General features: G+C 38.8%; 3 protein-coding genes across 9 annotated transcripts; 1 reads left to right on the top strand and 2 right to left on the bottom strand.

Annotated features, from left to right (window-relative positions):
* Positions 1–24313: 24313 nt before the first annotated feature.
* On the bottom strand, positions 24314–41964 carry RNF4 (ring finger protein 4). Of its 2 annotated transcripts, none has more exons than XM_079307516.1 (10): positions 41863–41964; positions 38237–38278; positions 36080–36126; positions 33821–33984; positions 33248–33368; positions 32473–32552; positions 31288–31297; positions 29994–30159; positions 27374–27422; positions 24314–27028 (listed from the first exon to the last, which is right to left on the bottom strand). In XM_079307516.1, exons 2-10 carry the CDS (start codon positions 38242–38244, stop codon positions 26879–26881), a joined length of 795 nt encoding a protein of 264 aa, XP_079163642.1. In that variant the 5' UTR covers positions 38245–38278; positions 41863–41964; the 3' UTR covers positions 24314–26878. The 2 variants fall into 2 exon arrangements, with proteins under 2 accessions (XP_079163642.1, XP_079163641.1); XM_079307515.1 differs by lacking the exon at positions 41863–41964 and adding an exon at positions 41152–41426.
* Positions 41965–46952: 4988 nt separating this feature from the next.
* CFAP99 (cilia and flagella associated protein 99) lies at positions 46953–99606 on the bottom strand. Of its 2 annotated transcripts, XM_079307417.1 has the most exons (16): positions 99488–99606; positions 96768–96895; positions 86081–86225; positions 84030–84124; positions 77247–77359; positions 74952–75132; positions 70347–70427; positions 67547–67612; positions 66538–66597; positions 62592–62680; positions 60123–60327; positions 58230–58371; positions 57301–57452; positions 53022–53227; positions 48012–48171; positions 46953–47387 (listed from the first exon to the last, which is right to left on the bottom strand). In XM_079307417.1, exons 2-16 carry the CDS (start codon positions 96876–96878, stop codon positions 47220–47222), a joined length of 1974 nt encoding a protein of 657 aa, XP_079163543.1. In that variant the 5' UTR covers positions 96879–96895; positions 99488–99606; the 3' UTR covers positions 46953–47219. The 2 variants fall into 2 exon arrangements, with proteins under 2 accessions (XP_079163543.1, XP_079163544.1); XM_079307418.1 differs by lacking the exons at positions 86081–86225; positions 99488–99606 and having other exon boundaries at positions 46954–47387; positions 96768–96848.
* Positions 99607–100060: 454 nt separating this feature from the next.
* ZFYVE28 (zinc finger FYVE-type containing 28) lies at positions 100061–240904 on the top strand. 5 transcript variants are annotated; one of them, XM_079307009.1, is made up of 14 exons: positions 100061–100376; positions 163066–163206; positions 180808–180945; positions 183377–183579; positions 185401–185490; positions 187878–187967; positions 190542–190643; positions 197565–198926; positions 209550–209654; positions 224129–224280; positions 224838–224954; positions 226511–226615; positions 237599–237702; positions 238605–240904. In XM_079307009.1, exons 1-14 carry the CDS (start codon positions 100338–100340, stop codon positions 238734–238736), a joined length of 2880 nt encoding a protein of 959 aa, XP_079163135.1. In that variant the 5' UTR covers positions 100061–100337; the 3' UTR covers positions 238737–240904. The 5 variants fall into 5 exon arrangements, with proteins under 5 accessions (XP_079163135.1, XP_079163134.1, XP_079163137.1 ...); XM_079307008.1 differs by having other exon boundaries at positions 224126–224280; XM_079307012.1 differs by lacking the exon at positions 100061–100376 and adding an exon at positions 121933–122005 and having other exon boundaries at positions 224126–224280.
* The last annotated feature ends 6848 nt before the right edge of the window (positions 240905–247752 follow it).

Below are 247752 nucleotides of genomic sequence, written 5' to 3'. Positions count from 1 at the left end.
CTTAGTCTGACATCACAGTATTTAATTCTGATAATCTTATTGCAGAAACAAATGTTTTCCTTTTACACTTCAGAAAATAAGGGACGTCCTGATTTTTTTTTTAATCCAGTTTTCAATATTAAAATTCACAGTGCAGGAGAGTAGGTTTTTATAAACTATGCAGGCCAAGGTCTTTTTTTAAACCTGCAGGTAAATACAGTGGGAAATTAAGTACACCTATGGGTTTGCACTGAACTTAGCTACCATACCTTGTTTTAACTCACAATTAGCCAGTAGGTTGTTTTAGAAATGAACTTGCTACTTTGATGGTGGATTTGAATGTTTGTATGAACCGGAACAAAAGGCAGAGGAAATTAATTTGACTGCTGTGGAGACCTACGACTATGTTTCTTGTCTTTACTTGAGTTAAATTACTTGTAACATTCCACCTCATCCCCAAGAAAATAAACTCAGTCATTTGAACAAACTAACTTTAATTTACCTCATTGTTAATTTAAAGCATGGCATGGCATTTCAAAACCCTTTTAGGGGAAAAATTATTTGTACTCTGAAGATTTTTCACATTTTCCAGGAACAACATACATAAAAACTCACTGCATAAACAGTGCAGATCACTGCAGGGCTTTCCCATGCTCTTCCTTTGAACCAACACAGTTTCAGCAGCATTGTAATTTTCCCTGTGAGCCATTAAGTCAATGAAAGGCTGAATAGAGAGCTCAGGTCACAGTTACCTTTGAGTTCTGCCTTCAGGATGTCAGAGTGGCTGGAAAAACTCAATATGGTTTTACCAGCTCACTGGAATATTTGTCCTGGTCTCCTGTTGCACACAGAATGGTGTAAGGAGTCCATACCCTCAGCTGCTGTTATAACTTCCAGTAAAAATTAAGAGACCAGTTAGTCATTACTGTTTCTGAAATAATAGTCTCTTTGCCAGGGAGATTAAATTTTATGGTTTCTTTAGTATCAAGGGGTTCTTAATTTTGCATTTAGTTCCCAATTTTGCAGGTGCTACTGGTAATAGACTGAGCTCAAAGGAGCAGTCTCACACATGGCAGCACCATGGGCAGTTTAAAGCATATCCTGGCCTGAGTTGTACCTGCTGAATCTTCCAGTTAAATTCTGGCAAGTTGAAGTCCCCAATAAGGACAAGGACAGTTGATTTGCAGGTGCCCCTTAGTTCCTCAAAGACTTATTTTGGCATCATCATCCTGGCTCTAGATCTATAGCCAACTCCCACAATGACATCCACATTATTTGTTTGCCAGTTAATTGTAATCCAGAGGCTCCCATCTGTGCTACCACCAACGGTGAGCTCCACACCTTCTAACCCTTCTAATCCACACAGTGCCACCCCTCTGCCTCTTCTGCCCTGCCTATCCCTCCTGAAGAGTCTGGAAGCATCCCAAATGGCACTCCATCAACAGGACTCATCCCACCAGGTCTTATTTATGCCAATGATGTCAAATCTCTGGGACTGGACCAAAGCTTCAAGCTCCTTGGGTTTGTTCCTTATGCCTTGTGCAGTAGTGTAGAACCATTTCAGGTGTGGTACAATGTAGCCAATACCTTGTAAAGCAGATAAAGTGATGCCATTAGTACTCACTTCCTCAAGTTTTTTGTGAAATTACTCCTTACTGGTGAGCCTGGTTTTATCCCTTTTCCCCTTCCAAGCTAGTTTGAAGCTCTGCCGAGAAGCCCCATTAGCTCCTGTGCTACAGCTCTTTTCCCCCTCTGAGACAGGTGCATCACATCAGTGGTCAGTAGACCAGGTGTTGAGTAAATCATCTCATGGTCAACAAACTCAATTTTTTTCCAGTTACACCAGCCTCAGAGCCACATACTGACCTGATGGGTCTGCCTAACAGTATTATTCCTTGTGACTGGAAGGATTAGAGACATCAGTACCTGTGCTCCCAATCCCTCTGCCTATTGGCCCTGAAGTCTCTTTGATTCCCCTCAGATTCTTTTTGTTATTTGATTTCTGCCAGCTTGAACAACCAATATCATATAGTAATCAGAAAACCCTACTAGGCTGCAGAATTTTCCAGTAATGTCCCTTGCCCGAGACCCTGGGAGACAGTAGAATCCTGTGTGAGTTGGGTCCAGTCTGGACAACTTCAGCAACCCACACTAATTTGTCTTTGCTGTCCAAAAAGCTGCCATTTTAATAGAAGTTCATTTTCCTCTGCAGGAGAGTGAACATGCAGGTGTGTGGGTATAGGATAGGATGTATTTGCACATAAGTGTGCAGCATCACAGCATATATGTGCACTGATTGCCTTTTAATCACCTTACCTCCAGTTCTCACACCCAATTCCAGAGTCTCTGAGCTCCTTCCACATGCAATGGGTATTGGCAGCAAGCTCCTGGATGGCCATGGAGTCTAGGCACTTCCTCCTTTTCAAAGAAAATAAATATTCTCAGGATGAGGTTATCAATTTATTGGCTTCGGTTGAGAGAGTTTCTGGTTGCTTGGTGGGATTAAACTGAAGAATAAGGAAAGTAGCATCATTCTTCTAGCAAGGCTTTCTGTAAAGCAAAAGACTGCAGGTTTTCCTTTAGATGGCCAAAATTAGTTTCACCCAATCTCCTCTGGAGTTTGTTTCACAGCCAGATGCCTCAGCTGAGAAGACTTTATCTAATGCTGAAGAGGTTTAGAGCAAAATAAAAGGAATCTCACATGCTGGATAATAAAACTTCATTTCAGGAGCTTAATGACCCCTTTGACTTTATGGTTCTTGGGTTTTTTCCTAAACAACCTTCACTAGTCCTTCAACCATGGTTTTTTTTTTTTTTTTTTTTAAAGCCATAAGCACAGAAGTCTTGCAGAAAGTCAGACTTACTCCAGGGCATCCACCACGAGAACAGTATGACTTGGTGACTGATGACTTGGTGCTTGCTGTAGGTAGGAAGATGTGTGATTCCTGGCTTCTTCTCAGTGCCTGTGCTCAAAGTCTGCTGTGTTGTGCTGAACTTATAGACAATAAATGCAGAAGCAAAAAAGTAAGAAAATATTTTTTCATTCCAAATAACAAAAAGGTCAGTTTCTTGCAGTAGGAATGCTAGGACACACGTCTCTGGTGAACTGGTCTTAATTCAGCAACTTTTTTCCAAACATTCCTTCCATTCTCAAATTTTCCCCATTTAGACTAGACTCTTTCAGCCTCTTTTGAAGAATGTCTTTTGCAACATAGCCTGTGTTGTATAAAGAATTACCTAATTCTGGCCTCTGAAATATGGGTTATGTCATGTAATGTTGCTTCTCTGCCAGCTGGCATTCTACATAATGAAATACGTTGGGGTTTTTTGCATTAAAAAGCAACATTGCTGTCCCCTCATTGCCCTGTGAAACAAAGAAATGTTTTGCACATCAGTGCTAGGGCAGCAGGTAAGTCTGTACTGGTTCCAGTCTTTCCTAACTAGAGCAGGAGGTTTTCCCTGTGTGAGAGAAGGTTGTGTCTGCAGGTTATTGGCACACAGCTGGAGAATGTCCTCCCACCAGCAATTCCAGTAGCAGGTCAAAATGAAGCAGAGCAGCTCAGAAAAGTCAAACCCTTTTGTAAACCAGGTTGTATAGGGAATGATGTTTAGTCTCTCAACTAACATTTGGGAAGAAAATCCAATTTCCACATCTCAGAATAGGTGTTGACCTACACATTCAGAGCTTTGATGGTGTGCTGGGGGAGTGAAGAGGATATTTTCATAGTGTGATCTCTGTTCACAGAATCCCTGTACAGGAAGAAAATACAGCAGCAGTTTCCTTGCTCACAGTTTCCAGTCCTGCCTGCCCAGCCAGCTCCCTGTCTTCAGGAGCCCAGGCTCTCCACTCCCTCTGGAAGCCACAATCACCAGAGATGTTCAATTTCCCTGCCCTTTCCTCTCATTAACCCTTAAAATGAAGCACTGGCAGCCATTCACTGAGAGGTCACCCAGCATTTTTGGTTGGTTCTGTGCATCACGTTCAAGTTATTCTAGGAGTCTTCCACCTGTTTCCAGCTACTGCTTTATAACAAGGTTTGGGGCTCTTCTGACACTTACATTTCACCTTTTAAAAGATGCCAAATCCATCCATCAGTTTTAATCCAGACTATGATATCTGAAAAATCAGAGTTTGCCTCCTGGCAGCTGTTAGCACCTCCAAGCACATGTTCAATTTCTTTGTGAGTTGTACCAACAGAAACATGTTCTGCTTTTTCACTCCTTTCATCTGGAGCTTTTTAACATTATCAAAATTAACAATGCAAGTTAGGAATCTCTCTTACTGTTTATCTTTCTGCTTTGGCTTTTAAATTCATTATTATTGGGGGAGGGTGGGGGAGGATGGGGGAGGGTGGAAAAGTATCCCCTTGCTCTTCTGTCAGCTATTTCTTCAATACTTTATTTTTCCCAGTTACTGAATCATCGTTTTAGTTGCAGATCTCTTCATAACATGAAGAGACAGAGCTCATGGATTACCCAGATTTCCACCCTATGTCTAAGAAACCCGATAGAGAAAAAGGATAAAAATTTCCTGTTTGCCTCTGTTCATTTCTGAGCAATCAAGTTCATGAATTTTAATTGATATTTGTAAAGTAGCTGAACACACAGAGTAACAGTGAGGGGGTTTATGGGTTTACATAATCTTTCTTGGATGTCAGGAGAGAGAAAGTCCTAGATAGGAACATCTCCACATCAGCAAGATCCTGGGGAATTAACAGCAGTCTCAGTCAGCATCTTTTTACCATCCTGACATAACAAGGTGGAGAACTGGGCCTTAGGATCCTGTAGGTGTAGCTTTTAAGCCTGGGCAAACCAAGTTTACCACAGCACCTTCAACATAATCCTTAAAACTTCCCTTATTACTGGGATCCCCCCCAATCAGTTTCTAGATGAAAATGTTTTCCAGGAGATGTCTGGAAAGTACCAAGCAATAACTTATACAAATATTATACCTTATACCTTAAAAATACCAAGAAATAGAGGAAATGTGGTCACATGACACTGTTTATTATGGCACTGGTTTTTATGGTGCCCTGCTCAGAGTTGCAGGAACTCAGATGAAGCTTGTTATAAATGAATCCTGTGTTTCCTATTCTTGACTTCTGCCTCTCTTCCCCAGGTCTTCTGCACTGTGGCAGTTTCCATTTCTGAGCAGAGTCTGAGACAGAAGAGATCCACCTAAAGCCTCTATCTCCTTTACAGGAATGGAGTCAAACCCCCACGTGCCTGTCATCTTTGCACCCTAAGCTGTGATGCAGACACTGACCACCAAACCATGGTGCTTCAGCTACATGACACAGTGGAGGACACAGCACCAAAACTTAAGCCTTGCTGCTTTTGCCTCTGACACAAGGTTAACCTGGTTCACACAATACCATGCAGTGGACAGATCCCATGGTTGGAGTGGGATATTTGGCAGCAAAATAACATACAAGTTAAAGCATTAAACAAAAATAAGCTTGGAAAGTAATTTCTACAAGCTGTTTATAGCTGCAGTGTGCAAAGGAAATGAAACAAATGCTACCACCTTGTCTCAGTGACCCAACTAAGAATTTTTTAATGCACCAGTCACTTTCAGTCCCATTTGACAGAGGCAGCAGTCACACAGGTATGCCATTCTGTGAGTTTTAGGCAGATATTAGCTTTCACATCCCAGGGTAGTCCCACCAAAGGAGGACTTCCAGTCCTTTATCAGGGAGGAGAGAACTCACTGGTGAGTCAGTCATGTCAGCACAGCATAAAAGGTGCTGTCTCTTGCCTGGGCAGGCAGAGAGGAAATGAGAGAGCTGGGAAGGGTAGGGAAGGACTGTGAAGACTCAGAATCCAACCCCATGGGAAACTTCATTTCCACCCTTCATAGAGCAGCCTATTTCCATGGAGACTGAGATTTAGAGATGGCCTTGTGGAGATGTCTCCAGGCCTGGGGTGCTGGGGGCTAATTTAGGTTCAAGGTCAAAGATACCAAAACCAGCTGTGAAATTCCAGTCCAGACCAAATTTCTTACCAGAATAAACGTCTGTACTTCCACTTAAATATTTGATGAGATCATTGCAACTGACTGGGCTTTCCCCTACATTATTGAATCATTTTCATCTTGTCTCCTAAAGTCCAAACCTGGTCTTTTAATCCTCAGAAAATGAACAGTTAATATAATGATGTGTTCCAAAAAGATGCCAAGCCCCAGAAATCTCATAGCAGCAAGTATAAATACATCTGGGTTTCAGCTGCAAATCCTTTAAGAGTTACCTGTTATTCTAACCAATTCACATCATTTGCACAGTGGGGCTTTTTTGCTGGATTGATAAGCAGTTCTCTGTAAACAACCATTTCATGGTCTTTATATGAATACAGGGTGCTGTAATTCTCAGCTTCTCTCATCCCTACAAGGGAAATTATTCAAGGAAATTCCCCAAAGGGCAAGTCACATTTGGATAAAGCTGGCATCACTCCAAGAGTGTGAGATTGCAAGAGAAAGGGTATTTACTTGAGGAAGAATGAGAATATAGCATTATTTACCAGCTAAGAGCTGTTCCTGCAGGGAGTGGAACATCATCTGCCTTGGTATCAGAGGAGACTGGGGCCGTTCCACATCTCAGCCCCAGATTTAATAAACACTGACATGTTTGCACAGTATGTGCTTGCAAGAGGCATTTCTGTAAGTGCAAGGAAGCAGTTTGTGCATTAGCAAGGCTGGCAGAGGCATTTTCTGTGCCACTTCAGTATCAGAGTTGTCAAGTGCACTATCAAAAGCTTCAGCATAAATGGGCTTGTTAATGTACACTGTTTCAGGGCACAAACCATTAGCAGAAGGCTACATTTGCTGGGTTTCAGGGCTTTTCTAGATTATCTATGGATCTATTTATTTATTTATTTATCTTGAAGCAGTAGAAATTTCATGTGAACTGACTTGCACATGAAAGAAAAAGGAACGTTTAGCACATATATTTGAGTATACCATTATTTTGATTCTCAGGGAGAAATCAGGATTTTCAAAGCATCCACTTTCAGAGAGTGCCTTGTACCATCAACCATGTGCCATTTGTTTGTGAAAAGGGTGAAACAAGGAAAGATTGGGCATTGCAAACATTGCACCTCACCCAGCCCTTCCTTCCTTCCTTCCTTCCTTCCTTCCTTCCTTCCTTCCTTCCTTCCTTCCTTCCTTCCTTCCTTCCTTCCTTCCTTCCTTCCTTCCTTCCTTCCTTCCTTCCTTCCTTCCTTCCTTCCTTCCTTCCTTCCTTCCTTCCTTCCTTCCTTCCTTCCTTCCTTCCTTCCTTCCTTCCTTCCTTCCTTCCTTCCTGTCCTTCCTTCCTTCCTTCCTTCCTTCCTTCCTTCCTTCCTTCCTTCCTTCCTTCCTTCCTTCCTTCCTTCCTTCCTTCCTTCCTTCTTCCTTCTTCCTTCCTTCCTTCCTTCCTTCCTTCCTTCCTTCCTTCCTCCCTCCCTCCCTCCTCCCTCCCTCCCTCCCTCCCTCCCTCCCTCCCTCCCTCCCTCCCTCCCTCCCTTTCTCTTCTGCACAAGTCTTTTTCCCACTAGTTCCAAATCCCTCCAGGATGTTGCCCAAATTATTCAGAACAACAGTGAGAAGCCCTGCGACTTTAAATAGTCAGAAATTGTTTTTCAAGCATAAATTCTTCTCATCCTGGCTAATTGAGTCAAGGCTGACTGAGAAATGATGAATTTTCCCTTCCCCCTTCTAAAATGCCTACATTATTGTTGACAATCATGCCAACTGAAGTCAAGGGATTCAGGCTACAGTTGAATTTGGTTATGATAACTTTATTTATTTCTATCACATTTCAGCTTCCACAGGCCATACAACAGCTCCCTGTCTTTGGCTAATGAAGCACTTCTAGTCATCTCATTCCAAATTAAAAGTATGGCATTGCTGCCAGATAAGACATGGGAGTATTTTCCTAATTCTTTTATTTCTTGGTGACTAAATTGGAAACAGACTTAACAAATAAGAGATATTTCATTGCATGTCTGCAAATAAATGATATATAAAACCACTACATCATATGTTTCAGTAAAATAACTTGCTGCTGTGAGAAATGCTCCCTGCTAAAGATTTACTTGAAGATCTGCACTTCTCAAAGAAGGGTTACCTCTCTACATTTCAAGCAATTTTATTTTCTTCAAAGTGAAAAAAAAAAAAAAAAAAAAAAAAAAAAGTGGAAAAATGTTTTAATTTAAGAGTATGTGGTAGCCAAATGCATTGTAGATGAAAATAATGGATAACAACTTGAATCCAGAAGGGGAAGCAGATTCAGCCTGAATTAATTTTAAAGCTTTGTCAAAGAGAGCAATTCATTTTTGGCAGCTTGAAAGCTTAGAAAGCTGGTAGGGAAAGGGCTGCCAGAAATTGTTTCTTGGAAGGAGACTTTCTATTGAGGATCCCCTTCAGAAACTGATCTAACCTGGGTTACCCACAGATGCTGCTCATGCTCTGGTTTAGAAAGTACAAGGATGGGTGAAGTTTCCTTTCTTCCCAATCCCTTCCATGATTCTGACCCTCTAACCTCCTTGGGTTCAGTTTCCAAAGTATTAAATGGAAATAGAACTCATGGTCAAAATCTTTTTTTCTGAGCCTATCTGGCATGATACCTTACTGCAAGGACTATATAAATCTGATCTATAAAGCAGATTCATCTGTAAAAAATCTGCCATAGTTGAATTAAACTCTCATTTTCTCCTAAAAACCCACAACTCTAGCATCATATAGGAAGTTAGTAGAATTACAATGGCACAGAAAAAAATCACTGACCATTTTTTAGGTTCTGCATGAAGTTTGAAAATGCTTCCCCTGATAATGTTGGACTGCCAGAAGTCTCACCTGCTTGGCCTAGTTAGCATGGGTGAGTTTTTAGTGTTTTCCTCCTGTTATCCTTGGAGGTCTGGTGCAATGAAGAGTTTGTCTAACCCCAGCAGTAATTATTGGTAAGAACAGACGGGGAGGAGAGGAGAGGGGAGGGGAGAAGAGGGGAGGGGAGAAGAGGGGAGGGGAGAGGGAGAGGGAGAGGGAGAGGGAGAGGGAGAGGGAGAGGGAGAGGAGAATCCCTTAGGGCAGAGCCCCCTGTAACATGTAGGATGTGGTGTCAAATAGCTGCTGGTTGTGGATCAGGTTTGGATTTGCTTTATGTCTCATATGAAAAACCTGATCTAAGAGAAGGAGAGGGAAAAGGTGGTGAGATCAAAGCTGTCCCATGTCAGAAGGAATAAGGAAAAGAAGCTGCTTCTGCCTGGCAGCACTGAGGCAAGCAGGTGCCAGGTCCCCAGCTGGCACTGGGCCAGGGGCTTGGAGGTGATGAGGAGTAAATGAAGGAAACATAGCAGCTGTGGAAGACACAACCCAAAAAAAGGCCAGGAAACTTGACCTCACAGAGCTGTAAGTCAGGAAGAGCCAGGACTTGGGCAGGGAGAGCAGGTGAGTGTCCTACAGGTATTAGTGCAGTGAGGTGGCTGCAGACAGGACAGGAGGACATGCATTTTTGGGGATGTTTCTGGGACTTCAGCTGTGGTGAGGGTCTCCTGAAAAGCCTCCAGCAAGCTTCTTTGGCAGTCCAGGGGGGAAAGAGTGAGGGTGTGCTAGAAACCAGGAGAAGATGGAACAGAAAATGCAGTTCAAACACAATAACAAAAGAAACTAGGAAAAATGTCGAGGTTTTGAGTCACTCTTTCTTTCACTGTATCACACCCTTGTGCAAAATCAGCACATGAGCAAAGCACCTTTGCAGGTGCACCACAGTGAAGTGTAGTGGCAATCTGAAAATGCCCCACTGCAAGATGTGTGCTCATCCACATTCCCTCAGCACAAGGGATGAAACCTCCCCTTAAAAAATAATCTTAAAAATTATTGCCTAGGGTACATGAAAATTGTTGTAACTTCCTACTCTTTTTCAGCAAGTTCAGGCAATACTAAACACCCATTTTCTCTTTTTCTCCCCCATTTATAATCTCTGTAAGGGAAGGAAGTCCTGGCTTTTCTTTCCCTAGCCCTGGGGAGGCTTTACATGGCTGCACAGATCTTCAAACTCAGGCCTTCAGATGAAAAACAGAAACATTTGTAAATAAAAACATTGTTTTCCCCTTGTTCATGTAATAGAGTTCTGTTTTCCCCAATTACAATACTAATTAATGGCTTTCACTTCCTTCCCACTGTGACAAACAATCACTTCCCAAAGCCTGAGGCCCTGTTGGTGTCTCCATCATCTTGAGATGCAGGTGAGTTTCTTTTCCCAGACTCTCAGCAGTACCAAAGGCAGATGTTTGTGTTTTTTTCATTTGCCTCACTCTCTGGGAAGATTTGATTTTCTCAGCCCGAGGCAGTCTTCAGGAGTTAAGGTAGTAAATTAATCAGTCTTCTTTATGGTTTGTAGCCATCCTGGCTGGCTGCCAAATTGCTCTGCATGGCCACATCTTGCCCCTGGGGCTGATGGAGAGCCAGAGGAACCACCCCACACACAGCCCTGGTACATCAACTGGTGACAGATTCTCCTGGTTTCATCTCCATGAAATTGAATCCTGTAAGGAAAATTGTGCATTGGGTTTGTGTGGCCACTGGCTCCAGGAGTCATTGTCTCCCTCTGTGGACAGCTGGCAGTGCTGAATGTTGAAGGTTGCATGATGTGAGCTCCCAAAGTGGTCAGTGAAAGGAGTGAGCAGGGAAAAGCTTGATTTCCACTCCAGCTGCAGCCACTCCACCTTTGACCCAGGTGACTTTTCTGCCTCATCAAGACCAAGCATGAAGGTAAATGTCTTTTCAGTGTCAGGTGTGCTCTCAGTATGTCTTACCTTTAGTAAAAGCATCCTTCTGCCTGCAAGCTGAAGAGCTCATTATTCTTACAGCATCCCCCTATCACCTTGAGAAATAAAGGTGTGTACAAATATCACAGGTGGGTGACAAGCTGAAGACAATTAGTGCTTGCTCCTTCTGACTCTCAGTCACACTCTCTGCTGAACTTCTGCCTTTTTTTCCAGATTCAGTCTTATCAGAATCCCCAATACTGCATTTTGCAGTGTAAAACCTACAAAGAGCAGCTCAGATCATGATAAACACAGGGCAGTCAGGAGCACAAGTGGCTTCCATGTCACTGCAGGCTGCAAGACTCTCAGCACAGGGCATCTCCCTCAGCGCTCCGTGCTTCTGCACAGGGCAGCTCCTGCCAAATTCCCTTGTAATGAGGTAAAACAAGCAGGATCCCCTTTGTTTGTAGCAGGACAAATGCTGACCTATGCCACAGGTGCTTTCCCACGCCTTGACTTTGTTTTATTTATGGCAATGTGTTGGAAGGGGTCTCTGGGGTGGGCAAATGTCACAAGAGACTTTGCAGCTGACGCTGTAGCAGCCAGCAGAACTATTCCACATGCACAGGGTGAGGGTGTGTGACAACACTGGGCTGTTGGGATAAAATGTTATTGAAGGAAGATGGAAACAACAGCCTGACTGCATTCTACAGCTCTGTGTCTGTCTCACTTTTTTTTTCCTACAGGGAATGCTACTGGTTTTCTGCTTTGTCTTTCATGAATACACCCTTTCCATGTATGCATGCATTTTGTCTATTAACAGCCACAGATTTGCAGGCAGCGTGGCCATTCCTTTCCACAGTGACATCAGCCAGTGGAGGATGTGATTTATTTCAGCACCATACCTGGTAATCAGAGCAATGTTGCTGCAGTGGCCAGAGGCTCCCTCCACAATGCAGAACATTTTGTCGCAGTGCAAAGACTCCTCCTTGCCATAACAAAAGAGACATGGGGAGCTGTGATCTCCTCTCCATTGCCTCCACCACTGATATTAGCACAGCTCTTGGGCACAGCACCCCAGTCCTGGAGTGCCCAAACTGCACTGACCCCACTGTCCCTGAGCTGTGGAGTCAAGGCTGGCAGTGGCAGCATCAGTCTGCCTGCACCTGGGCACTGCTCCTGCCACAAACAGCAGATCAAGAGCTCTTTGGAGAAGGGCAATGCCTTTTTCATTTCTCTGCAAAGCATCCCACTCTCCTCTGGACACTGCACAAAGCCTCTCTGCTGTTTCCAAGGTGATGCCTGGAGGTGAAGCCTGTTATGTATTCTCTTGCAGGTAACAGCAGCTGCAGCTGAGAGATGCCCTTGGATGGGCCATTGTTTGAAAGGAGATAGGAAAAAGACAGAAAGAAAAGATCTATTAGTAACCAATTCTTAAAGACTTGTAAGAAAAAAAATGAAAAAAAAAGACATTTATTTTATGGGATGTGTGTTTTCTAATGCAGTTCAAGTTCTTGCACTTAGAAATGAGCACTGTATCTATGTTGTAAACAACAAAATCAATCATTTTTCCTGGTTTCGTTTTGTCCTGTAAGATAATGGTTACAAATGTTGTTTATGCCTAGTATTAAGTCTTGAGTTGCCTGAGGAAGACTGAATTTATAAATCAAAATGTAGATGTATGTTGCTTCCTGAGGTGTGCTTAGAAGAAGGGTTGGATGTGGGTACAGCACTTCATCCCTCACTGCCCTGGGACCTCCTGAAATCTGGGGGAACATTTTTTAAACTTTAAAATATCTTTCTGGAATTTCTTCTCAAAAGTTTTGCCACAATCCAAAAATTACATTATTTTAAGCCTGATTTACATTCCCTGGAGTCTTTCTACTGATCTCCTTCAGCCCAAAATTTCACAATACCCTGTGGTTTTGCAAGCACTAGTTTAAGAGATACATTTCAGTTCGTATGCTAAGAAAACAAAAAGCTGACTCCAGAAGATGCTTGTTTCTTCTCTGGTTTTCCTTCTAGTAGCTCCTTGTGAAAACCATAAGTGTATACCATACACACTTGGGTATAACGGGCATTTCTTCAAAACATTAAAGTCTGTTCTTGCAGGATAGTGTTGCTGTCCAGCAAGGCCAGACCAAGATCTCATCCAGGCTGCTGTCTGCCACTAAGAAATCAAGGCCAGACATTTGAAAGGATAATTGATAAAGCCAGTGCAGCAGCTTGGGAAAAACCAGAGACCACTGCTTCTTCCAGTAGGATCCATCTTTATTACACACAACCCAGTATTTTTGTTTCTACTATGGGAAAATTTAAAGAAAGTCTTTGGAATGTACAGAAAGAAAGACAAAAGAGCCACATCACCAAGCACTCACGGGGGCAGATGTTGGTGCCTCTGTTGGCCATTCACTCAAACCTGCTGCCTCCATTCACTGTGGTGTTCATGGCTGCAGACACTCCTCTGCTGTGCACCTTTCCAAGGGAGCAAAGAGCCTTTACCAAAGCTAAGTGTAACAGGTGGCTCTTCTACACAGGGCTCTCATTGAGGCCAGGATTGCTGCTGCAGGACACTCCTGCAGCCAGTCCCACACCTGCAACACAGGCTCTGCTCTCAGGCCATGGGGTGGTTTTTGGGGCTGTCTTGTGCAGGGCCAGGCATTGGACTTGGTGATCCTTTTGTGGGTCCCTTCCAATTCAGGGTATTCCATGATTCTATGAAATGAAGTCAGGGAGCTGGTGAGCAGTAAAAAAATACATCATGGACACTTGAATTGCTGCTGTCAGCACATTGAAATGCAGTGGTGGCCAAAACAAAGCAAGGTCTGCCCCAGCCTGACCAAGAAACCCCTCAGGTCCAGAAAACTGGGAAGGAGTAGGACGGGTGGAGATGAAGAAAGCCTGGTTATCTCCCCTCCTCCCTCACCAGGAGCATGATACAATTGTGCTCATGCAAACAAGCATCCACTGAGCTGGAAATCATTTCAACCATGGCCTCTGCAATGGAGACCTGTGGAGGCTGGACTGGTGTCTGTGGCTTTCAGAAGCAAGAGGAATCTGTAAATCATTCATCACAGAGCACTTTCTTTGGATGTTAGAATGTGATAGACTACAAATGTGCTGGTGTCTTCCTCTCCTTCTCAGGCACAATCCCACAGGGGCACCACCATCCCCACAGCAGGATTTGCTTTGCAGAGAGAAGAGCAGGGGGACTCACCTGCTTTGCAGGCAAGATGCAGGTGAATGATCTCTATTGCAAGAGAGACACCCCAGGGCCAGTTCAGTAGCCCAGGATTAACTCTGTCAGCACTGCTTAGCATGGCACAGAGCACAGACAGTGTGGTGGGACTTGACTGCCCCTCTGGAGCTCACCTGTCCCCACCCTGGCTCTCCCAACAGCAGGATGGCAACCATGCAAGAGCTGCTGGCACTGTGGGATGGTGCCTGAGCATCAGCATGGGATGCTGCAAATCCTCTGCCTCCACATCCAGCAGCACAGCACGGCATTAGGTCATGTATTTGTTATTTGTACCCAGAGGAATTGGGCTAGGGTGTGGTAGGGAAATATTGAAAGTTTATTTTCTGTGGAAAATGATGAAACCCACATGGAAAATCAAAAGCACAGACACCTATGCTGTGCAAATCCTTGGCATACAGCAGCTCTGCTTTCTATCTGTATAAAAATATACACATCTATTTGCTTTGCTGAGTTCCAGGCAGCACTGGTACATCCAGAGGGCACAATAGATCTCTCAGTTGGGCTCCAAGCATCAGTTCAGTGCATTCTGTGTATATAGTAACTGGCAGATTATAGACTTACTAGACATTTCTTCTAACTGGCACAGGGAGAACCAAAGAGCTCAAAGGCTGTTTCAAAATAAATCTCTCTTAACACTTACGTCTGCTCATGAAAGTTATGGTCTTTTAATCTGTCTCTGACGTACTGAACTTCTGCATCCTGCTTGTTGTTACTGATTTACAGTTCCTGCAAGTGCATTGGGGGCTCACAAAGGGTCCAACAGGGCAGAGGAGGGCAAAGGGAAGGAGGCAGCTGCAAGCAGGGGCAGGAAGCAGTCACTGTCCTCAGCTTGGGGTACATCACATAATGCCCTGGGCTGTGCTCCTGCAGCAGCTCTGGGGATGGGATGATGCCCTGCCCTGTTCCTGGGGCTGCTGCCAGTCTCCCTTGGGCACCTGGCTGCCCCTCAGCAGTGGGGTGCACCTGCACCCTGGGAAGCATGAGACCCCAAACCCTGTGCTCAGTTTTGGGCTCATCACTACAAAAAAAGCCCTGAGGTGCTGAGAATGCCCAGAGAAGGGCAAGGACATTGGAGAAGGGTCTGGAGCACAGGTCCTGTCAGGAGCAGCTGCTGGCACTGGGGCTGTTCAGCCCATTGCTTGAGTGGCCAGGTCAGGGCAGTGGAGGAGCCTGACACCTCAGTGTGGCCATCAGCAGGTTCCAGGTGTGCCCAGGCACAGACTGGCACTGCTGGCAGGGAGTGTGGGAGCAGCACTGACATATTTTCTGTGAGAACACAAACACTTAACTTCTCATCTTTAAAATGTCAGGATAAGCTCAGAGGGGGCTTGGGAGAGAGGTGGAAGTATTTCCCTGTGTGGTGGAGTGGCTTGGAGTAGGTGCAAGCCAGCAGCACCTTGCTGTGGATGTGACTTGGGCTCACAAAATGCAATTACTGGATCTGGCATTCCTCCAGGACCCCAGGATTAATGATCTGATTCACATGAAACCTATTACCTCCCCATAAATACCCAACAACATTTTAAAGAGTTAATTTATTTTCCTCTCCTCCTCTCTTCTTCTGCAATTTGCATTATCTGTTGCTAAATATATTATGGCATGCTTTACCCCAATTCACCACTTCAAAGACCTCCTGGTAGCAATTTCATAAGTAAATCACTTCTTGATCTTATAACTCAAGCACATAGTGTCAACCACAGGAATTTTATTTCAGTCCAAATCACCATGCTTTTGAAAGTTAATATCCATTATTTTCCTCTAGTAGTTTCATCTGCTTTACAGCAGTAGAAAAAAAATATTTCTGTCTAGCAGAAACCATTAGGTGGAGATCTGTTTAATGGAGGCATCCCAATGCTGCCTGTTAATCTCTCCTCTGGAGCTGAGGTAATTTGAAAAATATAAGTATTTACTTTGTTCACCTCTCTATTTCTTTTTCCTCACAGACTCTGCAGCACACAGAGATGATCATTGTTTTAACACATGGGGCACCTTTTCCATAGGGGAAAAAAATTATGTGAATTTATAACTCAGGGGTTCTCAACTTCTCGCTGGCCCACAGGTGACAGATGTGGTGGCATGTACCACAGCACCAGTGGCCACCTTCTGTGTCAGACAAGTCAATATCTTCCCACCTTTTGACCCTTTTACAACACCAGTTGGCCTTGAACCAACCAAATATGCTGGCAGTTGTCAAAGTTCCTGGGAAAAGTAGCTTTGGAGCTGGTCCTCTGTGCTGAATAGAGTCTGCTCTTTGCCTCTCCCAGTAGCAGTGCCAATATTTTATGCTGTTGGCAGACTCTTGTCCTGTCTCCAGCCAGAGAAGGAGAATGGCTCTTCTGGCCTTTGCCCCTGGACTCTCCCACACTGAAGTGCACCTGGCAAAGTCACACTTAGCTCACAAGTGGCCAAATTCTGGCACAGCATGGCAAGGGAGCAGCCCCAGAGCAGACACTGCTGCACCTGCCACCACCTAGAAGGGTGCTCAGCTGCTTGACAGAGAAATTCCTGTGACAACAAAATGAATGTGAACTAAAATCAGCATGAATTGAAACGAATTTGAGCTGGGAGGGGAGGGATTCCTCTCTTGGCTCAGCACAGGAGCTCACAAAGGCCCATGTACTTTGGTGTGGGGAAGTCAGCAAGAGCTGTGTGCTGTGTATCAGTGTCCTGCACTGATTTATGATCACAGTCATAAATAAAAATATTCTTCAAGAAAATACTTAGCTGTTGAAAAAAAAAAGTTCTAGTTTTGATGATTCTGTATAATTCATAGTTTCTAAGCTGCCCATAAAACCCTGAAAAGGGCCTTATTTACTTTCCATGGAAATATTTCCAGAATTTTTTCTTCAGCAAGAGGCAGGAAGGTCTTTCCATCATTGATGTCCAACCAAGAGCACATCAAGAGCACAAGTGACCACCAGAATGCTATGAGGTTGCCTATTTCAAATATCCCTTCAGGGCTTGCACAATTTTGTTCCAATCTGCTTAAGATGAGGAGAGGCAAGGTTTGCCTCAATCCACAGCTGCAGAAGGGAATTGAGTTCTAAACATGCCTGAAAGGGAGATTAAAACACACACAGGGTTAAATGTTGCTATTCTAAGTGATAATTCAATTTTTTCACAAAAGAGGAGGTAAAGAGAGAAAACAGTCAGGTGGGAAGATGCCAAGGGTAATTCTGAGAAGCACAGGGAGTGTTGTCACCCATGGTCCCAGCTCATAGGGGTCAGTAGGGAAGATGTGTGCCAGGTGAGCTGCAGGCAGCCAGGGCAGCAGGAGGCACAGCCTGGCACCAGCACATACAGCAAGGACTCCAACACTTTGCAGGTTTGGCAGCCCCTCTGTGGCAGGCTGGGCACTTGCTTGTGGAGGGTTTGAGAGGGGCAGCCTCACGTCCCCCTGGTAGCAGCAGCACATCAGTGGAGAAGTTCTTTGCTCCCTCAAAGTTGATTGACTGCTCATTGGTATCCAGGCAAAGTTCACCTGTATCAAAGTGTTTCTTGCTTGTTTGTTTGCCTGAAGTATCAACTACAAGGTCTTTTTATGACCTTCACTCAGCGTGCCTCATTTCCCAAAATGAAACAGTTCAAAGCTTCAACCTTCAAACCTCAGTCTTCAAAGAGACAATGGAGATACATTGCTGGTTTTTTACTGGCTCACTACAGCACTTCTGCCTTCCAGCATCAGACTTTTCCAAGGTGTGTTGGGTGGATGTGGCCAGCAGTGTGTATTCTGTCCCCATCTGTTGAGGCTGGGTGGGGCAGTGACCCTGATCTCCATGGCACACACCATCTGCTAATGGGCCAGCTTTAAACCAGCTGGGCAATCATCTTTATCTTTTCCACAGCCCATCCTCCCTCCAGGAGATATCTTCTGTTCATGGCCATTGAGTCCCAGGGTATGACTGATAAAATTCCATCATCCTGCTGGGAGATGCCCCAGCCAGGGAGAGGAGCCAAGCCAGATAAAAACTGAGATTTTGGACAAGTTACTTGCTTTCCACTGGATTCCAGAGGAAAACCAGATCTTCCCACATCATCCCTGGACCTTCAGAGGAAACTGCACCTTCTCCAGGAGCACTGCTCCAGCTGAACCACATCTGCCACTGCAGGAGGATGCAGCCACCATTGAATGGTACTGCTGCCACCACCCTGACTGACTGACGGGTGTCAGCTTGGATTCTGACCCTGGCAGGGGTTGGGATTGTTCTTTGTAATACTGCATTTCTATTGTAATTTTCCTAGTAAAGAACTGTTATTCCTAATTCCCATATCTTTGCCTGAGAGCCCCTTGATTTCAAACTTATAATAATAATTTGGAGGGAGGGGGTTTGCATTCTCCAATTCAAAGAGAAACTTCTGCCTTTATTGGCAGACACCTGTCCTTCAAACCAGGACAAAAGGGTTGGGAAGCTCCTGACAGGGTCCCAGCAGACTGCACTGCTGAATCCATTCTGAGCTGTATTTTTTCTGTTCATCCACCCACCCAAGTGCTAGTCAGAGGCTTCTCCTCTTGTCTCACATGTAAAACTAAGGTAAGAAGATATTGGAGAGATGCCTGGCTCATAGCTCAGTGATTAAGGGAAGAACCACAATTACACATTTTAATATTTGCCATCAACCTTTAATATTTGCTTTTCTCTTACTGGGCCTGTCACTGCAGTAAATTTCAATATACTAAATACTTGTGTTAAATCCTCTCTAACAGTTCCATTGTTAGGATGAATAAAAGTCAGATTTCTTCCATATATCCCACCAAGATCCCTAATCATCTCCATTGTTTTTCTCTTGGCTTCTTTAGAATTAACAGTATGCAGTTTTAACAGGAACTGCCAACTTCCTCATCAACTTTAATAACAAGTGTCTAATAATTGCAGGTATAATTATTCACAGCACTGACAAAATTTGCTATTCACCATTCATTTCTTCAAATTACTGAAAGCATAAAGCAAAAACAGATTAGTTAGAAAGACATTAATTTTTAATCATTTTCATTACCGTTGTTTAATGAACAAAATCTGCAACTCAGCATTCCAACAATATTTCAACACAATATAAAAAGAAATCCAGCAGGATCCTGAGTTGCATCAATAAGGGCATCACCAGCAAAGATAAATATGTCATTATCCCACTTGTTAGGCCACACCTGGAATACAATGTTCAGTTTTGCTGCCTGCTATCCAAAAAAAATGTAGCCAGACTGGAGAGGGTCCAGAGAAGGGTCAGAAAGGTGATGAGAGGATTGGGAAGCCAGCCATAACAGAAAAGGCTGGGAGAGCTGGGTTTGTATGGGAAAAGAAGGCTTAGGGGAGACTTTACTGCCATGTCCCAGTATTTAAAGGGTAGCTGCAAAGAAGAAAGAGACTCCCTTTTTACAAAGAGTCACTTGGAAAAGAGGGGAGTTAACAGGTACAAGTTACTCCTGTGAGATTGGACAAAAGAGGAAACATTTTTTACACAGAGAACGTCAGTCATGGGAATAAACTCCCCAGGGATGTGGTGTGCTCCCCAACACTTGACATTTTTAGGATTCAGCTGGCCAGGGTGCTAGGCCATCTTGTCTAGACTATGCTTTTGCTAAGAAAGGCTGGATCAGGGTTCCTTCCAAATTGGCACTATACCATAAGGAGAATAAGGATAATGGTGACCTACATGAACAAGTGCTTTGGACTTGGCTAGAGATGGTGAGTACCAGCCAACATTGCATTTCCTCACCTTGGTTTCATCCTATTTGTAAGTTTTGATTAACAACCAGAAATCAGAGAGACATAGCCCAAAACCCCACACAAAGGACAGGAATAAGCACAAACCTCCTGTGTGCTGTCACTTCCTCCTGTCTCTGAGGTCAGTGCATCCAGGAGGACGTTTCCTACACGTTCCCACCTGGGACAAAACCCTTTTCCAGAAGAAATCTGGCAGCAGGGGGCAGCTCCAGGTATCCACTTCCCAAGTCACTCCACAGCAGTGCTGGATGGTCTCTCCCATGGGATCTTGGCTGCAACAGGAGGTGGGAGCAACATCACTCAGTTTGGGGAGGGGAGCTCCTGCCTGCCCAGGAGCCAGCCAAAGCTGTGCTGTTAAACACTAGCAACAGCCTCAAACTCTGCCTATGTGTTGGACCCAACCTAAACCAGACACAAAGTGTTTTCTGTCCTAGTGAGCTGCCCTGTGTCCTAGTCTGGATTGCCACAATTCTGTCTGGGCATCACTGTGGCAGGGAATGGGGGATGCAGGACACAAGCCCAGGACCACAAGGCATTTCTCAGCCTACAAACACAACACCTTACCCAAGGGATGCTTCAGATATCAAGTTTTGTGAATATTTGCAATTTCAGATGTGGAAGCCCAGAGGGATGACTGAGGAGGATAGAGCTGAGTCTCACTCCTGCCCAGAATATCCAAACACTGCAAGTCCAGCTGTAAAATCACTGTGTAGGATAATAAATACATAAACATTTGTTTTCAAAGTAATGTCTAAGACACTTTTTAAAGGCATCCTAACAGATACAAAACAATACTAAAACCAATAAAATCCTATAAAATACCCAGGTAGAAATGTTGAGGTGTAACAAGTGTATACACAGCTTTCCTGTCCATTTTTTAATAGCAAACCCTTTCAACTTCCCTTGCTTTTCCAAGGAGCTGCTGTGCACACAACACTTTTCATTCATCTCTTCAGATTAATAGGTTCTGGCCTGCTGTGACCCAGTGAAACCCCACTGCTGCCAGAGGGAGTGGGAGGTTCACAGCAGACCCAGCAAACTGGGCATCAGCATTTTCCCCTGAACACATGGCAAACAACAGCCCTGCTTTCTCAGGGAAAGGCTCCAAAATGAAGGCACTGCCTGACTTCTTGCCTGGAACCCTGTGGCATTTATTAAATCCCCATCCTCCAGCACTTCTTGAATTGCTCATCTTTGCTTACCTCCAAAAACAGCTTTGGGGGAAAAATCACAGCTCCTGCAGATGGCTGTAGAATTTTATGGAACAGGCTGATTTCTGCTGATCAAATAAAATTTATAATAAAAAATCGATTTTAGGGTCCAAGCACCTCCAGCTGGAAGTCCCCTTTCTTTCTGAATGATGGTGACAGTGGCTGAGCAGCACTTTGTTCCGTGCTATGCTCTCTGCCTTCAGATACAAGAGGTGGGAGAAGATAAAAATAAAAGGAGCACTGATGGCAAATCTAATAAACTGTCTCTACAGACAGAGAACACTCAGAATGCCCAAAGCACTTCACATATTTTTTAGGCAGAAGTGTTGTCAGAAAATCAGTCTTTGAGAGCATTTCTCCCAATTAGCTCTGTGCAATTCCTCAGGCCTGGTGCTGAGCAGGAGCTCCCTGCCCAGTGGAGTCCTGGCTGCTCCTGCAGCCCCCTGCTCAACTTGCTCAGCTCAGGGGTGTTAATGCTTCAACGTGCACCAGGCATTTCCTTAAATGTTGAAAGACTTAAACAAACTATAGCCATCCTATAATTTGGCAGGTTAGAAAAGAAGCTTTTAACGAGCCTTGTAAAATGAATGACTTTAACCTTCACCCCAGGCTATTTTTAAAACTCATTTGTCTGCACTCCAGCAAGAAGGAAGGCAAAAATATATGCATGATCCATGTCTAAAATTTTGATTTCTGAATTAGTTAGAAATACACTTCAATCTTTGTGGCAACTAATAAATGATTTGGGGAAATGGTGTAATACTGGTCACAGAAATAGCCACAGTTTCATACCCTTCCTCTACTGAGCAAAGCTTGAAATTAGATTTACAGAGGAATTTATGGCAAAGAAAAGAAGCCACAGCACACCACCTCTTTGCAGCAGGGTTTTAATGATGAACTATCATGCTCCTTTCCACTGCAATGTATTTGCTTTTAATCACACTAATTATGAATTGCCCACTTGTGATGATGCTGCAAATCAAGATGTACAAGAAGACCTACACAGTTTACATAAAAAAATAATGCTGCTCTATTGATTCCATTCCATAAGGCACTCAGTGGATGAACTACTGCTACATAAAGCAGAGGCCCTTCTCTTTCCTCAGGAAGCAAGAAAAATCCCTCACTATATTTGAATAAATTTGGTGTACTCCCTGTGAAAAAAGTTGCTGTATAAAGAATTAGAATGTGTTTAAAACTGACATCTGCAAGTGCTCATATAGACACAGCACTATGACCATGAATCCCTTGACCTCTGTATCAAATCAATGCCATAACCTGTTATTTTTCTATGTAACACTTTTAATGCTAATATCTTCTTCATGAAATATGAGAGAGGAAACAGGATTATAAATAAGAAGTTCTCCATTCCCATTTCCATTTCTCATGCATCTGCTTTTAACTACTTACTTAAAACCTCAAGGTAACATCTACTATGGAAAATAAAAATACACAAAGTCTGAATCTACAACCTGGGAGTAGCAGAGTCACTAGGGGGAAGTAAAACCTTCAGGTTTACATTGCTGGTGTAATCAGAGGCTTTACTGAGTAAAATATATGGCAACTATTCAAAATATTTTTGAAGTGATCTTTGAGACCTCCATCTCATTCCTAACAAAACCAGAATATATCACATCATATCATCCTGCACTGACATGGGTGGGACCCTCTCTGAAGGGACATGTCAGACTCTTGGACTGTATTTGGACACAGCACCAACAGCTCTCCTTGACAGACATGGCAACCCTCTCTCTGGGAAGCCCCAGACCAGATATTCCTGTTCCTTTTACCTTCCCAGAACCCTCAAAGAGATACTGTAGGAGGATTTAGGATTACAGATAGAATGTGAAGCAGCTCTAAAGCATCTCATTGTTCACAGGTCCTAAGTCAACTGTAGAAACCACAATGAATTTGGTCTTTAGATGAAACACAAATGACCAAGCTTGATTTTACATCATCAGGCAACATTGACATAAAAAAGACATAAAGTATTTGGAGGCTCAACCATCCTCAGAAACCCAAAGGCTCAACTGCATGCTCTTGACAATAAAACAGATTTTTACAGAACATATGAAATTATCATTCAGTGCCATCAAGTGTAGATCAGACACAATGCAAGGAAACATCTCTACAGTGAACAAAAACTTCATAGATGGCATGGTGTCACCTCTCAGCATTGCCCCAGACCTGTGTCACCATCCTAATCCAGGCAAATTGAGGTTTGAGCTCTGTAAGAAGGCAGCTATGGCCCTGCTAATCTGTTTCACCTGCCATACACCAACACTTACACTTGGCAATTCCCCTTTACCAGCTGTCTGCTCACACACAAAAAAGCTGCAAACACCTCTGTACATTTTCCTCTGTAGTTCCAATTCCTAGCTCATGGTGTTCCTGCTCTGGTCCCCAGTTCAGAGCTGTGGTCTCCACTCCATCTTCCCAATCTCAGCCTTCACTTCAGACACTGCAGCACTGCAAACATTGCCCAGATCACATGCTCAGCTCAGCCACTGGACTATGGTTCATACTTGGCTCCTTAGATCAGGACTGGTCTGCCCTGGGCCTGGTTTTCTATCTGGTTCATGTTTCATATCCATCCCTTCTGCTTTCCAAAACTGTGTATACAGAATCCAACCCCAAGTGAGAACACTTGTCTGCAGTTGCTGCTTGCTTTATCCACCTAAAGTGCTAAATCTGTCTGCAAGTCAGAGAGTGGATCTGATGGATCCAATATTCCACCAGAAACAGATCAAGGGTTTAACTGAAGCAGCAAGGACTCTCTATAACAACAGTCTTCCTGTCCATACAGCCCTCTGTTTAAAACATCTGACAGCTATTGAACAGCAGGTTACATGATTGCATAATGGAGGTTGTCTCTTTAATCCTTACTTATAAAAAAAGATCCATTATTACAGAATGTACTGTAATAAGGCAAAGATAGTACAGCAGAAAGCAAAAAAAAAAAAAGTTATGTTTTAGGATAAAAACAAAAGCATAATGAAATAGCAAATTACTCATCAGTATTTGGAAAGGCAGCTACTCCATATGTGTACAATATAGAGTAAAAAATAACAAAATACAGTAAAAGCAACTAAGAGGGATAAGCCAAGGAACCTTCAGGAAACAGCATTTCTTTGGAGGGAATAATCAAGTGAGCTTTATTGCTACTTTGAAAGTACCCCGTGCCCAGTTGTCTCCTCAGCGTTCCTCCTTGCCCTCCCTCCAGTGGCTGCTTCACATCCCGCAGGGAGATGGCCCAGCACCCTCCCACCCTCCTCACTGCTCCCTCTCAGGCACGGCCCCCCCTCTGCTCTGCCCCCCGCAGGGCTTCACCCTCACCCCGGGCAGCCCCTTATTTCCCCCCAGATCAATGAGTCCAGCACGATGAAAAGAAGCAGCACTTGTGATTGAACAATCCAATTGTTTTATTTTCACGTGTTAAGAGAACCCTATGCCTACCAGCATAGTTCAACATAGATGGGCAGACAGAAGACTTGAATACAATTAAATACGGGAAAAATTGAACTATATACAACAAGACAGACATCTACATAATATAAAGATTTTTTCATTTTCTATGAGTTCTTGCCAATGTGAAATATTGCTGGAACTGAAATACATCAGACTTTTTTTCCCTTGAAGAAAAAAGCACGTAATGAGTTTCCAATTTTTTCCCCATGTACTGAGACATAATATCTGTTTTGAGATGCACAAAATCTGTTGCACTTCACCGGGTACACAAAAAACGTTTTGTTATAGTTTATGATATCTAAGTTTCAATTAGATCTATTTACTGAGACACTAAAGTGTTATTTACATGGAGGAAGTTGTGCAAAATAATTTAGGCTACAGCTAGTAGACTGTGAAAGATGCATGGTTAAGTGACTCACCCTCATCCTCAGTAGTAATCCCTTAAATCCTCTTCTATCAATCCTTCCTCACAGCAGCCACCCCAGGAAAATCAGCCATAATTTACTGTTTCTTTGTTAAGTTACTGGCACAAAGTAGCTTCTGTGACCTCTATGGGTCTCTACTGTTTTAATGTTGGGCTGCTTCTCTTCATACAATTAATACTTTAAGCATCAACTTTCTGCTTTTTGAGACACAAATGCAGCCATCACTGCCACTGCAGCATCCTGAGACAGCTGCAGTCCTTGCTCCCATGGGAGCCCACAGGAACTACCCGTGTGTAACTTTGTAGGAGTCACCCTATTGCCACAATAGAGACACAGCAAATTCCTGCTAACACTGAACCAAAACCAGTCCAAACCAGGCTGGGGAAGGTACTGCATTTCTCCAGGCAGCCTTTATATAACAAAACTCTCTTTTACTATATCCAGAAACATCATAATTTAAAAAAAAAAAAAAGAAAAAAAAAAAAAAGAAGTCAACTTTCCTTTGGGTTGCAAGGCAGCTTGAGACAGCTAATTTAGAAGAACTTCTTTAATTAAAGGCTTCCTACAGATTCCAAGGACACCTGTGACACCTACATTAACTAAACACATCCTTCAGTTGTGCTGCATTAGGGCAGCACAGGTTCTTACAGTGGTTTCTATATGCAACCAACTGCCAAGAGGTGGCCAACTTTAATTCTGGAAGTTTTCATAGATGCACCTACTGCACCTGTGGATCATAAAACACTGAATTTAATCATCTTGTTTACATGAACCTGTTTGAATCAGCTCACCCTGGATTCCAGATCAGCTCAGACATTTTAGTCTGTTCAAAGTTCAAAACAGACACTTAGAGCTCAGTCCTGGGGAAAAAGGTGACTGGGTAAGAGTGCATAAACTGGTGTATTCCTGCTTTTTCAACTAGAGAAATTGTCTTTCCTAGGAGATGCATCTGACTTATTTTTTAAAGCTGCATTTAAAGAAGACTGGACCACTCTCAGGGCAAAGGCAGATGAAAAAGTGTTTGGTAGCAGTGCTCACAGCCTGTTAGAGAAAAGTTTAAAGCCTCCACTCAGTAATGGCAGTAGAATTGTTTAATTTTCAATCCTATTCACCAGGCTACATCCAATCAGGTGTCAGGGTAACAACCAGCAAAAACAGCAAAGTGAACACACTGAACTTAAAGCATTACACTGGGAACAACTGATACAGTAAGAAGATCTGTATTAAATTCAGCATACAGATAGATGAATTTGCTTCTTGTTCATCACTAGGAAGCCTAGAGAAGACTCTATTCTTGACATTTATTAGGAGAGAGTATTACAGCACAAGTAAACCCAAGAGACCATCTCATCATGTTAGAAAATAAATTCAGTATTAGGATTAGAATACAAGAATTCTTGGCAGTTGAAACAATCAGGAATTATTTCCAAGTTGTACATGCTGCTTTGTGTCTCTATGTACTTGGGATCTCATGGAGTTCATAAAATCATCTGCACGTTCAAATCTTCTGCTCAAAATACCTGATTGCTGGTTAACAGCAGGTTCCTTTATTGCATACTCTTTGTTGTCAATTTAAGACTGATTTATGAAAAAGCAACCCATCAGTACAGAACTCACTCTACTTGGGCAAAGAAAGCAAGAGCCATGAGCTTCTTACAGGAGGAAAAACAAAAAGTGTAATGAAATTATAAATTGCTAATCTGTCTTCTGAAAGGAAATTATTCTATACCTGCATGTGAAGGTGGGAATAAGTCAGAGTAAGAAAGAACAAAATATTCACACTCCCTCATTTAAGGATTAAAAAAAGTAGAAGGAATAGATTAACTGCTTCCTTCCTGGTCTAGGTTGCTGGTCTAGTTTAGACATAGTCATCAATGTAGCATGATAACCAGGAACATAACAAGAAGCAACTTGGACCATAAAAAAGCTGTCTAGATACGTTCAAGTTGGTCTCAAAAAAAAAAACAGTTTTATTTGGATTTGCGCACAACCTGCTGCTCTTTAAATCTTCAGAGCGCTGAAAATATAACATTTCCCCCAAAATCCAGTTGAGTCTGTCCTGAGAAACAAAAGTATTCATATATAAATGGGATGATACTGTCTGTGAGTGAGTTTCTTCCTGCAGGTTGGGCAGGAGTTGGCATTCCTAAGGGAATCACGGAGGCACTGACTGCAGAAGACATGGCCACATTTTGTTGACACAATCAGTCGTCCACTTTGTACAATCTGGAAGAAAAGAAACCACGAGAGGCATTGCAAGTAAAGAATTCAACTTTTCTGGTCTACTGCTATCATGCAAACAGAACTTACAGTATCTGGAATTGTCCTTTACTCTTAGAATAGTAAGGAACCTGAAGATCTTTCAGTGCCATCCAGCCAAGGGTTCCTCCCTCTACCCCCATTACCAAGAAGTGACTTAGACTGACAAGTTACTATGAGCTTCCAGGCAAGCTCTGTGCTTCAAGCCAACTCTCTGTAACATCCCATACTGGCCAAGTGAGTTGTACACTCCCCCTCTGCCCCTTTCCCTCTCACACAGAATACAAAGGATGACAGCATGAGGATCCTTACCTCTGAGTAGACATCCATGCAAATTGGACAGCTGACAGTACCAGACGGCCTTGTGGTACAGAGAACAGAACAAGAAAGAACATGCAGCCATTAATTTCACTGCACATCAAGGGTTACCCACACACAAAATGTCATGTCACCATCTGAGTGCACCAACAAGCCATGATGCATTTCTTTTCAACTCCTCAGTTTTGGCATGTAATAACAAGATTGGGTCTCCCGTGGTAAAGAAAAGGTTTTCCCTAGGGGGAAGATGCACCCAGTCACCCTGGTGTAGCATAACTCACAGCAGTCTCTTGGTCTGTTCAGCACTAATCTCCAACAGGCCATCAATGACAGCTCTGCAACAAAAGCCCTGAGTGTGCCTTGGAAACAAGTCATTCTAGAAAGGGAAGAGGCTATCAGAAGTTCAAAAATCCCCTGCTCTAATTCAGCAATAGCCCAGTAAAATACACATTCCAAGAACTCCCCCTTATAAAATGTAGGTCAGGAACACACTAACATGAGGAAACACTCAACCCCAAATTTCTAGTTCCAAGGCAGAAAGACCAATTCAGAGTCTGTTCCTGAGCTGTGGTTACTGATGTGCCTCTGCTGCCTTCAGCCTCCAGGACAGCAGTACTGCACACACACATAGCAACACACAGCTCGGCTGCCTAGGGAACGTCCCAGCCCAAGTGCTGAATATGGCAGCTAGCAGAAATAAGGTGCTTCCTGACATTTTTCTTTACAAACTAATCTCTACTTTAAACTTTCAGAACTCTTTACCCTAAATACTTGGATTTCTTATGTCACCACCCATGTTGAAACAGTTCTTAATTTATTAATCAAACAGGCATAGAAAGCATGAGATGGCCTTTATCCTGTTATCGTCAAGCAGGGAACACTACTAACATCTACCCCTAGTTTCACCTAAAGAATTTAACTCCACTAATTCTGCCATTTTTACTCCATTTTTGAGGCACCAGGTATAACATTTCAGTAACAAATTACAATTGATGATAATCTTAGAAGGATGGAGAGTCCAGCACTACAGATGGCTCTGGCAATCCCCAGCACCAGGAAGGACCCTTTTGTTAATGTTAAATGCTGCAGCACCGAGTTCTTTCAGCCTTACCTACCCAGAGGAGGAAGGTGCAATCTTTAAAAGAGGAGGCTGAAGGAACCAACAATTACTTTCTCATAGTATCCAATTAGTGGTATTTGTTCTCTGAAGTACTTAAAAACCAAAATTTAAATATCTACAACTCCATTGGCAAAGCACATTATGGATTAGAATAGCATAGGACGTTTTGGTGGCATATTTATGACCTGGCACCCAAAAACTACATACTCAAGTTTTCTCCTATACTGCCTTTCACTAATGCAAAAGACTCAAAGCACATTAGCTTCACTTAACCCTGTATTTCCCCTGCCCCTTACAGAAAAACAAAATACAAAAAAACCCCACTGTTAAAGAAGTTTATACTACAATTGTTATGCCCTTCTGATGCCTTGGAGAGGCTACCTAGAAGAGAGGCTAGACAAAAGAATAAAGTAGGTATTTATAAAAAAGCCTTCAATGGATACACCTTGGGTAGTGCAAAGCCTCACAGAGTCCACGATGGAAATAGTCATGAGTTTCTCAGATGGAATAAAGTTTGGTCTATTTGCATATCAGAGGTTAATTGTCCAATTATAGTTACAGGTAATGAAGTCACATTCCTCCAGGTTGTTCCCCCCCCATTAATTTTTGTTTACACTTTTCGGGGCCTGAGGTAAATGGTGTGACCTTGGTTCCCAGGCCCAGAAGGATGGTTTAGTCTGACCAAAATGGGAAGAAAGCTAACTATCATTCTATATAGAGTTCAGAGTTATACTCTAATGCAGTACAGAATCTAAAAAATATAAAAGTTAAAAACTTAAGGCTTCACTTCAACTTGCAAAGTCACATGGACAGCAGATTTAATATCCTTAGTCCAACACACTGCAGCAGGATTTACTCTTTCTCTGCAGAATGGAGTCTTTACTGACTGAAACAGCAAGATTCCCATCCCACAGGCAAACATATCAGGGCTCCATAACATCCATGGGACAGAACAAGAATTGACCATTAGAGCATGACTTCCAGGATTACCCTGCAAGTATACTTTGGGAAGGAGAGTAGCTGCTTGAAGAAAAGCAGCAACTGGCACAGTATGTAAAAGAAAGCAGGGGATGCATAAGTGTTTTTACTGGAATTTGCCAGTGTGCTGCCTGCCAGTCTGGTGATACCAAACCTCATGGACACCAAGAGAAGTATTTTATATCTAACATAACTACTAGAGCTTTGTAGGAAAAGGAAATGCAATACATTGTGAGCTCTGGCCTGTGACTTACTACCACATCCTTGCCACAACCCAAACTCATCTTTAAGGCTGCATACAAAGCTGTAGATCTCTTTTGGGCTGGCTTTTCATCCTACAGTGAAAATGGTATCATTTGACTATCACACAACATGGGATGTCATACTCATTCAAAGAGGGAACTGAGTAAGTGAAGGCTTCAAAGAAAGTCAGGTGATGACAAATACAGCTTAGTCCTGTCTACTCAAAAGAAGCCCAAGTCAGTTGTGCTTTGGTAGGTCATGAGGCATACATACTTTGAACTGGCAGTTTCCTCTTCCAGCGGTGCCAGTTCCCGAGATGCTTTATCAGCCACATACACGTCGTTGTCTCTGCTTTCATCCTCGTCATCGCTGCTCAGCACGCAGCTGTCTGGCTGCCGCTGCCTTCTTAGTCTCAGATTTCTCCTTTGTCGCTGGTTCTCTGCAATTGAATTTTGTTAAATTAGCTATACGATTATCTCCCTCCCTGGAATTATCCCTGAAATGCAAGATTAGACTATATTCAGCTGGGTTAAAAAGCAATCTTAAAACAAACTAGTTTCCAAATATTAAGGTTGAACATGTCCAGACATTGTGAATATTCTGCTACACACTGACACAAAACATTTGCTCTCTTCACCCCACAAACGGCTAAAACTTAATCTTGAAGATCCTCAGTGTCACACATTCCATGTAATCACACTACCTGTGAATTAATCTCCCCTATAAAGGGAAGATAATTCTCCCAATTCTTACTGATAGAAAGTGCTACAATCCTATGTTGAGGAACTGCAACAATTGCTGTGCTCTGGAAGAGAGAGGATTGAACTCAAGTTTATCTCTGCAACTCCAGTATGCATGTGGAAATAATCAAGCTACTAATAAATAAAACAACATAAAAAGTCACAAAATGAAAACCACTTCCTGCCTAAGTGTTCAGCTACAACTTTCAGTGTAGGCATCTTTCACTTATTCTTGCTTCATTCAGAGCACAGAACAGATTACATTCTAGATAAGTAGCTGACAACATAGTAATACATCTCAAATAATGCAATCAGAACCATGTCTGAAAGATGTAAAAGATGAACTTCTTTAGACCTGTAACTATTTTAACATCTAAAGTAGAAAAATGGTTAATACTTCTCACTGCAAAATTTGAGGCATGCTAGACTAGTGAATACTATGAGCACAAATGACTTTCTTTAGTTCCTTCACTGCAATACAGGTTAAACAAAACTTCTGACTTTTTTTTTTTCATTCACAACCAATATTCTAGTGCTGATTAAAATTATGGCAAACTTGGGGCTTAAAGAAATTCTGTCTTTAAAAAACAATAAAAAGTATTTAGAGAAGCTTTTGATATATTTTATTTCAGATACTTTCTACAAGCTCTGATACTGACTAAAACAGAGACTGGATTCATTCTCTAAGGCACTGGCAGATGCTTTAGCAATGTCCTTGGCCTCTTGCAGTTTCAATAAATGCTGCTCAAATTCATTGGAAAAGGCAAACAAAAAATAATTCTTACATTTAGGAGAATTTCATAATTGATTTTAAAACATCAACTCACCTTCAACAATCTTGCATCAATACATATGGGAAGGGAGAGAAAAGAAAATACAATCAGACTTTGTTGTGCACCCCTGGTGTTACATACAAACAGCTAGGCACAGCAGTTCCAACAAAATATGCTAAGAACAGTAGGCTATTACTCTTATTTTGATTAGAAATATTAAAAGTAGTATATTAAATATTTCACTGTAAACAACTATTTGGATGTTGATGGTTCTGCTCCCACTGCTCCAATGGGGTAGAAATAGAGGCAATCTATGAACCACCTGAACCCACTCCTACCTGCTCCCCCATTTCAGTTCCATGATTCAGGGTTTCAGGTGATTCTTTCCCTCTTTCTCCTCAAACAGCCCAGTTCACCACTGATGTCCATAAACATTTCATATTATGGCAGCTGCTGAGGAAAAGAAACCCAATCCCCAACCTGATCTTGGTGGAACTGGAGCACGGTAAGTGCAGATTCTGCTTGGAACAGCAGCAGTGGCATCCCAAAACTGAGGGGATAAACAAAACTGTCAGCTGGATCAAAGACTATTCTAGCTTTCAAAAGAGCAGGAAAGACAAAAGTTTTTTTTAAAGACTTCTTAGAGTATTAACCTGAACTTATTTTACTTACTTTTCTTTTCCTTGGCTTTTTCTTTAAATCACTGGCCTATAGGGGTATTAGAAACAAGTTCTTCACCAAGAGTTATCAAGCACTAGAATGTGCTGCCCAGGGCAGCCCAGTGGCATTGGCATGAAGTCACCATCCCTGTAGGTATTTCCAGGACTTGAAGATGTGGTGCCTGAAGACATGGCTTAGTTGTGGACTTGGTGATGCTGAATGAATGGTTGGACTCTATGATCTTAGAGGTCCTTTCCAACCCAAACAATTCTATGATTCTATCTTTGGTATATCTGGAAAAACTTCAACTATCAATTGCATCTCTTTATGTTACACTACTTATGACTGGTCTATATAAACTTCAGGTTCTGGAGCAAAAATTTATTTCATACTACCCTACCACTAACTGCAAGTGCATCTCCAGAGAAGCTTCTTTGTTATCTGTAACACAGGACCTTCGTGCCCTGACAACCCAACACTGAACTTAAAACTTAACATTAAAGTCAGATTCTATCAGGCAACACATGAGAAAACTAATTTGACTACAATATTTAGGCAAGTGTGCTTTCCACTACTTACCACAACAGAATCATTGTGAGTTAGATCAACAACTACAGGATCAGAAGATTCACATGTGAGATCTACTACTTCTTCACCAGCTGAAAAACAAAGTCAGAATGAAGGTCAGAGATTGCAAAGGAGGAAAATTGCCTGATGCTCTGTAACAGCCTGAGATTCAACCATCTCCTGTTCATCTTTTCTTCAGGAACAAGTTCAACGTTTCACTCAAGCTTTGCCCTCAACAATCCACAGAGAGATTTGCCAGCCCTGCTTTCAGCAAGCTGAAACGCAAAAGAGCAGCTAAGCTTCTCACACACTTCTCTAGAATGACAACAGCAACAGACAATTCATCTGACAGGAGAATGGTTATCACACAGAAATATAACATGAATCATATAGAATATAACAGTACTGTACTGTGCATGTTCCCTTGATGGATTGGGATTTCCTTATTTTCTTCAAACTTGGGAGTTCACAAATTTAGTTTGCCACTCTGCATAGTGGCAGTTGCTGTAACTCCCATCTAATCTGAATAGACATGTAGATGTTTGAACAGCTTCTGAGGACCTTTCTTGTGCAAACTCATCTATCACTAGTGGCAAATGCACTAACAGTAACAAGCCAATCCAGTTTTTAGTAGGCTTGTTGTTCAATGATGCCATACTAGACCCTTCCTAAAATCACATTCCCCTTCTTCTCCAGTAAAGGCCTAGAAACTGGCAAGAGCACATTCAGTTGGACCCAGACCTGCCAGAAGCATTTTATGTTCTTATCACTTCAAAAGAAAGCTTACCACTTTCTTCAAGTTCTATTGGCTCTGCTTCTGAAGCCATTTCAGCAGTAGAAGCCACGAGACTGCTTCTTTTTCGAGCTTGCCTAGAATTAACTGTTCCTCCACGGCGCTTCCGTTGAGTCTAAGAGAGAACAAAGACTTAGCATTTTCTGTGCAAGCAATATTAACATAGCCCTCAATTTCACAACACCAGTGAAAGCACAGAAGGGTAGAGAAAACACCCCTGGAATGGCTATAAGAGTCATCAAAAACTGGTATGGGTTATTCTTACCTGAATCGATTCCAGCAAGGAAAAAGCATCACCCCAGATCCAAATCTCTTACCAGTTGCCTCACCAAGAAAAAGTCTATCATGATGATTTGCAAATGAGAAACCAGTTCACAATTTATCAGGTTTTGCCAATACTGTGAGCACTTCTGTACTAGTGCTAGCACCTAGAGTGATTTAAAATCTTCACTGAACTAACAAGAAGATTCCATATACTTATGTTCCTGTGTATTAAAATAGTTCACAGAAATACAATGGAAAACATGGTTCAAGAATCAGGTTTGCATTGACTAGCAAAATACTTACTGTGCTCATAGTGTTTCTTGATCTAAAACCACTGAAAAAGAGGTACAAACACCAAAAAAGTAATGGCAAGGAAGCTACAGCTATAATTTCCTTAGATTCCTTTAGGTAGCTCACTGATAAAAACTCCAGGTTTCTGAAGGTCAGAGGACAATATTCTTCCAAACCTATCAAAGAGAAGAGAGAAGGTTACCTGTCTGCTATGCTTGTATTCTCCAATATCCCCTGCTCCAAGATTTCCATTCCTGAGCCACCAGCTTCTGCCCAAAGCCAGAGGGGAGGGAAGCCCCCAAGTTCAGCATGCGAGCCTCAGATACCTGCAGCTGGGCCTGAAGCCTCGGTCATTCTCACCCATGAACTAAACACCTGAAAAAGTGAGTTTGACAGCTCTAGAAGAATATTAAGAAATCTCAATGGCATTGAACTGAAAAGCAACTGAATGATACTCAAGGCAATGTCTGTGGACAGTAATCAGTGGGAATTTTGTCATGAACAGCCATGCTCAGAGAACCTCAACTCCAAATGAGCAGCTTTATTCCACAACTCATCTCCAGATTCCAGCAGATGGGAGCGAAACAGCTTGAGAGGAATTCAAAGCAAATGAAGGAGACAAATTTCAGTTTCAAAATACTTGCTGATGCACAGGAGAACATGGGTTCACTGCAGCTGCTCTGTTACCTGCATGTGTGCACGCCCAGTTACCTGCCAAGGGTGAGAGGTGAAAAGCATAAAGGCAGCTCTGAGTAACTGACAGGGTACTGCAGGTCCCTGTTGGAGCCTGGCTGTGGTACAGTTACCCCCGTCCAACACACAGTGTGCAGCTGGGGCTGGGCACGAGTGGACATGGTGGAGGGACCAGGAAAATACCAACCATGTGTCCTGGGGTGACTGTACAGTCTGGTATCCCCTACTGTCTGCTCTGTGCTCAGATGAGTCCTGTAGCTTCAGGTTAGATCAGGGAGGGGGGTGGAAGTAGTGGAATTCTTTTGGCGTCTGTGTTCAAAAACACAGAGATAAGCCTCTCAGTTACTCCCAGCTCTCATTCTCCAGAGAGAGAGAGAAAGAGAGAGAGAGAGAGAGAGACAGAGTTTTCCTTTTTTTTTTAGCTAAATTAAACATGCTTGAGAAAAATGCTTACACTCAATTTGGTACTTATTATGAAGCCCAAAGATATATTTATGTATAGTTTTAAGCAACATAATACACCACTCATCAATTTTCTCACATTTTTTTCATTTTAAAACTGGCACAAAAGCCAAAATGAAAGTCAATATGCCTTCCCCCCACCCCCTCCCAGTTGAACCACATATGCCAGACTTACTGCTTAGTGAGTCCATGGGCACAATACATCTCATTTTCAGAACTATTATGTGTAACACCCTCTCCCACTTTTTTTTTTTTTTAGAAATCTAAACTGACATGTTCAGTTTTTCTGGTAGATAAGAAATAGTCTCATCCTGTCACCTGGGATGTTGAAGACTCAGGCTACCAGAGAAGGCACACTGACTTGCCTCTTGCTTCCTCAATGCAGGACTCACCTATGCAACAATTTCTATAACATTTTGCATCCAGGTAACAAGAATTCTCTTTTAACACTTCATCCCACTCTTCTTAAGGTCTACATTTCATTTCACTTGTTTAGAAAGAAAGCTTCTCTTTAAGCCTTATCAACATTCTTGGGGAGATCCTATTTTAGCAGGCAGCGCATGATGACATTAAAAATGTGGCAAGGAAAGAACCCATGCAAGTGCCAGATGGCAACACAACTGCACTGGACTTTGTGAATATGAAACAAGAGCCAAATGAATCCTACATGCAGTTCATTGAATGCCTTAAACAAGCTCTTGAGGGACAAGTTACCCAAGAAAAGGCAAAAAATGAATTAATGAAAAAACTGGCAGTATATAATGCAAATCCTGAATGAAAAAAGCTACTGTGTGCCCTTCCACCTGAGCCTGACCCAACTTTAATGCAAATGATCGAGGCCTGGAGGTGCCTCAGGATGCCAGAACACTCAGCTGCTCCACAAGCTCAGGCAGTGAGTCAAGGAGTGGCAGAGGCTTTTACAGCAATGCAAATTATCCCTCAAGGACCACAACAAGGTCCTGGCCCATGTTATGAATGTGGCAAATACAGAAATTTTAGAAAAATTCAGAAATTTCAGCATTTTAGAAAACACTGCCTCCAACAAGGAGCAAATCATAAGGTTCCAACATGTTCTAGGTGTAAAAAAGGTTACCAGTAAAAAATGTCAACCCATACCTACAGCCATTGCAAGAACATCTGCAAGAAGACTTCCAAAAAGAATCCTGGCGGGAAGAACAGACAGAGGCATCCAAAGACAGATCTACAAACAACAACCCTTAACTGTCTGCCCATTGTTAACATTTCTCAAGTCTATTACAGATTACCATCCAGGACATGGCTTTCAAAAGACTCCTGCTCCTCATATCTGAGACACTGCTCCTAGCTAAAGTTGGATAGTTCTGCAGCCAAAGCAAGATGTATGGGTAACTTTAGCCAACATAACCCAGCAGGAAACCCTCTGTCTTTCAGTTGCCAGCCCAGATAATCCCTTTTCAACATGTTTAGAAGGGCTGTCAATGGATGCGTGGCCAATACCAGAGGATACCATCCACGTTATGCAGGGCAATAGTCCTGACAGCATATGACAGGATCATAACCCTGTAGATGTCTGGGACTATTGGACCCTTGACCTCCCTCATGAACCATTAGAGCCTCAAGAGCTAGAGCTGCTCGGCTCTGTTAAAATGGATTTCTGCATTAAGTTTCAATATAAGGAGAGAAGTCAAATGGTGATGTGGGATGGTGTTAACCTCCAATATATAGACAAGAATCAGACAGCAGTATGGGATGTTTCCCCCCACCACCTCACATATAGAAATGAAAGCTTATGGTGCAATTACACTTCACCTACCCCCTCCTGGTCTAGTGGCAAACTCCTTCAACAACCATCAGGAATGTTTCTCATTTGTGGGGATCGGTCATGGCCTGCCATTCCATCGCAGGGTGGACCATGTAGCTTGGGGAGGCTAACTCTACTAACACCCAACCTTACAACAATTCATAATAAAAAGGCACAACAATTGGCACGTGAAAAACTATTTCTCCATCAATTTGAATTAGAATGTCAAGAAATTATCTACTGGAGCAAGAAGAAAAGAATAGCAGCTTCCATACAGGCTCCTTGGGTTGCTGCAGCAAAGGCTTTGAGACAATTAGACAGTTTAGGGTATTGGCTGACTAAGCAAACTAACACTACATCAATCATTTGAGTTATTAACCAACATAGCATTAGACATGCCACTCTACAGAAGAGGGATGCTATAGAATTCTTACTACTGGCACAAGGACATGGCTGCAAAGATTTTGAGGGGATGTACTAGTCAATACACTGGAGAATCCAACTATTGAAGGAAGGAGCTAAGAAACTACAAATTGAAGACAATAACGACTGGTTAAATGTATTGTTCAAGAGTTGGGGTTTATCCAGGTGGCTGTTATCTGTTGTCAAGGAGGGATTGCTGGTTCTTGTGGTAGTTGTTATTGTGCTAACATCTTTGATAAGTTGTCTCTTGAAAGTCTTTAAAGAAATCCTTGCAATCAGTTCTTAGTGTTCAACGGAAAGGGGGAGATGTGGGACTTGGACTGGAGGGGACTGACAGTGAGTTGGCCTTGGCCGGCCATGAAGTGAGCATCAACCCAAGACCGTGGGAAATGAGATGCTACAAAGGAAAACACCTGGTCAGACCATGGAGAGAAGGATGGGATTATGGGAATGGGTACGTTAATATATTAGTTCCATGGAAGGTAATGTTCTGAGTTGTTGTTGTTGATTGGTTAGTCATGTTTTACATATAAGTTAATGTTAATGTTCATTGGCTCACTGTTCTGATACAAAGGTTTGTATCAGAAAGGTTTGTCATGTTCACCCCTCTGAGGGGTCTTCTGAGGTTGCCCCACACTGTGTTCAGCTTATGTTCTTTTGTTGTCTCAGTATTATTAAATTATTTTCTGGGCTCAATCATTCCCGTCCCTATTTCATTTGCCACCCTGGCCAGTTCAAGTAACATCACCAGCACCAGAAGAGGGAGGGGAAGGAAGAGATACACCACAAGGGAGGCAAGGGAGAGAACCATTCCTAAGCCTTACATATCTGCTCTTTCAAAATAAGTGCTTCAAGACAAGTAACTATTTTCATTGACCAGCAAGAAATTAAATGAAAAATTATTTAGGTAAACCAGTTTTCTGCACACAGCAAGAGAATGAACAAGACTGAGCAACACATGAGGGATATTAAGAAGTTAGGCTGTTAGATTATTAGTAAGTTTTATTTAATCAAGAAAGCCAAGAGACATTTTCTTCCATTCTCCTCAGATATAGAATTGGAAAAAATACCTGGACATCAAAAAGCTGGGGAATGTCAGTTGGTGCACGCAGCTGATAAATAGAAAGAGATGATCTTTATATAAAGCTTATTTTAAATTATAAGTTGCCAGAACTACTTTTAAATATAATCTGTCAGAACAACAACACTGACCTATCTGCACTGCTGAAAGACAGCAAAGAAATAAGCCTATTGTATTCATCAGGCAGCATGGGTTTAAATGTAAAATACCCAGGTGGTTTCACAAGATGTGGTGCTTTTCAGACTTAACGCTGAATACAACCCAGTGCAATGTTTTTCTAACCAATTATCTCTAGAAAGGGTCAAAAACATTGCAGGGAACACCTGTGATGACTCCAAACAAAAACTTGTACAGATTCTCTTTGGCTAAGAGTGACTTAAATGCCAAAGGAGAGCTGTAAAGGAAGGAAAAATGAACCCAACCAACTTAAATTTTAAATTTATGCTGAAAACTGAAATGACGCACAAAAGAAAACATGTTAAGACCATCCTATCCACTTTAAATACCCACACACTTCTTTATCCATAAACAAAAAACCAGATTATTTACAGGATTACTGTACTGTCTGTGAACACAGGATTACTCTGAAATGTCTCAGAGGATCTCGTGTCAACCTTCAACTGCAGGGGAGGACAGAACCACCTTTTGACCTAAGTGACAGAGCACACTGCTGCTCTTTAGATGGTTCAATTTTCATTAAGAATCATAGAACACTGACAATTGGGTTTCTTCATAATTAATGCAGGGAGTACATATAAGGTTCAAATGTTCCAGCTGTCAATAGCTCCAAACTTCTTCAGAAGCTGCTTCTGAAGAATTAAGTTGAGAATAGATACCCACAGGGAAGCCATCACTGTAAAACTACCTGAAATCATCACAGGTAGGTTCATCAATATCAACATAGCTCATCTCAGGAGAGTCCTGTTTACTAAGAAAATCCAATTGCTGGAATTTATTAAGCCTATAGAAGGAGCCTTATGATCCAGTAACATTTTTGTTTTGTAAGAACAAACGTCTTGCTGTGGGGCTATAGATTTCCACATTATTGGCTTATTTGGGAAACCTCATTGAACATCAACAGCTCAAGCATTCTGAAAACAAAGCAGATTTTACTTTCTTAAATACAACACAGATCAAGTTTAGTAATGTACAGGAAAAGGGCATACACATTGCACATTGAGAGATACCTCGAAGAATTCCTTAAAAATCTTCAAAACTGTAGGATTACTTAATTTAATAACAAAGTTTGTTACACAGGACTGGATAGCCCAAGTTAATGATATGGCCTCTTCCTCCAGCAGTCAATATGAAACCACCCACCACCAAGTCTCCCAGGAATTGATAATACAAGGAATTACTGCAGCAACCTCCTCCCCTCAACTCACAGACATCCAGAGACCTCACTCACAGCTTTAGCTGCAGTTATCTGTGAGACTTACAACAAGATGCAGGCAGACATCAATTTGAAATTCTAAAATTACGACTTTTTAACAAGTAAAACCACTTTTTTTGGTGTAAAAACTTAGAAGATCAACTTAGCAAGCCAATACTTCTAATCTCTACAGACTTTCTACTGCTTCACTGCAGGAAGGTACAGTACCAGAAAAGGCCACTCCCCCTTCCTGTGATATGCAGAGCTCTGCACATGCAGTTATTGTTCCTAAGCAGTGCTGATCACAGAACAAATACTATTTGTATTTCAAACACTACCAGTACCAACTTTTCTCTATACTTGAGAAAAAAAGAAGGTCAAGCTGTTTAAATTAAGAATGTTTACACTTCAGTAAGGGTAACTACTGCTATTCATCATTTAAGTCTCTTGTTTTTTCCTCTACAAAAAAGTCAACATTTTCACATAGTTTAAGCTGAGCTAATTAAACGTTCTATTTAACACTCAAAAACAACTGATTCTCTAGAATACTGAAAACTTTTCTTGTACCACTCTCAACATGAAGTCTCGGTCTCCCACATGAAAGGAGGCAAATTGTCTGAAGCAAGAGACAGACATTTTCCCTGTTTCACTAACACAAACAAGACTTAAGCTCATATTCATCCTCACATTCATCACAACAAATACACTGAAGTACCTACTTGAAGAAACCAATATTGTCAATACAAAAATTGGGAATGTGCAAGGCACAGCTGACAACACCATTACATGATGAATTTGTCAAAATGGGATATCCGAACGATGTCTTAAGTTTTAGTTCTATATTTTTCAGATCCTAATACCAGATTAGTGTATAACTCTGAACTTCACATAGAGTGTTAGCAAGCTCTCATCACAGTTTGGTCAGACAAAAAAAAATCCTTCCAGGACTGAAAACCAAGGTCACACCACCACAGTCTCAGGCCCAAAAAATATAAACAAAAGTAAATTGAGGGGAGCAAACTGGGGGAATATGACTTCATTACCTGAAGCTGTAATTGGACAATTAACCCCTGATATGCAAACAGACCAAACTCATGTTGGCCACTTTAACTCTGTCGAGCCTCTGTTCTATATGGCCAATTCAAGCTATCACGTTTTAAGATGTTCTCATTTTCTCAAATGCACTACACCAACTTTAGTGAAAAAAGAAACTGAGCCTCTGTTACCCAAATTAGGTAAAACGTTCCCACACTAAAAGACCTTGGTGAGAGGCACCATAAAAAGAGTATAGATGACAGATAACCAGCTCACCATAGAGACACACCAGTCTGTCTGCTCTAAGCAGGCAGCTACATCTACAAATATGACATATTCATGAATAACGTAAAAAACCCGAAACAGTTCCAAAAACAACCAAGAAATCCCCTAAACCCACCCCCAGAACAAAACACACTAAACCTTTTCATCGGCCATATGTCCTGCTCCAGACACAGAAAAGGACACAGGCCAGAAAAAAAGCTCATTGCTCTTACTTGCACAAGTTTCTCTGAGAGACGCCACAACTCGCTTTCAGTAGTCCCAAAAAGCAAATACGGAAGAAATAAAGAAAAAAAAACCAACAACAACTATCCGAGTGTTTCCACATCCTGTGGAAGTGCAGGTGCGGGCTGAGGTAGGCGAGGAACATACCCCCCGTTCCTGCTGTCACACAAAATGGGAGGGCAGAGCGACAACTTGATGCAGCTACATCCACCGAGCTCCGGCTGCTCCCCCGGAGAACTGACCCGTCTTCCCGGGAAGAGGGGGAAGGAGCGGCGGTGGCCCCAGCCGTGCCCGCACCTCGGCGCTGCGGCCGCCGGGCGGTCAGGGCAGGGCAGGGCAGGGCAGGGCAGAGGCGGCGGAGCCGGCCCGGAGCAGCCGGCCGGGCCCGGGAGGGCGGACCCGGCACGCGGCTCTCGGCGGGGGCGCCTCTCGGACAGGGCCGCACCCGGGGAAGCCGCTGGGGCACCGTCCTCAGGCCGGAGCGCGGGCGGCACCGGCCCAGCCGGCAGGAACGACCGCATCTCCTCCGCTCCCCCCACTGCGGCCGGGAACAGCTGCTTCCCCTTCCGCTTCCCCTTCCCTTTCTCCTTCCCTTCCCGTTCCTCTCCCTCACCTGCCGCCTCGGACCGTCAGGCAAGCGAGAAGGACGGAGTCGGTAGCCCCGGTCCCCCCCGGCCGAGCCCCTGGCCCGCCGCACTCACCTCAGAACCGGCCGGCAGCGGCGCACGGCAGCGCCCGCCCCCGCGCGCTCACTATTGGCGGAGCCACCGCCCTGCGCTCGCGGAGTGGTAGATGCGCTCGTCAATCAGACAGCGGGGAGAGGGACGGCCCCAGCGCCTCTGCTGCCGCGAGGCATGCTGGGAGTTGTAGTTCCGCGCGGGCCTGGGGCCTGTGCGGGGTTGTCGGAGCCCGCTGAGTTCTCTCGCCACCGCTCGGGAAAGCTCGTCTGCTCCTCGGGTTACTTCGGCTCTGACAGACCCTGAAAGGGGCAGCCGACGCCAGCCCGTGCTTTTTCCTGTGTTCTCCTGGAGCTGCTCTACCAGGAGGTGGAGTGTGTGTGGGCTCTGGGGTGGTGTTTTCCACTCTCCTCCTCCCACCCCGGTTTTCTGGAAGCTTTCACAGAATGTCAGAATCGTAGAATCAATTAGGTCGGGAAAGACCTTTGAGGTCATCAAGTCCAACCGATGACTGAACACCACCACATCAACCAGAGTGTTATAAACTGCTCATGCAGAAGTTAATGGACCTCTGTGGTGGTTACTGCACCTTGTAACAAGGAAAGTCAGCCTAATCAGTTCCTTCAGAAACATTGTGCAGCTTTTATACCAAGAGCAGAAAACACCACCATCTGTGGCAAACCACCACGGATTCCTAAAGACCCTGAAGAGGGTTATTGGGCAAACCCAGGCAAATTAATATCTAACACTTCTGTAATTAACATGTGTGGGCACTGCTGAAAGTCTAGGCAAGTTTTAGCCAGGCCTTTTCTCAGGTTCTGAACTTTTCCAGGCCGTGACACTTTCCCAGGCAGGATTCTTCCCACGATGATAGCTTGCTTACAAATAGAAAGGAATTAATAAACATAAGATTAGCACCTGGTGTTGCCTGTGTCTTGAGGGAAGCTGTCTGAGGAGCAGCTGAGGGCGTTTGTTCTGTTCAGAAGACCCTGAGAAGACAGAGACCTCACTGCAGGTACAGCTATGAGGGGACAAGAGGGGCAGACTCTGATCTCTGCTCTTGGGTGAGTGGCAGGACCCAAGGGAATGGCTCAAAGGTGTGTCAGGGGAGGTTTAGGTTGAATATCAGAGACAGGTTCTTCACCCAGAGGGTGGCTGGGCAGTGGAACAGTTTCTCCAGGGAAGTGGTGACAGGCCCCAGCCCAACAGAGTTGAAGGAGTGTTTGGACAATGCTCTCAGAGCAATTACATGATGTGATTCTTGGGGATGCTGCTGTGCAGGGCCAGGAGGTGGGCTCAGTGATCCTTGTGCATTCCTTCCAATTCAGCATATTCTGTGGTTCTGTGATCCCTGGCTAATAAACACATATATCACCTTCAGCCAGTCGTGCATTAGGCCAAGTTACCCCCTTTGCATTCAGCACTGTAATAGAGTAATGCCTGCTTCTTAACACTGTATTGGTGCTAAGGACAAGACCATGGCCATGTCCAGTCCTTCCTTAAACACCCCCAGGGATGTGACTCCATCACCTCCCTGGGCAGTCCATTTCAGTATCTAATCACCCTTTCTGGTGAATTTCTGAAGAAATTATTTTTCTCAGTGTGTTTCCAAAAGATTGAGCCAACATTGTGGGAGATTGTTACCTCTTACCCATGGAATAATGCTCCAGTTCCAATGTCTAACTCATAAACACTTGCAGAGATGTTTCAAGGCCCTCCCCTCACTATCAAAAATGGTTTCCCTCAACATTTTTACTTTAGTGCAATAGGCAGCCCATCCTTCTCTGGATTTTTACTGCCCTGTGCTGGCAATTGGGCTGTTTGTAGATGAACTGGTAGCTTCCCCTAGTGACTTGTCTTCTCCTCCTCTGGGTGATGAGTGCTGGAGATTAGTACTAAGTATTTTTTTCCTTGCCATCCCAACACAACCATCTCTGTGTCTTTAATTTCATTTAAATAATAAAACACCTGTGTTCTCTAGGGCAGTTTGGATTACCTGGCATGGCAGTCACTGAGCATGAGCTTTCCCTCGTTCCTGAGGCTGATGTGGAAGAGGCAGCTGAATGCCACCAGCAGTGGCTGTGTTACCTGAGTGGGGAGCACTCTGTGTCCAGTGCCTGTCACCTGGCAAAACCCCTTGGTCTTCCTCAGGTAATCTGGGCTTCGTTACACCTCCTTACACTGTAGTGGCATGTGAAAGCTTCTGTGGTCTGGCTGTTTGTGCTGAAATGAGAGATCCCTGGAATGTGGACCTTCCAGCACTATAAATGCTTCCTCATGTGTCCGTCACTGTGATCAGACAAGTGCAACCTCTGATTTTATTACTCTGTTTTGATAATTTCAGAGTCAGCCTTGTTCACTCAGGCTTCTCTTCTTGGCTGCAAATGGTGTAACAAATGTGTGAATGAATGAATCATGAATTATTCATCCACCTGTGTTTCTGTGAAGCAAGTGTAGAGGCATTGCTCCCTCAATTATCTGTGTGTGGCTGCACCAGGTGGTGGATGGTCCCTGCCACAGGCACCAGCTGAGGCAGCAAGTCTCAGGGATCTGTGTGGCTTCACAGCTCACCTGGCTCCAGGGGCATTGCAGCTGCTTTTGTAACACAAGGCTAACAGGTCCCACCAGGCCTTTGATGACTGCATTGCTCACCTCAGGTTTCCATGTACCACACAGGAATAGGAGGGAATGTCTCTAAAAGCCAGGGGCAGAGTGGCTCTGGATAGGATCTGCTATGTCCAGCATCAAGTTATACCCATTTGTCAGGAGCAAGGTGGTATTTTTTATGTTACTCTGTGTATTCTGTTGCAAGACCTGCCATCACTGAAAAAATGATAAGCTATATTGATACAATAATACCAATATAGGAATATATTGGTATTTTCTTCAAAACACATTCTTCTACATTCCTCAAAATGTTGATTCTGAAGATGACATTATGCATCAGATCCCAAAGTAGCAATAGGGCTTACTTCTGACTCTGAAGGCAAAAATTCCACAGCTGGAGTATTGAGATTCCTCTGTACCTTAGTCCTTTCACTTGAGAACAAAGAAAATATAGAGATGGAAATAATTCTGAATCAGCTTGATTGCAATTCAATAAGAATTTTGAAAACTTGGTCCAAAATCACAGGGGAAAAAGCCAGCAGTGTGATGGGGTTTTGAAATTTCCATGACTTCAAGATCTGCTTAATGATGGGGTTTTTTTCCTTTTCTAAATTCTTATGAAAAAGTTTGAGAACTGTTCAGACATGCAATATCCTAGTGTCCTGGTTTGAAAGGACAGGCGTCTGCCAGTAAGGGCAGAAGTTTCCCTTTGGAATAGAGACTTTGGTTCCACTCCCCTCCCCCAAGTATTACGATTGTTTGAATCAAGGACTCTGAGGCAGAAATAAGGGGGGGTGGGAATAACAGCTCTTTTACTAATATATCTAACTATACAAACAGAAAACAATAACAGTTAAAATTGCTAACAGAACGAAATAGATAACTCGGTGTCAGTCCCTTTAGATGCAAGCACGCTGTCTCTGTGCTTAGTCCAGAGCCCGGATTTGCCAGAGGGCAGACGGGAACGAAGGCAGGAGGGAAGGGGGAGGGGCAGCGGCGGCCACGCCGGTCCCGGGCGGGAACGGGCTGGAGCGGCGGCTCCTCGCTCACCGTGTGTGTCCGGGTGATCAGCTGTGTCCGCAGAGGCAGGAGGCTGGAACGGGGCAGATGCAGGGCAGGTGATCGCAGAGGGTCTGGCTCTGCTGTGCTCGGCCGCGTGGCTGAACGATCCCAGGCGTCCTTCTCCCGGCTCGCCGGAAACGCGAGTGCCCTCCCGGAAGCCTCAGAGGCCACTCCGGGGCCGTCCCCACCCACCCCCTTTGTCTGGACCCATCAGAGACCCTGGGTGTAACCCGGCCAGCTCCATTGGCATGATAACGGGAAAAATTCTTACAATTGACACAGTAACAGAAAAACACTCAACCCCCAACACCTAGACTATGAGTATCAGCTGTTAATTGCTGGCTACTGGAAAATCAAGGTGTTAAGAGTCACCAATTAGCTTTGTTGCTCTGGAATACAGTGCAAAATAATGCTGAACAACTACAAAAGACAAACTCCCTCCCACCAAGGGTTTATCTTTTAAAGATATATAATACTGTATAGACATGGTATAATCAGTTTTAGTCCTCTTTTCTATCTAGTTCTACTTTTATGATTCCTTCTTTTCACTCTCCTGTGTTCCTTAACTCTTGCTATGGAGCATGAGCCCTACCTGCATTGCTTTTGTGGACTAATAGAGCATTTACTTGGAGTGAAAAATACATCTCATTTTATTAACTTGCAGGTTGTGGAAGTGATCTTCACAGCTAGATGGCAATAAAAGAATTCTGTTAGACCTCCTTCAATAAAAAGTGAGAAATGCAATGTTGTGAGAGCATTAGAAGCAGCTGCTGACTCTAATGTCAGTGAGAGTCTCCTTCCATTTAAATATTTGCAATGGAATAGCCATAATTAAACACTTAGTAACTGGCATTGAGTTAAAATAGAAATACATTACATAGTCTTACTGCTGGGCAGATTTTAATTCTGATTTATATCCCCCTTGGCTTTGTGCCTGGATAAGTTTTGTGATTTAAAGTCTGTTTTACACAGTATAGAAATTGTCAGAGGGCAAATTATCTTCTAGGTGAGTAACAATTTTTGCTTTTTCTGGAAGCAGCTCCCTAAAGAGATCAATGTTATGTTCTTCTTTTACTGTTTAAAGTCTGAAGAAATTTATGTCTGCAAATAGAGGGACAGTCTGCCTGGGTCACTGAATCTGGGCTCTGGCTTCTGGAGGCTTTTACATCATCTAAACTTTCTAAACAGTTTTTCACTCATCCTCTAAAACAGTGTTGAAACTGGCAATCCTCTTACATAGTTACTGTCATATAAGAAGACATATTAGGATCTTGGGCTGACCATGCCTTCTGAAAAGGTGCATAATGTAAACAAATATTCATTGGGGTTTGCCCTCATTTTTTATTCTTTTGGAAAAATGAGTGTAGCAAGCCATGGCATAGTATACAGAACCAGAAATACAGGTCTCAATATTCTTACACAGGTATTTGCCATTATGCTGTAGGAGCTCTGATGATAAAGTTTCAGTTTCTTAAAGATTTTAATTCTAGCAGAAAAAAGTCATTATATAATTAATCCTTATATCATTATAAAACAACATAAAAAATTAAATTATATTACACCCCTCCACAACATTTTTATTCCGTTGTGCCTATAAGACCCATATTTTTCTAATCATACTATAAAGGTGAAATAAAGAATAAAACTCAACCTTGTAGTAAATAGGTACACTAGGATATTTCCAGCAGGCCTGGATTTGTTCTAAATGTATTTTATTTGAGATCAGAGCGCAGTACACAGGCTTGGGCTCCACTTCTTGCTGCCACAATGAGCTCCCTTTTCTGAACTGCTTCTCTGTCCATGAAGCCATGCTGAAGGATCCTGAACTGTCTTTCCCGACTCTCCTCCAGTTCTTTCCAATGGTTCCATTGAAAAGAATCCTGCAGGAAAGACACAGAGATGATCAGACTGCAGATGATACAGTAGTCCTCTTTAGAGAGCACACTGAACTTCTATTTGATAATCCTGCTGGCTGACAACATGGTCTGTTTGCTAACATGATTGGGAAACTTTTTAGCATCAAACTTGGCGTGTTTGAACAAACAGAAAAGTAAGCAGAGTGGATTGCCCAGTTTAAGATGACTTAAACACTGCTGCAACTCTCCACAAAACCATGGGAATGATAAACTGTAACTTGCCTTGCATGGGAGAGAGGTGAGCATCCCAGTATGGTGTGATGGGATGTGTGTGATAGGAAGCTGGGAAAGACAAGAGTTGGGGATGGGGCAAGATGCTGCCTTGATGGGATGAATGTGTGGTAGTAAGAGTGGGAAGGCAGGTGTTGAATGGATGAGCCCTGCTCTGTGGTAGCAGAACTTGTGAAAAGAAGGTGAGGTCAAGGCCATGGCTGGAGAAATTGTGCCTAGGCAGGAGGCAGAGTGTTGCTATTGCCAGCCATGAATGGCACCATCTGCCTCTGCCCCCTTGCCAGTGCTGGCAGTTGAGCAAAGGTCTGTGAACAGCAGGTCTGTTGTGGAGCTTTTCTCCTTATGTAATAACCAGACCTTGCTTGACACGATTCTGGTTTTCTGGGGGATAATCTTCAAGAGTCCTGCTTGTTTTTTACGCTCTATTGTTTTTTCTTCAATCTTCTTCTGCAGGTTTAAAATGCGTTCATCTTTCATGGGCTTTTCACCAGACTGGGACTTTTTCTTTTCTTCTTGCCTGAAAAGTCAAAAAGAAATGAGAAGGTAAAATAATATCATCAGACAGAATAAGTCCATGGACAGAATAAGTCTATCTGAGCACATATTACCTTGGTAATAATGAATTTGCTCTTGCTTCTGAGAACCAGTTATACTCAAAAGAGTTATACTCAAATTGTGGTACTCACAATTTGCCTCTTGTTGTTTACAGAACAGCATTACTAAACACATAGAATATTTTTTCCCCCAGGATGCCATGATGACAATATATGAAGTATTTCAAGCCTGACATTACATTATTTAGAAAAAAAAACCGTGCAAAACCTGGCATAATACTGTAGCTCTTTGCTTGTGTGAACTATGGAGTTTGCCTTATATGAACATTAGTATTCATCTTGATTGCTGTATTCCTTGGCAAATAAATTTTTTTTTTTTCTATGTAATCCCAATGCCCAGATACAGATTCAATGGGATGGTGATGTATTAATTAAGGTTAGTTTCTCTGTGTGAACATAAATTGATAGCAGCATGTACAGCATAAAAGTAAGGCATACCTTATTGGTAAGATTTATTGGAATTGTCTTCCTTTTCCTCCCCCTTATATTGTAGCCATTTTTCTTTACCCTGGAATTTACATTTTATCTGGTTTTACATACTTTCACCCAATTGGCCCAATTTACTCACAACTTCTCCATGTAGGTTACACAATGTTGTGAAGTGACTCACTTAATATCCAACTTTTTATTATATTCAACATTGACCTCTAATTTAGCTTAGTAAGATCAAATAGTGGAGTTAATATTATGTCATGAGCAGCTGTGATTCTCTGGCTAAATTCAGAGCTAAAGCAAATATCAGATCTTCCAAGAAATGCACAAAATTGTATAGCCATGTTAGCTTTGCTAGGTGCAGTTGGCAAAGGATAGTTTTATAAAATGTGTTTTTATGTTGCAGTTGTGCAATGCTACAATTGCTTTTATTGGAAACCAAATAAAGACTCCAAATGACCTAGAGCAAAGTGCACAGGGGCACTATGCTGCTGAATCTGGAGCTGCCACTCCGTTTGTTTCCCAGACAAGCTGCCTTTTGAAAAATTTTACAACTGAACTCTTCCCTTATATCTTGAATGTTTTCAGAATAAGATACACTTCTCAAGAAGCTGGCAGATGGGGAAGAAGGAAGTTCCTTCTAAACCCACCGATTTGCCTTTAAAAAGTGTCTGTATCGAGAATCCAAGGATCCGAACACTTCTTTCATCTTGGGAGAGATGGCTTTTGCCTGCCTTGTTAGCTTTATCTCTGCTTATAGGAAACTTTCTGTGACAGCAAGTTTTCTTCAGTGCAGCCATTCCAGACTAGGGGTCCCCAAATCCTTAGGAACTGTATGAATGGGAAATATGACCTGTGCTACATTCTGAAATGTGACTGTGAACTCGAGGTAAGGGACACAGTTAAGCTTGGTTTCCCATTTCCAGTTGCTTTCCTGAGACACTCCCTGAACCCCTCTGCTGTGTGTCATGCTGTCTGATTAGGATAACATCTCCTTATCCTCTTCAAGACTGTGCTGTACTCTGCTACACTGAGATTAATTTTTAACACTATATTGTAAATCTAAAAATTGTGTACTATCACTTAATCTAATTGAGGACATGGTTTATTTCTATTTGTACTGTATCAAGGTGTTGCATTCCAAAGGATATAGGAGAATGTAACAGTAAGGTTTTGAGTACATACTTCATGATAAAATCTGATCAATGAGAATAAGCAACAAAACCTTTCCTTATATGCAAATCCAGATTCTTGTAAATACAAGTAAAGGAAATATAGCAAGAGGTTTAACATCAGGAAGCAGCAGCATCTGCTTCTGTATTAACATTGTAAATAGTTGCTTATTTCCAGAGTAATATTCATTTCTCTTCTACATATAGTCTTGTGCCAGTCATCTACACTATTCCAAAAAGCTGCCAATCTCATAGATTTTTAGATTCCACACCATATCATAAAAGACACTCCAAGAGAGGAAGGAATGAAAAAAAGAAATTTAAAATTCTGGTCTTCTGTTGTCAGTTGAGAACTTTGAGGGCTCAGGATAGAAAAACCTCTTATGATCTCTGTCACCTCATATCACATATTTCCTAAGGAAGTAAGGTAACAACCAAGCAGAATGGGCTAGTACACAGAAAAATCCTCTCCAGATCAATAGAAAATTATGTGATAACTACAAATTAAAAATTATGTGAAAACTACATTTTAAAAATGGGGAATTTGAAGATTTGCACGAAGGTTTCCTCCTATAATCTATATTTGGCTCTTCATTTACATTTTCAAACTTCAGTTTTGCATGAAAAGTATAAAGAGATAGATGTATAACAACTATTAACTGACTCAATACTTTTAGGAGGTTGAGTAAAAATGACCACTTGACCATTCTAGGCACCAAAATATCCAGCAGCTAGCACTGTATTTATACAGGACTGTGCTTCCTTTGTGTTTATGTATGTTTGTGAATGATATTGAAAGGAACCTGCTAGGGACCCAATTAAACTCCAGCTGTCACTAAAGCAGGTTTGTTTAGCAGAGTTTAGCTGCCATACTTTAGCTGATTAGCAGTAGCCTTCACTATAATGCAATTTAGGATATAACACATAATTTTATATTGATACATAAGGCCAACCTATGAGGACCACTGGTAAGATTTACTATTCTGTCCCTAAAATGATGAATCAATTCTTTAAACATAAAAATTAGGTTTTTACATCTACTGTGGAACATATCAAGAATAGAACCCAAACAATTAATCACTCACATTTGAGAGGTATTTCAGGATTCAAGATCTGCAAATAAGGTTTCATACACAAAGCCCATAGTTTCTATAGAGAAAAATAAAAACTCCCTGAAGGTATCCTAGCATTTGTCAATGTCATGGCTGGCATGCCATATTTCTGTATTAACAGAAACAGCACCAGAGATTTGGATTCTGTATGAAAATGCATTAAATACACTCCCAAAGAGCAACATTTTTGCTATACTATAATGATGCCTTTTTTATAGGAGTTACTTCCAAGTTACATACATAAATTGCCTAGGAACCATGAAAGGAAAATATCTGCTAACATCTAGAATGGAAATTTTTATTTCTTTATTTAGAAAGCAAACAGGGCTCCATTAAAGTTACTGTATAACTTATCAAGAATCTGACCAGATTGCCTGATTGATTCAGAGGCTTGAAATTTAATGTACAATTTAATTTGGATTCTACTATCTTGGGCATGCTGGTCTGTTCTAAAAAACATTTCTAATGACAGAACAAAATGTGAATCAAAACTTCTCATTCAAGCACAACTTATTTTGGGATCAGAACAATTTTAGTTCTGAATTAAGCCAAAGAGTCTACTTTAAAGGAACTCAGCCCTATACAAAATTAACAGACTCTACATCTAGCAGATCAGATGATTCTTTAAGCAGGTGCTAGTGAAACAGGTTTTATGTTTTTCTTAATGCTTAGTTTGCATCTGTAGTGGAAAGCAGTAGTTTGAGTTGTTCCCACAGGCTTTCTCAATACTGAGTGTTTAGCAACAGGAGTAATTTCCAGCTCCAACTCCATTTCAGGTTCTCAAGTCTGAAAATCTTTTCTTCATACATGCTATAGAAAAGAAGGTCACTGATCTGTGCAGTCAATCCACTGCAGCTGCAGTTATTGATTCATTAAATACATTAAACCATTTTCTCAAGTACTAACATGGTAAAACTTCAGTCTTTGGAGATTAACTATCAGCAACAAACCAAATTAGAGTTGAGACTAGTGAAAACTAAAGGAATACATCAATATTGCCTTTTGTAACTGAGATGTAGAACTGGATGATAAATGAATAACATGAACTGAACTCTGAGAAGCCACCTTTGGCAATAAACATGAATCTAAGACATGTCTAAAAACATGAGTTTGTAGCCTGATAGAATATGCCTTCTGAATGTCAACCTGAACATCAGTTTGTAAAATAAAGATGGCAAGATAAGGACTTGCCTCTCAAAGCCACAAAAGGGAAAAGATGGAAGGTGATTTGAAAGAAAACAGTGGCAAATATTTAAGATGCAGTCAAAATGGTGTAAGATCAAGAGGTGTGCCAAGTTGTATACTTTTACACAGGCTTTCTCCTTCTCAGCTTTTTTTGTAAATACATTTAACTTAGATTTTAAAACCTGTGTGAAAGGGACCTGCCTTCTGCATATCTGAAGCATCTATGATGGTTATGGATCCTTTATGACAATGATTAATACATATTATAATTAACAATAAGTATTAATAATGAATGCAGATCAGAATTTGATCAGAGAGTCTGTAAGCAAAGAATTTATTTTTCATTTAATAATGTATTTAATTTAAAACTCATTATTGCTATCACAAAATCTTCATCCTTTTGATTTTTAACTTCTTTTCACATTACAGATGAAATTCAAGGAAGAAAACTATGGCCCTAATATTGGTTTAGATGAGAATGAGAAACAACTTTAAGTGGCAAGCTAGAGTGATTCTGATAACATCAAATTAGTTCTGATTAGCTGAAAAGGAACAGAATAAAGGCAAAACTTCTTTCTAAATATATATTATTGGCTCTGAATCCTGGGGCAATACTGTCAACATTAGCCTATGGAGTGTCTTCAACCATAAATGATGAAAATGATTTGTTAAATCTGATGAAAATTATTTTCAGGAATTAAAAGGAAATCCTGGCCCCAGTGTAATCCTTGACAAAAGTCATACTGATTTATAAAAGGGCTGTATTTTGCTCTCTACTTGTTCTTCTCAAGGGCTGGCAAAATATTAACAAAGTTGCAATGTCTTAAATGTCACATGCTGTTTTATACTGACTTTAAAGCTGCTGCTCGTCCAAGTTCTGCTCTGAATTGGGAAATCTGGTCCAGTTTGTCTAGAAGAAGTTGTTCCTTAGCTTGTTTTTCATGAATTATCTGGTCTCTCTTCTCTTCCTCTGCTGCCTTCTGTGCTTCCTTGAGTAGGGCGAGGCGTTCACGCAGCTCCACTATTGACATTTCACCAAACAAACCATGGCCACCAGTCTAGAGAACACGAAATATATGTTGAAATAACACTGTAAATACCATGGGAAGTAAAATGAGTAAAAACAGAATATTTTGACTGTGTTCCAATTCACACTGAATACATTCTGATTTCTAGAAATATAGGGATGGTTCTAAACTAACTGGTATTTAAAAGCTGTTTTAAAAATCTAGAGCTTATCTTTCATACAACACTTATAGAAAAAGTGTTGAAAAATATATAGAAGATTAATCATAAGTACATTTGCTCTCAAAAAATTCTATTGACTTTTAGTTTTAATTAGACTTTAGAATTTTTAAGATGTGTAAAACTATTTTTTTTATGTGTGAAACCAGCATAGAGTTTACACTAAAAATACACATTTTTTGTATTTATCTATTTCCAAAGTGTGCATTTGACCTGTAATGGTATCTACTGTTTCTATCTGAAATTACTAGGACTAAACAGTACCCAGAAAATTCAGATCATAATGCCTAAATTTAAAGCATTCAAACCTGAATGTTTAATGAAGGCTTTTTAATATCCATTTTGCAATGTGAATGATAATGAGATTTGAGATCTAAAGAGAGACTTCTGCACTTTAGTTTGCAAACAAAAATGAATCATTTCCAAACAGCTTTGTGAAGGCTTCAAGTTTTAGGCCCTTGCTTTTATATATGCACTTTTCCTTTCTTCCAAATCCACCATTAAACCATGTTCTTAGGTGCCACTTCTCATCCCCAGGGATTGCAACTCAACCACTGGCCTGGACAGTCTGTTCCAATGCATGACAATCTTTTCTGGGAAGAATTTTTTCCTAGTGCCCAATATAAACCTCCCCTGGTGCAATTTGAGGTTGTTTCACCCTGTCCCATCACTTGTTACTTGGGAGTAAAGAGCAATGCTCACTTTGTTACAATCTCAGTTTGCCTGCATGTGTGGAAAACTTACATAAGCACACACAAATAGTGAGATCCTGTGTATCTTTCTTTGCAAAATTTAATCCATTTCACTCCAACTAATAATCTCTTGTCTATTTTAACATAGTTTTAGTACATACCTTTGGTGCATATCTTGTACCATAGCATGTTAAAAAAATCCCCCTTTTATTGAATAGTGAATGAGCTGTTGACAGAATTGTAATGACCTTTCTGCTTGTGAGCTTTTCCCAAAACTGAATGTTAAGGGGAAGGGAAAGAAACTGAAAAAGAGAAAGATGCTCCACCATAGACACATATTCAGACATTCACTTTGGCTTCAAGAATTGACTGCAATTCAGTCTCTCTTCCCTGGTCTGGGATGCCATCCAAGCAGTCTAGTCAGGTGCTTGTCCTCCAGTGATCATTTTCTGGCTCTTCCAAGCACTGGTCCATGAAACAAATGGAAATCCAAGAGAGATGAAGAAGACAGTAAGGGGAGTGGGGGACAAATGGTCAGGGGCAGTAAAACCAAAAATTAGAATATGGAAAACAATCAGACTTGGCTTTCTACTGCTAAAAGATTTTCAGCAGTTTTGGTCTTCATAGCTTCTTTTTCTTAAGCTCCAAAAGTTGACTTGGAAAAAAGAGATTATCACTGCTTTTTCATTAAAAGGCTGGTTGTGCAATATTGTCTCAGTGGTTTCTGCTTCTATGCTCCAAATCTGCCAATCACCTAAACAATGGTCACCAGCAGCACCAGTAGACAATTGGTAAAAGAGTTCAGTGTCATGCAGTCTTTATTTTTACATAAAAATATGTACTTTTGAAAAAGATGTTCTACTATAAGTTAATGAAATAGTATTATGGTTGTTCTGGATTGACAGTTGGACTGGATCTTGAAGGTCTCTTCCAGCCTTGTTGATTCTCTGATCTCCTTCTCAGCTTTCACTTTAGAGTGATGTGCAAATAGCAAGTGCCATAATACTTTGCTTGTAGTTTCAACTAGTCAATGACCATTGAGTTGTATTCACAGGAAGTGAAAGGGAAATGTTTTGCAGCAGGGTATATATATCTATATATCTGTATCTATATATCTATCTATATATATCTAGATCTATATATCTATATATATCAGTGGTAGTGTTTGAGCATGACAAGCAGACATCAAACACATCTAGGAAAGAGAATTTGCTTGAGGCATAGAGTGGTAAAAGCTGAATGTTTTGAGTATCTGTATTTCAAAAATGCTCAGTGAAGCCAGTGAAGTAGTTCCTAAAATAAGAAAAGTTCTATACTCATGCAGTAGGTACTGCTGGTGTTCAAGAAACTAAAGTACCATTAAGGGAAGAACTGGTGCTTTAAAAATTAGGAGAATGAATGGGAATTTTATGGACAAATACTTAATTGCACTAAGCCTGAAAAAGCCTTTTGTAGGAAGAAAAATAGGGCAAGCTGTCACCAAAATTGTGCCAATTCACTAGAGTGCTACTGTAATAGTCAGAATAATGGAACAGTGAATCACAGACCAATTTGATTTGCAAGTGTCTTGGTTTCAAGGATAGGTGTCTGCCAATAAAGGTAGAAGCTTTTTTATGAAATGGAGAATGTAAATTCCCTTCTTCTAAATCATTATTATAATTTTGAAATTAAGGGCAATTTTGAAATCTCAGGCAAAGATATTGAAATTAGGAATAACACTTGTTTACTAGGAAAATTAAAATAGAAATGCAGTATTACAAAGAACAATTTCAACCCTGACAGAGTCAGAATACAACCTGACACTTTGTCAGTCAGGGTTTTGGTAGCAGTCTGATTAAATGGTGGCTACAGTCTTCTTGCAATGGCAGATGAGATTTAGCTGAAACAGTGGTTTTGTAAAAGGGTGTAGTTTTCCTCTGAAGGTCCAGGGATGATGTGGAGAAGGTTTGGTTTTCCTCTGGGATCCAGTGGAAAGATGGTAACTTGCTGTCTAAAATTTCAGTTTTTTATTTAGGTAGGAAAGGCTTGGCTCTTTTTCCTGGCTGGAGCATTTCCTAATGGGATGATGTAATTTTATCACTCATACAGTGGGACTTAATGGGCTATTAGCAGATGATATTTTCTTGGAGGGAGGAATGGGTTGTGGAAAAGATAAAGATGATTGTCTCACTTAGTCTTAAAGATGGCCCATTTGCAGACAGCATGTGCCACGGAGATAAGGAAATCACTACCCCACCCAGCTTCAACAGATGGTGATAGAATACACATTTCTGGCCACATCCTATATTGCAACCTAAGTCAGGAAGGGACCTTAAAGACCAGCTGGTCCAAATGCTCTGCCATGGCCAAGAATATCCTCCTGACCAGGGTGCTTCAAGCCCTATCCAGCCCAGCCTTGAACACTCCAGGGATGGGGCATCCAGAACTTCTCTGGGCAACCTGTGCCAGTGGTTCATCACACTCATTGTAAAATATGTATTCCTTATGTCCAATCTGCTGATTTGCTTCTGATTAAGTTAACAAATAAGATAAGAGATTTCTGGATGCTGCATAAGTCTGGGCATTGCAGAGCCCAATCTTGGGCATATGAGTTGTTGTGCATCAACAGCAAATCCAAGAAGTTTGATAAACTATAGACTTACACACACAAGTCATTTACACAGAAATGTAACTGCTCAGAAGGTTTTGGGTTCTCTTGACAATCTCTTTCATATACCTGAATGTTGACAGTTTGGAAAGCAAAGGAAATTAGTCTTTATATTTACCATGGCCATCACCACAGCAATATGACTAAGTTCAAACTTTGTGTTGATTCAGTTCTTACCCTGACTGACAAATCTTTGAATTTGTGAAGATAAATAGAACATCTTGTAATCACTGTCCAGTCTCTTTTTGGAAGATATTGGGAAACCCAGATCCTATTGGCAAAATTCAAAGAAGGTTCAAGAGGACAAAACTTTCACTTGCCATCAGAGTATTCTTCTTGATAAAGTTTTCATTTTATAGACTTTGTCAATGTTGCGTTTCAGATCTGACTTTTGTCATGCAATATGACAAAATACGACATGTTGGGGTCACTTTGTACTTCATCCATCCAGACTGTGATATATCTGCAGTACACAAACCCTCTGAATGTGTAAAACATATACAGTACACATTTATGCAAAAATGAAGTTTTTTTCTTTTGAGCTTACCTCTGTTAAATCAACAAACTTGTGTCTGATGCCTGATGTAGACTCCATAGCTCGTATTTGTTGAATTAGTTCATATCTTTTCCTATTCTGGTCCTCCTTTTCTTCTAAAGCCTGCCGGAGAAGTTCTTCATTTTCTTCACAAACCTGCTGAACTGAAAGAAAAGAATTAACCTCAGTTAGCTGTTTGCCTATTTTAACAAGTAGTCCATCTGGAAGAAAATTCATATGCATTCATGAATAATGATAATAATGCTGATCTAAAGGTACTTGAGGGAACAGTCTGGTATTGGTGGGAGGAATCATTAAAGAAACAAATGAGAACTTCCCACCTCCTCCATCTATCCTCCTATTCAGCACGTAAACCTACTATATACATACACAGACCCTTTGAATTACTGCTTTGTAATTTCTGCTCTCATTTGTACATACTGTTTCATTACTTAAAAAAAGGATATTATAAAATAGAAAATATTCATAGCCTCCAAGCTATGTATATCCTAGAAATGACTGAATTGCAAAGGCTCTGCTAGTCCATTTTGGAGTGACTAACACTCTTTGCCTGCCTCAATACTTATGAAGACAAGTATGGAGATATACAAGCAGAGAAATCTAAATTTGACAAAAAAGTAGAGTAATTTACATGTGCTACTTTTAGATGGAAGGGAAACTGGTTGCAGAACATTAGTGGTGTATTTCTCCTGTTTAAACTAAGAGTAATTCCCATGACCAGTACCTTAGAATTTCTAATCTACCCATTACCAGCTGATTCCTGAATTCATATTCATACATCATGGGAATGTATAGAGATTGGATCTTCCCCTCAATTTCATTTTCCTTTCCGTAAAAATTGTAATTCACCCACTAAAAGAAAGATGAAGTAATTTGGGGATATTTAGCATCACCTCTCATTTTTCTGGCAGTATATATACCTATCTGTTGTTTGTATTCCTGGATCTTTTCTTTTGCTTGCTTTACATTCTTGTGTCCTTCCATGATCTGTTCCACCAACTCTTTAATTTCTTTCTGTTCCTGTAGACGTTTCTCTGCATACAGGTGCATCAGCTCTGCTTTCTAAATCACAGACAAACAGGTGAATACAACTCCTGCTAAGTGGTGATCTGAGTGCCTCACATCATTGAAACAGGGCAAGGAAAATTGGATTTAAACTATTACATCATCCACGAAAGTAGTAAAGGACAATGGCTGGGGATGAGAAAGAGACACAGATTTAAGCTCCCCTCTCTGTGTTTTATTTACACACAAAAGGCCTGCATGGCATTTTTACTGCTATTTTCCATTATTCCCTCCTACATGTTCCCAAAAGCAGACAGAAAGAGTAATTTCAGAATCTGATTGTGAGATAGCAAGGAGTATACTAATCTAAAATATTGCTAGTTGTGTACCAGCAGGATCTTCTGGGACCCAAGTCATAGCTCTGTAATGTCAAGTCCACTTTTAGATATCATGTTCCTTTCTTTGTCAGGGGAAAGGAACAAGAAGCAGGAAAATTGATTTTCTAAGACTAGATTCCTTGCTCTTCCTGTTTTAGATGCAAGACTAGAGTTTTAAAAGAAGGAAGTGGGTCAGCATGACAGCTGAATATTGGTGAATGGGCAGTTGGTGCCCAGTACATCTGGAGATCTGCATATTGATGACATGCCCTGCTTGTTGATGAGCAAAGGGATCTACATGGAATGGGTTGGGTTAGAGCAAGTCTTATTTGCATATCCCCAAATCTATTAATTGTGGGACATTTCTGCTAACAAATAAAACACATATGCTCTGAAGTTGAAGTGAATATAACAATTGAAATAATTTTGGAATGAGTGTGAGCAATCACACTATGCTCAGTTGTACACGCTAGAGTTCATTTTAAGTTCTTGTTATAGTTGTTCTTAACAAACATGAAGACTCAATGCCAAAAGAGATTGAAAGGTATTATAAGACAGAAAAGGAACTCATTAAATAAATTTTTCCTTTGTAGCATGGTCTTTATGAAAATTTAGTGTGTTTGTGGTCCCCTTTTATGTTGCTGAGAGACTACACTGACATTTGTGAGATGGTCAAGAGACAGGTACTGGCCTACAGGGCATAGCAACAAACTGAACAAATGAAAAAGGATGTCATGGTGGTTGTGAAAAGTTTCACATCTATAGTTTTTTGGTGATTCTTGATCACCTGTTTAGTTTATAAGAAAAGCAAGCACTTAGAAAATGTAATGTGAGTTGTGAAAATAACAAAAAGATCTACAATGATTTTGAGAAACTGTGATTTGCCAGATTGAAAACAGTGTGAAAATATTTCTTGGCATAAAAATTCAGTTTTCCATATAGATGGATCCAAAGAAGTTTGTCTGTCTGAATTTTCACCTAAGAGAGATCTAGGTGTGTCAGATAATATGACGTAAATTGAATTATATCATTTTAAGAAAACAAATACTTTCGTATTTGTGACTCTCATTTTAGCATGATAAAGAAATCAGTTATATATTGTTGATTTCAATGCAAATGGTGCTTAGCATCTCAGTATCTGTTCAAAAAGGATTTGTATAATGACAGAACATACTGAGCATGCTTTGACCTTCTGCTTTTATTCAATTTACTTCATAAGTGTTAGTCAAATAAAAAAAAACTTGCAAAAAGTACTTTCATGTATAAGCATTGCTGTATCTGGAAGTTACAGCCCTCTTTTTCCTTTGTTTACAGACTCCAGTGAGTAAAGACACTGCATAGAATTTTACACCTCTAATAGAAGGTATCAGCTGTGCTATAATTTGCACAAATTGGAAGTCAGCAAAATTTGAGCATCCCTATATGCATTACCTCTTCTCTCAATAGATCAGCTTTCTTCTTATTTTCTTGGGTTACATTCTGATGGGCTAGAACTGCCTCTTCATAACTCAGTTTTCCTTGAAGCCTCCTACACTCTATTTCAGCCAGCTGCTCTTCCAAATCTTTTCCACGCATCTGCTTCTGCCATTCCAAGAATTCAGATGGTTCTCCAGCCCCTTGTTGCAAATTTTCAATTCTGCAAGAGAGAAAAAAAGTATATTGTTCCAGGGATCTGACTGTGTAGCCCTGCCTTGGTTTGTAAAACATTTCCAGTAGCCTTTGATAGAAATTGATTGATCTCTGCAGAGAAAAAAGGCAGTCATCACAAAGTCATTTGACAGATGTATTTTAATTCCAGTCTAAGAGGTGTTCCTACTATGTGTAAAGCCTAAGAAAGCCAGACTGGAAGAAAGTGCATGAGAGCATGGATCTGAAAGTTTTCAGTAAAACAAAGCCCCGAGAGAGGGCAAACTTTAGCTATGTACGGATTCTCGTAAGGAGCACAGAGAATCAGGATAAAGGGATGTACATTTTCTCAGAGGACTGCTTTGCTTAGGAAGAACAAACAACTTTTCTCTTTGGTAATCTTCTTGTCCACTTTAACATAGAGAACAAAAACCTTCTGCTTAACACTATTTCTGTTTTGTACTTTGTCAATTAAATAATTTTGCTGTAATGAGGCAAAGAAGTATTCAGCTGTTAACCAAAGTCACATGCCTATTTTTTGTGCTCAGCTGAGAGAGAAAAACATATTAAAACCCTGGGGCAAGCCCATCAAAGTCCTGCAGCAGAGGAGGGAATGAGCCAAAAAGTAGGGCAGAGACACAAATATGGAGTGACTTGCCTCCTACTGCTGCTCCCCAATGCTTATACATGTGATGCATCTACCTCTATATATATCTATATATATTTATATCTCTCTATATATCTCTGTTTTGTGTTAAATGCAGCTGAAGATTAAAACTCATTAAGAGTTAACTCATTAACATTAAGATAAAATAGTGTCAAGTTACAGGGAACTATTCCTTTGTTGAGTGGAACAAATTCTGCCAGCTAGAGTGAACAGTAGCATATGTAATATGGAAGAACCTCAATATATGTGAATAGCTGATCATGGAACCTGAGTGATGTTTTATATCTACCTGCTGATATCTTGATGCATGAACCAAAACCTGCTAGGTCCAAAGATCAAATCCAAACTTACACAGTCTTTCCAGGACTTAAAATGCTATCAATATTTAGTGCTTAGCCTGCTAAACCAGGTGGATTAAAAGTAATACTAAAGCAGGATGATATGATACAAGTTTTATCTTTGTGAATTTTTTTAGTGAAAATGTGATGTGATTCTAGTGGTAGAATATAACCTTCAGTGGCCATTCTGGAGTCACTCCCTCCCTAGTAAACATCTGCTGAAAACTTGTGTTGATGAATAAGGAGGAATCCTTTTGTCAGGATTTCTTAGAGTGCTAAATGCACAAAAGGATCTGCAACCTCTTATTACTTTCCCTTCCCCACCATCCTGGATTCAGTGCTTGTGTTCAAAGACAGCTCTTCTGCTGTGTGACTGTTTAACACTGGATGGGACTGGAGTGAGGAAGAGCTATGAAAAGTCCTGGTTGTGAGTGTGTAGTTTCTTCCAAGCAGACACATTTAAGCCTGGGTTAGCAGCCTTGGTCCTCGCCTGAGTTACTCATAGATCAGCCTGCACCCAGCTGGGGGCTGAGTTGACCCTGCCCTCTTGACTTGGCTTCCTGGCTGGATCTCAGCCCAGACTCATCCCTTTGGACTCTTGTAGCACCCTTGGCTGACCCTGCTGTCTATCCCTGGATCTGTCCTGCTGCCTGCCAGGGTACCATGGAGCTGCTGTCGGTGAGGACACTGTCCCTACACGTCCTGTCCCTATGTGTCCTGCTGTCACTCTCAGCTCTTGGCTTATCTTTAAGGAACAGCACATCCTTAGTGTGCTATATCTTACTGTGATAGAATTGGACAGGTATTTTTATGTACATACAAACAAGTTCAAATAGCAAACTTGGCATGTAGTTGGCCACAACCATTGAAGAAAATGGAGATATATGAAATTATTTGGCTTAATATAGATGCATCTTGTACAAAGGACACAGATGTGTATTCAGGTCATTATTTAGTCTGGAGAATTGGAATAAGTATAAAAGTGATCCCTGTTGGACTTTGCAAGTGGACACTAGCCAGAGTGCTAAATCAGAACACAGTAACACTGTACAGCATCTACGCAAAAATAATTACTTTACTGTAGACTTCTTCTTCAGTCCACTTCAATCCACTTCTTTCTTCATTTGTCAATTGTTTTTATAGAGTAGAATACCCTACAACATATCCATTAGTTTCATTTACCTGGAATTTACTTAATTATTTTTGATGTAGCTCATTATCCTATATCCAGGGATGTGAAAAACAATCCTAGGTGGAGCATGGTCTTACCTTTTGAGCTCCTCTTCCAATTTCCGCTGGTAGAGGGCACCCTCCCTCAAAATAGCTGCTGTGTTTAATTTAATGGGTATATTGTCAATCTGTCAGGAAAGGGAATGTATATTCCATAGTTAGTAATGTAAACCATAAAACAGAGTATAAAAACATCTCAGTGGGTTAAATAAATTGACCCAAGACATCATAAATTTTGCTTAAAGCATTCATCTAGCATTAATCTGACATTCACAATGAAATTGCATGCTGTTCATAAACCACTCAAGCTGCTTAAGAAATCAGCAAAGTCCCCCAAGTGGATTATAAATTTGTAATCACTCTTGGACCATGTCAAATCCCATAGAATGTCCTCACTTCCTTTCATATCTTCCAGTACTCATATACACTGTGTGAAAGGATTTGATCTGTTTTGGACAAAGACAATAAACTGCCTCTCTGAAAGGCGGTCAGCCAAAACAATGAAGTAAAACAAAAGCAGCACCTTTCATAGGAAGATCTTAGAAGCATTTTAAAAATAATCACTATTACACTGTAGAAGTATATCCAAGACAACTGGAATCACCCATTACCATATCCATTTTCCAGACAGTAGAAGTGAACAACAATTCTCAGTCACTTTCAGGCCTCAAGGTGTAACTTGAACTAGATCCTGTGGCTGCTTTGTTAACTCTTCAAAGTATTGTGTTAAGACCGACTCCCAGACAACTTCTAAATACTGAGGGAGGAAAGGATCAATTTCTGTGCTAGTTAATATTGTTCCCTGCACAGGTAGGGCATTCAGAGAAAATGGGTCATCTTTGCAGACAAATGTAAGAGACCTGATGTGAACCAAGGCAAAGCAGTGCTGCTGAAATAAGAGATTGGATCACTCCTGCAGAAAACAAAGCTTAATCATAACACATTTGACTTAAATCCAGATAAGTTCTGTGTTCAGAATTCAAACATATTTAAATTCCAAATGAAGAACTTAATGAGTAGTTGAGAAACAGATGTACAGAATCACTCAAGCTACATACTGCAAATACTGTATGCAGAAATATGACGTCTCCTAAAATACATAACTGGAAAAAGCATGTGTTATAAATTATATTAATTAGGCAGGTTGAGGATAGCAAACACATTCCATCACCTAGAATTCACTAAGTAAAATTACTGTTTTTGCACAGATGGCATAATTTAATACAAAAAATTAATTACCTGTCAGTTTGTTGACAAAATTATAGTAACTTGAAGAACTTAGGAAAATAATCCAAACCAATGTATTTTATTTCTTTTGTTTGACTTACTATGACTTCTTAATGCCCAGTGATGTTCTACCTTTTGATCTGCATCTCAACACATCTCAAAGCATTCTGCATTATATGAACAGTTTGTATTTTATGCCTGTACTGTGTATAAAATGTTTCCTTAGAATAGACATTTTCTCTGACACATGTAGATGTTTCCATGCTTTTGACAGTTTTCTGTGTATACAGATTTCATGTATTTACCAACTATAATTTCGATAGAGGACTGAACTGAATAAGAATGATTATGAAAATACCTTAAACTTCAGTTTCACAGTTTATTGACTAGAAATCTGACTGACAATGAAACAGAAATACAGCAATATAGTCAAAATAACAAGGACTCCCAAGACATGTGCAGTCAGGTATAAGTGAAATAACTGAATAGATTCTTCTATGTCACACAGTATCAAAGAAGTTCTGAGTGTTATTCATTCTCTTCCTGTCATGAGATATCTTCCCTTTTTTCAAGATGAGAAAATGGATGTAAGTGGGAAAGTTACAAAACACTAATTCTTGTGGAAAAATATCATATTCACTATTGCCACCTAATGAACATGCAACAGCTCACCAAAGCCAATAAATTTGCAAAGAACAAATATGATATGAGCAAGAGGCAGACTGAGAAAGAGTGATGATGCATTTGTACTGTCTCATTCTCTCAGTGAAAAGGATGAATAGCTACTTTGGAACAGCAAGAAAAATAATTCCTGCTAAACATAATATATATATATCTCTAAAATGAAAAAAGTATTTCATATACTATGGGTATTCTAAAAAGAGAGAAGCAATATACTAGTTGGTTAAAAGATTATATAGTTTCATGAATTTGAAGATAGATTAAAATTTTATATATATATCTTGGATAAACCATCCTCTTGGGATTCGTCTACTCAGAGAGTTGCACAGGCAGGAAGGCAACAGGAATAGAAAGTATTTTAAAAGTCAATAACAATATGCCTATCTCTACTTGGAAGTTACAACAGCATCTTGAATATCACCTAACCAACCTTAAGGCAAATGTGTTTAGACAAGATAAAACTGTTTATGCATCTAGAGGAGATAGCAGCAAGTTTTAAAAGTGGCCCTAATCAATGCCAGAGGGTGCCAGATCCATATTTTTCATGATGCAATTTAAGCAGATGGTTTGACTCTTGTTAGTCTGCACTAAAGTTTTATTATTTCATACTATCAGAAAGGGCAATGGAATATACAGGGTTTTGAACTGAGCCCATGTAATTAAAGGTCACATGTGCTTGTTTTAACTATGTAAATGTTTCCTGGTTTGGGTATTTTTTCTCTTTCTTTTTGTGCTTAATGAACTAGGATCTTCTTACCTTACTGCAATTTAAATGCTGCTGGACTGTTAGTAAGCAGACTGAGTAGCTGATACTGTTACTAAAGATAACTTCAGTGTGTGATAAATGCCAGACAGACTTTAGAAATACTTGCCAGATGCCCAGTCCCCCAAGTGGAGAATCAATCTTTTCACAGTGTTGATGAGCTGTACCTAAATATATAGTTTTAAAGAGTAGACAGACCTGCTCACAAGATATTTGAGACCACAATATAAGCACAGTTGAATTTATTCTGAATAAGAACTTGAAATAAATGAAAGGTGCCAGATTGAACAATATAAGACTGAAGATTATTGGTAGTGCAGTTATTGCAGAAACTGTGAGTTTTTATGTGTTCCACTGTTAAGGCTGAACAGCTCTTTTCCCCTGTTTACAATTCTCTGACCCTTGAAAATTCTACAAGAAAAGCAATCAGGATAGTGGATTTCATGACCTCAATATGTGTCTGAAGGAAACAAGGCAAACATCCAGCCTGATTGTATATTGTGTATCAGACAGTCATTAGCTGGAATGATTGCTCAGCATTCTTCAGGATCTCATTTTGAAACACTGATGTTCTGATGCAAGATTCTTCTGTCCTTATGCTGAGTTCTTAAACCAAGGTTTCACAATTCTGTTTTGCTGGGGAGGATTCTAATTTGATACTATTTTACATAAAATCTTCTCCCTTTGTAGCTGGAAACACTGTTAAGGCAATATGGTTACATTGTGCAAGTGCACACAATTTACGTGGGGCACTAAAATGTTTTGATTACCTGACCAGACTCACCCAGGACCTCCACTCACACCATCTGCTCCCTGGCCCAGGAGCCCTAGTTAGACTCAGAAATGGGTTTCAGTTTCCATTATGCTGGGAATTCTTCCACTCCTGGTTGTCTCTCCATTTCTGTCTCCTGCTGTCATGGCCCCCAGGTCGCTGTTGTGGCTTTGTCTCCTGACTGGAGTTTTGGGTGGATCTCAGACCTGACTTGTTCCCTTGTTTTGTCCAAGGGTGCCTTGCTGTAAGCAGAACCCATCACTGCCACCAACCTGCTCACATTAAAATACTGTGTCCTGCTTGGTGAGGGCCCTTTCCATGCTTTCATCATCTTTGGCTCCAGATTTCTCTTCCATCATGGAGTAGCCCTGCTCTTGTCACTCCCTGATCATGTTTTTGTGGATTATTAATAATGCATAGGACAAAATCTATGAACCATAGACCAAATCCATCCCATGCTCCTGGCTAAAGAACTTAGTGTAAAAACAGATTCAAGCCGAGTTTCAACTACATTTGACAACAGTTCATTAAAGGTTACTCACCTTGCTTTGGATCTTTTGAGCCTTGAATGCTGGTTTACTCTCCATACTGTCCTGTATGTTCTGCAGTTCAAACAAAAAATACATTATTTCATTTCAGAAACAAATTTTCAATTACTCAGCAAAAGATATTAGGTATTTATCAATACTAATACTTGAATATTCATCAAATTCTTTTTGGGGAGTAACAAATACACAGGGGATATATTTTGGAATTGTAATATACACAAAAACTTGCTATGTACACTGAACCTAGTAGGAATACAACTATACAAAAGCAGGTCCAAATATTGACTAAAATAATGCTAAGAAGTAACAGTGATTCTTTCTTTGACTATGATATATTACTTACTTATATATAGGAATATATTTAGCTTTTAACTGAAATAGATACTGAGAGGACAAAATAGGATGTCAAAACTCACTTAAAGAGATTATTAATTAGTGGTAGAATTCTACTGATGCTTATTAATTTAATGATGTTAGCTATAGATACTGATGTGAAACTGTCTGGTATCATGAGGATGAACACAGTGCGTAGAATATGCAGCACTGATGCTGAAATGAATATATTACATACATAATTTGGTGACATAACTGTGAACTGGGAATCAACCAAAGCAAGGATTCTGTATGAACTAGACCATTATTCCCTCAGCTTGGCTACTCTGTGGCATCAAAGTTAATGGAAAAATAATATGTGGATTTAGAGAAATATTGCAGGTTTGGAGATTTGTTGGAGCAGTTTCACAGAAATGTTGCTTGTCTCGAAACTGGGAAAACAATAAAGCAGCACCAGAAGTATAAGAAAAGGGGTTTGTGCATTATGCATACAAAGAGGCAAATGCTGGTACAGGGATGTGAAATGACAGCTATAAATCATAATACATAATTCTTAAGCCCATATAAACAAATTTTTTCAAATATCTTTAATAATTTTTCAAGATATCCTTAAATACTCATTTTTCATCTCCCTGTTTGTGAGTTTTTCAGCATGTATTTTGGACCATACCTCTCTCTTTTCAGGCTTGATGGTTGCACACCTGAACTGGTTAGTATTTGCTTTCAGGAGCAGATCCTAAAATTAAAACAATTATCATAAAGAGTGTACATTTAAATTCTCTAAGAATAATTTTATGTCTCAAAAAGTCTTGTAGCTCCAACTGATATATTCACAGAATCATAGAATGGCTTGGGTTGGAAGGAACCTTAAAGATCATCTTGTTCCAAAGCATCTGCCACTAGACCAAGTGCTCAGAGTTCCATCTCACCTGGCCTTAAACACTCTCAGTGATGGGGCATCTGCAGCTTTTATAAGCACCCTGTGTAAGTGCCTCACCACCCTCACAGTTAGGAGTTTCTTCCTAATATCTAATCTAAACCTACCTTCCTTCAGTATGAAGCCACTCCTCCTTGTCCTGTCACTACCTGCTCTTGTAAAAAGTCTCTCTCCATCCTTCTTGTGGGGTCTCTTCTGGGACTCTAAGACCACAATTAGGTCAATCTGAAGCCTTCTCTTTTCCAGGCTGAACAATCCCAATTCTCTTAGCCTTTCCTCACAAGAAAGATGCTCCATCCCTCTGATCATCTTGGTGCTTTCTCTGGACTTGCTCCAACAGCTCCATGTTCTTCCTGTGCTGGTCCCCAGAGCTGAATGCAGCACTGCAGGTGGGATCTCACCAGAGCAGGGCAGAGGGGCAGAATGCCCTCCCTCACCTGCTGCCCACGGGGCTCTGGATGATCCCTCTGGGCTGGGAGTGCCCATGGCTGGCTCATCTCCAGCCTCTCACCCCCAGCACCCCCAAGTCCTTCTCAGGGCTGCTCTGGATCTGTTCTGCCCAGCCTGTGCTAGCACTGGGAGCTGCCCTGACCCCGGTACAGAACCAGCCCTTGGCCTTGTTACAGCTCATGAGATTCCCATGGGCCACTTCTGCAGCTTGTCCAGATCCCTCTGGATGGGGTCCTGTCCCTCAGGTGTGTCAACTGCTTGGTGTCATTACCAAACCTGCTGAGATATCAGCAGATATCTCTAGATATCCAGATATCAGCTTAAAAGCATCATAATTATCCATGGCACATCAGTACCATTGGTAGTAACTGTTTCCAGACATCTGACAAACAATGACAAACATTTGGTTTTGATTTTTAATTAAAATTGAGAACCATGATCAGGAGATCACTGCACTAGGGGTTGGTTCAATAGGCACACCCCTGGCATTAATGACCCAGTGATTATATAGGGAAGTACAGGCAACCACATTTCTAGTTTTTGGATATTTATTTTGGTTGTAAACCAAATCTCTAATCAAAGCTGTGAAACACAGACTAGATTTTCTACTGACTTTCTGGGCAGCAACTGATAACATCACTGTTTCTATAACTGTCTAGAGTGTGGCTTCCAGTATTCTCATTCCTCACAGATGCTCAGATGTGGTTCTCACAGTTACAGCTACAGCTTCTGCAAAAATGCTATTAAATCAATGGCATTTTTCATACATATTTCTTAGGACCCATCATTTCAGCTTGCTTAGCAAACAGTCTAGGGAATTGACCTTTGTGAATGCTTTGGATGCCTTTAATAACATTCCAGAAGTGACAAAAACTGCTGTTATTGCAGCTATAATTTCTGTGGTGGTTGATCTTTGTTTCTTGTATGAATACATTTTCTTTACTGAAGAATGTGGCTGGTTGTTAAGTGATTTTACAGTTGTCATAGATTTTTGATGGTATATGCAGCAATATGGAAATTATAAAAGGAAAGAAAAAAAAGTTGTATTGTTTTATAGTGAAATATCAAGCATAGGTAATGTGATGGGCCAGCAAAAGGAATGCAAAGTTTTTCCCCCTAGAATGTGTCACACATTAAAGCTTTCACTATAGTTCAGGAACAGAATCCAATGCTCCTTTCACATGGTCATGAGGACAACCCAGAATGGACTTGTATTGGCTAGTGAAAATAAGAGTCATGCATTTTCAGAATGAGGGTGGGAGAGTGCTGATAAAAAGGAGTCACATACCTTTTATCAAGTTTACATTGTTATTCTATTGGATGTGGTGACTGCAATGGGGAATGGGGAAATAAAGTGGAAATGGACATTTAATTAATTCCTTTTCAAGGAGAAGACAACAACAAACTGCTTTAACTATGAGCTACCACATTGAACAAGATTCATGTCAAAGTTTGGATCAAATAGCTAGATCCAGGCCCTCCCTTCTCCTGCTGTCTTAGCACACAAGACCATGTACTCTGTTTCTTTACAAACCATATGATTTCACACTCTCTCAGTCTGCTGAAAGGAATGCATGAAGAATATGGAAGAATATGAAGTCTGCACAAAAAAGAAGTCAGAATCTGCTGATATTTTAAAACAGTGAATAACATGTAGTAATTACAGAAAAAAAAAAACCAACAAACCAAAATACTGAACTTATTTTGTAATTTGAAGCCTTAATAAGTAAGTGAATACTTTATATATCCACATGTCCATGGGACTAGAAGAACCATTGTAAAGAAAATAAAGTAATTGTGTTTCTGCTACTTTATATGGCTGTTTGCAAAATTTCTTGTATGGTACTAGTGAGTAAAAGCTGGACCTTGTCCTGGACAATTAGTAATAAAATAAAGGAGGTGGGAAAAAGGTGCTGAAACAGAGTGGAGGATACAAACTTCATGACTCTAGAGAAAAAGCCATGAGCCATTAGTTGCAAAAGCAAATATGTTTCAGATAAAGTTCTAAGATTTATGAAGATGAAACAATACAGAAGAACCAGTTTAGAAGAAAGCAAAGGATAAAAGAACAAAATACACTTACTTTTGCTTTTTGGATATTTTTCATTTTGATTTCCTCTAGTTGCTTTCTTTCCTTTGGAGGCTTATAGATGCTTGGAGGAACCTATATTAAAAGGCAAAAATCTCTAGAATATGGGATATAAAACATTTTAAGTGACACATTCTTTCAGGCAAAAAAAAAAGCTCATTCACTTTTACCATAGAACAGCAGCAGTTATTTTTTAAAAATATTGATTCTTTTCTATTAATGCCACTCTAGAAGACAGGTACAGATTCCAATTTGTTGGAACTACCCAGCTTTTCAGTTCTGTTCAATATAGCATAACCCCTGGTCAGAAGACTAGAAAGACAAATTTGAAACTAGTACAGCAATAATAAATCCTATAGACCCTACCAAAGGGAGAAAAAATGTTTCCAGAATGGGAACAGTTCTGTTTGGCATTTCATAAACTTCACTTTCCCAGCAACAACAGCCAAATAGGGCAGCTGAATAAAGTTAAGCTGTGGTACTGTGGGTGGTAGTAGGAACAAGTTACAAACTCCAAAAAAGTTCAGGGAAGAGAAATCCTTTGAAGCTTAATAAATACCCTGGACCTTCACTGTAGCTGAGGAGGCCTTTGAGCTGAAATGATGGGACCCTGAGAAGGAAGCTGGAGAAAAGCAGCAGATGTCCCATCCCTCTGGTCCTCCCAGCCTTCAGTGTTCAAGCACTGCTGGAAAAACACACTGAGCAAAATGGGCCTTTGCTCTGGTTTACCATGGCTGTCCAATGTCCTTGTAAGGGAAAACCATTGGAGGTGTGCATTGAATGTTTGGGAGGTAAAGAACTCAGAGGGTCCTTCTAGCATTAGTCAAAGCTCTGGGAAAGCAATCACATGTCAGCTGAAATGAACAGGACATGACTGGCTGTCAATTAGATCAGCAGAACAATAGGGACTTCAGGTTGATTTCTGTATTTTCTTGAGCAATGAATTTATCCCAGAGTAAACTCTTTCAAAAGACTTGATGTCTCCTTCCTATGTGGGTGAGATAGTCTGACAGTTTACTGGACATCTGTCTAAATATTTATCTTGTTAAAAATGTGCTAGATTAATTAGAAGTTCCAGAATTAATGCAAGAATTAATGGGGAAAAAAATATATATTCTGTCTTGTATTGGAGGTCAGTTCAGGGAACATGGGAATCCCATCTAGCTTTATTGGACTACATAAAGAACTAAACTTTCAAAAAATCATGAATCTGAAATACTTTACACTGCCTTTGCTATGTGACATCTTTATCTATAGGTGGAACAAATGCACAAACAGAATAAGCTAGCAATTAAATGCACTGGTGAGACTGTTCAAGTATTTTTCTGAGCTTTTAAAGTGAAGTAGCAGTGAAAGTATTTCCCAGAAGTATCTAAGAATTTCTATTATGCTTTTATAGATGGAGAAATGAAAGCCCAGAGGATTTGCAAAGGGTTCCACAGGCAGTGGGTATCAGTTTATTTCACTCTTCTTCCTACTCATGTACTTTACCTGCAAACTGCACTCATCTGCCAGAGGAGGATGAAAATCTCTCCTCAGAAACTGCTATGCTTATTCCAAGTAATTGAAGGAGGAGCCTTTTTGATCAGATGTTTAAGAAACATTCCTTGCCTTGTGATTCAGCCCATGGGGATGAGTACCAAGCAGATAGACAATACAGCAATTACCCCATTGTTGGAAGAGGATAAAAAGTCACTATAAATAAATTTTAAATTACAGCAACAGAGAAATCAAAAAAGGCCAAATTGTACCTACTTAATCCAAATGTGAAAATGGGGGTTGGGAATAAGACAGCAACTTTGTTTTCCCTTCCCAGGCAGTAGCCTGTGTGACATCCCTTAACCAAAAGGTTATTTAGGGAGTAGGTACCACAAGAAGTTTAAGGATGAAAAAAAAAGAATAATCAGTTTGAACTTTGGTACTCATCACTCCTCTATTTTTTAAAGTTACTGTCATAAGATGGACGAGGGAAAGCTAATGCAATGCTATTGTATTATGAGTTTCTATTTTTATAGATAAGATCACTAATATATTGATGGATCTGTATATTTGCAAACAAAATCCTCCCTATTGGTGAAATTATTTCAGCCATTTAATTATTTTAAACAATCAGCAACTTCACTCATGAAGCACAGTTGAAACAATGGAAAAAAAAATCTTAAAAATACATTAAATTTGGCTGAATGGTGTTACAATAACATCCCAGTGTGGCCTTTTTTTTTTGTTTTGTTTTAATATATGACTGGTTTACAGAAAATTTAAAAATAAAATAATTCCATAATCTTATTGTTTTAGTATAGTGTTGATATTAAAAGGATGGATTTTGTTACTCTAGACAAAAATATCCAAGAAAGTTGAATGTGTCTAAATAATTTTGCATGTTATCAAGTTTATGCATCTGTCTCCATTTGTTTCCTTTGCAAACCTCAAGGTAAAGCACTCATTTTTCCTTGTAGAATTGTATTTATGAATGTGTACATGCATATGGGTATGTATGTGTCTGCATCCATCTGCATGTGTGCCAAGGACAGTGAAGACATGAATTTACAATCTTTATATTTGCAATGAATTGTTTTATTATTAAATCTCAAACATTAAAATGTTTTTCTTTTTTACTTAGTGTCCCCTATTTTTGATGAACATTTATAATGGTGAATGATTATCCTGAGCTTCTAGGCTTATCTTACTTTCAAGACCAGTGTGGAATCTCAGCTCATTATAGGTGACTAAGACAACTGCCCTGCCTTCTGCAATAATCCACAGCCCTCCCTGGGAAGGGAGAGTGTGCCCAGCACACAGGATGGCAGAGCCATCCCAGCTCCTCACCCGATCTATGAGACACATTCCATCTTACTTGGAAAGAAATGCCTAGAATAACATAATGCTAGAAGGCAATACCTAAAACAACAATCCTGTTAATCAGAATGAGCTAATTGCACCACGGGGATGCAATAATCTATTGCTCAGATTCCAGATGCCTCCACACAGTTCTGTTCAGCTGTTCCAATGTGGAGCAGGAACTGTGGGCAGTGACTACAACAGCCCCTGCTGATAAACCACGTGGCAAGTTCTTTGAGAGGTACATGAGAACCATGAGTAAAAAAATGAGTATCTCATAAAATGAACACTTTTGTGAGAAAATGGATGAGAACATTTCTGCAGCTGATTATGGGGTGTAATGGTCGAGAGCTTTATTTCTTTGTATTCCTCTGAATTACAGACAACCCTTCACCATACAGGAGCCACCTGTGGCTGCCTCTCACCTTACTGACCCTTTCCTGCCGTGTGAGCTTGTGTTTTTAGTCTCTGTTCATTTCAGGATGCAAATTGGTCACACTGGTAACAATGTGGCAAAGTAAAGTGAATCTTAATTTTCTGAGAGAGGTACAGAAATGAGTAGAAGATTTGTCACTAATGGCTAGATTCACACAAGCTTTAAATTTGCAAACCTGGCCAGAATCTAAACCAAATTTAGTATTATCCAAACAACACAACTGAACTTCACTAAATGCATCTGCATTAAAGCAAATTTATTCTAAGAGGGGCTGCACAGCATAAAGTTCTAAAATGACAGCAACATGACTCATTCCTATACTGATTAAGTAGTTATTAAATGCAGTTTTTCAGAGTCTGGTATTAAGCTGTTTCAGTGTAAAATCCCATTAACTGTATAACACAGTACCATTAAATTGCTCTGCCATCCTAAGATGTAAATGGTTTCTAAGAGCATTCAACACATGTATTATTTAAAACCTGAAGTGCTAATAAAAGGTGGCAGAAAATGCCCAAATCTATGACTTCTATGCTCACTTCCCACTGCATTTAAATACAGATGATTTTGCAGTCTTTATTAAGTTAGTCAAAGTAGTTTGATCCCAAATCCTGTTTGCTTTACCCCAGTGGGATAACATCAGCTGTGGGTCTCTGATTTGTACCAGTGTAACTAAATCACAGTCTGAGATAATAAGTAAAATAACTTAGCATTTCAAAGACAAATCTAGACTCATTTTTACATGAGCAATGAAAAAGCCTTAACTTTAGAGATTCAGCATTAAGACAAATAAAAATAAAATTCCACCTTCAAGGAGGACCTGCAAACTTACAGTCCATCTAATTTCCAGTGAAACTGCTTCTCCATTTATTTTAATGAGAATTCATTTACAAAAAAAAATCTAAATTTGTGAGATATTTTCATTTGCTTGTCCTTTTCTTTCCTCCTTCAGTGCATTATCCAAAGAAAATATCTTACAAAGCCAAGGGCAATCAGAAACACTCATATCAATGCTGTCATCAACTTATACCCATTTTGTAGTTCTAAAAGTCAAAAAATTACTTCCAGGAAGCAAATATTTCCCTTTTCTCTGGTTGGCTTATAAATATTTTACAGAACACTAGCTGAAATGAAAATAATTAGTTTGTTGTTGTTTTTTTAAGAAATCTGACCTTTAATAATATAGATAATTGCCAAAGTCTCTTTCAATCTGTAAAAGGCTGTAGATTTTCAATAATTGCTTTAAAGAGATAATTAACTCCCCTACCAAGATTTTGTGCACAAGCATATATGAAATTTAGTGTCTTTCAGAAAATAAACCCACTTACAGGTTGTCTTTTTGGCAGTTCTGGCAGAGGTGCTGGTGAAGGTGGAGCAATGGCACGTGGCTTGGGTACAGTCAAATTAAATTCCTTTGGCTGAGTGACTCTCAAAGTCTTGACAGTGGTGGTACGATTGCTTAATTTATCTGTGAGCTTTTCAATCAGTTTCTGCACTTTTGGCTGCCACCTTGAAATAAACCCAGATTTTTCAGTTTTATTTTATTTTTCTCTTTCAAAAAAACTTACAAACAGTATATGAGGATGGCATTGGTGCAAATTCTGTAATGCTTTCTGCCATTTAATTTTAATAAAACTGACCTATGAATCTGTTCTCAGGATTTTGCTACACTGTGTTATTTCACCTCTTGATAGATGCTATCCACCAATATTACTAGTCGTGAAATAGTCACAGTTTTTACAGAATAAGAAACTATCTGGCCAGTTGGTTTTGTGGCAGGACCACGTTAAGAGTGAGAAAAGCAGCTGTCATTACACAGTTAATATACTTAGATGAAGAGACTATGAACAGCAGTCTTTGTTGCCATATGTACCAACAGAGGACATGCAGATCAACCTTAAAGCACAGGCAGTTCTAACAGAAACACAGAAAGATCCAAGGAGTTTGGTAAATTATCCAATGAACCCTCAGTGAGCCATGGGGGCAGCCAAGAAGATTTCAATTTCTGTGGCTTTGAGCTTGTACCAAGGTTCAGACTTCTAAGGGTTGACAGGAAGATGCAGATTAAAGGTAAAACACAAACACGGTATCACAGTCCAATTACAGTGACAGCTTCATGCCAGTTATTCTTCCTCTATATATGTTACATCTTTATGTATTACACATGCAGTGGAGTTTTCCTAGAACTTAAAAAGTAGATGACAGTGTAAACTTAGGGTAAGTTTTTTATATGACTGTTACCTTAGGTAGTACTGTCCTTACAGGGTGAGGCTTGCAAGTAACTTATGCAAGTCATGAAGCTCCACTAAAATAAATAAGACTCTTTATATTAACCTCACTGATATTAAACAAAGACACATTTAAAAGAATTTCAACTACTGAACTGACTAAATTAATTACTGCATCCTCAGACCCCTGAAGGATGTTTCAAACCCAGTAACTAAATCTGGTCTTTAACATTCTTGTATAATTTACATTTGCCACTTCCAGGCAAAATGTGGGTTCATTACACTGAGTGTAGCAGACTGTGAAGGACAGCTCCAATAAACTTGGTGCTAATGAAACAAGCAGTGGCCTAAACTTCAGCCTGCATGAATGTGCATGTGCAAGAACTGTGTGGGCATGGATGTATACCTCCATACCTATCTATATTTTTATACCATTCTAAGCATTTGTTATAACTAGAATCACTACAGTGGAATATTTTGAGACAAATTCTGACTTTAGATATATCCCTGTGGTCCCTGTAGAACTCAGTGAAATTCAGAGCAGTGCAAGCCAAATCTATGTTATATATTTGCTGAAGTGCTAATAAACTGCACAGTGTGAAAGGATTAATTCTAGACTTTGATATGACAGAATCAGATGCAAAGTTCCTTTTCAGCTCGTATTGTTTGTAGCATGTTTTTGTCTAACATTATTTACCCTCATCTGGGTTAATCTATACTGCAGAGAAGGATGTGTGACTGCAGCTACATTGGTGTAATTTATCTGTTCTGGGTAAAAATGAGAGTAGAAAGGGACCCAGTAGGCTGCAGAGCTACTATTTCTCCACATAAAAATGTTCCAGTTTGGCAAAGGGCACAGTTGCTGCCATATCACCACCTAACCAATGAGTGGATGCACCTCAGAGCATTTAAGCTATTAAATGGTGTTGCAACTGTGTAAATAAATAATAACATTTAAAAACTTGCTTATATGCTCATCTGATTTGCTCAGAAGGGATTTTATGACCATCAGAATAAACAAGTCTGTGCATAAAGCCAAAATCAGAGAAGTCAAACATTTTTTCAAATACTTAATGCCATGCAGATGTTGAAGTGACTGATGAGGCATGAGTCTGAGATAATCTGAACTTTCTATTTCAGTTTTTTTCAGAGTACTATGTTTTATCTATTCAGGGGCATCAGGGAGCAAATGTACAATAGCTGTGAAAAGACTTTTCTGAGAGAGAACCTTGCCTCTGGGTAAGTAAAAGTGATTGCTAAAGACTTGTGTAGACAAGAAGGGTTCTGAGTGACTTCAATAGGAGAAACACTTCAAGAGAAATGTGAGCTTTGAGGGGAAGCTTTCCCAAGCTTTTAAACTTTGAGGTGGCCAGAGGCCACTTAAATACGACTTACCTTAGCAGTGGATCAATCCAGTTCTCTTTTACATACACTGAATCGTAGAAGTGACTCCATTCATCTTTTATCCATGTGTTCAGATACAAGTCATTGAAGAAGAATCTAAGAAACTAATAATAAGTGGTTTCTTTTAAAAATGAATGTTGGAGACATGGTGCATATAAGGTTACAAAAAGATAGTTGCCTTTACTGCAAACACCACTGAGGAACTTGCTTGCATTTGACCTTGTAATTACAAACATAGATGTGTGGTATTTTTAGGTTCTTATTAGCTGGTGGACATGTCTTTTAACTGTATTTTGTGAAACACCAATAGATACTAATTTTTTTTTTTTTTTTTTTTTTGGTGGCAAAACAAAAAAATAAACTAGAGGCTATAACATAAAGATGAGTTGATTCATCTTTAATGTGCTTCAAACAAAGGCTTTATTCAAAACTAATTGCAACTGGAATACACTGATTTTAGCATAATTTTACATTAGAGTTTCAGAGTCTACTATACTCAAGGTAGACTTCTGATTATCTATAACTGGAAGCCCCATGAAGTCCTGTAATATGTCAAGCCTGGCACTGCACCTGAATGACTTAAATTCTTTTCAGCTTCCTGGGAACTGGGCAGAGGGAATTGCTGAAAACCATAGTAAATGCCATACAACGTGGCTTTTTCTTTTATGGAAATATGGTTACTTGGCATACTCCCATTAAAAGAAAAGACTGACATTTGGCACACTTATAGACTGTAGGGGTCTACATGCTGGAGAAATAACAATTAACATTTGAACTTTTGTTTGCCACTCCAGTTCACCAGAGGGTCAAAAGCCTTTTTTTAAATCTTGAAGTATTCAAATGGCCTTTGAAACACTCTTGAAAAAGGGCACTCAGATACAGCCTGTATCAGTTATAGCAATATAAATTCCAAACTTGAACCTTGGCTCTTCCATTAAAATTCTTGGAAATGAAAGTACAAGCATGACGCTAAAATAGTCACAGTAAAAGCAAAAAGATCCACTAAATAATTTTGATATTATGAGACATACAGGGAAGCTGTGTACTGTCACTTTGAGAACCTTTAAATGGAGACTTGCAGAGCTTATTAGATTAGACTTGGCATCAACCCCATCTTGTTTTTTACAGAGCCATAGAATTCTTTGTATTGAGTTTTTAGTTCTGCAGAACTACTGAGGAGCTTCTTAATTCAGATATGGTGCCAGACCCAAGGTGCCACAGAACTCTGTGAATAATTCAGCAACAAACAATTCAGATTTGACTTAATGTCTTAGGTTGCAATGCAAGATGTAACCAGCAGTACGTGCTCTATTCCCATCTGTTGAAACCAGGTGGAGCAGTGTTCCTCATCTCTTCCACGACCCTCATAACTCTGGGGGATATCCTCTGTTAATGGGTCAGCTGCTAAAATCATGTGGGACAGTGCTCTTTATCTCTTTCAGGACTCATCCTTTGTCCAGAGAAATATCTTTTGTTAATGGGCCATTGAGTCCCACTGCATGACTGATAAAATTACATCATCCCATGGTGAGATGCCCCACCCAGGGGGAGGAGCCAAGCCTTTCCTACCTAGATAAAATCTGAGATTTAGAACATCAGAGCAGCCTTTTTACTGGATTTCCACAGGAAGATCAGGCTCATCTTTATCACCACTGGACCTTCAGAGGAAAACTGCACCCTTCTACAGGAGCACTGCTTCAACAGAACCACATCTGTCACTGCAGCAGGGTGCAGCCACCATTTAATGGGACTGCTACAACACCCTGAGTGACGGGGTGTCAGGTTGTATTCTGACTCTGACAGTGTTTTGTTTTTTTGTATTACTATATATTTATTTTAATTTTCCTAGTAAAAAAACTGTTATTCCTATTCCCATATCTTTGCCTGAGAGCTCCTTAATTTCAAAATTATAATAACCTGGAGGGAGTGGGTTTACATTTTCCATCTCAATAGAGGCTCCTGCCTTCCTTAACACCTGTCCTTCAAACCAAGACACTCAAGGTGTTTGCTGCAGATGTTCAACAGATCTAGAAAACCTGCTACTTGAAATCCACAGTCTTGATGTGGCCATTTCCGAGGAATTAAATTTATCATATTTTCATCTGTTGTGCTTTTGGTAGTCAAAAGACTGATCTGCACTGCAGGACTAAATAAATATTACCCCCTTGGATTTCTATTCTTGTCTAGAAACTACTGCTGCTCCCTAAATTTGCAGCTTACCAACATACTATCCAAAAGAAGTTATTTCATCCCTAAAAGCTTGATTATGAACTAAGTGTTGAATTGTGAGGAAGTTGGGGTTTTTGATGCTTCCAGATTCTGTAGCATTTAATAAACATATGGTGAGGGATGCATTTCATCCCATTGGCCTGGAAAGTCATTCATTGTCCTTAGAGAGGATCTTCCACTGTTGGATTAAATTTGTCACCTAACAGTAATTTTTACTTCTGCAATGTGTAAATACAATGTCAAAAGTCTAGACTGAATTCATACCTTCCACCAGAAAGGATGCATGGTGCAGACACTATTTCTACCAGTAATTGTAACAAAATTGTACATCCAGTTATCCCAGCAGTGTGATTACAGTGAATGTATCCCTTACCACAGGGGAAACCCTGACTGTACATGAAGTTTATAAAAGCCCATGTAGACAAGTGTGTATACAGGGATTATAATACAGTATTGATCATGAGCTGATAACACTTAAAATAAGACAGGCTCTGAGGTTTGAGCTGGTTTCAGAGAGCTCACAGAAAAGGAAATACTGCAGGTGGTGACTTGTAAATATTCCACTTTTTTTTTCACTAGCTTTCATTAAGCTGAACTCCTTCTCTGTGTCCTCTTCTACAGCCTAGTCCATCCTCAGAGGTTTCAGTCAGTTGTCCACTCCAGTGCCATGTGAAACTACACATCTGAATTGTTTTTTTAGCTCTCAATGACTCTCTGTCTCCTGAATATTTGCTGTAACTATCTTTCACAAAGCAACTCAACTAACTCTTCAAGGCAGATGAAACTATACTAAAGGCACACAGTGACTTCTAGCTGTTGTATCTCACAGCTGGCTGTTACAGCTTGAAGCTTCCTACAGTAACACCAGTTCTGTACTGATTATTACCATTTCCCCCTATATTAAAGCAAACAGGTAATTATGTGTTTGATAACTGCTATAATGTACTCCTGAGGTACAGAGAATGGTTAACTGTGTAATCAGTTATCAACACTGTGATGCATATTTTTGTAGAGTTTTAGTCACAGTCCCCAGAGAAATTTCACAATATGCACATACTAGATATGCACAATATGCCACAATATGTGTCATACTAGAGAATTCTTGGAATACAGCCCTGGAATGGTCATCCAGGCACTGCAGGGATTGCAAATGGCAATGTAGGATGGCTGGATATAATTTCTGACAAAAGTGAGCCAAAGTCTACAATCTTAGTTTTGGTACTCCCTATCACAGATGGTGACACAGAAACTTTTATGAACTGAATTGCTAGGAAAAGTCCCTAATATTTTTGTTTTGTCTTTGGCCACATATGACACAGGTGGAAAGCCTAGTATCAGCAGTCATTGCTTTTACAGCAGCAGAATGAGGCTTCTCTCAGATTTGTTTGGATGTTACCAGGCTCTGACTCCTTAGCAAAGTCACTGGTAGTCATTTTGGTAACAGCATTATTCTGCTTACTTCTCTGTCTCGATCATTCTACAACTTTCACTACTCAGACAGCATGATAATGAAGATCCATCTCCCTTCTGGAAGTGATAGAATTACACCAGCAATGAATTGTACCTGTGTGTGTATTTTAATGTATACTCTGGCTGCAGTAACAAGTGTGTATAATTAAAGTCTGTTTTGTAATGCATTCTTACAGGTGGGCTGAATTAATATCTTGCTTTTGAGAATTTTAACTTAATATTCTTAACATACTTTTACACAGTGGGATCATACAGATTTCTAGAAAATAAATTTAAAAATGGGAAATTTTCTCATCTGGTATTATCTTTACATCCACTTGCAGAGTTGAAGTGCTTACATTCACAATATAAGCTTTTGATTCTTTGAGTTAAGGAAGCAACTGCAGGAAACAGCATGTTCTGTTTCTCCATACAGATCAGCCCCTGCCTGAAAACATTATTGACCCAACTTAGACTGGTTTTACCCACCATCCACCATGAGGCTGATCATGTCCTGCTATTCCTACCTCATCTTAAATTCTATTACAATGCCCAGTTTTTATGTAGTGATATTGCTTTGATGATCTCAGAATTCTTTAGAACTGCTTTTAGAAGCAATCAGAACATGAAACAGAAAAACCAGGTTCTTAACTGCTAGAAAGAAAACACTATGTATGTTGTATTTTTACAAGACGATTCAGAAATGACAAAGCTCTTTACTACAACTTTTTATTTCAACAGTGTATTTTCTCTAACATACAAACCCTTACATTTTAAAATACATATAGAAGAATAGCATATAGAATAATAGAACCCAAAACCAGATTTGAGCCAGCAATGCATGGGGAATTCATTAAAAGGATAATCACGCTAAAGTTACAAGAACAGGTTTTATCCTATGATTCTATAATTATATCATCATACTTTTTTTTTTTTTTTTTTTTTTTTTTTTTTTTGCATGCATGCATGCATTCTTAATATTACAGAATGAGAGCTTGTCATTTTATGTTCAAGCAAATAAACATGTGTAAGTGAGGAAGCATTGTTATTCTGCTTGGTCTTAATAAAAATATTTGAACATTCATCAAAGGTAGGGAAACACTGTGACTTTGAGTTGAATGGATTCCATCATACAGGTCTTTAAGAGAAAGGTCTTAAACCTCCCATAGGTTGACATCATTCATCTGAAGGCTATTCATTTGAGTGAGGTTTATCTGCATGATTAAGAAAATTCCACTCAGCCTGTGATGTGCTAAATTTATTTTTTAATTAAAGTAAATCTGTTCTACGTAATATATATGAATATTTTTTCAGTGTCTTAACTGAACTCAGATGCAGTAGTCATCAGGCAAAATCTAGAGGTCAGCATCCTGAAGGAGGATCCCAAATTTCTGATAACTTTTGTTGCTAAGGCTGCAGATCTGCCTTCTGCTCTTTTCTCTCTGTTGCTGAGGGGACAAAATGCTGCTTCTAAATCCTCTGCTGCAGGTGCATTAATTTAATCTAGCATCACTTTGGAGACAAACTGTTCTAAGGCAAGAGAAGAAAAACTAGATACCATGGTGATGAGGATCTGGTAAGATCTCATAGTTAGATGAGTATCTTATCTAACTTTAAGCAAGACTTAAAGTCACACCTGCTACAATGATAGCAGGTGCACAACATTGGAATATGCAGCACTACCCTATCAGAAAAGAATTATTCCAGACAAGGAGGGAGGCATTATCTAAACCAGAACATCAGGGCACTGAGGCTTAAGCTGTATAAAGCTAGATGAATGGAATAAACAAGAGATAATTGGCATGATGTGGGAAAATTGTGTTGCTAGCTGAATGAGTTCAAGATGTATCCAATCCAGTAGCTCCTGTCTAAGATGTTTACCAAAGAAGGGGCTGGGAGAGCATTTTAGACAAAGTGATTTGTCTGTCTACCAGATTATGATAATTCTTCCAGCCACTCCTCTGTTCTTTCTAACTGCTAATGAAATATATAATTTTTGTCTCTGAATGGAATTAATAATAAGCATTCCATAGTAACTCCATCTAAAACCAGACAACTTAACCTACTCTGTCCCTACATATTGTAAAGCAACTCTGCTCATTAAAGAGACACTGGCATCCACATGAACATTCCAAGTAATCACTATAAGGATAAACCTTAGCCTTTTTGAGCATTAATTTTTAAAATTTGCCTATCTTTAAATTCCATCTTTGTTATTCAAACAGTGTGCTTGGACTATGCTTTGAGACATCTGGATAATCAAAGGTTACAGATGCTGTGTCACCAGTGATTTAATTTTTAGCCCATTTTCCTGAGAAAACAGGGCTTATGAGAAAGCACCGCTGCTCAGTTTATCCCTTTGCTCCTTTATACAACAGAGCTTTTAAGATAATTAGCCCTTTTATTTTGAAAAAGAAACAGAAGATAATTATATTTCTATAGTTATAATGAAAAATAGCAAAAAAAGAGTGGAGCAAACCCCAAACTCATGACTCCAGAAAAGGACAGGGATGTAGAATTTTGTTATCCCACTTTTTATTTGGCAACAGTGGTTTGGACAGTTGTATGTTGTACTGGGGTAATTGGTACATGCATAGCTCCAAGCTAACCAGTGTTTTTTGGGAAGGAGAAAAAATGATGGAAGCACAATTGGTTTGATAATGAAAGTGGAAGTGGATTGTTCAGGTGAAAGAAGAACACTTAATATCAGGAACTTCAAGTTTCAATAGATTAAATGCATATGGAAAAAAACATCTGTCTTAAGTGAAAGAAAGAATGTGAGCAGTGGCAACAGTGAGTGTGCAACTTAAAAGGACAATTGTAAATGACATAAACTGTAAATTATGTGATTATTTGACCTTCTCAGATTATATAAAATACATTTTAAATTGATCTTTGACTGAATATAAGAATCACCCAGCAAGTAAAGAAATTGAAGGGTTTTTTATAACAAAAGACTAATTTAATTCTGAATTTTAACAGCAAATAACAGTAATTTCTCCATTTAATTTATTCACAGAGCTGAAAAAAGTAATTTGATTAATCAAACACAATTAACAGATAATTATTTCAAAAAATGTTTTGTACTTTGATTACCTGTTGCATTTTTGCAGTGTCCAAGGATTTCACAATTCTGCTGAAGTGCTGAAGACCAATCTCTTCTAGTTGAAAAGTAGCTAGGTAACAGATAACTATCAAAAGATACATACATTTAAAATGCAGCAGGCAATTCTAACAAACCTATATCCTATATTCAACATACTCTGGGATTTAGACTGTTGCCTTAATTTTAAGCAGTTTTGATAGCTAATTTTTCAACATACTCTGGTTTTAATATTTTCAGAGATGATAGCTCTTATTCTTCGGTTACAAATTCGTAGTTTATTATACATAACAACATTATAAATAACAAAAAAAATTAAACATAAAATTTAATATTTCTAGTATTTATTTTGGTTTTTTTTTCCCAAGTGATCATATTGCCTAAAATGTTATAATGTTTGTTTTTATTCTGAATTGGAGTAAAATAAAGCTTTTAAATTGTGAAATTTCAAACCTGAATCTTGCACCCTCTATGGCAAGTATACAGTTCAATGATTTTAGAGGTCTTTTCCAACCTAAATGATTTATGATTCTATTCTATGAGACAAGAAGAGGCACAGTCAGTACTGTGAAATTTTAGTAGACCTGTAAAGTTCATGGGCTCCAGTATCAGCTTTCATTTGTCCCCACTCACTTTGATCAGGCTTCACTTTAGCTGCCACCAAACTGTAATGGCAAAATCAGGAAATTCTGACCAATGTGCTGCAGCCAACTCAGTGTATCTTTGGGCTTCAATCTCATGTGCTTTAGTACAGCAACGTATTTAATCAGTCTTAGCAGAATATACATTTATCTCCTACAAGCTTTATTAAATTCAAATCTGCTCACACATAGCAACAGCCTTTATAAGAAGCTTTGATCATTTAAGTGTCAATGCAGCTTGGCAAAGGGAATCACAAGCAGCTTAAAAAAATGTAAGCCAATGACCTTAGACTCTCAACTTGTTGATAAAGGAAAATTTTCTGTTCCTATCCTCTGCCTATGATTAATGGAGGCTTTTGAGTGGACTGGTCCTGACAATCCAATTATAGCAACACTCAGCTTAAAGGTATAATTTATGTGCCCCAGACAATGAAAAACATGGCTCTGGAGAAATGGAGACAATGAAGCATTAGAATTTAGAATAAACTCGATACACTAATAATTTCATCCCTGACAGCTTAGGCTCCCTTTTGTTTGTTGTTTGTTTTAGATTTCTGCACTTTTGCAGATTGTGACAGAAGCAACCAGAATTACAATAGAAATTTATTATATTTTAATAATATAATAATTTAATTTAGCTTTTAATACACAGAGCTATAATGTATATTTATATAAGTTTCTTTGTATTTTTCAGCCACTTTGAATTAAATTGACTTTAAAATATACCCACAAAGGTTCAGAACTCATCTGACTTAGAGAACCAGTGACAGGGATATTTGTGATTCCAACTTATTTAGGGACTTAAAAGATCAACCTCAGTATGTGTGTATTACATAAATAGAAAAAAAAAATTTAAAATTAATTTTTCATGTACTTCTCAATATCTGAAATAACTTTGGGAGTAGTAACTACCCTAATTAACTGGCTCACACTATCAGATATAGTTCAGTAATGAAGAAACCCATGCATGGGTAGAGACAATTGTGTCTGCATACTGAGATGTGCTGTGTTCCTCAGCACACAGAGCTTTGTTACACATTTTTGTATCTGAATGGCAGAGGTACTGGGTTGCATAGAAGAGAATAAAGGGAAATCACTGAAGAACATTTTTCAAAGGGATGGTTAAACTTCCAAGATGCTTCTTCCAGCCACTGATGCTATTTTCTATCTGCATCTTACCTTTCTTAGGCAAAATTCCAGTTAACACCTGTAAGATTTCAGACTAAATAACAATTGCAGGTTTTGGACTTCACATTCATTATGACATTGGAAAAGGCCCTGTACTTCACACTGCACTGCACACAATGACAGTGCTTCCAATGTAACACCAAGACCTACAGTAGTAAAATTATATTTTTTGAAATTTTGTGCTAAACACATTTGGCATTGTAAAGACAACTCACCTATATAGAGATTACGGTCAGAAATTGGGCAGTATTTCCCATCCTGAACATAAAAGGCTTTGACAACCACATCCAATATGGATTTATATTCTGTGCATCCTGCTAGTGTATCCACTACAAATTTTTCTTCTGTCACATTAAGAGTCTATAGAGATACAAATTTAATAATGATTAACACATGCTGTAAAGAAAATAGTTGTGTACAAAAAGTACAACCATTTTGAAGTAACTGGAAAACATGAACAATGAACAGCAGTGCCTTTGGTAGGGCTGCTGCCCTTCTAATGCTATCAAATAGGGGCAGTCCTAGCAAACTAATGGCCCTTGTTAAGTAAAATGTAACTTTCTCCAATGTTAAACATTCATTTTACCTGCTGACATAAGCATTCAGTTAAAAGACCTTCATGTGTGAATGTCAGTGGTTGATGCAAAGAAAATCTGAAGTCTCTGAGGTATGAGCAATAATTAACTTAGTCAACAGTATGAGAAATTTTCAGCAAGATTTTGTTTTCCCTCAGGAAACCTCTTTTTTGTTGAAGTCTGTGCTACTTAGGGAGAATAAACTAAAGGGAGAAGCCACACAGAGATTATGGAAAAGACTCTTAACTGCTACTGAAACCCAACTTTGGAGAACATGATTAATTTAAGGTAAACCAGGGAGTGTCAGGATTCTTTTTAATGCAGACTGTTTCTTATCCAGCTAATGCTCCTGGTCACTTGTAATGTCCATGCAGTATCCCAGGGGAACAGGAGAGTAGGATGCTCACTGACTTCTGGATCCAGCCCCATAATCCCTTTAAAAAGTCTGAATGCTCCTTAACTTTACAGAGAGTTTCAATCACAATAAATAATCTGTGCAATATCTGCTACTATATGAGATAAACTACTAGTATGAACCATCTTTAAACACTGCAATAAAATCTGAGACCCAGAACAGTTTGTTATTGAAAATGCCCAGCTGAGCTATGACAAAATGACAAACAATAATGATCCTTCCATTTAAGGAGGTGAGACAAGAAGCCAAGAAAAAAGGCTAAGTGCATCTTCAGAAAACGTGAAGTCCACATTTGATGCATGATCTCTCCCAGAGCTCCCAGGTGTGGGAACAATAGAACTGCAATAATATAGATGAGATACTCACCTTGCCTGGTAGGCTGTCTGCTACCCTCTTAATTGCTTTATTTCCCTAATGTGAATAATTTCTAGTTTATGGGTATTATTAAAGGCTGCTGGATAGAACTCTGTGTGTTTTCTGATGAGTGATGCTATACAGGGCTTCAAGATCAAGTAAATATAAGGCAAAATTTTAAAATTACCATTCTAGTATTTAATGTAAAAAATTATGCAGAAGAATTCAAAGTGCATTTTCTCAGGCTGTCATTCAGAGCAAGCATAAATCTTTCTCATTGCTCCTGCTCAAAAGCCAGATTTAATTCCTTTTAATTTGTGCATCATCACCAGGAAAAAATGGGGAAAGAGACTGAAAAAATCTTAAAATATGCAAAAAAAAATTTAAAAATTTGGAAAGTATGGATTCCATCTTGCTAAGCACTGAGGATTCTTGTGAGGCACACAGTTCATTCCAAATACCCTTTTTATGGATGAAGATTTATATAAGTTCTTTCATGAAACTCACAAATCTAAGCCCCCATTAAATAATGAAATATATATATATAATATTTGATATGAGATCTCTAATAATTTACTACAAAAGGCAAAAGCAAACCTAAATAACTGAATGGCAAAGTCAGAGAGGACATAGTTCCAGTGAAAGCAGGATTGTGACATTTTGAATCTAAAACAATTGCTCCCCTTGAGCAAATGGTGGTATTTATGAAGAAATTGTAGAAAACAATAGCTCTGTTAATAGAGAAAGTCCATCGTAAAACTGGTCAAGCCTGTTGGAAACAAGCTCAACAGAAACTCTCTCAACTATCTCTGCTAGAAAGCTAAAATTTCAGTTGTTTTCAAGCTCTTTATTAGATTAGAATCTTTGCATTCATGTTCTGTGTAATTTGATATAAAGTGGCAAACCTGTGCTTTTCACATCTACTTTGGAGAGGTGGCCAAAAGCAGACAAACAGGTAACAACAGAACACCACTTGTGCCTAAATCACCTCCTGTACAGTGCAGACTACAGCAACTGCTTGTCTACATTTACTCTGCTTTTACTGCTCTGAGCTAACAACTCAGTGTTAGGATGAACACAGAAGTTCTTACTGTTGCTTACACCTGGAGCAAGAATGTACATAACCACTACATGGCCTTGGGCAACAGGGTGACAAGAAGTGCAGTCTGGGGACAGCTGTGCCCCACATCAGTACTGACTGGCAGTTCTGGGGACCACATCTTGTCATGAAACAATCACTTGAATCTGCTTTCAGCCACAGAAGGTAGTAAATGTTCTGTTTCTACCTGTAAAAATCAAGAAGAGTTGAGCAGCCTTACAGCTGTGTCACCTAAGGAAGTGATCTCATCACTGCTCAGTCAATTAAACAAGATTGGGCAGGAGGATTACTTGGGTAGGAAATGCCAAAGGTGAGCCAGTTGTTGGTTAAGCCCTGCAGATAATCTAGTGAATCAAAACTCAAGCCACTGCTTTAAACCAGTTAGGATACTCTCTCAATAGAAAGTTCATTGTGTCCTCTACAAATTTCATCAAGGATATTTATAGTTGATCTGTATATCTGAAATAATAATGGCCTTGGGAAAGTAATGTATTGGGTAGGTGTAATTCCTAGCACTAAATCCTAATTGCATTCTTTCTGTGGGGCTTTGTGCTGTGCTTTCTGTCAGTGGGATGTATTTCAGAGTGGGTCAAGTGATCCTGAAATGGTACAGCATGACAGATTGTATGTTTACATGAGGTTTTCAAAAGACTTTAGTAGCATTAATTATATTTAATGAGATTGCTCTTGGCTAATATAATTCTGTACTTGCAAGAATGATGGCATGGAGCAGGTAAAGAGATTTGCCTCAGGCAACACATGAAGTCATTGGTGCCAATTAGAATTAATAAAAGCAAATTTGTGAGCATTTATTCTGTCCATCAGAGCAACTTTTTACCTTTTTAAGTACACTTAATCACATATTTCTCTGAAACAACTACCAGTTAGCTAAGTTTGCAAGTATGTGTGAACCCTACAGCATAAGGAAGGCCAGATAATTTATGAGTGAAAGTAATGCAAGCAGGGATCATCTTCTGTTCATTGAATATAAAAAATATCAGAAGACAAAACAGATTTTGAATGGATACAAATATCTGGTAGTGTTGTCTCTATGGCATTGAATTATTTTTCTGATTACTAAATGTTTAAGTTGTAAGAAAAACCTGATTCTGCCTGAATTTATCCTGAATGGTCCTGAGGAAAAAAAAATGTGATTCTTGTCTAATTATTGTGCTGATTGGCATTACCTCCCTTTTTTTGGGAAAACCCTAATACCTGTAGCCTGCTTCCATGGCTGTTCTCTGACACACAGCATTAGCTGGGAATTGTTCAAGTTTCTTCAAAGGGATAAGAGACTGGGCAAGAAGAGCTTTGAACATAAACAACTTGGTTAGAACAAGAAATAGCATGAATTAAATGGAGAAGTATTGCAAAAGGGAAGCTTTGCCACCGTGGGTGTATCATAATAAGGCTGGTTACATTGGGACCTGTTTGAAGGGGCCAGAGAGACCAGAAAAGGAGAGAAAGAAAAGCTCTTATCTCTGGAGAGCAAAAGGAAAGAAAGATCAGCCATGCTCTGTTTGAGACTTGTCAGGCTAAGGATATAATTTAGGTGAAACAAACATTTTAGAAAGAAGAAAATATTTGATGAAAAGATAAAATAACTTTCACCTCCTGAGAGAACTGTGCAATAGTATGTAGTGAACTTGTCTTCTTCTAGCAAGAACGTGCACATTTTGCAGATACAATCTGATTAGTTTAGAGTGCTTCAGTTATCAGTGCTAGTCCTCTCCAAGGGTCTAATCAAAATGCTGTGAAAATGAAAGAAAATATTCCTACTGACGTCACAGAACCCTGTCTTCTTTCTCTCTGAAGCCAGTGAGAAAAAACCCCTGGGATCTTCAGATATAAATTGGAAAATATCCTGCTTCTATTATTCACAATCTGTGTTGCAGTCACAAGCTAGTATTTTTCATCTTCAGCAGACAATGTTGACCAGTGCTGTATTAAGTAGCACAGTGAACATTATTTTGCCTTGAATTTAATATTAAATCCCAGAACATCACAGAAAACTCAGATTCCACAATTTCCTTGGGAAGATCCTAATCTGCATTTATGTCAGTGACTAAAAATACAGATTAGACTTCTATAATTTAGTATGGTTTTTTTTCACCAAATCTATCATTCTTGCATTACGTTGTCCTCATATTTTAAACTAAATCTATGACTTTTGGCATTTGGGGATTTTACTCCCAATTGAGTAAAATCAGTTGAGTGGGCATGTGTGAGACACAGCTGAAGCAGCACAAATGAGAACTATGAAGAGTTGTGCCAAATCACACCATGTTCTTGTGAAATGGGAAGCTCATAAACAGGCTTATCTTGCTATCAGCATGACAGGGATAAAGGAGCAGAGCAGTCAGTTTGGAGTGGCAGCTCTGGTTTTACAGAAATAAGATGTTCTCTAGAAAGGCACCAACATTGCATGGTAACTCCTGTGTTAAAATCTGTCTCTTGTTATCATAGCAAAGCTTGATTCTAACAGTCACAAGGAAGAACAATACCTGGGATGCTTCAGTTAGGTACAAAATTTAATCTTTTTCCAAAATTAACAGATGCAGCCCATTTCTATAAAAGGTTTGGTGAAATTATATCCTTATGTACAACATGCACTGGATGAAAGATCACCTTTGAATATGGGTAATTTTTTGTAGGTTTAAGTGAAAAATGCTTAAGAAAAGGGAGCTTAGTACACAAGAATAAAAATATTATCTGGATGGCATCAGTCTGATAAAAGGAGTATTAAAAAACATTTAGGAAGATAAACAAGGAGAAGTAATCTGGCCATTCAAATGAAGAACAACAGGAATAGATGTAAATTTAAATGTAAATATATAATAATTTAAAGATTTTAGATGGACTTAGGAATTATTTTAAGTTAATGTGTTAGGATAATTAAAATTGAATTTTTTTAATAGCAACAAGATCACAATATTGAATTAAAAGCATTTAACTGGACTTATTTGTTTTTAAGAGGTTTGAGAGAATAACATTATTCTTTGTGATTGAAGGTAAAGGTTTGTTGCAATTAGAAATCATCCTTCTTATTGCTAATGAATCTGTGATTTTATTGAGAATATTTGCAGTTAAAAACAAGATATAAATACTGTGTCATAAGCATTGTTAATTACAGTACAATAAACATGAAGACTGTAAATAACTAAATTACAACTCAAAGTTCCAGGAAGAACATAAAAGTCTGATCACTCACTGAGAACAATAAACAGAAATTCCTTTTATGATGTAAAGTTTACATGTAGCAGAAATAAAATATATGGAGTTTAACACCTCTAGACTGATTTTGATCATAACATTCTAATTAGAGGAAACTGTATTATTCATCTCCCATTATTCAATAATTAAAAATCCTTCCATATTTTATGTCTTTTGCTCTAAAACAAGAAGCTAATAATCAGTAAGTTTTCCTAACTCCACTTTTACAGAGAAGCCTGAACTAGGAGTTGGAAGCTGGGAACTGAGATTTGGATGTGTTTTTCTTGCTTCCTGTAGAGATCATGTTCTCTCTTGACACCTTAGTTTTAAACACTGACAAGTACCTGGCACTCAGTAATTTGTTTATACATTTCCATCACACCAAAAGAACATTCTATCTTTATACATACAGTGGTTCTACTGTCCCAGTAATAGTTTACCTTTCTTTAACCTCACTTTCTTTTTAGCACTAATTTTCTGATTTCCTGTTTCTGTATTGAAACACTGAGTGGCTGCAAAGTGCAACAAGTGAAAAATGAAAGGATTATTTAATTATTGATGTGGTATCTGCTTGATCCATCTCAATTACAAAAATGTTGGGAAACATGGGTGCTTTTTCAAAGTAGCACACAGGGATTAGGAGTGCAGCCATTGCTGCTGTAAAGCTAAATCCCACATACAGCTAGGAAAAAACAAACCTCTGGAGAGCAGAATCTAAAGTAGAATTTCCTACAAATAAATTACTTTTCTCATCTACACCAAGGTATGTACAGGGTAATGCTTCTGGCTTTGGGCAGCCCCTCTGGAATATCCTCAGAAGCAGACTGTACAGCCAAATGTTTTCCAAAGGGATTTCTGTCTCAAAGCTTGAATCAAGATTTCCTGCACTGAGAGGATGTTCTCAGGTGGTATACTGGTATTTGAATAATATTATAAAGATGTATTAAGATGTTAAAAGAATAATAATTAAGAGGTTGATTCTGCTTCTGCTGAAATTAATGCATAACCTCCCATGTTATTATACATGTAACTGATTTTTGACAGGAAGTTGTCAATTTTTCATATTTTTACTAACTATTTGGAAATATTAGGTAGTTTCAAACCAAATGCAGGAAAACAGCTGGGGATGTATTTTCAAAGTGGCACACAGGGGTCAGCAGTGCCTTACAAATTTTGGCCTTTTGGTTTTCTTATTAAAATCCAGGCACATTTTGCCAAGTGAAAAAGAGCTATTTGCATGTGTTTTGTGTCAATTTAAACTGCAGCAGTGAACTCTTCTGAAGATTCTGTGTCCCCTTACCATGCCCAGTCCAAGGCAAACAGAGTTTTCATTACAACACAGGGTGAGCCTGGGACAATCCATGCTGGATCAGTCTGGGAGATTAAACTGATAGAAAAGAGCCTGACTCACCTTTCTTCTCTGTGGCATCTGCCTCTGGTGGGCTTCAGTTTAAAGAGAGAGAAATATTTCTCATTTGATTTAGGTACAGAAGAGATTGGAACTGAATGTGCAAGAACTTTGAGGTGAGCAGAACAATACCTAAGAGGTGAGCAGGACTTGATGCACAGAGACAATAGTACTGGAATCAAGCACTTGAAGAGATGGAACTCAGACAGGTTAAATAAAGAGACCTGGGCAAGTAAACTTGAGGGCAAGAAAAAGGACAGGGATAGAAAAATGATGGAGCATAGAACAGAACTCAGTTTATCCTTCTCAGCCATCCACTCAATATTTGGCTAGCAGACTGTTCCAAACCTCTACAGTGCATTGTACTGTGCTTGGCAGTGTATAACCATTGTGCACTGTCAAAATATAAAAATTTCTACACAGTCTTTATGAAAGACCAAAATATAGTATTTCACATAATCATTCATTTTGAATTTTGTTTTAATTGTTTATGAAACTTTATATGTATCTAGAAATTAGAAATTAAATCTTGCTGAAGATTGAACTGTTGTCACCTTTGCACCAGCAGAGTGAAAAAAAATTGATCAGAATATTCAACAATGACTGATTGTATACTTACTAAAAGAGACAATATGAAAATCTATAAATTCCTTCTTACTATCATTTGCAAAATAAGTATATTTTCAACCAGATGGCTTCAATCTGATTTATTTCTTGCCTCTTTCCTTTTTTTAATACATTTGTATTGTAAAGTCCTTTATTTAAAAAAATAATTGTTTGCCCACTTTCACTTTTTTTCCTGTGCCTCAGTTCACCAGCTATTTTTACTGCTTTAATTTGCAAGGATTTCCACAAGAACAGCCTCATGCCTCTGGTAAATGGTTGACAGGGATATCTGGATCAAGACAGATTGTGCCTTCCAGATTCCTCCCCACAGCACTGCATCCAGCTTCCTTTCAGAACATATTCCCATTTATCATGTACACAAATAGGAACCCTAAACTTCAGTCTAGGATGCTGACCTCTCTCTGTGACATTTCCTTCTTGTTGTTGTCAGTTTAATTTCAACAGAGCAAAGACAAAGCTTCAGTGCTCCCATGCTATTGCTTCCCTCAGTTATTGGTTCTATTGCCACCCTGCCTGTCAGTCAAGCCCTAACTCCAGAGGTCATTTTTCATTCAGATTACTTCCCAGGATATCATCACCAGGTTATGTGCACATCTTCTTCACTCTTTTTGAACAGAACATTTCAAATAGTATTTTCCTATCACTTCCTAGTTAAAATTCTAAGGTAGTGTCTCAGAATTTTCTATTTTATTGAAATAAGTGTCTCTTTTGTGGGTTTAACCAACCCCATCTTAGTAAACCAACCATCTGGAATGCTACTGTTAAGTTCATCCTGCTAGTCCATTGATTTGACCCACTTACTCCACCTACCATCTCACAGTTGATTCTATCACATAAAACTAAAGCTGCCTGTCAAGATGCTTCACACCTCAGTTCCATTCTGCATTTCATTTCTTACTCTTGACTGATGTCTCTTAATTTCCTTTATTAGATTTCCAAAGAAGTAATTTTGTTTAATTTCAATCACTTCCAATATATACTTATATTGCTCTTAAAAATCTACTTTATTCTGACAGAGGTTTTGCTCTGCAAGATGTCCTTGTCTCCTGGCAGTTCAGGTGACAATGTGTGGCTGTCAGAGGTACTTATTTTGAGGATCTGGCACTTGACAAGATTGGCACCACAGTGGCTCCTGCAGCCTCTGCCAGTGGAGGGTTGAACTCCCTCAAACATGCTCTGGAATGACCTGTGTGTATTGTGCTTTTATTTTGAGGGAAATAATCTAGCCCAAAATTGTTGGGTTCACCAGGAACATCCCCAGACAGGTCATCAATAGGCTAAGGAGGGTATTTTATGGAGGCCAGCAACAAGTTATCAAAGAATTAAACAAGACACCTCAGATTAGAAGACATAAAGACTCTAAACCATCCAAATACAATATATACATTATTAACAAAACATACAGTGTTGACATCTGAATGCACTGTAAGGGAATGGAAAACTATTAAAAGAGTTTAAAAGAACAGAAGACTTGTAGAGAAGTCAAATGCAATATACTGAACACCTAAGTCAGCAAATAAACAAATATAAAGCTGTGTCTTGTAATTAGATTTGGTCTCTTGGAATCTGACTCTCCTGATTTTTTTTTCTGGTCAGTAGACAACATGAGGTTTGCTATTTGTCATGCTAATGGCATGAGACAAACAGGTATGAATCAGCCAGGGATAAATCAGGATACAAACTGTAGGAAGTTTCTGCATGGGTTAGTTAATATTAGCTAATTGGCAAGTTACCAAGCCTGGAAATCTTGTGTACAAAAATTCTATAATATTTTTAGGATCTTATGAAACAGAAATAAGAAAGGAGTAAGTGAATTTTTCATGATGAATTTAATCACCTATTTGGTACTGAAACAAAGCTGAATTTGATATAAACACAGGTTTTACTTTTTACTTTCTTTGATAAATCCTATGTAGTAGGTGACTTGAAACTAGCCCAGAGAAAGATTTTGGTCTTACCTTTGGTCTCAGCTATCCTCCCTGTCCTTCCCCCTCTGAAAGGGCTTATTATGAAACTTTAGATTTATATTTCTCTAATGGAGTTACTGCTTGTTTTTTCTTTGTATCACCTTTCCTGGTCTGAGAAGAACAATGATCTGAAGACTCATTTTTATAATTATTTATTTTGGCAGCAATGGTAACTGAATTTACCTGCTCTCTGCCCAGTGAAAATTATTTGAAGCAGGATCAGTTGCCTGATGTAATTCAGGGTATGCATACACAGTTATGCCAATTCTACAAGGCAGGAGAGCAGGGTGAGAAATAAGGGGCCTGAGTGGCAACTGTTTGAGAAGGCAAGCACCCAAGGAATGGTGGGAAGCCACTGCTCAGCCCCTGACATTTTTATCACACTTCCACAGTTGTATATTCTTTTGGTCATTTGTATTTATGCAAAATCAATGCAAAAGACTATCTGACTGGAATGGCAGTGGTTTATATCTTATTGTCACAAGGGGAAATGAGCCCTGGAGCCACATGGCAGTGTGGAATCAGGGCTCCAACAATGCCATTTGATAACACATGGCACACACAGACAATAGCAGTCTAAACAATATTACTGTCTTCCCTTAGTGATTTGCTAAAGCTCATTCAATCCACTAGCTGCCTCAGCACAAGTCAGGGTGACACTGAGGACAAAGAGATGGGAAGAGGTGACAGACTATAATCAGGAAAGGATGGGAACTGCTTCAGCCAGAACAGATACAAATTGGAAAATCATGGTCTGGTTACTTGCAGTATTAAATTAGAATCTGCTGGCTGATTTATTGTCACTGTCCTTCTATCCCACTGTTCTGGTGGTCATTTATGTCCTCAAAGCAAGAATACCTGATCCTGTGACAGCTTCTGAACTGCATTTGAACATACAAATAGGTGCTGCTGACAGAAACTTCTACTTGGAAGGAAGAAAAGAATACAAAAGAGCTTAGTCAGGAGTGGAACAGAAATTTTCCCTATCATGCTTTTTTTAATTTATTTTTATTTTCCCTCTTGTTGCTATCCAAGCAGTTTTTCAACCCCTCTGATCTTCACTGTGCTGTTTTTTCTGGTGATAACCATAAAAAAAATTTGGGCTTTACTCATAAATGAAAAAATGTCACTGTAAGGGAAATCAATGAAAGTTACAACAACATGCCAGAAAACAGATACCTTTGCATTTAAAAATCACACAGTAACAAAGTAAACTGTGTAAGATCAACCAAAACTTAATATACCTTCAACATCACAGCTGATTCATCCACTAAATCCTCCAGGCTCTGATTTTCAGGATTAAACTTGTTAAGCAGTTGTACTATTAGTTCAATAAGTTCTCTATGGCTGACCATCTTCACCGTGGAGAATCCTATAAATACAGGAAATCATTACTTTTTCATACCACCTTCAGTTGTGGCATAATGCATAGTGATAGGCTCATACTGAAGTTACACTGCAGAAATGTAGAAGAGAACATTTAGGTCAAGCTTTCAAAATCACAGTTATTCAAAACAGCTGACAGGAGAAATGAAAATAGAGTACAAACATCAAGAAAATAGAAATAATTACTATTGTAAACATCTCAAAATACCTTAAGGAAAAATGGTTATTGCACCAGGTTATTTGACAAAATATAATTGAAGATTATATAGAGAAAAGTATGGATTTTTGCCTGTGTGCATACAGGTCCTATTTAACACACTGCTCTTCCCAGTGAGATGCATCAGAAAGCAAAATTTTGATTTAAATCTCATCACATGTTGCTGTCAACAGCCTGTTTTCCAAAAGCAACAAAAGAAGAGGAACAGAGGGGAATTCTAAGGAGGCAGTGACTGTTGGTCAGCAGGCTGGGCCATGATCACTGCATTTCAGTGGTCTGGGCCACTGCCAAGCTTTCTGAAGGCACAGCAGTTGAGTGTTTATGTTTGATGTTTTGCTTGTGAAATGACTGGATTTTTCTATTTCAAATGAAATCTTACCCATATGTCTGAGAATGTGTAGGACTTCTTATCTTGATTTTAATGCTCAGATGACAAGAACTATAATGCATTTGTCCCTACACACACACGTTGTATGAAAGACCAACGACAGAATTATCAGGCCTGAAAGTCATTAATCTGATTTAGTAATAGGAAAAAAAAATAGCACAAAAGGAACTTTCCATGGTGAAAATAAAAATGTATTTTTGAAAATAGTTCTTGTGTTTTATATATCATCCTCAGAAAAGAATGCCTGATCCAGATGATTCATTCCCACTGTGGTAAACACAATTCATCTCTTGCTTTTAAATATTATGATAACATTTCCAGACACAGTGGTATTGTGCTCTGCCTTTCAGCACCATCTTACTCAATAATTGCCTAAATAGCACTTTTCATTACTAATATCAAAGCACTGAAAAAACAGTTTGTCTGTGATTATGTTCAATACAGTCATTTAGGTACCTGTTATGATCAAGATAAAAATGTCCAAATTAAAAAAAATAAAAAATAAAAAAAGAAGTCTAGCTAAACAGGGTTGGATCATGACAAGGGATGGCAAATACAGAACAAGGCACCACTGTGCACAGGAATCACTGTTACTCCAGTACTCTGAGAATCATTTGTAAGGTAAGAACCTGCCAAGGAATTTCAGATAAGTGAGGGAGAAATATCTCTGTACTCCAGACTGAACCATAATTCAGGCTCCAACAGCTCTACCAGTAACAAATGCTTTTTTCTTCTGGCATACCAGTAAGAAATTTGAGCTCTCATGCTCCAATAACCACCCCTCCCCTCAAATGACAATCATTAACCCCAAAAACTGAAATGTCTGAAACTAAGATGTGTAGCCTTCAGATCTCTGAACATACAGGGTTTCTTAATAGAAAGAACCCCACTTCTAATTAAAGAAGCTATTATTATTGTTGTCAATGTTTTAAAACATACTCATCAGGAATAAAATGTTTTTGGTATGATATGCAACCCTATTTCCACACAGTCAATTAGAAAACTACTCCTGTTACAATGTAAAAAAAATGATATACATTTATCCTGTGTTTAAAATGGCAAAATTTTTCTTCCTTTTTCAGCTGTAGATTTCAGTTAAAGGAGGTGAGAACCTGACTTAACCTCATTTTATGGTGGAGCTTGGAGATCTTTTGAAAGCAATTACATAAGATAAGAGTGGCCACAATTGCAGGAATTGCTTTCAATGACCTGAAAGGTTCTTTCAGGTTTTACATCTGCTCCTAGGATCCCGGGCCAGAAGAAACTGTGATTGCATATCCTCTAATGAAAGGTGTCCAAAAAGAGCTGAACAAAGCCTCCCTGCAAAACTCAGACAGATCAGATGAAAAATGTTCACTTCGAGGACCCTAATTTTAACTTTCATGTATTTCAATGTTGTTCATACCTACTGTAAGTGTTTTCCTTAACACGGCACGGTATTTTTTATCTCTTATCTTGTAGAACTTTACAGTTAAATACTTATTGTACAAAACTTTCTGCAAATAAGTTGTATTATGTTTATGAGGTGAGTTAGCAAATAGACACCAAGGCTGGCTACTTGCCCAAAATTTCAGGGAGCAAAGCCCAGCAGCCCTGTCCACAATGTAACACAGGCCCCCTTGATGTTTTCTATTGTAAACACCTAATAAATATGAACACTGAGAGATAGGTTTAGATTAGATATTGGGGAGAAATTCTTCCCTGGGAGGGTGGTGAGGTTGCCCAGAGAATGTGTGGGTGCCCTGCAGCGCTCAGGGCTGGATGGGGCTCTGAGCAACCCGGGATAGTGCAAGGCGTCCCCGCCCAGGCCTGGAAATACAGGAACTTTAAGGTTCCTCCCAACGCAAACCTGTCTGCGATTCTGTGATTGTACGAAAGTAAAGGAACTAAGGAGTCACGAGCCTGCCCAGGGCACCCGCCACTTTCGCACATGGGGAATTGCAGCCGGTTTTCATTCCGGAGGTGTCACGTACGGTCACATCTGCCTCGCACCGCCGCTCCCGCTCCCGGCGCTCCTGCGGTCCGGCTCCCGGCGCGGCCCCTCCAGCCACAGCGACCCCGCAGCGGCGTTGCCAAGGAGCGCGAGGGCTCCTGGGAGCTGTAGTCCTGCTGCGAGCCCGCCTCAGTCTTGCGAAACGGCGCGACAGGGGACCCGGAACTACACGGGCGGAGAAACAAGATGGAGGCGGTTGTTTGCGGCCGTTGCCAAGGAACTAGCTCCTAATCTGTGTTCCCACTCACGGGCAGCCAGCGGTCGGGGACCCGCCGGTTTCTGGGGCACGAGCAGCGTTGGCGGGCGCAGGTAGAGCCTGCGATCCCCGAGCGGACGCGCGCAACGCGGCTCGCGAAAAACTACAACTCCCGGCATCCACTGCAACAAGGCGTTCGCTGGGGCGTGGCTAGCGCGGCACGCAGTCTCCCTCCCGCTCCGCGTGTTACGCAAATGAGCAGCCGGGTGGGCGGGGCGACAGAGCGGGCCCGCCCTGGACCGCCACCGATTGGGTGGGGAGGGGAGGGCGCGGGGGCGGTGTGGCGCATGCGCGGTGGCGTGGCGCTGCTGCCGGCCGCGCAATGTTTTGGGGGCGGTCGGGGCGGCGCGGAGCGCGCGGAGCCGCCGGACGGTTCCTGCGCTGACGGGAGCGCCCGGCGGCCGCTCCGCGGGAGGAGGCGGCGGCGGAGCAGCAGCGGGAGCACACAACCCGGAGAGGGGCACGGCTTCCAAGCGAGGGGCACGGCTCGCCTCGGTCCTCTGAGCGGCGCGGGTGGGGAGCCGGCAGCCCCCGTGGCAGCGGCTGCGGCGGCGGGGTGTCTGCGGCCGCGGTGATGATGAACAGGTTCAGAAAGTGGCTGTACAAACCCAAGGCAAGTTGCGAGGAGCCGCCGCTGCCCGGGGCCGGCGTCACCCCGCGGGTGGGAGTCGGGACGCGGTTCCCGGCGGATCCCGGCGCGCAGCCGCGGGTCGCTCCGCGGCCGGGAGGCGCCGTGAGGGGAGCGCAGCCCGCGGGCGCTCGCGCGGTGCCCCCGGCCGCGGTCGGAGCGCGGGCGCGGGAGCGGCTCCGGCGGCGCGGAGCGCGGCGCCCGCTGCGGCGGGGGATGACAAAGCAGAGCCGGAGCCGCGGGGCTGCTCCGAGCCGGGGGAGCGCGGCCCGGGGCGGGCTCGGGGCTCTGCCCGGCCCCGCGGAGCCCGCGGAGCGCTGCGGAGCTGGCGGCTGTGCCCGGCCGAGCCCGGGCAGCGCTCCCGGCGCGCTGCGCGGAGCCCGGACCGCCGAGATGTTCGGGCGCTCTTGTTGTGCTGTTAGCGCTGCGTGTGCACGCCTGGAAACTTCGTAAGTTAGGAGATTTATTGGAAGGTGCTCTGTAGGTGTGTATTTTGTGCCCTTCTCGCTCTGAAATTCTTGGAAGGAATCCAAGAATCGCAGTTTGCTTTGCAATGGAATTATCATTTTCTGGCGCGAGTTAAGTAACAACTGTCTGGAGAGTGATCTTGCCTGGCATGTGATGTTCGGATCGTAAATCAAGGACTTTACTGCTTTTGAACACCTATAGCATCTTTTTCTTGTGCCGGCATCACAGCAGTCGGTATAGTTACTCACTTTCTGAAGTATTTGATTTAATTTTGGTTGTTTTTTCCCATGCTTTGCTATCAGCAATGGTGTGGGTTCTCAGTTTGTAAACCTATGTGCTCAGTTCTTTTGGCCGAATTATGGCCAGTGTGTTGCAGTGGGGAAAAAAAAAGGCTGAAGTGATGCTGCAAAATAAAAGTTTATATTATGCTGGCTTTATGGATTTTACATGCAGTCATAACTCTTGAGTACTGCTAAGAAACACATAGCTGTCAGCTATTGCTGCTAATAGCTGCAAGGGAGATAATGTATGGATTTAGTAGTTGAAAATGCAGTAACAAGTTATAGATAACTTTCATTGAATTTTCTTATTTTTGTATGTTTTATACAAGGGAAAAACTAAAGGGAAGAATAGTTATTGAACAAAAAGACATACTGTTAATCTTAAATGCGGAATAAATCATTGTGAATATATCTTTTGTCACTTTTTTTAAACAAAACTCATTAGACTTCACGTTGTTTTTCTCTCTAATGAAGATTTTATCTTTTTGTGATAAAACTTGTTTTTAATATACTATCTCAGCTGTAAAGTCTATGTTTGGCATTCAGGGTCTGTATCAAACAATCTATACTTAAAGTTCTGTGTGACTTTTTTGGGGTGAAGGAGCTTTCAAGCCTGTTGCATGACACGGGGCCTCATAAATCAGGAACAGCTATTATTGCTGTTGGTTTAAAACCAGCACCACTGCTTTCTGTTGTATATTTATATCTTTGCCAACAGTTTTTCTTAGTTTCAGTAGCCTACAACATCATTTTTGTTCTGGCATTCAGAATAGCTTGCTGGGGAATTGTAAGAGCTTCAGAAGAAGGCATTTTTCCTGGTGTGCCTGTTGAGTGGGTGTGGATCGTGTCATTAAATACAGAGAAGTTTGAATAGCACTTCTTTTATAGAAGGTGAGACAGGATCTCACATACAGGGACTGTACCTTTCCTGGTTCTATTGCTTGCTTTTCTACTTAAAGGAGTTTGCAAAGATTCCTTCTTGTAAGGTCATTGGTTTCCAGGATCTGTTTGGAATGTAATGCATTTTGAAGAGGACTTTCCTGAATATTTATTTGGGTGGGGGCTCTCAGGATCTATGTTACTTGTAACCCTCTGTTAGGTGCTGTGGGTGCCAGGTGCATTTTATCAGTTAGGTTTTGCTGTTCCCAGTGATGGAGTATGCTTCTTCTGAAGTATTCCAAGTCCTACTGCCATATAATAGGACAGCTGCATGGAGCAGATTTAAATACCACTGGATATTTGGCCAGAGCTTTAATGGCCATTCAGAGATACTTTTGGAGGTGAGGGGTGGGATGACATCAGAGTGCAGCAAATTCATAGTACAGCCTGCACAGAAACCTGAATATATGGTTTAGCTTAATCCTAAGGGAACTATTTCATAATTCATCCCTGAAAAAACACAGCCCCAGAATATGTAAATTAATTCAGCTTCATCTTTCTAAATGGTGAAGATAAGGTAGTAGAATAGAAGAGAGTGCATAACAAGGGAGAATCACAAAACTCTTAGGGTAATCATCAGTTACTGCAAGATGCAGGACCTGCATCGAGCCAAGTTACTTGGTTACTGCTGCATGTGTTTGAACATACCAAGAATGGGAGAGAAAATGTGGGTGTAGGAAGTGGAGAGTCTTGACTAATGCTGTGAGCATGTCACGAGAACAGCACGACTTCCCTGGATCCTTGTTCAGTCAGTGCTCTTCCTGCCCAGCTCTGTTCCTCAGGTATGCTGATATGCCAGATTTGAATAAACCAGATCAAATGCCAAAGGTAGAGGTAACCAGAGAATGAATTAAATAGCAGTGACGTGATCTGTAGAGCTGCTAGGAGGCAGACTTTTAACTGATGTATTGGAGACACAGCAGAGACAAGATTTTGTTTCCAGCCTCCTGTGCCACATTGATTGTTGTTTAATTTTTAAAATGTTGCCTGTAATATGTTTTGCTTTTGGGGACTGTGGATTCAATGCATTTTTAAGTGTTTGGAGGGAGGATGGTGTTGCTTTTGACCACTTTTTCAGGGGGGTAATTTGAAGCAGTGGTGTTACTGAATTGCAGCATATTGGTGAAACAATAGTTACTCTCTGACCTCTTTAGGACACTGCAGGTTTCCCAGGCATCCACCTTCCAGAGACAAAGGAATGATCCCACCTAAATCAAGATACTTGTCTGTATGCACAGATATAATAGAAATGTTCCCTGCCACTTCAGGGAATTTCTGATCTTGCACCATCTGCTGCTGGAGCATTCCACAGGTGTCCGGTCAGAACCTGCTCCCAGGCAGATCTGAGAGTCCAGCAAAAATACCAAACTGGACTGGCTTTGCAAAGATTTGAAATGCATTTGATATCCAAAGAATTCAGAATAATTTCTGTGAATGCTGCTGCTTAAGTCTGAAGCCTAGCTTGAAAAATGCGTGGGTAACTAGCTCACAGAGGTACCTGCTTTGAATTGAGCTCATGTTTATTGATATTGTGAAAGAGCTGTTTTGTATGATTGGGAAAAAAAGTCTCTAGCCACAACTTGAATGTTTTTAATCTGTTTAGCATAACAGGCTGAAAAATAAACATGCATCTTCAGTATGTGTTTATTTTTCATATTTTTATTTTTAAAATATTGCTTATTTTGTATTTTTATTATTTTTTTTCTATCAGTTTCTTTCACATAGTAAATATGGACTTCTAGCAGTTAAGGTGAAGAATTTCTTATGTTCCTGTAATTCAGTCAAAATTCATAGTAAAGTTATTGCTTTGTGAATGCTTTGCCTCAGTTAAAGGATGCTCACAAAATGTGCATATTCTAGAGGTTTTGTAGGTGAGTTTACCTCCCCTCTCCTCTAAGACTTGCTGAAGTGCAGCTGTGCCCTCAGTGCCTGTTTTAAATAAAAGGCTGTCTAACTCCCATGGGGATGTGAAGCTGGGTTTATGGAAATGGTCCCAATTTGTAGCTGGGAGTGCACACTTAGTGACAAGTGGGTACTCAGCACAGCTCCTTCTCACCCTTCAGAGGCTGTGCATCTTCTCCCCAGGGAGTGCTGGAGATGCTGAGAGTTGTAGTTACTTTCTTCCCCTGTGTTCTCAAATACTGTTCATGGGTTTCTTAAATCTGATAATTACTTTCTGCAGCTGGATTAGCAGATACATCTTGGAGAGGTTCTTGCTGCCTGTTAATGTGTGTGTGCAGTGGTGCTCTGTGATCAAAAATAGCATTTAGGGATAAGAGGAATGGCAGGTACTTGGAAAAGGCTTGTTTCTATGTGCATGATGCCTTTTTCTTACTTTTTAAAGGATCTTTTAAGCTGTATTTGCATGAAAGTAAGCCATACCTAGTAATAATTGTTGCTGCTGATAATTGTTAAAGGGCTTGGAACAGCAAAGGTATGCTAATTAAGAAAAAAATGCTTAATAGATAGTAAAAGGTTATCTTGGAACAAGCAAGGGAGATGAAGAGAGTATACCTTGTGAATCTAGAGCAGTCACCTAAAGTAGAAACGTGAGAGCCAGTGGCAAAACTCAAAAATAGCCAAATAACCTCTAGGAGGTTCTGTATTACTTTGCACAAGGAGAAGTGTTAAAGAAAAAAGAAAAAAAATAGTCCTAGGTGAATGTTGAACATCAAGAACTTCACAAAGACTAATCTTTCTCAGCAGCCTTGTCAGGGTTGCTTAGTGGCAGAGCTGGCTCTAAAAAGTGTAAAAGATGGGAAATACAATAGGAAATAGCTGATTTGGTTTTTTAACAGGAAGAGGAGAAACACGCTTGCAGGATTTTTTTGTCGGAAAAAAATTGTAAGTAGAAAAAAATTTTCAATATGAATAGAAGTTTGTTAGAAGAATGGAGGGTAGTAAAAAAGTACACTGTTAACTGTGCTTAATACAAAAAGCATTTTAAAATTGGGTCAGTAGAATTAGATGCAGGAAGACAGAATTATTTTGAGCAGCATTTGAATTGATGGAAATGGTCAGAAATGAAAAAGGACAAAACTGCTGGAATTGCCAAGCAACTATTGAAACTAGTTTTGGGGGAGTGAAAGAAAAAGGAAGGATGATTTCCCAGTGATAGATGGAAAGCACCTAGCATCTTATTTTAGCTATGATTTCCATATCTTAGAAATGAAAGGTTTGCTTTTCAGAGAAGAAAATTAGAGTGAGTTTATTCTTGGGAAAAGTTCTTACAATGAATAGTGAAAGAACATGTAAATGCTATTTATGACTTACATATATATGTTATATAACTTATTTTCATTTGACTGGTGCCATACAGTATTCAAAACCTTTGGGCACAGCAGTTTGTGAACAAAATTTATTATTTAGAGTAATATTTATATTAGCAACTAATGACTTTAAGACAGAAGATTGAAGAGTTTTTTTACTTGAGAAAGCAGCTGCTCCTGGATTTTTGAAAAGTCACTGTTCTAATGATCAGCTGTTTGATCTCACTGATCTGTGTAATTATTCTTGTTGCCCCTCTCTGATCAGAAGCTGCAGCTATTTAACTACATTAATCAGTGTTATTGATAACAATCCTGAGGAAGGCAACTTATAAATCATCATGCATTATTCAGAGTTTTGCATATTGAATTGCTTCATTTTAAAAGCACCATCTAGTGGTTTGAACACAAGTGTGGGAGCTAATAATTCTTTGCTGATGTATTGTAGCAGTGCAGCTAAATCAAGACAATTACCTGCAGTCATATTATTTCTTAGCCTTGGTTTACCTGTAGCTGAAAAAGGGAAGGAGGCCACGATTACAATTGTCTAAGAGAGCTGCTTGTTTGTTTTTAATTACTCTGATGTAAAATGTATTTATACCTTGTGAAATTATTTTTTGATGCGGGTTGCTGTGAGCAGAATCATCATAGATCAGATCAAAGGTGCATCTAGTCTGGTGGTTATCTCTTTCTCTGCTTTATAACAGATGCTTAGGGACAAAAAAGATGAATAGAAGCTGGTATTTCCTCTGGACTCCTTTTAAAATTTGATGGTCTGCAGCATAAGAATTTGTTGAGCTGCAGATAATATAATCTCTTATAATTCAAAAGATCATGAAGTTGTTTCTTTTAAATTACTAATAATTTTTCAATTCATTCATATTTCTGGTCTCCATAATGACTGCTGGCTTCTCAGTGCTTAAAGCTGAGTTTGATTCCAGTGAAGTAAACATTTTCTTTAGAAGTTTTTTCAAACAGCCAGTGGTGTGACCTAATGTGCCCCTTTTCCTGCAGACACATCTTCTGGTATTTCTCTAGGAAACCTGATTTGGATGTTTAGATTCTGTTGCTCTTCTCCCACAATGTGATAGTACTTTACAGAATTTAGAAAAAAATTACTCCTTAGAAATCACAATACATTTGTCCTAGGCTTTTTTAGGAGAATGACAAAAAACTCCCACTAAGAATATCCTCAGCACTGGACTACAGTAGACCATTTTCTTGCTGAACTGAGGAATAAGCAGTGCAAATGCTGTTGATGTGCTTCATTTAACTGCTTTAATAGTTATGATGATCTACTTTCCTGGCAGTTATACTGGCAACATTGACTTAAATTAATTCAGTAAAACTATTTTTAAATATTGGTGTTAAAAATAAATTAATTGAAGGCTGTGTATGTTTATTTGGCTCACATTTAAAGACTGACCTACCTTCCTAGTGCATGTGAAAAAGCAAGTTTCTCCTGCTTGTTTTACTGGAGGATGATGCTAAATTCAAGTCTGTCTTACCTGTTTCTCAGCTGAGTCTTTGTTTTCATCTTGAAAGTACACAGTGTTCCAACAATTTATTGTATCTCTAATAACAAGCTGGGCTCAGTGGTGTAATGGCCAGATGCCCCCTGTTCCCATTCAGGAAGTGAACTGCTGCATTCCATGCTAGCTGAGGCTCTTGAATCCTATAAACTCGAGCTGTCCCTAAGTCAGCTAAAGCAGAGCACTTAGCCCGGCTCTGGTGGACAGCTCAGTGTAATAGGATACACTTTTCCTTTGAGGCAGTGTCAGCTGCCTGCTGCTTGAAAACAGGAGGGTGGCAAAAGCTGTAATGCATTTTCTAGAAGTCTAGATTTAGGGTACAGCAAAGAATAAGTTTATTTGGGACATAGAATGTTTGGAAAATTTAAATATTAAGCATTTCTGGTTCAGCATACTTTGCTGGTGTGACTGCAAGGTCTTGCTCTTCTTTATTCATTTTGATGACGTGAGTCAGACTTACTACATCCTGTCTGTCTGTTCTGCTCTGCAGCTGTAGAGTTTTCCTGCTTGTCACTTCAGTAGTCTGGGGCTTTTACTGTTTAGGCTTCTGGCCTTCATGTGGTCCCCCTAATTCACCACCCTCTCCTCCCTCACTGTTACTGCTTTTGACACTGTTTAGGAATAAGATGCCCTAAAAAGGTGATGCCTGAAAAGGAGCTGAATTGTGCCTCTACTTTGCTCAGTAGACCATAAGCGTATTTTTCTTCTCTTGTCGGGTCTTTCCTCATACTTGATAGTCACTCAGAATGAATAATGTAAGAGTGGGCATCACATCAGTACTGGGTACACCATTCTGGGTGAAGGAATGAAAGAGAAGCAAATTGGGGAAAAGAAACTGGAGGAGACAGGTGAAAAAGATGGGATTGAAGAAAAGACTTGGCAAAGAAATGTAAGAAAAGTAGTTTGAAAGAGGAAAAAGGGAGGATGACTCCTTTTCTTTCAAAATGCCTGCTCTTTATTTTGAAATGGAACACAGGTTAATTTAAATTAGGGTGATGTTTATGCTGGAATGTGTTAATTCCTGTCATCAAGTGGCACTTTGATCTCTGGGAATTATAGGTGGCTGAGGCTAAGCTAACCGGATGCTCAGGGTGTTCTGCATTTCTGCTTTGCATTCTTCTAATTCTCACCTTCCTTTGTAGCCTTTAATGTAGGAAACATTTCCTGAAATTCTGAAGTTAATCAGGTGTTCAAAAGCACAGGTTTTTTCAGGTTATTGTTTCCTCCCAAGACAGGAGCTGGACTTGAAGGGGTCTTGAGTGTTTGTCTGTAAATGGCTTTGGGATGTTTGTCATCTAATAAACTTTTTTGAGTGGTGTGGGCTCTCAGAGTACTGTCTCTAATTCTCCTTGTGTAAGCACCAATCTCTAGGCAGAAATTTTCTGTCTTGGTCCAGTTGTTGAAGTTTGTGAGCTCTTAATAAACAAATGAGAACATACCAGCATTCTTCTGTAAAACCCTCCAAATCCTCTCAAAGCACTGCCTGCTTTTTACTTTATTTTCAAGATGCATATCTAGAGAATGGATGTCTGCATTGCTAAACATTTAATATTTTTTTCTAAGTATTTTTTGTAAAGCTGAACCAGTACATCTGATCCAGTCAACAACAGAAATATTTTGATGGAATTGATGTCATTTTATGGTTCAAGATGGATAAAAGCCCTTATGGAATAAGGAGGAGTTAGTACAATGTAGTCTTTGGTATTTTTATTGTATTTTGATAATTCCTTTGTTAATGGTTTTGTTGAAGCAACTAAGTGTATTTTAAGAGAATATTATATCCACTGCTATCCATTGCAAGTATTCTCATTTTCAGTAAGACTGGTCTTTTGTGGCTGTTTTTTGTTTGCTTTGCTGGTTTGTTTTTTTTGTTTTTGTTGTGGGTGTTTTTTGTTGTTGTTGTTTTTTTAAATTTTTGTTGATGTCTTTTAAATTTTTTCCCCTAGGCTCTATCATACCCTTGTGTCCAATATTTTCTGTTTCCCTAGCATTACTTCCACCTAGATTTTTCGGGGGGTTTTGTGCACAATTGCATACCTGCTATAAATTTTTTTCCTTCTTGAAATCAGTCAGGATACTTGACAAATACTAAACCTGATAGTAGTGGTGACAGTAGGAAGACAGGGACTGAAGTAGAAAGGCAGTAGGCATTTTTCTCTTCACTTCTCTCACTAGAAGAGACAGGGAAGCAAGGCTTTATATTGGGCATTTAGGTATTTATCTTTATTTTAGAGTTGACAATTTTATTTTTTTTTTGTCCAGTTATTTTTAAAGTTATATATTCTCAATTAATTGGCCACACTATTTCCTTTGACAGTGTTTATTTCAGGAAGCCTAGTCTGAGGTTGTAACTGTTTTTCGGTTTATTTCTTTTTCTATTGAAATTTGTGAGTTACTATTTGGCAGTTTCCTAGTAGACAGTCCTGTGTATGACTAATACAATAAACCAATAAGTTAATGCTAAAATAACTCTTACTTCTGAATTCTGAAGTGTTTTTAGATATGGAACTGGGATGCATTTTTTCCAAAAATGAATGAAATCTTTAGAAAGACAATGTGCTTTTCAGTATGAAAACATTAAAACCATGTTTTGCTTTGTATTACACATGTTCTTTTAATTTCTTGGTGTAATGTATGTATATCTGTCTTCATGGATATACAATCTGCTGTTCTGTTGTTAACAAATCGATGTTGGTGAATTGTAGGTGCCTTGTCTTTATTTCCCATTTGAAACAATGAGGTTGTCCATTTTATAATGTCATTTGACTTGTTCAGTGTATTTGTACAGCTTGACTAGCTTTTTGATTAATTTAGAAAAAAAGGTGTCTGGTAGAAATTCATACTTTGTTAGAAATCATATGTTATGTAAGACTCATGAAGAACAATTGATGAGTAATTCTCAAGAGTTAATAGGTGGCAACCTTTCTCCTGGAAACATTAGTTTTACCATAGGAAAGATAAGTACAGTTTTTGCTTAAGCCCAGAGTTATTTGTTATCAGTCAGGTCAAGCAGTAAAATGTTGAGAGGTTGGTTCCAGTTCTTTTTATAGTTATTTCTCTTTCTATATATATCCACATGTGCCTGCATGTTGTGTGAGATCCAAAACTTGTGTATCATCTGTGCATCTTTCAAATACAAATAGTCATACTTCTTATTTCTGAAATGGAGGACTGAGGCATGAAGTTGAGAAGAGGTTATTTGGTACCCTAAATGTAGGTCAACAGCCAAACTAGCCAGAAAAGCTCTATTTGGAGGTTTCTCAAGCATTTTATTCCTAATTTGCCACTTCTTTCTATCTAGTGCTTCTTATGAGATGATTTTCCTTTTAGGTTACCCTACAATATCATTTTACAGCTGAAGCAATAGACCAGATTGTATGTACTTTGCTATTCAAAGATTGGAGTGCAACTTACTGTTGCCATATGTTTAGATTTAGTGTCCAACTCTTGCTTACAAATGAGAGCATATGGGAGATAGGTAATGGTGATTTTCAACTGTTAATTAGTCATGGTTAAAATGATGCCTCACTAGCCATCCCTCCAGTTAGTTCTGTCTTTCTCATCTCTCCCTTGTGGTAGCATTTCTAGTGTATATGGACTTGTAAAACTTCTGAGGGGGAAAAGAAAGTTTCCTTCCACTAAAACAGTTCTGTAATTTGGAAGTGTGAGTCCTGAACTGAGGTGGTGCCTTTGACTTCCAGATTTTATATTTTGTTTGCTTTTTGTGAAATCAAGTTCTGATCTACTGAAAACAGGAATTAGATGCTAAATACTGGTACCTGTGATGTAAGTAGGCTTTACAGTGTTGGATAAAAAGTTTATCAGTAATGACTAATCTTAACCTTGGAACCTGTTTGCTACACACTCATGATAGGATGTGGATTTTAGTTACTCAGTTGCAGTCTGGTTACTTGAACCCTGTTACTACACACTGTTAATTATCCTTTCTTTTACTGCTTATTAGGCAACTTTTCTATTGCAATGCCTGAAATCTTCTGTAAAATAAGATATGGTGAAATGTTTTAGTTCAGCAGTGATCTCTTCAGAGCAAAGAGAGACATATTCACCTGTCTCCAGTGTCCAGGATACCTGACTCTCATCAAGAATTGTTTGTGGACTCCCCTTGTGTATTTTAAGTCAACTAGGACAGTAACAAAAATGCAGAAATGTGGCTGGTGTTCAGCTGGTTTTTCAGCTTGCAGCCATGTGCTCCTCTTACCTCCCTGATGTTGGTGTTGGAAACTGTGTAGCTGTGTCTTGCATTGAATCATCTTTCTAGGCGGGTGGAAACTTCCTAGATTTGTTAATATAGTTTTACAGACTCAGTTACCAGTTTAAATGGGGAGAGGGGCAACACAAACTCCTGTTTTGGTGGCAAGATGGTCTTTGTACTACCTTGTACCAGCTATGGAGTTGCATCTTCACTGTCTTTAGGGGTCATGTCTTATGCTCTGCTCATAAAATAAATACTGGTAAGATGAAACCCCGATCCAAACTGCACTGTTTCTATTGCTCTTTGTTTAGTGTGGAAGGTGTTAATTTCTGTAATGCAGAGGCCACTCTGAAACCTGGGTGAAATCATGTGGGACTGAGAGTTGGACTTCTGATTCAGTTCTTTAGCATAAAATAGCCTCACCCAAAGTTATTTTTAGGTGACATTAAGGTGCAGACTTTGTATAAAATGTTAATGCAAGTAATCTTGCAGTGGCAGAGGCACAGATAGCATGTGTTGGAGGCAAACCTCTCCAGAAGTAGTGAGGCAAGGCAGTGAACTGTGCAAAGGGCAGGGTTTCCATTCTTGACCTGCATGGTGCTTTGAGATAGCTGTTCTTACCAAAAAGTGCTGTGAAGGTATTTGGTGAATTCTGTGCTGTGAATTTGGCATATCAGTTCTCTGTTTCAAGTTCCATGTATGAATTGTCAAACCTAAAATTTGTTAATTTTGGGCTTGGAACCAGTAGAGTAAAAATATCAGCTAATTACACTATTTAAACATTAAAAAAAATTTAATGCTTTGAAAATGTTTCCTCTATTTAATTTTCATCAGCTGGTTCAGAATTAATATATTGAAATGACAGTATTGTCAGATACTGTAATATTTTTCACTGTGTGCTTACTGTAATGAGATTTTAAAAACTCATTTATTAATTAACAAGAATTTGTATTTTCCTCTTTAACCAAAAGCATTTTTTCTTTTTCTTTTTTTCTTTACTTGCACTTTGTTTACTTGAAAGGCAGCAAATAAAACTTCTGCACAGCTAAATAAAAAAGTAATATCTGGGATACACAAGTAGAGGTACTCTTACTTTGTAGATTCCTGCCCCCTCTCCAGTAAAGCAAAGAACCTGCACAAGTCACTGCATTCTGGGCTGAGTAGCAGAGTGATCACAAAAAGAACTGAAAGTTCTGCTGTTCTTAAGGAGAAACTCTTACAGCAGCAGAAGCTGCTTCTAGGGATGTTATTTGCTTAAGCAACTTAAAAGCAATATGGAGGATGATGTTACATAATGTGTTTCTCTATGTGCCTGCTTTTCCCAGTCCATTAGATCCATGTGGAGCAATTAGGTGCAGGAAAAAGGCAATGTGATGGAGAAGGGCAGCATTCCTGATGTTATTTCCACTGATAACACCTTGTGCTTGTGGGGGGGAGGAGAATTTCTTTTGTGATTCAGATTACTTTTCTCTCTGGATAAATCAAGGTGTTAAGGGAAGTCTATTCTTAACCATCCTTCAAAATTATTTTGAAATCCTAATTGTTTCAGTGAGGGATTTGCTGAGGAATATGGGGATTGAATAGAAACTGTCTATTAAGTGGTGTTGGAGCACCCTCTGCAGCCTCATAATAATATTTAAATGAGCTTTCAACATTTCTGGTTATAGATTAATGGAATGAATATTCAAAAAGAAAAATTAAGTATCCAGGTGCTTTATGCTGCTCTCTAGGCCCATCAAAGTACAGTAGTAGATCCATAGGGAAAAGAATTAATTAGCATGTTGTAGACCTTTTGTCTCTGTTACCCAACTGCACCTCTCCTGAAAAGAAAACTCTCAGCAGTTCCAGTAGGTTCACTGAAGTTCAGACTAAGAAGTAAAGAATAGCATGTCCAGTGGGAATGGTGTGAGAATTAGATCTGTGTGCCAGGCAAGTTATAATGCTATTTAACAAATTGAGGAGAAAAGCTTAAGAATGATTCCCTTTTGAACTGCCAGTTTACTGCCTTGTGATCTCAAGTTGCCAGGATTTGGTGACCTATGAGTCACGTCACAGCTCTGTGTTCAGCAGCAGGCTAATTGCTGGTGTCATGCTGGGATATTGGTTCAGGGCAGGTTGGGAAAGCATGTGACTGAATGTATTTCCAATCCTGTGGCCTTTTTGCAAATGTTTGGGTTTCTTCTAATTTGCTGTTCAATCATCTGACCCGTCTCAGTTTGAGCTGCATTAGTTTGCACAAGAGTGTGGTTAAGCATGAGAGACTACACAGCTGAGCCATAAACACATGAGTTGTTTTTGTAGGTGAATGCTCTTCTTAATGTATGACAGTGATTTAATTTTTGTCTATAATTTCTTACTAAATCAGTTACAGTATTTATACCAGGATCATGTCAAGCCTCCTTTCTGTTCCTTCAATGTGTTTAAAGAATTCATTCAGGATTTTGTAAAGATAACTAATGAAGCATATAGGAATTCTTTGTGAGGAATTACCTGGCTTTGGGTGCTACTATCATAGCTTTTTGTACATGATAGATGATGTGTAGCTGTGATCATCACAGAACTGAGCAGAGGGTGAGGTTGGAAGAGACCTGTTAAAATTGTCTAGTCTGTGCCTCTTGGCTTCTCAGGATCATATCTGGTCAGGTTCCAAATTCCTCTAAAGATGGAGACTCCACAACCTTTCTGAGCAGCCTGTGACAATGCTCAGTCACCTTTAGAGTAAAAACACTAATTTCTGATGTTTAGATGAAATCTCTCATATTTCAGCTTGTATCTACTGGCTCTTTTGCTCTAACTAGGTGTCACCCCAAGTCTCTATGAGTATTCTTTCTGCCTTCCCATTATATATTTATATACATTGATAAGATCCACTCTGTTCTCCAGACTGAACTGCTCTACTTCTGTCCTAGCATGACAGATGTTTCTAGGCCAATATCATCAGCCTTGGATAAACTATCTCCATTATGTCCATGCTGTTCCTTTTCTAGGGGGTCCAGAGCTGGACCCAGCACTCCAGATGCCTCCCTGGTCCTGACTGGAAAGGCAGGCTTAGCTCCCTGTCCCTCAGTGCTCAGGAGGCAAGTGCAAGGGCTTGTTCATGACCTATTCTTCAAATTTGGCAAAAGTTGTTTCCACCATCTCTTTGGACAGCCTATTGCTCTGCCTTTGTAACCAGTTCCCTTCCAGCTCCCAACACCAATCTAAGCCAGTGTGACAGCACTGTGACCATTTCTGGCCTCTTTCCCACTGCTCCTCCAGCTTTGGCTGTGACATTTGTTAGAGCCCTTGTGAGCTGACTCAGCCTAGAAGAAAGCAGTTTGGACATTTGAAAGGAGAACTGAACTCTTTCCCACTCTTCTTTCTGTCCCTTGGAAAGCTTCTCCCCCCACATTTGCTGATTAAATCAATTAGACAGTGAAAGGCCAGATGAGCTGTAGTCATCCACTGAGTGGTAGCCAGCCAGGTATGCAGGGCTGGGGGTGGAGGATTGGGAGGAGTGGGATTACTCCTAGCAGCAGTAACTCAATGAAGTTCATCAGTGAAATAGAATCTTTTGTCATATTGAGGAAATGAACATTTCCAAGCCTGTGGTTTCATGAACTTCTTACAGAGCACAGTTAAAACCCTCACATTTTCAACCATGTTGAGTGAAATTGCTTTAGGTCAAAAGCAGAACATGAACAAAGATCCGAGAGAGAACCTAAATACATGTGGTGTGACTAAAGCTATTGAATGAGGCAGTGAAGTTAATGTATTTTCTTTTCATTTTTTAAGCAAGTCAGAAAATAAAAAGACTGATTGTTTCTTTCCCCCCCCCTCTAATTTTTCTTTTGAGGAAGGACAGGTTTTGACAGTTAACTTTTCGTGTTCAGTGACTGATAGTTATTTATTGGACCATACACCTTGAAAAAGTGTCTATTCTGTTTCATTCTGAGTCTTCTTGGCAGGTTTATGTGTGGGTGCATGGTGTGGGTGGCTTTTTTATGATGAGCATAAGGAATCATCAGTTTTGGTGGGGAAAATTCATCTGGGAAAATAACTTTTTTTTCACAGAAGCTTGGACTCTGGAATATAGCTGCATTTGCTGATTTAGGTTTTGGTCTGCTTTGGCTTCTAAAATGTCATTTTGAGGCATCCAGACAAGTTTCCTTTTCATAAGAGATTGGGTAGATTTTAGGCTGTTTTTAGAGAAGCCTCTAAAGAAGGTTTTCTCTCAAGAGATGGTTATGGTTTCTTTTCCATAATGAAAGTAACAGAAGTCCAGAGTTTATCTGTTTATTCTTATATGTTATTGTTGTAGATGATTCCAGAAGGTGCCTGTGAGTTGATGAAGGAATGAAGAACTGAATAATTTTGCAGGTGGTTTCTTTGGAGATGTTGGCTCATGGGGAGAGCAGCCAGGGCTGTTGCTTCTTCTGCCAGTCTTCTATTCAACATCTGTGTGCTGCTGTCATACAGCACACCTTGAATAGCCTCACTTTCCAACACCATAAAGCTTTAAAATAAAGCTACATTGACTTTTTCTGTCTTCTCCACTTGCAAATAGTCAGAGTATTTGCAGTTATGTAGGCATACAAGAGTTGCAGAGAGCTGCCCCCGTTTTCTAAGGGAAGAGCTATTGCCAAGCTATTCAAAGGCTAACTTTAGCCTAGTGGGGCTTGTCTGCTTCCCACATCGAGGAAGTGAAAGACACTTCTGCAGGAGACAGTCTGGAGCATCTGTAGCTAGTTTGTAGTGTGACTTTTCTCCTAGAGGAGCTTTGTCTCTTATTTTTCCTGCTAACTGCTAAGCATGATAAGTCACATTCCTGTAAGTCTTGCTTCTGTGGATGCTCTTCTTGGAATTCCTGAAATGAGCTGGTAAATCCGCTTTCATCAGTTGAAGGTATTTTCATCAGTAGTAGTATTTTCTCTGGAAGAGGTACTTTTGTTTTTTCCATTAAAAAATATTTAAAATTTTAGAGATAGCTGGGAATGGAAATGCCATAACTATCAGTTAAGAGTTTGTATAGGATTCTTCCAGTTTCTGGCCTTTCCTGAAGCCCAGATCTTCTGTGAGAAAAAACTTAAATAAACCTGATAGTAGAGAATGTTCACAATAATGGTCATGTTGTTTTAGTCTGTTTTTCTCCTCTTTGTTCTTTTATCTCATGAGAAAAACATCAGGTATCCTGAATTGTTATTGTAAAGGTATTATGGCTTCCAAAAATAAAAAGAAAAGATTTGTAAGAAAAGATTTGTTAGAAAAGCTTTTTAGTGAGATTCACCAAAACTTGGTTTGAGTGCTTTCATACAGCTTTTGTAAATGCAATCCTTGTTGGTGCCAGAATGTTCTTAATGGTAGTAACTGCCTCAAGGTGAAATCCAGTTACTGTTTCAGAAAATTCGTATCTTGTCTGATTTTTTGTTTAGTGACTAGAAGATATTGCATCCATTTTAAGGTAACTTTTTGATTTAGTTGGGATGGCTGAAAGAAAATAACTTTCCAGGATAACAGTATTGTATTTTATAATTTTAATAACACTTAACTGCAAAATTAAATGCCAAATTATGTCCTACTAGTAGGTATAATTTTCTTGTTAATTTTGCCATGTCTGCAGAGAAAATATGAGAGGATCATTATATTTGTGTTCTGTCTTTATGTATTTTTTTTCCTCACCTGAGCGACAGTCACAGAATGGCTGAGGTTGAAAGGGATCTCTGGAAGTCAAGTGGTCCAATCCCACTGCTCAGACAGGCACATCTAGAGCTAATTGCCCAGAATCATCTCCAGATGGCTTTTGTGTATCTCCAAAGATGGAGATTCCACTGTCTCTGGGCAAGCTGTGCCAGTGCTCAGTCACCCTCACAGTAAAAAAGTGTTTCCAGGTGTTCAGAGGGAGCCTCTGATGTTTGTTTGTGTCCATTGCCTCTGGTCCTGACATGGGAGCCTCTGGAAAAGCTTGTCTCCATCCTTTATGCTCTCTCTCTGCATATGTACAGATGTTGACGAGTCCTTGTTCTCTTCTTCAGGATGAACAGTCCCAGCTCTTTGACTTTTCTCACAGGAGCAGTGCTCCAGTCCCTTCATCATCTTAAATTGAATTAAAAATGTTTGTGACAGGTTCTTCTTAATACCAAAACTGGCCAGAATAGCTTTTTTGAGAAAGATAGTCAGGGTTTTCAGGCCACATTTATAATGTTCTTGTTTGTCATCTCCCAGCAGAGAAAAGGAATTGCTCTGGTAGGGCTTATATTATATAATGAATATTCAGTTACTATGGCTTAAGAGTTTCCAGGATTTTGTTAGGCATCTCCTCGGGTTTCTTGTGCTCAGTATCTTGATTTCTATTGCCTGTGGTGATTTGACTAAAGGTAGCAAGGTTGTGTTGCTACATCACTGATCATTGTCTTTTTAATTATTGTCTGGGTAGATAAATATCACATAAAGGGCATTTTTAGAAGTCTCCAGGTCAAGACTCCTGCACAATTTAGATATTTTCCTAAAAGTAGAGTGACCTGAAATTGTATTGATTTCATTATTTTATGGTAGTTTGCATTCATGTTTTTAATGTGTGAACCTCGAGGGTAAAATAATCACCCTGAGGAGTAATTCAGATGCAAAAAGGCTGAATTAACTCCTTTATACCCACTGTCTCAGTCTTCTGAACATCACCAACGTTTGAGTTTTAACTGATATTTCTAGCAGCTTTTTCTAAAGAATTGTTTAACTTGAGCAAAATATCTAGTGAGAATGGGACACTAAAATTGAATTACAGCTTGAAGTAACAATATGATAAAGCAGAGCCCTCAGGTTGTCATATGAAAGATGCAGAACTTTGCCTCTTAGATATGAGTTTATCTGATTTTAGGGTAATCATCCTAATTTTGAATACCTCTGGGTGCTGCTTACTTTTGCTTTTCCCTTCAACAAATTTTGTGTAAATGTAGTTCTGTTTATACTTTGGGAATGTCTTTTATCTACCTTGTTCATAAGTTTAGTTTTCTACTGATCTGCTTTCAAGTGATCAGATCAGCCCTTCTTAATGAATTCAGTTTCTTGGGAGTCATGGCCTATTCTTTTCTTCCAGCAAGACTAGATTTGCACTAATTTAGCACTAGATTAACATTAAATTGTGCTAAACAATTGAAAAAAATGTATATTTATTTAGAGTGATATCCTGGTCCTCTTCCAAGTCAAAGGGGGCTCTTGTTATTCACTTCACTTGAAGGTAATATTTCATAGCCAGCTTTTGGAAGGTACATGGGCCAATGCTTTGATTCTAGCCTGCCTAGTTAATGTTTTATGTATTAAGAAAATAAAAAATTGTGTGATGTACCTGCCCTTCAACCGAGGTTTTCCTATCTTTTCTGTCCCTGTGGCATCCCTGATGCAGCTCAGAGAAGATTTGGTGCAGCCAGTTGAGGCAATTTATCAATTTCATGGCATCAGGTAGAGTTGCTGTGATGTGCAGAAACTGCTTCTTCAGGCTCTGGCAGTGAGATCCAATAGCTTCAGTTATTCTCAGAGGTGTTTTCAAATAATTGCATGTGTAAATCCCCTTAGGTAATTAGTAATTATAAATTAGATTCAGTAAGTAATTCATAAAATCACTTAGTACAAAAACTGAATGTACATCTTAAGCAGAGGTGACTCTGTGTGTTGACAACTGAACGTGAAATATGTCTGAGCTAGTTAAGCAAGTAACAATACTTTTAATCAAATATTCTTGTTTTCTTACTGTCTGTACTATGCAGTTTGAGCTGAAAAGCACTGTTGCCCATGACCAATTGTCTGAATAAATAAATTTCACCATAAAGAAACTCTCATAACTTGTAAAACGGAAACATTTGAATGTCTAACAAGAGTTTGCTTACATAATTTGTGTGCTCTGTTTGTTGATGTGTAAATTGCAAAAATGCTTTCTAGTTGCAACATGTCAGCCTTAACATGGATTTTTACTTATTAGTTTTATTGAAAGTAATTATACATCTTCAAACAGGCACTTATGCAAGGAAACAGGTTAACTTTTAGAAACATAGCTGGAAATATAATCTTAAATCGCTTTTTTTTTTCTTACTATTTAGCATTTTAAATGCAGATTTTAGTAGGCTTTAGAGATGAGTTTAAAAAAAAAGTATAATGCAGCAGGTAGGAAGAGATCTGAATGTCTCATTCATATTTTAATAGCCCAAGTCTCTTATTAGACGTTATAAATCAACACAATGTTTTAAAACAATAACTACTGAAAATCAGTCAGATGTGTTGGGTGGGTTGGTTTTTTTAAAATTTGTTTTGTTATGTTTGAAGTGTTTCCAGCAACTCGATAAGTGAATCTTTGCTTGAACTTGTTTTTGCAGGTGGTTGGTACCTGTAGCAAAGATTGCAGGGAATTGGGTACAGGTTTCTTTTCTTTTCTTTGGAGTTTTCAGAGGTTTTTTGTATTTCTTAGTATATGTTTTAATGCTATTAATTTCCAAGTAAACAGATTATTATGGGTGAGAACTGAATACACAGCATAATCTAGCAAATTTTAGTCTGTATACTGCATTGCTTAAACAGTGTACAATAGAATTGGATGACTTAAGGTTTGTAAATGTCTAAACTTCCCATGAAACTGATTTCTACTAGTTTCTCCTGGAATTCTTCATTCTCTTAAATGCTTAGCTGAGCAGCAGATGGAGATAAAGAGTACTCATAAATTGTGTCTTTTTTCTAGTTTCTTTTTCTGTGTTTTGATAACATATTTTTATAACACATATTTTTATAGCTGGTTAGGATTGTAGATACGTGGGCAGTGTTAAAGGCCACCTGTTGATAAGGTCAGTCTATGGCAAATTTATATCTGTGCTACTTTCTCATCTTGCCTGGTGACTTTAATTAAATTACAGAAACCAAAACATCAACACTCCACTGCCCTTAATCCTTTAGATGCTATCCATTTTCTTTCTCACTGTTTTTATTTGAGAAATAAATTCGAAGTTTGTTGATACCTCCTGAGTCTTCAAACCAAGATCTTCAAAGCTTCATTATAAGTCTGTCTCAGCCTCCAAACCCAAAAAAATCTTGCCACTCTCTACAGGTGGATATGCAAGATATTAAAGGACTGAAATTGCACCTTATTTTCTCACGTTTCAGGGACAGTATGCCTGGGAATTGTCAAGCACCCAGACACTGTGGAACATAGAGCAAATGTGGTGATAGATGATAATCCAGTGGAGGTGACTTGATCACAGTGAGGTTCATCATGTGAAGTACATGGAGTGTGCTAAACCTCTTAATACTTGATTCTGTCCACTGAGTGACCTTGCTTTTTGCTGGAAAAAGCACTCTCTTGTGTTGTTTAGACAAAACACATCCATTGTTGAAATGGGACTGTTTTGTGCTACTTACTGAGTGTTTGCTTTGTTTATATGTGGGCAATCCACCTGAAAACTACCTGAAACAATACAGCTTTTCTGCATAAAATGTGACTGTTAGCGTCACCACGGAAGTTTACATTAGGGTGTTCATGGATTGAAAGGATTTGTAGATTCCTTTTGCTTATTCTTCAGCATTAAGTCTTTTGTACTCTTTTGTTTTTTTTTAACAAACAGCTAAAGCTAGTTTTGTAGCAGTTTGACACTGCTGAATTTTTACACAAGTCCAGAAGCCAGAAGTTTTTGAACACTAGTGTTTGGTTTCACAACAGATTTTGCATGTTGTAGGCAAGTCACATAAAATCACTAAGCAGTGTGTGGGTGTGATGATCAGGCACTTTGGAAGGTAGTTTCTAACACCTCAAATCAGTCTCTGCTCATTGTAACTATAGAAGTTAAGATCTACCTTTCCAAAATAGGTACTAGTGAATAGGGGGAAATTCTACCTGGATAAAACTCATAGGAGTATTTTTCGTAGAATAGGTTTCAACATTAAAAAGTATGCATGTGCTTTTTCGAAGTATGTGAGCATATTTTTATTTTTCTTTATGCTTTTGGACTTTTTTCTTTTTGGTATTCTGTCCTTTATAAGCAGCACTAGTGCTAACTGTGAGCTGTCATCAGTGGCACACTGCAATAATGTGACTGAATGATTACACCACAGCCTTGCAGGAAGATACAATCATTCATTTGCAGTAACTATCACCTGCCGTTTTCATGTTGTGAAGAGAATCTTGAGCTTTGTTCAGCAGTGGCTTTTGGGCTTGGTTTGGGTCTGCATAGCACAGTTTTGGTAGCAGGGGGGCTGCAGGAGTGTCTCTTGAGTGAAGCTGCCAGAAGCTCCCTTGCTATCCAGCAGAGCCAATGCCAGCTGGCATTCAGTGAGAATTTAAATATATACCTAACAAATTATAAATTAAATTAGTAGTACAGCATAGTTCTGCAGAGGTTTTTCCTGATACAGTGTAACTTTTGCAGAAGTGTGGTAGTGGCAAATTTTTTAACCTGGAATTTTTAAATCCATGATATGCTATCTAGCTGTAGTTTGCTTAAATCAGAACTGAAAAAGCAATTGTGTACCAGGTTCTGATGGACTACAAAGCAAGGTCTGCCCCTTGCAGAGCTGGTCTCTGGTTCTTTAGCAGACACTGTTACAGATTTTTTTGTTATCAGCTTCTCACATTTCTGCTTCTATACCAAGGACCTTGATTTCAGTGCTGTGCATGATACTGGTCATTTTAGGTGAGCAGAGGTGACACTACTGCATTGCTGCACTGAAATGAGGAGTGCCTTGAAGGAAGATGGTTTGTAAGGAGAGTGCAGAAGGCAATTTCCCTCAAAGAGTTACAGCTGTACTGATTGCTGAGAAGTGGAGACAGCCTTGCCTGCCCAATGAGGGTGGGTGTTATAAGAGTGAGTTAGTTGGTTATCAGTTAGTTGGAGCTTGGGAACCAGAGTCTGTGTATTTTGGGGATGGAGTCTACTGGCTTTGCTGTGAGGAGGAAGGGACAGACAAGGTAAGATGCTGTGTGAGGGACAGACAGGGTTAGGTTGCTGGGTGAGGGATGGGTTGGGGTTAGGTAGTCATGCAGAACAGAGAAGGAAACTTGCAGAGAGTAGGAGGGAAGGAGTCAGTGCTGTGTGGAGTTGCCTGAGAGAAATCTGCTGACAGAAGGCACAAAAAGTTTTTAATAAGGGACTGGTGATATTGCCAGTCGTGTCTGTCTCAACAACTGCAACAGTGCCTGTCTTGCTGAGCACAGTCTAGAGCTGGGTCACATCATCCCAGCCAGCTGCCCCTTGCTTTACCTGACTCCCACTGAAGGAAGCTGAACTCTTGTGTCAGCAAGTTCCAGTTTGGCACATTTATTGGCTAATGTGATTGTTCAGGATAGCAGCACGCTTTGGGCTTTCTGCTATGTGGAAAAGTATTGGAGGGTATTTTTTTTTTTTTAGACATATTAAGGATTTCTGTTCCTAAGGTAGTTTGGTGTCCTAAGTTATTCACATCTATTTAACCTTCTTGTGTTTTCAGCTTCCCTGCACCTTGCATCTTTCTAGTGATGTTGCAATTGCACTGTGATGGAACTGAAGTTGTAGAGCAAAAAGAAGAGGAGTGAGGGTTGAGAAAAACCAAAGAATAAATAGAGTGAGCAGGAATGTTCCTTAACCTGTTACTGATGTTGAAATTACAAATATGCATTAGAGAAGCATGTTAAGTATCTCAGCTAGCTTTCATCTGTACTCTAATTATAAGAAGAAATTATAGTGTGTGCTTAAGTCTTAGAACAAACAAAACACAAAAAACCCCAACCAAAGCCCTATTCTATGACCAGAAATGTAGGGATTTCCTTGTAAAATTTTATATATATTCATGGCTTATGGTTATTTTTGATTGCACTTTATTTATGGTTATTTTTGATGGAATTACTTTTGCAGAGCTGATGGTGTGCTTTATTCACAAGGTGCTAATACTGCCAGAGCTCAGCTATGATCTGTGTTAGTTCTTGCTTTTCTGGTGAAATTGCTATAGAAACTTGGATGTGAAAAAGTATTATTTGGCCACATTTCCACATTATACTTGTGAATTACAAATATAATTACTGATGATAGGTTACAATGCTGTATTTCATCACAAAACATTGCATTCTTGGAAAAGCAATCTTTTCCATAGCCTGAAATTTCACATGGCATTCATGATGGCCTTACCAGAAATCATGAGAAAACAGCTGAGAAATGTAATTGCTTCCTTTTCAAAACAGACTAAGCAGAAACGTGAATAAAGCTGCATTTACAGTGTAAAGCACAATCAGTATTTATCTGAGATGATCTAAGGTATATCAATAACATTTCTAGATTTTGCTTCAGTGATAAAAGGCAAGATCTTTTTAGATTGGGATCTTGGGAATCGTGAGAAGAATAGTGACCTTCTGCTATTTGGGCATAGTCCTCTTAAAGAAGGAAAAAGATGAAAATGTGGTAGAACATTTTTTTGATGGAATGGTTGTATTGCTGTGAATACTTCTAAAATGATTCTTGGTGGTGAATAAATTCAGATAGTTGTAAGCATCTCCTAGTGCTGCTTCTCTCTTCTGGATCATTGCTTGTAGAGATGTTCTGTGTGGATACTGGCCCCTCTCATGGCAAAAGACAACAAGAATAGTTCCCTAGGAAATTCCATTGCTGGTTTTGGGGGTTTTTTTGTGAAATTTCTTAGTGGAGCAGTATCTCTCATGCTGCATCACCTAGTTCTGAGGATTTGGGGTGATCCCTGGCACTGTGTGCTTTCCACTGGCAGGGCCTTTTCCAGTTCATCTGGGCATCCTTTCACTTTGTTGTTTGGAAATAACCCAAATTATTGTCTTTTTCTTGTGACTTCCTTGGGTGTATTTTCTTGTAAAATTACATGTGCATCTATATACACATACATATTTATTTATACTCACATGTTGACTATATCATTAGAGTTTTGTAATAATGAAGTGATACTTAGGAGTTGTGATGTATGCTTGAGGTTGGACTATCTACTTGGGAGATTTTTCCACACTTAACTGGGCTATTGAAGCAGTGGTTTCTTATTGCTGGGCTCTTTGTGGCCCCCACCTGTGGCATTTGCTGCCTGGGCTGAAGATTTCTGGCTGGACACTCATGCACAGCATGTGCAGGTGTGGGCAGGGTGTGCAAGTGCTTGAGGAAGAGCTTTTTATGGATGACGCTGTCACCAGCCAGGACAGAATGATCATTTCCTCAGCAAGAATAATTTTCAAATTTTTTTTTCTGTTCAGATAAAAACATTTCCTGTCTTATTTTGGGAGGCCAAGTAATATCAACAGGTTATTGCACAAAGAAATGAACAAAGATTCACCATTAACATTTCACTGGTGATTGTGGTTTTCTAGCCTTTTTAGAAAAGCTTTAAAAATAACAAATATAGCAAATACTGAGTGAAAGGACATGTATGTGTTGTGAAGAAGTTTTAATTTCTGCTTGTGGAGCTCATGTTATCCTGACTGTCAGAGTTTCAATTTGCTGTTGGGAACCAAGGATGGTTCATTAGAAGCAAGACAGAAGAAACCACTTTAGGGTTTATTCGTGACTTAAAAGAATGTGGCTTGTGGTGGTGTGTTGGAGGCTTTGAAGTGGTGACTCATATTGTGCATCATCAGTATCAGGAAAGAGTGCTTTATATAACATTGATTTTTGTATCTTGGTGAGAAATTTCAGACAAGAAGACTACATTTAGAAACATTGAATGTGATGTTTGAAGAAATGCCAAGCTGGAAGTTTGAATGATGCACGAGTAACTTCAATAAGCAGCTTTGCAGCAGGGCAACTGGGAATTTCATGTATTTATTCCAGCTTTAGCTGTTACAAGCAATTTGTATTCTCATGATTATTATAATTTTGGAATGGTTTAAGTACAAAATGATGGTATGTGGTATTATTTATATCAGGTTCTGTATTGGACTTATCATGACTGATACAGTGATCACATTTTCCTTAGCTTTCTGTTTAGCATGAATAGCATAAAACTTGACCAGCTGGAGCTGTTTGGAAATAATGTGATTTGTATATCATCAATATACTGCATCATCAGAAGGGGTTTTTTCATTCATTCTCCTTGTAGCTTTTTGTATACTTCCTTTTTATTATTAATTAACAGCATAACTGTGACCTAATAAATCTAAGTATTCAGCCTTAAAAAAACCCCAACCCCATCCTGGAGCATTTTGGGAAGCTGTCTTATACTTAGATGTAAGAAAAGTCCAACACAGCAGAGTAAATGAAACCAACACTTTTTGGAGTTCTGAAGCTGTCTGTTGAATGTGTTCAGGAAGTTCATAAAGAAACTTCTGTCCAGTTTCAAGGTGGTATAGGATGGTAGGGCAGGAGTTTTATGGCCTGAATGGCAATTTATGCACTGTGGTATAATGTTTATACCTGTATTTTTCCTAATTTTCACTCATCTACAGTTAATATGATTGTTTATAAGGACTCACAGGAGAAATTCCTAAAATAAGGATGGATTTCATTGTAGCTATAACATGATTTCAATCTGTCTGAAGAAGTCAGATACTTTGATTACTTCCTGTGGTTGTTCGAGCATTTTTCTTACTTTCCACCTTTACTCTTAGGAGCATTTGAATTCTGGTGTTTGGGAGAAGGTCATGTGAGGTATTAACATGCTTTTCTTTACATTTTGGGTCTCAGCAGAGTGAGGTGTGGTTTAGTGCCATTTATACCTTGTGTGTCTTTTTCTGGTTTTGGCTTCCATGTCACCAATTGAAGCCTTTTGTTGCCATAGGATTCAGAGGATTAAAAAGTTATTATTCATATAAACTACTTGTAAACATAAGTTTTTAAAGGAAAATTTATTTTTCCAAACAAAACAATGTGTAACGCCCTTCATTTTAAAAGATGAGCCTGCAGTAGAAAGAAGGAGGAATACAAAATACCTGACGTTGCATTGTTTTTTTCAGTATTGATGTTAGCCTGCTGTTTTTACTGTTTTGGTGCAAGCTTAAAGGAGGAATTAAATTATTATTCTTCACTTCCCTTAGTGGTCTGATTTAGTAGGCTCTGCTTATTAGGTAAGAAAGAAGTTTGCAGTCTTTTTGCAAAATTCTATTTTGTGTATTGAGACTTGAGTTTGGAGTACAAATGCATGCAATTAGATTTGAAGAATTGAATCCCCTTTCTTGTGCTTTCTTGATGTACTTCAGAGAAATTAAGTTTTAAATTGTATCTTATTGATTGAAACCAATGCAGTATCTCCTCTGAAAGGCTCTCATAACTCTAGGTGAAGATGAACCTAATCTCCAGTGGAAAACTGAAATGGAGGGATAGGTCTTGCTGAGGCTGAGCTGAGATTATATCCTGCATCCCTTAACTCAGTCTGACACAGTAGTTACTGTTCTACCTTGACTACAATCTCACCTCCTCTGTGGGTTGACTGATGAAAGAACTTTCTTTGGCTGAAACCTTGTGTGTGGCTTGATAAGAAAAAGCTTTTTGATAAGAAAAGCTGTTTTTCTTGGAATTTCTTGTTCAGATCTCATGGTGAGTGCTGTGAAGAACATTAGGCTTATTGTGGAACATAGACACTGTAATTAGTAGTAGAAATCTCTTTGCAATAATGTTATACCATATCATCTTTTACATTGTCTGAGCCCATTTTTATGGTTACCTTTTTAATGTGATGTATTGAATATTGGCAGATTAATACTAAAAATTTACCTTCCTTTTAGGAAGGATGTTGGTAAAATTTGGCAGATTCAAAGTATTTTTTAAGGCCTGGACATTACTATGACATTAAGAATAAAGACAAATAGAATTATGGTTCCATTGCAAGTATTCAATAAAGCAGCATTTTGAATGATTCTGAGACAATATACAGAATAGCTTGCAAGTACTTTTTTTCCCCTGTTGTCCTGAAACAAGGGTCACTTTTACGAGGAGATGTGAAGATTTCTGAATGCTTGCTTTTAACTTTGCTTTTGTTTATAAATAACTTTGAGGGGATCTGAAAAGAAAACTGCTGGTCCAGTGAATAGGTGAGGAGATTCATAATGATTGTGAAAATCCAGATATATTGAAGTTACATGTCTGACTTTCCCTTTAAGATCATATTCTCTAATATAAGTGCTAATCTTGATATGAAAGAAAACCTTTTTAAAGATTTCAGACATTAACTGTAAGTAGTAAAGGTTTTCTGAATTATCTGTTTTGAAAACTTTTGCTTGATGTGTTAAGGCTTACACTTTTCTTCATTTTTTTTATCAATTAAAAATAGTTGTCTAAAGTACTGAGGAATTCATTCTAATTCTAATCCATGTTGATTTTTTTTTTTAAATTTGTGACAAAAACGTTCTGCTGGTTACTGTTTAAAGGGTTTAAATTTCATAGAAACATTTGTAGCAAAGCTGGAAAGTTTCACAGAAACAAGACCCTAAAAGTGAACTTTGAAATGTGACGTGTTTGGTAAGTCCAAATGCCCAAGGCTTTTCCTTACAGGTGCAATGTGACTATGAAAGTTCCAGAATATTGTGAATGTTACTGTGACTATTAGAGCTTCACAGTAGCTTCTGTGCTTTTTAAAAGCACACAGTTACAGTAAGTTGTCATAAAATCATCATAGCCAGCAATAAGATCAAGATGTTTATGGAACAATTTGCTTGTCTCTTGGCTTTCCCAGAGGTAGATATTAACATGCCAAACTTGATCTTTCACAGTTCAGAATTATGACTGACTAGAACTGCTTGTAATTGTGTTGCATTTCAAGATTTTTCTTTGTGAGAAAAATTTATTTTTTCTTTCCCACTAGCTTTAACATAACTTTAGTTTAAACCTTTTCTTTTTGAGGGGTGAGGAATATTGTTTATGTGAGTAATACTCGTTGAAAAATGTTAATTTGTAAGCTTGCTCTGGAGAGTTGTGATCAATTGAAAACATCACTATTGTAATAGATATATTCCTGAAATTTCCTTAGTGCTGGCAGATAGTGTGGTAGGTAGCCTATAGGTAAGGCAGTTAGTCTTTTTGAACAGTACAATTTTTCTAATGATAAAATGATTTTGGTCTTCTGGATTTTTATGTATGTGGTTCCTGATAGTACATAGTTTCTTGTATTCACCTTTAAAGGAACTAGTGGCATTCTTATCTGCAATTTAGCCCTGAAGGCATTTTAAAAATAAACTTGGCACACTACACTCAGCTATAAAGAGGAAATTTCACTGTATTAAAAAACCATGCCTAACAGCTTTTTTTGTTTTATTCTTCTATTTGTTTAACAGTTCAAGTTACTGAAAAGATGCAGCTAAAAGTTGCTTGATACTGAAATGTAGGTGAAATGCTGAGGAGAACCTGTTTTGCAGGAGAACATGAGCTGAGCCTCCTGCCCCAAGCCCTGCAGTGCTGGGAGAGGCATCAGAGGAGGCCCCTTCCCATCCCAGAGTCTGGCTGGCCCAGGGAGGATGCAGGATTTGCTGGCAGCTTTTGCAGGTGTGGGTCCCAATAACAAAGAGGTGACAGGCAGCTGTGCCACCTTTCAAGATCTGGAGCTCAGATTTGGGAGATTTCTTGGAGTGTACCTGTGCTGACACCGTGCAGGGTGGGAATGCTCCAGGTGCCCTAGAAAGGAAGATGATGTCCTTGCTTTTGTTATTTGTTCCCTGAAGCTTTCTCTGTCCTGGGCAGAGGATGACTTCATAAATTCAATACACTAAAAAAACTTTCTTGAGCATTTTAGTTCAAGTTCAACATGTGTCCAGTACATCCCAGTGTTGTCCTACCTTAGTTCTTGCCTGCCATGTTTCTTGATCTTTTGTTGGATAGTCCCACCACCAGTCATCATTTTCCCCCCAGTTCTCTTGGCTCTGCCATTTCAGACCCTGCATAGATTTTGCCTCTAATCTCTGTGTCCTTTTTTCCAAATGATTGACTTGGGATCAGTATTATACAGTGCTCCAGTGCACATTGAGCAGACTGCTGCCAAATTAGTCTCTTAATTCATTCACCATTAATTTCATTGACTTCTTCAAATTTGTATTTTTTTTTCATTTTCCATTTAGATTCATGTGGTCATTGTAAGCACCTGGATTGTTTACTGTGACCATGTATACTTAAGTGGAGCTGCTTTCTACTGTCTCCCTCTTCCCTAATTTAACAAGTGCATAAGTTATTTCCTTAGTTATCTTTGTTTTCCTGCCTTAGCCACCTACCCCACCTAATTCCAGCATATGTAGGAGGCTTTGTTTAATATTGAAAGGTCAGCTCTGCAGCTGGACAGTAATACCAGCTTGTGTTCTTTGCTTTCCTCCCTGCTGCTCCTTGACAAGAACTCCTTGTTGGTTTTTTTTCTCCTGCAGTGTAATCATAAAAACCTTGGCTGTAGCTAAACTGCTTCTGGGATTAATTAGCATGCTAGGCATATCTTGTTCCCCAGTTTATATGTGAAAATCCTGAAGCTCTTTCTCCCTCCAAATATTCAGGAAGTTCAGATCAATGCACTGCAGTGTTGAGGTGGATGGTAAGTTGGGAGAGAAAAGGACATCCTGGAGAGGTGAGAGATGAAAACACATACTGTTGGTTGGGAGAGGGAATTTATTCCATGTTTTCATAACCAGAGTTATGAAACATCACCTGGGTGAAGCTCAGGGCAAAGGGAATGCTGCAGCTGCTGGCAGATCTCTGGAGTAAGAGCAGACCTTGCTTATTTTGCTTATTTCCTTTTCCTTAAACAAATAAACACAAAACACTTGTGGAGCCCAGGTGTCTGAGTAGGAACTTTGCTCTTTTCATCTTCCCTAGTCTAGCTACAAATATTTATGAAGTTTTGTGTTTGTGTTTTTTTTCCCTTTGAAACAGTAGGATTCTGTAGCATCTTGTATCATACTGGTAATACTGGTTTTCAGATACCACCATAATGTAATTCACAGAAACCACACTCCTTGCAAGTAATCTGGTTTAATGCTGTTTCAAAAGAACCAGACAGCCTGCTTTGCAGTTCTACCAATATGTTGATTTGCACCAAGTTTTGGAGGCTCAGAATGATAGATGGTGATAGTTAATCATCATGTTTCATGCATGGACAAGAGTTTAGGTCTTCTGATGGATAAATGCATAAGTCATAGTTGCCATCAGTGTTTTACTCATAAAGCCTAAACCTAAAGGTAGCAAAGCACAGCAGCTGAGCATGAGCTCTTTGTGTACATTGCAGATCACTGATTCCCCAAGTGTCCCTATCCCTGGTGTCACACCTGTGTTTTTACATGAAAAATGTCTTCCAAATATTTCTTTGTGGTTTCTGTTTACTCACTCAGCCACTGCTTCCACCAGTCCCTGAAAATGTAATGCAGAATTTCTAAAACCAGCAGCAGGATGGGCTGGAGAAAGAGATCCCTTTTCTAATCTTGGATGAGTTATTTGTAAAGTTTACTAGTTTTGTGAAGTTTAATATTTCAGTTATGTTGCTTTAATATGGTGTTGAATAGTCTAATTGCAACTTTGTAAAGCAACTTGTAAAAAAAAAATGTTTCTTGTTATTTTAGACCTAAATGAAAAAAAGTCCTAACTTGTACATTGTATGTACAATTGGAGTGTCACATTGTGTGTAGCTGCCATTGGAGGATGATGTGCCATTTAAATCTTACCACAGAAGCTTCTGGTATCAATTCTGCAATTTTTAAAAGAGCATTTTAGCTTGTTTTTTCTCTGAGCAGGATTGAAGGATGCCTGTTGTGACTTCAGTTCTTTCTCAGCATTGGTATAGGCCTGGTTCCTAGAGCAACTGAAGTTGAAAAATAGATTAGGTGCAAACCTATGAAGAAGAATAATGGAAAAAATTAGTTTGTCAATATCTGTTATATTAGAGGGAAAGCTATGGATGCTATTTTTTACTGTGGCACTTCAAGGTTGTGTTGTTTCCCATGGTACTCTAAGACAAATAATTTGGCTTGAAGGTGAATTATGTGCAGAGAGTTATTCTCCAGGATATCAGTGTATGGCAGCCACAAGTTAAATTAGATGATTCTTGTATTTATTGTGAAATCATTCCTTTGTCCCTCTGATTATCTAGTAATTCTACTTTTCTTCAAGCTGTCAGTGAGCTTGGACAGGCCTCTCCTTTTATATTTTAAATGGTATAAGTAAAATATAGCTAGTTTTCATTTATGCAAATATCCAGGCAAGAGTAGGTACAAAATTTTCAATCACAAAAATTCATAATGAAAGTAAAACCAAGGAAGTATATTCAGAACAGCAATGGAGCAACCTTTTAAGTACAACAAAATTTAAAAAAAAGGTAACAAGAACAGAAAAGAGCAACAAAAGTTGGTGGGCTTGTATGGTTTTTGAAGGATGATGCTTGACTTGTTTTAGACTGATGGGGAAGGTAATTACTGCATGCAGGTTTCTTCTGAGCATGCTGCCTGTCACTAGGCATTTGCATTTTGGAAGCACCAGTTTGAAAACCTCACTTCACCCTATCACTGCAGCACAGACAAGTAATAGATTTATTCTATCACTATTACTCTATCACTATTACTCTATCACTCCCTGTCTAGAGACAGGGCTGTGTCAGTGCTTGGAGAGCACCAGGAAGTAAATAGGAAGTCAGGATGTGTGAGAAGTACTTTGTTATCTGGTTCTAGTAATTAAAGTTGCCAGACCTGTTCACTGCACTTGTCAGCAGCCCAGCCTTGCAGGGGTCTCTCAGTTCCTCCCTCTGCTCTTCCCAGAGTGAGCTTTTTCCACAGACTCAGGTTGGAAGATTTGAGGACTTTGTGTCCTGCACTTTGAATATCAGGGTCACTCGTGGCTTTTGCTGTTTGCCAGGGCTGTGGGTCTGTTCTCACTGGCCTGTGTGGTGCCAACCAAGCATCTGACCTGCAGCATGGGGCAGGCTCACCTGGACTGTGGCACCTCCCAGGAATCCCCTGAGCCTTTCCTGTGCATCATCCCTTGGCTGTTGTGCAGCCTAACAGATGATATCATGCACAAAACCAGAAGGCAGTTGAAGATTGTGTGACTTAGTATTTTTTTTTTCCTTGACTTCAGTCCTGCATGATTTGGTAGCATTCTGGAAGAAAGGAGGAAAAGGAAAAATGTAGGTAAATCTATTATACAGAAGAAAAAGTGTGTAGATGAACACTTCTGAGTGACTCAAAACATGGGACTGCATGTGTTTAGGTGTGTTTGTTCAATTTATTTTATAGCTCAAAAATTCATGCTTTAAGATGATTTTTTTAAAGCAACATGTTCAAGCCCATGTTACTTGTTGCTTATTGCAAGAAAAAGCCTTTTGACTTTTCTTTTTGATCTTGAGAGTTGATACTTTTATTCTCTTCTTGAAACATTCTGACATTGTTTTAAGTAATAAAACAAGACTGATTTTCTTGTTTGTTCATTTTTATCTTTGTTTTCACCAGGAGTTAAGCATCTTTTAGAATTTTCTTTTAGAATTTCACTTTCAGAATTACCTTTCTTTCTTTCATCTCTTTGGACCTCTGCTTATCTCCATTTGACCTTATAAGCCTTTTTCACTCTCTCTATTCTATAGTTTTCATTGTTACAATTTTTATTCTTGTTTCCTTAAGAGCAAAGCAAACGCCCAGAAGACAGTTGAAATCTATGGGAAGGCTTGGGACATGAAACTAATGAACAAAAGCTTCCTAAGTCTAAGTTGTGGTATTTTTTCTGCTTCTTCTATTTTCCTCTGTGAATTTGCATAATAAAGTCTTCAGAGGAGGATTTGTTTAGTTTTGCAAAGCAATGAAGCCTTCCCTGTGTTTAAAATCTAATGTAATTTTAAAAGACACAAACAACTTCATCAGTAAAATAGTAATAAGCTGTAATACGTTGATATGGACGAGTTAAGCTGTGCCTCTCATTTCTTTGGTTTACTTCAAGGAACAACTGCTGCATGCTTATCACAAGCTTTGATTTCTTTGATTTAGTGTTAAAAGCAGTTCTTGCTTTGCAGCTGTTCAGGACTGCCTGATTTTGCTGGGCTGGAACTTTGGGGAGTGCTTGGCATCCTGCCTGATTTTCAGCAGCTTGTCAGGGACAGATGTTGTGCTGTCTCCTTCTGAGTATTTTAAAGCTGCTCAAGTGAATTCTTCAGACAGCACTTATAAATCCACATGGAGGCTTTTGAAGGCCAATAATTTAAACTGTAAGGCTAGAAATTTAAAAGCTCAAATGGCATATTTGACATGCTATTCAGTGAGAACATGCACCAAAAAAATCAGTGTCAGCAGTTGATAGTTTAAAAGTACTTTTAGAAAAAACCCCAAATTCCAATAAACTCCTGTAATTATTATCTGGTAATTATGTAAGAATATTAGGCAGGAGAATATTTAACTCTTCAGTGAGGGACATGTGTCTTACAGACATCACAAAGCAGAGCAACAACATTGAATATTATTGTTTTGAACTTGCAAGTGATTATCATATATTCCCTATGCCTGGTTCACATAATTCCAGATTCATGTACATACTTGACTAAGTAAAATGATTTGCATGTCCATCCATCTCATACTAGGAGAATTTTGGAATATAAATCAAGTCTGACAGTAATGTCAGTCATGAAAATTGTCAGTATTTCATGTAATTATCACTTTGGAAATACAGGTCTAGAGTATATTTGTTTAAAAATTGCTCAGGTGTACTGTTCTATACCATACTGGCATAAGGGTAATTTCCAGTTGGTGGTAAGAATTCATGGTTATTACTGGACTAAAGGAAATTCTAAATAGGACAACGTGTTTTGTTTCATTTTTAAAATTTATATAAAAAATTATTTTCAGGACACTAAGGATACTAAATTTCTTCTTAACCTTTTGCTACTCAAGAGAAACTGTTGTGTGAGAGAAGGAATAACATATGTAAGGAGGGAATTGAAACAGTTGATGACTTAAAGAATGGGAGATTTCACTTGAACAATTTAGTACCAAAATTAGCTAGAAATATTCTAGATATGTTTTATCTCTCATCCTTCTGTTTTACTGTAATAACTTTTACCATCCTGATACATCTCCTTTATTCTGGGGGTGTTTTGTGGAGTGTCAGCCACTAAAGCAAGTCTCTTGTGAAGATTGAAAAAGGACCAGAGCGTTTAAGCAAATATAAGTGCAGAGGCTCCAAGAGAATAGCAAATACTTTCATCAGAAGTTTTTGGGTTTTTTCAGTTCTTATGCTACTTGAATACATCATATTTTCTGCAGTTATCTCTTTCTCTCATGTTTTTTTTCCATGAAAGAAGTTATAGGGATTGTGTAAATGTGCTTTGTGTTCTTTAGTGTTTACTGAGGCTGTAAGAAAAGAAGATAGAAGAGATCTTAACCATTCTTTATTTAGATTTTTTTTCTTGTGAATAGGCATGAAGGATGATCCTGAATTTGAACTAAACTGAGTAATATGAATTTGTGTTGTCTGTGATGCCTTTAAAGGGAATTTAAAGGTGTTTGGGCTTTTTAAAATGCATTTATCCTCACATCAGTTTTCTTAGTGGGCTTTTATTGCCCCTGTTGTCCATGAAGAACTCATTTATAAAACAGCACAATATTTTTGCTTGCCTCCTTGAGTTCTGGCACAGTGTGTTGAAATGCAAGGTTAAACTTACTAAGGGGTGATCTGGAAGTTCAGCAGCAACTTATGCAGAGGCCACAGGGTACAGCAGCCTGCCAACAAAATAAGCTGTTAATCACCTACTTGCACTGAAATAGTCTCTTTCTGTATGAACATACTTTGTTCCTGTTTCAATATAAGCTAGACTTAGTTCAGTATTCTCAAATACTGAATGCAAGATGCCTTGAAAATGAGCTGCAGATAGTTTTGTAATTGGAGTATGGTAATAATAGTATTGATGCATGAGGGGAAAGAAAATCTTGCTTCCAAAATCATAACTTTTTAAAATCTATGGTAACATGGATAATTTTATTCAGTTAACATGTTCCTTGTAATTATGTCCAGGGATCTATACATGGAGCTGAGGAGGGAGATGTGGAATTTTTCATCCTTTTGTGTTTGCTAGATTTGCTGGTGTTTTATGAGGGTTTTGGGGTTTTTCTTGGTTGGTTTTATTTTCATGTCCTTTTGGGGTTTTTGTTTTGTTCTTAATGTGTGTGATGTTCTTGTGGGAGTCACAGGATACTCAGTGGGTGTGAAGGGGAGCTTGGCACTGCCCCTACCCCAGAGCTGGGTGAAGCAGGATGATGGGGGTGCTCAGCCTCCTATGGCAGCAGTATAACAAAATGTTCAATACATCTATTTTCTTTCACTTCTTAATATTTTTTTTTGTTTTCTCTATAGAACCATATGGAATTTACATAGCTCTTATCTTTGTATATGCCAACTCAGCTCTGGGGCTTTATCATTTCTCTGAACATTTTTCTCTTCTACTGTAACCTTTATAATACCTTTGGAGTTTGCAAACATGCAGTGCTAGGATGATGGCCAGTTGTTACAGACTACAATGTATGTCTTCATCTCTACCAGGTACTTAAACATACAAATAAAATTTGAATTGTCTATTCTAATTTATACATAAGAGGAAAGTTACAAACCTAATTTATACATAAGAAAGTTGCAAATCTGAGTTCATCAGTTTGAGTCATCCTTCAGTCATTTCCTGATTTCCCTGAAGAAATCCCTTTCCCTTGCGTACTTCTTTCTGCCTTCAAACTTGTACAATTGCAAATGATGTTTTGCACAGTGAGATGTATTAATGCAGCAGTACATTTTCCTTTCCAAATGTAATCCATGTTGAATAATGAAAAGCACAGGCTGATCTCATTTGTGATAGATGTAGTGTTAGCAAGAGATCATTTCTTCTCCTGTCCTTGATGAAAATTAGGCTGTCAAAGATACTAGCTGTCCATGTGTTAGCAGATGGGTTTCCTTGGTGCTAAATGTCACCAAGTTTTATTATGGTAATGGCTCAAGGAAGAACTGGTGGGGAATAGACTGTCAGTAGCTAAGCAGAATTTAACAGAGAAAAAGCATTCTGACAAAGTTTATCTAGAATGATGTCCTGTCATCTTATAGTTTGTCTTGTTTGGGGTTTCACAGTTCTGTGGAAGAAGACAAAAGATGCAAAGGTACATTATAAAAAAGCAGGAGCCTCTGCCTGTTCTTCATCTTTAGTGTCCATCATAATGAAACCTCCCTAAAGTCAGTTAGTTTATGTAGCAGGAACTCATCAGTTTGGATTGAAGAATTTTCTTCCCAATCCACTTTAATTAAAAATACTGGGAATTAGCTATATGACAGCTGATTGCAAAATCTTGAATGTAAATGTTGTGGTTTAACTTGAATATTAGCAATAGACAGTATATTTTATTTGAAATTTGAATCTCTCACAGATTTGTAGTGAAATGCTTATTAATTCTGATCTTAGATGGTGCCTGAAGTCTTCCATGTTTTGCTTGTAGTTTTTTTTGTATTAATTTATGGATACAGTCACAATAAGGTGACTTTTTAAAATATATGCAAAACTCTGAATTTGAATTGCTACAGATGGTTGATTTATTGCATTTCTTCTCTCATGAAGCAAGCATTAACACATGGCTTCAGTACTGACTGCAAGTTTGGAATATCTGCTGTTCAACAGGTCCTTAGAGACAGTAACTGCATTCAGGGTAATTGAATGTGAATAACAAAATTCTTTTGAGTAACCTGTGCTTAACCAAGTAAGACTGACTGTATAAGACTGTGAAATATTTACCTCCTCCAGCCAAGAAATGTTTGTGCAAATTGTTTTCAGCATTTTGAGTGCAGCACCAATGAACACCAGGGCAACCAGATTAATACACATTTGAAGTACTCTTGCTGCCCAAAGAAGCAGCATTAAGATTAAAAAAAGAAAATAGAAAAAAGGCATGCATCTTCCTCTTCTGCTTTCTACCTACTAATACCTATGTATCTTGTGGTGAATTTGCTGGTTTTGGGTTTTGTTTTGGGTTTTTTTGAGCTAACCAAACAGCAACTCCCCCAACAAAACAAACCCCACATGTTGCAAGTCACAGGTTGCTCCTGTGAGCCTTTTTTTTGTCTCATGCCTGCCTCTGCCATTCATGGTCCTCTGGTCTGTGGTGGGCAGGACATGAAGTGATGTAAAGAATCTGTCACTGAGTTCTAGTTAAGAAAGTTATAGACAATGAACATGCTAAAAAGTGTCTGAAAGTGCCTGATGATGCTACTCTGAGGCAGGAATTTGCAAGGGGAGTTGCAAATAAAGGATGTTGAAGCATGCTGAAGGGGGTTGGTGTAGCTGGTGGGGATGCATGGGATAGAAACCAGTAGGGGTGACCACTTGTTTTGTGCTCCCTAGACCTGATCAGGTGGTGGTGTTGAAGGTGTAAGACAGACCTTTAAACTAAGTTCTCTGGAAAGAAAACAACAAGGTGAGGCTTGTTTGGTTTCAGTTTTTGGTGCCTTCAGAGGAAGTTGATGCTGTGGTATCTGCTGTTGCTTTTTGAAAGGGTTGATGTAGTGAGCAGATGTCACTTGGTGACTGTCAGACTGTTTTGTGCTCAGCTGAAGGAGTAAACAAACTATTGGAGACATTGTGCTTGAGGATTTGGAGTTTGTTTCTTTGCAATGTTGTGTTTTTGTAATCTGTATTTACAGACTGAGAGTTACAGAATGGAAGATTACTGTATTGACTTGTCAGTGTAGGGGATTATTAATTACAGACTATGTCTTGTGAGCAAATTGATATAATCTGACTGTAGAGCTCTTTTTCTGCATGGGTAAGCAAATGTGTTAAGCTATAAACAGATGTATCAGACCTTCTATTTTAATATGGGAAAAATTAAAAGTTAAAGTTGGTGAGCAGGTTCAACAGTAAATAAAATTACTCATCAGATAAATGTTTAATGCAGAATGCAGTTCATCATTGCTCAGTATGTTAACACCTGAGATAAATAGGATACTTGATGCATTTTAGTGTTCTGTTCAAATTCCCTTTAGAATGAGCAGATGCAGCTTCATCAGTTTTTACTTGGGAGACTTATATAGATATGTGTCAGCATAATTAGAGACACTTAGTGATGTTAAAATTGTATGTTTACAAGATGTAAATACAGTTCTATAGCCATGAAGTCCAGGAATTAAATAACTGAAATTCATCTGGCAAAAGCAAAGTCAAGAGAAATTACTGAAAGTGAGAAAAGGAAATTCAAAATAAACTTGTCTGGTTTAGTTTTAAACTGTCTGTTACTGGTTGGCAAACAGGGCAGTTACAAGGCTCTGATGGGCTGAGAGTCACACAGAACTGATCTGTTCATCAGATGAGTCCCTAATAGCTAAACAACACCATAAACATTTTCCATCTGTTTCAGCTGTTTACTATCAACATCAATAAAAAAAAATCAAATCTGTAATCTCTGGCATTTATTAATGCTGTCTTTATTTTTTTTTAAGGTGTGGTATAATGAGAGTACCTTAGGATGCTGAGAATATTAATAACCAGCCCTGAAAAATAGCTTTGGTTGTCCCACCTGCTCTTTGTCTTTCTCTTTCAAAATGGTATCTCTGCCACCAGTCAGCTTTGGTTCTCCCTCTCTTGAAGAGTTCTGCTTGAGACTCCATGGTGACCTGCTTTGAGAGACCGTATCTTCAGATTTATATTTCAGTTCAGAATGAGTTTTATAAAATGTCATGTCAGTGGATTTGGATGTTCTACTCTAAGTTGAAAGCCTTTGAAATGTACAGTAAATACTTAAACTCTTTTTGACAAATTAGGAAGGGACTAGCAGCAAGTCAGGAAATGATATAAAGAAGCTTTAGTTTGCTCATGTAATTACAGTGGGAGAAAAAAATCTTAGAAGGTGCAAGAATTAAGATAATGTGGGAATCAGTGGCAAAGCATATGAAAAATTTTAGATTTAAGAACACAGTCCATCCTAGAAATGTTAAGGGAGCCTTTATATTTAATGATGCATTAATAAATGTGGTCACTTCTCTGAAAATGCATCAGTCTTGGTTTTCATTCTACCTGGTTTTTTTTTCTCTTCTCCTCTCAGGTATTGTTTCAGCTTACTGGGAAAAAATGTTTCTCTAAACTGCATGAGTCTGTTTTAAAAATGTTTTTTATTACTTTGTGGTTTATTGTATACAGGTTAAAAGAATAAGTTGCTATTTGTTGCATATTTTTAACTTGAAAGGTTTTACTTTTTGAAGTCATTAACAAATTGCATTTTACAGCTTGGCTCCTTTACTGTGTTCCCAAAGAAAAAATACTGAATTGCTGCTCCTCTGTTCAGCTGTAATGGAGTGTGCATTAAACTCTGCTTCAACCCCTGTGCTATTCTGAGCTTCTGTATGCAGACAAGCACTGAGTTCAGCCAGGCACACCAGCAAAGCCTTGATGTCCTGGGCATGTCTGTGATGGGATGAAATCATACACCTTGTGGTTTTAATAAATATCAGAAGAAAAAACTTGTAAAAAGTTTGGGGAGGTTTTCAGGGAAAGAGTTGAGCTGGTGTAGTGTATGGTCTTCAATTTGCCATATGTCTTATCTTGCCAATATGACAAACTTTTATTGCAGGAATTGGCAAAGGCTGGAATATAAGTTCTGTGTTAGAATTACACTTGGTAAATCCTTCCTGACTCCACTTCCAGCCTAGAGGCTCAGTGGTGGATGTGCATCCAGAACTGAGGAGCTGTTTTGGAGTAGGACTGTGGTGGCTGTGGGTGAGCTGTGCCCTTGGGTTGCCTCGAGTCCCACAGCTGTGTTCACAGGCACAGCAAAGCTCACTACTGAGGTGGTTAAATTAGTTGATTTGAATCTGGGAATAGGAGTTTCTTTCCCAGGTATTCTGGAGTACTTTTGTGGTGGCTGTATGTTTCTGTTACTTTTAACATGAGGTTTTATGTTTAATAGCATTTTGCTAATTTTTGTTAAACAGGAATCAGTTTTGATTGCTGAGTGTTACTTGTATGCACTTTTAGAAGGAGAACTTAACTGCTGTAAAAAATACCCCATGGAAGTATTGAATTACAAGATTAGATTTTGTTTTTAATGGTCAAATGCCTATTATCCTGAAGTAAGGTAATTACATTGTGTTTTTAGTACTTCATGTACCTGGCAGTGAGTATGTTATATTTATAGGTAAAAGCAAACTAGTGGTGGGCCTTGTGATGGGAGGCAAATATGTGATTTTCCACAGTCTGTTCTTTTGTAAAAATATTTTGCTATTTAACATCTAACTTAGTTAATTTTGTACTCAGTTTTTATAGGGATTGGTCTACCTAGGGGCTAATATTTTGTATGTGCTTCAACTGTTGCAATTGAATGGGGAAATATTCTGAGTTTAGGACAGCTTGAGAGGCAAAATTAGTTAAATGAAGCTAAACAATGAGTTGATCTTTGAGATGTAATCCTGTCAAATTTTTTTAGCAAGTCTGGTGTTTTTCTGAAAAGCACAATGAGAGACTACATGACAATGTTTGAAAAACATACCTGTCTGGCAGAAGGGGTAACACTGATTAAATGCAGTACCCAGGTAGATAATCATGGAGTGGTACCCAGTGAAAAATGAGAGAGGAGCCTCTGGATTTACTGCAACAGGGAATGAAAACTCCCTGATTCGTTGGGGCCATGGCACTGAGAAGCTGTTATTTCTCTCCTGTGGCTGTGGGTGTGTTTGAGGGAAATGCAGTGGAGTTGCTGCCAGCAGTTTGAGTGCGATGGGATTGTGTCATGTTTCCGACAAAAGCTTTGCTGTGCAGCCACATGACTGCGGCATCCAGAAATAATCACATAATCTCACTGCTAGAGGGCCTGCCTTAGACTCACAGCACAACTGTTTGGAGCCTTACTGATCCCTTTTTTTTTATTTATTTTTTTTTTTTTTTAATTTTTTTTTTTTTTAGCAGAAGATGCAGGGAACTTTACAAATGCACCAGGTTCCTTACTTGTCTGGTTTTTATCTGCCAGATGTTGTAGGGAGTGAGTTGTATATTTAAAAATGCTTGAAGTTGTACAAATATATAATACATTTTTTTAAATGGAGTTTTGCTTCAGAGGGTGGGTCTTAAAATTAAAAATATTTTCAGGTTATTGCTTGTGAAAAATAATGTAAATGGGAATAGTTGCAGATAATTGAATTTCTGTTTTGTTCCTAAGGTTATGTTTTTCTACTTCTGCTGGCATTTCTGAAAATCTCAGTAATTCTCTTATGCAACCACTGGCAGCAATAATACGCTCTGAAAAAGCATGAGAGACCCAGTCAAGGCTAGAAGAGAATTTAATGCTTAAAATAGGGAAATCTATTGAGCAACCAGATCCAGTGAAAGATGCCCCTGCCCACGGCAGGGGGGTTGGACCAGATGTCCTTTAAAGATCCCTTCTAACCCAGCTTGTTTTGTGATTGTCAAATGTTAATATGTTCAAAATTATACATGTTTTGAAACAATTGTAATTTTTTACTACTTGTCTTTCCTATTTAGATGGTAAAGGGAGATAATATTTGTATAATCTGCCAGGTTTTTATGTGAAGTATTTTTTTATTTGTTTGTTTTCTGTGGTTTTTGGGTTTTTTTAGACAGAATGTAATGTTATGTAATTGTAAAAGACATATATGTGTTTGGTTTGGTTTTTTTTAGTTCTGTATTCAGCACAGCAGCTTACTTTCCCTGTCGTATGCAACATTTAGAAGGCTGTTGGGAAGGAGTGCTTTAGCTTTTTTCAGGGGAGGTTTCTCTTGTCAATAGGGATTTTAAAGACAGGCAGTTCTTCTGTTTTGCCTAACCAAAAAAGGGAGGAGGGAGACTATCTGCCCAAAACTTGGCTGTGTAAAAGCTGAAGGTTGTTCTGCAAGTTTTGGATGTTCAATAGGAGGGGAAGAAAAGGCTGGTTAAAACTGCCACAGTTTTATTTGATGAAGTCTTAACAGCTGACTGATGTAGAACATTATCTTCTGTCTTGGATGGATTTTCTGATTTTTGGCATCTAGATTGCCCTTGTCAAGCATGGATTTATGAACACTTGTTGAAGGATGCTTCATAGCAAGGTATCTTGTCAGAGATGTGTGCAGCTCTGGGGCCCCCAGCACAGGGACCCTGTTGGAGCCAGTCCAGAGGGGGCCACAGAGATGCTCAGAGGGCTGGAGCATTCTCTGGTGTGTGGCAGGCTTAGAGAGCTGGGGTTGTTCAGCCTGCAGGAGGCTCCAGGGACACCTCATTGCAGATTTTAGTACTGAAAGGAGGCTTTAGGAATGATGGGGACAGACTTTAACAGGGCCTGTTGTGATAGGGCAAGGGGTAATGGCCTTAAGCTAAAAGCTTTGATTTAGGTTGTATGTAAGGCATTAAGTAGATACTCTGAGAGTGGTGAAATAGCAGAGCAGGTTATCCAGGGTTGTGGGTGCCCCCATCCCTGGAAATACTGTAAGCCAGGTTAGATGGGGTCTGTGTGATTTGATGTAGTTGAAGATATTCCCCCCTCATTTCCAAGTGATTGGTCTAGATGACCTTTAAAGGTCTCTTCCAATCCAAATCACTCTGTAATTCCAGTAAAAGTGTGGAAGATCAACTTCTCCATTCACTTGCCTGTGTGGTCTTCAGTGAACTGATTCTGAAACTGCTTTTTCCCAACACTTCTTTCAATGATAAAAGCAAATAAGGGATAACTTTTGATGCTTCCAAATTACACAACAGCTGGTGTGTGTAACTTTTATTTTTATGGTTATTGCTGTCCTCCCCATGTTCAGTATTGCCAAGTGTCTCATTTTAGAGTTGTGTCTTTTTAGGACAAAACATAATACACATATGGGTAGCTGTGCAGTAAATTGTTGATGTCAGTGCTGCCTTAAAACCTTTTTGCTTTCACTGCAGAGACCATTACAATGTGTGCGTAGAGTTTCAGAGTAGTGGGCTTTAAAATGTGAAATATAGCTCTTCTGTTGTATGAAATGATTTCTATATACATGAAAAATTATTTCAGCAAAGCTTTCTGGGCTTTTTTAACTTGACTCACAAGTAATAAAAGTGCCAGATGATAAGAAAAATCTTGTGAACAGGTGCTCACATTTTTTTTTTATTTGAATGTCTCAGTAACTTTTCTTACTGCTTATTCATGATATTTTTTCTGTAGGTATTTATTGTTTGGAATTATAAAAAAGTTATGGTAGCAATACATTTTAAGCTCACTGACAGGTTTGGCACATTGATTCCTCATCTAACTGAGGCTGAAAGCTTCAGATTTAGTGTTTCAGTCCTACTTAGATGAAAGAGCTGAATTTCCTTAGCTGCAAGAGTTTCAGCTTTGTAACTCCAGGCAGGGTTGAACTTTGGAGTTAGTTTAGGTTCTGTCTCTGCAGGAGCATTGTAGTGGTGGTGCTGTGTGCGGGGGCGCCAGCTCTGTAAGGGAAAGGTGCAAAAAGCCTCCCACTAGTTTAAAGTAATTTAATTTTTAATTATAATATCTTTTATCCAAGAATCTCCAAGTGCTTTATAAACACTTACAGCTTTATTCTCAAAATGTTCTTCTGTATTGCAATGCAGTGCAATAAGGGAGTGCTGTGAGAGTGAAATGTTACCTTAATTTTCCACATACGAGATGGGCATGTTATGTGTCTAGTGCAACAAATGTTCATGGTGACACGAGAATGTGAGTCACAGTGTAGACCACAGTTTTGTTAAACTTAATCATACAGTTGCAGGTGAAAATTAAAGGCTGTAATCATATTGTTCAAGTCCTTGAGCTGTTCCACAGCACAGAGGGATTCAGTACTAATGCTGGTAGCAGGCATTAATGTTGCAGTTGCAGGCCCAAAGCTGATAGTTTTCTCATCGTTCACCAGACATGAGAGTTAAAATAGGATTGAAATTGGAGATGTCCATTCTTTATTCAGTCCATTTGTTGGCTCATCCTTCTTTTTATCTTATTTTTTAATTACTATTTTGTACAGCCCATAGGTAACGAAAAGTTTGTAAAATGGCTTTTAAAGAGCTTCAGTATTTAATCACTTGAATAGAAGTTAGAAACCTAAAAGAAACACAGTGAGAGAAAATAAACTAATTGGGTGATACTACAAAGCTCAGCTACATGAGTTAAGAGGATGCAAGTTGTGCTGTTTCCTTGGGTGCCTCCTCTTTTCTCTGTTTTCTTTTTCCCCCCATCTGATTTAATCAATATAGTTTTCAGCTTACTGCTTCCTTTATATCATGGTTCCTTACCAAAATGTAGCACTGCTTCAGGTTGCAATCTATATCACATCAGCTGCCTAAAACTGTAGCTGAAGTTTGTTTTTTGCTCCTACCTGCCCAACATGGCCATTTAATAATGTCCATGTAAAAAGCAGAGAAAATTATATGGAAACATTTGAAATGTTTTAATGATGTATTTTTCCCCAAAAAACTTTGGAGTAACACTTCTATTTCAGTGAGAAATCAGCAGAGTAAGCTTCTTGGAGACATGGCAAGTCTTGTGTAATAAAGCTGAGAACTGTGAAACACAGACATTTATAGCCAGGTTTTTATGAAAGGAGCAAAGAATAAGAATATGAGTAAATAATGAGGAAAGTTCTATGTAACATTGTAAAGGTGAATTGTGAATTTGATTGGTTGCATGTTTCTGCTTTGGCTGGATAGTGACATCTTTAGATGAATCTGAAAATAAGTCTAACTTCTCATTTTCAGGTTTGGAATTTGGCTGCTTTTCTGCCCTGAAACCTTATTTTCCAATGCGTATGAAGACTTCTCTCACTGTTTTGCACAAAATATTTCCTTTTCTTAATTCCTACTGTATAGTCACATTCCTCAGAATAAGTCCACGTTTTTTCTATTTTCACCTACAGTGAGGAAAATGGGATTTTCCAGTTCTGCAATTTAGTGGCAATTCTGAGTTCCATTGGTTTCTGTGCTAAAAATGCTAATTTCCTAGAATATTTGTTGTCTTGAAGGTTCATTTTAATTCAAATATGTGATCATGAACTGAGATTATCATGCATTAAATTACCACACATTAACTGTGAAAGCCTGCTTCTTACCTCATTTTCCTGAGTCATGATTTTTCTGTTGTGCTTTCAAGCATGTAACAAATGCTACTGCAAAACACTTGGTGTGACTGCTGCTAAATTGTGTGAGTGCTGCTCAGCTCCAGGAGTGAAATAACCAAGGCTTGCAGTGATGCTTTCTGCTGGTTTGTGCATGCCTTGCTAGGTCTTTCTATGGGGTAACAGCCCACCTCTGACCACTGAGAGGCCTCCAGGGATGTCGGGTTGAAAAGGCATCATTTTTCTGTGAAATCACCCCTTGGACTTCTCCCTGCTTAAACATGATTTGTGCCTTTGGTTTGTCTCAGAGTTGGTGTGTGGTGGGCCTTTGAATCGTGACGTTTTTCTTCTATATAGATAAGAGTTAATGGGTTCTTTACTTTGTATGCTACATCATTTGTCTTGATTTCTTGGTTTTTTTATTCAATTTCTAGTCTGCAAATAAAAACCTGTCTTAAGTGTCAATGTATATTTAAAAATGTTTTTATTTACATTGCCTGTGATGTAAACAATATGCAGCTGTGTCCTTTCAGTATCCTGTTGGCAGAGGATGCCAATAAGGATTGGTTTACTAGAACAGACACTTAGTTTTGTTCATTTTCTTCATTATTTGCTTGAGACAGCCAAATATTAAGCATGCAGGACTCGAGGTGAGGCCTCCCTTGCCTGGCTGTCTGTGATGCCCCCAGGACAGGGATGTCCCTCCTGGCTGCCAGGGCACTGCTGGCTCATGTTCATCTTGCCTCTGACCAGGATCCCAAGGTCTCTTTCCCTTGTGCTGCTTTCCAGGATCTCAATCCCCAATCTGTCTGTACCTCCAGGGTTGCCCCATCCCAGGTGCAGAATCCAGCACTTGCCCCTGTTGGAGTTCCCATGGTTGGTGATTGCCCAGCCCTCTCCTTTGTGGAGGTCTCTGTCCTGGGAGGAGTTAGCAGTTCCTCCCAGTGTTGTATCATCTGTGAATTTGTTACACATCCCTTCCAGTCCTGCATCCAGGCCATTAACGAAGATATCCATCATATAATGTGTTTATCCAGCTGTGGGTTGGATATTTTACCCACAAGGATACTGAGAGACTGCACTGAAAGCTTTGCTGAAATCCAAAATGTTTGTCACATCACTTCCCTTGATCAGCTAGGTGGGTTACCTTGTCAAAGGGTAGCACTGCTGTATAAATTGGCAAAATGCTAGTTGCTGTCTGATGAAAGAAAATGAGCTGTTGTCCTATGTTTTGTAAGCTGCTTACCATCACTGAACCTCTGAACTGATAGGAAGCATGTGCTACTGAAATACCATGTTGTATTTCGTGACAACTCTAGGTTGTCTTTTCTGGCTTGTTCTCCTTCATTGTTGAATAATCAAATTGTAGCGTGTCTGTAGTCACTTGGTGGAGAACTCAAATCTAAGTCATTGTTACTCTGCAACACATTATGAAGACTGTATCTACAAGCAGAAGGCAGCTTCTGAAAGCAAACTATCTTCCTAGGTCTGGTAATAGGTTCTTACACTTTACATTTACATGTCCTACAGAAGAAAAGCTATTTTTCAGAAGGTGAACAGCAGCACAACTGAACACCTGAACAAGCAGAGAATGAATTCACCCAGTGTTGCAGAAGGGCAAGGGAGGAAGAGTGATACCACCCTAAACTCGGGGCCTGTCTGCTGAGCCAGTCTGATTCTTGCCTTCTCTTTGTTGGGGCTCTTCCTTCTGGCTTTTTCTGTAACACTTGCTGTGAAGTTGAAGTTTTGAAGCTGGAGATGGGTTCTCAGAATGATTTGGGAGCACTGCAGCATAGCCAGATCATGATGAAGCCTCCAGTAATATGAATATTAAGGTTGGATATTAAACTGTAGAAAAGGACACAGCAGTTTTCTGAAAACTCTAATTACTTAGGTTATTGCCAAGCTGAAATGAAATTAGTTGTTTTGCCAATAGCCAAAGGATGGAAGATAAGAGTAATGAGCAGTGGCAGAAAACCTGTGAATGCCCTTTTTTTTTTTTTTTTTTTTTTTTTTTGGTATTAAGAATTTGTTGTAATGTCCACCTAAAATGTGTTCAGTATTTTTTTAATAGGTACTCTTTCAAGGTGCCACTGAAAAAGTAGATGTTGCAGAAAACCAGTTTTTTCCATGTGAGATGCATAGAATAAGCAAAGAGTTAAGAAGTTTTATTTCAAGTTTATAACAGGCATTCTGTTTTATCAGTTCATTATCAGAAATCAGTTCAATCTGTCAGTTTGGTGCTTTATGTGAACTTTTCCAATGGCAACCAGCAAATTTTTTCCCCCTTGTATATAAATCAGTAAATCTGTCAAAGTCTGCCTTCAGCCTGGCTGTTCATCCATATGCTGCAGAATGCTGAAAGAACAGGAATACAGCTATTTCTTAGACAGAACTACTTTACTATGCTCTGCAGTGCTGGATGTGGAAGCTAATTCTCATTTTTTTGAAATTTCTTTGTAGTTTGTTATTACTCTGTGCAACATCTCACCTGGGTGTATGCAAATGAGTTCATATTTATCTTGGTAGGGTGGTACAGTGTCTGAATGGCAATGGCTTGCAATAAGAAACAGAATGGCTTCATTTTCTAGCATCTTGCAAAACAGTTTTTCTAAGCAATTTAACCTTTCCTGTGTGAAGCAGTCACTGGGGAACCTTATGTATAATGCTACATTATAATAGGCTCTTGCACATAAACCAGCTTTAAACATTTCTTCCCCAGTATGCTGCAGAGGTTCAGCAGTTTGTTTTAAATCCGAGCCAAAATAACCATAACAGCTTTTTGTGGGTTTAGAAACCAGATGTCAAGATTCTCAGAAATGTCTAATTGCCCCAGTGCTATATTTGAATTTCTGCTGGTGCAGATGTGAAATGTGATGGGCTAATAGGTCATCTGATTCTCTAAAATGATTTCCCTAATTTTTTTCCTATTTTTCTCTAAAATTATTTTATCATACCAGAAATTTATAAAATAAAATAATGCAGCTTTTTAAATGGCAATGGGCATTCTAATGAGAATCTACTAGATGTTGATTTTAAGGAGAAAAATTTCAAACTACTGAATGAATAAACCTTCTTTAAATAAAACTTTCTTGACTCTTAAAGAACTCACATTTCTCTTTTCTTGTCCATCCTCTGAATTTACTTCACTGTAAGTTTTGCCATCATGTCCAGATGACTCAGTGATTTCAAGGCATTAGGAAAAATAAATCCACCAGTGTATACACTGAAATGCATGCATTCTGCAATGTTACTACTAAAACTACTTACACTTAGAGCAAGTAATTAAATTCCACTGACTATATTATTTTTTTCTCCTCAGAATGGGAAGTGTCCTTTTCACTTTTCTTTTATAATCAAAACAGCTTATGTTGTAATTGCTGGTTTCTTGATGAATTCACAGTAATAATCATGAACTGTTGGTTGGTTTTGGCTTGATGCAAGAACATTGGTGTTGTCTTGAATGAGATATTGCCAATATACAAGTAAGGATTAGGTTTTTTTGGAATGTGTTTAGTGTATTCTGTGAAGCTGTATAACAGGCAGAATGCAGCTTTAATCCAAGGTCTTTCCATCAGTTATTGGGAAAAAAATTGGCAGAAACTGCCCCAGTAGTAGATGCAGTTTTGAGGAGTTTGTTTTTTTTCTCTCTGCCATTTTTCTCTGTATCACTGTGCCACCAGTGTTTTAATCTTGATTGGTTTGATCTCATTTCATAGGCTTCTCTCTTGGTGCAAAGTATTGAGAGCAAGCTTCTGGGGCCAATTAAACCAGTACCTCTTAACTTCCTTAGCACATGACTACTAGTTTTCCTTAAAAATTAGCCTTAGTTCTTTATATGTTTTTCTAGGGGGTAATTTTTTTTTGTTTTGATTTTAGTTTTTTTGTGTGGGTTTGTTTGTTTGTTTGTTTGTTTTGGGTTTTTTTGTTGGTTGATTAGGTTTGGTTTGTTTTCTTTCTTGTTTGGTGGTTTGTTTTTTGTTTTTTTTTCAATAAACCAAGGTTATTAATCCATGTGTAATTTTGGAGCCATCACGTATGATGTCAGCTTTTCCACTTCAGTCTGTTAATATTTTTCTGAAGAGAAATAATGTGTTGGCAGAGGGCTGCCTCAGCAGCCTGATCCTAGAGGACAAATGGGAAAATCAAGTAACAGGAGCTTCCATGAATGAATGCATCTTGTACTTCAGAAGTATTTTTGCATAGCTGAGCCATCTGCTACATAGAACAGAAAAGTTCTGAAGGCAGTGTCTGCAATATGTTGGTTCCAGGCTATGCTTTGTTTTTTGCAGGATTTGTTCTTTTTACTTTGTCTTCATGGTCTCATGTGGGGCCTTTCTCCTGCACAGGTGTGGATTCATTAAAACTGGACCAGATTCTTAATGCTCAGTTCTCAGGGAAATGGGCTATGATTTATCTCTTCCAAATTTTGCTTTTCCTCTGGACTTTTTGGCATTATGCTTTTTTTCCTCTCTTTCTGGGGTGCTGTGGCTGCTTATGCCTAAGTGAAATTTTTTCTTGGCACAAACTGACAGACAAACCTGAGAAGCAGTCTGAAAAACTGCTACTTTTGACTCTCTTCCCAGCTAGGAGCTGTGCTGATTTTATGAATGGTGAAAAATCCTCAGAGCATGTTATTCCAGTCTAGGTGGAGTTTCTGCTTAGGCTGGGTAAGGGTTTAGAAACCTCTGAAACTCAGTAACTCGTGGGAATATGAATCAATAAACTACCACCTTAGGAAACCCAGACACATTTAATTTCTCACCAAGAATGTATATTCCCATGTCTTCCAAGTATATAAAATAATATTAGTAACTGAGGTCTGCCTGGAATGTGTTCAAATATGTTTTTATAGCCACTCTTTCAAGGTGCCACTGAAAAAGTAGAATTTGAAAAAAAACCTGTTTTCTGTATGTGAAATAAATAGAATAAGTGAAGCATTAAGGGGTTTTTTTTAGCTTTGTAAGAGGCATTCTGTTCTATCAGTTCATTATCAGAAATGAGTTCAATCTGTCAGTTTGGTGCTTTATGTGAGCTTTTCCAATGACAACCAGCAAAATTTTTTTACTCTTGTGTATAAATCAGTAAATCTGTCATGTGGCAGTATGGAAGAGACTTTGGGGTGTTTTAAGGGAATGAGTGAAAAGCTTGCTTTTGTAGTTTCAAATGGTTTGCTCTACTTGCTGTTAAACAGTAAGTTTTTGTTATAATGCTTTGTCCAAGTGAATTTCTTTTTGAATTTGACATGATTGAGTGGGTTAATTATAAGGGCAGTGTCAGTTTTCAAATTGTACTGAGCAATGCTTGTGGTGAGGTACTAAGGCGAGGCTTTACTGGAGTATGATCCATTGCAAGTCAGAATGAATTCCTCAGCATGTAAAATGAAATGTATCAGAGCCATGTTGTCCTCTACAGTTAATTGCTGAAGTGTGTAACGCTGCTCTGCTGGAGAGTTTTCCCATCTGTTGCAGAGGACAATATGCACAGAGAAATTCTGATTCAGTGCTGGCCTGAGCAGAATCAAGAGAAAAGGAAGTTTTCTCTTTCAATTCTAATTTTTGAGGGTTTTCAAATTTTTTCCTGCAGTATATCTTACTTGAAGTGCTGTACATGTTTTTGTGTAACTATTTCTTCAGAGAGAAATTACACATATAAGAGAGATTTCTCCTTTTTGCTCTCTTTTGGGAATCACAAGGCTCTGTTGAGCCACCTGGAATACTGGGCTGAGTGCAGGTCCAGCTGGGCAGGAACAGAGTCACTCATGTGACACCACAGAGGACCAAATGGCACCCTGATGATGGTGGGGTGTGGGCTGGTATCACATTTTATCTTTTTTGCCAGGGTCAGGATTAAATGCGCAGGACGGTATTTCTTGTTTGAAATTGGATGTTTATTAATTCTTATCTAGGTTAGTCTCACAAACTGTGAATTCTACAGCACTTCAAGCTAACAAGCTAAAAATGAAGCCATCTCTCTCTACAAGGCCTTTTAAAGACCAACTGTCCAATTAAGAAATGACACCTAAATTATTTTTACTTTTAACACAATAACCAACCACCCGTGGCTCATGATGAGGTTTTTAATCCAATTACAAAACAGTCCTATGAAGAAGGTGAAAAAACACCCTAAAACCTCCATCTTGCTTTATATATATTACTATATTCAAAAACCTTAAATTCTAGGTTTTCCACCATGTGATATTACACACTTCTATTCAAACTACACACCCATAATCCCAGTTCTGTCATTCAATTCTGTAAGCCTTCTCCATGGCCTCAGGTCAAAAGTGGTGTTTTCTTGGGGGTCAGTGCCTGTCAGCACAGAAAGTCTAAAATTCTCAATGACCAAGGTTTCAGCAGGGTGGCAGACCACAGCCTCACTAAGCTCCTTTGCAGAAATTTGGGGTGTTTAGGAGAGGTTCTGTATGTTTGTGCTTCTCAAGTGCAAACAGCCCTGATAAGAAACATTATTTATAATCATTAGAAGTCTAGCAGTCTCCTGGTTTTTTGTATTTTGCATAATGAAATCATTTCATGGGAAATAAAAATGTTTGTAATAGCTCTTCTGGTAATTTAGTGAGTCTCACTTCACAGGTAATTTAGTTTTTCCTTTATGGAATAAAATAACTTGCATAGCTTTCTTGAAGTTTTCCTTTACTAATGCAATTTTATATATACAAGGGCTATTAATGTAATTTTCATAATTCAAATTATTTAATTTACAAAATCACAGAATAGTTTAGGGTTGGAAGGGATCTCTGGAGATCATCCAGTCCAACATCCCTGCCAAGGCAGGGGCACCTAGAGAAGGTTGCATAGGAATGTGTTCAGGTGGATTTTTAATGTCTCAAAAGGGGGAGACTCCATGACTTTCCTGGGCAGCCTGTTCCAGTGCCCTGCCACCCTGAGTGTAAAGTTCTTCCTCATGTTCAAGTGAAAGTTGTGTTTTATTTCATGGCCATTACTGCTTGTCCTGTCCTGGGCACCACTGAAAAGGTCTTTACTGCTTGTCCTGTCCTGGGCACCACTGAAAAGGTCTAGTGCTGTAGGATTTGTCTTGTCAGGAGGCTTGCATTCTTTACAGCTTTAGTATTCACCTTTGGGATTTGATGCTCAGAAGTTCCCAGTGAGAAGGGCTGGATTTACTATGGAACTCCAAGATGGCTTTCAAAGAGGAAAGTTTGTGTTGGGTTTATAAATCCATCTTTTCAGTTATATCTTTGTTTCCCACGTTTGCTCTGTTCTCAACACTAGTACTGAATTTGGCTCTGTCTTAGTGCTTTTGGTTGTTCTTTTTTTTGTATCTTGTACTTCAGGTTGTTATTACCTTCTTCACTGTAGCACTTCCAGCATTGTGACACTTCAAACAGGGACCACTATATTTCATTTATGGATTTAATGTAATTTAAATATATGGAGCTACCAGTCTCAAACTGGTCTTTCTGAAACAATCTCCATTCATATAACACCTGGGAATTTTTGCCATAATTTTTTGGCAGATTATTTTACTGAATGTGGAATTGGTATATAAATACATGTCCCCATAACGAGTCATTGTGTTGTAATCAGTCAGTGCTTTTACTGTCTTACTGTTATTAGATCCACTCACCCCCTGTAGGTAATGCCCTTTTTTTGTCTCAGATTGTATTGACATATAGTCCTGTATAGTCCCTAGGCTGGTGTAGGTAGTAACACAAACAATGAAGCAGTAGCTGCTTGGTGAGTAGAAATATACTGCCAATTTGATTTACATTTCTATTTTCAGTCCATTTCAAAATCATAATTGTGTTTTGCTGAATATAAATAATCTTTGATGGCCCTTGAAAATACATGCATATCCCCAGACTTCATCAGTTCCAAGTTATATTCTTTTGCCTGTCATTTCCAGTTGATAAATTCTGGATTTCCTTTTTTCTCTCAAATAAATAAACAAAAAAGTAAATGAATAAGAATTTTCCCAACACATACTCTGATTATGGATATTAGTCATGGTTTTGAATGCTGTTTGTGTTCACAGCACAATTTTGGAATGTGGTAACATCATCTCTGAAGTTAATGTATCTTCCTGAACAGAACCTTTAATTGGATATACTGTCATTTAGCCTGTTTTGTAATGATTTTCTATGTATATCATTAATAATTATGAATAATATAGAAAATATAGAAAGGAAAACAAATAGCAAGAAAATCGAAGTTATGGTATATTGGTATGAATATATGCAGTTTAAAAAAAATCCCTGTCAGTCTTCACTACATTTCCTTTGAAAAGAAATGCTGTGTTTCATCTATAACTTGGTAAGGAAAAGCAATATAGCATTACAAGTTGTAAAATATTCAGTACATGAGGAAACTGTTGCCTGACTAGATGAGGTAACTGCTTGGAGGAATTTTATTGTAAGACTTTGCAATTAATTGCTTTGACTGTCTGCAGGATGCAACAAAGGTGTAAAATATGAATCTCCTTTAAGTATTTTTCCACAGCTCCTTGGGTCATGTGTATTAAAGCAGGAGGATTGTGTTTAATAATGCATTGGGATTTTTTTAGAGCATCATTGGTAGTCCCTGAAGCTGTGCAGGCATTTTCAGTCTGCAGGCTTGCCTGTGTCATCCACACTGGATTTTGGAAATTAAAGCAGAGCTGTGGCTCAGGTGTGGTGCAACCACTGCTGGAGGGAGCAAAACAGAAAAAGCTGGAGCTAAATTCAGATGCAACGCAGTTTGTCTCTAAAGTAGCAAGAAAGGGCAAGAAAGATATTTTTATTTCAGTAGGCTTGAAATGGTTGTCTCTTGCCTTCAGAAGGAAATTGTACTGTTGTGTTCCTGGCAGATCTAGAAGGATATGATATGGATCTCATCTTTGAACCTTGGAATGGAACAACAAAATACTGATTGGGCTGGAAAGATTCATGTCTGGTTTAGGCAAGACCATTGTAGAAAAATACTTCCAGGTTCTGACCTTTACTTTGCATTTGTTACACAAAACAAAAAGGCTAGAGCAAGGAATAGGAGAATGCCTTTGGTTGTTCTTTCCTGTTTTAGAGCAAATTCACATATTTTGGGCAAGTAATGTGATTGTGTGACTGTAGGTTACTGACTGTTTTCAGACCAGTCTTGAAATTAATGGCAGTAATTAAGAACCTGGATTTCAGATGTCAGGAAATTTTTGGCACTTGGATTTTATGTTGCTTAGGGAAAAATATTCATGTTTTGCAGCTGAAAAGAAATTAATAGCTTTGATCCAAGACTGCATTTATGCTGAACCCTGTATGGATTGCAGTATTCACAGTGAAGCCAGTGGAACAATTTAACCTGTTATGTATGATTGAAATACAAGCTAATGCTACTCCAGCAGGTATCCTTTCTTAAGGCTTTGGAAGCACTGGAATTCTTTGCCCCATTACATGTAAGGTCTCTTGAGTCTTTCTGTGATTTTGGTATGGTCCCTATTTAGTGTTAATTTCTGGACCCTGACTGGGGTGTGGAGCCTGCATAATGCAGGGATGGTAGAGAAGATATTCAGCTGTACTGGAAGATAGATGTTTCTGCTGCTGCTGCTAAAGGTCTGCAGTAAATGTCTGTACTGAAATAGAAGTGAGCTTTTAGTTGTATGAGCTGGCATTTTTGCATTACTTAAACTATCTTTTTTGGTTTTAATTTTCAAACATCACATTTCTCCTTTTTATGGTGTCTCCAATGTAGTGTTGTTTTTCAATACTATTATCAAATAAAGGAAAGCTAATTTGAATCATATTCTTTCCAATGCATTGTAAATATTACAGTAAGCATTACTGGTAATGCATTTCTTTTTAATGTCAATTCTGCAATTAATGCCTTTGTGTCTTTTGTTATTTAGCATTCTATAGAAATACCTGGCAGCCAGAAATTTGCAGAATGCATTTGGGGACAACCAACAGTTATGTAAAAGTGATATTGCTGCTCAATAAAGGGTAATAGGCAATAGAGTGTATATGTAATAGCTTTTCTGAAAGCTGTCATTGAGATTATGGGGGAAAGTGTCCATTCATTAAATATTAGTGCCATAATTATGTTGGCCTTTTATAAGTATCTAAACAGGCAGCAGCCAGGTCAGAGGAACTTGATCTTGCCAGAAGAAACAATATGGATTTTTTTTCAACCTTGTATGAATCACTAGTATGTGTTGACTAGAGGATTTAGGGGCTTTGTGTGTTTTGTTGTGTTTGGATTTTTTGTTTTATTGTTCCTCTCAATAAATACCTATATAACTGTTCATATTAAGAGGATATAAGCCTGAAAAGCATTAATGGTTGCATTTAGCTTCTGCTTAGTTTTTGTGCATTCTGTGTCTTGATTTAAAAGGAGCAGTTTGGGGTGGAGAATAGCTGAGGACTGATATAGCTTATCCAACATGCATGCTGATGAGGAGAATGGTCAAACTCAAACTGTGTGCTGAGCTAGCACAGAAAACAGGAATAGCTGTACAAACCCATTTGTCTCCCAGGAGAGATTTTCTGCGTGACCAGGAGACCAAGGACAGACCTTGAGGATATTGTCTGAAAAGACCTGTGAATGCCTAATTGAGCAAAAAAATATTCAATTCAGCAAGGAGTGGGAGCAGGGGTGCATGGGAGCCTTCTGCCATGCACTATCATCCAGTCAGTTTCCTGTCTCTAGCAAATACAGGCTTTCTGTGTACTTGAATATATTTCGTTGTTGTTGGACTGCTTCAAAAGTTTTAAACATGGTTTAAAGTCTTATGTAGTCCTGCTGTTGGTCTGTCTGTCTGGTGCCTTTCCCTTTCTTTTTGCTCATGTTCTGGTAATTTTCAAAGCTATTCATGCTCAAGTGTGCTCAGAAAAAGGATGGAGTTGTTAAAAGTAATGAAGCTCCCTAAAACTTCAGGTAGACTTTGCCTACAGGGAAGTAGGGACCTCCTGCAAGGACAGATATTAAAATCCTTGAGATGGGGGACTGTGTCTGGAATGTTTTCCTCATTAGATATAGGTGAATCCCCACAGATGGGTGCACTGGAAAACATGGGACAATCAACCACTGAAGCTTGCTGGAAAACAGAGTAGGTAGGAAACACAGTGTGACTGATGATGGCACTTGGAAAGCTACTTGTTTATATGATTTAGCTGAAATAGTGGAAATAAGATCAAAAGATTTACTTATGCAAAAATTCATTTGAAGTTATTGTCAGAAGGCAGAAGCTGGGAGAAGTTTCTGTGCTGAGGGCTGTACAAGCAGTTTCTTTCATCACCAGGTTTGAACAGATGCACTTCGGAACAAAGTTTTGATGAAATCTTTTTGTTGCAATGATTGATTGTGCTACTGATATGATGCCAAGGTAGTTAAATCCCAAACATCTGTCAAGGTGTTCAGCTTGATCTTATTGAAAGTCTCCTACAAGGCAAATGAGGTTATGTGTGAGCAGCTTTACACAGATGATGGTGCTTTTATTAAAATTTGATATGGAACACCTCAGACTCAACCTAAGTTTGCTGAGCCAAAGAAAAATCAAGATGTGCTTCGAACATGAAAAAACTAAGGAATGTGATATGCTTGTTAATACCTGAGAAGGACTGGGGAGCAGCTCTTTTACTGTCAGCAGGCTTGAACTTGCTGGGTCAGGTTTCCCTCTTGTTGGAGCTTTGTCTATGCCCTGATTAAGATATTCTTTTTTTATGATCTAGAAGTAAAAAACTGTGTATGGCCTATTGTTCAAAATGAGTTAGAACAGCAAAGTATAATTCATATTTTATCAGGTCTTCTAAGCATGACCAAAATACTGGGTGGGAAATAATAATTTAGCAATATGTGTGCCAAAAGGTGGCAACCAAAAAGAGTTTTCAAAACAGTCCTTTAGCTGCATGAAGTGGTTATTTAAGGTTGTTATTTGATTTAATTGGGTTGTTATAGAATAAACATCTGGTTCTGAAAGGAAAATAGGTTATAGCAACCTAATAACTCGAGAGAAATTATCATGTTAGACATGTCTAAAAAGAGGTCATTTAGGAGTTGTTATAGATATTTAGGCACATCCATTAGACATGGTATAACAACTAGAGTGGGTTGAAAGTCTTTCATGTGGTAGGTTGTGAAGATGTCATGTGGCAGGATGGTTTGCATTGCTGCAGGACAAATTGCTGGGTGCCACTTCCAAATGCCACATGATTCCTCTGTGTAAGGCAGGGGGCTGTACATCTGGAATTGAACATAATCCGTCAACAAGCCCAGGGAGCTAAATTGGCTATTTTCCTCTTGATAGGTAACAAATCACTAAAAGCACTGCAGGATCAATTTTGTTTGAAGAGATGCTTAGTGTAATGTTTAAATACAAAAATCCAGACAAATCTGAAGCAAACCATATAAAAGTATTTAGGAAAAACCCAAAACATTTAAAGAGTGATTTGTATATTTCACTATGTATCCTGACAAGCTGAATTTGTTTCTAAGTAAATATTTGTTCTTTAAAATTGATGTTCTTGCAACAACTGAGAATGAGATCTGATTAGTTTGAGGTCAGACTGAGATATTAGCTGCTGAAGGAGGCTTTGTAAATGTTTTACAAGTTCAGAGGAGTGGGTTGACCTTGTTTGGCTATTGAAAATGGGTGCCCACCCAGCTGTTCATAGCAGGCCAGGGGAAGAAAATAGGATGAAAAAGCTCATGGGTCAGGATAAAGACAAGTAAATCGCTCACCAGTTGCCATCATGAGCAAAACAAACCCAATATGGTTGAGGTTAATTTTTTGCTAATTTAAAAATAGCCTGCCATAGGCTGGCTTGAAGGTTGCCCACTCCTGACTTGGTAGAAGTGGCTGCTCCATCACTTCCCTAGAGCAAAATCCCTTTCTCTTCTGAGGTTCATGTTCTTTCCTAGAAATTGAGGCTGTGGCTCAGCTGCAGACACTCCTGTTCTGCAGAATAGATGTCTGAAAGCTTCAGTAGTTTGTATTCAGCATATGCTTATGTGCTTCCTCCAGAAAATATGGATTTGAGTACGTGCTTTTCCAGATTAGTATGATGAACACTCAAAAATAGAAACTACGTACACTGACTTAATCTATCATGAGTGAAAATCTACAACATGGCAGTCTCAGATATTTGGTATTTTAGTTAAGCATGACCATTATAAGATTTTCCTTTTTGATGGGTTGGAATTGCACCCAATATAGAGAATATTGGAAAGATTTATCCACCTGATTTTTCATGTCCTATGAATCTCACTGGGTTGGTTGTTTGTTTTGTTGGTCTTTTTGCTTAAGGTGCTGCTAGCATTTTATTGTGTTAACAAGCTGTTCACCTGTCTTTCTTGCTTGTGTAATGATATTCTATAGATAAACACAGAGCAGCTGGCAAGACTTTAACCAGACTGTAGATTTTTTCACAGTGCTTTTTTTACATATCCTTGTGACCAATTACCAATTGTTGTCTTCATCTCTGAATCCTTTTCCTTTTTATGCATGTGCAACACCAGTTTAAGACTTAATGACATTGTACAAAATATGACTGTTGAGAGAATTTTTTTCTTTTTTCTGTAACAGATAGCAATTCAGATAGTAGATTAAAAGGAAAATACCACAAACTAAGTAAAAACCCAAAACCAAACAACCCCCCTCTGGGTACAGCTATGTACTTGGAACAACAGTTCCTTTTTTATTTAGTATGAAGTAATATTTTTGCTGCTAAACTTTCTGACAGTTAAATGCCAGAATTTTTGACTCACCTGCTTGTTAGATATTATTGCTATTTATTAGCATTTGGAAATTAATGAAAAATTCAAAGTGCCTGTCTAATGAAAGGATGTAAATAAACTTGTTTACATGTGAGGTAAAAAATAAGCAGATGTAACAACCTGCTGGTATCTCTTTTTGAAGAAATACCTTTAGTCTTTGGAGTTTGTTATCTGCCAGTTACAACTTCTACTGCAGCTGTGACTGGTGTAAAGTTGTCAGTTGATGAAGTTTCTGTTGCTGTAAGTACATTACATGTTCATAATGGGAATAAGTAAACTTTAGATTTTGTGCCTAATTCCTGTCACTTTTGGACAAAAAGTTTTTTCCTTCTTATAATGTTATGTAATTCTTAGTTAAATTTAAATAACTTAAAACTAGTTACATGCAACATCATCTGTAAGTTTGAAAAGGCTGCGTTGGCTCATCAGTGCCTTTATTTGAATTTTTTAGGGTCTAATTCTGCCTTTTGCACAGACCACGTTGCCAACTGGTACAGGGAGTTGTTTTCCAATACAAAAGCATAATTTTCTGTACGTTGCAGGTAGTTAAAAGTATTGCACATGGACTGTCACTGAATATTGTCCTGTGATTGTGAAGACATTTCATGCAATGTGTAATAAAATAAATGTATTTATGTAAAATCCACCTTTTAGCAAGTGCTTTATGAAAAGTTACTCTAATTGATGTAGGTTTACTTTGTTCCCATGTCAGAAAGCAATCTGGGTTTACCATCAGCAAAGGGGTATAATTATTGCTTTTCTATGTAGTTTCTTCCCATAGGGATCAAGTCAGAGTTCCTGAGTGTGTGGCAGAAAAACAAATGCTTAGTGCTGGAGGAGTGCCAGTGAACACTGGGAGATCTGGAGCCTTTCAAGTCCACAGGGTTTATTTTAAGCAAGGTTGGGTCTTAGTTGTTGTTCTGAAGACTTTATATCAGCAATTCAAAAACGATGGATATTATTTTCCAGAAGACAGCTGGCAGGCTTCAGAAGATAGTGCTATCTTTAGCTGGGATCTTGCTCATTTGCATGGTTACCTTGCTGTTGTCTGTTCTTTGGCTTATTTGGGACCATCATGTCTTCTTTTTGAGGTGGTGGTGGCTGCATTCCTGTTGCAATCTCAGTAGAAGAAGAAGCCTGAACAATATCTGTGCTTGTCTAAAAAGGATCATGGAAACCTGGGGGAAAGCATTCCCTTTAATGTTCAAATTATGGGCTGCTGTCAGTTCCAAGATGATGCACATTTTATGTTACTCAAAAAGAGGTGGTATTGTTTTATGTTATTCAAAAAGAGGTGGTATTGATACTTGAAAGCTGCTGTTAAAAATTATGCAAAAAAGTGCTTGCAATTTTCTTTCAAAAAGAGAATGTGTCCCTAAGAACCACCCTTGTTTCTGTAAATGTGATTTTCAAAGTGATTCTTAGATTCCAGAATTACTGTGTGGTTTGAGATTAGTCTGTTGGCACCCTGGCTTCATGTTGATAGTTTATTTCTTGGTCTCTGTCCTGTGTTGGAAAGTCTGCGATAGAATTTTTATTGTCTGTTAGTTGTCACTATTTTTTTGGGACAGTTTCTGGTTTTGGTTATCAGCTTGTTTACAAGATGTGAGAATAGTATCTTTTCCTCTGATAACATGCAGTTCTACAGACTTGTTATTTATCTAATAACCTATAGCTAACAGATCTCTTAAGATGTTTCTTTCTCTTATAGTCCATTTAAATCCTGTTTGAAAACTCAGATCAGAATTTGTTATGCAATAAACTGAACTAATTTAATCCTGGTCATTGTTCCTTGGTCACACTTGGGTAAAGCCAGAATGTAACCAGTTCAATAGTTAATACAGCTTTTCTATATGGACAGTTTTATACTACTGCCATAGGCAGGCATCTTCTGATTTTGGTATCTGACCTGTTGAGTGGAACTTAAAAAGTAAAAATTATTAAAATAAATATTCAGTGAGTGATCTTTAATGAAAAGAATTGTGTATTGTTATATAACATGGCTAAATGTCTGTCATTTTGTTTGGTTGGAGTTTGGTTTTTTTTTCTTTAATTCATGGTGTGCTGATTCCTGTCTTGGTACTGGCCAGAATGATAGTTTGTGTGTAGCATACAGATGGGAATTGCAAGTTATGAACCATTTATGAGGTGATGGTTTCAAATCCGTGGAGAATGGTGTGGTACATTGTGCTGGCAGTAAAGATATTTGGGATAACCTGGGCCATATGTTGGGCTGAACATGTGGATTATGAAGAGGCAATAGGCAGAAGGAATGCAAGGTGTACTTGTAGAAAATTCCTGCCTGGAGAGCTCATACTCAAGGGGGTGTTGGGATGGTAACAGCAGTATCACCATGTATAAAAAAAACTTCCTTTGCAACCAAACCAAAATTCTCCCCAGAAATCCCAAACCCATGAGGGCATCCTACAGTGGTGTTATGGTTGAAGGGGTTACTGCAGTTGGTGAATGCAGAAATAGGCAAATAGAAGTAATGCAAGTACTTGGTGCTGTAGTGGAATAAGGCAAAATGAGCAGTTACTCAAGTCCAGTAAATCAAAACAAGAACTTAGATGCATTAATTTGTTGTTAAATGGAATGATTTTCTGAAACTACCAGGATAAGTGGTAGGTTCTCAATGAGATTTTCAAATTAAGTCTCTCTATTAATTTTAGTACCTAAGCCTGGGAATTGCTAATTCTTATTCTGCCAAAGAATAGTAAGGAATTTGGATTAAATTATTTGAACCATATTTTGCATAAAGTGAAAATAAATACTGGCATGGCACACAGCACTGTCCCTTATTTTCTGTTACCTAGTGCAGTAAATTGAATTTGTAAACTTGTGTTTTATTTGTTTTAAGTGGCCCCCTGTGAAGAGATTTAGAGTTTCATGCAGTTTCAGCTTGCCAGGGACCACATATGATTGACACAATTAATCAAAGATCACACTACTAATCCATACCAGTAACACAGTTGAGAGAACTCAATTAAAACTTTCGTTCCTCCAGTTGAAAAAATCAGCCACGTGGGAGCTGTCTCAGGCATACTTGGTTTGCTTGAGACCAGTTTTAATAAATTGCCTTATTTTGCTTCTGCAATGCAATTTAGATGCTTGAAAATCAGCAGTCATGCTTTGTCACAGTTCCACACATCTTTATTAACTTTATCTGGAAGATTTTAATGGTTGTGGATGAATGATGAAGGAAAACATAAAAATCATCAGGTAGCGAATGCTTAAAGAAATGCTTTACTAAGTTTGATTTTAAGTACAGAAATTCAGAACTAAACAACATAAAATTTAGTAGTAATTATATGCCTTCCTCTTATTGTTTTTTTTTTTTTTTCATTTTATTTTGTTTCCCTGATTATATATCACAAGCTTTATCCTTCTCCCTGGGTACCTTTATATCTGGGCTATAGTGAAGACATTATTCAAGAGTGTAGATTTTTGTCAGCTTACAATTAAGATGTTGAAACCAGAATTCCTAGTTGTTGATGTTTAAAAAAATCATTTTATGGTGTAAACCTTTAATATTAATATTCCTGAGGGTTTTTTTTTGAGGAGGCATTCCTTTATTAGTTTGGTCTTTTTATTATGTTGCTGCTTTGTTTTAATGTGGCCAAAAATCCATTGTGATGATTCTGTTCTTTGCCACCTGAAAGACCTGTGGAATAGTTTTCTCTCTCTGTAATGCCTTGTTTAGTGATGATATTATTATTATTATTATTATTATTATTATTATTATTATTATTATTATTATTATTATTATTATTATTATTATTATTATTAGTGTTGCAAAGTGTTTGTGTCTGTTTGGCCCTAGTAGATTCAGTACCTTTCTCTTCTGTGGCTTCATTCTTGTGATGCTCAAAGGGAGGATTCTGACCAGACCATGCTGCAAAGGTTACCATGGTGCTTGATAGATTATTCCATTGCTTGATAGGTTTTGGGGGGTATAGTTTGTTTATTTAACTTGAAAAGCAACTTTGTCTTGTTCTGCCTAGAGCTGAAGTTTTCTTCTGTTTAATAAACAAACCTGATTCAGTTGTTTGCTCCTCCAGGATCATGTGATAATGCCAGGGTGGTTTTGGAGATAATGGTAGCTGAGTAATGTCTCACATTATTATGTGAGATGCTTTTTGAGACGGTGTTGATTTTTTTCTTCAAAGTAGAAAAGATTTTTAAGAGTGTGTAAATAATCTCAGTATCATTCTTTTCCATTCTGCTGTATTGCTTACCTGGCTTATGTGTTAAAAAAGTCACAGAGAATACTACTAGCTGAAGCTGTTTTAATTTTTGGGGTTTGGTGTTTTTTTTGCAAAAGTAATGTAATATTGTCCATGTCTCCAATACAGAGAACAGATCCACAGCTCCTTGCTCAGTTCTACTATGCTGATGAGGAACTAAATCAAGTAGCAGCTGAACTGGACAGTTTGGATGGAAGAAAAGACCCACAGAGATGTACACTGCTGGTCAACCAGTTTCGTTCCTGTCAGGTAATCCAAGTGGCAACTTCCTGATTTCATTGGGATTTTTATGTACATTTCATGTGTTCCATTAATCTTTTTTGTATTAATTAGTTTCTGTTGTCAGAGCTTTTTGAAATGAACCTTTGTTAGATACATGCCTTTCCTTATTTTAAACGGTGTATTCTTGAAAATACTATCCATAAACTAAATTTCCTACATCTCATTTAAGAGCATTGATGCTTTTTCTGAATAAGAATGCACATTATAAATTTTGTTTCCTTTATATAAAATGAGAGCTTACAGAACATGAGAAATATTTCAGAGTTTCAGTCAGCAAAAAATAACCATGTCATTTGTAGCTGCTCAACTTTCATGCCTCATGAATCTCATAGTTTTTCATTAGTGAATGAACTACATTCAGAGGGTTATGTGGTGGTTAGCTAATTCAAATTTTTAGAGGTAGAAAGAAACTACTTTTGTTGCACCCTTTGTATTTTCATGGATGCTTTAATATTTCCTTTTCCAGTCACACCCAAGAGAAACAATTTTAACTGAAGTAGGTTCAAGTCTAAAATGCATGATGCTCAGGTGGTATTTCTGTATGAAGTGTAGATGTACAAGGAGGATTTCTGTATGAAAAGCAAATGTTTGCTGTCACCTCAGGACAAATATAAGTGGAAGGACCATTGTAATAAATATACACTTACATCTGCACCAAGTGAAATATGAGGCAGTTAAGTGTAAAGAATGTATTTTGATTCACCGTTGCTAAAATTTCTTCCTGTTACTCCTAATAAAAGGTACTAAACTTAGTTATGTGGAAAAATTTCATTACTAATCATGTTAAGATGAGTTTCAAGAAAAGTACTCTGATCGTTGTAGGAAATGTTCACATTGGGTTAGCTGAGTCTGTTGAAAAGAAAAACAGTCAGGTGCTCTGTGTTTACTTGCCAGAAAACTAAATTTTAAAAGTGCAACTTTCTGAAGAGCACTTCCAGAGAGAGTAGACAGTGAATGTATTGTTCTGTCAGAAACAATTTTAATATTTCTGTAGACTTTGAAAAGCTTCACAATTTCCTTCTGTATTGTTCCTGGATACAAATGTGAGTTTAAGGGATTACCAAACTGGAAGCTGTAAGTTTATTAACAATTAACAATGCAGTGGCTTGGAGTGAAAAAAAAATAGATGTGAAAGTTGTCTTCACAGGAAGACTTCAGTCTTCTGTTTGACAGACCAGCAATACCTAAATCACACTTCACAAATATTTATCTGACTTCTATGAAACCTCCAGTAGTGGATGTGACTTTCTAGTCAAATTCTTTCTAGACTGGCAGGAAAGGTTTTCTGATATTAAGGGTGGATGAACAGTATCACTGTGCAAGACAAATCTCTTTGGTTGTTTTATCCCTGGCAATGACAATTTATTCCTTGTCTGCCTGCAGGCACACAGGCTTTCTGATGTGTTTCCTGTAGTATAGGCAGACCTGAAGAGCTGTTCTATTCAAAAATTAGCTTCTCTGAATGTTTCACCTGTAGGAGTGCAGGAAATGCAGACTCTGATTGTTCCTTGGTCAGTTTGCTTGGCTTGTTCTATAGTGATTCACTACCTTGTGACTCTTAGTATCTTCTGATGTCTGGTAATTTCATTTCTCAAACAGATTGCTGATACTAAAACAATCTGTTGCTAGAACTTTAAGAAAAGATGGAGGGTTTTTTATGTGGCTATTTTTGTAATTTGTAGTTTTAAAAGTTCTGTAGAAGAGGTCAGAAATGGTTTTGCTTAATTAGGTCTCACAATGTTTTGTAGTACTTTGTGTAAATGCAGTGTTTTCTGGTTTCTTTTAAGAATTTGTCCTGTAATTTCCAAATAAGAGAAGGAATGGTGTCTTGGGATTCAAAATATAGGTATTTGCTGACCAAATATCACATGGTAGGAGGAAAAACTGGTTTTAGCCCAAGGTGTGGTGGAGTTTGAGAATGATGGAGAGCCAACAGCCAGGGCTCAGACCATTGTGGTGGGAGGTTGTGCATGTAAAAGTAGGGTAGCAGCTGCATTGTGCAATACAGGCAATTCTGAGACCTTTTATTTAGAAATGTGCACTTTCTGACTCTTCTTTTGAAAAGTGTTTTGTGACTCCAGATATAGTTTACCAGACTCCCAGTCTTTGCATGATTTTCAGTCTTATTTTGTGCTAGTTTTTCCATGGAAACCTTCGTTTTGAGATTTCCAGATTCTTCCCAGTTTTTATCTTCATGAAATCTACAGAGGCATAGCATTTCTATCAGATTTTAGTGTTTTCTAGGGACAAAGATTTCTAAAATTCCATGTACTTCTATCTTGGCATCTGTTTTTAAAATTAATTCATTGTTCCTGGGTTGCTTGTTTTCAGATCATTTAATAATAGTGTCTACTTGATTAGCAGATGATTTTTTTCAATTTTATTTTTATTAACTAGAGAAAGGAAATCTACTTTGAACTTGATAGTTCTGTTAAAGATCTCTGAGTTTATTGTAGTGTGTGAACAGACTCAGACAAACCAGACCAGAAGGTCTCTGCCTAAAGGATGTAAGAGTTTAGAGTGGACATACTTAAAGCTTTCTGGCTTAACAAAGCTGGCAGTATTAGTCAAGGCAAATTGAAGGTATGGTGCATTGTGGTGATCCTGTGGATGTGCAGAAAACTTCACTCTTCAAGAGTGTTGATGCTTCCTTAGTAAAGAACTGCAACTCTGAATGTTGTCTTCTGCTTTTTTGTAATACTATCTGCTGATCAGAATCACATATTTTTACAGTAAATTAACATTTCAAATTCAGTTTCTGAACATCTTGCAGCTTGATTTTCAAATCCTGTGGGTTGATTGTACAGCAGGATGCTGAGTAGCATAATCCATGAGTAAGAGTGGAAAGATGAGTAAGATAATGTTTTCAAAGCTTTTCATTTTCACAGTAATGTGATGTAACACTGTTTTCCAGGTATGGTAGCTTATTTTAAAAATGCTATCCCTCATTTTGCTTTGCTGTTTTCATGTCAATGGTAAAATATTGTGAGAACATAACATATCTATCAATACAGTATCTTGCATTTATTGTGTGATTAATACCTATTCAACAGAATAAAACACATCTCTCCTGGTTTGTTAAGATTAACAATACATAAAGCTTGCTGAGATGCATGATAAAAAGTTGTGTAATTTTTTTAAATTAACCAAAAGGTAGGTAGAATGTCAGACTTTGGTTTATTGAATTTGATTGATGGTTCTAGAAGGAAAACTTTTCCTTAAGAAAATGTCTCTCTGTTAGTGAATCTTCAGTAATATGCAGTCTTGTTAATCTGATTTTTTTCCCCTGCAGCACAAATGATTGCAGTGATTTTTATATTAGTGGTATAACAAGGTGTCCTTTCTTATGCTGCTCACAACATCGCACAGTATTGAATTTTATAAGAAGTGATGGTAACTCATGTACACTTTTGAATTATTCACTCATGCATTCACTATCACTAAGTTACTTTGATTGTTGCTGTTTTCACATTAGTTAATATTTTGTTAGTTGACTTGGTAAACTGGTTTAAAACCATTTATCAGCTATTCAAATGGAACTAGGTTTATTGTTAAATATTACAAAACTTCATTTGTTTTCTTTAAGAGTAAAGAGTAGAAAAACCCTTTGTTTCTAAAGCAGAGATTTTTTTTAGAACTTCACCAGTAACGAACCTGTCCCCAAGTACATCACATCATGAGAATGTTTTTAGGATCATATCCTTGCTTGCTGTTTCAGTACACTGAGAGTTATTTCTCTGTGTACAGTACTGAGGTCTCAGAATAGCACATGAGTCAGTTCCAGCATGGTTTTCTCAGCATTATTCCTGCAGATTGTGTCTCAGCAGTGTCACTTGATCTGCTGAAGTGCACGAGGGAGGCATTTGCCCCATCAGGGCACTGACCTGAAGCCAACCATAGACTTTCCCAGCTCTGCTGTCCATTTGCACTGTTCCACAGAATAGTAGAATGGGAATTTGTAATATTTGTGATACATGTGTGTTTCTGGCTCACTGGCAGGAGTGATGGACTGCATTGAGTGGCAGCACATTACATTGGTTCTTCACTACTTTCCTGCTATTTGCCTTCTTGGGAAGCACCTCCTGAATGACTGCAATTGGCAGCCCAGCATTTCCAGGTCAGCTTTAGCAGTTCCAGTTTGCTGTAACACTGGGCTTTGAAATGTAGCCTTTAAGGTGACTCCTTCATATAGTGCTGAGAAGCAGGACCTGTGAACCTGAACTTCATTATCCACTGTAGCATAAGTAAATGTTGCTGAGGAGTTGGAGCCCTTAAAGAAAGCTAATCATATTTCAGTGTTATGTTTTATCACTTGTCTGTCTCAGTTTCTGTAGCAATACAAAATATGTGGTGAATTTTATCAAAAATGCTGTGTTTCAGCCACACTTATCTCCATATTTCTTCAATCTCAATTTAACAACTGAAAGCATCACTATGAAATAAGTTGAGATTCAAGTGTCAGTGGAAACAAAGCTTTGCCCTCTCTGTAAAGGAAATATGTTTTACAGGCTGAAGGAGCTACTGTGGGATGTGGAAAGATGATATAAATTGAATATGGCAAACCAGGAGTAAAGGAACAGTGCTGCTGGGAGCATACGTGGGGAATCTGCTTTGTCACATGCAAAAATCACAGTCATAGGAGAGTTTGGGTTGGAAGAAACCTTAAATATAACTCAATTCCAACCCACTGTTGTGGGCAGAGACACCTTTCACTAGATTTCCCCAACATGGGGCAGGACCTTACACTTGGCTTTGTTGAATAAAAACTTTAACACAAAAAGAAAATATTTGCTCTTTATCTTAGAAATATTTTTTTTTTGTGTATCTTCAAAGCCTAGGAATGTTATTTGCTTTCTGAGAAGGGAGATGGATGGGTAAGACAAATCTAGAAGTGGGGAAGCTCTTTGTCTGATACTGTGTAGTGTCTGACTGAAGCAGTGATAATATTTGATAGTGAGTCACTTTAGGAGGTGGTTACCAACTCCAGCCTGATGTGGATATAGCAGTCCAGTTGTCTTTCACATCAGCTTACACCATGCATGTGGGCAGATTTCTGTATTGTTTTTTTATTTAATTAAAAAAAAAAAACACAAGACACCAACAACAGTAACACATAAAACCCAAACAGAACAAAAAACTCCAAATGACTGCAACAGAATCAAACAAATGAAAACAACAAACTAGCAAAAATCTAACTCCAAACAAACAAACTTTCAACACAACACCATCACACAACTCTGAAGCTGTTTCAGGGTTTGCAAATTGCTTAGTAACATTTTCAGACTATAAGAGAAACATGACTGAGCTGAGTGAGTTGTCATAGAGCATGCATTGATTTCTCTGTAGTGGGAAATGGAAAGGCTCTTCAGTGTGTGACATTTGAGTTTTCTTATTATATATATTTAAAAATAAATAAAAGTTGATGTAGCATGAAATGACAACACAGGTGGTAATCAATAATGCACAAGGCTGAAACTGAATCTGGATTGACAAGTTGCTAAATAATGAAAAGAGAACTTATCTTTGTATACAAAACACAATGAATTTTTAATCAGTGAAAAAGGGATGTGATTATATTATGTTAAATGGTGCATGCTGGGGTAGCCATAGGTTGTTACTAGAGACTGTGATGCAAGGTTATGCTGTGCCATCTGCTCATGATGACCACAATCATTGCATGCAAACTCCTGTGGAAAACCACTGGCTTTGGAAGATGAGGTAGTCATCTATATAAAACATAAGGTGCTAACAGGGGAGCAAAATGAATATTTCATCTTCAATTAGAACAGTTCCTTCTTTTGGTCACACATTTTATTGAAATTTAAAAATGTAACATTTTCTTCCTTGTGAAAGATAACCCAGTTATAGAAGGCTCTTAATTTCAGAGGTATTGGAGTCTTCTAACACTCAGCTTCAAAAGATATAATGATTTTTCATTTTTTAATGTGTGATTATATGCCCTCAATCATAGTTTTTATATTGCTAACAACTGGTACCTTGAGTGAGTATTGACAGTGGACCTGAGACAGTGGTATAATTCCCAGAGCATTTGAAGGCTAAATGAGGACAATGGAGTCAGGTCATTTTAAGCCTGACTCTTCTCAGCCTTTGTGAAGTAAGATACTATACCAGATCCAGTTATGTAGGAATTAATGTAATGTGACATGTCTGGCTGTCAGGGGTTTTATAGTTCTTCCACACTCTTCAGCAGTGCCATCAGAGGATTGCTCTCAGCTCTGCTATAGTGTGATTGGCTCAAGTTTAATTTTCTTTTTCTTTTTTTTACTGCTGCAAAGAGGGAAGGATTCTAGTATCAGCCACTGAATTGTTTATGTAGTTTCATTATTTAAATATGCTGCATTTTTCCTTCTTTTCTCCTTATGCACGTGGTAGCACCACGTTAGCAAGATTAACAATACATGCAAATTATTTATTTTATGATGTTTCTGTGCTTGGGGATTAAGTCTGTTTTCTTCTGCTAAAAGCCTTTTCATTTAATCATATAGAGAAATCCCTTTCATTTATTTTTTTTCTTTAATGCTGGGGAAGTATGATAAGAAAGACAAGAAGGCAAGTTAATAATTTTTTCAAGTTAGTTCTTAGCAGTGGAATTTAGTTTTCATTAATTTCATTAAAATACTTGAAATATAAATCCTGTTTTTTAAGAAAAAATAATTCATTTCACAATAATGGATTAGTATAACAAATATTTTGTGGAATAGTGTGCAATCTGGTTTTCTCATGTCAAATTATCATAAGTAAGTTTTTGTTAAACAAAATCCTTGAATGGAACATCCACAAGGATCATCCAGTCCAACTCTTGGCCCCACACAGCATTATCCACAAAAGTCACACCACATCTCTGAGTGTTGTCCAAACACTCCTTGAACTCCATCAGGCTGGATGCTGACCACTATCCTAGAGAGCACCTTTTGATAAAAACCTTTAGGTGTTAAATATCTTAAATATTGGATACAACAAGGACTTCTACCTATTGGAAGGAGGGATTACAAGATATTTTGGAGTTTGAGAGCATGGATTCATTTCAGACTACCCTTTTGCTACTGTTAGTGTATAATGTAGCAATAAACTACCTATGGAATGGCTGGAGTTTAAGGTGATGGGAAGAAAATAAATTATCTATTAGGATGGCTTGTGCAATCATTTTAACTTTATAATTAGCCAGAGAGAATGAGAAGCTTAAATAGTTCACTCTACTCCAAGTTGCTTTTGTAGTAAAGATGCCTTGGTTATCTTCTGTCTCCAGCTTAGGCTTTTGAAAGAATTTGTGTTAACTCATTGCTTCACAGTCTTCTTGAAAAATAATGCAGACTTTAAGACAGTAATTAAAAAAATATTCATTTTTTAAGGTATTACATGTATTAGCAAGCTATTGTTGCTTTGAAGAAGTTTGAAATGATTGTTATGAAAACAGCTTGTGATAAGGTTGAGTTTGCTGTTGAAGAGCAGTTTCAGATAGCAGGCTTTGTTACTTCAGGCTTTTGCAGTGCTTGCACTCATAAAAACTTCCCCTTTTGAAGGCTTTGGGAAATCTGTATTTATGTGAAATTAATTATGCAGAAAGTGTGCTCTTGGTTAAGAAAACTTACCTTTTTGCTTATACCACCTATTCTCTTCTGCTGGATTCCATTTTTTTTAGAGTAGTGCTATTTTTTCAACACTTCTCAAAGTAGTGTTGAGATGAACAGCAGCAGCATTACCCCAAGTACACAGTTCTTCACACAGTGAAGAAATAAAGCTAGATACTTCTTACATGTTTATACTGTTCTTTGTTCTAAATTTCTGAGAAAAGCCCAGAATTTAGTTCAGAAAATGTAGTGCTCTCGATACTAATATATGATGTACACAATATAAATTCTTAGATTTGCCCTGAGAATACATTTTCAGTTCTCTAGAGGTCTCAAGGTTTCTGTGCCTGAAGATTTCTTATGCAAATACCAAGCAGCAGATATTTGTTCTCTTGGATTTCTCAATTGCCCTGTGGTGTCTGTAACTGCTGTTCAAGTTGCTATTCCACATACACAGTGCTCATAATCCAACAGTGTAATAGTTCATGTAGAGGTGTTAAATGATGATCATCTTGAGGCTGCAGAGCTTGTTGAATTGATTTGTGCAGCTGAGGCACTGAGCTAACTGCCTTTGTGATGTAAGCTCTGGTAGTTTTTGCTTTAGGATTGTTCTGATACAGTAAAAAAGTCTTTTTTGGTGTATTTTATGTTCACGTTTTTCTGTTTAGGTCTGATGAAGACATAAATAGAAAAAATTCTAGCAGACTTTCCAGAGTCATGTTCACTTTTGACTTACGTGATAACTGGTATGAAAATATATTTTTCATACATTCAATGCAAACCTCTGGTCTCAGTGCCAGCCTTGTTTATTATTTGTACAGTTTTTCTCCATGGGGATTTTGCAAATTTGACTGTAAAATATTTTAACCCTGTAGCTGGAATGTGATGAGTTTTCTCAGTAGATCTAATTAGTATATTTGTGGTTGTCTGGTTTACTCTGCAATGCAAATATCATATTTTATAATTGAGAAAGGAAACTTATGAGGGGATTCCTCAACCAGGAAAGATGCATTATCTTGATGCAAATTTTTAGGACAACTTTAAATCACTCATTTAAAATATACAGACTGTAGAAATAATTTGAATCTTCAACATTCTTAGAATGAAAGTGTCAAAAGGTTTGGGCTCCTTGGTTTTCAGTTGAACTCTTGTTGCATATAACTCTTGATTTGTGGTCTAATTTCACACTGGCCTTTCTTTGTCTTTTATCTACAGCTGCACAACTTCAGCATAACTTAATTCTGTACTTAGTGAAATCAGATTTTTCATTGATTTTTAATGCTAAGTATGTTCTTTCTTTCCTAGCAGGTAAAGGCTTTAAATTTACCAGTTCTGTGGCTTACCAGTGAGCTTTATAACTGTATTAATGGAAAGCCATAGAGTGATTTCACAAGGAAATATTTCTGTAAATTTGACTGGTTTTAGTCAGTTCTATGATAGTTTTAGAATCTGTGCTTGTGGGTTGCCCAGTCTTTGATTCAAGCAAGCCCTTGGGCACTTGGTAGAAATGTTATAAACATTTTAGTTTCAGTAAATTCCTTAACTTTATTGCTTGGATATGTAGTTGAGCATGGGCAAACAAGAGAAATTAACTTTGATTTTATATAAAAAAATAACTGTTCAAATATGTATTTCTGTGTTATCACACATAGTTCCTTAGGCATTATTCCATGGTCCATTGGCAGTAGCTGTTTAAAAGTTTTCCCTTCCAAATTTACACCATTCTTGCTCCTATTCCCACACTTAAGCACCCATCAAAGCACAGCTTTGATAGTTGTAGATCCTTATCCAAGGCCAGTTTAAATAAGCTGTAATCAACTTTACACTTGGAAGCTCTTTTCCATCCATACTGATGCACATATTTGTGGAGTCTGTGAAATGATGTGGGTTACTCTGGATCTGTGCACTAAAAACCTTCACAGGTGCCCCAGGTGCTAGAGCAGTGAGAGTGGAGGTGAGGTGTGGGGACAGGGACTGCAGGGGAGGTGAGATGCTGAGATAAGGGGCTGAGCTCTCAGTTGGCCAGAGGCTGACACTGCAGAATGGCCTGGCGCCAGCCTGTGATGGAAAGGGCTTTCTGTTTCAGGTCTAAAATAACCTTATCTGAAGGTGTCTCCTACTATGTGATAAGTTTAAGTGGTATGAGAATAAGGAATCTCTAGGGAGAAAAATATATGCTCTTTCATTCTATGCTGTATGGACATTGTATCCATGCTGAAGAGAAGCAATTTTTACAAAGGAAGTCAGCCCCAGTGAGCATCCCTTGATGGAGAAGGTACCTCTTAAAGAACTCAGAGGATTGGCAGTGAATTATCTATGAAATACTAATTGTATCATTAACGTTCTTGACAGGAGCAAACAGGGAGTTTGTACCATAAGCACTGGGAACAATGAGACAGTTCAGAGGTGCAGTGTTTTCATGTTTGATTGCATCTGTCCATCGAAGAACATTTTCCTGTAGAATTAGGCAGAAATAGATCTCATTAAAGGAGACAAATTAGCCAAAAGTGAAAGCAACTCCCTGCTGGGTGCTGGAACTTAATGATTGGTTAGAAGTTGGCAAGAATCTCTTCCTGATGTTATTTTGTTCATTGATACAAAGGTTAAATAGTGTGGATTGAGCCAGGAGTACTTTAAGCTAAAGTAATGGCCAAGTCTTTCTTGCCTGCTTAATTTGCAACCCTGGAGACATTATCTTAGTTATGTTAGTGGAGGTCAGTGAAGGAGACAGCAGGGTAATTACTGAGATCAAGGAAAGAAGTTGACTGAAAGAAAACTTGATGTTCACAAAGTTTAGAAACTGTACCAGACAAAGATATCTTTTAACAACAGAAGAAGTAAGAACCAAAAGCAGACCCTGTCCAACCCATTGGGCATTCCTTATTGATCTGTGATGAGGAAGGCATTGAGGTAGTTTTCTGAATTATATCTCTGTTGGAGGCTTTTTCTAGACTGGAACAGAGCTGGTGGACTCTAGAATAAAGTTCTCATAAGGTTTGTATTTAAGAGACTTGATGCAGAGCTAGGAAAGCCAGAAACTTGTGCCAGGAATTAGGCTGTTGCCTAACATGAGAGTGAGCTAAGACTTATTTAAAGAAAATTATTTTCTTTTATGCAATGTCTTCCAATTTAATTTTGGTGGAGACAGTGCCAGTCTAGAACAAAAAGAAAAAACTGAGAACAGCCATTTTAAAGTGATGATGTCAAGATTGAACTTAAATCTGAGACAATGCACGTATCTACTTTACTTTTTTCCTCTCATAACAAAGCTTGCATATTTGGGTGTTCTTCCTTTAGAATTTCATCTCCAGTTGTTGTAGAACTGATGGCAACATTTGTCATTTCATTACTCCTGGTATAATGATGACTTGTGTGAGCTGCAGTGCTCTAGCAGATATCTTCTCTGTTCTGCCTGACATCTGCAAACAGTTGGTGTCAACTACCTGTTTGCTATTTGGATTTGCCATTGAGTGAAAGCTCTTGACATTTATTTTGCAAGCAGGCAGACTTGTCAACCCTTTCATATGTTTTCACTGTACTTCACTACAAATAAACTTGAGTATGATTGTTCTAAATACAATAAGTAACCTATAAGTATCAGAAGAGTTGGGGGTTTTTGTCTGTTTGGTTTGGTTCACAGATTATAAATTTGCCCTTTTTTCCTCAGTAATGTCAAGTGATCAGTGGAATGTTGTAGTTGGGTATAAAACAAATCTGCAGAGTTAAACATTCATTATCAGTAAATAAAATTATTGATTGTGTCTTTTTAAATACTGTTTTTTAACAGCTTGTCATAATTTTTGGGAAACTTCTGGTCACTGTAGAATAATTAGCAAATGGCTATAAAATATAAAATGCTTGACTAAATTGGGCCATAGTACAACTCCATCAACTAAATGGAATTGTATTTTCTTTCTGCATTTCATATTGATCTTATGTTGGGAGTGACTAATATTTAAATATATTTTTTCTTTGAAAAAGGGGTTTATTACTGTAGTCTTAAATTGTAGTTTCTCATGTCAACAAGTTTCTTCATGTGTTTTCACTTGCTCACATGGATCAAATAGATCATACTGAGAACCTGCTTGTTATCTAAGACTGTGGACAGAGTGGAAAAAAAATGCTGTGCACTGCAGGTCAGGGAATTAATTTGCAGCAGAGAACCATAGGGAAGAAAGCTGGATCCATGCCAACTCAGCAATGAATGTGTTGGGGATGCAGGATGCTTTCACTGCAGCAGGGGAAGGTAAAGTGAAGATGGCAGTAATTCATGATGACATCTCCTTCATTCTGCCCTCTGTGAATGGGGATTCCTCTTTTATTTTGTAGAGGATTGTTGCTTGGCTGAGGCAATACAGAACTTAAATTGCTGGATATCCAAGTTACCTTTTCATGATGAATTTGGTATTACTCTATAGTGGGTTAGGAGCTGCTTCCCAAAGTTCACACATAGAACTGTTACTTTTAGAAAGTGGAATTTTGGGAGTTGCATCCTCAATTTGCAGATTATTCCAAGTTGGATGGAAGAGTTGATCTGCTGGAGGGCAGGAAGGCTCCACAGAGGGATCTGGACAGGCTGGATCAGTGGGCCAAGGTCAGTGACCTGAGGTTAAACAGTGCTGGGTCTGCCCCTGGGTCACAACAACCCCTGCAGTGCTACAGGCTGGGGCAGAGGGGCTGGAAAGGGCCCAGTGGAAAAGGACCTGGGGGTGCTGGTGGAGAGTGGCTGAACATGAGCCAGGTGTGCCCAGGTGGCCAAGAAGGCCAGTGGCACCTGGCCTGGATCAGCAACAGTGTGGCCAAGCACAAGTTTTTGAGTGGCTGAGGCACCTGGAGATTTTTAGCCTGAAGAAAAGGAGGCTCAGGGGAGACCTTATTGTTCTCTACAATTACCTGAGGTTGTAGCCAGGTGGGGGTCAGGTTCCTCTCCCCACTAACAATTGATAAGGTAAGAGAAAATGGCCCAAGTTGGGCCAGGGGAGGTTTTGAATGGGATATTAGGAAAACTTCCTTCATGGAAAAGGTTGTCAAGCATTGGAACAGGCTGCCCAGGACAGGGGCTGAATCACCATCACTGGAGGTAATTAGAGGATGTGTAGGTGTGGCACTTGGGCACATGGTTTAGCAGTGGACTTGGCAATGCTGGGTTAGTGCTTGGACTTGATGATCTGAAAGGTCTTTTCTAACTCAAACAATTCCATGGTGCTGCATTGTCAGTGGAAAATAATCAATTAGCTGGTGAGGCAAAGGGAGTCTGAAAGCAAAGCCTTTGGGGTCTGTGCAAGATGGGCTGGAGGGAAAGTCATGTAGAGGCTTTGGATCTCTAATGTGAAATGTCTGTCTGGGTTCTGAAGCCAGGACCTGGTTGAAAACCTGTTTGTTTCATCAGAGTGCACTTGTGACTGGCTTCTGTTAAAGTAGCCTATAACACTCTATAAATACTTACTAATTGCTTTAATTACAGTGACATCTTTCTTTATCTTTTGCATTAATTTGTGTTCATCAGTGACTTCTGATTGCCATAATGCTATGTTGAAGGATTTCTGGAACTTTAACATCAAGCTAGAAAAGGTAATAAAAAATATCATGGACTTACTTAAAAGAAGAGGTTAAAATATCATTTATTAAGCTCATGGTGTTATCATAACAGATCATATTGTATTGGCTAGATCTTACTGGTAATTCAAAACATGCCTATTAAAGAGGTACTGAACAGCAGAGGAAATTACCTTCCTTTGAAGAAGTCTTGCAAAAGACCTCAGAAAGGTCATACTAAATTTAATGTTGTAAATTAAAGAAAACCAGTGTAAATTTTATCAATGGCATATACAAAAGGATAGATAAGTTTGCCTTTTGTTGATCTAAACATACCTTTCATATTATAAGAAAGATGAATTTCTTGGCATTTTTTGGTACCTATTCAGGAAGCTAATGCAGCAGTTGATGTTAGCTTTATGTTCTGATTATTTAATATATGGCCAATTACTGATGGACCAAAAATAAACTTTTTGTCCTCTGCTGTGGCTACCTACATACTTTCTCACTGCCACTCATTGTCTTCCCTATCAAAATGAAATGTAAATACTCTCTGTTACGTGAAACTCTGAGCTGTGTTTTCCAGGAAATGAGGAGTTTGGAGTAAATCCCAAAGCAGAATCTCTTCAGAGGCTGCTTGTGCTGCTGTAAAGCCTCAAGAGAGCACCTGAAACAAAACTGTGCACATCCCAGTACACAGATAAACCAAAAGATAACAGATAAAGCCACCAAAGGATGTATTAAAATCCAAAGGCTTTTATGTAGAAAGATAGATCAAGTGAAAGATTTACTACTTCAATTCCAACTAATTGATTTCTGTTGCTTAAATTAGAGCAAAATTTCAGTGCTACCAAGTATCCAAACCCATTTGTTGTTAGCTTACAAAGCAGAATACTGTAATTAAATAAATTGAATGTTTCTTGAAGCTCTTCTAAAGAAAGACTAATTTGCTTACAATGTGTTGGATAGTCTGTCTAAATTGGCTGGCATCCTTCCAGGTTTAAAGCAGCTGAGAGCTGAAATTATTATGGGAGCAAATATTCCAGAATTTTTTATGTAAGTTGCTCTGTTCTGGGTGTCATAAGGGGAATGGAAGAGGGAGGGGAAGTGGTGGAGAATTGTTGGTTTGTTTTGTTTTTTTCGTTCTGTAGGACGATAAAATAAACCCTGTAGAACAACAGAGAATTTGGGAAATTGCAGATCTGGAAACAGCAAAAGCAATTTACCTTGTAGAAATCATTCAGTATTTGTACATTATATATCAAAGTTCCATCAACTGTTCTTTCTGTAATCTTCCTGTATCCCTGCTAGACTAGGCAGGCAAAGATGGCCATCTTTTTAATTGGCTTTTTCACTTAACTGTCTGACAGAATAACCAGTGTGAAGCCAGGTAACTCTATACAAACACCTGCTACTGGAGATGGAGCTATTGAGATTTATCTCCATTGGGAAGTGTATATTAAAACTCTAATTATCTGTGGTTTAACTTAATACTGTACATATTAAAAAAAAATACCTAACATACGTGGAGATGTGTTGGTAGATCTTGGGTGCTCTGGAGCAGAAGCAACTAGAGATTATAGGAATGTTGAAGAAATGAGGAAGAATATTAAATGTTTTTTAAGTGGGAAAGAAACAAATTATATACTTAACATTAGTGTGTTGTGGAAAGTTGAATTCATTACATCATCTTGCCTTTAGTTGCAATATTTAAGTGGATTAAGGCATAAAATTTCATTATACTTGTAATAATTATCTCCTGAGATGATTTAGAAAGAATTATAGTGCTTTTTAACAGGTATAATGATTAGAAAAACAGAACAAAATCATGGAACAGTTGCTTACCAGCTATGAGTTGTCTTTCTTTACTTCGTTTGCATAAAATAATCTTTGATACATCAGGAGTTTTGAATATCTGTATAGCTCATTGTGTAAGGGAAATTCAATCTGTCTTGTAGCTGCTGTCAAATAAGATTGCATTTAAAAAATAATCTATTAAATTAAAATTTGGGGAGGAAGGTTTTTCAATATTGCTTTTCATCTTATTCTGTGTAGCTTTTTAGGAAAAAAAAAGCCAGAGAAAAATTGCATTCCTCCATATTAAAGTTTGGTGGCAAGTAAAATAAATTGCAATATCATGTCCTAAAATAAAATGTAATTGGATTACTTAAAGTCTGATATAACCAGATTTGAATAGTGTTCTTCTCAAAGTTTCCTGCCTTAATATTTCTCTGTATTTCCTGAAACTTTTGTAAAATTTTAACTGGTAAGATTGCTTTTTGCCACTGTATCTCTCCAATGCAAAAAGGCCTTTACAAACTTTAATTTTCTGAAAACAGGAATCTGGCTTTTTCATCCTAGTGATAAAGACCAACCTGTATTGCTCTGGTGATAAAGTGAGAGCTACAGGCAAAGCACCTGGTCTAGAAACAGATTAGTAATAACAGATTTGAAATACTTCATGAGTGACTTATGCCTTTCTACAATTTAAATGTTTTTATCCTCAGTTTCAGTCTTTGCTCTGTAATTTTGGGTAGGAATTAGGTAATTTAGGAGTTTTCTTATGAGACCTACTTTCAAAACACTTTGGTTCCCAGGTAGATTTAGCTAAATAATGGTGAGAGAAGTATACTCAATACCATGGATTAGGAAGTGGAAGAAGAATAGGAAACTTGCTATTATCCTGATTTTTCTGACCCTAAAGTGTCATGCCATTTTGGATGTGATTTCTTGGCTGACTCCCTGTTGTCCTGAAGAGAGGAGGTGGTAAGTGTTTGTCAGCCAGTGGTTCAGGAGCAGGGTGTGGGCATCTTTGCTCTGTTCCCTTCCAGGATTTGACTTTCAGTTCTCCTTGCAGTTACACTAGGGAGCATTGAAGGTTGATTTTCCCTCAGTTCTGCAAGGGGCATCCCTTTGGATTCTAAGGGATCCTAGTGCCACACTGATCCTGGCAATAGAGGGGCCAGCAGAGTGAGAGGGAGATTTCATCTCTGAAATCAGGTATTTTGTGTCAGTGATTCTAGTTTTCTTCCCTTGTCTCTTCTCATACCTGCTGGCCATGGACTGGGTTGTGATGCCCTGGAGGGGCTACAGGGCATTTAATTTTCAGTCTTATTTCTAGAGAAGATGGTTGATTGTTACACTTACTCCTGTGTTTTAGCTGTGTGAGGTGGGTTTTCATGTTTAACAACCTTTTGAAATGAAACATTATCTTATGACAGCCTTGCAAAAAATATTTTATTGTGAAAGTGTTTTAATTGTTAACAAATCAAGTATCTTATACCAGTGTGCAATAAATATTGCTGATGGTTAATTTATTAACTTATTTTGGATGAAGACAACAGTAATTGCAGCCCTAATGTTAAGATTATTTTGTGGCAGGTGCAGCAGTCTGTGGAGAAATTGCAGAAAATGTGGATCATTCTTTGTAGCTAAAATAGGTTTTGTCTGTTTTGATGGGGAGCATGTTAAAGGGTCAGGTTTCTTCAAAATTCTTGTCTTCTATTGTTTAAATGGAGGTGAAAATAAAACAGTAAAATGTAGATGTAAAGCAGTTTTGTCTGTTAATTTTCTACAGATGTGGTTGTATTTGTTTGAGAAATATTTTAAATAGAATGTGAATTCTGTAAATAGCAGAAGAAGCATAAGGCAGACAAAACATCTTTAATGAAAGAACTCAGCCTTTTTCATGCTCTCAATCTACCTTTATTATGTTAATCAAATTTTGTACAGTTCCCAGTAGGGATATGTGAAAATTATCTTTTCAAATAAATGAATACAGATTATTTACTGCATATGAAGAAACTGGTTATAGGTCTTTGATCATTGTCCTGTTGCAGAGGTAGATCAGAGCTGTTATTAAGGTTCTCATGTGTGTGGTGTCCCCTTGTCCTCCTGGGTTCTGGGGAGGAGGTGCTGGTCAGTGTGCCAGCCCTTGCCCACTTGGGACTCAGGTGTGGAAACTGCTTTGGATTACCAGGATGAGTTTAAATCAATTCAACCACAATATAACTCGGTTTCTTACAACTCCAAGGTACCCTGTCAGGTGCTCCTTTTGGGAATAATGGTAGTCCTTATTGCTGGGGCTGGTGAAAGGAAATGAAGAAGTCTAATTCACTTGTACTTCTAGTTTATTTACTGGTATGTACATATAGCTGGAGGTAAAGAGCTCTTTATGTCATGCCTCCTCATCAGAAGTCCTATTAAAGTAGTCAAAATTAAGTGCAACTAATCTGAGAAACAGTTTCTGGGAAAACTAGAAAGGGTGAAGTTTGCTGCTCGTGTGTCTGTGCAGTATTCTGTTTTCACTGTGTGTATGAAAACCATGCGAGTTAAATACTGCTTTTTCTATCTTAATTGGTTGGTACCTCACTAATAAACTCCATTACAAAGTTAGAAGTGTTTCCTGTGCCAATAGTATATATGGTATCTTGTTTTGCTTCAGGATAATGTTTTGAACATCATAAACCAAATCATGGATGAATGCATTCCCCACGAACGGGCCAACCGGGACTTCTGTGTCAAGTTTCCAGAGGAAATCCGCCACGACAACCTCGCAGGACAGCTTTGGTTTGGAGCAGAGGTAGGTCTGTCATACTTCTGTTAGTTGGGATTAATTGGCACTTTTTTGGTGTATAAATCCACAAGTACCTTTTCAGACTTTTCTCAAAGAGGTCCCAAAAAAATTACAGAGCAAGGTGAAGAAGATAACTTGCTCTGGGTGCTCAGGAAATGGGATTCTTTAGCTGTGGTTTTGGTTGGGCTAGCAGCACACCAGGTTATTTTCCTAATTGTGTGTTGTCAGTATTATGTAGTGAAAAACTACTCTTTTGTGGGTTAGCAACTGATTGGAGGGGTTTTTTTCCCTTATTTTTTTTCCTGATCAGCCATCTTGTGTTTTGAACATCTTAGAAACAAAAGTGTTTTAGGGAGTGTTATCAGGACAAAAGTTCATCTCCAACAAATGGAAGTGCATGCTGTCATTTTAATGGCTATGTTATGCTATAACTCATCCTCAATATGCAACACCAGGCAGTCATTTGTTGCTCATAACTTCTTTGTTCATATGTATGCCAAAAATATAATAGTTCCTGTGCAGAACACTGAAGTCCACTTCTCTTACCTGGTTTCTCTCAAAGATTTGCTTCTAGAGCAACCTGTAGGAAAAAAGATTTTTGTAGTGAATAAGCTTCTGTTGTTTTAACCAAAGGAAGTCTGAAGTGCCAGAACAAAGGAATATGATGTGCAAGATACTTATTTATTAGTCCTGATGTCTTTGGCTAAAAAAAAAATAAAAGTCATTGTGGCATCTTTAGTGATAAACTGTTCACTTTTACTCGCCTGAAGGTGACCTAAGGCAGTATCATGAATTTGTTGAGACTGAGGAGGGATTAGTCTATTCATCCCATCACACAACAGCCTGTTGTGGTCTTGTTTTCAGTGTTGCCTCTCCTGTATTTGAAGGAATTCTTGGCCTACTGTTAATATCTTTTTTTTTTTCCCTCAGCCAGTTTATCCTTTCTTTTTCAAGTGCATATTCTCCATGAAGAATTCCCGTCTTGTTCAATCCAATATGCCTCCATATGTTCTGTATCTGAAACTTTGACAGTTGTTAACTTCAGACTCCTCTGAGTCAGAAAAGTCTCAGAATTTAGAAAATTAATTTGGTATGTCATTGCTTTGTAATTCTGTCCTCAGTCTTGTTTTATTCACTGCTGTGTTGCATAAGCTAAACCTGTTTCCAAATCCAACTTTCACTGTGTAACCATCAGGCTGGAGAGACCTGTTGGTTTCAGAGAAAGTACCATATGTAGTGATGATGTAATGCAAACTGCTACTGCTGTAGGTACTGTCCTCCTGCAAATTCATGTAGCAAGAAAGTTGTATGAGTACACACTTCTGTCCTTGTCAGTACAATCACTGGTTATCAGACTGACAATACCTTAATTTATCCATACTTCCCACAAATAGTGCTTTAGCTGATAAGAAGTAAAAACATGATCTTCACTGAATGCCCTCAAATCAATGCATCAGGCTGCTGAGAAGGGATCCCTTCTGGTACTGCAGGTCCCTCACAGTGAGTTACAGGTGTGGCTCCCATCCACAGGGTGCCAGGGAGAGGGGAGTGACACAGCTGCAAATGGAGATGTTTTAAAAGGGAAAAAACCCTCTTCTTTGAGTGCAATCTTGTATCTCCTCAGTTAATAGAAGTGTTTCCATTTATTCAGCAGGTATGATTTATATTGGTGCTCATTGCCTTCCAAATATATCCATAAAAGAAAAAAGCCAGCGGTTGTTTTTAGTGGCAAGGTTTTTAAAAAGTTTTTATTAATGTGTTACAGTAAAAATCTACTGTTAATGTCTTTGTCAGCTGGTCAGAGAGAGTCCATGCATAATGCCTAGGGCAAGGAGTCTCTTAAATAGTTGCTTTCCAGACACTGAAAGGGAAGAATTACTCAGTGACTAGATTTTTGTATATAATTATGATTTCTGTGGGAAGCAGGATACTGGCCTAACTGGATCCCTTTGTAATAGCCAATGTGAGTAATTTCACTGTAAAAGACATCACAGTTGCAGAATTTCTGTCCCTTTTATAAGGAATACATTTAATTTACAAAATCCAAACAGTCCATGGACTGTAGTTTTGCTAGATTCCTGTCTCTTATGCAAGCAATCTGTGTGTGCTTAGAGGATTTATCCTACTAATGCTTATTACCTAGCTGGTGGGAGAGTAACTTTAGTTCTTCTGTCAGCACTGTGGTTCTTGTACTTCAACTTTCTCCTCATCTCTCTGGCTGAGCTGCTTCCTAACCTTTTCTGTGAAGGCTTTTGACTCTTGACATACCAGCCTTAAATCTTTCCCTGCTTTAATAATTTGCAGCCAGCTCAGGCTAAGTACTGCCCTTGTTCAAAAGCACATCTTATTAAATAGCACATCTTGTGCTTTGTTTCTAAATATAAAAGTATTTTTAATTTGTAAAAACTAATATTTTATCTCTTCATGTCTTTCCTAGTGTTTGGCTGCTGGTTCAATTATTATGAATCGTGAAATTGAGAGTATGGCAATGAGACCCCTGGCCAAGGATCTGACCCGAAGCCTGGAGGAAGTCAGAAATATCATTCGTGACCAGGCCTTAAGGGATTTGAACCTCTACACAGAAAAAATGAAAGATTCCCTCAAGCATTTTGATGTCCTTTTTGCTGAGTTTGAATTAAGGTAAAAGAAATGAAGTCAATGTGTTGTAAGCCATGTCTTGGCCACTGCAGCTGTTTTGTAGCTTATTGGTTTTGGAAATTGGCTGTTTCACTGTGTGTTCTTTGAGTGGAAAAAGGGTGTAAATTTTTTTATAGTTGTATTTGAATTTAGTAATATGTTGTATTGTTAGATTTTTTCCTTCCAGTGAAGCAATAATGAAAACTAAATAGCTTTTTAGCAATCAACTTTTGCTCTCTCCAAATAAACTATAAACCCCCATTTGCATACTGGCATATGGCATTTGAGGGAGAATTTCCAAGACACAAAAGGAAACCATAAATCTCTTCTGTTAATGTTTTCTTTGTCAGAGAAAAGGCAACAAATAGGAGATGTTTAAAAAGAATGATAACAAATATTCTAGAGACTATGAGGTTTTGTTCTCTTGTGTTTAGTGGTACAAGCAAGATGTACCCAGTGAATTTAAGAAGGCAAATTGAATTCTGATGGAGGAAGTGCTTTTACACAAGCCATAATTAACCACAAAAACTCACTGATTTGAAAACTTGTGATTGAAAAATGACTTGGAGGTTTTTAGCTTAAGTAAAAATAACTGCTTTTGGAGGTGATGCTTTTTTGCATCAAGGGTCACATTGACCAGTCTTGCATTGTGCTTCAGAATGTAACAGTTGCCTGCCTGTGGTGCTGGCCACAGACAAGATAATGGGCAAGATTATCTGACTCTAACACAATACAGTCACTGCTGCCCTTAGCAGATCATGTTTCTTAGAACTGGGTAGTCTTTTAATATTTCTTGGGAATAACCTATAGACTGTCACGTCCCACATTACTGCTTGCCCTTCCTCAATATTGTTATTCTCTTGTGTTCTTTTACTCGGGTAAGTGGCTTGTTTCTGATTAGGAAAAGCATCATGATCCTGTTACATTGAAAGGACTTTTATTGAAAACATTGTCTAAAACATATTTTTAAGTGCAGGTTTGAGTGCAGATACCAGTGACAATCAGTAACTGGTTCTTGGCAGTGTCTGTGCAGTTTTTGGCCTGTCAATACCAACTCTCTACATACATTTTTCTTTAGCATTTTTCTTTAATATTGTTTTGCAAACAACTTTTTCCCTTTCTGTGTTACTTGTATTCTACAAATGACCAATTAAGTAATACAGGGACAGAAAACCACTACATTTTTACCAGTGTTTCTTACCTTGTTGAAACAGTGCTTTTTGCTAGTAATTCCACATAGAAATGAGACCAAATTTTCAGTCTCATAAACTGTCTCATCTGGGTTACTGAATTTGGCTAATCTAATTTCAGGTAAAACCATTATGATGTTTGATTTTATAAAATGTTTGATTAAAGTCAGTTTGGTATTGTTGGATGGGTTTTTTTTGGTTGTTTTGTTTTGTTCTTTTTGCTGTTTTTTTTTTTGTTTTGTTTTGTTTTGTTTTTTAAGAAATTCAGAGTAAACTATTCTGTCTTTAAAACAGGGCAGTAAAGATCCTTTGAAGCCCTGGGCCACACAGTAAAGAGTTCTGATAGCTAAATGTGCTATCATAATTATATAATTACATCATAAATGTGCTATATAATTATAACATTTCTAAATTACTACTGACTTCCACTGCCTCAATTCCACTACAATAAGTAATTTGGCTGTGTTTCTCATAGATTCTACATACAATACAGTTTTCATAGTGAGTGCTGTTGAAATAAATACAAATTAGTACAATAGGGTGCTAAGATGATTTGTTCTAGGTTTGGTTTTACTTATAATCTTATTTGTTAAAGCATGTGCAACAGTGGTGTGTTATTTTATAATTTTTGTAGTTATGTGTCAGCCATGGTACCTGTGAAGTCTCCAAAGGAATACTATGTACAGCAAGAGGTTATTGTACTGTTCTGTGAAACTGTGGAGAGGTAAGTTAAGGACTAGATCTTAATTTCTGGATTTACTTTCTGTCTGAGTTTTTATGGAATACATTAGCTATAATCTTGAAGAAGTGTTGTAAAGCACCAGATATTTTACTTTTCTAGTAAATATCCAAGTACAAAGTTCAAAGGTATTAAACATGCTTGCCAGGCACAAGCCTATGCTTCTTTTTTTCTACATTGAAAAAAAATACAAAGCAAAACACAAGAGTTAATAATCCAACAATAACTGTATTGTTAGTATGCCTAGATACAGATGCATACATGAAGACTAAGCATTTAAATAAGCTAAATCTGTTCAAGCCATCAAGACTTAATGATATTTCATGCTAGAATACATGGGGAGATGATTCAAATCATCTGTGAACCTCCAGTGATTATCATAAAGAACTCATAAAAACTCTTTTAAATCTCAAAGGCCTGGTCTTTGGCTCTATATTTATGAAGGGAGGATGATGAAAGAAATCAATTCAGCAATTCACACATTGTTCTAGAAGTATAAGATGCAAAGAAAAGTATGAATTTGTGATGTACTGTGTTGAACAATTTTTTTCTTCCTCCTTGTGACAGGCTAACTAGCCTGCAGGTGGGCAGTAGAGGGGAACAGCATGTGAAATACTCAGCCTAAGTGGGGCTTTGAGCAGTGCAACACTGTTCTTAAAGGAAAATTAGTGAATCATGTTCTGTGTAGAGTTATTAGACACTAGTTGACTGTAAAAGGCCCTTAGAATAAATGTTGGTTTTACTGTCATGTTGGGGCAACTTGTGATGTAGGAGCTTGGTCTGGTGTGGTCGATTCTTTCATTAAGGAATGGGGGAGCACAGAGCACACTGCCACAATCTGTGCATGACACCAAGATCAGAGGTGTTCCAGGCATTTTGGGAGACAGGATTCCAACTCTAAAAAGGACACAACAGGTAGGAGGAATTACTTTCCATCAGTCAGAGAGCTACTATACATACACATACATCTATGGCAGACACATGTCCAGCAGAGGCCACAAAGATGATGAGGGGTCTGGAGCATCTCTCTTTGGAGGAGAGGCTGGGGGAGCTGGGTCTCTTCAGAGAACACCAGGAGGATCTGGTCAATGCACACAAATATCTCAAAGGTGTGTGTCCAGAGGATGGTGCCAGACTCTCTTCCATGGTGCCCAGGGATAGGACAAGGAGTAATGGACATAAATTACAACACGAGAAGTTCACATCAGCATGGGGGAGAATTTCTCTACTTTGAGGTGGCAGAACTGTTGCCTGTGGAGGTTGTGGAGTCTCCCTCTCTGGAGACATTCCAAACCCACCTGGATGTGTTCCTGTCACCTGCTCTAGATGACCCTGCCTGGCAGGGGGTTTGCACTGGGTGATCTCCAGAGGTCCCTTCCAGCCCTGACAATTCTGGCATTCTGTATTTGCCCAGTAAGAGGAAAAAAATGGTTTCTTACTTGTAGCTTTGGAAAATCTGTCTGGGCTGCAGGAGGGAGCAGGGAGTGAGGATGGGCCACACCACCAGTGTGTCTAGCCACTGTTAGCACCAAGCAGGGTTTGCTTTGTGGTCGTGCCCCATCCACCACCAGCAATTCTGGCTGGACAAGTGCTGACCAGGAATAAGAAGTTATTTCCATCTTTTTGGGGACCAAAAGCAGGACTTATGTGCAGTTTTCAGTGCAATCTTAAGCACTGATATGAATAAATCAGAAGAAATTTGGGGATGTTATGAAATATATGGTGAAATCTGGAAATGGTGAAGAAACCTGGAAAATATAGCCAAGTAAGAAATCCAAACAAAATGGGGTTTAGTTTAAAAAGGGGCTTAAGACATTTGAGAACCTGAGGACAATGAACTCTCCCCAAATATTAAATCCTTAGACTTCAGTAAGAGAGTTGCTGTGTAGAACTGAGCTGTTCTTGGGTTTTTTAGGTTTTTTGTTAGTTAAGGGAGTGATTGACCTTCATAATTAGAGCAATTTGTATTTGAAAATGAAACCAAGTACTTTCCCGTTATTTTAAAAATGTTCCTTTTATTTGAAAAATTGTCAGCACCTGTGGTTTTCAGTATCAAGCTGAAGCTTGACATGAAGTAGTAAATAGAGAAAATTTTGTAAAACTGAATTGGGCTTTGAATGACTATAAAAGCTTTAAGTGTTTAAAGAGATTTTTTTTCTTGCATTCATGTTTTTATTATACTATTTCTTTTTAAAGCAGAGGCTTAAGCAATCAGTTATATATAGTGGTTCAGATTGTACAAAACCAGTGCAAGAGTTATATGCTATATTTGGTTTGGCTTATAACACTTTTTTTTTCCAAAATTTTCCTTAGTGAAATGCCTTCTTCAAGACTTTTGATATCTTATTCAATAATTTTATTTTTCTGCTTAGAGCCTTAAGGCTTGGATACCTCACTCAAGATATGATAGATGACTATGAACCAGCTTTAATGTTTACAATTCCAAGATTAGCCATTGTATGGTAAGTAATTTTTAACTACTCTCTGCTATGCCTCATTTAAAAGTTTATTGAAGAGTTGAAAAGCTGTGTTTAGAATTTTGATGGGCTGTCTTTCACCTGAGTTGGCTTTAACATTGTTTAAAAAAAATGAAAGAGGAGGATTGTTTTGTTCCAAAACATTACTAGTTTAATGTAGAATATCAAGACAAAAAGAAGGAAGATGGTAGGTCTCTAAATAGAGAAGGCAGGAGCAATTGGTCAGGCATCCTCCAGCAGAAATTAAAAACTGGGAATGTCAGTCTTTGTAATGTCATGTTGTTGGAAATGTTTTTTGAAAGCACATATTTTGTGACATTCAAAAATAGGATGACTTAAGGGTACAAGTCTTGAAAACTACAAATTTTCAATTAAATTTGTGTGGTTTTTCTCAATGACTCTAGGTTCAGAATGAATTATTATGGCAAACTGCATTGTAGCTGTTAAGCTGGAAGCATTAATATATGTAACTTGTGTGTAGATTTGTGCCCTGTATTGACAATTCAAAGCAACTAAATTGTAACAGTGTTTTTGCTTCATGCAGTTTTTGCAATATTGAACAAATCAGATGCATTTTTCCTAATGAGTCTTCATGGTTTACTAAGGCAGCAGCTTCTCTGGAATAAAGCCAGCATATCTTTAATATTTTACCATTGTGAATGTTTTAAAGTTAGCTAATATAAGTAGGATAATTGAGGGAAATAAAAAACCTCAAATCCTGAGTGTAATACACTTGTCCTCAGGAAATCCCTGTGGCCTGTTGTTCCTGTTAAATAGTATATTGTCTCTGTCATTCTAAAAATAATAATAGTAATAATCTGATTATTGGAAGGCAACAGGAATGTGAGAACTCAGTTTGAAGCTGCTGGAAGTGAAGGAGAAGTCACATCATGACTAACTGGAAACCCAGGACTCTCTGGCAAATAGATCATGTCTATCCCAAATTATCCAGTGATAAGAAATCACTGTCATGTGAAGTACCACAGAACAACCACCCCATCCATATACAGTGTTTTCTAGAAGCACAAGCCTTGTAGGAAATAGTAAGATGCACGTTTCAGTTCTTTCCAATGCTACAGCTATACTCAGGCTGTGATTCAGAGCTCTTTCAAATGTTACACTTATACAGAAGGCATCTCATAATATCTTTGCTGTAGTGCTCTAGCCCACTTTTTAATTTATTCCAAGAGTTAAATTCTGTGGCAATTCAAACTGCCTGAGAGCCAAAGGCACAGTGACTTGGCATCAGGTAGAAGTTTGAGGAGAGCAGCCTTGAGCTTTCACTGAGTGAAGTAGTAACATTTGCTTATGCAGAACATAAGATATGAGTCAGCAATAACTGCTTCACTTTGTGGCAGCCTGCTTGTTGAAGCTTGCAAAGCATAGAAAAAAAAAGATAAAATTATGTATCCTTGGCAACAAGATAAGTTGTCTTAAGCCACTAAAAAAAAAAGTAACTTGCAAGGGAAGCAACTTTTTCTCTCTCTCATCTCCTTTTAACTGCTTCTGTCCTCAAAATCCTAATCCTCTGGTCTTGTTTTTTTTTAATTTTTAATACTTAAGGGGAATTCATACAGCTTGTGACATCAGCTTTGCTGCTGTGTCTCAGAGAGCCTTTGGTGAAGCAACAAGTAATTTGAGTTTAAGAAAAGGGATGTGCCTTTGAAATACCATGAATAACAGAGCACTGACACTATGGACAAGAAGGGGAAAACAGCCTTGGGAAAAGAAAACTGATGTAATCTCAACTGAGGACAGGCTGCCTTTGGGAAACATAAATTGTTTTTGCAGTGGGCAGAGGAGTAAATAGTTTTAAGCAGAGTGGTGCCTGGTGGGAATCCACTCTGACACAGTATGGTGAGAGGCAGCAGATATGAAGGTGAATTTTGTTTAATCCATGGTGTACAAACAGGTTTGGGCTGTGGTGATTTGGTCAGGAGGAGCTGTTGAGATCTCTACAGTGAAGTACCTGGATCCTGAAATCTCAGGATTGTGAATTTACCTCTTTCCAGGGAAATTTGTACAAGTGCTGAGTTGATTTAGAAGCATGGTTTCTTCAAAATGTGTTTTATGTGATTAAGAATTTTTTTTTTTTTTTTACCATTTGTCAATAATAGGTTATATTTATCTTAGAGGTAGAAAACTAGGAGCTCAGGAGTCAGCTACCTTACCTGTAAATTATTTAGACTGGAAAGGAAAAGCCATCTGCAGTATCTCAAATCAGTGAACCTTCCCCAATATACTTGATAATAGGTTTCCAGTGTGGGTTTTTTTTAAATTCAGCTGCAGCAATGAAATAAATGTGTGTGTTCTTCCCTTTATGCTTCCATTACTTTCTGCCACGTTTAAGAAAGGGCAACAGAGTGGAGGGGATCTTTTTCCTATTAATTTAAATAGCATCTCATTCTAGCTGTGGGTGAATAAGACAAAAATAAGACAACAAGATGTAGTTAAATGTTCTAATGTTTATGTACAGTTGCTTTTCTGACTATTCAGTGGTTGCCCTGTGTAATAAAGTTTTCATTTCTGTGTGTGTTCATGCATGTGTTTGAATTACAGTGGCCTTGTTGTCTACTCAGAGGGACCATTAAACTTGGACCATAAACCTGAAGATATGTCTGAACTCTTTAGACCTTTTCACACTTTGCTAAGAAAAATAAGGCAAGTAATAAAAGATAGTTTTAATTGCTTCTCTTCTGAAGTGAAAATCAGAGGCCTGAAAACTCATAAATACTTTAAAAAGTGTTTTTGTTTGCTGTGTTAACCATGAACTGCATTTTTCTTTCATCAGCCTGATATACCCATGAAATAACTAAATGTAGTTTTTCATTTCATGGTATTTTTCTGAACTTTTAATCTCTATGATAGTTTCTTATTCTTTTGAGTATCGTTTGACAGCATTTCACATTTTCCTTCTGGTTAGATGATGCCTGAAATACTAAAGTTAATTTTTGGGAGATTCTGTTTCTAATTAGCATCAATGTTTCTGCTTAACTAGGCTTATTACATTTTCTCATTATGCTATGATGCAATATTCAGATAATTCTTAACCTAATAGAAGTGACTATCAGTTCTTCATATTGTAAATTTGTTTTTCACAGGATAAATCACTTTATACTTCTTTCCATTATGCTTCAGTGTTGGTTACCATTGGAGATGTGGGCTTTGGCTCAAGTATAAAGAACATGAAGTATTTTTTTCTTAGCTGAAATCTTTAGAAGATTTATCTGTTACTTTGGAGAAATAAAGCTGTATCTTTGAAGGATCTTTAGGTTCACTCTCCAGGTATTTTATATGGATGTTAAAAAATGTTCTTAATCCATCAGCCCTGTTATTTTCTTAGAATTCAAATTAATATACCAACTGCAACTTTTGTTCCTAGAAATCTCTAGAGAAAATTTGACAGGTTTGAGTTTCTTTCCCCTGTGTCCAATTTTCAGGAGTTTGTTGCCTTCCCTTGATGTCATGGTGACAGTTTAATGTCAGAATAGTTTTCACATAGTTTATCCAGATTGATCTCCTCTCATCTGTTAGAGGTGAGGCATCTCCTGAGGGAGAATGTGAGCTCTGTGAGGGGTGGTTCAGACAGGAGCTATTTCTGAAGTTAGTCTTTATAAATATCTAGACCACATCCTCATGTGTCCCTTGAAAGCTTCCTAGCACTTTTGTCTAGAAGACTTATTTTTAGGTACGTTAATGATATTCATATTGAAATCTGAGAATTAAAATTTGCAAATCAGCATGTTTGGTTTATTGGGGTTTTTTGAGTAATTATAGCAATATAAAATACTGGGTTAAGAATAGCAACGTGACCTGAGGGGCAAAACTGAAGTTAGGAGGAGCAAAATGCCTTATTGGTATTGAAGCTTGATAAGTCAATGGAGTTGACATTAAAATACCTTATTCCCAATATGTGGCTATATCCTATTTTCACCAGCATTCCACTTGATGTCTAAAGCCAAAAGGATATTCAAGAGCTAATATTCTTCTCATAATCTGTTTTTTCTTCTTTGTCCTCATATTTCATAACATGAAAATCAATGAAGTCAGTGTATTGCTCAGCCCACTTAATTTTCAGTTGCTGTGAACATAGCTCTGGGGCTGAAAACAGATTTGTAAAATGCTTGTTTGTTCAATAACTACAGTTTTTCAATGCCAATGTTAAAAAAATTATATTTCTGATTCAATTTTGGAAAAGTTCTGATATACTTTAAGACTTTTATTTATTCTGTAAAGGAAAGAGAACATTAAAAATATGACTTCAGTTGTCTAGGAGACAAAGTTGGCAAAGTCTTCTTAGTGAGATAACATCCATCAGAGCAAAAATTCAAGCAAGAAGTAATATGAATTTCCATGTCTGGCAGTCTCTGAATTGAAGAAACTCAAATACTGGCAAGAACTGATCACAAAAAGATCCTTTAGTAATACTCTTGAATGAAAAGTGCATTGAATGAAAATAACGATGAGATACAACTAAGTGTGCTGTTCATGTAGGGTAATTTAATTACTTTTAAAAGTACCTAAGGTGTGTGGGTTTTTTTTTTTTCTTACCAGGTTGTGTTTTTTTTTAACTCATCAGGCTGTACTCTGTGAGAAGGTTTGTAGAAACCTATGAAGAAAATGGGATGATACTTGGTAACAACATTTATGCTCCCCCACAGAGGAAGAGTGTTTTTTTCCTGGAGTGTTTCTCCAGTCTGCAGCACCAGTAGTTAAGGCATGAAAATAGATTGAGAAGTCTTCTGTTAAGAATGACTGCATTCTGTATTCTGGTTGTGTGTCTGTTGTAAGAATATAGAACATCTTACTGCAGAATGTGATCACATCCCAGTGAATTCCTCTGTAAAATTCTGTAACTTTTTAGCCAACTAAGTATTTTAGCTCATGAAATAACATCATGTACAGAGATGACTGTTTTGTAGGATTACTGGTAATTAATTTTTAAACTGTATTATCCTAAAATATCCATAAGGAAAAGATAAGTACTGTGTTTAATTATGTTGATCTGCATAATTAAATCAGAACTAGCAGAGAAGATAAGTATCAATTAGGTATGAAAAATTTTGGTGTCCTACTGGTGGCTGACAGCTTTGAAAACAATAGAGATTGTTGAGACTGAGAAAAAGCAGTAAGAGTTCTTGCTGAGTTTTTGGAAAGGTTGAGCAGCAAATTATGGCTTTGAATCTTTTAATTAATATCTAAGCCAGGTGCTTGTGTTGACTTCTATTTTGTGTGTAAAACATTAGCATTGGTATTTTATACATCTATCAATGCATAATTGCATACTAGTGCTATCTCTGTGCCTTTGAAAATAAGGCATTTGAAACATTTCTGCCAAACTACTGCAGTCTGCTTAGGAAATACACAGAGCACATCATCTGCTCTATGCACAGATGAGTAACTAAGGTGCCTGTGACACAGAATGTTCATGTGATAAAACACTACCTATACTATATATACATTTGAGGCTGCTGTACAGAGATTTTCAAAAGTCAGCAAGCTTGGGGTTTTGCTGTACTCCTTAATCCTGCCTTATTTCAGAGCTCTTTGCTTTCCTGCTGATTGTCTCTGGACCATTACAAGTGATGGCAGAGTCCCTATGGATTTTGGTGATGCAGAATCAAGTAGATTGCACATCAAGTGGTGCAGAATCAGAGGATCATACCATTTTAAGTACCCTGAAACCTTTCTCTATCATTGATTAGAAATTAAATGCAGTATACATACTCTGTGTGTTAAAGAATTGGGTGGGGCAGCATGAAATTGGTTTCTTTTAAATTAAGTGTGCACAGTGGTTGGGCAAAAACTGATCAGTTTTTCCGTGGTGGCTGCCTTCAAAACTTGGAGTTGGTTGAAAGCTTTGGCAGTAAGGGAGTGCCAGTGCTGTTTGTTCCTTATCTCAGGTTGGTTTCTCAGTGTGGGTGTGTCAGGCAGACCCCTGGGCTTGGCTGGCAGTGGGAGGATGCACAGGGGCCCCGGTACCTGCACTCTTGTACCTGCCCCTGTGGTGGCAGCTGGTTATGCTCCCCTCAGAGCACAGGCTGCCAGTAACAATGAAGATGTTCTCTGATAACAAGGCAGTTTAAAATTCTAGTCAGAATAGAAGCAGTGTTAATGGAGGAGGCTTGAGGAATGTGCAGGATTAGTGGGTTTGTGGCCCCATCTGTTGTTAAGATGAACTTATCTTTAAAGGCATCTGGCCTCATGTCTTTGAAGAACTTATTTTTGTACCCTGGATATTGGCAGTAGAATAAAATATGTTCATTTTTTTTGCCATAGGCAGAGCAGATCTCTACTATTTTTTCTAACAGGCAGAGCACAGCTGAAGGACTTGCTTGGTTTTTCTGCCAGTAGCTGTAACCACTGAAAGAACAATGTTCTTCATACTTTGAAAGCTAGTTTGCCTTCCTATGATACAATGCCAAAGAGAGTAAAAGCAGGTGAAACCTCAACATGCAGTTTTTAAAATTCAGTGTTTTTTGAAGCCCCTCTGGAAAGAAAGCACGCTGCTGCTCATCAGGATGGATTGCAGAAGCTGACTGTACCTGTGGCTTCTGAATAATGTAAGCAGAGGGGAAAATCCTTTTTGTCCATATGAGCACAATAAGTTAAAGGTTCTTCAGCAGAAAGGAAGTGAACCTCTGAAGTAGTTACAGTCTCATTAAACTTTATAGTTTACTGATGACACCTGATGTTTAGGTTTTTTAGTAATGAAATGTCACATTTCTTTCCATATAGTGGTTAACATTTCTTTTCAATATCTTCATAATCATTTTACAACATGGCAGATTGGCAGTGACTCCTGTATAATCTAATGTACAGTATATCTAAAAGATAACTGTTGATCAAACATTTATCATCTTTAAAAATGGCTGGTGTCATTGAATCTAGGGAATTTTTAACCAGAGAAGGGGAGGTAATTACCTGAACCTCTTTTAGAATAAGCTGTGTTTGTTAATAGCAAAATTTCCAGTGTTTGGATTAGGAAAATGAGCATATTCCCTTTGAATTTCAAGCAGGATTATTTCTCTACTGAAATTACAGGACTGGTAGACTACCATGTGTAATTCAACTGGTAATTTTTATTCTTCCAAGCCTACATGGATCTGACTCATCTAAAAAGACATGAGGACTGTCAGCTGATTCCACTGGTGGTGGTGGTGGTTGTTTTTGTTAATACTATTTTTTTAAATCAGGCTTTATTTACTATCCTCAAAACTGCATACAGTTGCTCTTAATTTTTGATGTGTTGTTACTGTCAGAAATAGAGTTAATTGCTCAAGTCCATGGAGCTAAACAGTGTAAATATGTTTCCAGCATAGCATTTACAGTGAGTGTGTGAAACCTGTATTGGATAGGTCTGAACAGCCAGGCTCTCTGAGCCTTTGGAAAAGGAAGCAGAGTAGCTCTGGCCACCCAGACACTTGATAATCCTGGGTGCAGCCATGGGGTGTTCTGGAGGCTGAATAAAACCCCAGAATAGATGCTCAAAGTCCAAAGATTCAATCTTAGCTTTTCCCTGGGCCCAGTGTATCATTCTCAATTATGCTGATGGGCTTGGATGGAAAGCAAATTCCTTTGAATGTTGCTGGTGTACTCTCTGTAGAATTTGCTCCTTCTTTTCTTGTTTGGAGAAGTGTGTGTGACTGTGGTGTATGGAGAAGCATAGCTGATGTTCAAGCAGTTTTCTGTTGGTCAGTTCATGGCACACAGTTTTTAATCCATGCAAGAAAAGCTCACTATTGATTGCTGAACACACAGATGCTGTCTTGGTTCAGAAATTCCTGGCTGCTGGCAGCCCGTAGTATGCACTCACAGGGATCACTGTGTCTGTCCTGTGCTTTTGCTCTTCCTTGGGATTCATCAGGATTCTCTACTTGGTGGACCCTCGTCCAACCCAGAAGTTTCCTAGATCTTTAAAATCATTGTGCATGTGAAGGACAAGCTTAAACCCTTCACTGTTAGTGTTTGTGTGCTTACTCTTGTTTGTTTTTTTTAAATGAAAGCCCCAACTGCTTTTAAAATCTCATGTTACTTTGTTTAAGCTTATGCAATTATACATCAGTGTTCTGGTAAACACTAACAAAATGGAAATTCATAATACAAAGCCTCATGGCAGCAATCATGTTACTCTGTTTTTATTCATCCTATTGGTAAAGTTATTTCAAAAATAAATTGTGATAATGCTGCTGTTTTTATGTTGACCTTAAATTCAGAACTAAATTTACATGCTGCTGTATCTGTGGATTTGTTTTTATAGGTTATCAAGCACTTCATAACACTTTGTTTTCAGGTGCCAGTAGTCCTAAACTGCAGTACTGAGGACACTTGGTAACACTGGAGATGCTGCATGTCTATAAAAGCACAGTTTACTAAATTGCTCAGTGTTTGCTTCTAGACCTGCCTTGTTCTTAACATCAAGCAGAAGCTTTACTCCTTAATGACCCAGTGTTGTGGCTTAACCTCAGCTGACAACTCTGCCCACGCAGCCAACTTGCACCTCTCCAGTGGTTTGGGGAGAGAAGCAGAAGAGTAAAAGAGAGGAAATTCATGGGTTGACATAAAGACAGTTTAATGGATGAAGCAAAAGTTCCAAAGAAGCAAAGCAGAACAAGGAATAAACTCACCACTTCCCCATGCAGGTGCTCAGCCATCCCCAGGACAGCCAGGCTCCATCCCACTAACAGTGACTTTGGAGTGGTGGCATTGGTCTTCCCAACTCCCCCCTTCCTCCTTCCCCCAGCTTTATATACTGAGCATGATGCCACATCCATGGTGTGGAATATCCTTGGTCATTTGGGGTCAGATCTGTCCCCTCCAGCTCCTTGTGCCCCCCCAGCCTCCTCCCTGCTGGGGTGGGTGAGGAGCAGAAAAGGCCTTGGCTGTGTGTGAGTCCTGCTCAGAATAACAAAACACCCCTGGGTTATCAGCTCTGCTTCCAGCACAAATCCAAAACACAGCCCCATAGTAGCCACTGTGAAGAAAATGAAATTTATGCCAGTCAAAGTCAGAAGACAGAGTTCAGTGTTTGAGGCAGGAGAGAGTCAACTTCCCATTTCAGTGATCTGGCTTCCAGATACCAGTGTTGCATAAGCTATATTATTATTTTATTGACTGCTTTTATCTGGAAGTATAATGTTGTGAAACTTCTGCAGTACTCTTTTGCAGAATCATTTTCTCAATCAGTTTGAAGGATGGAAAATTAGTTTGCTAATCAAAGTCAAATCTGTGAATTAAAAAAGTAAAATGATAAAATAAATCTAATTGTGGGTGACATTTTCATTCTAAGTGATGGGGAGGGGAAAAGTTTCATTTTTGTGTGTGTTTTAGGTTTTTTTGAGGCTTCACTGCAAGCATGTATATAATTTTATGCCCTCTATTTGCATGAGTAATCTCCAATTCAGGCATCAGTAATCACATGCTCTGGATATGAATGCCAAATGCACCTTGAATTACACAGTCAGAAGTATTCTGTGCCCTCAAGTTCTGGGTTTCTGCACTAACAGTAAAAGCTTTTTAAAAATCTGTAACATCAATGCCTCATGATTATAGATGACAAGTGATGTATTTCTTCATTTTCAGGGATCTCCTTCAGACACTGACTGAGGATGAACTGCACACACTGGAACGTAACCTGTGCATCTCTCAAGATGTAGATTTTCCTGTCAGAGCAGACCCTGAAGTACCCTCTGTCATTGCACCAGGCATAACTGCAACTTTGCCTCCTAAGGAACTTTCAGCAAAAGCTGAGAACACAGAGGCTGAGCTGGCTTGTTCCATGCAGTATGATGAGCAGGAGCTGGAGCAGCTGAACAGGATGGTACACAGAGTCGGCGATGAAATGTCTTCTCTGCTTTCCCCTCCAAGCATCTGTCAGTCTCCAGCTCACAGACCTAGCCTAAGAAATAGTTCTAGCACAGAAGCTTCACCAACAAGACACCATCTTGACAACTTAACTGATGAAGAGGACAGAGTGTTTTTTATGGATGACCTAGATGGAGCAGGAGAAGCTCTGGCTGGGTTGGATTCAGTAAGTGATACCTTTGCTTGGGTGAATAACCCTCGCCACGATTCAAAACAGAACCTGCAATACAGAGATGCTTTGCTTTATGAGAATGGCCATCAGACTGAGGAAACTTTGCTTTTAAAAGATGCCGAGAGTGACTTAAGCAATAATAACAATGTTGAAGATGGAAAACAGATGTCTGGCATTTCAGTTCCAAATTCCTGCAGCTGTCTGGAAGGTGCAGACTCACAGTTATACCTCAATGGCTGGGACGCGTACGCCGATGACGCAGAGACGGCGGAAGTGATAGCGCACAGGACGGGGGGAATGAAAATATCTGCTACTGTAATATTCAATCCTAAATCTCCTTCTAGCTCAGAGTCCCCAGTAACAACCCCAGAAGCAGCTATTAGTTGTGTTCCTGGATCTGCTAATCCATTAGCAAATGAGGAGGAGGATGAATCCCATAAACTCAGTATAGCTGCCACAAACTGTCTAATTAATTCCTGTGTGTGTTGTGGCAGCTGTGAAGACAGCAGGGAGGACGGTGTTGAAGGTTTAAAGACTAAACATTCTGCAGGAGGTGTTGTAAATGCTTCATACACATTAGTAAAGTCTAAGGAAATGGACCATGTAGATAACTTGGACAATTCAGTCCCTGAGCAGGAAACATCAAAACCTGAAACTTCTGCTTTGTTAGCAGAAAGAGACTTTGGCAGTGAAGAGCAAAAACTGCCAATCTCCTCTAAGTGCCTGGCACATTCCTCAGGTTCACAGGTAGGAGCAGAAAGTGACTCCCAAGGAGAAGCAGAAAGCATCTCAAATCAGCAGAAGAAGTGGGAGAAGAGAAAACAACTGTGTGATAAAAAAATGGACAATGAAGATGCTAGTAGTGAAAGGACAGCAAAGGAAGATGTAAAGTCAAGATCTAGTTCAAGGTAAGAGCAACTTGATATCTTGGTAGTAATTTGCATGTACATAAATTCGTGTATCCTTGTACTGCAGTGATTGGTGTATCCTTAATATTGATTTTAAGGACAATAGAGTGCTGCAGGATTGAGGAATTTATCCATATATATTTTTAAATGCAGATAGCTTTTTATTGGACGTCAGCTTTTCTGCAAAAGATTTGGAGATCATCTGAATTTTAATCATCCAGTGTCTCTGTATCATTGAAATCAATGTTACATGACCTGCTTAATGTATCCAAGAGGGCATTGCTGCTAAACTGTACCTGGCTCATTACTTCCATTGTACTCTGCTGTTTTATAGGAGAAGTATGTCTGGCAGATACTAAAAAGTTAACTTTTGCATCAGTGCATGGGAATATGTTTTCTAAACACATTTTACCTTGGTTTCATTTGAGAGAAAGGAGTTGATATAACCATGTTTCCTGTGGGCACAAGTGTGTCTGTGAATGTGTGTGCTGAAGGAGCCTAACAAAGTGCAGAAGTGGCTTTCAAGCCCTGTTGGGCCATTTCAGCCAAAGCTGATAGAAGAGTAGAGGTCGTGAATTAAGGTTCTGCATATTTAATGACAACCAGGAATTTGATAATGGGGAGATACCATCATAACACTTGCAAGAAAGAAAATACCACAGTTCAGCTCAACTATGATTAGACACTGGGGATCTTACACAGATCAGTAGAGAACCTGACTTGGTTTTGGTTTACTGTTTAGAGGATAACCTGTTTAGTAGTGAGTCCTCAGTTTCCCTGAAGTATTAATATCATGAAGCAGAGGGAAGACATTGGAGATCAGTTACCTTTGTTTTCTGTGTTTTTGTGACAGCTGGCTTTCTTTGTGTGTGTGATGCAGCAGCTCTCATTTTGTTATGTTCATAGAGCTTGGAATAACACAGTGGAGGTAGCTTGAACCACAAAGATTAACCACAATATAAAAGCTACAGAAATAAGGGTACCAATTGAATTATTAAATATTTTACTGGTAGTGGAAATAACATCATGAGTTCTTTAGTCTGGATCTAATTGCTTTTGCAGGCTAAATGCAACTTAGCATGCACAAAGCTCGATTTATCTTTCTCTTTCTCTGGAGGTTTGCTATCTTAGGCTTGCAAGTATGATCATATTCCAAGCCTTACAACAGGGTTTCTAAGTGGACTTCATTTTAAGATGCAATCCACAAATCCCTTTGACATTCCGTGATTTTGCAACACTTCAAGTGGAATACTACGTAAAAGTAATCAGTGTTTAATCAGTTTCCTCATAAATTATACAAAATTCAGGCTATTTGTTTACCAGTTTTTGCCTTGGGTAGGATATTAAATGAATTTTTGAGAACAGGTCTGAAAAATATAATAAAATTATATATATCTGTAAGCTACTATTTTAGCTTCCCATGTTTTGTGAATGTATTAACTTCTCCACTGACTTGTCCAGCCTCTGTTAATAATGTTTAAAACTTTTACCTGAGAATTGTCCTTTTACAGAGAGTTCTGTAAGTCTGTCTTCCCATTTGCTTTTGTTTGCTCCTGACTCCTGTCTGGCCTCTCCTGCCTGTTGTGGTTTTGTAGACCTAAGTCACATTTTGTCAGTGTGGTTACTTTTTCAGATTGGAAAAGTCTGAACCTTCTTGATCAGAAGTGGTCCACAAATTGTCCATACCTTATCTCTTGCCCTAAACAATTTTCAATTACACAGTTTCCTCTTAGCAGTAAGTGAATCAGAACTGCATTTGCTCAAGATATGAGCAAACTGTGGATATGCACAGTGGCATAATTGTTTGAGTTGTTTTTCAATTATTCTCAGTATTTGACTTAGTAAAAATTCTAAGTGGTATGCTGAGGTTCTTTTTGAAGTTGTCTGCTAAAGCCTCAAGATGTTGCTTATGATCTGAGGCTGTTGTTCTGTATGTGATGCTAAAATTGTTCTCGGTGAGTTTGCCTCTTAACTCTTGCCATTTTATTACCTGTTATTCAGACTTTAAGATCCTGGGAAGCTGTGCAGTCTGTTCTGGTTATTACCCTGAATAATTTTGCATTGGTAGTAACCTGTCAGAGCTCAGTGCTCTCCCTGTTTTTGCAGGTCATACACAAAAACAAAGCTCCCAGGGTGCTGAAGAACCTCAGCCATGACATCCCACCCTTCTGAGAAGTGATGGTTAAACAGCTTCTCCCAGTTTGTGATTAAGAATTATCTATCCTTTTTTGGGCCTCTCCCTCTTAATGCTATAGCTTCTTAGTTTCTTTAAAAGCCTATTGTGAGGTATTTTGACAGAACCTGTTTGGAAATCCAGAGGCTTGACAGATGGATCACCATTCTTCACAAGCTGCTTGACCCCTTCACAGAGCTCCCAAGAGATTCCCTCTGCAGAAGTCACCTTACTTCTTCCCAGACAGATCTTCATGTTGTTGTCTACTTATTTTAGCTTTGGATACATTTTAAGTTGCTTGGTATGATTATCAGGCTCACAGAGCTAGAGCTGTTTGAATCCCTGTGGAATCCTTTTTATTTTTAGGGATGGCCATCTTTAAATTCCAGGCATCAAGGAAGTTTTGAAAGAGAGCTTAATAATTCATCTTATTCATTCTTGAGTTCTAAAACTCTTGGGTGAATATTTTTTAATATTTTGAATATTTTATTAACAAGTTAGTGGGATTTGTCTGTTTTCACCATAACCTCTTATAAATATACTTTGTTTATTACTCCTAATTAGCTGTATTCATTTTTGAGACTAGTACATCTGTTATTAATTGCCAAGTATTTTGCCTTTGCAGCAGTAGGGATGGAGGTATTTTGTTACTAAGTTTTTGCTGCTTTAATTGGAAGCATTCTAATACCAATTCCTTAGGTCTATTCAGTGAAAGATGGAGGTGCTGGGGTTCTGCTGAGAACAAGGTTAAAAATATGGATAGATCCTATTTTTTCCCTATATGTATGTATATAAGATTCAGGCCTTGCCTCTGAATCACTAGTCATGTTATCAGCAAAAGAGATAATTCAGTTACAAAACAGAACTTTGTGGACCTTTCCTTACTCATGCTGCCTGGGCAATGACTAATTACTGCTTTTTGATGGTATTTTTAAATTGGAAGATCACATTAGACTTCTGTGACTGCTCTCTATTCCATGCTTGTGAATGCCAGCTTAACCATAGGGGGAATGTTGGGGACAGTAGATTATTTTCAGAATGATGGACCTATTAGCTAGAACAATAAGCAATCTCATGCACATGGAATAGCTGCAGGATAGACTCATTCATCAAGTTGATAAATATATTTGCTTTCTAGTTACTGTAAGTCACCCAATAGAAGAAAATTCTCTCCCTTTTCTGAATAAAGCAGCTCTTGAATGTGTATTTTGTGACACAAACTGTTTGTTTTAGAACATCAGTCATCTTACTGCACAGGATGACATTATAGGTATAATCTCAGTGATCCAGATGGGTTTTCCATAATAATCCTTGTATCTGAAATAGCTGCTATTTCAGGCTTCTCTGTCTAGCCTCAAAACTCAGTGGAGTTTAAATTACAGATGAAACACTCTTCTACTAAAAATTCCATAAAATCATAGAATGGTTTGGGTTGGAAGGGACTTTGGAGGGTCACCTCCCACTAGACCAGGTTGCTCAAAGCCCCATCCAGACTCTGCTTGAGCACTTTCAGGAATGGGACCTTCACAGACTCTCTGGGCAACCTGTGCCAGGACCTCACCACCCTCACAGTAAAGAATTTCTATCTAATCTAAGCCTCCCTCCTTCAGTCTGAAGCCATCCTTCCTCATCCTGTCACTACCTGCTCTTGTAAAAAGCCTCTCTCCATCCTTCTTGTGGGCTCTTTTCTGGGACTGGAAGACCACAATCAGGTCACCCTGAAGTTTTCTCTGAAACAATTCTTTAGAGAATTGCAGCTAAATGAAATCCCATAGCCCTTCCCTTCATGGAGTCACACAGACCATCACTTGGTACTGACAGGTCTCTGCTACTTGACTTTTTTAAGTCATGGCTGATGATATGTCTTCCTTTGTTATTTGCTTGTATGTCCAAGATATAAAACACCAACAGCATGAGAGTCTTGGGCAGCAGTGCTAGTGAGATGCAAATATGAGAAAAGCACAAGCAAAGATGCAGGATCTGATTTGCTGAAGGGACAAGGTGATGAATAAAGGCTGTCATGTAGCAAAACAAACTGTTAAAGGGGGAAAGCCTTGTAAGAATAGGAGAGAAGATGATAAAACTACAAAAAAAACCCATTTGGGGTAAAAAAGGATGTAAGTTGACCCAAAACCAAGCTTTAAATCTGTATCTAGTATTCCTTGTCTTTCAGCTGCGAGTGAACTATACAGATTTTTTTTTTAAACATAAAATTCTACCTCTCTTTCACAGAAGAAAGGAAACTACAAAGAGGGAAGATAATTTTTTTGTGTTTTGTAAATATTTGTCTTTCTGTTCTTTCCAGAGCTGAGGAGTCCATGTAAACCTGCTAATTTTTATAAAGTTTGTTGTAACTTGTTTGATATTGTCATACAATGCTGGTGTTTTCATGTTTTAGTCTTAAATACCTGCTTTGTTTCATGTTTATTTATCTACATACTGACCTCACAACAGTTCTGGTATTAAAAAGGAATTATTAAGTGTAGTTTCTTGTGTTTCCACTGCACATCTATTTAAAATGTCTAGGTTAAGTTTCACAATTTTTTTTTTGTTTTGTTTTCCTTGATCTGTTTGAATGTATTCTTGATGAAGCCTTTTGCAGTGCACTGACAGTTGGCAAAAGGAGCTGCAGTTGGTAGTGAGGAGAATTTCTTACCTCCACACTTCCTGCAAGCTCTGCCTGTGTCCATCAGCTGTTGGATGCTGGCACTGTTTCATTTACTTGTGGGGGCTAAAATATAGAATATTTTGCTATATGTTTGCAATGTAAGGAGAAAGAATGAGGCATCCTTGCAAAAGCATGTTTTGCTATTTGTTCATCTATATTACAAGTCTAGAATGAGGAATAATTTATTCTTTAGCTTGGTATTCAAGTTGTCTCTTTTCTTAGTCTTGCAATTCTTTAATCCTAAATTGTTTATATTGTACAATATTTATATATTACAGTAGTCTATATGGAAATATATTAAAATTTTATTTCCTCAGCATATTAGAATAACTAAAAAAAAATGAACACCTGTTTCAGACAGTTGGTTTCTAATTTTGATTTTTTTGGCCTGTACTTTATTTTGTTCACTCCTTAGCAACATGTGATGTGTGCATATTTTCAGTACAGCAACTTTAAGATAAGTCATTCCACCTTTATAAATGCATGGAAAAGAGCCATTCAACCATTTGTATTTTGAGGATGGCTAACATTTGCTAAAATAAACAAAGCCAAATTCACACAAAGTACCTTTCTAGCTTGTCTGAGTTTCTAGCTCTTCTACTAGTATTCCTTTATAAAAACTAGATTAATTGATATTGAAATGCAAATTAACTTGATTAAAGGTCTTAAATTCATGCTTTTCTATAGTATTCCCATCACAGTAAGATTTAAGAAAATTGGGTATATATTTGCATGAAAATGTTGCTTTTTCCATAAAAAATTAATGGACAGCTGTGCGAGTTAATATGAACAAAAATATGTCTGTTTATTGTCTTGTACTGATTAGTCTTTTAACTATCTGTTCAGGAGAAAGAAAAATTCTTAGCAGCAAAAAGCAAATAGTACTTGATTGAGAATCAAACATCAGCCTTTCAACTGTAAAACTTCCCTTAAGCAATCCTTTATCTGGCTGTTGATTGAAGTTCTTTGTTCCCTTTCTACTATTCTGTTTATTGCCTTTGTGCAACTAGCCAAATTCAGATTCAGTCAGTATAAATTAGTTTTTTCAGTCCCTCCTCCCCTTCTTTTTAACAGTGCAAGTCTCAAATTTGAAATGGCAGCATTTTACCTCTCCTGTTGAAAGCTGATGGTGGGCAGTATCCTATAACACAGCTGCTGTTACAAAGCTTCAGTGTCACTGTTTCATACCAGCTTCCCTTTCACTAGGTCCAAATATCAGTTAAAGCAACAGTGAACCATATTAGCTGTCAATGTAGGGATTTCTGAAATAACAGGTTTAAAAGTTTTAAAAGATAATTTTTGAGTGGATTTGGTGTGACACATGAGGCTTTAGAGTCTGCCCTCATATAGTGAGCCAAACAATACTTGTGCCAAGTAACTATTGTAATATGGAAAGTAATTGTATTAAATTAGTAGCATTCATGAGGAAACCATCTCCTGAAATAGTTTTAATTAAATGTAAGAGGCTAGAAACACATTCCAGTAGAAAAAAGCATGGATGAAATAAAGGTGGCTTTCAGTTTGTTTCTTCTTTTTTAGAATAGTTACAAAAGGTGGCCAGCAGCTTTCAGTAAATGCTTCATTGGTTCAGTCTGTCAGTATTCCATGAAAAGAGGCAGCCTTATTACCCCATGTCACTTTGCTCCATGTCCTCAAATCTTTATTCTGTAATTTTATCAGAAGTGCTGAAGAATTATGTTTTGATGAGCTGGTGCTAGAATGTAATTTTTAAAACAGCACTGTAGGTGTTCAAGACCTACAAATGAAAGTTTTGCCACCTTCCCCAGTTTAAGTAGTTCTATGAATCCCAATCCAAAACAACATTATTGCAAATGAGCATGACATGGTGAAGCTCAGGTCACCTGTGGGCTGATGTGGAAGGAAGAGTTCACAGCTCTCAGCTGCAGGATGTGGCTTTATGCACAAATTTTCTCTTCTAATTGTGCTAATGAATGTGTGTGCTGAGCCATCATCAGCTGATAATGTCAGTCTTGAGATGGGAAAAACAGGTCGACTCACCAGCACCTTAGAAAAGTGGAGATGAACTTCAGGCAGACATTAATCAGAAGAAAACTCTACAGTAATCCTGAGACTGTGTGTATCAAGAGAGAAAGCAGTGGGTATATTGCAGTCTTTATTTGTTGGTTTAGGGTTTTTGTTTTGTTTTGATGTTTTTTTTAGAAAGCTAGTTAGAATAATACTTAGAAAATATAAAACAGAGTTATTATTGGATTCCCATTTCTTGGTGCTAAATAAACACAGAACTTCTTACGTGAAGAGTCACAGCCTGAATATGAATCAGTAATAAACACTGTATATCATAAACAGTTTCTAGTACAATAATTCAGTCTATATGGATACACAGGAGTGACAAAAATGTTTGCATTGTAATTGCCTAAACTACACATAGATTTTTACAACAAATAAATGTCTGTGGGTGTGGTTTGTGTCAAGTGTGTTCAAGCAGTTTGTATTGCCAAATGATGACTAGATGGATGGGTACCTAATCCTGAAGCCAGCAGATTGTTCAGCATGGTCAGCTTTGTGCCCCAAGAGAAAAATGGAGGAGTGGAAAATGAAAGCATTTATAAAGCAGTTTAGAATGGCCAACAGTCGAAGACAAGGCTTAAAAACCAATGAGATGGTGGAACTGGTGAGGAGGAGTTGTGCTGATAGGTCCTGGTATGAAGTGATAAAAGATTGAAAGGAGAGGCAAAGAAGTACAGAGAAGAGATGAGGTGAGGTTTATTGTCTGTTCAGAAGACATCTGTGAAGGTGAAAGTAAAGATAGCATTGAGATGGTTGATAATGCCAGCTGGATTTGGGCCATTATGTTCATTATGCTCACTGGGTTTGCTTACCATGAAGGTCTTTATTGGTTTGCCTTCTTTCTCAAGCTGTCCATTCCACATAGTTAGCTGGTAATAGAAAGTGATTGCATGTCTTGGGACAGTATGTGCATTAAATAATATCTGCTCTTAGCAGAGAGGTCGTAGTTGGTTTGGTTTATATTTTAGCCTAGAGCATTTAACTCCCCAAAAACTTTCTGTGAACTTTTGAGTTCTTACAAAAAAATGTAAACCTTTGGGCTCTGTGTAAGAGCTTAAAACCTTAAATTCTTTAAAACAAAAGAAAGTAAAAAAGCTTTAGAACCTAAGAAAACTGATTTTAAGTGCTTAAATATTGGTAACTGAGATATTTTGATTGGACTGTAAATATATCAGGCAGGGCTTCACAGAAGGCATTGAAGGACAGCAAACCTGACATCTTTCAGAAAAATTATCACTACCCAAATCAGCTGGCAGGATTGTTACACAGGAAAAATCTGGAAATGGTGGGGAGGTGAGAGCATAAAAGAAGATGCTGAGTTTGCTGCTTGTTCTTGTTTCCTGGTTCAAAGATTAGTTTATTCTGAAGTGATGTGCTTCAGAAGCAATGATGTATTTGCTGTAAGACAATGAGTTAACAAAATTCCATGGTACATGTAAGAGCAGTTTAACAAGGTAAGATGGCAAGGTGCACTTCAGTATTTAATGCATAGAGGGCAGGGTCAAACCAAACAAAACTGCCAGGGAAATCCTTTCCTTGAGTCTTGAGGTTCAGAGGGGAGTGTGGCTGCAGCTGGATCCAGACTTAGTCCCAGATGTGATCAATGGTTTATGTCTAGAGGATTATTTATGTAGGTGCAGTCAATCTTTTTATCACTTAGCTAGTATTTCAACATTTCAGCACATTTATTCCCAATTCACTTAGTACCTGGTGTGGTAAGGATTCTCTCAGCCTTGAGGACTAATCATGAGAGACATCCCTACAGAGGAGATCCTGGCATGCAGCCTGCAGCCACACAGGAGAGCTCAGCAGGCCCAGGACTGTCCACTATTTTTGGGCTGAGTGACTTTTAGTCATATTTGCATACCCATTGTACTTTGGTTGGTGTGTTTTCAAGTAGCCCTCAGCTGCTGTGCAAGATTTATGTCCCTTGACTAGTGGTGTTACCTGTCTCCCCAGAGCCCTATTTGGGTACAGACATCCAGACTCCATTTCTGGCTTTTGTTTAAAAGGAAAAGGAGGGCAAGCACACTACCACACCTGCCTAATCATGATGTGAAATTGTGTGCTAATGGTTTTTTTAATATCATTTAGCTGCTGTAAAACAGGTAGTAAAATTACATTTTAGTAGCATGACCATATTGTAAGATTGGATGGGTAAAGGTGATGAGCTATAAATGAGTAAGCCTTTGTTTAAATGCATATATCTCTTCATAATGAACAGAATTAGCAAGGGAAATTACATAAAACGAATGAAAGTTAAATAGATTTTTGTTCAAGTCTGATAAAATTATTTTTCCGGTTGTGAAGTCTCTCCTTTCAACTAAAGCATGGTACACTTGGGATTTATTTTCAAATTGGCAGTCAGAAATGAGAAACATGAAGGAGTACATTTTCCAAGTGATTAGTGGGAGGTATGCAAACAAATCCTGTTATTTCTTTGTGGGATTAGAGCACATACCTTTCATACACTGCTTTGAAGAATTCCCCTTAAGCATTCTTCCAGACTTCTAGCTAAAAAAATAGCTGTAATAGTAAATTTGGCAGAAGAAGAGAGTTTGGAACATAACTGGCTTGCATATATCTACAAAGCAAAAGAGCATTAAAAAAATCTACTAATAATTGTGGAGAAGTAAGGTAAAATAACCCTGACCTATAGAACTACCTCTCTTTTAACTGGAGATGTTTCTTAGGTTTTTCTTTGCATTGTCCAAATATTCTATTGTCTGAACATTTGAGTTCAGCTGGCTTAAATGAATTTTCTACACTGCCTAGAGCCAATACAACTTTGATATCTCTGCTCAAGATTATGTATGTTCTTATCTCATAATTTTTTTCCTCAGCTTGTGGAATTTCCAGTAGCCAAGCAGTAAATTGTTACTCAAAAAAGAAATTGGTCTTTACAGCATTGTTTTATAAGTGCTTCTGAAACTATTTTTACTCCTCTAATCCTAGTTTATGTTGATAATATGATGTAAGATCTGAAATGATATGTTATTTAGAGGCTTTTCATCAGTCCAGGGATGCCAGAGACAAGTGGTCTAGCATTCATTTAAATTAGTCATATCCTCTTACTTAGTAGCTACTGGATTTCTACTAAGAAAATGTCAGTGGTTTGCCATGGGACTGCTGCTTCCTGGATTATCTGTTGGCTCAAAGCACAAAATTTGAGGTACATATATGGCATTTACAGGGACTGAACAAACTTAAGGACAGGTGTATTATCTTCAGCTCCATCACCAAAGTGTCAACTTTCTAAAAAACCTTTTCCTTCCAATGGGGAGCAAACATAGGCCAAACATGTCACAATATTCAGAAGTTTCTGAACTGTATGGATTACTGTGCCTTAGGCAGAAATCCAAGGTGGCTTTTTGAACTTTCCAGTTTTGTTATGTCTTCAGTTTCAGGTTATACCACATTTAGCAGCATGGGCATGCTATTCCCTCCATCTCCAATGAAAATGTAAGACTCACAGGTATTTCCTGAATATTTTAACTGTATGGCATGAATTAAATTAAAGATTGTTGTAAGATGTGTGCCCAATGACTTTGCTGAATTGCCTGTCCTTTTGGGAAGAAAACAGAATAGGTTTGTATCACCTTCTGAAGAGCAAAAAATGCACCTGCCAGTTGATTTTTATTTCTGTATAAGCCATGAGAAGCCATACTTAGCGCAATGCTGTTTTTGCCTTTGCTCGCTTCAGCAGTTCATTTTGTCTCGTGTGTTTTTTCAGTTCTCAGGATGGCTTACGTGATTCCCCCCTCAGCTCCATCTCCAGCAGTGACTATGAGAGTGTTTCTGTCACTACATGTAGTCTCTCCAGCATATACGCTCTGAGGTAATAACATCACTTTGCAGTCAGATTTGACCAATGGTATTGACTTATGCTTGGTTTCAAATTTTCATGGAATTAATCAAGTGACAGCAACACTTCTGAGTATTCTTCCTTTTTGACAACAGGTGCTTTTTGGTTTTGTTTTTCTCTTTTTTAACCTGCCAGCTTTCTTCAGTGCTGTGACAAATGTGAGGCAACTATTTATGGAAAAGTTTTTAATGCATGCAGGAATCACTTACATATGTCCATGATCTTGCTTTTATTTATCCATATAGCATTTCTTAGGAGACACTTCAGGTTGTAGCTTGACAAGTTACAAATGTTTTTCTTAGCTAGAAAACATGTTTTTTCCATTTTGTTTTGCCTTGTAAAATAAAAGATGTTCCAGTTAACAGTTTAACTTACACCTTGTTGCTGGCCAACACTGGTAAGAATATAGTGAAGAACTGCTTCTGACTTCACAGAATATTTTGAGTTGGAAGAGCCCCACAGAGGTTGTAGAGTTTAATTCAAAAGTTAGTGGGCCATACAGGGATTGAATCCATGACCTTGGTGTTCTTAGCAATAGTATTTTATATTCTCATCTTCTGAAAGTGCATGGGAGTTTTAACTTTAATTGTGCTCAAAGAACTTAATGGGAGTGATAGAGAAATTAAGGTTAGTGCAGAAAAGTGTATCTAAAGCATAAAAATGAGATCTTTGTACTTTTCATTGTTTGCATAACATACACGTATGAGATGTATGGCATACACTGTATGCAGTAGCATTTTTGCTCTGGTACAGAGAGATTGAAATACTTCTTCTTCACCTGATGTAAATTGTCCTCCACTGCTTCTTGTCCTCTCTTTTTCATCTGTTTTTCTCTCCCCAGAGCTTCATTTGAACTTCAGGATTTTCAAATTTCATCTAGGTGTGGGGATAAAAACAGGAGATAAAATGGCTTTTCTAACAATTATAGATGCAATATTACAAATGAGAGTTGGAGGGGTTTTTTTTTTAGGATATACCTGTCTTCAAGTTTAATTTTTCAAAGTTTTATGTTTTTAAAATAAGGTCAGAAAGATGCAGCAAAAACTGTTTTTCATTGTTTTAATTTTGAAATACATTTCCTTTTCCCTGTTCTTCAAACAAAACTCAGTTCACCTGCATGCAGCAGTTGCCATGTTCCAAATACTGCATGCATCCAAGACTGTTTCACACAGGGCTGTCTGAATGGATGGTAGATGTAGCTTCAGTGACACTTCAGGAATAACTGGAGCAGTGAGAATAAGTCTTGATTAGATGCACCACCTCTTTTGAAGGCCTTTGTACATTAGTGCTGCATTTGCCACTGTATATAGTTCAGTGAAAGAAAGTTTGATTTACAAGGCAGTATTTGTGCGTTTATGCTCTTGCCCACTGAAATACAGCATTGCATCATCCTTGGTGGCTTGATGAAATCTAAGTTGCTTGTTTTTCTGCATCTGATGGATATTTCCAGAGATCTAATTGTCATAGTTTGTGGTCCAGTAAAACAAACCAGTGAAGTGCCTGCTTGACTATAATGACAAAAGTTTTCCTCTTTTGAAAGATTTAGTTTACAAGTAGCTAAAACTTCTTTTAATGACTCATTTTAATGAAATAAGAGGAAAAAAACCCCTCTTAAGTCTAAGTGCTTCACAGTAGTATGTTCCTACATCTTTGTGCATAGAAATGTAATATTCAGTGAATCTATTGGTATAATTTTTTAGAATGTTATTTTTAGGTGCCCCTCTGTTCTCTCTTCAGAGAGTTTTATTTGACCATTAAACAGCTTCTCTAGAGCTGCATTATTTGTTTACTACAACAAATATGTTCCTTGCAAAGACAATCTCTAAAATGTTCTTTTCTGAAACAATTAGGTTTTCCATGATGCCATATGCATAGCTACAATAATGCCTGATTTGGGAATTTGTTTCCTTTTGTTCTGAAATACACCATTTTAATGTACCTAATTTCTTGCTATTTACACTTAATAATTAGACATTAAATGTAACATTGGCAATTTTATCTGAAAAATAATTGGCTAAAGATAGAATTCTTGAAATACCTTTATGTGGCCTTTCATCCTCCTGTGAAACAAATAATTCCTTTGTGCTATTAAATAATCAGTACTGAGACTGGCAGATAGGTCAGATTGAAGCATGTTTTGGGAATATCTTCAGAAAACTTAGCTGTGATAGCAAAATTAGTTTTAACTGCAGTAGTAATGTTGAACTAATAGTGTCGTAAATAGCTGGAAATTAAAAACAGATGGAATTGATTTGAAACAATGAAGTATTTTGTATATGGAATTCTGTGTAAATGTGCCTTTATTGTTTTCCAAATGGAGAACCAGGGAGAAAATTCCCACTTTTTGGATCCCAGAGCACCTTTCCAACAAGTGGTTTGCATTCTCAAATGGTTTTGCTAAGGAAAGTTTGATTTCATTGGTACCTGATCTGTGTAAAATGTTCCTCTTTCTAGTCTCAGAGGTCTGATGGTCAAGAAATTAAATGTTCACCCAGTTCAGAAGATAAATTTTTGCAAACTGTTCATTAAGTAGTATCCAGACTTGAGATGCCTGTACCAGTAGCTGGCTTTCTCAGAAAAAAATAAGTGTTCTATGTATTTTAGAAAGTTTCCAAGAAAATCTGCTTTTATGCAGACTTTGAAGTCTTTTGTACATCAGTGTGTCTGTGAAATAACTTTGCTGACTGGAGTGAAAATTGCCCTACAATGGGAAACTGGCAGTTGCTCTATTGATTATAGTAGCTCCATGAAAAAACACCCATCCTGTTTTTTCCTTTTTAATGGTTTCTTTCCATAGATGTTCTTTTTGAAACCAATTTTAATGTAACTATAACTTACTACATTGTAAGCAGGCAGCTAATAAAATACACTCCTGAAATCTTACCCATATAAGTATTCTAAGTAGCAAAGTCAGTAGTTTTTAGAAATAAACTGCAGAAGTTTGTCAGCTTTCAGTGTGTGTTTGAATTACTGGACAAGTTCCCGACATAGCCATTAATTTGAGTGGAAACCTGAGTGAAGCCTGCCCATCTGCTAACAGATTGAGAGGTCTTGATATATGCTCAAAGATTGGACCTAAGTTCTCTAAAACACTGGAGCTAGAAAATGCAAGAAAAATGTTGATTTGGGAATGATGAGGAAAAATAAGTGAGATAACAGAAGAATAGAGTAGTTATAATTAGTTGATTTTGAATTTCATTGGAGTTTTTGGTGTAAGAGTGCCAGGGAGGAAGAAACACTGATGAATCTGAATTCAAATGTTTGTTTGCCTAGAGTCAACTTTACATGGTAAACTCTCCTTCTTCATTTTAAGGTTATAAAGAGCCAATAAATGAGAACTTTAAATATAAGTATTAACTCTTAAAACTAACCTTAACATTACAAGAGATGCTTTCCCTAGTCAACAGGTTGGGGCTTTTTTACATATGTCATGGCAGCATAACTCCTGGTGGTTTTTGGGTTTTTTTTTTTCCTACTATTTTAGGCATTTACAAAAATTGGTGGTGAAGTTTTAGCACATTGTTTACAGTCTGTAAAAGGCAGTATCTGCAATGAATTGTGACTCAAGTTTATGCCAAAACAGCAAGACTCTGCCAGCAATTAGAGTGGGATATTTATCTGGATATTTCAGTTGGAGTATCTGTATTTGTGTATATGTGGGCAGACATTGATTGTTCTTAGTGTAAAATATTTCTTTGTTATATGAAGATGAAGCCTCCTCTGGCACAATGTGTCCTTTCCATGTGCCTCCTTGTGGGGAGTCAGCCTCCATCCTCTTTACAGCCACTCTTTATGTACTGTGATGAGATCCCCTGGGGCCTTCTCCAGAGAATAAAATACTGAGTTCCTTCAGTCTCTTCTCATAGGACAGATTCTCCATCACCTTCATGGCCTTCCTTTGGATGGTCTCCAGTCTGTCTGTTCCTTTTCTCGAGCTGTGGACACAGCAGTGTTGCAGGTGTGGCCTGACAAGCTCAGGTAGTTTGGGGTGGTCACATCTCTCATCTCTGCTAATGGTGCCCCTGTGGGCGCATCCCAGCATCTGATTTGCTTTCATTGCTGCAGCAGCTTCACTGCTGACCCCAGCTCAGCTCCTGTTGTGCACCAGGACCCCCAGGTCCCCCTCAGCAAAGGATCCCAGCCTGTGCCAGGCTCTTGGGTGCCATCACTGCTGCAGGACCTTGCACTTGGCTCTGTTAAACTCCACACTCTTCTTGCCAGCTCACTGTTCCAGCCTGGCCTGGTCTGAGATAGTTTTCCCTGCTGACACATCCACCTCACCAGTGTGGTGTCACCAGCAACCTGGTGATATTGCTCACAATCTTGTCATCCAGCTTGTGCTGGTGATGCTGGACATGTGAGGCCCAGTGTCCATCCCTGGGGATTCCCACTTGTGGCAGGTCAGTCCAAGTACACACCATTGATCAGCATTGAGTGTGAGTTCTGAGCCAGTTTCCTGCCCATCTCTCAGACCAAGCAAAATTCACCTGGGTGGATGGTTTCTTATGGAAGCAGGTTTTATACAGTTCTTTCTCACCAGTAGAACTCAATGCCTTGAAAAGGATTCAAGAAGGAAAAAGAACTTTGGTTATCTCCAGAACTGTGAATAATAGTAGGAGAATTCAGTTCTTTCATCTCATGGTCCAGAGCTTAAGCTATCAAACCTACAGCACAAATTACCTGCCTTTTAATAGAGCTACTCTGGGGATCTTGTAGATCATAATTTGGAGTACAACAAATACATTAACAATACATTTTTACTGACTGATCAGTCTACCTGATCAGCTCTGTCTTCAGGACTTCTGCCTTGCACTTTCACCTTTGTTAACATGGCCAGGTTACATTGAAGCCATGCAAAATGACAGATTCATTCTGTATTAATGTTTGGTACTGTCATTTTTGGGTTGATCAGTACATTATTGTCGATTTTCTTTCTACTTTTTTTTTTTTTTTTTTCTTTTCCTGTAGAGCTCTTCTTTGTGGAGAGATTGCTCACAACCAGAAAAAGGCTGTTAGTAATGACTTTACATGTACTGTAAGTACACTCCATGTACTGGAGTGCTGGAAATAAAGAGCTTGATGGGAAAAGAAAGGGGTTTGTACTTTGAGCAAATCTGAATCACTTCCAATATAGATGCTGTTCCTGCCTGATGATTTTGAGCTGCAAACTGTGTGTCTCTTGTAGGCAGTGAGAGTCTGTGCTGTTCTGCACAGCTCTGTCACTCAAGCAGTGTCAGGGCACTATTAACACAGTCATAAATGGGTTGATGTATACAGTCTTTTTGTTTAGCTGCTAAATCCCTTGGCCCAGCAACCAGCTGAGCAGTACCAGCAAAAGAAAAAAGTCAACACTGATGAGGTCTGTCAGCTTTTGCTTCTGATTTTAGTCAGTGAGACATATGTGACTGGAGCAGATGTCTCTGGGTTTTCACCGCCAGGATTCTTCTTGATGTGTTTCATGCCTATCTTTTTCTTCACTCTGCAAGACACAAAAAAAATTAAATCTCCAAATGGTGCAGCATTTTCTAAGTCAGTGTTCCTTCCTCAGATATTCTACAGGGTATTTTATATTTTTGGCATATCTTTGTCTTTGGTAACAAGCAACTGGATGCAGATTTTATTTTTTCTGAGGAATAACCCAAGCAGCTGGTGTTAACAAGTGCTTGTTACAGTGGGAAGGTGAAAATTCAGTTGTTAGAAGTTTTTTTGGTCTTTCCCTATTAAAATGATAAACTTTATATTTAAGAGGTGCTAATATGTTCAATGTGGTTGAAGTAAATATAGAATATATTACTCTCCATGTAAATCAAGTAAAATAGGGCAATATTTTAGGCTGACTAACATCAGTGACAAAGGCAGTAAGACTGTTGTGGCAGAATTGGTAGACACCCCACAATTTGCCATTTGGGGGCTGTATTCCAAGAGGCATCTCAAACATACCATATGGCTGGAGACTGACACAAAGTGATCATAATGGGCTTGTGTTCTTGATTCTACGTAGCTCAGTTGCAATTTTAATTTTTAGTAATTTGGCCACAATTACAATAATTTTCATTTTAGTGATGTGTAAAAAAATATGCTGTTGAATGTCACTTGGTGTTCCCTGGGATAGTTACAGAACAAAATTACTAGCTTTCAGAAATTAGGTTTTATTTTACAGATCAGGTTTTTTCCCCCCCAGTAAAACCCATAGAATAGCATGTTTGGGAGTTTTCAGATTGTGTAATTAAAATCACTATAGTAACTGCAGCTTTTGCAGAGGTTTTGTCCATGCCTAAAGATGCATTGTAAAACCTCAATTAGATTAGAGGAAAAAAGTAGAGGATTTCTTCATACTTACCACAGTATTGAAGATGAGAAATAAAGAGAAAGCTATCTTTTCTAGCTAAAATTTGAATGTTTCACCTAATCCTTTAATTCACTTTTCTTAGCTTTGACTACCACATCTGGATATGGAATTTGTGGGATTCTCCTAGACTCTAGGATGCATTAATGCTTCTGCTGCTTGTTCTGTGTTATTTTTTGAGGAAACTGATGGAAGCAATATGAAAATGTTGGGCTACTAAGTTTCCCTGTCCCTCAGAGTTTTTGAAGCTGCATCTCCATCTCCATTTTTGCCACACACAGGAGCTGCAAGTCAACAGTGGATCTGCAGGAACTTGATGCTAATTTAATTAATCCACTTGTTGCAATGCCATGCAGAGCTGTGGCTTGCCTATGGCAGAGGACATTGCTTATGAGCTGTATAAAATTACTCTTTGTCCTGAAATATTTGTATCAGGTATCAAAGTTCTGCATAAAGTGTAAAAGCTGGGACTGATAGATCTCTGTCCCTGCCTTGGATACCAGAGCTGGTTTTACATAGCAGTTCATCATAAGTCCTATGCTACTTGTGGTTTTCACTTTCCTTTTTTCCAGTTCAGTATATACTTTTGAAGCTTAATATTTCTGTTCTCTAATCTCATTTTATTTATCCTTTTGCAGTGTGAGTGTATGATTGAGACCTTCAAATACGAGTTTGATTACAAGAAAGTGGTGGAAAAAATGTCATGGTGGAATTGAAAAGTCATAGTAGAACCTAAGCAATATTCTAACTACTTGTTTTTTCTTGAATTTTACAATAACTTTATATTGTAGGTTTTATCCCTTTTTGGTTTAAACTTTAGGAAAAGCAGTAAATGTGGTGGTACCTTGCAAATATCTGACATGAAATTTGATGGTTAGAAAGCACCACTGTTGATTACCAATGCTCTTTAGTTATTTGTTCATGTGCATGCACACTTAAAGAAGTTTTATCTATAATGACCAAAAAAGCTGTTTGAGAGAGAGCACTGTTAAAGTTGATGAATTCTGTCCTGGCAGTTTTGTTTATTTTAGTTTCCATTTGAAATACTGTATCTTTGGATTCATCTTGAAAACCCAGTGCAGTGTGTTAATGAGTTTGAGTAAGCCTAAGTTCTGCTGGGCTGAGTTTCTTAGAGTGGATTTGTTTAGCAAGATGCTGCTTTAACAGCTGTGGCTTTTGCAAAGTCCAAGTGAGAATGCTCTGCAATTTGAGGTCTGAACAGCAGGGGAAAGATTCAAGATGTTTTTCCAGCAGAGTGGGAAGCTACAGAAGCTGCCAAAGTCTGGAGCAGAAGTTCTTGCTGTTGATTTCAAATTCAATGGAGTTCAATCCTCAGGACTTTTTCCTGACTGAAGATACCACCTAGGACACATGGATAATCCTGTTAGCTAAATTCCTTATTTTAATGAGCTAACCTTGGATTGCCCACCTCTACAATGGCAAGAAAAGCTAAGGACAGGTTTCTGCAAATCTTCCAGTGTAGGAAAAGTAACTCCCCCACTGAGGAATTCAGAAGGTTGACAGCAGATGGGGCTTCTAGCACAGGTCTTGTGGATGGGGCTGGGCATTGCTCATACTTGTGATAATACTGTTATCTAGTCAAGTCCAGTTCTTTTGGTGAATTGTAGCTACAGGGATTTGCATGCAGTTATTTTATTTGTTTCTCAAGACTAAGCTCTGAAGCCTTGGTGTGCTTTAAGTGTGGGTGGGTTGATTGGTGGGGTTTTTTCACCCTCTAGCTGTTTCTCTTGAGAGAGGAAATAGCTCTGGGGTTATATTTTAAAACCCTCTTGACTTATTAAAATATTCGGGGTTAGAAGAGAAGAAATAAAGTTCTGCATTAAAGATTTTTTAGTCTCCTTTTAATGTAGCTTCTGGGGTCATTCCTTAAAACATATTCCTTAGCTAAAAAACTACATGCTATTACCTCAAAAATAGCATATAATGTTCTGGCTTGGGTTTAAGTGACACTAAAATTGAGTGTGTAGCAATTCACTTCACTTAAAATAATTGTAAGAAGCCATGAGTGTCACAGTTTCCCTTCCAACCATATCAAAAATTTTTAACATAGCACATGTTAAAAACCAACAGGTTTTAGCTTTCTGTTTGTTTCTTGTGAGAGTACCTACAAAGAAACACTAGAGGTACTGCAAAAAGCAGGATGGGAAGTAGGTTGGGAATTTTTTTATTACTGATATGGGAATTATGTATCTCTTAGCTAAACCTCAATAAACCTCTTGTCATTTCTCACATATGCAACCTGTGACTTCCCTGAACTATTGTGTATGAACCTTTACATGGCCCTTGGAGTTGCTGTTTGTTCTTTTTAGCAAATTGGAACCCAGAGTTACTACAGCCTTCTGGAGTAGAAGAGTAAGAGTACTAGCTTGGCTGACAGGTAGGGGCTGCACAAATATCAGTGGGAGCAATTTACCAACTTGCTGAAGTTGTTTTACAAATTGTGTACAATCAATAACAAAGACTTGCCTGGAAACTTTTTGGTTTGGGTTTTTTTCATTTACCATAAGGATGAAAAAATTCAAATGGGAGAGAATATTAAGTATTTTAGATTAGATAAAAAGTGCATGTTGTTGATATTGTACACAGAGCATTGAGGTGGCCATTGTGCTAAACACTGTGTAAGCAAAAAATGAAAGTTGGGGAGTTCATGGTAATGTGTTTTGAGAACTATTGTAAGAACTGTTCTAAATATTGTAAGAATATTCTAAATGTACCTCTGTGTATGGGAAAATTCATGTACATCAGACACCTACACATGTATTTCTCTTTAGTTATTCAATACATGTGGTGTTAAATAATGGACATGAGAGATTTGTTAAGGCCAACTAGTGCAAATGGATTCATATTATTTAAGTCAAAAGAACTGCACTGCTTTATAATTTGTAGATAGTCTCTCATCAATTTTTAAATGAACACTAATTTATATTTAAGAATTGTGCTACTGAGCCTTTGTGAAAACTTCCAGCATGGTTTATGACTGTAATGTCATTCTGTGTAGAACATTAGGAATGTGTGAAATCACAGAAAACTTTGTGCAAAGTTTTCACATTTCTCCACCATTAAGGGTCTCACCAGTTACTGTACAGCACTTATCAAACTTTCCTAGAGAGCACCTTGGTCTTAAAATGCATCTCTGGGTGAACCTCTGCATCAGAATGGTACATTTAATGCATGGGTTTTGTATTCACTGTGAAGTGGATTCTCCAGCTTTAGATTCCCACTGCAGCAAGAAGGTGCCACCTGTGTTGTTGCAGAAAGTTATATTCTACTTCTGCCCATGCTTATGTAGTTTGCTGGAGATTTCCAAAGGAAGTGAATGGGAATCCCTGATGTCACAGGTATTTGGATTATTTGGATAAATGGTAAGGTTAGTCACTGAATTGTGTATTAACACTTGGCTAGAAAACATTTGCAATATTGTTAGAGTTTTCTTCTCAGACTTGGTTGGGATGAGTTTGTGTGGCTGAAACTTGAGCCCTGTCTGTTTACAGGCACAATTGACAATCTTCTGAGATCTTTTCCTGAAAATCAGTTATCTTTGAATACCTTTCCTGAAATCAGAGACTTAAAGGGTGGTCTAAATTTCCTTTTAAATTTGGTGACATAATTGCATGGCATATTTCTGTTTGAGCTGGATAATCTTCAAGCTCTCTTCCAACCCTAGCCATTCTCTGATTCTGTGATATAGAATAGAATGGGTCTTTCTCCTTTGCAAGAAGTGACCCTCTTTTGCTTTTAAGAATTTAAAAGAATAAAGAAACTGGTTTTTGTAGGTTTTTTTAATTGAAAAAATTTGAAAGTATGAAGGTTCAGGTGATTTTTTATATTTGAAACATAGAGCTTTTAAATTCTTTTTGTCTTTTTGTCACTGCTGTATATTTAATGTATTTTTAAGATACTCTGGGGTTTGATTTATGAATAATGAGAAATTGTATCAGAGAATCTCATACATGCTGCATTTGTGCAGAGCAGATTTCAGTTTTAAAGAACCAAACATTTCTAGACAAATTTGAAAGGGGACATCTGTGAGTGGACACAGATTTTTTTTTTTTTTTTTTTTTTTTTCTGCCGCTGCTATGTTTTGAGAATAAACGTAAAATATTAAAATTTGAACCAACGTTAAATTGGTTGACTTTGGTTGTTGTTTTAGACTTTGCTGCTTTCACTGGTTTTGGATGAGTGTCAATGACCAACAAGCACAGCTCGAAGCCTACAGAGTCACAGATGGTTACCCAAAATGTCTGTCCACTTCTAAAAATGTCTGTCATAACCTTCTTGTTCCACAGTCTTGTTTTCCACTATGCAATGTATTGTTTCCATTATGTACTGCTACTTAAACTGGCTCAGAAGTGTCCTTTGGAACACAAGCTATAAAGCAGATCACATCTTGGTAAAAGATTGAATTATGTACAACTACATTATTGGCTTTGTTTGCTTGTACATATTTGGATAAATTTCACAGTAAAGCCTTGAGACCAGGTAACCATTCTAGAGATACACCCTGAAAGTATTGAAAGAGTCTTACAATTCTTCTAATGTAGTAAGTGAAGTGTAATTTTAAAATGAGTGACTGAAGCCAAGTTAAGCAAAAAGCTAATTCATTTTATCTGCCACAGGATATCTGTTTCTTTATAAGGTATGAATAGATTTACTGTCTGGAATCAACCTTTGACATAACATTTTATTTCTTTATATTCACTTTCAGTTGTGTTAGCATTGCAGTGTTTTTACAGTGTCTGAAAAATTAATGCATGATAAGCATGGTGTATATGATAAATGTTTGACATGGGGAGTTCCATGTGTGTTTTGGTGTTACCTCTTTGTAACTTAATTCATTGGGTTACTCAGGGCTCCTTTCAACCAAAGAGTTGAGAAAAGGAGGACTTGTCTCCAGCAGTAGTATGGCTGTTTGTGTTGTGCAGTGAGACATGATTCTGCAGATTCTGGCTGTGAAACATTCCAGATCCAAGCAAAGTCTGACATTAATGAGATGCTTCCTAAATATCTGCTGTTGGCTGAGAATGCTGATCCAAATTATTCATGTTAGATAGGCCAAGCAGGAAAGTTATCCTCTAAAGAAAAAAACAACAACAACGTAATGGAAGCTACACTGTAAATCACATTTTGGGTTTGTTTTCTATAATATCAGTTTATTAAATCATGAGAATCTATTTGCATGGATGTAAAATCATGTTTGGGATACTTTGCTATGTTAAAAAAAAACTGTCTTTTTTGCTGTTTATCTGAAACAATTGCAGTTTCTGTTTTCTGACTGTCTCTACAATATTATATTTTTGGCTATATTCTTAACAGTTAGATATACTTTAAAGTAAAGAACAAATGATTGTTGGTTGTTCTTTGAGAGTCATTTTTGTCTAAGTCAGACTTGGCTTGGTGATGGCAGAGTAATTGTTTCAAGCTCTGTAGCAATTCTTAGGTCCAGTTTTCAGTTTTTCTGGAGCATTCACTTTTTTGCTTTGTAGTAGCACAAGCAATTCCAAGTACAAAATACCCTCTTTTCGAGCCTCCTGTGTGTGAATACTGTAGTTTGCATGGGAGTGTGCATATGAAAGTATGTCACAAATGTGAGTGCACAGACATGCTGGAGCAGTTCACATGTGCTCTGTGCTGGGGATTTTGAGGACAAAACAGTCCCAGCCAGTCTTAATGACACCACAAAATCTAACGGAATAGTCCGCTACAGAAGTAGGTCAAACCACATTCCCTGAATGAAGTAGGTAAAAATGCATTCCTCCCAGCTGGAGTGGGCTCAGAAAGGCCAACATTATTATTAAAATTGGTCAGAATTGTGGGATGAGCCTTTCTTCCTTTCTGCAAAACAGCAGAGGACCAAGTCGCTTGTATTCTTGAAAAGCACCCTTCACAGCTCTCTGCCCACTTAACACCTTCCTTTGAAATATTTATTCAGCTGTGATTTGGAGGGAAAAGTCATCCTTGATTCAGTGACCCTGTTTTCCCCTGCACTAAAGTTTCTGTATATTGGGAGTTTGGGAGAGACCTTTGTATTGGGGTTATATAATTATACAGACTGCATTTGACTCTGTCAGGAGATCCATGCTTGCCTTGGAGAGCAGTTTATGGTGCATATATGTTCATCACTAAGAAAGTTCTTATATAAAACTAGAATCAGAACCTATTTGGTCATGTTGCAAGGCAAAGTCCTTTATCTGTATGTGAGAGGGTTTGTGTGAGCAGGCATCCCCTGACTGCACACCCTTGAGTCAGGAATCTCTTCCTGGCTCTCTCTGCCTTTCAGTTTATTCCTTTGTAAACCACATTTGTACATTTTCATTGTCTTGAGCACAGCCCTTTCCACACTGGCAGGCTTGCTGTTATAATATCTACCATATCCCCTACGGAAACACAAAGGAAAATTGAAAGAGAATTCTCACTTCATTCTCAGTGTCTTTGATAAGCCCAGTCAGTCATGGTGCTGCTGGAACTATAAACATAGAAATAACATCTCTTTACAAGAATTTTCTTTTGTTAGTAGCAGCAGATAACAGGAACAAAATGAGTCTCTTGCAAGCCTAGTCTTTACTCTGTGTTTGAAAGGAAGGGGGGCCAGTTAAGGTACTCATGCTATACATCTTCTACTGATATTTCTATCAATGACTAATTTATTTTCAGTCTGCTTTTCCTAGGGCTTGTAAGATTGGGTGGCATAATTATTTCTCTTTTATATTTCAAAGGATTATCTGTGGAGCCTACAGGTAGAATTTGAGAACAATATCCTATAAAAATTTGTTATAATTATGTTACCTGTGTGTCTTCTCCCAAAATAACTATTCATGTATACTGCCATGAGGATGAGATCTGAAAGATGGTGAATGTTTCTGCACCTGATAAAAGCAGTTGAACTCAAAATGTGTTACAAATTACTTTTTTTTTATACATGCTACTTATACATGTAGTTAGTAACTGTTCTTTTAACATGATAGTTGTCTATAAAGTGAAGAGTGGTGGAGTTTTGGACAGCAAAAGTATGATTTTAAGTTTAAAAGTCTAGTTTTTTGTAATAATTGACAATAATAATTTCTTTTCAATATGTGGAGAGAGATGGTTTAGTGTTCCCTCTGACTAGAATGTAGTGGAGTAAGAAGGCTCCTGTCTCCTGTGATTGGCATAGTGAACCCTTAGCACTTCAGTGTAATTGCATCCTGTGCCCTAGTCCCATTTAAGGGGTTTTAGGGGCACAGTGCTGCTTTTCCCCTAAGTACTTCCTGTTTTAAAAATCTTGATTTACAAATACTTAAGGCAATTCCTGATATTTGAAGATTCTCCCCAAGGCTTCTCTGCTGTCTTAGATTGTTTAAAGCTTCTTCTCTGTAAGAGAAAAGTGGTAGGGATGGTGGTGGTAAAAGTGGGAATGTCTGACATCTGGTTTTAAAAGAAAAATTAAAGTTTGAGTAGACATTTGGTGGCACATTTAAATCTCTTTTGGAGTTGATGAGCCATTCTTTACAATAGTTTGACATTTCAGCAATTTCTAATGTTACATTTATAATGGAATTAACCTACCTCTACTGTGTAAATCACATTTTATTACTGCTGTTTCCATTTTTTTGGATGAAGTTATAGTCAGATTCTGTTCTTGCTATATTAAGGTAACATAATTCAGAATTTCTTTTTTTTTTCTCAAATAATTTCCATGTTCGTAAATTTCTAAGTTGACTTCAGAACTGACCTTCACATTTTTAGGTTTATATTCCCCTTCAGGATTTTTGGTGGAGTTATGGTCTCAGGACTGAGCTTTTGGAAGAAGTTAATGTGAAAAATGGTGCAGCACTTTGTAACACCTAAGGAAAAATGCAGTAAAACACAGACAAGTGATTTTCTGCTTAAAGTTTTTTTGCAGCTGTCACAGAGTGAAAATCAAACACGATGGTGATTGGTTGCATGCTGATTAACTTCAGCAAGAATTTACAGCAATTAGTTCTGGTACTATAGAGTCTTGCCTGATTCATAAATCCTTTAGGATTTGCTGAACATCCTGAACAACTGAGTGAAGATTTGCATTACTTTCCTTTACTTTTTTTTTTTTTTTCTCTGACAGCAGTTTAATGACAAGTTCTTGTTCATCTGATGACATCGATCAGGAAGAAATCCAGCTGGCCTTGCAGGCTGCCAAAATTGCCACACGAGAGAAGATCAGATCTAGATTTCATGGCAGTAATGATCTTATTCACCGCCTTTTTGTCTGTATCTCAGGTATGAGAATCACTGGATTATTAGACTAGTTTTGGTGGGGGTTTTGGTTTATTTTTTGGGGGTTTTGCATGTGTTGTGGTAGAAAGGATGAGAGATGAAGTTTCAGGCAGAGTCTATTTTTGGGGCCTGAGTTGCAGTCTGGTTTAGAACTGTTACCTGTTTGGAACTTACAGAATCAGAGATGCTGACATCCTAGACTATAGTATTGAAGAATTTGGACTTGTATTGGGTTTGATTTTTCCTTGGTGATGCCCTGTTGTGTTCAAGGAATGAAATTTTACTTAGCAGTTGTGTTTTCTTGCAAAATGAATCTCTCAGTATTTCCTGCCAAAGGATATATATGTTGATATGTATTGACTTGCAGGTAGCATAAAAACCAGAATGTAACTTGACCATTGTGGAGAATTAGTTTAATCAGATGTTCAATTTTTATTCCTAATGTGAGCAAGTGATACCCTAAAAATGAAGCCATTACTGGTACTAACAGGCAGATTTAAGTAATTTTTTAGAGGATGGTGAAGTCTGGAAATTATTTACCCTTTTTCTCCAACTCTAAGGTGTTGCTGACCAGCTGCAGACAAACTATGCTAGTGATCTGAGAAGTATCTTAAAGACCTTGTTTGAAGTTATGGCAACCAAACCTGAAACAGAGGACAAGGAAAAGCAGAAGAAAGGTAAAAGACCTAAACATTTGTTTTCTATAATGAATTTCTGCTGGTAGCCCCATGGGGATCCATAAACTGTTTGACACAAATTCCCCTAACACACTGTTATCTTTTTGACAGGATTCACTGTACAGTGATTTCACCTAAGTTTAAAAGGAGTCATGAAAATAGACTGTAAACAGGATGAAGTCATTGGATAGGAACACATGAGTTTGTCTTTAAGGCAAATACTAAAGAGTTAAAGTCTTCAGAATTCATCTGCTGTTTCCATATTTCTATATTTAACAGCAGCACAGTATTTGTAGCCCATATAGTTTATAGGCCATAATTTATGCAGGGTTTGGACTTTGCAGATTTATTTTTTTCCCCCCAGATTTGTTTCACACTGGGTGCATTTTAAGTTGCCTGAAGAACAGACTGTAAGATGGGAATGCTCAGTAAGATATTGAAATCTGTCCTGTCTTGAAGAAATTGAAGAATTTGGCTTCAAGATAGAAAAATACCACATTTCAATTCTAGATAATTAAAGTAATGCAACCAGAACTAGATCATGGGCCAACAAAAGGTTTTGGTTTTTTTCCTGTGACCATTTTTATTATTTCTCTTCTAAGTGGCACATCTGCCAGCTTATCTAAGAATAACCATGTCATCCCAGCAAGGCTGCAATTACCTTTGTCCTTTGTTATCATTAGAATTACCAGCACCTGAAAGTGACCAGAGCTCTTTTTTTTTCCCCCTACTTCCTTTCCACCAGGTTGAAAACTCTTTCCCCCAGTTTGATTTAAAAGCACTGAGGTTTCTATGTGAAACACTTAGTTAAAAGTTGGATCAAGTTAGCAGAAAAAACCTACACTCCAGTATCAATTCTACAGTGGGATAATGCACAACATGCCTTACAGTCTTCTGTCACTTTTGGTTGAACTTTCCACAACAGTTTTATGGTGGCAGCCTGTCATGATGTGAAAATAGGCTGGTTTTTGGGGTTTTTTAATGTTAAAAAATAAATAAATGGGGTTAGAGAGAATTGCTAGAAAGAGAACATGAGAACTCCTGAACCCTCAAGTAAGAGTAATAAAGAAACTGGAGCTGTAAAGAATTATCACTGGGAAATATATATTAATCAATAGTACTTGGATGGATGTAATTTCTAATAGATGAACTCTTGCATTAAAAAAGATGGTATTGACAAAAGTAAGCATGAACCAAATGAGCAAAGAAAGAGGAGTTTTGGGGTGAAGTTTCTCTTTGATATGTGTGATTCACCTTGGGAATCTCTCATTGTTCTCAAAATCTGTTTGTATTAAAGGATCCAAGTTAAGAACTGGGAAATAAAATGCAGGTGCTGCTAAACTAGCAGAAGTGAGACTGCATGTCCTGTAATAAGCATCTTTCATTTCTGTTGTCATCCCAAAGAATAGAGGACTTGTAAATCACTGCTTATGTCAGGATAGAGAAAAAGCAAGAAGTCTAAGAAGGTGCTAGTGTGGACTAATCCTAGAAGCTCTGACATGAATCTTTTAAGAGAAAATTGGAAAAATATGAGTATTTTTTAAATTGTTTTACAGTTAATCATGGTTTAAGGAATGCAGCATTGGAAGACTGTGCTTTATGTCAAGAAAGTATATCATCCTCAGAACTTGCAGCAAAAGCCAGAGATGGGGACTTTGAAGGTATTTTCTTTTTTTCTAAGAATTAAAATGAGACAACACTGATGTATAAGATGATGATCATTAAAATAAAAAGTCTTTTAATGTTTGGCTCTGGAAAGTGAGTATAAAATGTTGTCATGCTGTTTTAGAGACAAAGAAGGTAAACTGAGCATATTTCTTTCAGGTTTTTTCTTACAGCCTTGTGAAACTCTTATCCACAAGTTGTCATATTCAGTATGAATATGTCTATGTCAGTGCAGAAAGGGTCTGTATAGTAAAGCTTTAATAGAGTGTATGATGTTACATCTGATGAGTTTCTGAGGTCTATGTGAGATGCAAAGCCTTAAGTAAGGTCTTTTCAGACAAATCCTAAGAGGGTTTTTGTATCATTTGCTGCATGTGGATGTGCTGCCTTATCCAAAGGTAGAAATAACTTTCATTTTCTTCACTCTTGTCTTTGATCAAGATATTTTGGCTAATATTTTCTCATTCTTCATCATATTATTTCAAAGAAAAGGATAGTTTTAGCTAAGTCTGCTCAAATCTCACAGAGTACATGGTAAGAATTAAGAAAGCACATAAGTCTCAAAAGTTTTGGTTGAGGTTCAAGTATTCTGAAAGCTCACAAGTTGTTTCTTTTTTATTAATCTGAGCTTCTGCAGAGTTAATTGTCGGCTAAAGTCCTATTATGGCAAAATCAGTATAAAAAATGGATTAAAAGATACCAGAACACTTGCAGTCAAAGAATGAGAAAAGAGATATATGAGATGGAGCAAACAAGAAAGCAATCAGCTTTGATCTTTAAGGCTAAGTGGTGGTTACAGCACACCAGGAGCCCAATTATCAGGGCTGTAATATTTCTGTGGTCAAGTGAGAAGTACAAGACAACCATCAGCTATGAAACTGTATCTGAGCTTCCCAGAAACTCAAGTGTGCAGTAATTTCCTTGTGCTTTAAAACTTTGATGTATTGTTATGTATTTATCCATGTACACTGCTGTCCTTCCAGTGGGAGGTTTGGAATGCAGGATGGCAGAGCTGGATGATGAAGCAGTGTGTGCCTCTGCTTCTATGTGGAGGGTGGTGACCAACCACCAGAAAAGAAATATTGGTTCATGTCATTTTTAATAAAGATCAGAAATCACAGGAGGAAAAAAAAGGAACTCTTGAAGATTAGATTTTAGAGTAATACTACATATTTATAACTTATTTTGTGCTTATATAAAACCTATGGTTTGCTTGCTTACCTTTCTTCTGAAGCTGCAGGCTAAAGGATCTAATCTATTTAGAACAGCAGGGCTAATTCATGTATAATGCACTGTGGAAATATTATCTCTTCTGGAGGAAGATGATTTGGAGGCAGATAAAGAACTATTCAGTAGTCATTTTAATTGATTTTTCTATTGTGCTGTAATTCAGACTGTCACAGAAGGTGCAGGAAGGAACAAATCTTTAAGCAAAATCCTTACATGTGTAGGTTATATTGCAAAAGAGAGTGAGATTATTCCTTCTCTACCACTTCAATTCATCGTCTTTTGTTTTGGATCGATGCTGATGCTGTTGGTGAATTTGACTTACAGAACTCGAAAGCCAGTGATTCTGAACTGCAGCATGCTGCATAACCCTCTCACAGTGGATGTACATTTTGTCACAGCAAAGTCACTTCTCTTCATTGGCATGTTGCTCAGCTTTTAAGGTTCTTCAGTCTTTCATGGCAGCTGCTATTGGCACGGGGAATGTTTCATGTTTGGAGAAGTGAGTTGGGATATTATTTAGTGAAATAAGAGGACTGGTCTGGGTACTTAGGTGATATGGCCAGTGTAGAAAAGGGGACTCTTTTGAAAGTACAGAAGGCCCTCCCTGCAGCATCCAGGCAGCATTAATCTGTTACACCCCTACCCTAAGTGAATGGTAAAACCAGATATGTAGTATTATAGCATGTGCAGATCATTAAAAAAAACCAAAAAAAAACCAACAAACCAACCCTGCACTTTTATTGAGAATAGCAGTTGTTTTATGTGTGCCTGCATGGTAGAAAGCAGATCTTTGTGGCATAACCAAGTCCCTTTTTAATAAATAGATGTGGATGCCAGGATGAGCTTGGCTGCCTTGGTCCATTGTTTCCCATGCTAACATATCCTTTAAACTGAGCCAGTTAGCAGGTGCTCCTGCAGGTACTCTGCTCTTTTGGTGCTCACACAGGCTCACTGGGAAGGCTTGGCCATGTCTGCAGCAGTCTCCTTGCAGGCTTTCTCTGGGAGCCTTCCTTGGCTTGCATATAAGTGGTTGTGCTGTAAATATCTACTCGTACAAAGCAGTGCAGCTCTTCTGACTGTGTCTACTGAAGAGTGTAGTCTGCTGTTACTTGGCTCCATTCCTGATGGGGAGGAATTTTATGTATCCCAAAGAGACAGAGGATGCTGAAGAGTTTGTAGATGAGCTCCATCTTCCAAAGCACAACAAGTCACAGAAGGTCTGCTAAAAGGGATATCTGAAGTGGGTCAGTTTGCTGAATTTATGGGAAATTTAGAAACACCCCTTAACTCCAATACATTCCAAACCCCTGTCCCTTCAGGTCACAAGTTGTTATTGCTGGCAACATTGTACAGACTTTTCTGATGAGGTATGCAGGGATAGCTAATGGGATACATGGTTTTGCCATCCCTGAGGCATCCAGCATGAGGCATAAACTGATACCAAGATTTTAACCTCGTCAGCCACGTGCCTTTTCCCCCTTACACCACCTCCCCGTGTATCTTGTGTTTGCTGGCCACTGTGGAAGGAACAGCCCCTGACTTTGGGTGATATTTGGGTGCAGGTGGAAGATGTCTGGTGGATAAGGCAACTTTTGCTGCTTGAACATTGTTTCCTGTTTCTTGAACAGAGCCTGGTGGGTTTGTCCTTCAGGCCAGATCTGGGCCATGAGCCATCAACAGGAGTACAGGAATACACCACAGTTATCATTGTAGATGGATTGAACACAAAGACTGAGAGCATTGCATCAAAGTTAATGAATTCCATTTTTGTACTTCAGTTCTGTACCTCAGGTCACTCAATTATTTCAATGGCAAGTGAAAATTTAAAGGAGCCCATGACCAGCTCTTCCCTTCTGCCACTGTGGCAGAGTACATATTGAATTGAGAAGGTCCAGCCAACTACCTGCCAGGAAAGCTCTTCCCTATTATCAAATAAATCCCTCTAACCAAATGTAGCAAATGTTTTAGATTGTATTGAATCAATGGTATTAAAAAAAAAAAACACCCAAAACTCAGAAATGGAAAACAAGCCCAGCAGCCTGACCAAATAAATGGCCTTAAGATTGTATGGAAGGTTTCAGCCTGTACTCACATTATGAAGATGAATCACTTGTTTTTGTCAGATTTCTCATTGTATATAAAACCCACCAGCTGGTCTGGGTCATAAAACAAATATGCATGTTTATTATGAGCCAACTGACTTTGGCAAGGGTTTAAGAGTTAAATCCTGTGACCTTCTGAAGGTTGAAATATGATAAAACTACAGATTAATTGGCATTCCAAAACAAAAGCATGAGCCTATGGTCTGTGTGTTAATCCTTGTTGTCCTGATGCTCTAAGATTATTGTCAAGAAATTATATATTTATGGAGTATTTAAAAATTATTTATAGGGAGAGAATGTGAAACAAATTTTTTTTCCTATGGTGGAACATTAATTTAGGCAATATTCAATAAGTAATTTTAAAATATAGTAAAATTTCTTGCCCTGGTTGTATGATGGTGATGGCCAGTGGAGTACAATGTTTGTGTATAAACTCAAAGCAAATTGCAGTAATAGGCTACAACTGGGCAAAAAGGTTGGGCCCTTGGCTGCCAGCTGTGCTTGCTCTGAACTGCAGTAACAGCAGATGGGGCCTGTGTCCATGGTACTGCCTTCTCCCTGTGCCCTGGTGAGCTGCAAACCAGCACAGGAAGAACCTTGTTGGGAATTTTCTGAGCTCCAGCTTGGACAAACCACTGTTGGATAAGAGCTGGCAGGGTGGGCAGCATGGGTCACACACAATGTAAAGGAAACCCATGTTGGAAAATGTAAAAAATTGCTCTTAATTAACCCAGTGTTAATTAAGATCAGGACAGAGCTGTGAAATTCTTAATATCCAGCACACTTTAGAAAGACCAAACACTGGGGAAGTAGAAGTTTGCCATTTATGCATCTGGCATCATATTTCTAGCCCTAAGAAAAAACTTGCTTTGTATTTGCTAGCAGATTCCAATCTATATACATAGGTGTACACACAAAGTAACTTCTTAACTTTTTTGGCTTTAAAAGTACAGCCTTTTTGTGTTTTCATTTATCACTTTGTTAATGGGATAAGGCATAAGTGTAACCCTGCTCAACAAATTTGGGAGCATTACATTTATCCTTGTGCGCTTGATGATTTTAATACTAAACTTAGGCAAATCTGAGTTTTACCATACATATAGTTTGGGATAACTTATTACTCAGGAGGATTTATCTGTTATGACTGAGGGAAATGCAAATATTTTTAATTATCCATTTAATGAAGTTAAAGACAGGCTAAGAAAATGAGGTACACTTGTCCTAGAAGAAGCATGAGATATCTAGAAATCTGAAGATTTTTCTCAAGGAAAACCAGCAAGCATTTTGCAGCTGCTGGTGCTCCATGACAATATTTGCTGTAGCATCTCAGCTCTCTGCAGCCATACATGCATTTTCACTCCTTATCCCTCTAGCATCTGTACAGAGCTGCCTTGCTTGCTACCACCTACTTAAAACTGCAGGCATAATGGATTTGCTGTGGCTGCCAGTACAAATACCTGTTTGTGCCAAGTAGTGTTAGCATCTGTTTGCTTCACAGCACACACTATTTCTCCCTGATCCCTTGCCATCCCACCCTCTCCTGTCTTGTCACAGGCTCTGACTGCTCTCTAAGCAGCAGCACAAGCACAGCTCAGAAGGTCACAGTCCTGAGGCTCAAGCTCTTGTTCTTGTTGCAGTGAGAAGTTGCTGGGTCAGAAAAACACACCCATGCTCCTGCATGTGCAGAATCTAAACACCATGGCTCATTCAGCCCCAGCTGAATGCTTCAGTTTTTCTTTTGTCCTCTGTGTGCCTATGGTTACCCTTTTATAAGGATGACCAGCAGCAGCTTGTAAATGAAAGAAGTTAAACTGTTGCACAGTTCAGTTGCCAAACATGTTCTGTCCACATAACTTTTCACTTTTTCCTTTTTCAGCAGCTCTGCTTACACTGTGTGAGAGAGCCTCAAATTTCCATATGGAGGCAATGTTTCATAATCAACTGAACATATTTAATCATGCATGTAGAATTGCAGGATTCTTACAGGTTTAAGGCTGTAGTGTAATAATTAGATCTGAATTAGGTTTAAGAACTTGCTCAGAGCCTTTTCCCTTCTCAAAGACTATCCATCTTTGTTAGTAATATGTGGAACTTGTTGAGACTTCCTTGTAGTACTTACAGGAAAATATCCCCTAAATACTATAAAGAACAGGTTTATTCAACTCTAACTTAATAACTAGGATTTTGATTAGTTTTGAAACTTTCTGTCTAATAAATCCATGTTTTGAGTGTTCTGGTATGCTTCATGTAGATCTGCATTATAAACTTTTTTATATTTTTTGATGATTGGTAGGTCTTACAGAGAATATTCCTACTAATGGTTATATGGAAGATCCAAGTCTCTGATTCATCTGATTTAAAGACTTGACTCATATTGCAATGGAAGCCAGTGCTTTCTGAGAGTTGCTCTGTTTTATATAAATATTTTGCCTAAAGAACCAGTTGCTGATCATGGACAGGATGGACACAGGATGAAATCATTCAAGGTGATGTTAAATCAGGCAGAGCAGAAGCTTAAGCCCAGGTTTGCTAAGCTCTGTGCCTTGGTGAAAGCTTTCTGATTTGCACAAAAAATCCATCCTAAGAAAGTAATTTTGCCAGAGCTGAAGCTAAGAAGTCTGTCCCTCTTTTCTCCATCACGTCCAAAATGTTCATCAAATCATATTAAGCATAAAATTTTTTTTTTTTGAAAAATTTCAAGCTGGCTGTAATCAGCATTGAATCTACTGAGCAAGGACAAAGATTACTTTGGTACAATTGCCTCTTAGAAATCTTACATCAAAGTCAGAGATTTCCCAGAATGACATGAGGAAAATCAGGTGTGATGAGAGACAAAAAAAGGTTCATTTTACTGTGGCAGTTGAAGCGAGGGGTAAAGTCAAGTCACCCTAGTTTTCTACTTTCTGTGCTTAAAACAGTGAGAATTTTCAATCCTGCTTTCATCAGAGGAGCTCCAGCAGGCTGTGTGACCCTTTCTGCAGCTGTGGGGGTGACATGTGTGACAGGCTTGGTTCCATGGGCTGCTGCAGGAGCAGCTCTCTGCAGCTCCTGTGGGACAGGTGTCATCTGGGGTATTTTGCATGGTGTGCTCTGAGATCTAACCCACACCAATGCAGGAGGAGCTTTCAGGTGGATTTCTGCATTAGGAATATGCAGAAGGGGGTCTTTTCTCTGGCTGTAACACAAACACCACCACAAGTTTAGTGTTTAGCTGCTCTTCAACAAGGAGTCATGGTGTGCATGTTTCTGATTTGTTTCTGATTTGCTAGCCTAGCCCTTCTGCAAGCTCCAGCAACTTTTGGGATTGTTTGTGTCTCTGCATCAGTCTCTTGTGTCTCAGCACCACAGAACAACTTCAGCTTTCTGGCCTAATGTTTCTATCATCACAGTTGATGGATCTGGGTCCATGTTCTATCCCACTTTTCTTCTGAGACAGAGAGATGATCTTCTTGGTTTCCCAAGATTAGATGGGACTGCATTAGGCTAATGCACATATTTAAGCCAAATTCATTAATGTGTTCTTTTTGACAGTTTATGGTGTCTGTGATTTTTTTCCTTCATGATTATGGTATTCTTAAAGCTCCAGCATCTTGGATTTATCTGGCTTTTAACTTTAGGAGCAGAAAATGTTTTTAGCTAATGAAATAGCATAGATATGTAAAGGTGAGTGCTAAAAGTTACAGAATTCATGATTTATGATAAATTGTAATGCAAGATGTTTGCATAGGTAAAGAGCCTTTTTCAGTCATAACACTATTTAATTTTATCTTGTGCCTTTTCCTTTCTCTAAACTTGTTTCTTATTCATTTAAATACTTGTTTCTCTTTATTTCTCTGCCTTTTTTTCTGTGCATGCTTTTAATGTTTTCTTCTAAAATTTATATCTGTAGTCTGTCTCATTAATCCCTTCCTTCCCTTCCTCCTCCTCTTTGATGTTTGTGCTGTGGACTTCATCTGTTTCCCAGCAGACTTCTCCAAACTCTCACTGCATGATAAAGCACTGGGCCAATTAGCCCAGGAACAAGGTTTTCCCTCCCTTCCTTGTCCAAATCCCTGAAGCACAGGCAGATAATGCTTTAGAGACTGGATGTTGCTATTTGCTGCAGTGTGCAGAGCTAATGGAGCAGCATAGCCTGGAGAAGGACTGTAACATAAAAAGCCTGTGGATGCTGCTGCCCTGCTTCCAGCTCATCTTCAGGCTCGTGCTCGGGGTTTGATTCGTGTAACGTGCTCTCCACTCCTCAAATTGAAGCTTTATCCCCTCCTCAGAGGGCTCTTCAGAGAGGATTTCAAAAGCCTGTTCTATAAAAAGCCCAGTGACTCAGTTGCTGATGTGTGTAAGTCAGAGAGGCTGCTCCCAACACTGCCAAGGTTGAGAGGTATGAGGCTGGGGAAGGAAACCAAGGGGTGGCATCCACTGGGGCTTGTAAGGGCTCAGAGAGAATCATCAGGACTTCATCCTTCCTGCCAGGGTGAGCACTTTGGCTCCAGTCCAAGACTGCATTTCATTTCTCAGTGCATAGTCTCACAACTCTGTGTTTGTAGTCAGTGTAAGGCTGTTTTCATCAGCTGGAAGGACAGACATTGGGGCTGTGGCCCAAAGTTCCTTACTTCAAATGTTATTCCAGTGCTGCACCACTATGATTTTATACAAGACATCCCTCTCCTGATTTCTCCCCACACACTGACTGTAGCTGGGTGATGAGGATTAAAGCAATTACATTTGTACAGCATTTTGAATGTTAAAAGCTGTTACATAACCAAGTGTTACTATTTGGGGGTGTGCTGCAGTGCAGCAGATCTTGGTGGAGCAGTTGGGATGTTGGGAGGGCACTAAAGCCCTGAGGCAATGGGCAGGGACTGGCTGTGACCCCTGCTGATGAGTCACTGTCTGGGGGCAAATGTGCCCTTTAGCCACCCTACTGAGCTGTTAATTTAGTCAATCAGCTGATGTGACACCAGTGAGGAGGCAGAGTCCCTCTACTGTGGGAGTGTTCTATGGAGAGGGTTGTACTGTTTCTGTACATTGCCAATAAGTTGTGAATTATTTTTTACAAAAATAAAGTTTTCAGATTAATTCATCTGTCAATCAAGTGATTCTGTAACTGTGAATTATGGATTATATGATTATTAGCTTAATGTCATTATTTATCAAAGTTTACGATATAGGGGTTTGTTAGTTTGTTGTTTTGTTATTAGAGGGTTTTTTTGTTTTGGGTTTTTTTTTTTGCAGTTATTCTTTCTATTTAGCATGGAGGCAAATCCATGCAAGATTAATTAAAGAATAACTTTTTCAGCATTGCACTTCAAGGGCAACAAGGGAAAAATAATGCAGGGAGGGAAGAAAAAACTACTCTGTCTTTCCCCTCCAAAAAGCAAAGCAAACAAAAAAAATAACCCCTCAAACCCAAACCAAAGATTAAACAGCTGATAAGAAAGCTGCTTTCTGCTGATGAGTTCCAGAGTCTTTGTGGTGGGCTTGTGTTGGCTTAAAATGTGTGTGGCCCACCTGTGATCTGAGGGCATGAGCGGTGATGGTTCCAGTGCTGCAGAAGTGGCACATTGCATTGGGATGCTGCAGGGGGTACAGAAAGGGCCTGTGCTTTGTGGCTTTTCTGTCAGTATTAAATTCAGTAGCTATCTGAACCTGTAGCCCACACTGCAGTGCAGTTGATAAAGCATCAGTATCAAATTGAGCATCTTACCAAGCCTGCTTCCACCAGATCTGCAGAGGGAGACCTGGTGGCTCAGAACTTGACTAACTTACTAAATTCTCCTGTCTTCAAAATGAGTGAGAATCAATAGATAGTTAAATCCCTGAAAACCTAATCTATGTAGAGACAAGCTTTAAACAGGAACATTGCTATTGGTTCATAGTTTTGCTTTTTGTTTTGGATATATGTTATAACCCAAGGGGCCTCCTGGGTGGAAAGCATGGGAGTGCTCTGTCAGGCTTGCCACGGTTTCTGATCAGACCAAGTGACAAAAAGGTTTCAAAATCTACATCAACTGATATTAGGAGTAAGTTTCACTGGGCAAGATACATGCACTGTCTAGGGAGATTGCAGAAAAGGAAAAGAAGTGGAAAGAAAAATCTTTTGGCTTCACTGTTATTAATGCTTGACTGAAGCTGGCAGTCCTACATGTCCCTGCTGCTGAAGGAAACCCTGCCTTTGAATCAGGAATCTGTAACCTTGTGTCCCCACAGAACATTTTCTGGTTAACTGTTCTTAGGGGTGAGGTGAAGGCTTCTATGTGCAATCTCCTTTTTTTTTTTCCATTGTCATTCCTTTGCACATCAGCTTCTGGGTTTGGTTGCTGGCCCTGTAGGTGTAACCTTTATCAGACTGATGTGCTCATTAAGTGAAGGATCACTTCCTAAAGCTACATCAACCTCTAAAATAGTTTAGAGTTGTGAAAGCAGAGTTAAATTCTAAGTTCTATTTGTTTTTATTAATTTGCTTTTTGAGCAGTTTCTTACATTGAATACTATATTCTTTGGACTTTTAATTTGACAAATGTTGCAATGTGACAAACACGTGAAAACTGGTCATAGTTATGTTGGAACAAAACAGTGGATTTTTCATTTAATTATCTTTCTGCCCATAGCTATAGCCTTCTTAACCTCTGCATTAACTGCACCATATATTTTGTTGTTTGATAGTATGCTCCTTGAGGCAGGGATCTTGCTTGTCAGGTTTATAAATCAGCAATTGCATGGCTTGCAAACTGTAAATAATACTCAGAAAGAACCTGCATACAGGGAACTTGGATAAATACACTCAGCAGTTCATGTTCACCATGTCCATGGGCTCCTTCTGGACAGAACTTTCTTTGCACTCATTAGGTTTTTACCAACTTAATTAAGCAGTCAGCTTCATCATTTCTACACTTGTAACTCCAGACTCCTTGAGGTCATGTCAGCCTGTCGTGAGCAGAAACAGCTCAAGAGAAGGGAGCCCAGCACCTTCTGCCTTGCCAAAACCAAATCATTTCCCTGCTTGTCTTTTAAGGGAGGGTGGAGAGCTCACAGAAGACATAAACAACTGAAACATGCTGTTCATGATAATGGGCAAGTTCTTTCTCTGCTAAGCCTTGTACACTTGATTTTGTGGTTTTGCTGTAGTTACTGGTGACTTCCAGTAAGAGTCCTAATAATTTAGCAGATGATAATCAGGCTTTAGGTTTATTACCTGTAAGTTGCTTGCCTAATTGCAAAAAAGCAGTTGGTCTTTCTGGAGGGAAGGCTGATGAGGCTGGGAATGATCTCAGCTCTAAACTTGTTTTGATGGTGGATGGCACTGACAAAAACACCCGAAATCCAGCTTTGCTTTAATAATCTCCTTTAATTTGCTTATCTCCTTTTCCCTGCCACTTGCATTTGACTAAGGTAAATTTTATTTAGAGTCCAAAGCTGTCATGGGCCATTTTAATGCCTCATGTGCTGCTGGCAGAGAAGAGGGGAGCTGAGCCCTCATGGGCATCCTGAACTCACTCAGCTGCTGTTTGCTAAGCACCTGGAGAAATGCAGATGAAAGCAGCTGCTGTTGTATTTTATTCTCCCTATTTCCTTGAGGGTCTAGTAATCACATGTTTGGTTTTACTCCCTTTTGGTTTATGTTCCCTTTTGTTGCTGTGTTTCTGACAGATCCTCCTGACTGGGTTCCAGATGAAGTCTGCAGCTACTGCACTGCATGCAAGGCTCCTTTCACAGTCATTCGCAGGAAGCACCACTGTCGGAGCTGTGGCAAGGTAATGACTCAGACATGTGAGGGGCTGCCCACCAAAGAGAGCAGCAAATTCATGTGAACCACAGAAACCTGGCTGCACAGTAAATGTGCACACTCAGCTAGGGCTCTCAATTCACAGGTGCTTTTATGTGCCTGGCCTGCCAGCTCTCAGGCTATGTTTACAAATGGTTGGGGAGGGGTTCAACTTTTATACAGCAATAAGGTGCACAAAGCTAAAGGCAGAGTTCCCTGTTGAGATCCTAAAACACTCCCCACCCCAGCACAGAGTCACTCTGGACTACTGCTGTAAGTTCTAATGAGCCAGGGGTGAGGCACACACAGCTCAGCTGCAGGGACTTTGCTTTCTTTCCAGACCTGTACAGGATCACTCTGGTGAGCAGGGCTGCTGCTTTGCAAGTTTGTGGGGGCAGAAGAGGGAGCGAAGGAGAAAAAAGCAGTCATGTACCACAGGAAGCCAGAAATCTGCAATCCCATTCTGCTTACTGGCTGGTGTACAAGTTAGAAAGGAAGAGGGTAGAGAAGCTGCTTTTGTTAACCGTGTAGTGGACTTGCAGGAGTATGAAATTCAGAGATATTCACAAATATTCCCCTAGTCTTTCCTTAAAACCAAGAGAGAAATGCTTCTTTGCACTTCTGCTGGAGCTACCTTCCCCTGTGACCTGCAGAGGTGGACAGGCCAGCCCTGGCTACTGTCAGTGCTGGTCACCCTCACCAGAGGGACTGAGCCTGGCCAGGTAAACTGGTCACTGGGCAGGGATTGCCTGCTGGGGCCCCCTGCACTTGCTGTGCTGAGGACAGTGCTGGTGCCAGCTCATACAATCTTCTCTCCCCTGCCTTGAGATCAATTTTGTCCCATCCTGTTCTTCAGTGGAACTGATGAGAAATTTCCCTCTTGTTTTTCAGATCTTCTGTTCCCGCTGTTCCTCCCACTCTGCTCCATTACCTCGTTATGGCCAGATGAAGCCTGTCCGTGTTTGCACTCACTGTTACATGTTCCATGTCACTCCTTTCTATAGTGACAGAGCTGGTATCTGACATATTAAACTACTGGTGTGTCTTCTGGAGTCTTACATGGACTGATATATTTGACCTAGGCCAAGAATTAACTTGAAAGAGGGACCCAGTGAGGGCCTGTAGGCTTTGACATCCATTATTATAAATTTTGTACAGACAGTTTTTACTGCATTTTACAAAGCTGCTAAAGGGAACTACGAAGCGTCTGTAGCTCTAAGGCTACAGTACAGTCTTCCATAAATTTATAACATTAATGTTACAATGCCATATGCAGAACAAATGCACTGTGTGGAAGGAAATAGGGCTCAGAGAATTGAACAGGCATTGCTGCTTATCTTACATATTAGGAACAGAGTAGCCAGTTAATTAGTCCATCCCCAGCAGATCAGTCCCAAAGCTCAGACACTCCTGTGCCCACTGGAATCTCAGCATGGCTGTGGGCATCAGAACTCTCCCACCTGCTGCTATTTAATTTCCCTATTTCTAGATTTTTTTCTACCTATGCTAAGATTAATAAAAGCAAATCTATTCCAAATCTTTACAAAGGCAAAATTTTCAGTGAGTCCCATAGGAAGCACTGAAGGCCCTAAAACAGTTTACTTCTGTTGCCTTTCATTTACAGAGCAGAGCAATAACTCCAAGTTGTCCTCTAAAAATTTTTACAACTTCCAGTTCCGTAGTTTGGAGTTTTTCAAGTATTTATAATCTGAATCATTTATGCTAAATCTTGTTAATAAAAATCTGACACAGAGGTTTGATTTCTATATCAGCATTTAAAACTTAACAAATTTCAGAGGAAGTGGCTACCAAATAAATTAATTAATATTAAAATAGATATTTTTGACAGTTAGCAAAATTTAGTAGACCAGACAAATTATTTTGCCCATACTGAGGTTTTTTTAAAAGGCAGATATGTAATGAGATATCCAAAAAGTCTTACAGAATGGTCAGCCAGAGATGGGTACTTGTCCACATTTGGCAGAGTAACCATGTAAAATAGTGCATACTGGTACTTCACTCATGCTAACAACTCAGAAGACATTTGTATTTATTTGAAACACCAGGGAATAATTCTTGTCTTCACTTGGAGAGGAAATAAGGCTCACACGGATTCATGCTATGATCTTGCACGAACTATTTGCAGTAAGAGCTCCCTGAGCACTGAGGTTTCTAAGGCATTTGGACCTGCTTTGAGTTGGCCACATGAAAAGCAAGACAGTGTGTGCTGTGGTTACAGAGGAAATGAGATCAAGAGCTCTTTGCTGTGCCCCCTTTCCTGACTCATGGTGTTACACACTGGGTTTCAAAGTGATAAATGCAAAAATGGATGAGGAAGTTGTTTGCGGTATCACGCTTGAGAAAGGTCATCACTCAAAATGATAAGGCAAAACTGGCCAGTGTCAATTTTTTTTAAGTTTTATTTATTTATTTGGGGACATTCCCTTTGCTCAGTGGTTTACTGTTCAGTGTTAATGAGCCATATAAGGGTGCTGCAGTTTGGCACTACTGTCATTTTGATTCAGATGAAACAGCTTCACTTAGTTTATGTGTAATGCACAAGCCTTATGATGCTGTTTGTAGACAATATCAGCTCTGATGTGTTATCCTCACTTATTTATATTTTTTATTATTACTACTTCCCTGAAATCCTTCTCATTAAATCCTTGGGTTGGAGTGTCTTCATTCACCAGAGTTTGGAAAGGCATGGTGTTGGGTGAGTGGTGGGAAATGGGTAATGTGGTGCAAGCAATGATACTTATTCAGGCTTAAATCTCAGGCTTCACATTGCAATGATTATTGCAGTTTTATTTTTAGGAAAAAAAAAAAAAAACAAACAGAAAAACACACAAGAAATTTAATGCTTCTTTTATAGAATAAAAAAATTGCAACAAACTTCAATTGTGAAATAAATATGCACAAAAAGTTGCTTCTGTGGAAAAAATCATATTTAATGCACTGAATATTTATTTAAGCTTGTTTTTATTTTGTAAATGCTGTAATTCAGAATCATTTCCATAAATATGATATTTAAAGATCTCAGACACTATAGTTTCTTATGTAAATACAGACTCCTATTTCTCTTACTGAAAAGCACAATGACTATATCAATACTAATATACATTTGCCTCAAGGAAGACTTTCATCTTGTAATCTCTTCAGATAATTAAAGTGTCAGGACTTTCTACTTCCATGTGCTGGATTGCTCTTTCATTTTGGGGTATGTTTCCATGGAGTGACAGCTGTCATCCTGTCAAACAAACTGGCCTTAACTGTTTCTCACTTTGCAAATGACATGAAAGAAATTAGTTTACATTTGAAAATGGAAGTCACCCATATAATGAAGGGGTGGTAAATCCAAGCTGGAACACCAGCCTATCACTAAGCATTGCCTCGTGCTACCTCTTGCCACCAGCTGAAAATCTCCCTTCCCAAAATATCTTGTCAGTGGCCACTTCACACATCAGGCACGTTTGATCTGCCTGTGTCACATCTGAATAATCTTTCCTGTGGGGGACACAACTCTGCAATGAAAAAAGCACTCTTTGGATCTCTGTGCACAGTTATCCTTGGGAAGCATAAATGCCCAGTGCTGCTCTGTTCTGCCCCCTGCATGAGATACAACTGTTAAAAGTTTTATGAGAATTAATTTTTATTTCCAGAGGATTTAATGCTGCATGGCTTTGGGATGCCATTTCAATGGACAGAAAACGTGTTACAGCTTCATGACTGGATCATGTTGGGATCTCAGCTTCAGTGGTGCAACAATGGGGAAACTTTATGGGAAACCTGCACACAAATGTAAGATTGCATTTGAATTAATATGCATAATGTTTATGGCCAAATAATGCTGCCTTCAGGTGTGTATGAATAAGTGAACAGTAGAAATTTATCCCAAAGGGACTTTTTAATCAAAAAGGGGATTTCTCCAGCATGCATGTCACACTGCAGTTTTCCTGTTGGGGATATCACAGTGGGAGTGAAGAGGATAATAAGGTAAGAGCAGCATTGGCAAAGGTGGCAATAATTCACCTGGTGCTGGACTCTGCTGTATGGCAGTTCCCTTCTGAGTCATGGCTGTTTCCAGTGGGGAAAAAATAATTGCAGTAAACTCTGGAGTGATCCTTTCTAGATCTGTACAAATCTTAGAGTGTTTCCAGCTCTCTCTGGGTTTGTAAAAGCAGGTGGATATCAAGGCTCCCTCTGCAGTGAAAGAAACTTCAATAAAATTCCTCTGCTTCAAGGGAATACCCCTGTCCAGAACGTTCCAACAGACTGAAAAGCTGTCACACAGCATCTCGGTGAGAGGGAACCTGGATGGAAATGATGGGTGAGGAGTGACCTTTGTGTGCTGCCTAAGCTAGAAGGAAGGAGGAGGGTGTGGTTGTGCTGGTACAGGGGTGGGGAGTGGAAAGGCAGGCTGTGGGAGCAGGAGATTGGGCTGTGCTCGAGGCTTTCCTACAGCCCATCAGAGAACCAGCCCTCAGTGCCTCGCTGAGCTCAGCTCAAGCACAGGCGAAGCTGCTGGGGCTGCATCCGCTGGTTTCCGTGGCAACCCCGGAGAGCATCTCCCTGCCCTTGCCGGGACTGCAGCACTGCTCCTGCACAGGCAGGCGTGAGACTCCTGCTCTCTGCTTCATCTGAGGGCTTGGGATGGCTCAGACGTCTTTTCTACCAAGGTTTGTACTGCAGTCAAAAGCTTACTAAGAATTCTTGTTTTCTAATGACAGCATTTCATTGAATTAAGCTTTATGTTGCTTGTCTGGAAGAAATCATCTCTGTAAGAATCCTTTTGACTTCTTTTGGGGGAATTTAGCTCTTTTTCCTTCTCTCCTTTCACCCTTTACCCCACCCCATCACTCAGCTTTCAGTTTCTGCCATGTATAAACTAGACTTACTCTGTGGTTTCCGTGGATGTCTTACACATAGTGAAATATTAAGATAACTCAAGAAATTTTCATCTTTATTGCTTCCTGATCTTGCCCTTCAAGATCCCAGGCACAGGCTTATTTCAAACCACTTGGTATTCTTGTACCTGCAGTAGCATCCTGCCACACAGGCCCTTCCTGGCTGGCTGAGATGCCATGGGGCTTGCATCAAGGTGTTTAAAGTTCTGCAGCATTCCTTTACTTTGTGGTGGAGAAAGGCTAGATTCTAATTCTCAAGTTTTAATTGCTGTTAGTAAATTATAGATGTTGCCATTTGGATCTTTTTTTCCTTTACTCTTAAACCAAAAAATGGTGGAATAATAAGCCAGAAGGATGAAGAGGAGAAGACTTGTAAAAGCAGCTCTGGAAGTGTGAAGATGATGTTTTAATGAAGTAATTGGTCTCTTTGAAAACAAGCTGCAACTGCATGTGCTAGGAATGTTGGGGCTCATCCATAAAACAAACTGGGCAATTAGTCTTTCATGAACTCATTTCATTTCTTGTTTTCACTAAACATGAAGTCTCTGAAGTATAAAGAATGATTTTCCCTTATGTTTCACTCAAAGGTATGAAGCTGATTTTTCTCCTCAGTTTTTCTCTGCAACCAGCCACCAGCCTGTTGAGGCTCTGACTGAACTTTTCTGCAAAAGGGAAAATTCTGTATCCAAATCAGCCAGCAGTGGGGCCTCTCACCCCTGAGGAGCAGTGAGAGGTGCCTGTGGGCACAAGTGAATGCAGAGGGGTGTTACTCATGTCCAGCTGCTGAGTGATGCTCCCATCTGCTCTTTCTCAGGAGCATGAGGTGTCTGACACAGCCCAGGATGTGAGGGACCACTGTGCCTGGGAATGGCAGAGCCAGCAACCACTGAGCTGTAACTACCTCACAGAGATTTTATTTTCTGAAAATAACCCCAGGCCAGGTACTTACACCACTTAAACGAGCACTTAAACTCATGGCTTACTCTAGAAACTCTTATTATGTATTTCTGCATTTTTACATAATTCTTCACAGGGCAATAAAATGTTGGTGTTATTTTTTATTCACTGCTGAGTTAATAAAAATTATATAAAGCAGCAGGGAAGAGTGTTTGAGATGACTGCTTTCCACATACTTCAGCAATGGCCAGCTTTCAGGTTTTTAGCTGGAATTAGGCTATAGTTCCAACAGGCTTGTCAGTACAGTGAAAGTTGATGATAAGAATTAGTCCTGAATGGCATTTGTACTGGTAACCTCTCTGATGTCCTGTAAAACATGATGAAAATATCTGTCTTTCATAAGAGGTGTGTCTGAAAATGCTGCATAAGTGCCTCAGCCTTTGGACAACTTTTTTCAAATTGTGCCTCAGCATTCCAGGGCTGGGCCAGTGGCTGTGCATGGATTGTCCCAGTCAGATCCTTGGTCATGAGAAGGCACCTGACAGGTGTGCTAAGAGCAGTGAGATCATCCTGGCTTTATAACCAAAGGACTTGTACCATGCCATCTTCCTCTGTGTTTGGGGAGCCTCTAAGATCAAATCTTGAGACACTTGATAATTATTTTTTCTGGTCAAGATGATTTGTGATTGCTGCTTCAGTAGCAGCTTTTCTGTTTATTATGCAGCAGTAAAGCCTGCTGGTTGTTTTGGTTTCTTAAATTGATTTCACTTTCTTTGGCTTATCTGCAGAAAGCTGGAGATTAATAATTGAAGATATAAACAGAAAAATAATTACTTCAAGTTCATAAATATATTTAAAAGAAACTACTCCATGATGCTCTCAAATACTGGAAAATTGCACAGTAAAAACTGAACTCCAAGTAGTCCAAAAGTCCTGGGTATCCATCTCAAAACCATTTGTTTTTGTCTAGGAGGACTTGTAGCTGCTGGAAAGCTACAAGTTTCGGGGACCAAAACTTACAGGCTTGAGCCAGTGATTGTAATTACTTTGTCTAGAGATAACTCTTGCTTAATTTAAAAAAATAAATAAGGAAATTGCTATACTTCCCATGTAAAGAAGCTCTGTTCAAAGAAGAAAATTCAACTAATTTGGTCCAAGTGTCTTGGAACAAAATATAGAGCTTCTAATAATTAATTCAGTGACTTCTTTTATACCTTCTCATTGCCACGTCTTTTAGAGTTTCTTTCAGGATTGAACACAGCCTTGCTTGGAGAACAAAGCAGAAAAGCTTTGCCCCCTGTACACCTGACAGGTGTTCTCTGTCATGTTTGTTCCTCACTTTCTGCTTTTTGCCCTTACTCTTGCTTTTTTCTCTTTTAATTTGGAGTTTTCTCTTTTAATATTGGGGTTAGACTCTAAACTGAGTCTCAGGGAAAATGTTTCCATATTTTTTCCTGTAGGAAGCATTTGAAATATGGTTGTGTCTAGTACCTGTCTCAGGTGTTTTGTGAAAACCTCAGGATGCACACTTGCATCCAGATGCTGCCTCCACACAACTTTTGGCTTACACTGAAACAAGAACAAAGTATCCAAAGTAAAGCACAAGTAGAGAATCCAAAATTCAGGCTGATGTAAAGTGTAAAAGTTTGGGGTATCTTGACTGCTTACTGAAAGTACCCAACACAAGTGCCAGCCTCTGCCGTGGCCAGGCAGGTGGTGCAGCCTTGAGCTGGGGATCTGGGACCTGTCCAGGCTGGAAGGAGAAGCCAAGGAACTGACAGCCCAAGGGATACTCTCCAAACATTTTTTTTCCCCCCACAGGCTGTTTTACTAAAAGTAACTCCCAAGGGAAGTGCAAGGTCTTGTCTTACCTACTGCATTGAGGGTATTTTCAATGAGCTTGGAGAAAAATCCATTGGGTGTTCTACTTCTCTCTTCCACCCAGTGTTAAAGAAACACTGTTCCTTGGCAGGTGGAGGGGACAGAGAGGCTTTTGTCTTTTTGCTTGTTGATTATATTTTTACACGTATTTTCTGCTTGCCTGCTGCTGTAAGAAATTTTTTTAAAAGTGTTCACTTCATGAAAATCTCAAATTCCCATTCATGCAACAAATAATTCTCATAGTGTGTTCTAATTGCAGAGTGCAGATAACTACCAATCATTTAATAATGTTGTTTTTAAACAGGAAAATCATTAACCCCCCAATCAAGCAATTATGAAAGCACTTCCTCTGAGAACAAACAGCTCAGAAGCTGCTGGGAACACCAGTGCCATGTGATAAAACCCTCTGCCCCATGTGCTGCTCCTGGAGCCTTTCCAGTGCCTTCCCAAGGTTCAGATGTTTTCACAGCATTAGCTGCCAGAGAAAATCTGTTCTTGCCAAATCATATCTTCTTGGCTGCTCTTGTGCTGCTGGTGTTCAGTGCTGTCAGCCTCTGCAGGATTGCATTTATTTGTGGTATTTATAAAATGGATGAAGCACCTGGCACAAAGGAGGATGGAACTGAATGAGGGAAGGGGTTGAGCGAGCATCCTGCTAAAAATGTTCCTGGTGTGTTTTGCTGTGAGGGAAAAAGCCATGGGAGTGACCAAGGAGTTGGAAATGTTCAGTTGCAATCTCTTGAATGTATCAAAGAGATGATGGTTGCAGATGCCATCAGTAAATGTCTGCTGGGTGCACAGGCCTGGGAACACGGGCTCCTCCTGGCAGGGGTCTAATGGGAACCAGGGGCCAGAAGTTGAGCCAACTTGTACAAACACAGGTGAGAAAGAAGAGGTTAAATCTCCTGTGCATAACCAGCTGTTGAACAATGAGCTGGTTGTTGTGGTGAACTCTATTCCTATGAGCACAAGTATTTTTAACACAACATCAGGTGCTTCTTACAGGCACAGTGGTGCAGCCACCCATGTTGGGACTAAGGCAGAAATAAGGACTCAGAGGGCTACCCTGACAGAGGTCAGGGTCCTGGTGGTCTCAGTTTATAAATTGGTCCACAGTTACCAAGAGGAGGGATTTCTTGTGTGCAGGAGGGATGCAGCAGCACAGACAAAGCCACCCAGTGCTCTCCATCTTCCTGTTTTATCCCAGAGCTAATCCTGCACCAGGGCTGGAGTCACACTGGCATTGGGCTGTTACAACCAGCAGGAAAAGAAAGGTAATGGATCCAACACAAGGCAGAGGGATGCAGGGAGGAATGTGCTCCCATTTAGGAACCCACTGTCTAAAGGAGGGGAAGCAAAACCCCTGACCCCAGAAATCTCCCTATGTACAATTCCTAATCACCTACAGGAATCACTTCCCAATTAGCCCAGAACAGTTCTGTCTTTGTGAGCTGGCTGTGATTTCCTGCAGCACCCATTAAAACTGGTGTCATGTGAGCACATCACAGTTCAGGCCAGGCTGGGCTCTGGGTTCCATCAATGTGCCACATGTGGGAGCTGAGCATGGCTGTGTGGAGTCACTGCTTCCACACACCCTGCTTGCAGCTAGAGAAGAAATGACCCTTCTGCTTTGTTTTCCTTCATGAATGCTGGACACAGAGCAGCAGGTTTGCCTGGGGAACCAGGCATGGAACCACAGTGACCAGCCCTGCACAGACCTTACAGTGAGGTACAATGATGGGAGTAAACTTTTTTTTTACCCAGCTATGAAGTACTGGAGGAGGGAGCTGTGTCTTTCCTTTGCCTGAGCATGAGAAGTGGCTTCTGCCCCTCCACCACTTCTGCTGAGCCCCTGTCCAGTCCATCCCTTCAGAGATGCTCAGGATGAAGGAGCTGTTGTGAGCATTTGTTTGGGCCTCCCCACAGTGGAGATGTTGCAACACTGTCCTGCAGTAGAGCCTGTAGGATTTTATATAGTAACTCCTTCCTCAATTTCACCTTGTGCAACATGCAGTGCTCCTGATCTTCCCCACCAACCATGATGCCAGCATTGGTTACTGTGCCTTCACACTGATGTGTGTTATCTCCATCCTACAGAAGAGCTTATTAAAATACTCAGGAACACAAGATCAGCTCATCCTGTCCTGCTATCTCAAGCATCCATGAATAATACCTTTCATAAATCACTTGTATCTTATCACAGATGTAAGTGTAGTCTTTTTTACTATATTCAGACCTTAATCTTCTCAGTAGACCAAGGGTTTTAGAGATGCTGAAGTCTCCAGACCCTGATGTTTTAGTGCTCCTTTGAAGCTTAACCTTGGATCTCAGAGTCAGTCATCCCTGCTCCTCCT

Source organism: Erithacus rubecula, assembly GCF_903797595.1.
Source record: "Erithacus rubecula genome assembly, chromosome: 5".
NCBI lineage: Eukaryota > Metazoa > Chordata > Aves > Passeriformes > Muscicapidae > Erithacus > Erithacus rubecula.
Note: the sequence above shows the minus strand (reverse complement) of the source record. Positions and strands in the feature narration are given on the sequence as shown.

Excerpts from the sequence above, each read along its gene's own strand:
- RNF4 (XM_079307515.1), bottom strand. The coding sequence starts at position 41,306 with ATGTTCCTCGCCTACCTCAGCCCGCACCTGCACTTCCACAGGATGTGG. Across the intron at positions 33,985-36,079 it reads TGTTCTTGCAATGGCTGTAG|GTTTGGAAGAATATTGTCCT; the intron begins GTATGGGTTGAC and ends TCTCTTTGATAG. Across the intron at positions 32,553-33,247 it reads AATAGAACTTGAAGAAAGTG|CTGGTGAAGAAGTAGTAGAT; the intron begins GTAAGCTTTCTT and ends TTTGTTTTTCAG.
- CFAP99 (XM_079307417.1), bottom strand. The coding sequence starts at position 96,878 with ATGGTCAGCCATAGAGAACTTATTGAACTAATAGTACAACTGCTTAAC. Across the intron at positions 62,681-66,537 it reads CTCAAAAGATCCAAAGCAAG|ATTGACAATATACCCATTAA; the intron begins GTGAGTAACCTT and ends CTTTCCTGACAG. Across the intron at positions 58,372-60,122 it reads CTGATCTATTGAGAGAAGAG|AAAGCAGAGCTGATGCACCT; the intron begins GTAATGCATATA and ends TCTGTGATTTAG.
- ZFYVE28 (XM_079307008.1), top strand. The coding sequence starts at position 100,338 with ATGATGAACAGGTTCAGAAAGTGGCTGTACAAACCCAAG. Across the intron at positions 163,207-180,807 it reads ACCAGTTTCGTTCCTGTCAG|GATAATGTTTTGAACATCAT; the intron begins GTAATCCAAGTG and ends GTTTTGCTTCAG. Across the intron at positions 237,703-238,604 it reads ACTGTCGGAGCTGTGGCAAG|ATCTTCTGTTCCCGCTGTTC; the intron begins GTAATGACTCAG and ends CTTGTTTTTCAG.